Source organism: Lepisma saccharinum, chromosome 26, assembly GCF_977018435.1.
Source record: "Lepisma saccharinum chromosome 26, izLepSacc3.1, whole genome shotgun sequence".
In the NCBI taxonomy this organism is placed as follows: domain Eukaryota; kingdom Metazoa; phylum Arthropoda; class Insecta; order Zygentoma; family Lepismatidae; genus Lepisma; species Lepisma saccharinum.
In genome coordinates, this window is record NC_139254.1 from 37,309,997 (window position 1) to 37,598,354 (window position 288,358).

Consider the following 288,358-nt stretch of genomic DNA (forward strand, 5'->3'; position numbering starts at 1 on the left):
AGATGGAAGGCCTGTGTTGCTGCAGCCATGAACCTTCGGGTTTAAGAAGGCTAGGGAGTTAGTTAGTTAGTTAGAAGCGGAAATTCTACCGTGGCAACTTTTCTACAAATACATGTGCGGTGTCTGGGAACTGCAATGAACTGTTTGCAATTGGAAAGGTATTGGATACTCCTGAATTACATAGGAGCGGGGAATGAAATCAGTACAGGCAACTCTCGACTAGTAAAGGCAATCAGGAAATGCCATGAAAGTCTTCGCTGACAAACAGGTGGATATTATTACGTGGACTGAGCGTACTATAAGGAATATGCGTACAAGAAAACTTCGTCGACTGCTGGGAAAGGTAAAAGTGATAGGAATAACTCCTGCAAAGTGTTATGTGTGTTGCCTAACTTTAAGGAGAAAATAGAACTACAAACTGTAAAGTTGCTCTTGAAGTCAGGTCATCGCCGTAAATTTAAGCCACACACATAATCATTAATTCCAGGGAAGCCATTAACTTAGGATCTACGTGTCTGAGTTTTATTGCCGGTGACTGTACATAATGACTTGCATTTATATCTTCCCATGAGGAGCCTGCCTGTCCTGTCAACATATTATGGAGCTGCCTATATTTTCCCATCAGTAATATGTATTCAAGAGCATAGGGGTTCGATCCTCTGTGGATGCCCATGGCAAAATAGCTCGGATGCAGCTTCAAGCTGCAGGTGTATTCCTAATGAGCCTATCTCATCAAGAAAGGAACTCAATCCAATGACTCACAAAATGTTACACTGTGGTAGATCTTCGTTTGAGAACCAAGTAGACAAAACCCCTATATATCAAGTTTACAGGAGAGATGAAATAATGCATTCTTAGGAATATGTCAGACTCCTAGAAAGAGTCTGTGAATTGGATATGTTGGACTTCAACTTTCTGTTAAGAATTAGAAGTAAAGATGTGTCGATCTGACTTCAAGATGAGCTCTTAAGGGGTGGTTATTGAAATAAAAGTATAAACAGCGTTTTTGGAGTTAAGTTCCTCTGGGTTTCAAACGACAATATTTGCGTAATATGGCTGATAGCACATATTACTTCTTTTGTAAAAGAAGTCTCCATCATTTCATAGGAACCCTGACCTTCATAACGTAATATGATTTAGACTAATTTCCTTTTCCAAGCTTAAATTTTTTCAGTGATAAGGTTGAATAAAGTGTTGCAATATATATATATATATCACCGACGAAAACATTCCAATACAAAAAAACACACTTCCGCCTCTTTCTTGCATACTTGCTTCACCCGTAAATAGATTGTGTTGAAGGTCATCGGCCGAAAATCACGACGCTGCTGTCCGCACCTTTAAGCTATATAATAAATGCAAAGAGGAACAGAGACCACACAAGTCTTCAGCCAAAGGTCGCGGCTGCAGAAGGAGAGCGACAGATAACTTCCTTCGCCCGTGGTGGTCTGTGGGATTCGCTGCAGTGTCAGATAAGTTTCGTGGTAAGTACAAACCCAATCTTAGCATAACCTCGTTTCGGTGGATCAGCCGGGATTTCCTTACTTCACTGTTGATTCTAGGCATTTATAAGACGAGTTTCGATAGTGCCGTGCCTACTCTACTGTAGGTAACTATGTCACCCTGTCAGGGAGTCTCGGGTATGATCCGCTGTGGAAGAAGGTTCGGACAATCGCTTTAACTGTAGCTCCAGCGATCTTTAGCCTGTCTGTACATAAAGTGGATTGTTACAACCTTTTCGTATTATATGTCCTGTAACCTATATGCCTAGGTTCTACTTCTCCCTCATCCTCCACATACAAACATTTTAATTGTTAGCAACCTACTTTCGAATGTAAACCTCGACCTGATAAGTCTACTGTACCCACAAAGTAAATAGAACGTAGGTTACGAAGCGATTGTGGTTTCTCATCTCCTGAATGTATATTTCTCTCATCTACTACATAAAAACCTGCGGGTACTGCATCATCTACTTAATAAAAAATGACAATAAAATTACCCATAAGGTATACTAATATGATATGTAATACTTGCAGCAAACGTTAAAATTGTTAAATTTTTTTACATAATATGATGTACAGTCACCGACAATAAAAATGGGGCACCTAGATCCTGAAATACTCGCTTCCCTGCAAGGCGTCATGTGTATTGCCTAACTCTAGGCGATGAAATTTGCTGTTAAAATCTAATTACCACCGTGGAGTTACGAAACACATATAACGATTTACAGGGAAGCGAGTATTTCAGGATTTAGGAGTCCCATTTTTATTGCCGGTGACCGTACATAATGCAAACACCACGATGAAGTTAGTTCTTAAGAACACTTTGCAAGATTTTTACAAATTGTACAGTCAACGGCAAAAATAACGGTAGGCAAATTGTCCACCGCTATTTTCATTACTTTTTTGTTCTACGTCCTGTGTTGTTTTAAGGAAAGAAACTATGTTGGTTCGAAGCAGGCATTGTTCTTTGCTTATTGAAGTCATTATTTCAATTCGTTGTTATCATATCGTGTAATTCAGACCGAATGAAAATGGTGGTGGACAATTCGCCTACTGTTCCTTTCGCCGGTGGGTGTACCATGACATGCTGCAGAAAATTTATTGACAATAAATATTATTATTGGAAAGAATTGAACATCAGAACATACAATATAAATAAACAAGAAGCATGAAAGAATATACGAGATATAAGAGCAAAGCATGTGTAGCGTAAAATTTTTAATTTATTGTAAAGCATTAGTCGCGAAAACCATATTTTAGGGACTCTGTTCGAATAGATAGATAGATAGCATGTAGGGTCTGACTGCTCGGAAGGCAACAAAGTATGAAACATTTTTCTAAGTAATATGACACTGAAAGTGCATGCTTGTGGGTTAATGAAATGTGGAATACAAGCATGTAGCCAGAATTTTATTTCGGAGGGTGCTTATCCCTTACCAGCAGCCGCAATCTAAAGGAGAAAAGGGAGGGGGAGAGGGAGTAGAAGCCCTAAAGATGCATTTCCAAATTTAAGCTCATTTTCAAGTCTCCTCTCACAAAATATTACAATCGCCTGACTAAGTGTGTGTGTATCTGTTATCCTATTTATCATAATCGTCCTCCCATATCTATTTTTCACTAACTAACTAATTCTCTAGCCTTCTTTAACCTGAAGGTTTATGGCTGCAGCAAAACAGACCTTCCATCTGTTTCTATCCTGGGCAAGATCTATATACTCCTTTCCATCCTTAGCGATTTTCTTTAGGTCCATCTCAAAGTTATCTCTCCATCTTCGTCTTGGCCTTACTACTGGTCTCTTAACACCAGGCTTCCCAACAAGAATACCGTAAACTCCTCTTTCCTCTCCCATTCGTTCCTCATGGCCTGCCCACCTAAGTCTTCTTCATTTAATTATTATGTTAATAATATCTGGACATGAATACAAATTATGCAGTTCTAATTACTTTGTATGTAACCTTCTCCACCTCACCTGTCTCCTCATCCCTTTTAGGTCTAAATATTTTTTTAAGTATTTTATTTTCAAATAATCGTAATTTATGTTCCTCTTTTCATATAAACTACCACGTTTCGCATAAATATAATATTACAGGCAAAATTACTGTTTTGTATATTTGAACTTTTAGATTCTTAGATCTTATACGAGAAGATATAGGTTTATGAGGAAAAGAGTAACACGCATTTCATGAATTTAGCCTACTCTTTATTTCTTCTTTAATGTAATTTTAATTTGTTAATATTACTCCTAAGTACTTGAATTTGGAAACTGGTTCAAACGAGTTGCTATCAAAAATTATATATTGATTATTACCTAACACTTGGTTTCGGCCTGTAAGCATATATTTAGTTTTATCTTTGCTAACTTCCAAACCTACCTCTTTGGCTGCTTTGAAAAACACATTAGCATTATTCTTAACTGTAGTTACATCATCCCCCAGAAAGTCTACATCGTCTGCATATGCTAACAGCTGAGTCACCGCGTTTAATTCTAGTCCTTCGTTAGTTTCTTTTACCTTCCTGACAGCGTATTCTAAGGCAAAATTAAAGAGCAATGGAGATAATCCATCTTCTTGTTTTAACCCTTTATGAATTTTAAATTTTCAGACACACTAATACGCACAAGAATCTTACTTTCTGTTTGACTGTTGCATACTTCTATCATATTAAGAAGCTTCTTAGGTATTCCAAACTCGACTAATATATTATATAAACTGAATCATATGCTGTTTTAAAATCAATGAGCAACTGACGGACACTTTGATTATATTACCACTTTTTCTCAAATATCTGTCTGATGTGAAATATTTTATCTACAGTTGAAAGTAAGGCTAATCGTGACTGGACCTACAATTTCAAGTGGGATCCGAACCACTATGTGCCTCCACCGGGTATCGAAACCGGGACTCCTTGATTACAAGGCAACGATGCTACCACTGAGCCATTGGGGAGACCCCACAAGTTTTACGTCTAATCCACATTAATAATCACCTATAATTCCATTAGCATATGGAGTCAGTCTTGCTAAAAGAATGTCAGATAATATTTTATATGATATTGAGAGTAGAGAAAATCTACTGTAATTTTTACAGTTCACTTTATCGCCTTTTTTTAAACACAGGAACAATTATGGATTCTTTCCACTGTTGAGGGGTTCTTCTTTATTCCACATTAAACAAAGAAATTTATGAATTTGGCATATTAATTCCCACCATATTTAATTAATTCAGCTGGTATTAAATCAATGTCAGCTGCTTTGTTATTCTTTAGCCTATTAATAGCATCTTTAACTTCAGTCAGGTTAAGTTCTGGAACTAAAGGCTCATATCTATTATTATTATTATTGTGTGTCACTTCCAAGTTACTTGGATCTATGTTTGAGTTGATCACGAATTTGGTATGTTAATGTTATTGATAGTGTTGTAAATGACAATGCGTTTAAATCACTTTTATTCATATATATTGCATTTACAAATGCGCTCTTTAGTGTGTCATTCAAACCAAATTAAAACGGAAATAAACATCCTTCGGTGATCGAAGGATAGGGTTTAATTTAAGCGACTTCCAATGTATACCAGACGCTTAAAAATTAAACTATCCTACGGTCATAAGAAGTTATGGGCCTGAGAAATACAAGGACAAACCACGTATATGAGGAATAAGACACCTCGCATGTCGATTTAGAAAAGTACCTAGGAACCGATGTATTAAGACTTTAATGTAACTAATCTGTAATCTATGGGGAAATGTGCGTCTGGCTGTGCATGGATCATTGTTCACATACTTGTAGTTTCGTCATTTAAGTCAATCTATTGATTCAATTTGATTCAATAAGCCAAAGAAAACAAAAAAGCAATTTATTTACTTACTTCGCTTATTTTCCTACTTTTCCGAGTATAGGAAAACAATAAACATAGCATAAAGATTAATATGGATACAGGATTTCAACATTATTCCTACAAATCATACAGTCTCCATAGTACAGTCAAATATCATAGGTAAACAAAGGATTTAGTTTTTGCTAGCCTACTTTGCATCGCGGAGATCTTGAAAAACTGAGTCAAGGATTCTGCTGAAGAAATAAACTAAAAAAGGAACTCTTTTTTTGGATTCTTGTTTCGAATTGGAAATGTGTGCTACTTTGTGAGTTGTCCTTCACAACTTTCATGTAATCCTTGCACCTACCGATCGTCGATATGACACAAGAGTGACAGCAAAGCAACGTAAAATAACAACAATACAAAAAAAAGGATGAAAAGTGTTTACTGAAAACAGCAACATGATCCATGATTACTGATAAGAGGCCAGAAAATTGACATTTCGTTGTTTGTCTCCTTCCCATGTACAGAATAATAGTTGTCTAGTATATTATTTGTTAAGAAAATTGTTGTAGTGCACATAATTAGAATATATTTGCCTATTTACACTTCTCAGGGATCGAGCATGTCGAACTTGTAGACCTATGTTCTCGCACACAAAGGGTAGGATTAAGAGTTTCAGCATGGGAATGAGAGTTTCTTTACATTAATTTAAGCCAATATTCTAGCAATATACTAGCAAAAGGGAAGTAGGGTAAAAAAATACAAAATAATTTCCTCCGTTACACAATTCATTCTCATTATTTTGATTGAGTCTAGAGGTTTGTAAACTGTCAGTATCTTCAAGACACCTGCACGTTACATTTCTTTCATTTTCATTTGCTTCTGAGCAAGGGCCTCCAAATGAATTTTTCTCCATGGGTCAGATTAAGATTTCACATCTTGCCCTTTAATCATGTAAACTTTTATGTTACCCTTCATTTATATTATTATTATTGTTAATTTATTTATTTATGCTAGTATTATCCTGCTAAAAACAGCTGGCTGGCCTTAGTACAGCAGTACGTATACATGTAAATATATAAAAGTCATAAATTTATAATACAAGATTGAATGATAAAGTTGTGACTGTACAAAAGAAATACTAAACACAGTAAGAGGTACAATAAAATATGCATGATATACGGTATACGGTACATTAAAGTATACATGATAAGTACATTAAAATAGGCCTGATGAATGAGTGAAATACAATTGATCTTTAGGCTCGATGGATATCATTATAACTACTGACTATGGAGTTTAGAAACTCATTATATTTATAATCTGTACATGTTGTCAGTAACGAACCTTTTGTGCGAAATCGATATGGCGTAGCTCGTATAGATATTCTGGATAAAAGCGTTGGAACGGAGTAGTAACCTTCTAATTTTTTTAAAACAAATTTTAGACCATTTCTATTTCTTCTAGCTGAAAGGTATTCCGGTTTTAACTTGTTCATTAGGTTGTCATAACTATAAAATAATTTAAAAAGTTTAAATCTAAAATATAAACAGGAAAAAAATATTTTGTATATTCTCAATGATGTCACTTTTTCCAACATCACAGGAAAAAGTCCATATCATAGAACTGAATTTCAGAATGGGTCTGACAAATTAGAGAAGGTGGAGGTTGTTCAGACCTTGCCATTTGTTTATGACCCAACCTGTCAGTTTTCTACTTGTTGACACCTTATGATTAAGATGCACCTTAAAGCTAAGTTTCTTGTCAAGATAAACTCTAAGATCCTTAACATCTTCTGCAAGACTAAGATTCACATTGTCTATGTTATAATTGTAGCAAGAGTGCTGTCTCTTGCGTGAGAAGGTTATTGCAACTGACTTAGACAAGTTGATAGAGAATTGATTATCATCTAACCACTTCTTAATTGTATTTATGTCCGTTTGTAGTTCATAATGGTCATTAACATAATTAATCTTTGCATACAGATTAAAGTCATCAACATAAAAAAGACATTTAGAATACTTTACAACATCTTCTATATCATTTAGTAGTAAAATAAACAAAAAGGGGCCAAGGGGAGATCCTTGAGGTACACCTTTGTTGATAAAACCAGGTTTGGAAGGAGCATTTTGAAACCTGACTTTAAATAATCCGTGCCTAAGATAATTACTAAACCAGTTACAATAAATCGGTGTACAACCATAGTTGCTAAGTTTAGCAACCAATGCTTTATGGTTCACAGAATCAAAAGCCTTTGACAGATCTAGATAGATAGCATCTAATTGGTGTCTATTGCTTTCTACTGCTAAAAGCCTGAGAGATGTCAGTTAAGAATACGGAATGATTTTTACTTATTGATCTCCCAGCCATAAATCCATGTTGGTTGATCCTAAGCTTATTCTTAAAATTAAATAAAGTGATTTACAAACAATCTGTTGAAACAATAATAATACCATTTTACAAATAATAATATTGAGGTTAAATTGAAAATAATTTGGTGTTGTTGACAAGTCCACACTTGAATTCACTATTTAAATATAAACTGAATTCAATGACCACATCTATCACTTCGTTGATGAATATTTCCTTGTCTTTTTATACTTTTTCACAATTCACAGACATCAAAAAGATCTGAACCTCGGATCGATACTTATAAGAGCCGAAGTATACTAAGAGAAAGTCAAAATGACGGCGCTTGAATTGTCAAGGTTAGATCCCGAATTTGGGAAATGATTTCCCGACTTTCGCGATCTGAGAAATTCCAACGGATAGTATTTAAAAGTTGTTAATTCTTGTTATTTTCGATATTATATGCACTGTAAGTATTGAATGTTTTTAAAAATTACAAGTTTTTATTGCAGAAATCCTAAAACAATCACTCTATAGGGGAATAGAGTGTAGTGGGCCTCCCCGATGGCGCAGTGGTAGCGTCATCGCCTTGTAATCAAGGGGTCCCGGGTTCGATACCCGGTGGAGGCACAAGTGGTTCGGATCCCACTTTAAACTGTAGGTCCAGTCCCGATTAGCCTTACTGTGCATAAAGTGGACTTAAAACAACAAATCAATCCAAATCAATCCAATAGAGTGTAGTAATCGAGTTTTACACTGCGCGCGAAATTTCGACAATTTTGCGAGCAAGTCGGATTTCTTTTTCAGTTTCGAAAGTCGTGATCATCAAATTTCTCTTTCCAGTACTTTCCCGACCAAAAATATTCGGTCCTACTTACGGTAGCCAACATCATTAACGTCTCTAGTGAACACATTCTCTCGATATTTTGTTAATTGCTATAACTAGCAGCAGTGCCGTATCTACAAATCTTGCCCCCCCGCAAAATATTAGTAAAGGCCCCCCTACCTACCTACCTACCTATATATATATATATATATATAATGTATGTGTGTGTGTAATTCTTATCTCATATTCACAATGTCACATTCAAGGGTCTACAGGGATTCAAAAGTCCCTTAACACCCCTATGAAAAAGAATGGATAGAAAAAAAGGGTTAGACTATTTTGCAATGGGACTGGCTCATTGAAGAGCATGAAGACTACAGTAATCCCATTTTTTCCTCTGTTCTCGCACATATTCATTCAAAATATACCATGCGTTTTTCTTAATTCATTGTCGGATTGAAAAAGGAAATACTGAAGTAGTAAACGACCACAAGAAAGACACTCAAACTGAGTTATAGTTCCACATTATTGAATTGATTGATCAATTGAATGGTTGTTTCAAGTCCACTTTATGTACAGAAAGGCTAATCGGGACTGGACTTACAGTTTAAGGTATGATCCGAACCACTGTTCCATGTGCCTCCACCTGGCATCGAACCCGCGACCCCTTGATTACAAAACGACGACGTTACCATTACCCCATCAGAGAGGCCTCCATATTATTGATTTTGCCCATTTCAGCGAACAATCCTGCATAATTTCCGACTTGTTGTGTGCGAAGTTTCTGTGTGCAAAAGTTATAAATTGGGCTCCTTATAAGTGGGGGCCAAACTAGAACTGGAGGGGCCCTGGCACCCTGACCCTTCTCCCCAAGGTTTCGGCGCCGGCGGTGATGTGATATATATATATATATATATATATATATATATATATATATATATATATATATATATATATGACAGTGTTTTCTCACACCTGGAAAATGATACACTTGTTACAAACATGCAATCATAACTTTTTCCTCACTAAAGATAGGTTGAAGAAACCTTCACCACTGCATTTCTCGTGAAATTGTAGCCTGATTTGATTCTAGTCTAACTACCACGCGGGAGACCCGGGGTGGATGATCTAAGGTCGGAATTTTTCCTACTTTGTCCCCGCATAAATCGGATAAATGGCACAACGAGCCTCAAAAATGTGGCAGGAGCGTATTGCTGATCACATCACCTACAAGATGTCCGATATCAAAATTATGTGGAGCCCTACCCCCACATACCCTAAATGTGCTTTCATGGCACAGTGCTATATGCACAGGGAATTTTAAATTCACGTTTACCTTATATATTGTATTCGTTTCTGTACCCCTGAGTATCTACGTTTATATTTTTACATACGTCTATACGAACCTTATACAATGACAATGTCTGAGGGCCCCATAAAAGCTTCCTTGTCTGCGGCTTGTAGATCCCGCACTGACTTGCAGCCTGTAAATCACAGACAACAGTATTTTCTGTAATTATATACCGTATAGCTACAATTTCGCAATTTCAATTTCATGAACGTTTTCCAGATATATCAGAGATAGGGAGCAAGTGCCTATCCACCCCCCCCCCCTTTCGGGCACCCTTGCTTCTGAGTATGACCAATTCATACGAATGGATTCATTATTTTATTAAATGGATAAAACTAACGGGTCTAATACAAAATATAGTATTCAATGGATATATTGTATCTGTCATTTCTTCGAATTGCATGTGTTTAGCGTCCTCACTTTGTGATCAACGGTTCCCGGGTTCGATACCCGGTGGAGGCACAAGTTATTCGGATCCCACTTCAAACTGTAGGTCCAGTCTCGATTAGCCTTACTGTGCATAAAATGGACTTAAAACACAAAATCAATCAATCAATCAATCAATCAAAGCATGTGATTAGCTTTCTTTGCTTTACAGACAAAATGTTCTCAAGGCATTGATTGCTCACTTTCGTTATTTAACTTCCGTAGAGAAAACTCACGCACTACTTGAGAACAATTTAAGACACAGTTAGATGAAACAAAATGGTTATCCAGTTCCAGTTCAATCACTATACTTCTCTATATCTTGAATGTTTTATAAGCAATCTATAGCTACATATTTCTGAAAATAAGTGAATTCAATCTCACACATTGGAACATAATATTTTACTTTCTTGGAAACAAAAGTTTACTACGAGCAACAAAACTCTTCCATATGTAATTTTCCTGAAAAAAATCGGTTCACCTACCAATTTATTTTAGGGCCATCTTACTGTTGCAGTTCTATCTTCGTTATGGCATTCCTTCAGGTCTGAAGTTTGCATGGACCAACATGGATACAGTGCAGTAGGTGGGAGGGGGTCGTTACATAAATTATCATAGCTCGGAAGATACTAAATGAATTTAGTCTAATTTTGGATGTGATGTTATCAGCACCAGCTGCCTTACCCCGCCCTTCCTCTTAGAACCCATTTATTCGTCTCATACCCTTAGGTATGGGGGATCTTTTGGGAATGTAGCTCACTAATCATCATTCATCCTTGATGATAGAGCACTCTCTGCTCGTGGTGAGCTTGGTGGTAAGGCGCTAGAGGTACTAAATTTACACACTTGAATGGCAATACACGACACTTGAGTTTCACACCCCTAAAGACTGGATCAGCATGGGTAATGTAAGAATATACCTGTCTCTGTACTCGAACTGAAGATCTGTTGTAAGATGTTATGCTTGTGACTGTACGTAGAGTCTGATTTGCGACTCGCGTTAACAAACTCTCCCTAGAACCTCCTAGAACCCCCTCCTCTCTCTCTATTCAATCGTAACTTGCTCCTCAATCACTGAATTCGAACTGACCCCGAACTCTCTGCCTCACAGAAATTTATTGCAATTCAATTTACTAAACAAATGCACAGTTAGGACTGTAGCCACTTCCTGGATTTCGTCCGTATACCGCTGATGACCAGGAAGAGCTTCAGTGCTGTCTGACACTGCATTCCTGTGATGTTTCTGAATATTTCCTGATTGGAAAACGATGGTTGAATGACTGGAAGTTGGAGTTCCTTGTTCATAATAAATCAAAGATACTACGGATCGTTATGTATTAAAGGCTGGACGAATTCTAGCACCACACAACTAAATGGTAAGACAATTTCCCACCTTAGATCATGCACTTCGGAATCGAACCCGGCCTCCCTTTGATAGACAAACGCTATATCTACTACGCCACCGCGGGCTTCTGCATATGAGATTAGTCTTCATAAAATAAAGTTAAACAAAAAAAATATAATGTAGGGAAATTCCATAGTAATTATTATATTTAGCTTTTTGGTTTAGCATGAAACAATAGTAGATGGTTTTCAATGAAATGAATTAAATTGAATTGTTTTAAGTCCACTTTATGCAGAGATAGGCTAATCGGAAATGGACCTACAGTTTAAAGTGAGAACCGAACCACTATGTGCCTCCACCAGGTTTCCAATGATAAGGAACCTGTTATTTCCACATTAGACAAATTAATCTATGAATATGACATGTTAATGACTTTTCGCCATATTTAATTCATTCCGCTGGTTTTAAAACCATGCATTGTGATGTCTTAACTATTTAATAGCGTTTATAACTTCTGGAACTAAATTTTTGCTGCATGAAATTCAATTAAGTAATTTTGGATTGCCAATTCTGTGTACATTTAACAATTGGTTAATTTCTCTTCCTCTGCTTAATGTATCAATTGGATTAGGTATAAATACCACGTTTCTACTCTACTTAAGTTCAATTTAGGTTGCTGTAGATTGCTATAATCGTTTGCACCTCTATAAACCTCAAATTTTAATTTCTGCTCTTTGATTGACTTTTTTTCCATTGTTGGTAACTTATTTTTATTTCTTACTTTAAAAAGTGCGCTACGTTTCGCTCTTTATTCCAGCATATTTTCTTAAATTTGTATGATTAGGGTTACCTAATCACTTCAGCTTAATCTGTTTTCTATCCTCTATTAGAATAGTGTCCTCGTATGGAACCATGGCTTACTTAGTTTAGGTTACTTCATGTAGCCTATATATTCCCACTTCTTAATTATATGTCTTTCATCACTGTCTTAATTGTCTAGCTCGACATATATTTCAAATTTGTTTTATGGTGTAATCTAGTAGTCTATCTTAAATCTGTCATCTGCGTACTTTCCTGAAAATCTAAACATGACATTCTATCATTAACAAATTATATCGTTTTAAGAACTGAAATAATAATACTAATAACAATAATAATTTATTACCGTTACATAATGTAACATATGAAATATATGAACATGCAATAATAATAACATTTATGGCAATTAATTTTTCTAAATTACGACTTGTCTTTATCAGTATAGAAGAATGTCGATATAATTTTTAGTTTTGTGATGACCTTCCTGTGACAACCTAGCTTCTTGATCAGCTACTAAGAAAGAAAAGCAGCAACAATGAGCATTTTGTAGGTGATCTTGAAGCACCGTTTTCGTGGTACCTTAGTCACATATTGATACAGATCCGTCTATATACAGATGCATACAGATCGGTCATTTAGGATATACGGAGCATCGGTTGACAGGAGAATGGCATAAGTTGGCTTTCTTTCCGAATATATTTTGGATTTATTTATTAGTTTAAACTCGGAAAAATAAAAAATTAAAACTTTGATCATCAGTATTGGAAATGGACCAGGAAGACATAGTAATTGAAATATTTGAGTAATTTTATATTTATATTTGAAGTTGTGGTTCTGGAACAATACAAAACTCTTGTTTTCAGTGAATTCTTGACTGATTTCGTATATTTTACTTCGCTTTTCTGACATTTTTGGCTAACTGTGAAGATGATGATGAGTGATAATATGATGAAATTGATGACGGGACACTTGCAATGAACCCATGCACAGGCCGGGATTCGAACACTCCGCCACGGGAGTCGCCTTCGGTAAATTCTCATAATTCGAGCTACGTAACTATTTAGTCATACCATTATGCGAATTGCATTTCAATATTCCTTACAGGTGTTCTCAGAGGAATAACAAAAGGAGAATGAAGACATATGCATAAAAATTTTGTTTCTCTAAAACACCAAACAAGAGAGGAAATAGAATACCATCGAAGCTCCATGAATTAATTACTTTACATGTTTTTCTCAATAACAAACTGTTGTCGTAAAAGTAAAGATATTCATCTACGGAACAGGATGTTCCCTTTAAATACTTTCCTTTAGACATTTTAACCAGATATTTTTCATAAATCTGCAGGAAGTTTATTCCATGGTTAGAAACTATTTCCTAAAATTTCTCTGGTGATCTTTGAAGCATTCTTTCTTGTAAGTAAATTCGAACTGAGCCTCGTGGACCTTTCCTTTATTATTGTTTATTTTTGAAGTATCGATCGTGATTTCGAAAGAGTTAAATAAGAGACTTGTATTAATAATATGCATCTGCATCTGAATTTCCTAACATGGAAATACTTGACTTGTGTTTGGCAATTAGTATTAGAACTTCTAATATATACTAACTCTATAATTCTAATAATGCACAGATACACTAATGCTCTACAACTTATACAAATAAACCCATAACATATAAAATTCGGTACAAACATGTAATTTGAATACTGAAGCATAAAATGCACAACACATACGAGACCCTGTTACTTTATATTTATTTCTAGCAAAGGATTTTCAAGTACTCATGTTTCATTAAATAAATGGCGAGAGCGAATCATTCTTACTCATGCCTTTCAATATTTTGTAAATAACTACAACTAAAAAGTAATTCAGTATTTCATTAGATACTGTATCAGATAGATCAATATGTGGAATAGAATATATACATTGAAAGACTAATCGGGACTGGCCCAACAGTTTAAGCGATCCAAACCACCATGACGCTTCACTGGGTATCGAAATCCAAAACACTTGATTGCATGCGGAGGTAGGAGCTCTACACATCCAGTGTGTCAGTGTGGAGATAAAGTGATCAGCACCAAGCTCCGACCCCTACATTCCCCCTAACCAGATCCGCCCTATTGAGAGAAAAAATGATCTTAAAAACTCCCACTTCAGATGCCTATCTCAAAAATCGAACCTGGGTCTCCCGTGTGTCAATGAGACGTCATACCGACGGTTCCAATAATGTTATCGTTGTTACGTTAATTCTGTGATGGATGGTAAATGTAAATCAACGGTAACATATAATTATGGTATTCATATCTGCTGGACTAGTAAAACTAATATTTTAAGTTCTGTTGTTTTCGTTCTTGCAAAGGTCCTTCTACGGAGAGAGAAGAAAAAACATTGGCCTTTAAACTGTACGTTTCCATGTGTTGTAATGGAAGCTTATCTGACCTAGGCAAATTTCCTTTCGTTTGTGTGGAACAATCTACTGTTTGTTGCTCTCTTGCGTATTCTGCAAGTGATTACATTCGGCTTAGCTTATCTTCCCTGACCATGTCCATAATGTAATGTCCAAGGGTTGTGACGGAAGATAACAGGAGAAAAGTGTAAATAAAAATAAGAAACCATTTATGCATGCAAAAGAAACATATATACATAACAATGTGCATCGCAAACTAAAATAACAACTCGTTTTGTCTACTTGCACTCAGATAGGCCATCAGAGACTGGGTCTTCATATTATCGTAAACCGGAAGCACTATGCGATGTGCCTCGACCGGGGATCGAACCCGAGACCGATTGATTGCAAGACGACAGTATTACTACTGCACAATAGGAGATGCACAAGCGAATTAATTGTCACGAGAATTACAAAGTACATAAATACATGGCTGCAGCACACTCAGCCTTACCATTGAGTTATGGGATGGACATACTTTGCCATTCATCACTATCATACATATGCATAATGCATTCTCTCTGGATGGATGTATCACAATGTCTTTGTGTCCTTAGCTGGCAGTGCTGAAGTTCGCTTCTGCTGGGCCGCCAGTTACCTGGGCATCAAGGGGTAGTCTACCGATGCAGACGGTGGCGTCTTGGTCCACCTTCTGACAACCAGAGGCCCTTCTTGATACTTTGCAACAGAGAGGGATAATATAACTGGAATCTACCCCCCCCCCCCCTGGTGCGTGACGTTCCTTGTACCGTCTTACCGATCGAGGAGAGGTCATTTTAAACCAGCTTCGCATTGGACACAGTCGTCTCACACGTATTCATTTGTCGCAAAGGTTGAACCCTCCGCCTTGCCGTATATGCAACGTTGTTTTAAGTTCTATCGAATGTGCCGATGTGTACGTTCTCAGACAACCTTTTCATGTTCCCGATTCCTTGTCATCAATGTTGGGATATGATGGCTGTATTTTAAGAAATGCTTTTATATTTTTGAAACTAGTTTATCATTTACATTGTCTCATAGGAAATGTTAATGTATTCTTACATTTTAACGTTGTGTATGTGCCGATCATGTGTCCCTTTACAAATTTGCACTCTGAAACTTTCTCAGTGGGTTTCTACACACGAGTTTTACCTGTCAGGTACGGAGTTTGGAAAGGGGAGTTTTCCTCCTATAATTTGAAGGGTACAAAATGGCAATGTGTGCCAAATCAGCAAAAATTGCACTCATTCTGTCCTTTCGAATAGCGACGCTTTTGGTGTAGAAGATTGGATGTGAATGAATCAAGGGGTCCCGGGTTCGATACACGGTGGAGGCACATAGTGGTTCGGATCCCACTTTAAGCTGTATGTCCAGTCCCGATTAGCCTTACTGTGCATAAAGTGGACTTTAAACACCAAATCAATCGATCAATCAATTGGATGTGAATGAAATGCAACTGTGAATATTTATTGAAACTAAACTCCGTGGCACGAACCCTTGAAGGGTCAATAACTTCGAAGCAATTTTATTGATTGCTGAGTGGTCGTTTCCCATCGCCTTAATTTTCTGGCGTTAAACGCCTGAGTTCGCTACCATTTCTATCAGCAGCTCCCCAATTATCTTTACGATGCTGGGTAAAAGACGAAATCTTTGGAGCTGACTCTGGAAATCCAACCCGGGACAGCTCGTAAAGATGGACAGGTCGATAACTGTTAGGTTACGAGAGAACTTTATTTATTAAGAACTAAACGTTATGGCCAAAAAACCAGTAGATTGAAGTACACACAGCAGAATCTTTAGTTCCAGTACCTAACTTCACTGATGTTAAAGATGCTATTAAAGGGCTAAAGAATAACAAAGCACCTGGCATTGATTTAATACCAGCTGAGTTAAGTAAATATGGTGGAAATTTGTTAATATGTCAAATTCATAAATTAATTTGTTTAATATGGAATAAAGAAGAAATCTCTCAACAGTGGAAAAAATCCATAATTGTTCCTGTGTTTAAAAAATGCGATAATATGAACTGCAATAATTACCGTGGAATTTCTCTACTCTCAACAACATATAAAATATTATCTAACATTCTTTTACGAAGACTAACCTCATATGCTAATTACATTATAGGTGATTATCAATGTGGATTTAAATATAACAGATAAACAACAGATCAAATTTTTCACATCAGACAGACACTTGAGAAAGAGTGGGAATATAATCAAAATGACCATCAGCTATTCATTAATTTTCAAAAAGCATATGATTCGGTCAAAAGAGATAATTTATATAATATATTAGTCTAGTTAGGAATACCTAAGATGCTTCTTAATATGATAAAAGTATGCACCAGTGAAACAGAAAGTAAAATTCGTGTGGATATTAATATGTTTGACAAATTTACAATTCATAATGGGTTAAAACAAGGAGATGCATTATCTCCCTTGCTCTTTAATTTTGCCTTAGAATACACTGTTTGGAAGGTAAAAGAACCTAACGAAGGACTAAAATTAAACGCTGTGACTCAGCTGTTAGCATATGCAGACGATGTAGACTTACTGGGGGATGGTGTAAATATAATTAGGAATAATGCTAATTTTTTTTCAAGACTGCTAAGAGATAGGTTTGGAAGTTAACAAAGAGAAAACTAAATATATGCTTAAAGGCCGAAAGCAAGTGTTAGGTAATAATCAAAATCTAATTAATAATAACAACTCGTAAGTTACCAAATTCTAGTACTTAGGAGTAATACTAACAAATGAAAATGATATTAAAGAGGAAATAAAAAGCAGGCTTAATTCTGGAAATGCATGGTACTTTTCTCTTCATAAACTTTTGTCTTTTCGTTTAATAACTAAGAAACTAAAAGTTAAAATATAAAAAACAATAATTTTGACTATAAAATTATATGAATGCCAAACTTGGTCCATTATATTGAAAGAGGAACATAAATTGAGAGTATTTGAAAATAAGATCCTTAGGAAAATATTTGGGCCTAAAAGGGATGAGGAGACAAGTGAGTGGAGAAGATTACATAATTTAGAAGTACATAACTTGTATTCAAGTCTAGATATTATTAGAATGATTATATCAAGAAGACTTAGATGGGCAGGCAATGTGGCACGAATGGGAGAGGATAGAAGAGTTTACAGGATTCTTGTTCAGAAATCTGATAGTAAGAGACCAAGAGGAAAACCAAGACGAGGATGTAGGGTTAATGTTGAGATGGACCTAAAGGAAATTTGTAGGAATGGAAAAGAACATTGGATCTTGCTCAGGATAGGGACAGATGGAAGGCCTGTGTTGCTGCAGCCATGAACCATCGGGTTTAAGAAGGCTAGAGAGTTAGTTAGTTAGTTGGTCTATTTCAGAAAAAAATATTAAAAATAAACTCCTACGCTCTTTCAGTTCAGCAACATATGCATCTGCACCTGTTTCTTCTCATACGTCTGTGATCCGATAATATCTAACAGTGTTTTATTCTCAATCAATACACAAAAATTAATCATGATTTATCAGTTCAAATTCTGAGGAGCAATATCATAATTATGTGAAGTGATGGGTAGCACAGATAAATAGTTATTTTATCAGAATAAAGAAGTTACGATATGTACGTACATTTTTATTTAGTTATTGTTAGTTAGAAAATTATATTTTCTTGTACCAACTACATATGTAGTCAATACCAAATAAAGAATTTAAAGCATCTAAGCAATATACAACGCACAACTTTAATTAATTAATTAATTTGTAACCCATTATGACAAATGTTTTACGAAAGGGTGTTATGAACCGATTTTCGCCTAGTGATGCGGGCAAACCCAATCAGTGCTGGTGCAAATAGTTTCACAGTTATTTTATTGTTTGAACTTACACATTCTATTCACAGACTGTTTGCGTCAAAAGGCATTAACGTAACGTTTGTGATACCACAATTTACATTCCTGACATTGAATCCAGTCACCTGCCTTCTGACTCCAAGTATCACTTTATGACATTTTATAAATTGATTCTTCTTCTTCATCTGCTGTTTGGTCTCTTTTCTCCTACTTCACTAGCTTCTGATCTATGTATTTACCCGTTTCCTTAGATTTCAACCTAGAATAAAATTACTGGCAAACAATACAATATGTACACATTTTGCAAGTCACTAATAATTTATTTCACAATTTTCAACATAGTGATTTTCCCTTGTTGAAAAAATTGCAGGTAGGCCGTTGTCCCTACATTAAATAGAACGAAAAGAGATTGACGTTAATGCAAAAAGATCCAGGTATTGATGTTTGTAAGTGTCCATTCATCAATTTCATCATATCATCACTCATCTTCGTCTTCGCAAATTAGCTAAAAGTGGCACTAGAAGCGAAGTAAAATAAAGCAATTCAATCAATCAATCAATCTACAGTTCTCGTGTACAAGTGATAAACTGATGTACGTAGAACAAGAAAATATGAAGAAATAATTCTGTACTGAAAAAAATGATTGATCCAATTAATCCCTCTAAGACAGATCCTAATAGGCCCAAATTACGTTGTTCGATAATTGCAGTCACAATACAAGACAGACACATCTGTACCACAATCCTATGTACTTGTGTATGTATAAATATAAAAATGCATTGTATACACTAAATTTTACTATGAGAAGTGCATTAAAAGTCTTAGGTTTGGACACGTTGACCCTTCTTCACTAGGTCTTATAGAATTGAACCAACAACGAAGGCAGACCAATTTCAATTGACGCTCTTCCTGGGCTCAATGCATGAAGTCTTTGTGTTTCTCTAGGGAGGTGGAAGCATAATGTTCAAACTGGAATGAATGTTATTTTCCGTTAGGTGTGTCAGTTGTAAGGTGCATGCGTGGTTAGAGAACAAGACGTGCCTGAGAAAAGACATCTGTATCCGCCTGTAGTTTAAGCTGTCAACTCACTCCCAGGTATAAAACTAATTCTTCATTAAAAAGCGGAATAGTCACAAACTTTCAATTTGGTGCTGACCGGCCTCAAATAAAAATTTAGAGTTTAGACAGATGAAAATTCCTTAATACTTGGTTTCAGTACTGCTAGGTAATAATGAATATAAAAAAATATTGAAAGATAATTCGTAAAAATACAAATGAAATTAAAACTACAGTAAATGTTAAAACTGATATACTATTATTACAATATTCAATAATTCTGCTTTACATAATACTTAGGCCTATTGAAAATCATTATCGGGACTTAAAATATAAATTGTTTTGTGTTCTTTATGGCAACATAAAAACATTTAAAATCATTTTTTGTCTGTGTGCGTTTGCACAAATTCATATCTATTTGAAACAAATCGATGCATTGATTGTGTCCATTAAGATATTATTCATGCATCATAGAATATATATTTCTGTTCCTATTACTAGTCTTTCTATATTCAATATTTTCAGATGTTATTATATTCAAAGTTGTGCTTCATGATCCGAAATCATAACTAGACCTCGGATTTCAGGTTTTTAACCTATTTTTTCCTTTACAGATATGTAAGAAACAATACGTTATGTGAGCATTTCGTTACAAAACGCAACAATTGATGAAGTTTTACAGTGACTAAAAAAAATTTGCTTGTTAGAACCTATTTTAAGTTTTCGCAACTAAACTAAACCATTTTTTAGTTTTTGATATATTTATAAAAGTTTATGGCACACGGAGGCATTTGCTTTGTTTGGTCATCAAAAAATTCAATGTCGAACGTGTTTAAAACGTACTCTCTGTCGATTTCCCTTCCTACGAGTCCATGATGATTTTTCAAAGCTCTAAACAAAGCAAAATGTCTGGTGCCATTATTACCTGTACAATCCAAAGTGGTCTGATATGTGTGGTCTTGCTTACTTTTGCGTCACTTCGGTGCTTTGTTGCATTCACGCCTTGTAAACTAACATTTCAGCATTGAAGTTTGCACCACTGACTATGCTTTTGTTGAAAGATTGTTATCAGCATGTAAGATGATCTTCACAGACAAAATTGTGGAGTTTCACTGTGGATAACATGAAAAAAGATTGTTGTCTAACTATACTGTAAAGAGTGGTTTTTAATGACAAAATTCCAATGGTAAGTTATGCCATCGGCTTAGGGTTAGGCAACACACATAACTTTATGCAAGATAGAACGTATTTGAGGATATAGGTGTCCCAATTTCATTGCCGGTGACTACACCTAATCAGCATTTTTCAGGAATTTTAAACTATACTATGTATTTTCGAACCTACGTCAAGATTTTTCCAGACAAACTTAAGATTTATAGGAACTTTTTTAAGATTTTTAGAACCTATTGTATGATTTTTCGAACCTATTTTAGGACTTTGAGCCTATTTTGGGAACCTAAAAGCACACTTTGTAGAACCTAAAAATCCGAGGTCTAATCATAACATACATATGTAATGACAATTTTCCTTCCAACTGTTCATTAGGGGCATTACATGCAATACTCTAGGATAGCTCTGAAAAAAATGAATAAAATTAAGAGTTGAAAAATTGAATTATTTGATTTGTACCATTTCTTAATAATATTTTAACACTGTTTACATGCAATGTAGTAAAATTGCAGTTAAATTTCAAACTTCTATCAAGTAATGGGGGTAGATCTTTTCTAGAATGCACATTTTTCATAACGTCGTTTCAAACATGGTATATGCTTCACCATTTTTCTCGATGGTTATGGTTATTGCGCATTACTATTAAACAACAATCATTTAATTACTACAATGAGTTAGTTCATAGTTTAAATGCTTAAGAATATTCATATTCATGAGACTTATTTACAGGAACAATGTTAGGATGAAATGAGTTGATGGTCATAATTTGCATATTTCTTGAGTGAAAATATATTGATTGAGCTGGTGTTTAAGTCCACTTTATGCACAGTAAAGCTAATCGGGACTGAACCTACAGTTTAAAGTGGAATCCGAACCAATATGTTCCTCCATCGGGCACTGAACCCGGGACCCCTTGATTATGCTATCGAGGAGGCAGAGTTGAAATAATAAATTGGAAATATATCAATGTGAGGAAACGATTATCTCCTTTAGCAACATTACCTCTCATCCAAATCTTGTCGCAGAAACTACTGGAAGCAATATGTTAAGCGTCAGGGAATTCGTGATATCTCCTCCAAGGCCAAGCATTGCATCCTCCAAGGAAGAAGAGGACTCCGACGACTCTGGGACATTCGAAGACTTCCAAGAGGACGCAAAGTTTCAGGAAGCTTTGGAGAAATTTAAACTTTTTCTTGATGGTGAGATAATCATTATGATAATATATATTATTATGTTAACTTCATATAAAACACTACTTATTAATTTCACAAAAAAACACTTAGCTAAGTGGCAAAATAGCATTTATTATTTCATATTTAAGTTTATGTAAATAAGAGTCTACGTATACTGACGTTATAATTTCAAGAATTTTAATACAGCAGCTAACATGTTTTTCTCTTTTAGTTATTGTTGAAAATATTTTTAATTTGCGAAATGTTAATAGGTTTAAAATTGCAAATATTCCTGATTTATATTACCTAAAGTCGTTAGGAAAGTAGCATAATATACTCAAAACAACTTTATCTGCTGTATGGTTCAAAATTGTACAATAAAATGGACCAGTTGCAGTTTCTCACATGTACGTATTTCAATTCTACAGAAATTAGTGCGGCTATTGGAGAAGAGAAATGGAGAAATGGCCTACTATCGGATTAAAAATTATAGATACTCGAGTGTTGACTCCAATTAAAAATTAACCAGTAGACCTACATAAAACGAGTTATATCAAAATTTAGCTTATTCAATTCTGCGTTAATCTATGGAAACCATATGTTTTCGAGTATGCCTTCTATTTTTCATCGCCGTGAGAACAAAAAAGGGCCGTTTTATTTAGTTTTGCAAACGATCGCTCTTTTTGAAATTCTGTAAATCAAAAACGGGTGGTCCGATCGTTATGAAATTTTAGTATGCTTCAGGCAGAAAGGATATAAACACAATTTTTAATTTTAAGGTTTTCAAAATTTCTAAAGAAACAGCAATATTGCGAAACAATATTTTCTTAGTATTATATAGTCCTACAAATACAATATTGGTCTTGTTTTGAAGCTATTTGCATCTGTTTTAAAATGCATTATCATTGTCAACTCACAATGGGAAACCGATATTATACAGATTTTCATTCAGCTTAGTAAGGATGTACGTGGAACATTGACTCGCAGCGCCCGCCGGCAGTTTCCCTGGTTCAACAGACATCCCTCCGTGTCTAACAGACATCCCTCCGTGTCTTGTTGCCAGTTCCGCGAACAGCTTTACTCCACTCAATAAAAATCTGTATAAAATCGGTTTCGCTATGTGAATTGACAATGATAATGCATTTTAAAAACAGATGCAAAGAGCTTAAAAACGAGACCAATATTATATTTGTAGGACTACCCAATACCAAGAAAAAGTTACGTAGAAATTTTCAGCGAAAAATGCAGGCAAGAAAAAGTTGCTTCGGAAAATTTGAAAGAACAGTTTTTAATCATATATTTCTTTTGGAGAATGTTCAACTTAAATTATCACTAAAAAAATACTGAGTTGTATTGTGGAACTTTTGATCAACGTGAGTTCTTTAACATTCATCCTTCCATCAGCGCCAATGTAACATTTCTGCCGAAAGGCAGCGTTAATCTACCTTTCCTTCAGCTCTTCGTCCTGATGGGAATTTTACTTTCCTCCCGTAAACTTATAATTCAGGGCGAAAATTATGATAAATTATTTCAAATTCTTTAATTAATCAAATGTAAGAGCACATATTAAAAATAATATTTTGCGAAATGATCTGAATTCATTTATTCCAGGAGAAAAAAGACTTCATATTGGAAAGGATGCAACACTCATGGCGAATTGCTTATTGAATTCAGTTCTGGATGCTGAATCGGCCTTTCGAAGAGTAAGTAAAATATCATTGCATTTCTTAAACAACAATCTTGCTGGTGTGTGTGCGAGAGATTACAAAAAAATTCAAATAATTCAATTTCAAAATTTGAACAATTAATTAATTTTTGATACTCTATTTCCTTCAATGAAAAATTTGTCTACCACACATCAATCGTAACTGTATTCGAATTCTCCCAGGTTCAAACTTGTTGACCGACTTTACTTAAATACAATGGATCTTGTCATTGTTTCTAAGGAAGTCATACAGAAAGTTTATAATTGAAGATATTAATTATCGTTAAAGAATTTGTGAGTGGTTTCAATTCATTTCCACTTCATTACTACAAATCGTACACAAACATTTTAATACAACGAGAGAGGGCCTGGGTTTGAATCCCGGCCTGGACGTGGGTGTTCTTTATGAATATCTTCCTAACTTTCATCATATCATCACTCATCTTCCTTGTCGAGATTATCCAAATCGGCAGAAGAGCGAAAATAATAAATAACGGAAATCATGTAAAATCAAACGGATGTGTTATTGACCTCATTGTGTTGTAAGTTAATTGTTAAATATTCCTGAAATGTTGTCGACATAGATACTTGATAATACACAATCCTGGAACGCTTGTACAATAAGTTATCCATTTCTTGCCCCAACTTGAAATGAGAATATCGATTTCGCTCATGATCAACAGCGGACAAATACACAAACGTATGTGACACAATTTCTTTAACCCTTAAAATCCGAGACGCAACATATGTCAGAACTAAGTATGGTCGCTAACGCCAATATGTGACACATTTGTTTCAATTTTGTATCATTCTGTGATTTAAATAATCCTCTGAGAGAAATGCCTTGAATCCTACACGAGCTTTGAGGTGGAGGGGGCAAATTCCGCCGAGAAGGAAAGATAACGGCTTTCATTTTGAATTTTGTTCTTTCTCCGAAAGTGCAGGGTGTTTCAGTATGTAGGTAACTGAACATGGTGTGTTTTGGATACTTCCAGTTATCTTTTTATTGAAACTCCATATATCAGCAGCACATTCGCAATTATTACCATGAGAATGGAACACGTATCAGACAATATTCAGGACTATTTTAAGACCGCCCGTTCAGGTGTTTCCTATCTAGGGACCGACGAATTTCAATTTCAAATATATTTTTTATAAAATTTCGTCTTCTTCTTCTACTACTTGATTAACTAAAATTAAGATTTTTCAACCACAGGCTATAGCTTGGTCTGTATTGAAAAAACAAACGACATATAATTTGTAACACCAGTCTACGCATTTTCCTGTACTATATATATACTATATATATATATATATATATATATATATATATATATATATATATATATATATATTTCTAAAACATTCAGGGAATTTTAAATTTTTCGCCGAAAACAAGCACAGCCTTCATATTGGATTACTTCCTCTTAAAGTATCAGCAGCAAACGCACAATTCTTGCCACTGGAATAGAACACAAATCACGCAACATGCAGATATCACTTTGAGTACTAACGTCCCGGCGTTGCAGTCGTGGGGGTTCAAATTTGGTAAGAACAATAGTTTATTTTAACTTTCGTCTACTTCTTCAACTTGATAAATATAAATTAGGTTTCTTCGACCATAGTCGTATAGCCTAGTATTAGATCTAGAATTCATAGTTTCTGAGATATATAAAAGAAACGTAATTTTGAATTTCCCACCGAGAAGAAAAATTTGCCTTTTTACAATTCAATATTTTTCTCCAAAATTAGTCGTATGAACAGGAAGTGAGTAATTCTTGCCGTGTAATGGAATACATATCGGACAATACAGAGATACTATACTGTCTTGAATACTTACATTTTGGCGTTGCTACGTGGTTTCCAGATAAATTTCAAATATAGAAGTTAGATTTTTTTTACCTTCTTCTCCTATTCATATATGGAAATAGTTTTCTTCCGACTACAGGCTTGTAGCTTAGACTGCACTGGAAAAAACGAACTTTAATATGTAACTCCAGCATTGGTATTTACAGATAGATACATTTTGATTGAAAACATTGTGCAATTTTAAACTTCCCGCTGATAACGCTCTCGGCGTTCAGGCCTTATTCCGTAAACGGACCTCGGTGTTTAAGGGCTAAGGGCAAAATAATAATACAATTACGCTTCCAAAAGTGTTTTGAAATTGATAACGTATAATAAGGAAATATACATTCATCGACACTTTTCATCTTTACATTGCTATGCAGAATTGCCATTGCAATCGACGATATCTCTTGCCATCTTGCTGGTAGGAGATGAATCCCGCACACATAAAATTCCTGAGATTTTGAGTCGAAGAACTGTTGTAAGGCAGTTCTCGCAGCCTCCAGATCATCAAAGATTTTCCGAGCGAAGGCGTTCTGCAACGCGCGAAACAGGAGATAGTCTGTAGGAGCAAAGTCAGGAGAATAGGGCGAGTAAGGTAAAACATCCCAATCACAGTCCATTAATTTTTGACGTGTGATGACAGCAGCATGTGGCGTGCTATTATCATGGTGAATGATCACTCCTTTGCGATTGAAATCTCCTAGGCTCTTCTTTCGCAATGCTGCTCGCAGTCTGTCCAACTATTCACAGTAGAAGGTGGCATTAATGGTTTAATTATGTTGCAGAACCTCTCAGTGAATTACCCTTTTGGTGGAACCCTACGATCGGACTTTTTGGTGAATCCCAGCGCTTTGAGCCGTCTTCTTGACTGTTGTTCTGTGTACCTGGAAGGTTAACACCATTAAGCCTTGTTTCCATGATAACCAAAAACTCAATATGCTGACCAAGGCAGAATTTATTTTATTTTAAAACATAAACTAAACGTTACGTTTCAACCTTCTAGCAAGGTCTTCTTCACACTCTGTACCAATTACAAATGAAATAAGGTACAAAACAGGAAGATATATTCCTTATCCTTTCTTTCCTCATTCCTCTTCCTTCTTTTCTCCTTCTTCGCTCTTGTCCTTTCCACTCTTTCTAACACCTTCTTCCATTCTTTGTTCATCTTCAGTCCCCCATTCCACTTCTTTGTGTCTTCTTCCCCTTTCTTCTCTCTTTCCTTGGCCTCCTTCCATTTTCTCTCTAGTACTCTCTTCTTCCTTGGTATCTGCTTAGCCTCATCCTACTCTATTTCATGTTCTGTTTCTCTCGTGTGCTTAAATATCGCATTCCTCTCTCTCTCTCTAATGTAGTACATCATCATAGGGATTATCATGTTTCATTGACATGGAAAAAAGGCTTAACAGTGTCTATATTTGGTTCAAACTCTTAGCGTGTTGTTCTACGAAATAATGTTTGGTATGAGATACGATACATGATATAGAACAAAAGGTTAGGAACAGACACTGGATTGGTGATCTCATCGTGAAGATTTAATTTTAATGTCGAGATTTCTTAGATGCATCAGGGGCAAGCACGAGAATTTTGAAGTAACTAAATTCCCAGTTTCATTTCATGCTATAACTTGTGTACCATTTGAGTTCAGTGCTAGTTCCATAGTTCCATGTTACTTACTGTATTTGTTGTATAAATGGTAGAATTATTACTCGCTTTCTTTACTATTCATTCCAATTTGCAGATTACAAGTTACTACAAATGCAAGACGAACTTCAACGATTACACGTGCAAATACTCACGTTCCCATTACATCCCGTTGCTGCGAATGAACATCATTAGAATTTTAAAACTTCGTGACAAACAAGGCAGAATTGTAATAATATATTCTCAAGGTAAGTGATAATATTTCTACTAAAACTAAATAAATTAACAGCCGTATAAGCAACATATTACATTTTATAAAAATTATAATGATTTTTGTTTTCCATTTTTTGGAATAAATTACAAGTTACATAATGATTTTGAACGTTATTGAAGATTACCGTTTAATGAAACCATTTGTGGATAATACGTTACGACTTCCTAGAGTAGGCTTTCAATTTACTGCTGATAAATTCGAGATATCAGGCACTTTTTGTAGGGATATTATTAATAACAATAAAAATGTACGTACATATCCTTACTTCTTTATTCTGATAAATTAAAAACAATAAGTTGCTGACCAAGGCAGTTTATTAAGATAACAACACTTAACACGTAACGTTTCAACCCTGTATCAGGGTCTTCCTCAGACGAAGAACTAAACTAAAATGATGAAATATACTACACACAGAAAGATTACATACACATAGCAGGGTCACTAGCCACACGACAACAAATCAAGTTGACAGTCCTTATCTGGGAAGATTTCTCCAAAGGAATTAAACATATCACCTCCTGACAGTTGTTGACTAATGGGTCTACTACATTGACAGGTGATTGACAGGTCAAGATTAGTTTCCTTGAGCTCGAAACGGAACAGGAAGGAACATTAAATTTCTTGGATATTGAGATGAAAAAGAAGAGAGGAATGGGGATTCTGGCTACATGGTATCAAAAGAAGTGTTCGGCAGGAGTGTTCTGCCACAAAAGAAGTGCTGTGGGTGATGGAACTAAACGTAATTTTATAAGGAACATGGAAGACCTAATAAAGAAGATATGCACAGAGAAAGGGGAAGAAGAAACCAAGATTAATAGCCTGTGGCAACAACTAGAAGAGAATGACTATGAAAAGAAAGACAGACACAACATCAACAGAAGAAGGAAAGAGATAAAAGAGAGAGGACTGGAAGAGAAGGAAGAAAAAGAAAAAGAGAGATGGTTTGGTATAAGAAGTATGGGCGATGCCACGGAGAAGATATGCAAAGTGCTGAGGAAACTGGGTATAAGAACTTACAGGAAGGGAGGACGCACTATTTTAAGTATAGCCAGCAAGAAGAAGGAAGAAAAGAGAGAGGAAGAAGAGGAAGGTGTTATCTACGAGGTGAAGTGCAGAGGATGTGAAAGTGTATATATAGGGGAAACGAAGAAGAGACTTAAAGACAGGCTAAAGCAACACATGGATGATGTGAGATTGAAGAGAGACAGGAATGCCATATGCAAACACACTAGAGAAACAGGACATGAAGTTGAATGGGATTCGGCTAAGCGAATAGGAAAAGAGAAGAGAGAACTAGTGAGAAAATGGAAGGAGGCCAAAGAAATAGAAAAGAAAGGAGAAGACATCATGAATTGGAATGGAGGACTCAAGATAAACAAGGAATGGAAGAGTGTGTTAGAGAAAGTTGAAAGGATGAAGAAAAGGAATGAAGAAAAAAGAAGTATGAACAAGGAAGAAAGAAGAGAAAAGAAGAAGACCAGAGGAGGAGGTATTCATCCATAACCTAAAAGGCAGGAGGTGGTGGGGGAGTGGTAAGCAGGTGGTTCTAGACTCTTGCTAATCTTGACCTGTCAATCACCTGTCAGTGTAGTAGACCCATTAGTCAACAACTGTCAGGAGGTGATATGTTTAATTCCTTTGGAGAAATCTTCCCAGATAAGGACTGTCAACTTGATTTGTTGTAGTGTGGCTAGTAACCTTGCTATGTGTATGTAATCTTTCTGTGTGTAGTATATTTCATCATTTTAGTTTAGTTCTTCGTCTGAGGAAGACCCTGATACAGGGTCGAAACGTTACCTGTTAAGTATTTTTATCTTAATAATAAATTGCCTTGGTCAGCAACTTAGTGTTTTTAAATATGGAAACAAGGCTTAATTATATTACAACTGTAGGTGCACCCTTTCCTCTGATAAAAGCACAAAATATTTATGAAACGTCACTGCTCCATTTCAATTAGGAATGGTATGTTATTGAGACTATTTCACAACCTCGTCTCGTCCCCTGTGTGATGGGATCCTCCTCGTTCCTGTCGTGATTGTTAACTTCTCTGTCTCTACTCACACGTTTAACAAGATTTAATCTAGATTCACTGTATGCTCATATAGGCTAATCGGGATTGGATCTAAAGTTTAAATAGAAATAGAAATATCTGCACAAATAAGTTATCTGATAAAATTATATATGACATATTCAATTCATTTATGTGTGCATAAAATGAGAAATTAACATTCTGCTTGTAGTGATGGAACATGAAAAGTTATAATGTATACAATTTTATAGGCAGTAAGAATTCAAAATTTGTATCGATTTTGGAAAATAATATTTTAAAAATTCAAAAGGAAAAATGGTCAGTACACTTTTCTCAATCAGATTTTAATCTTATGAAACGATCATCTACTTCTTTAGTAAATTGTGTTTTGCGTCACTGGATCTAAACATGGTTAATTAAGTCGTAGAGCAGGACTACACAGTGTTAACTTCGCCATGTAAAAATGTAAAATAGGTGAAATGAACAAACAAACAGTTTTCTTCATTCTATTCTGGCCTGATGGATTAGTGTTTGGTATGGGCGGTCTCCAATAGTAGGGTTTGATTAATTTGATTGTATGGTTGTTTTAAGTCCACTTTATGCACAGACAGGTTAATCGGGACTGGACCTACTGTTTTAAGTGGGATACGAATCAATGTGCCTTCTGTCTCCACCTGTTTTCTAACCCGAGACCCCTTGATTACAAGGCAATGACATCACCACCACGACATCGGGGAGGCTGTTATGTCCTAATATTTATGACATAAACAGAAATAAACATCTCAAGATTGGAACTTCATAATTAAATATATTAAAACTTGTAATAAGGTGGATTACATTAGGGCTATTAAAACTTAAAATCATCCATAAGACACATAAAAAGATGCATAATCGATGCTATGCACAGACTATGTACATTGGCCATAGATGCCAGTTTACCATGTACAATAATGCATTTTATAATATATATCAATCTTCTCCCCTTCCATAGAAGACAAACTTATGAGGGGTAAAATACTATTTGCCTTTTTCCTCTTTGAGATTTCCTTCTTCCCATCGAACTATGTCCTAGACCAAAACTATCCCCTTGCTTCTTAGATGAACTGGTTCCTGGACAAAGATTACTTCCCCCCTTCTTAGACGAACAGGTTCCTGGACCAAGTCTGCCCACTTCCTTCGATTATGAGCTACTTTCTTGCTTCGGAGACGAACTATGAGCATTGTGTTCTTCACTGTCGCTTAGTTCCTGCCGATGCATTTCGTTTTTAATTGGAGGATATAAATATGCATGATATTCACTATCATCATATTCCTGAAGTCTTTCTGACGGATTTGAATATCCTCCCATTTCATGAAGAATCTTTAAAAATGAATAATGTACATTTCTGTATGTGCCACTTTCTACATCTCTCACTTTATACACAGCAAAACTGCATCATTCAATAATTTCTCCTTTCCGATATATCTTTCTTTCAGGGCAGTAATATTATACTTTACTTCCAATTGAGAATTTCTCACATTCATAATGAACATTTTTAGTGTCATCTTTAATGATCATATTACTTGCAGTGTCGTAAGAAAACATTGATGAACTTGGAGATGTTCCAGTTGATGGCAATGCAGTGTTGTTGTGCCAGTGTATTACTGTACGCAGCAATGATTCTATTTAGTATTTAATTTTCTAACATCCCCTTGTGGAAAACCTCCTATAAGGGTTACATATATTTTAACGGTATTAACTGTTCTCTCAGCCAACCCGTTTCCCGAAGGAAACTTTAGTTCAATGCCCAACCTTTGGCAGAACATTTTAAATTGTTCACTTGCAAAGGGTTGTCCGTTATCTGAGATTAACTCTTTCGGAGAACCAAGTATGTAAATTTAGCTTTTTAAATGTCTAATTGCTTCCTGAGCAGTTAAATTAGAACATTGCTAAACATTCAAAAATTTTGTGTGAGGATCAACACACAACAGGAATAAATAACCTTTGAAATAAAAGTGATCGACATGTACACGTTCCATGGGTTGTGATGTCTGTGTCCATGATATAAATTGCCCTTTTGCTGGAGCTCTTGCATTCGTCTGACACGCATCACAATCTCCGACAAAACTTTCAATGTCAGAAGTCATTTTAGGTCACCAAACTAAATCTCTGCAAATCTGTTTTAATCTCAGTACGCCACTGTACAGACCATGCATTTGAGTCAGAAACTTGCACCGCAGTGTCCTTGGCAATACAATTCTATTTCCCCACATCAACAATCATCTTCTGTTGACAGTTCCAGACGTTTCTTCCATAACGCTACTGCTTCCTCATTGATTTGTGGATCAATTCCTCTTGGCCAACCATTCTTGACGTAAATTATTACTTTAGACAACAAACTATCGCTTTTTGTATGCTACTTGATCTCAGATATGCGTAATGGTTGTAACTTTTGTTCTAGATCTGCATACGCTGTCAAAACAAAATCTGATTGGAATTCTTCAGGTAGTGGTAATCTTGACAAAGCATCTGCTATTGGAACCTTCTTAGAATACACTATTTCGTAAGTCAGAGATGCCATGAATATTTTCCACCTCTGCCAACGTGCATTGTGTTTCATTGGCACTGGTATATTCGAATCAAGCAATGATTTGGCAGTCGTTGAACCAGTGTATATTGTAAATTTTTGACCTGCAGATATAAGTAAAAATTCTTAACTGACGAAACAATGGCTAATGCTTCTCTTTCTCCCTGACAGTAATTCTTCTGAGCAGTTTAAAGTGTAGCTGAAAAACACGCCACTGTTAGATGTTCGCTATATATCTTGTGCGCTAATCGTCCTCCAACACCGTAACAAGAACTATCCGTTTCTAGGATTATTTATTTTGAAGGATTGAAAGGAATTATAGCAGGTGTCTGAACAATGTTATCTTTAACAGCCTTAAATTCCGATACACATTGATTAGTCCACAACCATTTTTCGCCTTTCCTCAGAAGACGATAAAGGTGTGGTATTGTAGATGATACGCTGTGTAGAAAACGGCTTTGAAAAGCAACCATCCCTAAAAAACTTTGTAGTTGAACCTTATCCTTTGGCTCTGGACTTTCTAAAATAGCATGCACATGCTTTTCACTTTGTGTGATTCCATTTGCCGTAAAATGTCTTCCTAAGTAAATCACTTCTTGCACTGGGAATTCAGATTTAATTAAATTGACTTTAAGATTATAATCTTTAAAGCGTTCCAGGACTTGCTTTGTTGTTAGGAAACATTCGTGTAGACTATCTCCAGAAATGATATCATCAATAAATGCTACAACTCTTTCCAATCCTGTTAAAATTGAATCAATTACCTGTTGGAAAAGCTGAGTCGAAACATTTGTACCAAACGTTAAACGTTGCATTCTGTAAAAGTGAGAACCATAATTTAAACACAATATGTTTTGTGAGTCTGGATGCTAACTTACTTGTAAAAATGCTGAACGTAAATCAAGCCTGGTGTAGTACTTCATATTTTTACTTTTTGTAAAATATCAGGAAAATCTGGTAGAGGATACACTAAACCATCGGTTTGAAAATTGACCGTTTTAGAGTAATCTACACAGATACGTATATAATTATTTGACTTTTTTATTGACACAATAAAACTTGCCCATTCGGAATGTTCTATAAGAGCTATAATATTCTGCTTAAACATATTATTTCTTGTTTTATTTGATCTCGTAATGAATATGCTATTCAGTACGCTTTCCTGAACACAGACCTAGCATTCTTCTGTAAAGGTTGAAATCTTGAAATCTTTAATGGGTGTACTAATATTCTCATTAAAAATTTCTGCAAGATATGTCAGCCATTGTGAATGACAGTCTTCAATGTTCATTTGTTCTAAATTATTTGAATTAACTACCCCGGCTTTATGTTTGTTCACAATCATGGCTTGGCTATTTTGCCCTTGCACATTTGATGTTCTTGAACATTCACCTATATCATCAATCCTTTGCTGATGTACCTTTGGAGTATCCATTATGCCTGAACGCTGAATTTTCGAACAAGCATCTGGTAGCAAATATTTTGATTCTAGACCTAAGCAAGCATGTGTAGAATCTTCCTTTGGAATGTAATCAGTTTCAGGAAACTCATTTTCTGCGCCAATTACCAAATAATATGTTCATTCCAACTCTACCAATTAATATTTATGTATTGATCTTATTGCAAACCACAAAAGGCATCGTGTACATTTTGCCATGATAGTAAAGTTGTAAGCTTAATTGGCCTAATAAACACAACCTTTCACCTGAAATCGACGTAAATGAATTGAGGACTAAAAGTGGTAAACGTTGTAAGTGACAAAAGCGGAAATGTTGGGAAATCGCATCGTTCAGCACATCAGCCCGCACGAACGTTTACACTAGTGCCTTTTTACACGCCCTTTGAACTACTTAGAGGGCTACCAGCCACTTTTAACTTTTCACTTTTTTTTACCACATTATCAAGCATTGCACATTTCACAGTTAAACGTGGAAAACGGTGTTTGATTTCTTGTGGCAATTACAGCGTTTACCAATTTTAGTCTTCAATTTAATAACGGACTCAGTGTGAAGTTGCCATAAGATTAGTTAACAAATCTTTGGAAATGAAATTAGCAAAACTGCCAGAATCAACAATAGCTTCTAACGATTGGTCTTGTATTATAAAATTAATGTACAAAGGTAAACGTCCATTTGGCAATGAAATTTGCTCAGATGCGTGTTGCAAATTAGAAATAGATTCGTTTGCCTTTACATTTGTTGCGTGTTTGTAGTTAAGAATGTATACGTACTATCTTCTTTCACAGAGAATAAGTTATTTTGAGAGTTCTATTCTCCATAACCATTAGCTTTGGTATCTAAATTACTGTTTCTCATTTCACAATTTCCCTTATACATAGTAGATAAATTGACTGTAGGTACGTTACATTGTTTATTTATTTCGAAACATGCAGCCGAGAAATGTCCTTTCTTCTTACAGAAGCTGCAAATAAATAGAATGAGCGCAGTTCTCTTTGAATGTACAACCTAACCTTGCACAGCGTTTACATTTTATATAATTTGCCTGATTTTTCCGTGATACAAATTTTTGGCTAAATGCAGTATGGACTTTAGATTGTGGCATGCCTTTTTATGCATTATATGTTCCGAAACTTGATTCTCTTGCATCTTGTTGATTCTTTGAAAAATGAGCTTTAGAAAACGAATTGTTTGTATTGAATCTATGTGAGCCTTGTACCTGTTTGCTTGCAACTACCAAAAATGCATTTTGGTTGACTTTATTTTTATTTGTGCGTATTACCTCATGTTGGAGTACTACATCACAAACTTTTTCGAATGTGCTGGGCATGTATGACAGTATATCTTTTAATATACTGTCTGGTAGTCCGAACGCGAGTTTCTCTCTAAGACGACTGTCTAATTCGCTTGTTGTAAACTCACATGTTATTGAAGCAACTTTTAAACGATTTATGTATGATGTAGCTCTCTCACCTTGCTCTTGCTTTATTTGCATATAAGCAAATCGTTGAATCCATTTATTAACTTTTGGTGCATATATTTTTCTCAATGTAGCAAAGAGTACCTCCAAGGTGCAATCTTGTGGGTTCTTTGGACTTAATCTGTGTTCCAGCTCTTTATATGGTAAACTACCGATTACAGAAAAAAGAGTAAACACTCGTTTGAATCTTGAATCTTTTAATATAGGAATTTATATCCTGGCTTTGGTCATAAGCCTCATATGCAGGTATAAAACTTACGTGTTTTTCCATACTGTTCAAGTTGGACTTAATTACTATAATTCTTCCTTCAGTATTAATTATTTATCTTCTTTAATCCTCGTCGCCATTTTGTTATGTCCTAATATTTATGACATAAACAGAAATAAACATCTCAAGATTAGAACTTCATAATTAAATATATTAAAACTTGTAACAAGTTTTATTACGTCCTTATATTTATGATATAAACAGAAATAAACATCTTAAGATTGAAACTTCATAATTAAATATATTGAAACTTGTAACAAGGTGGATTACATTATTAAAACTTAAAATCATCCATACGACACATAAAAGGATGCATAATCGTTGCTCTGCACAGACTATGTACATTGGCCATAGGTGCCAGTTTACCATGTACAAATATGCATTTTATAATATATATCAGAGCTCTGGAAGCGTAGGAGTTTAAATCTCTCAATAAATGTATGAATTCCGTTGCGTTGTTTTTTTATTTATAACTTGCTAGCCCAGCAGTTAAGTTATAACTTTACCAAGTAATGTATCGTTGCGATTGGTGTTTGTTAACGATTCATGTAGCAGTCATTCATTTTTGTAATTATGATCACTGGAATAAAAGAGGTAGAATTCTGGCGCTAATTAAATATTTTTACAATAATTTGTTCCTTGCTATATATCCATATTAGTGTCATTAAGAACAAGGAACTGTATATATTTCCAGACACAAATTAAAGTGTTTATTTCCATTCACGTTTTATTTCTATGATATTACAGTTCACTTTTCGTAAGAAAATTATGGTACTCTTTGAACATATGAATTAGTCCCCAAGAGAGTTGAATTACACTGATTGTAGAGTAACCTTTATTCCCCTGTATTAAACATTTATTTCTCTTCCTCGTCGTAGGTAGAGCAGATCCCAGGCTGATGTCTTCCGAAGAGCTGGGATCCCTGGAGGATTTGGTTGCCAACTCAGTGATCGACGACGAGGACACCATGAGGGCTGGCGGCCCCCTCTCCATCATCGACGGCTCCAACATCTCCTGGCACATCATCAGGTGGTTCACTACTCGGAACTTAATGTCATATGCAAAGAGATTAGAGGTAACTGCAGCCACAATATATTCAATTCATTTTTTATTGTCAATTTTGAGGATCTTTCCGAACGTTAAATCTTTTGCCTTATGAATATAGACAATATTTACATGTACACTTGTACATCGTTTGAAATTGGTATTAATACTAGTGGAAAGACAGGAGAAAAGTTATGGTGAGAAATAGTAATGTACGAGTATATTAACTTTCAGCACCGAAAGTAGTGAAATGACAATTTTGATATTGTTTTTATTAAACTTGTAACGATTTTCAAAATTAAATATTTTATTTAACAATTTACATTATATTTCAGTTACATATTCCATAAGAACAATATTTTTACATTTACTGTTGTTTAACTTCTACTCTTGCTTAACAATTCAACACAAAATATCTTATAACATACGTCATTATTTTTCCTTTTCAAGAATGCAGTAAATTTGTAATATATATTTCGGATTTATAGATTAGTAATACTAATACTTTCTGGAGCACTTTTTTGTGATAAAGCAAAATTCAGCCGGTGCAAAGTTGTAACATTTTGCGAAAATTCCTTAAATTAAATGTTGAGTTTTAGTTTGTGTTTTAAGTCCACTTTATGCACAGTAAGGCTAATCGGGACCGGATCTACAGTTTCAAGTGGGATCTGAACCACTATGTGCCCTTGATTGCAAGGCGACGACGCCACCACTGCGCCATAGTAGAATTTGAAACCATAACCTGGTTCCTGTATTTTACACAATTCTTCAACCTAATGCAGTTTTTACTTTCGTTATTCTGCTCTTTCTTTCCTTTATGTTATCTTGGAACTTGAAATGAACTATGTCAACTTCGATGGGAGTCCAAGGATTTGTTCGATTCCCCTTCCTGACACCTATAATTCACGCTAATATCATTTTTTTCCGAGTCTACCAATTTCGATTCTACTTATCTGCTTATATTCGGAGAAAAGTGAAGCACACAAAACTAAATACAAGTTATCAGTACTGCTGGTATTTTTGTTTCAATGATATCAATATTTTCTCTCCCTTCTATATAATCCCATGGATAATAAATTGCAATACTTATGTAAACTCGTTCACTTCTTAGTCAATGCTGGTCGACTTGAATTATATTATATTATATTATACAATTTATTAATTTTAATTATTACTGAGCCAAATGAAGTGATTTGGATTCATGTATGAACTTAAGCTAATGTGTAAAGTAAGTATTATGTCGACAGACAAAGCATATAAGAAATACCGTGCGTTCATTTCGATCTGCAGCCGAGAGATCGGGAGAAGCGTGGCGGGCGGCGCTGACGGAGATGCCGACATTAACGGCCTGTAATGCCCGCTTATTTTTATAGACATATGCAGACATTTATATAGATATTGCAAAACGATCACTAACCTGTGTTATAACACGCAAAAGTTCTTCTGTAATTCATCCAAGTTCTGCTCTTATATACACAAAAAAATACGCTTTAGAAACGATGTTAAGAGCTACAGATAATAAAACATTTTAATCATAGTTTTGACCAGTAACGTCCTGCTTAAGTTTATATCCTTGAAAGAGTTTTGTGCCGATGGGGATCGTTTGGAGGTTTTGAATGTGCAACACTGTATCAATATTACGCTGTAGAAGAAACCGTTAAAAGTCAATAGTGTTCGTGAGCTTCCTTGCAATCCGAAATCTCCGAGCTCGAGTTTTTTGTTCCTTCGCGACTAGATGAAGACAGAGTTGTAAATATAGTGGCGAGCAATGTAAACCAAGAGCGTGTTAATTTCGTACTGTGCGCAAGAGTGTTATTCTTGGTTACTTGCAGTTACTTGTTTGTGTTATTGTAGTGTGTATGTGTGACGTGTCAGTGAGACGATTGGAATGCCAGCCGCAAGATTCACGTTAGAACAAAGATTTTTTTATGTATGACACGTACCTACGTGAAAACAAACTCGTGTCGAGACGTGTGTAGGTAATTTGTACAGAAATTCCCATGCGTTTCAACTCCACACAGAGATACGGTTAGACATCTTGTCCTTAAATTACGAGAAACTGTATCGTTAAATTTTAAAACACCTAAGCAAAAACGACGGATTCTAACCGAAGCAAAACTCGATGATATTGGTGCAGCGTTAGAACGTTCTCCAAACAAACCTCTACGCCGTGTTTCACAAGAGGTGGGCGTGTCAAAATCATCGGCACATACAGTCACTAAGCTACTAAAATTAAAACCATACTCTTATAACACAGGTTAGTGCTCGTTTTGCAATATTTATATAAATGTCTGCATATGTCCATAAAAATAAGCGGGCATTTCAGGCCGCAAATATCGGCATCTCCGTCAGGGCCGCCCGCCACGCTTCTCCCGATCTCTCGGCTACAGATCGAAATGGACGCACGGTATAAGCGAAGATTATTTTGAGGGAATTCGTATGGAACGAAATCGGATACAAGTACGTTTGCCATTAACATAAGATAATATATATATATATTTTTTAAACTTAAGCGTTCAACATATTTGTTGAAACATATAAGATAGGAATTTATAAGATGACGAGGAAATTCTAGTTTATGGTGTTAAGAAATTGTTTTTCTTACAATTATCAGGCTTGCCCATTTAGAAGAATGGAAACACATTTTGTGAACACTCCTGCAATACTCAGTAAACCAATAGCATTTGTTTGGCCGCTAATATGTCGTTCGGAGTCAGCGAGCAACGTAAGTACGAAATGTATTTTTCTTGGATAATGTTAGCATTAAGAAAAGCGTATTCATTGGGGGAAGGGGGAACACAAATTGATAAGATATGGAGATAGAAAAAGGTGATTTATATTAGAGAAACTGAAAACGAGTGTTTTTATTGTAAAATACAGGGGCTGGACAAAAATATGGAAACACCACGACATCGGAAAGGGTGATATCGACGCAATTTTTTCACTTGAAATCGGACGCGGTGAGACATTCTTTTGTTTTTGCGCCGTGAGATAGGTCCCTGTTGCACTGGTAGGAGTCGACAGTTGCACTGTAGATAATGTGCAGTGCAGTTGATACTGAATCATGTCGGAGCTTACAGTGTTTCAAAGAGGGCAAATTGTTGGGGCCCGCCTTGCAGAGGCCTCTGGTACCCAAGTAGCCATGTTATTTGGCGTATCGGGAGGGACTCCATCCAAGATCATGATGACATAATAGTGTGTCCGGAAAGACATCATCAGATAAACACCTGCGTGGACGAAAATGTATACTGCGTGACAGATGCAGACGGACATTGAGAAGGATTGTGACCATGTTTTGCATGAAGAATGGTGCAGGATCCCATTATTTACCATCCAGGACTTGTATTTGTCCATTCCTCGGAGACTGCAGGCCGTTTTGGAAGCTAAAGGCGGTCCTGCACCTTATTAGCTACAGCATTCCGACTTTTCTTCGCAGTTGTTTCCATAAGTTTGTCCATCCCCTGTATCTTCATTCAGAACCTCTAAAATGGCAAATAGCAGCTGGTCGAACTTCAGAGGTTTTTTGGTACAGTCTTTCATATATCACTATTCTCTGCAAGTTGAGGTCAGAGTTAAAGTCGATAGGTTTTTAAATTACATTTGAATTTAAATTCAATCTCTAAAGCTTTTTCATTAAATCTCGAGGCCCTTACGATGACGTAGTGGGAACGTCGTCGTCTTCTAATCAAGTGGTCTCGAATTTGAGTTTACAAAATTCTTGTTGGGAAACCTGATAGTAAGAAACCTGTATGAAGGCCAAAACGAAGATGGAGGGATAATATTGAGATGGATCGAAAGGAAATCAGTAAGGATGGAAATGATTGGATTGATCTTGCCCAGGATATGGACAGATGGAAGGCCTGTGTTGCTAGCGAGTTAGTTAGTTAGTTATGGCTTTCTATATAAAATGCTGTTTTCTTCTTGGCCTTCCTACAGGACTCTTAGCATGTTTGCAAGAAAGATTCTGCAAAATCTTCTACAATCACCTTGTGCGCTTTACATCTCATACAAAACAAATTTATAAGGGACATCCATTTGATAAATAAAATGGCAGGATCAGATTTGTAGATATTATGGGTGCGTCTTTTGGATGGCTTCATCTATTTCGTGGCGTCCGTTCAGTACTTGAAATATAAATCTCTCGAGATCAGAAAGTGTATTTTGCAAAGCCTTATTGCGGTAGGCTATAATATTACACAGGTTTACTATCAACCAAGAAAGTCACGAGTGTCAAGATAAAGTATAGAAAAAAGCAACTAGGTCAATAAGTCAGTAAACATTAAAACGTCAGGAAATTACACTTGAAGTCAAGAATTTTTGCTATCACCAAGGCTGATTTATTGATTTACTTTATTTTACTTCACTTTTATGCCCCTTTTGACTTATCGCGAAGATGAGGATGAATGCTGGTAAGATACGATGGATGAAGGGACAATATCCAATATAAAGAATAAAAGAAGAACGACAACACGAGCCCCACATAATGCTATACTGGCACAGAGTCCAGAGGCAAGAGCCTTGCTGGTGTGTAGTCTTTGTTGGGGGTTTTTATTAAGTAAATATTTATTTTCTTAATTGCTAATTTCCAACTTTACCTAAGTAGAGATCGTATAAATAAAAGTTAAGAAAAACGAAAAAAAGGGAAGAAAAAGTCAAGAATTTTGCCTTTGTTATTTTGGTAGACACGCTGTTAATTCGGCTTGACTGATTTCAATCAAATGCAATACTAGGGACTTAACTAGTGTGAAAATTACAGATAAAAAACTAATTTTAGGACATTTGAAGCAACCAAATCATCGATGACTTGTCGCATATTCTCCTCTCCTGGTCCTCCCCAACCACACACTCTACAGGGTGATTCAAAAGTCTCTTAACAGCCCCTATAAAATATAAAGGAGTTAGGCTGAGTACAATTGGTCATAATACAAACAGGTTAGGCCTAGGGGAAGCATATTGGTGTGCTCCAAGCGGACGTCCGCCATATTGGTGGGGGCTGCATATTGAATTCAACTATTCTATTTTAAAATGGAAAGGGGTGATGTGATATGTTAAATCAGGCTAGAATTGCAATGGTGAAGAGTTCTTCTAGTTATCATCAACCATTAAAAGTTATGAATGATTGCTTGTACCCATTTCCTCCTTTTAGACGTGTCAGAAAATGGAAACATGAAAATGGCTCCAACGCGTCAGTATCACTTAGAGATCATATTGACGTTTATTGTGAGAAGTTCACATGTTACTGCAGATGATTTAAATGGATACATCCACGAGGAGTTGAGCAATATGAATGAATGGTTGTCTTGAACAATTACAGTGTGACACTTCCATTGTAATGAAAATTCCTTCTCAGTGAAGAAGCTAATGTATGGTGACAATGAGTCTAAGAAACTGAATATTCGACGCTTTTGATCATATTCCCTGGCCATGGGTGTTTGTAAGTGTACCTTCAGCAGTTTTGTTACGCATCAACATTTTTGCGATTAGCTAAAAGTGGCAATTTGAAGTACACTGTGAATGTTGGTGGTGTTCCAGAAATGAAGAATTTATAGATTCGAAAGTAGCATTTTCGAAATAGTTTTCATCTTTTTCCTCAAGTGTCTCCCACATGACTAATTAAGCACCTCGACACCCGGTGGAAGTATATTGTACAATGTCTCTCAATAGTCTTAAGACAACGACATTTTAAACTAGGCAACCCAATTTACGCAAGGCGTTGGTGGGTTGCGTGTAGAGCTAGGCTCAATTTCACAATAGATATTTATGAAATATGCGAAAGAAATAAAAATAAGTATTATTGCATAAAATTATAAAAATATCAGTATTATATCACAAGTGACAAAATTCTTTCTGAAAAAAAAAAAAAGGTTTTCTTGTATTTGATCGCTGATGAGCTTACGGAAAGGAAAAGAGGTGAGAGGAAACGAAAGGTGACAAAGTAGAGGAGAAAGAGAAAGTTAAGAAGAAGAGGAAAAGTAGAGGTGAGACGAAGGAGAGGATAGACGAGGAGAGCAGAAGTAGTTGGAAGAAAGGAAAAAATCGAAGAGAGATGAGAAAAATGCAGCAAAGAAGAGAAAAGAGGAGGAAAACGAGAGCAGAGGATTGGAGGGGAGTAGAGAGTATAATAAAAGAGAGAAAAAGAGAAGAAGGAAAAGAAGAGGAGAAGAGTGCAGTGGAGTCGGAAATCGAAGACAGAAGAGGAGATAAGAAGAGTGGAGAAGAGTGCAATGGAAACAAGATGCGAGAAAAGGAAGGACGCGATATGAAATAAAAGCAGAGGAGAAGGAGGGGAAAGACGAAGGATAAGGAGAAGAGAAATGGGACTGGAGACGAGATGAGAGAAGAGAAGAGGTAGTTGCAGAAAATATCGTGAAGGCATTAGAACGGCGCGGAATGCCTTTTGGCTGGGTTCAGAAAAAGAAAAAAAATCCATGTAAGATCTTTGATTTTACCTGAGATTATATCAATAAAATTGAATGTAATTTTAATATTTAAAAGAATTACCCAATTATTCTGCACTTCTCGGTTCCTTGAAATGGATATTTTGTAATTTAATATTTTCCCTCCCCCAAGAGTTAATTCTAAACTGAATCGTTCCGTTTCACAAGGCGTGGACAATGAACACAATGGGATATTTCTAAAACGTACGGAAATTTTCTGCCACCGGAGAAGTTTGAACCTACGACCATCCGGTTGACAAGCGTGAACGTTAGCCACTACCCTACAATCCTGAAAGCAGGTAGAAGAAGCTGACCAATGTGAAATGTAGATGCAACTCTCCTCCTATATGTAATGTGCAAAGAATACTTGTGTGTAACAAAGAAAACGAAGGTAAAGCAGTAGGAATCGGCGAAAACATTTAATGGAGAATTGCACATGATGAAAACTTATCAGTCGATATTTGTGGAGGTATCTTTGCATTGAACTTGAATGGGGAAATGGGAAAAATTAATATGTCCTGAATTGCCACTAATATAAATAGTTATTTCATTAATATTTGTCAATGTCTTTAATACAGTACACAATTATCGTTAGAGTATCATAATTCACGATATTATACATGAAAATATCCCTTTGTACGTATGTCATTTTTTAAAAAAAATATAAATTCCAGATGCCGATACTCTTGTCACCATGCTCTTCATTGATAAAAAGAGAATTAAAGAAGAGAGAACACCTTGAAAGGAGAATCGAACCTGGGACCACCAGCAACCCAATCGAGAACTCTAACCCCTACACCACGCCCTTACCTTCCGTTGTAACAACAATTTTTAAATATTCTATCCCTCCACTATTGCAAATGCTTTCTTGCAGTATAGCAACTGTCTTCGAGAAATAATTTTTGAAGTGCTGAAGAAAAACGAGAATACAGGTAGTTGTGAAAATGCAAGTTATTTCTTCTAACTTATTATTGTGATTAGACATTATTAATGGAAAATATCTAGAGGCTTGAACATTGCAGGACGATGTTCTCATCCTGTTATACAGCAACAGACGAAATGCTTGTTTACTGATGCACTCTCGTGTCCAGAACAGTCTGCATCTAGATTTCACATTGGTTAGCTTCTTCTAACTCTTGACTGACACTCAAATGTGATGTGATTTTATGAATACAATTTTCCGCCTTTTTACGTATAACGTTTCGCACATTTAGCAGTTCGCAAGCGGTGTAATTATTTCGTGTTACCTTAGGCAACAGCAAATACTGTTCTGGACACGAGACTGCGTCAGTAAACAAGCATTTCGTCTGTTGCTGTATAACAGGATGAGAACATCGTCCTGCAATGTTCAAGCCTCTAGATATTTTCCATTAATAATGTCTAATCACAATAATAAGTTAGAAGAACTCGCATTATCACAACTACCAATATTCTCGTTTCTCTTTATCACTTCGAAAATTATTTCTCGAAGATAGCTGCTATACTACAAGAAAGCAATTCAAAACTAAAGTAACAGTTCAACTATATGCATACCCAACGACAGTTACAATATTAGAGGGACAGAATGCTTAAAGTGCGTGGAGTTCTCGTTTGGGGTGCTGGAGGTCCCAGGTTCGATTCTCCTTACGAGGTGTTCTCTTTTATTTTTTAATTATCTTTTTATAAATGAAGAGCATGGTGACATTATTTGTAATAGCAGAGTAAAGTGCTAAACATTGTACTTCATCTGGAATTTATATTTTGAAAGAAATGAATTGACACATGTTCAAAGGGATATTTTCATGTATAAGATCGTGAATTATGATACTCTAAATGATAATTGTGTACTGCTTCAAAAACATTGACAAATACTAATAAAATAACTATTTATATTTGTAGCAATTCAGGACATACTAATTTTACCCATTTCTCCACTCGAGTTCAATGCAAAGACACCTCCACAAATATCGACTGATAAGTTTTCATCATGTGTAATTCTCCATTAAATGTTCTCGCCGATTCGTACTACCTTCGTTTTCTTTGTTAGAAACAAGTATTATTTGCATATTACATATAGGAGGAGAGTTTATTTATTTATTTATTTATTTATTAACCAGTCGCCTATAACAATTACAATAGGCATTACAATTTGATTTGCTATATACAATATCATTTACATAAATGCATAATACATGATAAAAACACATAGTAATTATTACACAAAACCTTAGATAAATACGAATACAAAAAATATACAATTACAAAAGTTACACAAAAAAAATACATATATATATTACAAATTTTGAACAGAGGAGAAAACCAAAGGACAGAAGAAACAAAAAATAAACAAGTAACAAGCTATAAAAGCTTGAGAATAATAAAGAAATTATACAAATGCCATTATTTAAATAAGAAACAGCAATAATCAATTAAATCAAAGTTCAAATTTAAATTCATTTATATGTATACAAAATGTAATTCTATATTTATGAGATAAAAGCTATAAATTGTATTTGAGACTATAAATATATCACACTAGAATTGGATCTGTTTTATTAGTAGTTATATTATATGTAATATTTTATTTAAACTATATAGAAAGTTTTTAATATTAAAAGCAAAATCCAAATCAATTCCATTTGAGACAATATTATTATGTTTACTTAATAATCTAATGATTGGAGAATTTCGAGGGGATTTTGTGTTTGATTTATTGCAGTAAAATGGTGTTCTTACTCTTAGTACCTTATAATTGACGTTAAAGTTTATCAACTGTAAAAAGAGTTTCACACTCAAGTACACCATTAATAAGTTTGTATAGTAATACATGGTCAGTCGTTTCGCGTCTTCGTTGAAGTGTATTACATGAGAATTCATTTAGTAATTTAACATAAGAAATGCGATCTGATATCTTGTATTTTTTGGTAAATATGCGGTAAAAACTTTTTCTGAACTTTTTCAATTTCATTGATATGGCATGACATACTGGGTGGTCCAAAAGTCCCGGAACGGTCACATATCGTGAGATATACACATGGAATCGAAACAAAAACGTGTATAATAAGTGAAAGAAAGCTATTCAATGATATCACACTTGATTCCCCACCACCTGTGGGCGGGGCGGGTGGCAACTGTGAAATTTTAAATGGAAATTCCCATTTTGTATTGTAGAATCGGAGAGAGAACTTTATTCCGAGTCCAACGAGCTATCAACCATCCTCCTAGCTCAATTAGGAACGGAGATATGGTAGACCCCCTTCCATACACTATTGAAAGGTCTTGACGTGCAGATTGCGAATCTGGAATCGCTTTCACTCTAGCTCAATTAGGGGCAGAGCGTCCCTTTGAATGTTTTTGAGGGTTTTATGAAATTTTCACTTTTTTTTGCGCGAAAAAATTAAAAATCACCATATTTCTGTTTTTTTTTTCTATATCCTCATTACTTCTCTTATCCACTCCTCTCATCTCTTTTCTTCCCTCCTTTACTTTTCCTCTTCCCCTTCTCTTCCTCCTCTCCTTTCTCTTCCTCTTCTCTTTTGTCCCCTTCTGTGTCCTCTCCCCTCTTTTCTTTGTGTAGACTCATCAGCAATGAAGTACTGAGAAATTGTTTTTCCTACTGATATTTTTTCTTGTTTTATACAATAATACTTAGATTTATTTCGTTCGCGTATTTCATAAAAATCTATTTGAATGTGATAACCCTGAAATTGTGCCTATCTCTTCACGCAACAAACCAACGCCTTGTGTAAATTGGGTTGCCTAGTTTAAAATGTCGTTGTCCTAAAACTTTTGAGAGACACTGTACAGTTTCTCACATCCAACTTTAAAATCTGGGCCCCGTCCCGGTTAGCCTATCTGTGTATAAAGTGAATTTAAAAATTATTTAAGTATGCTTTTCGTAAATTTTGTTTCCTGTTGTTTCAGATGTACTTCCACTCCCAGGACAAGTCAGCGTTGTTGAAGTACGTAGATCAGTCGATACTACCTAAACATCTGGGTGGGCCACTGGAGGACGCAGAAGCATACGTGGACATGGAGAAAATGATCACTCAGAGAGAAAAGAGGATTGCAGGTAAATCTGAATTCATATAAAACCTTGCAAGAAGAGTATTTTCTATCTTACCACTCTCTGTGGATATTTGTACTTTTCTTAATGATGATTTCTTTCCTCTTTAGACTAACCAAGACGATGAGGGGGAGTAATTGTTAGCTGAAACTTTTGAAGGCACGTACACTCGCCTCATCAAGTACTACGTTACACTCCCCCTCCGGAACCGAGCCACGGCTAAACGAAAAACCACGGTTAAGGTCTCAAGACAGAGAACATTGATTGGAGCAACGGACACAGTTTCTTATGGAACTACTGTCCTTGAGGTCCATGTCCTTGAGGCGAAGACTCCTGGATATCGAGAGCAAATTAGCTTTTCTTCTCTCTTTCCTTGCATTGGATGACGTCCTGTAATAAGTTGCAAGTCAACGTGCAATACTTTTGCTTTAGTTGAGAGCGTGAGCGATACCAATGCCCGCGCCGTGATAACTATGAAATTATCAGGTGTGTGAATGCGTCAGCGTGGCGTATTGTGTGCGCGAGAGGGTGGTGAGGTAGGGAGCAGAGAGACATGCACGCGTTCATCGAAATTTCAGACTCACATGTCAAACTCTTAACCCACACTGGTGACATACGTGGAGGAGTGGTTAGCAGAGCACACTACGTCGCCAAGGACACGGGTTTGATTGCCGGCCACTTGGGAATGTGTGTTCTTTAAGAGTGCCCCTTCATCAATTTCACCATATCGTCACTCGTCGTAATCTTCATGGTTAGCCAATAGTGGCAGAAAAGCGACAAAAACAAACAAAAGCAATCAATCAATCAGTCTTAATTCCCACCGACCTTTTTTTTCATACGTAGCACCAAAAAAGTGTCGACATGAACCCCTCCCGCTAATTCTTAAACATAACTCAGGTCTTCTAATGGCTGTTAATATATTTTTAAAGAGAGAAGAAGAAAGCACTAATGATTTCCCAATTACATTCGTTTCAGGACGAGAAATTTGTAAAGGGTTTATCAAGCAACTAACATGCAGGCCTCTCCGATGTTGCAGTTGTAATATGGTCCCTCGTAAACAAGGAGTCCGGATTCGATATGTGGAGGCACATGGTGATTCGGTTCCCACTTTAACCTGTAGGTTCAGCCCCGATTAGTCTGTCAGCATAAAAAGTAGACTTAAACAACACCCAAACAAACAAATTTAGCTGCTGTAATTACTAAAATTAATATGCGGTTAAAATTTCAATTAAGAACATTTTAAAATTTCATAACTTATAAACTAGGTAACGCTAATAATGGAATATAATGCAACTCAACATAAAAAAACTAAATTTGATTTGATTTCGTTATTTAGCGTAAAATAAACTAAATCAAGATCAATTAGTCAATGCCTTCTTATATTTCTGAAAAACAAGAGCCTAAAATTTCCAACAGTCCTCCGTGACCGTACTATCTAAGGCGCTGCGCTGCGTGACGGCATGGGTTCGAGTCCGCCTAGGTTCAGTCTCTGGGTTCTCGGCCGGTGTATAGGACCGGTGGCAACCCAACATCGTGAAGAAATTGGGGAGCTACGAGTGGATAGTGTAACATAAAAATCTCCTCTAAAGGCTGAGGGTTCGACGTGCCGACTCCACGTCACCCCATTACCGGTTGAAGATCTCCACACTTCTAGGTAGGATTGTGGGAAGGAGACAGAAGCAGTCAGAAGATAGACCAAAGCCCTTCCAGAGCTGTAGAGCCATGGAATATGTAATAATTTCCAACATTTTGTTTTGGATTCGTTTTCCGTTTGATTGGTTATCTAGGTATATATTAAAAATTTACAATGACACACACTACTACGTACTATTTACCCTTGAGCAGGCTCTGAGATGCCTTCCATCTCTCTAGAAACTGGCATTTTTCTTATTTAACGTCGCTTCTCTCTGCCACTCTTGCCCAGTCGCAAGAATAAAAATGAACGATTGATGAGTGAGATTTGTGAAAGGACACTCCCAATGGACATGCCTATGTCCAAGCTGAGACTCGAAACCGGAACCTTTGACGACGAGATCGTGAAGAGACAACTGAGGCAGCAAAGGTTTTTGGCTCTGGATCTCTGGCTTCGTAACGCATCACGTTGACCATTTGTTTTCAGATGTCTTTATTTGGCTCTAATTCTCCTACATTAGTTGTAATAAACATATTTTTTGTAACAAGATCAACATGTCAAGTGCTGTTTTTGAACTGACACAATTCATCTAAGAGATTACGTGTGTGAGCGAACGCACACGCACACAAAAACACTAGAGAGACACATTTGTCACTATCATATAGACATCGTGACTCCCAACAGATACACGTAGATTCATTCCCGTGTTGCATTTGTAATTTGTAAAACCGCACTTCTTTTCCTAGTATGGTGACATTACAGTGAAATGATCCTCTAATAAACTGTAGGTAAGTCCCAATTAGTAGATCGGATGAAGTTGTTTCAAGGTAAAAAAAAATAGTGTTATACTTGATGTATTTTTGCCGGCACACATGAATAAAATCAGAAAACATTTACGGGTGGGCAACAAGAAAACTTATATTCATATATGTATATCTGCAACCGCATCACTAATGTATTTGTGTTTTTGGTTATAAAGAGTCACTTTTCTACCACTTCTGGCTAACGCGACGATCAGGATGGATAATATTTAGATGAAATTGACGAATGGAACTTCACAAAAAACATCCATGTGCAGGCCGTGAATCGAACCCAGGAACTTCGGTGGCAAGATAGAAAATCACCTACGTAGTAATGCCTTCGGCTGTCGATGGGAAATCCACGCTTCTCAGTGAATATCAGCAAATCTAAACACCCCCTCCTCTTTCCTTCTGTAGGTTTTGTCTATCGAGTTCATTCAAGGTCTTGTTTGAATCGTGTTCAAGCGATAAGCAGGTGGGCAGTGTGGAAGGAAATGAGGCCTCGGACATGCTTTCTTACTAACCAGGACTGCCTAGCGTAGCAAGGCATTATCAGATTAGATGCAGTAGTTCTTTCTAAGGTGGCTGTACAGTTACAAGAACATGTATCAGCACACCAGGACTCGAGCTTGATCCAATGATAGCAGGATCGTGAATTTAGCAATCAACGTGATCGACAAAGATTTCTACTGCATGTCAATGCAATACCATTGTTTGCATGAAAAATTATTAATATAATTTCTTAATTTAGAAGCTTATTCAAATACATTGCAGAATTTCTCAGAAGAATTCACGCAAACATTTTTGTCATTTTAAATGCACTATTCTACACTATAGTTACATACAACTATCACTTTTTCTACAGTATTTTAGGCGAACTGGAATTAACAACATCAAATGATCCCGTTATATCAGATTTTTACAACTTGTTTGTCTATATTAACAAACTCGATTCTGTCACAAATACAAACACACACACACACACCACACAATTACTAATTAAATTAATTAAGACGTATGCGAAAATAAATAATAAATAAGAAGCAATTGAAGACATTGCGGGTGTAATAATAATAATAATAATAATAATAATAATAATAATAATAATAAAATCTTGAACTTTCCGTAAATTTGATTTCCAGAAAGGCTTCCGAGCTTTCGAGAGCTAACGTCACCCTCATCTTCAGGGAATGAAGGGACGTTTGCTCTCGAAAGCTCGGAAGCCTTTCCGGAAATCACCTGGTGGATTGCCCGAGAAAACCTCTTCAACATACGCCGCCAGGAAAGCCTCAAGAATTATTACCGTAAATTTTATTACCAATATTTATGAAATAAATCTGCCTTCAACTGATTCAGTAACGAAGAAAATCCATGATGTTACTATCTGAGATACGTGTAAATACGAAAACTTACGAATTTGAAGTTAGAGAAATTTGATACCAGAGAACATTTGTTTTTCAATTTTATACATGAGGGAAATGTATCTTTAACAATGAAAATTAAAAAAAAATCAAAATTGCTTTACATTGTAGAAATAAAAGATGACAATGCATGGTAAGTGAACTATATTTTATTAAAAATACACTGGTGAAAACAATTAAAGGGACAAATGGTTTTTAATGCAAAAACAAAAGATAACAACGAAATAACGCCAAACGTGGCCACAATATCATCCCAGAACAAAACAATAGATGAGAAAACAAACATGGGTACAACCGCCACCCATGAAAACAAAAAATGCCAAATGTCCAGCACAGCAGCTGACCGACGCTCTGTCAGTGAGGCCAAAAAAACCATGTCTAATAGGGCGTATGATCACCCCGTACAGCAATACAACTCTGGCATCGGCGATGCATACTGTGTACGAGGGTCCTTAGCAATTCCTGTGGCAACCGCACCCACTCTTGCACTAAGGCACACTTGAGCTCAGCGATGGTTGTTGGAGCTGGTTGGAGGGTTGCAATTGAGCGTCCAAGGGCGTCCCATACGTGTTCTATGGGATTAAGGTCAGGGGACATCGCAGGCCACGGCAATCGTTGAATATCCTCTGATTGAAGGTATTCATCCACCAACTGCGCCCTATGTGGACGGGCGTTGTCGTCCATAAACATGAACTGCGGTCCATATGCTCCGCGGAAAAGTCGCACGTAGGGTTCAAGGATTTCGTCCCTGTATCGCTGACCTGTCAGAGAACCTCTATCGAACACATGAAGGTCCGTACGCCCGTCTGCCATGATGCCCGCCCACACCATCACACCCCCTCCGCCATAGTGGTCCTTTTCGACAATGTTTGAGGGCCGATATCGACTCCCCGTTTCTCGCCAGATGAGAACACGTCTGGAGTCGCTGTCCAGACTGAATCGCGACTCATCACTGAAGAGAATGCGCCCCCAATCATTATCCGTCCAATACAGGTGTTCTCTGCTCCATGATAACCGGGCCCTTTTGTGCTGCACAGACAAAGATGCACACTACAGGGCGCCTCGCATACAACCCACCTTCATGCAGTCTCTGGGCGACTGTTATGCGTGAAATTGATGTCCCTGTTGCATTACTTGGCGAGAAGTCGCAAATAACGGTCTTCAACCGGCGTTGTAGCCCTTTTGCGGCCTTGACGTCGGTGGACCACTGTTCCTGTCTCTGTGAACTGTTTCCACAGTGTGGACACCACATTTCTCGGAACCCCGAGGTCCCTACAACAGGTTGCCTGTGATTGGCTTGCCTCGAGTCTTCCAACTATCCTCCATCTTGTGGCATCATCTAAATGATGCCGACTCGCCATACTAACGATGGGTAAACACAGAAATTCACAACACACGGATTGCCCAATGCTACGGTGTTTCACAACGTACTGCGGCTCCGATCCACGCCGAGCAACTGGGTACCTCTACACACACGCGATCACAGCGCCACCGCCGTACGACGCCATCGACAACTGCGTGGCACGGTTTGTACGCAACACACGTGGCTATCGTCTGCTCCCTTCTTTGCTTCTCGCCGTTCCATATTTTTCTTTTCTTTTAACAAATACCATTTGTCCCTTTAATTGTTTTCACCAGTGTATATTGAGTATATTTATTTGATCAAATATTCTCTACCTTATCTCCGAAGTTATAAAATTACATGATGTTTTGCTTGATACAATGCAATGTATCATGTTTATATACCCCAAACAAACACGACAGTTAATATACTTCATCTTAATTGTACGATGAAATGTTGTATATATTTTTTAAGTACAACATTACGTAATTTTTTATTAAGTTACCAAGAGAATTTGTTCTAAATACATCAGACAATTTAACAAACATATTCTTCTAAATTTCAGAGCTACTGAACTACGGCTATGAATGATGCACAGTGCCTGGGTCTAAGAAGCAAAGTGACTGCTACCCAAAATTTTAAAGACAATTGTAACAGCATGAATCATTTTTATAATTAATTTATGTTTAGTGTAATACGAATATATAAATTAGAATAAATATATATTTCTCCATCTGGAAGTGTTTTATTTTTGTGAACCAATTGGTATTTAAAAATTACAATATTTTAAGCCTGAATGAAATCATTGGAGTTCATTTTACACAGACTCTGAAGGGGCGTCGACTATTCTAATTCCAGAAGAGTGCAGTGCAGGACATTTGGATAACAGCTTGACATTTTGCGTGCAAGTCAAAATGGCCATATCTAATAAAAAGCCCAATACAAAAAGTACTTTGTTTTATCAGTTGATCGTACCACGCATTCTGCACGTATTGAGCAAATATCTATCATTTAAAGATTTAAACATTTAAGATTTATTGATAATGAGATTGGTTCATTCAGAGGTTGTTGGTTTTTTCCTGTAGAAGAAACGATTGCTTCTGTTCTAACTGACATCATCTTGACATATATATCTTGGTATCTTAGGGAGAATTCACACAGAAGAAACATGCGACACGCGACACACGACAAGCGACACACTGCAAGTGACACGTGTCGCTTTCCAGCGAACACTTAGTGTTTGTTCAATTGAGCCTTTCGAACCGAAGCCACAGGACAAGCTGCACGTGTCTTATGTCGCTTACGCGCTCGGACTGTGTAACGAGTGCACTCACGGTCCCCGAAATGACGTGTCAATCATACCCCGGCACGGGGCCAAACGTCGTTATGCATACGGGAAACCGGTCGTGACTCACGGTCCAGTTATCAAGTTCGGTACTGAGACGGTCGTTTATTGTCATACTAATGCGAGGCGGAGATTAATACATTGAAAAGTTACACTGTTTTGGTTTACCTTTGGTATGTAGATTCGAACAATCATAAAACACTAATAGTATAATATCCGGTACCTGAAAAACGTCAAATAACAACACTGACGAACGGTAAAAAGTGAATATATATTGTAACAACAAAAAAATATTGCAATCAACAACTGTTTACAAAGCCTCCTCAAACGCTCTCTCATTCATTCTATCTCTGTTTCACACACATGAGGTATTTTTACATGTGAAGTATGGATACAAATCATGGATCTCATTAACATATCATTCCTTTTAATTTCTAAACCTTTATGTGAATTTAGGGCATTTGTCTGCCAGCTCCTGTGCTCTTTTAAATTAACTTAAGTGCCAGCCCTCGGAAAGCGGTTAACTAAGACAATGGGTCGGCGTGGTTAAATCTTTCGTTCGAATGAACGTGTGCATCGAGTCGTAAGCACGACATTATACAAGTTTCTCGGACGGGGGTATTACCTATAAGCCTCTCTCGTCTAATGAGAACAACTACACAATTACATAGGGATGCAAAAACTTGATTGGCTCCAGCTGCCGGAATACACTAATCAATCGTCGGCGCGAGCAAAAATTACCTTAAAAACCACTATGCAACAAATAATACTACTTCATGCGCACGACCTTGCAATAAAAAAAACTACGCTTTCCGCAATTAAAAAGGACTCATCAGTCAAGTATTGACAAATCAAATGGCGCGACGGGGCGGTCGGTTACACAAAAAATGGAGCACACTTTGACAATTTATACTAAATATTAAAGAAATGAAATGGAGCTTCTAACCCTGAATGCAGACAATTAAATTAGAACATCTGAACATGAAATTACCCTTTTTTATAACAATACCAAAACAATTTTTAGACGCGGAAGTTAGGTTTGGGTTTTCCTGAGTAACTTTGCAAATAAGTGAGACTTCGGCGTTAACTGTACGGTGTTGATACTAACGACGCACGTTTACATGTACATGAGACCCTCTGAAGTATACTGTACCAGACTCTGCTACATGGCGTGGTCCTTCATCTATCCTGGACGCGGGACTTGCACACGGTTCCTTTGTGGCGAAATTGTCCTCCGAGGTCGATCGCGACGAGGAATAATTGCGACGATCTGGTGTACTTGCACCTCCTTTGTACTTCGGGCGTTCCTCTTGTCACTAGTGTCGGATGTACGTGGCCACGCGCCGGTCAGGAATCTCTCCAGTGTCGGGCATCAATTGGACGTCGATCTGCAATCATCTCTCTCTGGAAACGTCCTTCGGGCTTTGGTTGGGACGTCGATCTGAAAGCGTCCTTCGGGCTTTGGGCAGTGTGTTTGGTTTCGGCGTCGTCTAACTGGCTTCGGCGTCGTTCTGGAAGCGTCGTTCTGGAGTCGTCCTTCAATCTCTCCCTCTGGCTTCGATCGGCGTCGTTCTGGAGTCGTCCTTCAATCTCTCTCTCTGGTGACGGGCTTCGATCGGCGTCGTTCTGAAGACGTCCTTCGGGCTTTGGGCAGTGTTTGGCTTTGATGTCGTCTTTGGCGTTGGCTGACTGGCTTCATCGGAAGATGGCGATGCATCGTTGCGGGTTCAGGGAAGTCGACAGACTCCCTTCTCAATCTCCTTTAGCCGCCCATGATTATGTAGTTATCGCTTGGCAAAAACAAATCACCGCGTAATCTTCACCAAAATAAGGCGCACACTGGTAACTCCCTATCTGCAACTCGCTCGCGATACGTAAGGAAACAAAGTCCACGGACACAAAACGATGATCACGCGAGAGTGTAGCGCGGAGATGCTCTCTCTATGAAGTCCGGGTAAAAACTGTGTCTGGAATCATAGTACTGCCTATATATAAGAGATTCGAATTCTTCCGTTGAGAGGGACGCTCTAGTGGCTTGGCTTCTGTTTCAGAGGGATGGAAATGACCTCTCTCCATTGTCTTGAAAGGCGCGGTCGGCGACGCGTCCTGGATCCTTGCAGAGTTGAGCTCCAGCTGGTTTTCCTGGTCATCCGTGAACATGGGTTCGAACGCCTGCTGCGACTCGAGCCCGGTAGCGGCGAAAATAATCTTTCCTTATCTCTGCGTTGGTGCAAATATGTCATGTTCTAAGCGGCGGCTGTCACTCAAGAGAAACCTGTCCCCAACTTCCGACGTCTGGCTCGGATACAAGTTTATTCACAAAATAAATCAAACCTCACACTTTCATGTTTGTGCATAAAATGAATCAATATATATAAAAAATAATTTATATCGAACGGCGTTTCACATGTCACTAGATACCGTGACAACTGTGCCGTTTTCTTAACACCGTGCATCGTGTCGCCTCAGTTTGTTCGCGTATGGGCAGTGAATGCTTCATTCCAACGAGCTGTATTTAGACTCTAGATGAGAGCCCAACCGGAGGCCTAACAACATGTTTGAAGCTCTAATTTGTTGATATATTAAAGTATCGACAAGTACAATGTTTTAAGATATAAACACAACGTTCTTTTCGCTTTTTCAAGTTTCTTGATGTAGTTATCTGCTGTACTTTTATTTCAAAACATCGTGTAAAGAGGCCGTGTTTTAGGCATTTAGGACGTGATTGCTTTTATTTTAAAAAGCCAGCTCACAGTGGCATTTTACTCCAAAATAAATTAGTCAACGTGGTAAAGTACTCTAGTTCATTGTTTCACAACCGCAGGTCCCTCGTATCAACTATACTGAGCTGCGAGAGATTCTGTTGAAAGTGGTTGACAAATAACACAATTCCAATATCATATTTGAGTTGTGAGTTTTAGTTATTAATTCCATTTTATGCACAAAAAGACTAATCAGAACTGGATCTGCCCGGTGCCTCCACCGGGTATCGAACCTGCGATCACTTAATTACAAAGAGATGACGTTACCACTTCGTCATCCATATTTTTAAATTTGTCAACAATCCTACACGTAATCAAACTATTATTACTCTTATGATTATGCTAGAAATTATTTTTCATCTTCATGAGTACACGTTAAGTCATGCATGAAATCTTAAATACTGGAAAGGTATTTACGACGAAAACTCTTGAGCTAAGGGAATTGACTTAAAACAAATGACCAGGTCATGGTTTCAAGAAGGTTGAGAATAATTTCTATAGTTTTTATGTCTTCGCTTTATCCAGGCTGGAAAGTCTAGCGTATACAGTTTGAGGTCAGTGCGTATTATTTTTCCGTTTCGCATGCACATGTCTCTCCCGAGTTTCAATAACTGTTCACAGGGACGTCGTTAGGGGGGCCTGGGGGGGCTTTGGCCCCGGCAGTTGTAACTCTGGCCCCCGCAAACAAAATTTTGATCGATTAAAAATTATCCTAAATTAATACTACATATTATTTTCTGGTAAATTTGTAGCAGAGTTGGAAACACTGTTCCGAAGAAAATCTTCGGAAGCAAATGTAGGACAGAAAAATTCCACGCTTTCCTTGCTTACCAGATTATAACCAAGGTCATAAAATCTGCCTGCTTAGAGGTTATTACCCTTGCCCTAAGTTCCTGGAAACCAGAGATCCGACCCTTTTGTTGTAAATGACCCTTCCAATACAGATGGAATCAAAGACTCCGCCGTGGCCGAGCGGTCAACAGTAGGTGGTCGAGCGACATAGGCTATGGAGAGAGTTCTCCAGTACTGACATTGTTCTGAGATTTAAAATTGCTCTATGCTTCAGCTTCAGAGCCACAGATTAGCTTTGTGTTCTTGCTTGCGAGGAAGGTCTGCTATCGGGTTCCTACGGTCACTGTGTATTTGTTCGTGTGTGGGAAGAGTTCTAGCGTTGTTGTGCATTTCCATCTTGAATGGATAAATTTATCAAAACCGGATATTTTAAAACTATCTCAAAACATGTGGAAGATGACGGAAATGAAGAGGGTGTTGGTCCAAGTTCTGACGTTCCAAAGTTAGACAAAACAAGTGAATGTACTAATGTGAAAACAATTACTGATCTTGGGGTAGATAATCCTAGGCAACCACGTTTGCAAAACTATCCAAATACTACGTTCGGAAAGCGAAAGCGGTCATTTCAAAAACACTGGTTTGCATCTGCGCCGTGGCTAGAATATAGTGTGGAACTTGACGCATGCTTTTGTTTTCCATGCCGTAAATTTGGCACAGATTCAGGATATGCAGAACCAAATTTCAGGAAAATAGGGATGCGCAACTGGAAGAAAGCATGTGAAAAAATCAAGGAACACAAAGGAACGTCATACCATCTAAAATGCATGGAACTGTGGGCGAATTACAAAGTGAGTACCAATTACTTTTGTAAAACAATTATGTGTGTGTGTGTGTGTGTGTGTGTGTGTGTGTGTGTGTGTGTGTGTGTGTTCGTAGATTAAATTTAAAAAATGAAATATGTGTATGTATTTCACAGCTTCCCTATTCTAATTTTGAGAATTGTACCTGACAGAAAGCCAACTTCGTTGGGCAGAAATTTCTCTAGGGGAGGGGTTTCAAGAATCCCGTATCTAAAACATACGGACTGATTTATATAAATTTCTTGGGTTCAAAGTAAATAACACAAATTTTCCAATTAGTGTACAAGGTTTCAGTAATCACTGATCTCGTCTCAGTGGACTTTTATTTAATATCAGAATTATTTTTCTTAGAGGAAGGCAAATTAATCAGGAAATATTTTCTCATTAAATATATATTGTAATTTGCAAACCAACAACAGTATTAATTTTAATGTAAAATTTAGTTCAGAAACTGACAATATATATGTTGATATTAATGTAACATTTACTTGAAATTGAAAGAAATGATTGCGTCAAATTCTGAGCAATGGCAAAATATGATCTAGAATATACTTATGAGGGTAAATTCTGTACATGGTCAGGAGTTAAATTGAAAACTCCTCCCCCCCATTTTAATTCAAACACTGGATGTACTTTGATTTTCGTCAAAGATATGCAACGGTGATACAAGAAATTAATGAATGGACAGTAACAAAAGACGCCTGCCTGTCCAGGGGAGGACATCGCGTAGTGGTAATGTCGTCACCATATAATTCCATATATATCCTTGGTTCGATATCTAGTGGACGCACATAGTGGTTCTGATCAAACTTTAAACTGTACGTCCAGTCCCGATTGGCCTCCTATTTGTGCATGAAGAGGACATAGAACATTTTGGGACAAAATCGTAATTCGGGAGCTAACGTGCTCAGCCACTGAGGCGGCTAAAATTCAATAGGTTTCCATTTTGGCTATTTTACCTTTTTTCCTACCTCGTAGGTTAATTTTTACAAGTCCATGTGGATTGATGAATGATGGACGGATGGAAAAGTGATGGGAGCATAGACAAACAGAATGAGTCACCAATGGCTGGTGGAGGTTTGAACATGGGATCTCTGATTTCGTAGCCCTTTACGCTTACCACTCCGCCACGAACACTGGAATAAATTAAATAAGTAATGCCATGGTTTAGAATGAATGTCGGAGAAAGTGGAAGCCGAGATAATAACATGTACACTAATGCATTGTTGGCATTGCTAGCAGATGTTAACGGTCTACCGATACCTCGCAGAACGGAGAAATAATTTTTACCTATATTTGTAGGCCTATCTAGTACTTGCTTTGATTGACTGAATTGATGTTTTAAGTCCATGCATAGTAAGGCTAATTGGGACTGGACCTACAGTTTAAAGTGGGATCCGAACCACTACGTGACTCCACCGGGTAACGAACCCGGGACCCCTTAATTACAAGGTGGCGAACTCTAACACTACGCCACCGGGGAGGCCCTATCTAACACTTGTAACGCTCTGTTAGTGTGCTTACGTTGCTTGCCTTAAGTTAAAAAATAAACATATTTAAAATTCAGAAACATTTTTTATGTAACAAGTACAAAATAAGAACATGTATTTGGAACAATCATATCGATGACTGAATTTCATTGAAAATATTGGAACATCACGCGGCGGCCCCGTAAGCCTACCAGGGCGCCGCGGCGCACACTTTGGGAACCACTGATCTAGAGATTACAATTTCTGTAAAACTGAGTCCTAGGTTTGAATCCTGAAGGAGATATTATTTTCTTTCATTATTACAATAACTTGTCATCGTAATCAAAAATAGTTTAAAGTCCATTTTATGCTCAAATATATTAATTGGAACTGGATTTATAATGTCAATTGGACTCCGACCCATTGTGTAATAAGGTGGAGTGAAAATATAGGGCAAATTTATTTTTTTAAAAAATGAAGATGCCTGTAGTGGGAAAAGCTGTGTTATTATACAGTTAATTAACCCTAACTATTTCAGAAAAAAGAATTGATTTTTAGTGGTGCCCCAGGGTCACTGAAGATTTCATATTGAAAATCAGCATTTACTCACCGAAAATTATAACTTGCAACTTAGCTGTAAAAAAAGGCCCATCTCATTGTAGTCACGCTCAAACTCAACTGCATGAAAACAGGATCTACTGTATACAGAGTACCAGTGAAAGTAAGCTGTTGTCCCAGTCCATTCTTCTAGGAAATTATTTTTACGAATTCAATCCAGAACTTAGATCTTTCCAATTTTATTTTTAACAATGCCAGAATATAGAATTCTAATAAACAAATAGTTTATATTTCCCTTTCTTTTTATATCAAATTCAAATAAATTAATATCCTAATACTTAATAGATTAATAATTGGGGGACAATACGTGAGTAGTGCACGCGGCCATACGACTGAGAATTATAGATTAGGTTCCTGGATACTGATTCTAATAATAATCTAATTATCCATTGAAATTAACAAATCTAATATTGAACAAATAAATAAATATCTAACTAAAGAATTAGAAGGAACCCCAATCTACTTACATCTCCCATCGGATAGCCACACTCACCATTCACGTGTACAGTAAGAGTCACTCCACTCTTTCCCCCTTAACGGATGCCTTCCGACTGAGCAGGCTTGATTCTTCCTCATGGCTCTGAGCATGCTAGCCAATCAAAATGAGGCAAGACGTCATACAATGATACCAACTCACTTCGTGGGCAGAGGGTTATAACATCCCCTCCCCCTAGTGTATAACAAACCTTAACCTCTGAACACAAACATCTTCAACAGCTTTCAAATCAATTACATTTACCACATTACATTCATCATATTTTCATAGAAGTTGCTCTGGTTTATCCAGAATTTCAGGAATCATATCTACGAATTTCATTTTAAGTTGAAGGGTTGTCGACACAGGTTCCGCAGTAAAATCCTGTAAAATAAAATCTGAACCAGAAACTGGAAATTCTATGACATACAAATTATTTTAGGTGCACCCTGTATATACTCTTTTACAATGTTTTTCAATATGTTGAATTTTTACATACACACTCTCACAATTATCAAACACGTAGCATTATCTTTAGTATTACAAACATTCAAAAAACAATACAAAGAAAGGGATTAGTAAAATAAACAATGAATGGTCGAGAGGCATAGTGACCTAGTTTCAATTCATGTTATCTACACACCTGGGCAAATATCTCTTCAACGAAGTTACATGGCAACGTTTGTGCTTAGAAGGGTTGTTGACCTCCACTGCCAGCACACTGGCAGGAGTGAGAAATCGTATTATGCCATAAGGTCCCGAGTATTTTAGTTGCAGTGACCTTGTAGTCTGTTCGGGGCCAGAAGAAACAAGTTGAGATTTTATCAAGACAAGATCGCCTATTGCAAAGGGAACTCTCGAAAACTTACGTGAATAAAGGCGATTCCTTTTTTCCCAAGATTTCTGCATGTTTTCAAGAGCAGATTTCCATTTTAATTCTAGTTGTTCTTTTGACAATTGATCATTTTTTGAGTGTAATTGCCATCGAACTTCCAAGGGATCGAAAAATACACGCCCCATAAATAATTCTGACGGAGTGTTACCAGTAGCATAGCTTTCTGAACAATTAATAGAATACTGTATCTCTTTCAATCCTTTCATCCACTCATTTTGTCTGTCGTGAAAATACGCTCGAAGAGAAGTTTTTAAAACTTTAATATATCTCTCCGCTAAATTGCTCTGAGGATTATATTCGGTGCATGTAATATGTTTAATTCCAAAATTGTACAAAAATGATGTGAAATATTGCGAGACAAAGTAAGAGGCATTGTCACTAACCACTTCCATGCACAAACCGCTGTTCATAAACAACTCGTAAAGCTTATCAACTATAACTCTGGAGTTCAAAACTCTTAACCCTTCCAAATGAACAAATTTGGTTGCAGCATCAACTATTAATAAAAGATATTTACAATTCTTAGACCGTGGCAATGGCCCCACAATATCTACATGATATCTTTGGCTGGGTATCGTGATTACACGTGAACATAAAATGTTAACAGGATTCTCATTTCGTTCTTTAGCTTTCTGACACAAGTCGCAGGTTTGACAGAACTCTTTAACCATGGACTTCATATTGTCCCAGGTAAAATGTTTCTGTACTCTTTTCAAGGTTTTAAACCAACCACAATGTGCTCCACTATAAATATTGTTGTGAAAATACTGAATCAAGGATTTTTGAGTGTTACTAGGTACACAAATTCTATAAGGCATCCCCGATACTTTTGTTTTTTTGTACAAAACATCCTTCAACATTTTATAATCTTTTACATCTTTATTTTGTCGAATATTATCTATTATAGGTTTCAAGATTTCGTCTTTATATTGTTCGTCCGACAAAATATTACTATACAAAGGATGAGACCACATTGTCAAATTGAGGTTTGTGAGCTCTTCCAAATCATGCGTCTCTGTGTCAAAATTCTTATTATCATACATCCTGGACCATAAATCAGAACATACGTTATTTTTAGCAGGAAAATGTTCCATTTCGAAACTAAATGATAACAACTTTTCCAAATAACGAGCATATTTAGTGAACTTTGTTGCCCGCTTGATCATCCAAGCAACACTCATGCTATCTACTTGAATTTTAAATGGCCTAGCTCTCAAATAATAATGAAACTTATCCAAAGCTAACATTAAGCTCCATAATTCAATATCATATATCGTACGATTTTTATCTCGATCTTTCAAACGTTTCGAGTGAAAAAACACAGGACGTAAATTACCAAATTCGTCCTCTTGAAGCAGAATTGATCCATAGCCTGTCAAACTACCGTCGGTTTGGACAACAAAATCTTTATTCATATCAGGCAATTTAAGTACAACATGTTGTTCAAAAAGAAGTTTAATATGATCCAGAGCGTTCTGTTCTAAAGATCCTCATTTAAACTTCACATTCTTTTTCTTTAAGTCATTAAGAGGGGCTACAACTTGTTGGAAATTAGGTATAAATTTCGCAAAATATTGCAAAAAGCCCAATAGTTTCATCAATGCTCTTAAATTTTTAGGAGGACTGATATTATGAATAGCTTCTACTCTTTTGGGGTCTAGTTGCAAGTTTCCCTGAGAAATTTTAAAACCTAGGAAAAATATTTCATCCTGCATGAATTGACTTTTAGAAGGTGAAATTGTAACACCATATTTACGTAATATCTCTAGTACAATTTTGAGATGTTTCAAATGACTGGCTTTATCTGGGCTAAAGATTATCAAATCATCACAATACCAAAATAAAAATTCTCCTTTAAGATGACCAAACATAATTTGCATAACTCTCGCTAGTGCACTTGGACCTACGCTTAAACCAAATGGTAAGGTACGATACTGCCATTGTCCCGACTGTGAGACGAAGGCTGTTACTTTCTTACTTTCTTCATTAATTGGGATTTGATTGAATGCCCGTTTAAAATCAAGAACAGAAAAAACTGTGCCCTGACTTATTTTAGACAAACTTTCTTCCAAAACACATGGAGTATAAGCGTCAAACATAATATGTCGGTTGTCACGGTATCTAGTGACATGTGAAACGCAGTTCGATATAAATTATTTTTGTTTATTGATTCATTTTATGCACAAACATGAAAGTGTGAGGTTTGATCTTATTTTGTGAATAAACTTGTATCCGAGCCAGACGTCGGGAGTTGGGAGATGGGGTTTTTCTTGAGTGACAGCCGCCGCCTAGAACATGACATATTTGCACCAACGCGGAGATAAGGAAAGATTATTTTCGCCGCTACCGGGCTCGAGTCGCAGCGGGCGTTCGAACCCATGTTCACGGATGACCAGAGAGATCAGCTGGAGCTCAAGCCTGCAAGGATCGACGACGCGCACTTGACCGCGTTTCAAGACAATGGAGAGAGGTCATTTCCATCCCCTGAGAAAGCGAAGCCAAGCCACTAGAGCGTCCTGTTCAACGGAAGAATTCGAATCTCTTATATATAGGCGGTGCTACCATCCCAAACACAGTTTTTCACCCGGATTTCACAGAGAGAGCATCTCCGCGCTACACTCTCGCGTGATCATTGCTTTGTGTCCGTGAACTTCGTTTCCTTACGTACTGTGAGCGACTTGCGGATAGGGAGTTACCAGTGTGCGCCTTATTTTGGTGAAGATTACGCGGTGATTTGTTTTTGCCAAGCGTGGACTACATAAGGATGGAGGGCTAAAGAAGATAGAGAAGGGGGCGTCGCTTCCCTGACGCCTGCAACGACGCCGAAGCCAGTCAGACGACGCCGAAACCAAACACTGCCCAAAGCCCGAAGGACGCTGTCAGATCGACGTCCCAACCAAAGCCCGAAGGACGCCGTCAGATCGACGTCCCAACCAAAGCCCGAAGGACGTCTTCAGAGAGAGAGATTGAAGGACGACTCCAGAACGACGCCGATCGAAGCCAGAGGGAGAGATTGAAGGACGACTCCAGAACGACGCTTCCAGACGACGCCGAATCGAAGCCCGTCACCAGAGAGATTCCGAACCGACGCGTGACCACGTACACCCGACGCTAGTGACAAGAGGAACGCCCGAAGTTCTGAGGAGGTGCAAGTACACCATATCGTCGCAATTATTCTTCGTCGCGATCGACCTCGGAGGACAATTTCGCCACAAAGGAACCGTGTGCAAGTCCCGCGTCCAGGAGAGATGAAGGACCACGCCATGTAGCAGAGTCTGGTACAGTATACTTCAGAGGGTCTCATGTACATGTAAACGTGCGTCGTTATTATCAACACCGTACAGTTAACGCCGACGTCTCACTTATTTGCAAAGTTACTCAGGAAAACCCAAACCTAACTTCCGCGTCTAAAAATTGTTTTGGTATTGTTATAAAAAAGGGTTATTTCATGTTCAGATGTTCTAATTTGATTGTCTGCATTCAGGGTTAGAAGCTCCATTTCATTTCTTTAATATTTAGTATAAATTGTCAAAGTGTGCTCCATTTTTTGTGTAACCGACCGCCCCGTCGCGCCATTTGATTTGTCAACAGTTGACTGATGAGTCCTTTTTAATGGTGGAAAGCGTAGTTGTTTTTATTGCAAGGTCGTGTGCGTGAAATAGTATCATTTGTTGCATAGTGGTTTTCAAGGTAATTTTTGCTCGCGCCGACGATTGATTTGTGTATTCCGGCAGCTGGAGCCAATTAAGTTTTTGCATCCCCATGTAATTGAGTAGTTGTTCTCATTGGACGAGAGAGGCTTATGTGTAATACCCCCGTCCAAGAAACTTGTATAAAGTCGTGCTTACGACTGGGTGCAAACGTTCAGTCGAACGAAAGATTTAACCACGCCGACCCAATTGTCTTAGTTAACCGCTTTCCGAGGGCTGGCACTTAAGTTAATTTAAAAGAGCACAGGAGCTGGCAGACAAATGCCCTAAATTCACATAAAGGTTTAAAAATTAAAAGGAATGATATGTTAATGAGATCCATGATTTGTATCCATACTTCACATGTAAAAATACCTCATGTGTGTGAAAGAGAGAGAGAGAGTGAATGTTGTGAGAGTGAGGAGGCTTTGTAAACAGTTGTTGATTGCAATATTTTTTTGTTGTTACAATATATATTCACTTTTTACCGTTCGTCAGTGTTGTTATTTGACGTTTTTCAGGTACCAGATATTATGCTATTAGTGTTTTATGAATGTTCGAATCTACATATCAAAGGTAAACAAAACAGTGTAACATTTCAAGGTATTAATCTCCGCCTCGAAATAGTATGACAATAAACGACCGTCTCAGTACCGAACTTGATAACTGGACCGTGAGTCACGACCGGTCTCCCGTACACATAACGACGTTTGGCCCCGTGCCGGGGTATGATTGACACGTCATTTCAGGCGCCGTGGGTGCACTCGTTACATTTGGCACCGCGAACATGGGACGGCAACTTTTGTCATGTCTTTCCAGGAAAGCTAGGTTGCGAGAGCGGTAGAAATTTCATTGTTGTATACGTCACGCATAAAATTCTTGTGTTAGGTTCCTGGTTATTTGTGTGTTTTTCGTTTTGTATTTCAGTAGTGTATATTGGTTGTTTCAAAATAGTACTTAGTAGGTATGGTCTTTTTTTACCAATTGAATATCACTTTTTGACATACTTTGACAATTTTTTGTCGATGTTTTAGCGTTTAGCGATGTTTTAGTACGAATTTTCACTATACTCATTTTTCCCCCACTCGTACTTGGTAGGTATATCATGATGTTACGTGATACAACTTAACCTATCCTTTTTTTACGATTATTTAATTTTTTTACGATCCTAAGTGATATAACTTAACCTATCATTTTTTTTATTTAGGTACTGTTTGAACGTTATTATTTGAGGATCATATTTTGTAGGTATTTTTTTCATCAATCGAATATAAGTTTTTGACATATTTTGACAATTTTTTGTCGATGTTATAGCGTTTAGCGATGTTTTAGTACAAATTTTCACTGCACTCTTTTTTTCCCCACTCGTACTTGGTAGGTATATCACGATGTTACGTGATATAACTTAACCTATCTTTTTTTTTACGATTTTTTTAATTTTCTTACGATCCTAAGTGATATAACTTAACCTATCATTTTTTTTATTTACGCACCGAACTAACCTACAAGGGGGACTCCGTTTGTTTTAATATTTCAGTATTATAAGGTTTTCACAAATTTTATATAACCTAAAATGTGTTGGATGTTGATTTTTAGTATGTGGCAATTTTTTATGAATTTAAAACTGCTCTGTGACCCTCTCGTTCTTCACGTCGTAGGCGAAGGACTTCTCTGCAATCAGGATGACACTGCATAGGGTATCCTCGGGCAAGGCATCGTGGAACTCGCAAACACCCACTCTACAAAAATTCTACTATATGATCTTTCACTGGCTAAGCTAACCTACAAATAGGAATTGGTAGCACTGACTTATAAACCCACTGGGTCTTCTTGGCATGTTTTTTCATGATGTGTTGCCAGGCTATTGGGCATCTTGGCGTATACAATGTATATATTTTTGAGGGGGAGGGGTTATAGCTTTTTATGCTGTACGAATACTAAAAACTTGACAGTGACAACCAACAGAGTAGGTAAACCTACATGCAGAAACTGGCAACACTAGTTTCTGACAGTGAATTTGAAATAAAATATTAAACAAAATACATGAGTAAGCACTGTGATTACAAATAATACCAGTGTTATGCCCCCAACTCCAACTGGGCAACTGGGGGAAATAATTGTACAACAATTTGTACCTAATTGTACAATACTTGTACCTAATTGAGAGAGCCTTCTCGTAACTTACTTCATGCACAATTTATATGATTTTACAACTGTGAAAAGAAAGCATATGTGTTCTGTATGCACATATTCATTCTTATTTTTCGAAGTTGAATGGAAGCACGTGTTTTTTACGCTCTCGTAATACTGACCTTGCCCCAGTGATTTTAAATTGCTTCCATCCGGTTTTTTTTTCTGTGCTATTTCCGCGTGCACGCAACATTCGCTTTCAATAGTTTAATGAAATACAGAAGGAGTGTTAGTTTAGCAGGCTCCGAGTTTTACAATTTATTAAATTAAACAATAATTTATGTAAGAATATACTTGTACTTACCGAACACAAAATAATAAAAGCACATGTGAATCTTTGCGTGCGTTCATGTTATATGACGACTGAGTAAGAAATAATGTTGACTCCCCGAAAGATAAAAGTTCCTGGTTCGACATCAGATGCATGCAAATTTTATGTTTTGCTCTCCAAAATCTTGATTTCTATGTTTGTGCTATTTGCCATACAGCAGAGGAGAAGAGGGGAGAGGGGAGGGGAGGGGGTGCTATTAGCCCCATCTATTAGCAAACAATAGAAATAAAAAAGTAGGGTCAAACTTTCTCAACACCCAAAAATTTTAAACGTCCTTGTTTAGTAATACGATCAGCAGAAGACGTTTGAAAGAGTACTCTTAGTCGAGAAAGCTAATTGCTAGGGCCCATATATTGCTAAAATGTTCTTTGATTTGCATATTTCTCATACCGCCATATGTTGTTCTAGTTGACTTCTTCCAAAAAAATGCTAATTAGCGAGAGTTAATTAAGCAAGGCAAGTAAAAGAAGCAAATAGGACAATATGTGGCGGCGTGGAAATATGTAAAAATTCGATTCAGAGGTGGATCGAATTAAAATTGGGGGATATTTTGCATTTTTTCCCTATAATGTACAAAACATTTACCGTACATAATCTTTTCCATTTACAACAGTATAAAATAAGAGGAATGTGTGACAATATCCATATTAATTAGGAAGGTATGTTGTATGCTAGGTTAGCTAATTGTGTCTTCTACAGTTTTACTGTATAGAGGAAAGATGGAAAAAAGAGAGCTCTAACGTCACCAAAAAAAATATCTTCTCTTGTCGATAAGTTGTCACGTTGTAATCAAAGGGTCCCGGGTTCGATACCTACTGGATTCCAATTCTATTTTAAACTGTATGCCCAGTCCTCCGATTAATCTATCTGTGCATAGAGTAAACTTAAAAAGTCGGTTAATTATTGTTGCGATTAAGCATTAAAAAAAAAAGTGGGTGAAGTCAGATTCAAAAAGAATGCCACGTGATTATTTTGATTCAATAGCTCCGTCTAGTTTGCTGCATTTTTTAACTGCACTCACGCGTCTAGTTGGTTACACGGTGCAACCTACCTTGTTGATTTTGGGTGTCATGTAGTGTATTTGGTGTCTCCACCACGTCTTAGAGAGGTGTAATATGTGGTGTGGTGTATGACCACGTGGTGAGTGGTTAACTAATCAAATAAACGTTTAAAGCAGCAGACAGGCATTTGTTGAATCTTCTGAACTTGAATACTGCTATTCGTCTACTTGGTTGAACGTTATTTTTTTTTACCAGCCTGACACCGGGATACACCTGCACTGCAAAGAAGTGCAGCGTACTAGACGAGGATATTAAATTGCTCTGTTGTAAATGAGATGCATGATGTTCTCTCGTAAGTTGTTAATATGAATTGATGTTACTGTGAATAACTGAAGGCAGAATAATGCCAACGCTATCTGGACTCGCTTAGTTAATTCAAGATAGTCGCGACAAACGTAAACGGGCTGTGCAGGACTTGGAAAATTTTTTCGATTGATGAAAATTTGGTTCTATGATGATGACCTATACTAAATTTTTGGTATGGGAGGACGGAGGATACCGAGACTCGACCAACACACTAAACCCCAGACCTCTCTATGGCTACATGTTCGGAAGTTACGAGTGATTAAAAGTTTTGGGAGGGTGTGTGCAAACATCCCTTACCCTTGAACTCAGGACCACCAAACTTTGGTATACATACGCTACATCCCCAAAATCGACAAGAGGTGGTGTTTGGGGGGGGGGATTTTTCGATTTATTTTCGCGCAATATCTCACCGTTTTCGAGTTATTTGCAATTTTTAATGCCGGACTTGGAAAAGTAAATAATTATCTACCTCATCAATAAATTGAAATATAAAGGAATAATCATACTACATCTACGAAATGTCAATATCATGCTGTTGCTTCAGACAGAGGGGGAAAAAAGGGGGTTCAACCATGATAACCTATGTTTATTTTGTTAGGAGCCAATGCTAGCGCATGTCTCTACGATGATCCTATGGAAAAAAAATTGACAATTGGCCCACCCTTGACCTCCAAATTTCGTACACGTACTCTACATCACCAAAATCGACAAGGGGGTCGACCCTATCTTCTGCACAACACTGACGTGTACGTCCTGTTTCGCGAAGAGACGACAACCTTCCACAGCTGTTTGTATTATATTACATCAGATATTATATTGCATGAGTGAGTTGGCTGTGTGTATAAAGACTAGTTTCAGACATGGACGCGAATATAATGCCATGATAATTAGCTGCTGTCCAAAGTTATTGCATAACTTAAAATATTTATATATAAAAAAGGATATTTATTGTACTGTGCTTTCTAGCGAAGGTATTATTGTAAACGATATTGTTTGTAAATGTGGAAAGTTAGAAGCTCAGTCCCCGGCCTATCAATGATAAAAAATTTCATCACGGACAACAACCAAAAAAAAAGGGTGTGCACGTCGCAAAAGCATTGTCATATGGACTGACGATTATTATTTTTTTAAAAAAAAAAACAGACCTAGTTACGATGGGTTATAACCTGTGCTGTCTTGCAATTGTTTTTGCTTATTTCAATGTCAGCGAGCGTGATATGAAACATGCATGCGAAGAAGGGAGGGAGATCATAACAAAATAATTCACACTTCGATTTTCATTATTTTCGCTAGTCATGTTGCACCTCCTATCTAGAAGGATACTGGACGCTACTTTATTTGAAGATGGCTAAAAGCGAGGGAAGGAGAGAAATGTTATTTTTTACCTTTTTGCCTGTGTGTGACAAAAATAGTTTTACATGCATACGGCTGTATCGTGATCTGCTTGAATTATTATTACGTCTGTGAGTTTTCAGTATTGCTGAATATATTTACATATCAACCAACGGTTATGAATTGCGTAGAAATTGGTTTTTGTTAACGGTCCAGTGGCGAAGTTGGAAACAGAGAGCGGTTACATCAGACAGGTGCTCCTGGTATCTAAAAAAATGCCCCCTCTTACAGAAAAAAAAATGGAGTGTTAGAAAGGAAAGATGTTATACCCGAATGAACGGGGAGTCTCGAGCATCTTCCAATCCTCATCTTCGCGTTCAGCTAACGAGGAAAAAAAAGAAACTTTACATATGGGGGACTCAACAGCTGCTGTACGGTATTGTCCATGGATGTTAAAACTTTTGTTTTTTTCTGAATAGACGGACATATCAGTGTTGCAATCTCCAGATGAGACCGGAGCTTATTATTATTATTATTATTATTATTTTGGACAAGGGGGGATCAGATCAATGTATGGACTAAAACTTTTTTTTACATCAAAATAAAACAGAGGATTTTTTACTCCACTGTTTACTTATTATTGTAAAGAATGAGGTGCTGCGTCTTATTGTATAGTCTTCCAACAGCACACCTCGGGGCGTAAATTTCTGCTTCTTCATGTATGCAAAATGCACTTAACTTCTGTTGTGAAGCGAATGGAGAGTTTGTTTTGCTGCTGTGATTAAATACTAAACCAAAATTTTATTACATAACTTTGAAGTATATTTGTTAATACGATCTATATTATATGTCCTCCTCCGTAGTTGAGCGGGTTAAGGCGTTTACTCGTCTTGAGATCGTTCGCTGCGGGACGGCGTAGGTTCGAATCCGGCTCTGGTTGGAATTTATTCGGCCTACGTATAGGGCCGGTGGCAACCCACCATCGTGAGGAAATTGGGAAGCTCCGAGTGAGTGAGCGTAACCTGGTTAAGAAGACCTACAATAACGGCTGGGGGTTCGTCGGGCTGATCACTCGTCACCCCAACACTGGTCTGAGACCTCCACGCTATAACAGGTGACGGCGGAACAGTGTGGGAGGGAGACCAGCAGTCGGTAGGTAAGCCAAGGCCCGCCATGGTGCTGTAGAGCTGTAGGGTTATGTTATCTATATTATATCATCGTTATAGGTGGTCCATATTATGCGCAGGAGAATTTTTAAAAAATATCTTGTTTCTCGAACCTGTGACCTGCAGATTTGCTTTTGCTGGCAACAGAAACAGAAAATGGCACTATGTTATTCTATACTGATACAGGTGTACTGTAATCATAACAATTTTCTAGTAACAAAACAACAACTATGTCGGAAAGAAATGGTGGGGGGGCTTGTCTGTGTGGGGTCTTATTAACTACTTCACATCTGTACTCGCACAACTCATCGACTACAAAGCAACAATGTTAGGAAGTGTGTGTATGGTCCCAAAAATACAAATTTAAAATCACTAATGAGACATAAACTCCCTTCACTGGTGTGTATTTGAATATGCGAAGACGATATCAGTACGAAAATTTGTAAAAAAGAAGAGGCAATTTTAGCTAATAACAACGATGAGGATGAATAATGATAATTATGATGAAATTGATGTGTGGCACTTAGAAAAAACAAAAACTTCAAAGTGTATTGCACCAACAGCTACCCCCTCCCCAAATACAAGACAGTTAACAGAGGTGTATTTTTTGTTGGTTTACGAGTCTGAGGGCTTAAGTTAGTATGTTCACCATAGCTATACATATTAAAAAATGAAATGATAGAGGTGTATTTTTGTTGGTTTACGAGTCTGAGGGCTTAAGTTAGTATGTTCACTATAGCTATACATATTAAAAAATGAAATGACCTGAGCAATAAAATATAACAATACCGATTCTGGCTTTTTGTCGGATGATGTAGTGGTAATGTTGTTGCAATCCCACACCCTGATGGTGTATAAACTTAAATGTTTTGCATAACATGAAATATTGTTAATGGGAATGTGTTGTTTCTAATGTTAAATATAGAAAGCAGATAACAAGAAAAAGAAGAAAAAAAATAATGTTGCAGGTAGATACGAAACCTCAGCCCAAACACATATATGATCAGACAGGATGTCAACGATGCATTCATAACTAACATGTGATTATTCAAAAATTGAAATAGTACAGTAAAAAACAACCAACTAACTAACTCTCTAAGCTTTTTTTTAAAACCCGAAGAGAGCAAATACAAGCACAAGCGTAAATAATTAAATAAGTTACAAGGGGTTCGAATCTTTTGATCTAGGTATGGATGCAGACAGGTACTAAGTTTTGTGTGTGATAATGGAAAATCCCCCTTCAATATAATAACATAGTGGTAATGTTTGGTCTTGCCTTGTTCCTATCGATAACATAGTGGTTACACGAAAGAAAAAAATAAAAAAAAATTAAAACACTGCATCCCCCTATTAAGAAATACTTCTCGAAATTTATTCAACTTTTTTTTGTTCTCTTCCTATCTTCGTAACTAAAAAAATGTTTTGTCAAACGTTTGGATGACTATGAAAATATTAAAACATATGATGTAATAATAAAATGTTGTTGCATTGTAATCAAATGAATTCGTTGAATATGTAGAATATGGTAGGATATATCTTAAAATGTTAGAAGCTATTTGTTATGGTATTTTTTCTTTCTCTCTCTCTCTCTACTCTTTCTTAAATTTTCATCATCATAGTTAAAATTAATCCAAGAGAAAATATATATTTTGTGTTGACATGGGAAACATGCAATAAAAAATGCATGATCAGTAGTTAAGGTCAAGAGCTGAATAAACAGTGAGGGTGATACACGCAAGCTTCCAGCTGTGTGATTAGTACAAAATTGAGAGATGGAAGGCTTTTGTTGCTAAATCTTCAAGTTTAAGAAGGCAAAATAATTAGTTGGTTAATACGGAGCTAATTAGGAACTGGCATCCTCGAAGCTTCATGCTGCAAGCCTCGCTTTTCAACGTTTCGGTAAACGTTCTTAAACGTTTCAACGTTTCGGTAAACGTTCTTAAACGTTTCAACGTTTCGGTAAACGTTCTTAAACGTTTCAACGTTTCGGTAAACGTTCTTAAACGTTTCAACATTTATATAAGAACATATAGAACATACTGTGATACTCATCTTTACGATTAGTCAAACGTATTATTTATTGGCTGTTCATATATTCCATTCTTAAATTCTAATAATTATGTATTTTATCTAACAACAGATTAAATTAAATACCAAATATTATCGAGAAGCAATTCCCAAAACATTATACTAAAATATTAAAATTATAATAAGTGTTCTTCCATGGCCATTTCAGTCTTCAAACTGCTTCCAACAGCTTCCGTATGTTGATTTGCGATTAGTCAAACATGTCAAATATAACTGCTATTAATAAACATACGAGGAAAATAAGTTTTGTAGAAATTTTCTTCTCAATAAGAATACTATATTACTATCTTTATTACATTAAATATTAATTAATTAACTGATTCTCTAGCACTCTTGATTCTGAAAATTTGTGGTTACAGTTTAATTTGTACTTATTTTGAGCAAAATTTATATATATATTCTATTCTAATCTTTACAGATTTTTTTTAGATCCATCTCCATCTTTGTTTTCGTCCTTTACCATCAGGTTTCCCAACAAGATTCCTGTAAAATCTTCTTTATTTTTTTCTATTTCGTGCCCACCTAAGTATTCGTGATTTAATCATCAATCTAATAATACTTGGAAACTAACATAAAATATGTACTTCTAAATTATGTAACCTTCACTATTCACTTGTTTCTTCACCCTTTTTAGGCTGAAATATTTTCCTAAGGATCTTATTTTCAAATACTCTCAATTTATGTTTTTTTTTCAATTGTAAGAGACCAAGTTTCACACCCATATAATACTACAGGCAAAATTACTGTTTTGTATATTTTAATTTTTATTTTCTTAGATATTAAACAAGAAGACGTGCATTTCCTGAATTAAACCTACTTAAAAAACCTGTAGAAAGTCCAAAACAAAAATGGAGAAACAACATTGAGATGGACCTAAAAAAAATTGGTAGGGATAGAAAAAAATATATAGAACTTGCTCAAGATAGGGACAGATGGAAGGCCTGTGTTGCTGCAGCCATGAACCTTCGGGTTTAAGAAGGCTAGGGAGTTAGTTAGTTAGTTAGTGTGTCTCACTGCTACACGGAAAATCCTACAGGAGTTTCATTTTTTCTTGGAAGTCTGAGATTCACCAAACCCCATATAGTACTAATTATCTTCATCGTTGCGATATAAAAAAAAAACAGAAGTATTTGTGTTGTGAATAGAAGAGCCGGAAAATCGCATGTCACGGCATTTGATGTTATCTGTAACAAAAAAAAGCATGAGGATCATGTCGGAAATGCACTTGTAAAAAGCGAGGCTTGCAGCATGAAGCTTCGAGGATGCCAGTTCCTAATTAGCTCCGTATTAACCAACTAATTATTTTGCCTTCTTAAACTTGAAGATTTAGCAACAAAAGCCTTCCATCTCTCAATTTTGTACTAATCACACAGCTGGAAGCTTGCGTGTATCACCCTCACTGTTTATTCAGCTCTTGACCTTAACTACTGATCATGCATTTTTTATTGCATGTTTCCCATGTCAACACAAAATATATATTTTCTCTTGGATTAATTTTAACTATGATGATGAAAATTTAAGAAAGAGTAGAGAGAGAGAGAGAAAGAAAAAATACCATAACAAATAGCTTCTAACATTTTAAGATATATCCTACCATATTCTACATATTCAACGAATTCATTTGATTACAATGCAACAACATTTTATTATTACATCATATGTTTTAATATTTTCATAGTCATCCAAACGTTTGACAAAACATTTTTTTAGTTACGAAGATAGGAAGAGAACAAAAAAAAGTTGAATAAATTTCGAGAAGTATTTCTTAATAGGGGGATGCAGTGTTTTAATTTTTTTTTATTTTTTTCTTTCGTGTAACCACTATGTTATCGATAGGAACAAGGCAAGACCAAACATTACCACTATGTTATTATATTGAAGGGGGATTTTCCATTATCACACACAAAACTTAGTACCTGTCTGCATCCATACCTAGATCAAAAGATTCGAACCCCTTGTAACTTATTTAATTATTTACGCTTGTGCTTGTATTTGCTCTCTTCGGGTTTTAAAAAAAAGCTTAGAGAGTTAGTCAGTTGGTTGTTTTTTACTGTACTATTTCAATTTTTGAATAATCACATGTTAGTTATGAATGCATCGTTGACATCCTGTCTGATCATATATGTGTTTGGGCTGAGGTTTCGTATCTACCTGCAACATTATTTTTTTTCTTCTTTTTCTTGTTATCTGCTTTCTATATTTAACATTAGAAACAACACATTCCCATTAACAATATTTCATGTTATGCAAAACATTTAAGTTTATACACCATCAGGGTGTGGGATTGCAACAACATTACCACTACATCATCCGACAAAAAGCCAGAATCGGTATTGTTATATTTTATTGCTCAGGTCATTTCATTTTTTAATATGTATAGCTATAGTGAACATACTAACTTAAGCCCTCAGACTCGTAAACCAACAAAAATACACCTCTATCATTTCATTTTTTAATATGTATAGCTATGGTGAACATACTAACTTAAGCCCTCAGACTCGTAAACCAACAAAAAATACACCTCTGTTAACTGTCTTGTATTTGGGGAGGGGGTAGCTGTTGGTGCAATACACTTTGAAGTTTTTGTTTTTTCTAAGTGCCACACATCAATTTCATCATAATTATCATTATTCATCCTCATCGTTGTTATTAGCTAAAATTGCCTCTTCTTTTTTACAAATTTTCGTACTGATATCGTCTTCGCATATTCAAATACACACCAGTGAAGGGAGTTTATGTCTCATTAGTGATTTTAAATTTGTATTTTTGGGACCATACACACACTTCCTAACATTGTTGCTTTGTAGTCGATGAGTTGTGCGAGTACAGATGTGAAGTAGTTAATAAGACCCCACACAGACAAGCCCCCCCACCATTTCTTTCCGACATAGTTGTTGTTTTGTTACTAGAAAATTGTTATGATTACAGTACACCTGTATCAGTATAGAATAACATAGTGCCATTTTCTGTTTCTGTTGCCAGCAAAAGCAAATCTGCAGGTCACAGGTTCGAGAAACAAGATATTTTTTAAAAATTCTCCTGCGCATAATATGGACCACCTATAACGATGATATAATATAGATAACATAACCCTACAGCTCTACAGCACCATGGCGGGCCTTGGCTTACCTACCGACTGCTGGTCTCCCTCCCACACTGTTCCGCCGTCACCTGTTATAGCGTGGAGGTCTCAGACCAGTGTTGGGGTGACGAGTGATCAGCCCGACGAACCCCCAGCCGTTATTGTAGGTCTTCTTAACCAGGTTACGCTCACTCACTCGGAGCTTCCCAATTTCCTCACGATGGTGGGTTGCCACCGGCCCTATACGTAGGCCGAATAAATTCCAACCAGAGCCGGATTCGAACCTACGCCGTCCCGCAGCGAACGATCTCAAGACGAGTAAACGCCTTAACCCGCTCAACTACGGAGGAGGACATATAATATAGATCGTATTAACAAATATACTTCAAAGTTATGTAATAAAATTTTGGTTTAGTATTTAATCACAGCAGCAAAACAAACTCTCCATTCGCTTCACAACAGAAGTTAAGTGCATTTTGCATACATGAAGAAGCAGAAATTTACGCCCCGAGGTGTGCTGTTGGAAGACTATACAATAAGACGCAGCACCTCATTCTTTACAATAATAAGTAAACAGTGGAGTAAAAAATCCTCTGTTTTATTTTGATGTAAAAAAAAGTTTTAGTCCATACATTGATCTGATCCCCCCTTGTCCAAAATAATAATAATAATAATAATAATAAGCTCCGGTCTCATCTGGAGATTGCAACACTGATATGTCCGTCTATTCAGAAAAAAACAAAAGTTTTAACATCCATGGACAATACCGTACAGCAGCTGTTGAGTCCCCCATATGTAAAGTTTCTTTTTTTTCCTCGTTAGCTGAACGCGAAGATGAGGATTGGAAGATGCTCGAGACTCCCCGTTCATTCGGGTATAACATCTTTCCTTTCTAACACTCCATTTTTTTTTCTGTAAGAGGGGGCATTTTTTTAGATACCAGGAGCACCTGTCTGATGTAACCGCTCTCTGTTTCCAACTTCGCCACTGGACCGTTAACAAAAACCAATTTCTACGCAATTCATAACCGTTGGTTGATATGTAAATATATTCAGCAATACTGAAAACTCACAGACGTAATAATAATTCAAGCAGATCACGATACAGCCGTATGCATGTAAAACTATTTTTGTCACACACAGGCAAAAAGGTAAAAAATAACATTTCTCTCCTTCCCTCGCTTTTAGCCATCTTCAAATAAAGTAGCGTCCAGTATCCTTCTAGATAGGAGGTGCAACATGACTAGCGAAAATAATGAAAATCGAAGTGTGAATTATTTTGTTATGATCTCCCTCCCTTCTTCGCATGCATGTTTCATATCACGCTCGCTGACATTGAAATAAGCAAAAACAATTGCAAGACAGCACAGGTTATAACCCATCGTAACTAGGTCTGTTTTTTTTTTTAAAAAAATAATAATCGTCAGTCCATATGACAATGCTTTTGCGACGTGCACACCCTTTTTTTTTGGTTGTTGTCCGTGATGAAATTTTTTATCATTGATAGGCCGGGGACTGAGCTTCTAACTTTCCACATTTACAAACAATATCGTTTACAATAATACCTTCGCTAGAAAGCACAGTACAATAAATATCCTTTTTTATATATAAATATTTTAAGTTATGCAATAACTTTGGACAGCAGCTAATTATCATGGCATTATATTCGCGTCCATGTCTGAAACTAGTCTTTATACACACAGCCAACTCACTCATGCAATATAATATCTGATGTAATATAATACAAACAGCTGTGGAAGGTTGTCGTCTCTTCGCGAAACAGGACGTACACGTCAGTGTTGTGCAGAAGATAGGGTCGACCCCCTTGTCGATTTTGGTGATGTAGAGTACGTGTACGAAATTTGGAGGTCAAGGGTGGGCCAATTGTCAATTTTTTTTCCATAGGATCATCGTAGAGACATGCGCTAGCATTGGCTCCTAACAAAATAAACATAGGTTATCATGGTTGAACCCCCTTTTTTCCCCCTCTGTCTGAAGCAACAGCATGATATTGACATTTCGTAGATGTAGTATGATTATTCCTTTATATTTCAATTTATTGATGAGGTAGATAATTATTTACTTTTCCAAGTCCGGCATTAAAAATTGCAAATAACTCGAAAACGGTGAGATATTGCGCGAAAATAAATCGAAAAATCCCCCCCCCAAACACCACCTCTTGTCGATTTTGGGGATGTAGCGTATGTATACCAAAGTTTGGTGGTCCTGAGTTCAAGGGTAAGAGATGTTTGCACACACCCTCCCAAAACTTTTAATCACTCGTAACTTCCGAACATGTAGCCATAGAGAGGTCTGGGGTTTAGTGTGTTGGTCGAGTCTCGGTATCCTCTGTCCTCCCATACCAAAAATTTAGTATAGGTCATCATCATAGAACCAAATTTTCATCAATCGAAAAAATTTTCCAAGTCCTGCACAGCCCGTTTACGTTTGTCGCGACTATCTTGAATTAACTAAGCGAGTCCAGATAGCATTAGCATTATTCTGCCTTCAGTTATTCACAGTAACATCAATTCATATTAACAACTTACGAGAGAACATCATGCATCTCATTTACAACAGAGCAATTTAATATCCTCGTCTAGTACGCTGCACTTCTTTAACATTAAATGCGGTGCAGGTGTATCCCGGTGTCAGGCTGGTAAAAAAAAATAACGTTCGACCAAGTAGACGAATAGCAGTATTCAAGTTCAGAAGATTCAACAAATGCCTGTCTGCTGCTTTAAACGTTCATTTGATTAGTTAACCACTCACCACGTGGTCATACACCACACCACATATTACACCTCTCTAAGACGTGGTGCAGACACCAAATACACTACATGACACCCAAAATCAACAAGGTAGGTTGCACCGTGTAACCAACTAGACGCGTGAGTGCAGTTAAAAAATGCAGCAAACTAGACGGAGCTATTGAATCAAAATAATCACGTGGCATTCTTTTTGAATCTGACTTCACCCACTTTTTTTTTTAATGCTTAATCGCAACAATAATTAACCGACTTTTTAAGTTTACTCTATGCACAGATAGATTAATCGGAGGACTGGGCATACAGTTTAAAATAGAATTGGAATCCAGTAGGTATCGAACCCGGGACCCTTTGATTACAACGTGACAACTTATCGACAAGAGAAGATATTTTTTTTGGTGACGTTAGAGCTCTCTTTTTTCCATCTTTCCTCTATACAGTAAAACTGTAGAAGACACAATTAGCTAACCTAGCATACAACATACCTTCCTAATTAATATGGATATTGTCACACATTCCTCTTATTTTATACTGTTGTAAATGGAAAAGATTATGTACGGTAAATGTTTTGTACATTATAGGGAAAAAATGCAAAATATCCCCCAATTTTAATTCGATCCACCTCTGAATCGAATTTTTACATATTTCCACGCCGCCACATATTGTCCTATTTGCTTCTTTTACTTGCCTTGCTTAATTAACTCTCGCTAATTAGCATTTTTTTGGAAGAAGTCAACTAGAACAACATATGGCGGTATGAGAAATATGCAAATCAAAGAACATTTTAGCAATATATGGGCCCTAGCAATTAGCTTCGTCGACTAAGAGTACTCCTTCAAACATCTTCAGCTAGATCGTATTACTACGCGAGGACGTTTAAAATTTTTGGGTGTTGAAAAAGTTTGACGCTACTTTTTTATTTCTATTGTTTGCTAATAGATGGGGCTAATAGTACCCCCTCCCCTGCCCTCTCCCCTCTTCTCCTCTGCTGTATGACAAATAGCACAAACATAAAAATCAAGATTTTGGAGAGCAAAACATAAAATTTGCATGCATCTGATGTCGAACCGGGAACTTTTATCTTTCGGGGAGTCAACCTTATTTCTTACTCAGTCGTCATATAACATTGAACACACGCAAAGATTCACATGTGCTTTTTATTATTTTGTGTTCGGTAAGTACAAGTATATTCTTACATAAATTATTGTTTAATTTAATAAATTGTAAAACTCGGAGCCTGCTAAACTAACACTCCTTCTGTATTTCATTAAACTATTGAAAGCGAATGTTGCGTGCACGCGGAAATAGCACAGAAAAAAAAACCGGATGGAAGCAATTTAAAATCACTGGGGCAAGGTCAGTATTACGAGAGCGTAAAAAACACGTGCTTCCATTCAACTTCGAAAAATAAGAATGAATATGTGCATACAGAACACATATGCTTTCTTTTCACAGTTGTAAAATCATATAAATTGTGCATGAAGTAAGTTACGAGAAGGCTCTCTCAATTAGGTACAAGTATTGTACAATTAGGTACAAATTGTTGTACAATTATTTCCCCCAGTTGCCCAGTTGGAGTTGGGGGCATAACACTGGTATTATTTGTAATCACAGTGCTTACTCATGTATTTTGTTTAATATTTTATTTCAAATTCACTGTCAGAAACTAGTGTTGCCAGTTTCTGCATGTAGGTTTACCTACTCTGTTGGTTGTCACTGTCAAGTTTTTAGTATTCGTACAGCATAAAAAGCTATAACCCCTCCCCCTCAAAAATATATACATTGTATACGCCAAGATGCCCAATAGCCTGGCAACACATCATGAAAAAACATGCCAAGAAGACCCAGTGGGTTTATAAGTCAGTGCTACCAATTCCTATTTGTAGGTTAGCTTAGCCAGTGAAAGATCATATAGTAGAATTTTTGTAGAGTGGGTGTTTGCGAGTTCCACGATGCCTTGCCCGAGGATACCCTATGCAGTGTCATCCTGATTGCAGAGAAGTCCTTCGCCTACGACGTGAAGAACGAGAGGGTCACAGAGCAGTTTTAAATTCATAAAAAATTGCCACATACTAAAAATCAACATCCAACACATTTTAGGTTATATAAAATTTGTGAAAACCTTATAATACTGAAATATTAAAACAAACGGAGTCCCCCTTGTAGGTTAGTTCGGTGCGTAAATAAAAAAAATGATAGGTTAAGTTATATCACTTAGGATCGTAAGAAAATTAAAAAAATCGTAAAAAAAAAGATAGGTTAAGTTATATCACGTAACATCGTGATATACCTACCAAGTACGAGTGGGGGAAAAATGAGTGCAGTGAAAATTTGTACTAAAACATCGCTAAACGCTATAACATCGACAAAAAATTGTCAAAATATGTCAAAAACTTATATTCGATTGATGAAAAAAATACCTACAAAATATGATCCTCAAATAATAACGTTCAAACAGTACCTAAATAAAAAAAATGATAGGTTAAGTTATATCACTTAGGATCGTAAAAAAATTAAATAATCGTAAAAAAAGGATAGGTTAAGTTGTATCACGTAACATCATGATATACCTACCAAGTACGAGTGGGGGAAAAATGAGTATAGTGAAAATTTGTACTAAAACATCGCTAAACGCTAAAACATCGACAAAAAATTGTCAAAATATGTCAAAAAGTGATATTCAATTGGTAAAAAAAGACCATACCTACTAAGTACTATTTTGAAACAACCAATATACACTACTTATTTCGAGGGTTATTTTCATGTATTTGTCGTAGGTTCACGTGTAAGGACACGTTTTTGGGCGTAATTGGTAACAATAGGGCAGATATTTTTTTCGGCGAAAGCAGCAAGGGCAGCTGCATAGGGCATTTTTTATGTACTTTTTGTGTACTTTTTTTTGGTTATGGCATCAGGCTGAGTTGCGGGATAAGGGATTCCCGACGGACCTCCTTTTTCTTTTTATGTATCGATTTGTAATTCACATTTTGTGTGAGCTCGCGTACGTTTGCGTAACTGTTCCTAAGTGCGACAGAAGATTGAGCAGATAATTAGGGAAAGGCCTCCATGAGATTAAGAAATCGCCGTATAGACTGTTTGAACAAGAGTGACGTCATGATGGTTTGCAAGGTTTGTGGACAGGAATTTCATGATTTCGAAGTCGACAGCGAGGGAGATTCCGGACCGGTTTGTCTCCAGTGCAAGAGCCCGCCAGGAATGGAAAGGGAGATACCAAGTGCCCAGGGGGGTACATCGTCACGTGCGGACAGCGACCACAGCAAGGAAGAAGATGACGTAGGAAGTGGCAGTGGTGCCAACCAATTCCAGCTGCTTCTCCAGATGCTCCAAGGAATGCAGACCGAGATGCAAGCCAACATGCAAGGAATGGAAACCAGGATGCAAGCCAACATCCAGGGATTGCAGGCTGAGGTGCAAGGGATGCAGACCGACGTGCGAGGGATGGAAGAACGCCTACAAGGGACGGTTCGCGCCTCCGGAGAAGAAGTGACGCAACGGCTCCTTCAGACGATCCAAGAATCCGAGGCTCGAATCGAATCCAGGATCGCCAGGACCGACGCTCGCATCGATGAACAGGAAGCCAAGGTGGCAACACTGGCGCAGAGCGTAAGTGAGCAGGAAGGTGCTTTGCAACACATCGGCCAACAATGTGCACAGCTGGAGTCAGCCTGTAATCGGAGCAACGATACCCTCGAGCGACAAGTGCGGCGAGCAGCGAGCATAGCGGAAGGGAATTCCGACAAGATAAAGGAAATCGAGGATGAACTGCAACAATTGAACGTAGCTGACGTCCCGGGATCATCGCGAGAGCCGGCAGCCATGACGTCATCACAGCCAGCTGCGGTCCCCTCGTCTTCAAGGCGCGCGAGTGACGCAAGACCGACTACGCTTGTCAACGGGGGAAGCGAAGTGGAACCTGGACTACATTATCCATCGCCGCGACCGTTCGAAGCCCAAACTTCAAACCGGGAAGATATACGGACTGAACCAGCACCAACGAGAAGAGCTCTGTTCCCGCCTGAATATAAAAAACATTTCAAGAAGTTCTCCGGGGCCGACAGGATATTGCCGTCTGCCTTCATCGAGGAATTCGAAGCAACGGCCCGGGAGTTAGGACTTGCGGATGGGGAGCGATTACTCGTGCTGAAAGGCCTAATGCAAGATCGGGCAAAGAACTGGCTCGATCGGAATGAAATACACTTTCATTCATACTCGGCGTTTAGGGAAGCGTTCCTGACACACTTTCAGCGCCCTATGCAAGTGGAAAGGATGCTCATCCAGCTGAGGAACGAGAGGTACGACAGGAACGGGGGACTTACTTTTTCACAATATTTCTGGCGTAAGTTCAATGAGTTCCAGGCTCTCCAGCCACAGATGACCACGTCGGAGATAATTGCGGCCCTAATTTATCATTACCCGCAAGAGATAAGACGGCATCTCAACGGGGCGTGCGTTTTCGATGCAGAGGCCATGTCGCTCACGCTCGAGAACCTAAACCAGTGCGAAGAGGAACGCGAGAGGACACGGAGTGACAGATGGAACAAAAGGAGGCGACCGGAGGATGAAGGAAACCGGGGAAACAAGCACCCACGCGTCCATTTCGTCCATAGGAGGTACGATGGGCAGCAACGCGCTCCAGGAGCCGAAGTTCGCCAGTTTCGAGATGTTCCGCCTTCGCCACGACAGAGACGCCAGTATCGGGGACAGAGACGTCGAGGTGGTCAGACTCGCGGTTCGCCGGGTCACCATGGCAACAGCAACGACAGCAACTTTTCCAACGGCCGAGTGAACAATGGTTATTATCAGCGTCACCCCGACAGTAGACCAGAGAGCCCGCGTTATGACAATGGGCACACAAGGCGGAGCCCGCCGAGGGTTCAAGGGAGCCCGACGCGAAACGCGAACGGGCCGAATCCCAGCAACACGTCTCCACGGCCGGGGCCGTCAGGTCGTCAGCGCCGAAGGGAGGAATGGGATGGCGAAACATGGTTAAGCGACGTCGCGCCATTTTAGAAGTATAAAATAACATTGCGCCATACCCAGAGTGTATAAAATGTATATTTATTATGTAAATTGGAGGTATCATTTATATCATGTGTTTTGTGTTATCGAACTGGTTTACTTTTCTTGTACAGGGTGTTAAAAAATTTGTAGTCAAAATTTCATGCCCCTGAGTAGTAAAAAATTTTATTCGCCTACAGAATTTTTTGATCGGAAGGAGGGCGAGATGTCACGGTATCTAGTGACATGTGAAACGCAGTTCGATATAAATTATTTTTGTTTATTGATTCATTTTATGCACAAACATGAAAGTGTGAGGTTTGATCTTATTTTGTGAATAAACTTGTATCCGAGCCAGACGTCGGGAGTTGGGAGATGGGGTTTTTCTTGAGTGACAGCCGCCGCCTAGAACATGACATATTTGCACCAACGCGGAGATAAGGAAAGATTATTTTCGCCGCTACCGGGCTCGAGTCGCAGCGGGCGTTCGAACCCATGTTCACGGATGACCAGAGAGATCAGCTGGAGCTCAAGCCTGCAAGGATCGACGACGCGCACTTGACCGCGTTTCAAGACAATGGAGAGAGGTCATTTCCATCCCCTGAGAAAGCGAAGCCAAGCCACTAGAGCGTCCTGTTCAACGGAAGAATTCGAATCTCTTATATATAGGCGGTGCTACCATCCCAAACACAGTTTTTCACCCGGATTTCACAGAGAGAGCATCTCCGCGCTACACTCTCGCGTGATCATTGCTTTGTGTCCGTGAACTTCGTTTCCTTACGTACTGTGAGCGACTTGCGGATAGGGAGTTACCAGTGTGCGCCTTATTTTGGTGAAGATTACGCGGTGATTTGTTTTTGCCAAGCGTGGACTACATAAGGATGGAGGGCTAAAGAAGATAGAGAAGGGGGGCGTCGCTTCCCTGACGCCTGCAACGACGCCGAAGCCAGTCAGACGACGCCGAAACCAAACACTGCCCAAAGCCCGAAGGACGCTGTCAGATCGACGTCCCAACCAAAGCCCGAAGGACGCCGTCAGATCGACGTCCCAACCAAAGCCCGAAGGACGTCTTCAGAGAGAGAGATTGAAGGACGACTCCAGAACGACGCCGATCGAAGCCAGAGGGAGAGATTGAAGGACGACTCCAGAACGACGCTTCCAGACGACGCCGAATCGAAGCCCGTCACCAGAGAGATTCCGAACCGACGCGTGACCACGTACACCCGACGCTAGTGACAAGAGGAACGCCCGAAGTTCTGAGGAGGTGCAAGTACACCATATCGTCGCAATTATTCTTCGTCGCGATCGACCTCGGAGGACAATTTCGCCACAAAGGAACCGTGTGCAAGTCCCGCGTCCAGGAGAGATGAAGGACCACGCCATGTAGCAGAGTCTGGTACAGTATACTTCAGAGGGTCTCATGTACATGTAAACGTGCGTCGTTATTATCAACACCGTACAGTTAACGCCGACGTCTCACTTATTTGCAAAGTTACTCAGGAAAACCCAAACCTAACTTCCGCGTCTAAAAATTGTTTTGGTATTGTTATAAAAAAGGGTTATTTCATGTTCAGATGTTCTAATTTGATTGTCTGCATTCAGGGTTAGAAGCTCCATTTCATTTCTTTAATATTTAGTATAAATTGTCAAAGTGTGCTCCATTTTTTGTGTAACCGACCGCCCCGTCGCGCCATTTGATTTGTCAACAGTTGACTGATGAGTCCTTTTTAATGGTGGAAAGCGTAGTTGTTTTTATTGCAAGGTCGTGTGCGTGAAATAGTATCATTTGTTGCATAGTGGTTTTCAAGGTAATTTTTGCTCGCGCCGACGATTGATTTGTGTATTCCGGCAGCTGGAGCCAATTAAGTTTTTGCATCCCCATGTAATTGAGTAGTTGTTCTCATTGGACGAGAGAGGCTTATGTGTAATACCCCCGTCCAAGAAACTTGTATAAAGTCGTGCTTACGACTGGGTGCAAACGTTCAGTCGAACGAAAGATTTAACCACGCCGACCCAATTGTCTTAGTTAACCGCTTTCCGAGGGCTGGCACTTAAGTTAATTTAAAAGAGCACAGGAGCTGGCAGACAAATGCCCTAAATTCACATAAAGGTTTAAAAATTAAAAGGAATGGTATGTTAATGAGATCCATGATTTGTATCCATACTTCACATGTAAAAATACCTCATGTGTGTGAAAGAGAGAGAGAGTGAATGTTGTGAGAGTGAGGAGGCTTTGTAAACAGTTGTTGATTGCAATATTTTTTTGTTGTTACAATATATATTCACTTTTTACCGTTCGTCAGTGTTGTTATTTGACGTTTTTCAGGTACCAGATATTATGCTATTAGTGTTTTATGAATGTTCGAATCTACATATCAAAGGTAAACAAAACAGTGTAACATTTCAAGGTATTAATCTCCGCCTCGAAATAGTATGACAATAAACGACCGTCTCAGTACCGAACTTGATAACTGGACCGTGAGTCACGACCGGTCTCCCGTACACATAACGACGTTTGGCCCCGTGCCGGGGTATGATTGACACGTCATTTCGGGGGCCGTGGGTGCACTCGTTACCGGTTAACCTCTGAATAATTTACGACAAGACGTTTGGTGTTGTTTTTAGAGTCAATCAGGAAACAAGGACTAGAATACGGGCTGTTAGAAGGTTCAATTACATTTTGGGCTAACAAGTCCGATATTATAGCTTCTAGTTCTTTCTCCTTCTCGGCATTCAATAAATAAGGGGCTGATCTAACTGGCACATTATCTTTCATGTGAATATGGTACACAAAATCTTTTATAACGCCAATCTTATCACAAATGACATCACGAAATTGATTCTTACACTCACCAAGTTGATGTGCAAAATAGTTCTCGTCTTGCGATGTCACATCAGGAATAGTCTCCCGAGTAGGTGGATTCTTCCAATCTCCATCACTGGATCTATCACTGGGTACAGCAGTCTTCTTGCCTAGTTGTCGTCCTGGTCCTCTTCTTGATGCATTTGAAGAAAACTTGTTAGTAGTACGATCATTGAAACGGGATTTTACTGTAGAAGTAGAGGGGGGATTTTCCTGAAAAACACGTCCAGTATTAAAAATGCTGTCACAGTTCCACATAATAGGAAATTTTTGAGGCAGGGTTTCAAATTCTAACAAGGCTTTGTCCATACGAAACACCATCTTCGTTCTGATATGAAACTTTACTCCCAATATCACATTTACAGGTAACGTCGGAGACACATACAGTTCCACTGGCCACGTGAGGGGCCCCAGTTGAACAGGCACACACACTACTTGCGTCAACTTTAACTGTTCATCGTTCCCTAGGATGACGTTTAGATTCTTTTCTCTTACTTCCACTTTACAAATTTGTTGAATGCGTTCTAAAAATCCTTGGCTTATAACATTTTCAGAACACCCTGTATCTAAACACAGCGGAGTTGGAATGTTAGCCAATTTTCCTTCGACAAACAAGGCTTTTACTTTAACGGAAAGGTCTCTATTGTTATATTGAGGCATCATATAAGTGTTCTTATACTTCGAAAAACTTTGTTTTTGCTGGGGAACTACAGGAAGGCACTGATTGTTTCTTAATAAATTCCCATCTCTAACCAAATTCCCAGTTTGTGTCTTACTAAAGTTCTTACATTCCATGAAATATTCACGACAAAGATAAGCATGTTTTTGAAATATCTTAAGTTTATTTCTCAACTCGTGAGTTGAAGTAGGAGTGTCTGAAAATAACAATTGTTGAGACAGAGAGGGATGAAGTCTATCAATCATGAGTCCAACGAACTCTTCTTCTGAAAATTTCACTCGCAATATCTTGGCTCCTCTTAACCTAGTATCCAGGAAATCCACCGGGTCTTCTGAAATTTCTTGCTTTCTTAATACCTTTTCAGATATTAAACTATGCACACTTAGACTGTTGCAAAATTGTTTTACAATACTGTCTAGAATTACGTCCCACTTGGAACCTTGTTGAATATGTTGTAACCATATTTTACTAATTCTACATTGAACTTTAGATATTACAGCAATCAAAATATCTTTTACCGGAAACATTTTCTTTTCTATAAGCATTTGAACGGAATACAAAAATCTAAAGATATTTTCAGCCTTTTCATCGTTCAAATTGGGAATATTTCGCAGAAAGTGATTCAAGGTAAATTGTGCCATATTATTAGACAACTTATTCATAGCTCTTCCAGAGAATACGGAAGTACAGTTGGAATCGTCGTCAGAAGACGATTCAGCAGAAAAATCTATTAAATTCTGGGACGGTCTTTTATTCACCCAACATGGTTTATGGGGAAATCTACTATAAGTCTGTTTGACTGAAGTTTCCTCCTTTCGGACATCACCAAATTGCAAAGGAGGTTTTGGCAAGGCAGGTGAAAACGGGTTTAATGACTGACCTTCATAAAGTGTGGAACTTATAGGTAAGCCCTGGTACATAGTGCAGTCACCAGCAAGAGGCAGCAATGTGTCTGGCACACCAGTCAAGTCGACCGTGTGGAAGGGATTTCCGGTCGCATGACTCATCTTTAATGCTTTCGAACAACCAACTATCCACCTTCTGATTTTCAAATTTGATCAAACCAATCTGCAATTAAAGATACTATCAATTACAAATATTCGTAACAAACATTTCCTAGAACTAGAACCATGCTCTGTTGCAACTTAGCTGTAAAAAAAGGCCCATCTCATTGTAGTCACGCTCAAACTCAACTGCATGAAAACAGGATCTACTGTATACAGAGTACCAGTGAAAGTAAGCTGTTGTCCCAGTCCATTCTTCTAGGAAATTATTTTTACGAATTCAATCCAGAACTTAGATCTTTCCAATTTTATTTTTAACAATGCCAGAATATAGAATTCTAATAAACAAATAGTTTATATTTCCCTTTCTTTTTATATCAAATTCAAATAAATTAATATCCTAATACTTAATAGATTAATAATTGGGGGACAATACGTGAGTAGTGCACGCGGCCATACGACTGAGAATTATAGATTAGGTTCCTGGATACTGATTCTAATAATAATCTAATTATCCATTGAAATTAACAAATCTAATATTGAACAAATAAATAAATATCTAACTAAAGAATTAGAAGGAACCCCAATCTACTTACATCTCCCATCGGATAGCCACACTCACCATTCACGTGTACAGTAAGAGTCACTCCACTCTTTCCCCCTTAACGGATGCCTTCCGACTGAGCAGGCTTGATTCTTCCTCATGGCTCTGAGCATGCTAGCCAATCAAAATGAGGCAAGACGTCATACAATGATACCAACTCACTTCGTGGGCAGAGGGTTATAAACTTTTTATTTATTTTCCTGAACTGAAACACAGAATACCCTGTTTCCTAAGTACACAAGTGCAAAAAATAGATATTTGAATACAACCATAAAGTTGTGCTACCGAAATACATAAAATAAACTACCCAAGTACACATTACAATACCCAAAATATGTAACAATGTTAAACTTTTACACTTACATATAGCCCAATATCGTAATACTAATTACTTTTACAACTTATATTCTTTCTTTGTGTGAAATGTTTTCATCAATGCTCTTGACTTGATAGTTGAAAAGATAAATCCATCTCTTTGCATTGGAGTATATACCATCACCACAAAGTTCACAAAAGTTGTCAAATTATTTGAGAGTTTTATCAGTCGATACATACAACCTTAGCAGTCTTGCAGCTGTTGTTAGCCACCTAGAATGGTTTAATGGGCCTGGTTTGCGATTCGCTAATTCATCACTGCAGTGTCCATTTGTTACACTAATACACCAATTATAGAGATACCTCTGATCAGTACTTAAGTCTTCAAAGTCAATATTCCCAACAAGCTGACAAGAAGAAGGAACATTTATTGGATCGAATTGCAAAAGAGGTTGTTTTTCGCAAGTTTGTAGAGCATTTCCTATTTCCCCAGAAAAAGCTTTTGGACCAGTTGTGAATCCATCAATTTTCTGAAAGAGATGGCGCAGTGGGAGTTCATTTATATGCAGCAAACAAATAAGCCACTGGAGGGGTCTACCAAGTTATTTTTTGAGTAAAACAATAACTCCTCCTTTGTTTCCTGTATTCACATTTGTACCATCACATCCAAAAGCTGAAAGATCGTCCATACTTATTTCCTTCCTAGCACATAAGCTCAAGATCTCATTTTTTATAGTGATACAGTGACGTGTCTTATATACTTGGAATTTGGCTCCTGGACTAAAGTCACATGCTCTTCTGTTACGACGCGACACAATTCTTCACTCCTCTCTTCTCATTAATTCTTCTCTGGTCCTTCCTGCCATCAAAATATAATCAAGTCAGAGTATCCAAACTATCAGCAGCTGTTTTCCTGACTTTACTTCTTTCCCTTCTAAGCTTGCTCCCATCTATCACTTTAGAAACATCTGCATCACTAATAACACCTACATCTTCAAGAACTGCACTAGCAATTTTAGCTGCACTTCTGTCAGATATGCGATGTCTGTCACACTCTCTAGCAAAATTGTTAAGAGGCAACCACATTTGAGTTTCGTTTGAGGTTAATGAGGAATTCGCTGAAGTGGAGGGCATTTCCGATTTGGTTGTAAGTACTTTACTCGTGTCGCTGTCAGTATCTCAACCTTCTTCCTCCAGTTCACTTGATGGACTTGATTGAGGACTACTAATAGCAGCATTGACACTACAGCTTGACAAATGTTTCTGAAGTCTTACTTCTTCCATAGCTTTTCTTGCTGGCTTCTTCTGCAATTCTTTGGATTTTTTTAAATCAGTTTCTCCAATGAACATTTTTCTCGTTCTTTGATCCAAAAGAAATTCTCTTTCTTGAATAGGTACTTTCTTCTCTCTAGAATAAACACAGGTTGAAAAGTCTTTACACTTGCAACACGATATATCAAATAATGTAGAGTTAGCATGTGAGCAATACAATGCAATTTTCTCTTCATTTTCTCTACGCTTAAAGGGCTTTAAGAGATTTCGATAGTGTTCGTGAAGTTCTTTCACTTTTGCAATGACTTGCTGATGTGACACTGATGGCAATGAAGCTTTCATCAAAATTCCTACCACTTGGTGAGAAACACTTTCGCTAATTTCTGAAACATCAGGTTTCTGAGTTTTTCTCATTTTGCTTTTAAAGGCGAATATGAAGATATAATTTCATCACATCCAGAATTCTCCATGTATCTTTCAATACGCTAAAATAAGTGGAAATATGAAAACTTCGGAGGCCTTGGGGCACCAGACGAAATTGACCTAGAGAGCTGATTTTTTTTATTTGACTATCTGATACCAAAATTCAACTTTCTTGACTACAGGCATTTCGAAATTAAAAAAAAGAGAAAAATCTTCATGTATCTTTCAATATGCTAAAATAAGTGGAAATATGAAAACTTCGGAGGCCTTGGGGCACCAGAAGAAATTGACCTAGAGAGCTGATTTTTTTTATTTGACTATCTGACACCAAAATGCAACTTTTCTGACTACAGGCATTTCGAAATTCAAGAAAAAAAATTTCACTACACCCTGTAATGTGCCTCCACCGGGACTTGAATCTGGCACTCTTTGGTTATAAGGGAACGTGGTAAACCACACCTGGGAGGCCCGCCGTGGTGAACGTGTCGTTATAAGAAATATGCAATATAAAGCAAAAATGTGAATTTATTCTTGAGAATGTTAAAAAACAACAAGAAAAACCAGAATATTTGAGTCGCTAATAATATTCTGCATATTACATAATTGTGATGGCCGTTTGCGAGTTTTCCTTCATTAAGTGCCATTCATAATCGTCAACATTGCGATTAACTAAAAGTAACAAAAAAGCGGTACAAAATTTGAAAAATAAAATATACATAGAATAAAAGTAAATGGCAATTAATGAAGGAAAACTTACAAATGAACTGAAAAGAAAGGTAATAACAAGTTGATATTTACTACCTACTTTTGGGCTTTTTGAAGTTGTCATTTTTTGCGCCAATTTACCTGTCTATTTAGCATGGTTTGTGGCTATTATAAACGCGCTCCCTACTGATAACACGAACTGAGACAGAAATAAACAAAGTGTGAAAATACCTAAGTCAGTGTCTTCATGACACTTGTACAAACCACCAACGTCGTTTTGCGATAATGCAGGGTGCAAGTTTAGAGGTGCACAATTTTCGAAAGAAAAGTGGCACGCGTCCTATTTTTCCTATTACATCTCGAGGCATTAGTGTACACATGGGGGAGCTGATGAGGCTACAACTCTCCCGAAACTTTGAGAAAAACAAAATTTTGAAATGAAATCTGTAAAGAATTCGGGGAAAAAAACAAATTGGTAAGTGCAACCCCCACACCCCCTAAAATGACCCTAGATACCATTTCTCTCTTTGAACAACTTTAAAAAGGAATCCCAAAAGTGGTAATTACCAAATATTTTATATTGTCTCTCTCCACCTCCCCTCCGAAAGAAAATCCTGCGTACGTTTGTGTCTGGAGGAGAGTTACAAATCACTCGCGTAATGTAAAGTGCTGCTTGCGATGGAATACTGCTAGAATTTAAATTTGAAAATAATTTCAATGTTAAAGGCGTCATCATTATTACTATTATTAATATGATTTTGTAACGTCCTATTATTGTTATCATTACGTCCCTGCCTAAATTCGCAGCCAGAAATACGATTGATTGATTGAGTTATTGTTTTAAGTCCACTTTATGCACAGTAAGGCTAATGGGGCCTGGACCTACAGTTTAAAGCGGGGTCCGAACCACTATGTGCCTCCACCGGGTATCAAACCCGGGACCGAGACCTTAATTACAAGGCAACGGCGCTACCACTGCGCCATCGAGGAGGCCCAGAAATACGAATAAAACGCGATCTTCTATCTTCAGGAAAGCAACGTCTTGACAAGGCACAAGGCGGTCCTAAGACCATAGACAAACCCTAAGACCAGCACAAAGCTTGAATGGAGACAATACAACAAGCTTGTTCAACAAATGTTGGCGCGAAGGTTGCGGACAACCAAAGGCGGCACTGCGTCCCAAATACTTTCTGAACTGCCTGTCAGAGGACAGTCGTCACCTGTCGAACCTGACAAATTGCAAGGAGCGGTCTTTCTTGCTTTAAGGGAACAAGGGAAAGATGGAGAAGATAAAGGGAAGGAAATGACAATCAAATGGTAGAGAAGACTTATCCCTGGGTTGTACCCCTGCTGTTTGAGAGCACAGTTTCTGAAAGGCAATACGCAAATATGGTTAAAATTTCCCTTCCCCAGTAAATCTTTGTTTCCGATTCATTTTGTTCATTCTGCTAGATTTTGCTTCTATCCAGGGTGCCAAGTACCAGAACGGTCCAATGACCTCGGTGCCCTCGAGCAAGGAATAACTTGAGTGAGGAGGCAGGAGGGCTTTGGGGGAAGGAGGCGGGGCAGATGCAAGAGGACGAAGAAAATGTAGCAGTTTACTTACAAGATGACTCGTGAAAGTAAAATTGTTATTGCTTGCTTGAAAGAATGAAAGATATGAAATTAGTAATATTTTTCTAGTTTGCTTCGCTCTCAATATAAGCGTTTCTAATAAGTAACAAATTATAATTGTTATCCCAAAAAACTGTGTATGTGTGTGTGCGTGTATGTAATATGTTTTGTTAATGATGACATACTGGATACCAAATAATGTAAAAAGTAAAGTGCTCCCCTGTGCTTTTCACCACGCCATGTAGGCGTATAGAGAGTGGGTAGTTTGGGCACCATACTTTCTTGATCACGGCCGAAGGTGGCCGCCTTTACCCGCCAGAGTTCCCTCCATGTACCCACTTTATACGACGCTGGATGGGCGCCCGTGCCGCTTGAACAGATGGGAAAAAATCCCGGTTCACCTCCGCCGGGGATCGAACCCGGGTCTTTCTCATGGTAGTCAGACGCCCTAACGATTGAGTTCTAGGACACCAAATAATGACTAAAACTGTATGCGGGAGTGCTGAAAATACTAAATAGTTAAAATCTGAAAATGTGTTGTGCTTATTGATACTCAGAAATTATTCTCAGTTGTAATTAATAATGGTAATTATGAAAATATTTCGTTGTGGAATTGTATTACAATTAAATAACAGGTATAACCGTTTTTTCAGTGATTTTATAGTAAAAACAGTATGCTATTCAGCGCAGCTTTGTGTGAATTCACTGAAAACCGCAAGCCTTCGCACAGAAGTTTGATATCAAATATAACCAACATGAGATTGAGGTACTACAAAACTATGTTCGTAATATAAAACAAACAACCACACTAAACAGCATTTCTGACCTGCATTCAGCTTTGCCGGAAACAATTTTTCCAATTACAGCAGAGCTGTTACAAGTAGCATTAACGATACCAGTATAATCTTGTGCGTGTGAACGATCTTTTAGCGTGCACAAGAGATTAAAATCTTACCTCAGAAACAAATCAAACCAAGAGAGAACATCTGCTTTGGCAACCATAAACATAGAACAAGAAATTTCAACGTCATTAAATGTTGATCGTGTCATAGACTCGTTTGCATTACAAACGAAACGACGTCATTCTTTGATAGTTCCAAGAATGTAACTTCCGGTAATGGCCTCGGTCTCAAGATTAGCAATTGCTACGTAAGTAAGCACGAACACAAATGTGTTAACAGTCCACAGCTGCGACTCCTGTATATAGTTTAAAACTGTGTTTACAAGCTTCGTTGTACTGATTTTTGCATGTCTCAGCAGAGAGGAATTTTCAAAAACATCTCTCCTCTGAAAGTGCTAAGCAGATTTCGTAAATTCTGAAAAATGAATATGTGTAAGATTTCATCTGTAGGTTTGTTTGTTTGATTTGTTGTCTTCACTTTATGCACAGAAAGGCTAATCAGGACTGGACCTACAGTTTAAAGTGGGATCCGAACCACTGTGCCATTATCTCCACCGGATATCGAACACGGGACCCCTTGATTACAAGGCGACGACCTTACCACTACACCATCGGCGAGTCCCTTTCACCTGTAGGTTTGGAAGAATCCTCATGATGGTTGCATTTGTAGCTGTGTTGAAAATAAATGTAGTAGTTTTGTCTTTCCGGAAACTTAATATCAAATATCTTGACAGACAATAATGCAATCCACAGGAGGATTCTCCAGAATAGCTAAATAGGAAAAATCCTGCACAGAATAATTTATCAGATGTCAAGAAATCAGCTTAGCACTTCCACAGTAGTTTCGATAAAAAAGAAGAAGTTGTCATTGAGACAGGCAGAAAGTAAAATACATTAAGAAAACTGTAAAGTAATAGTTTAATAGTAGTACTTTCATAAATTGATTTGCTTCCTGAAAATTCTTGAACTCTAATGTTTATTTGACCTCCAGTATTCACATATCTATTATATACACTTCGTAGTAGTTTTATATACCAATGCACTATATATGTAGCAATATTATAATGTAATATAATGTACATATAAAACATATATATATATATATATATGTGTGTGTGTGTGTGTGTGTGTGTGTGTGTGTGTGTGTGTGTGTGTGTGTGTGTGTGTGTGTGTGCATCACACAGAGTTGTTTAACTTTACTGTCTGGTAATATTTGCATAGGAACAAATTTTAGATTTGGCCCCCCCGAACTGATCAACCTAGCTACGTCCCTGACTGTTCATCTTCATCAATAACTTGAACCTATAAAAGACAGATGGATGTTGAGACAAGATAGGTTTGGGAGTTAGGTTTATTGATTCAGAAAAGGGTTCTAAACCTGTATCTGCTCTCAGTACAAATGAATATTCAGTCAGTGTTCATGAAAAATGAAAAGTAAAGTGATCACCAAACATGAATAGATTTCACCAATTTGAGATAAAAATGGATTAGTTTTTTGTCATCCATAACATCCATATTTATCAACTATAAACAGCTATTTCAAGGCCCAAACAGCAAAGAGTTGAAAAAAATAATTGGAAATGTGGACAACAAAGAGGAGTTAGTAAGATTATTTATGATGACAAGGAATGACACAAAAGCAACAATGTTGTGAAAGATGAATTTGAATTCAACAGAGAGGCCTCCCCGATAGCGCAGTCGTAGCGTTGTCGACTTGTAATCAAGGTGTCTCGGGTTCGATACCCGGTGGAGGCACATAGTGGTTCGGATCCCACTTTAAACTGTAGGTCCAGTCCCGTTTAGTCTTACTGTGCATAAAGTGGACTTAAAACACCAAATCAATCAATCAATCAATTCAACAGAGGAGTAGAACAAGGTGATGGATTATCAACATACTTATCTGAACTTCACACCATGTGCTAAGAGATATACTTCCAGGAGGCAAACTTTTAGGTGAAAATATCAGATATGTTCATGTACTGATAACATGATCCACAAAAGAGCAATAGAAATGTTGTAGCAAACACAAAGGTATAAGAAAGAATGTCACATAAAACTAAATGTAAGACAATGTCTGTATCAGAAAAAAGAAAATAGCCACAGGATTTCAAGGAAAGAGGAAAAAGAGTAAACAGTTTTAAAATTTGGGATATAGGAATGTGTGTGTGTGTGTGTGTGTTTGTGTGTGTGTGTGTGTGTGTTTGTGTGTGTGTGTGTGTGTGTTGTTGTTTTGAATTTTTAAATATTGGTAATAAACAGGGGCAAAATATACGTGTTTCCTTTTTCATTCACTTATCGATCATTTAAAAAATCAATATGGTTTATATTTTTACTGGTAAGAATCAGTGTTATTAAGAACATTAATATATTGAAAACACAAGTGTGTATTGTGGACTTGTCGGAGATAAAGCATGAGAGAACTTTTTGCACAGCGCTGGACCTGCAAAGGCAAGTATCTTTATTTTCATTCTATTTCTAGCAGTGATTCTCTATTTTTCTTGTCAATATAAAAACACTCATAGAATCTAATTCAATTTTTCTTTTAACACATCTGTCGCCATCTTTCTTGTTTTTTTGTTTAATATCCATTTATTCATTGAGGTTGATCGAAACATAACTTTAGAATTTTAAATGGAATTGAAACATAGAACCTTGCCTCCATTGGAGGAGTCGAACCTGCAACCTCCCTTTGATCACAAAGCGATAGTGTCGGCTATGTTGCTTATCTTACCTACTCTTTATGCATTAAAGCTAATTGGCCCACACAGCGAAACAACAGAATCTGCTTTATCTTTATACATTAGTGGTAAAGTCTTTGCATTGTAATCAAAGAGGTTCCAGGTTCGATATCGAGTGGAACAACTTTATGCAGTACAGTTAATCGAGACTTTGTTAATAAAAACACCAACAATAGCACCAGCGGGAATCGAACCCTCGACCCCTGGGTTACAAAGCCCCAAAGTCAGCCATTTCTATTTGTGTATCAAGATTTGTTTGGAAAAGTTACTCCTTTTTATATAAAAAAAATCAATGTTATTCTGCAATTTTCCAGCATTGGGTCTTGCAACTGTCCCCGGTGTGGAGCAGTTTGTTGCAATATTTTAAATAAAAATAACTTTTCAAATGTTACTTATCACATTAGTATATTAACCAATTTCTACAGTCACTATAGTTACGAATAACAAACAAAATAACATCAAAATTGAAAAGAGTAGCACAACAGAATTTTCTTCATTCTTTTCAGATTATGCTCACAACTAAATAACAAAATATAATTGTAAAATGTCTTTGAATTAAAGAACTGTTGCAATAGCCTCCTCCTCCGGTTGAAAACCTTGACATCATACTTTGATGTAGAAATACGTATATTTTTCAAACGTAACATCTTCAATTCATCTTCACTTCTTCTTCTACTACTTCTTTGGCAACAATCTTATTCTTTTCTCATCTTCTTTACAGCCATCTTCAGTAGATTTCGTCTTTACTGCAATCTCATTACCATTACTATTTCATAACCATCTTATATCCATTTAAAGGGTTATATTCTTCATGAGTGCACTTCTTCCCTTTGAAGCTATATGTGCAAATGAAGTCCTTCATTATAATGGTATACCATATTACATTCATTTTATTCTACATTACATATATTCCTTCTTATCGTTCTTCCAGCCAGACACTTTGTATATTTTTCTTGGCGCGTTCTGCTTTTATTCGCGTCAAACACTTGTCTTTGATACATTGAAATAAGTCAGACAGTTGTGAGAGGAGAAGTCAAACATAAGTTCTTACATAAAAGATAATATGATGATCAACAAAACATAAATAAACAGAACAAATACAATAAATTCATGCTGTTTTACTCACGATAATAAGAAACAATGAACTTTCTTGTAACAGCGATGATCAACTCACTGTTCAAATAAACTCACCTAATCTTTCAGATGAAACAGTATTATCCGTTCTAGCATCCGAGTAATTTATCGAATTACGAGAATTATTACAAACACTGTCACTATTCTGATTAGTATTACAATTAAGTGAATACTGACCACTAATATAAGATGATTGTTCATCAACATTTGCATTTCTTCTAACACCAGCACTTCCATTATTATTAGATCTGGATGGATAATCTTCACGTCTGAAGTTAGAATTATTCACGTTATTATTAGTTATTTCAGACCTTACAAACTGCCTTCTTGAGGGATTGCGTTCAAATCTTCTGTGAAATGGGCGATTATTTACATTAATTCCTGCATTTTCAGTCTGTGTTGTAGAATCATAAGAATTCCGCTCAACATTTACTTGCCTGACGAAGTATTTTGGTCTGTCGAAACTTCTCTTCTTATTAGCCCTGTCATCAGAATCTGTATTATCACCGGGCAAAGATAAACTTTTATTCTTATCACTCGAATACAAATCAATAGTCCTTAATTTCTGCGTCAGTTGCTTAAGATCTGTAATGTTATGGCAGCCCACATTCTTTGAAATTGACTCAGGTAGCTGTTTCAAAATCATTCGTATTACTTCAACTTTGTTTGGAGTTTCCACAAGGTTACAATAAGCAGAGTACGTTTTTAAAGCGTATCCTTCCAATGACAAACCTGAAGCTGGGTTGTATTTTCTAGATCGTTACAATGTCAACTGACTTTCTAATAACTCATTAGATGCAAACTGATCAAGAAATTTATGTACAAAGTCCTCATAAGAAATGAAACTCTTCTTTTCACTGTTGAACCAGTAAGCGCCTACATTATAAAAACACTTACGAATTATACATAATTTATACTTGGGAGGAACACCAATTATGTTCAACATTGTAGTTAGTTGTTCGATAAATTCTCTAGCAGAATGTTTTGAAACATCTCCTCCAAAACGTGGCGTGACTGAGTTCACTAACTCGTGAAAATCTATTAGAGCATGTATCAGACTGATTATAAGAATTCCATGTAGAATCATTATTCAGCCACATCGGGTTATAAGTAAAGTTTGTTCTAGTACAAGGACTATGATTTACATTTAAGTCATCAGGAAACTGATCATGGATTAAGGAATGACATGTACTTTGACGTTGGCAACCACATACTGAAGTTTCAAGACCTGTGAAATTGTCTTTATTATCACAAGCAACATAAGTTCTAGAAGGTATGGAATTTCTGTTAGATGTAGAACAAATTTGCTTTGATGTGTCTGTAGCACATAAAGAACTAGGTGCATTATTTTCAGTATCACAAATATGTACGTGCTTATTATCATACAGTAAAGAGTTGTTCATCGAAGAAAGACATGAATGGTTATTGAGTGAACATGTACAATTGATTTTGTCAACAGTAGGATTGCTATTACTAAATCCAGTATTATCTAAAACACAATGCCGCAATGCATATGTATTCTTGCCTTGTAAAGTGGAAGCTTTAGCAAATTTATTTCTACTTTTATTGTGAGCAGATTTGCCCTTGCACAATTTGGTTACATTTTCCTTTGCAGAATTCACTTCAGCATCAGATGTATCATAGCCAGAAGAACCTGTATGAAATGTTTCGCATTTATTGTGTTCACTAAAAACAACATGCTTTATTTTAGAATTTAATCTTGTATCAGTTTGGCATGCTATATGCCTATGTTCATTAATAAGTGCATCAACATTACTTAGTTCTTTATCTGGTTGTAGAACGTCTTTAACCATACTAGTACAAATAACATCGCTTTGCTCTAAGTTAATGCATTTCTCATTTAAATCCTTAAGCATGGAATCAAATTCTTGCAACTTTACCTGCGTAGTATTCATATTTGTTTGTAGTGTACTTATAGAAGTTTCATGTTGGCACAACTGGTTTGATACGTGTTGTTTTAACTCATAATCATGATGGTCTAGTTTTGATTCAAGATCACTGACTTTCGAATTTAATAAAGTTACTTCATCATTTATACGTTCATTTAGTAACCTATTAGCTGATTGACAAGAATCAGAAACCTGCTGCAACTTATTTTCTACATGTTGGAGTCCTTCGTTTAGTTTTTCAGTACTTTGCTGCAACCTAACCAATTTTGTGCCCCAAACTTCACAGTTTGTTTGTAAACTTTCGCGCAGCGTTTCAGCGTTCTGATCAAGTCTATCTTGTAACCTATTCTCCAAAGCTTCAGTGTTCTGAAGTAACCTATTCTCCAGCGTTTCGGTATTCTGGAGCAACTTCTCTTGCAACCTATTTTCCAGAGCTTCAGTGTTCTGAAGTAACCTATTCTCCAGCGTTTCGGTATTCTGGAGCAACTTGTCTTGCAACCTATTCTCCAGAGCTTCAGTATTCTGAAGTAACCTAATTTCCAGAGCTTCAGTATTTTGGAGTAACCTATTCTCCAGCGTTTCGGTATTCTGGAGCAACTTGTCTTGCAACCTATTCTCCAGAGTTCCGGTATTCTGGAGCAACTTGTCTTGCAACCTATTCTCATGTTGGGCCAAACTCAAGTGAAAAGCAGATAAAATTTGGTCAATATTTGGATTTACTGTATCCAAGTATGATTTTAGAGTGAATGGATTGAATTCTGGCTTGCATGCCTTACAGTAATAGTCTTCTTTCATAGAGCTGAATATTACCCAGTGAATAACTGTAAGACCCCTACAATTTACGTGTTCCCATTTCTTGCATGACGTGCATTCAATCATGCGAGTGTCAGAAAATCTGTCCTTACAACAGAGTAAATCCTCCATTTGCTTACCAGAATTGTCCTCTTCGTTGCTTACTTCAGCAACATCACTGAGATCCGGTTGAAGGCACACACTACTTCGAAGCACGTAAGGCACTTCTCTTTTCTTCATTGTAGCATTATCAGTTCAGTTCTTATCAACTTACAATTTTCGAATCCTGGCTGTGGGTCGCCAATTTATTGCAACTGTCCCCGGTGTGGAGCAGTTTGTTGCAATATTTTAAACAAAAATAACTTTTCAAATGTTACTTATCACATTAGTATATTAACCAATTTCTACAGTCACTATAGTTACGAATAACAAACAAAATAACATCAAAATTGAAAAGAGTAGCACAACAGAATTTTCTTCATTCTTTTCAGATTATGCTCACAACTAAATAACAAAATATAATTGTAAAATGTCTTTGAATTAAAGAACTGTTACAGTCTCAAACCTTTAAACACTTGAATACGCAACTGCAGTGTCAGCCATCTTGTTTTGCTTTTTTAATATATGTTCGTGGTTAAATGCTAATAGGGACCGATAATGCACTTCTTTCTTTATTTAAAAAGAAAATCATTACTAGGCAATTTGACAACATTGGGAATCGAACCCGGGATATCTTGGTTTCAGCATTAACTTTTACACCTTATTTCTACTACTTTAGTTCATTTCCTCTTTGTGCGCAAAATCTAATCGGGACATTTAAACAAATAGAATTAAATATACAATTTTGCCAACATTGGTAACCGAACCCTAAACGGTTTGATTAACAACTTCAGCTTAAACCATTTTAGATGTAAACTACTATCTATATCGGCCACAACCGCTTCGCAGCCGCCGCCACTGCACACAATACACAGCCGCCATAATGTTTTTAAAAAATACTATTTTCGCACAGGTATGCTAATCAGCACTTATATTTGTGGGCGACCAATAGTAATAGACTACATTTTACTGCGTACTGAATCAAACTCTGGACGTCCTTGTTACCAGGTAACAACTTTAACCACTTACCCAATTCCATTTTCGGACACCGCCATATTGTTGGGTTTATGTACGCAAAGGCTAATCGAGACATTTCGACATTGACGTCGCCGCCTTGTAATCAAAGAGTCCCAGGTTCGATACCCGTGGAGGCACATAGTGGTTCGGATCCCCAGTTTAAACTGTAGGTCTAGTCCTGATTAGCCTTGCTGTGCATAAAGTGGACTTCAAACACTAACTCAATCAATCAATCAATCAATATTAACTCTACGAGGAATCGACCCCTCGACACCCCTTGTTTACAGAGCAATAAACTAAGCCGCTAAGCTATCGGGTTACGACACCTTCAGCGCCATCTTTAATTCACCTTCCTTCATGTCTTTGCATCTTACAGAATGGTTGCGTGTGCATTTCCTCCATACATACACACACACCCACAAGCATACTCACGTGTTACTTTAGCATACATCAAGGAACAACGTCACGGGTCAATTACCTACCTCCCTCTTCCACATCGCCACCGGACGTCTTCAAGGTCAACTGGCACGTCACCTTTCTGCAGACTCAACGTTCTATTTGCTCATACACCGCTTTCACGGGCTATAACCTAACACCGGACGTGTCAAATTCTGCTGTGTCATGGTTTTATCCACCTGCCCTTCTACTAGCGCCCTTTGCAGAATGATTTAAATTTTTTATACAAAATTGTGAATTGCAAAATTCCCTGCAACGCACTCCTTGAGGAATTCCACTTTCGAGTAATTATGCGCACAGCACATAACACAAGCTTATTTTACACAATAAAACCTAGACTAGAAATTCAAAAAAACATATATTTTTAGAGACTTGCCACACAATACAGGCATCTCTGCTCGAGTATCGATATTTTACCTTCGAGTTTTCTTTCGGTCTTCTAATAAAAGAAACGTTTGTAAATAATATAAAATAGTGCCATCTTTAACATATTTTTCTGTTAATTTGCTATACATTTTTGTGTTAGTTTGTTTCTTTTATTATTTTTATCTTTTTCTTCTTATTATTATTATCATTATTATTTTTGCTTTTTTATTGTTGACAATTTCAGTGTATCTGGAATTTTCGGATTAAATAAGTTAACTGTGTACCAGCTATCTGGATATTGCAGCACTGACTCGTTCAGTGCCAAAACCTGCAGAATGTGTGTCTAAATCGTGTTTTCCCATTTCTCCGAATCGCCTTCACCAAATATTTTGAAGGGTGGGAATATTCCATCCGCTGTGAAATTTCATGTTTTAAAAAACGGAAAGTTTATTAAAATTTGCATGATGAATGACACTTAGGTGTAAGTTAAAGTAAAATTTCCAGTGCATGCAGCGCAGTATCATGAAGACGCATTTAGGGAGAAGAACGTATTTATTGTTTTGTTGGTATGGAGAAAGCATTAGATTGAGTGAATTGGATATGAATAAATTTGGGTGAAAGGCTAGTAGCTTTAGAAATGACGGCGACGAATGGAGCATGTGGAATGGAAAAAATAAGTAAGATATACAAATATGTTTGAAGGAGTTGATGAAATAAGTGCAATGTGGAAAATGTTCAAGAAAAGGTAAAGACATTGGTTTGGCATTTTACGAGGAACTAAAAAGCGCACTGAAAGTAACTATTACTTGAGATGTACTCTCATCAGCAATGAATATCTACATCTAGTATCTAAACTGATTAAATTATCATTCACCTCAATTCTTGAAATTTACCAGTGGAGTGAAAATTTACTCTCTTCAAAGTATTCAAGGAAAGGGGATTCTGTAAAACTAGAGTTCCCGTTTTGTCGAAAAATGTGCTCAGGTTAGATATTTGAATCTGGGGCATTCAGGGAATGAGGGTTCGGAGAAACGGGAGGAATCCGTCTAAATGCCGGCAGACGCGCTCCCACGCCCAGAACGTTGGCCGCCGCTCCAATCATATGTTAACTTTACTTGATATCATTCTTTTAGAAATACAGGGTGGTCAAAAAAAATGGAAAAACATGAATATAAGTTGAATGACAACAACTAACACTGTGGCTTTGTAATAGAGGTGGGGGGAAATATCATAGAGCATATGATGATGACGACCACCATCTTGGATTCACCTTCCAAATTTTAAACGGAAACGACAGCTTGTGGCACCTGAACTGAATAGGAAATCTTCTCGAGTAGACTGGTATACTTACTTTTGCTCTTGTATGAAACGTGACGAACATAATAACTGTTGTTGTGACCCCCAAACAAGTTTTGTTATATATATTTAAATGATGTGTTCAATGTGCTGACCAACCCGATGAACTGTTAAAACGAATCTCGATTCCCCTTCCTGCAAAATCCTGTTTAAAGTATCTGAGATAATGCTGGCATACGTGTCAAAAAATCGTTTCTAAAAATGTTCCACATCATAAATTATCACTGAATATACGATGGCATTGACATATTCCTCCAGGTAGAAATCTAGCGGAGGTCTGAGTGAAGGGGTGGCAACTCAAAAGTACCTTGTCGACCAATTCAAGTGTTGGAAAACTGCACATCGATGCACTGGAAAACACAATTCCCGTAATGAGAAGGAGCGCTGTCGTGCTGGTAAAACATAAGGAATGAGGCATCATCAGATAGCAGATAGCATATTCTTCCTGTGGAAAAATCGTTACAGAATCCCAATCTCTTTTCTGTTCGCAAGCCTCTCAATGAAATGGTTGTATCGTCGTCGCCTTGACATCAAGGGGTCCCTGGTTCGATACACGTTGGAGGCATATCGTACAAGACCAATTTAGCCATTCTTTACATAAAGTGGACTTAAAACTACAATTCAATATATCAATCAATCAATCGTTTTTGTACGTATACATCTATATATTTCATTTGTCTTTGAGTTGACTAAATCAATGTAAAATGGAATGTTTATAGGACCCATGAGTTTGTACCCCTGGAGAATAAGCAGTGAGACAATCAGTCACTTTTATGGTCTCTGCAATAGCATAATTTCTCATAAATGAAAACCAATCAAAATTGAAAATAAAATTTTAATAGCAGGAAGGACGAAATTTTCTCAATATTCGCTCTGGCAGGAGCTAATACAGTTTTAGGCAACAATAAAACAAGCGAATTTAATTCTATGACTTCCATGTGCTTTTATTATCAACTATATTTAGTTGACGCAAACTGAAAATTTCATATATACATGAGGAATATTTCACAGGCAGATAACCACATGATTTCATCTTGGTTTGTAGCCATACGACATCATTTCTGTAATCAAATAGACAATAGTAATGATTAATTGTTAATTAAATATTAATACTATAATATGAGTTCGAGTTTATTTTCTTATATTTTTTAGTACATTCGATTCACAAATAGGATAATACGAAAGGACCAACAGCTTAAGGAGGAATTCGAACCGCTATGAGCCTTCAAGAAGGTATTATACCCGTCACCCCTTGATTACAAGGCAATGTTACAACTAAGACATCGAATAACATAATATGTTTAGAGTACATATACAGGTGAAGCATATTAAAGTAAACACCTTTACGATTTTTTTCCACTAGACTATGTGGAATGAAACAAATATTTGTTGTATATCAATCAGTAAAACTTCAAATTTCGAAGAATGTCTACAAATAGCTTAAAATGTCCAACTTCCACATATGTGTCAAATATCTACAGATATTCTATTTCTTTGCCATACTTTTAGAAAGACCAATTCGTAGACCAATGCAAAATCTAAGTCTCTCTTTAGCTATTGCACATTCTGCGGCATAGATGGCACATAGATTTACTTTCACAAGCTACAAATTACTTAGTCTATGGAAGTAAAGTATGGGTACTTTATGACACAGCCTGCTATTTCTGCATCTGAGAAGGTCGCCAATTTCTTAAACACTACGCCATGTTTAGAAATGTTTTAAGCAAGAAACAGAGCCTACAGGAAGCCTCATTGTTGCCTTTCAGGTATTTATTTTATTTAATAAACCTGATATGTTGTTAACGCTACTATGATACACGCTATTCATGTGTTTGGGAGTGTTTTATTTCCGTATATGGGTTACATATAATGTTTCTACACCTACAACATTTCCGTTTGTAATTCGGAGAGATTCCATAATATTACACTTTTTTATGACATTTGCTTCATTCGTAATTTAGTGAAATTTACATGATAAAGGGCAACGTTCAAATGAGATCTCAAAGAGAAGTTAACTTTCACGGAGCAACCTGATTCTACTACATGTACCGTATCATGCAGTGATTGTCTAAGAATATATAAGGTTTCGAGGTAAGTTTCATAAATTTCAGTATCGGTAATGGTGGACTTGAGGTGACCAGTACTACGGTCCAAAGTTTATGTGTATGTAGTATAGCAGAGTATAGTATGGTATAGTATAGTATGGTATAGTATAGTATATTATAATTTGGTGCGGACCCCGTGGTCGAGTGGTTGGCACATCGCTGTGCGAAGCTAGAGTTCCTGTGTTCATTTCATCCCTCATCCGCATCTTCGCAAATTAACCAAGAGGCACAAAAAGCGAAGTAAAATAAAGCAAATCAATCAATCAATGAATTATATTAGAAGTTGGTGTTTTAAGTTTACTTTATGCACACTAAGGCTAATCGGGAATGTACCTACATTTTAAAGTGGAATCCAAACCGCTATGTTCCTCCGCAGGGTATCGTACCAGGGACCCATTGATTACAAAGTGACTACGTTACGACTGCAACATCGAAGATGTCCGTTTGAAATTATATTTGAAGAATTTTATCATGGCGTTAGATTGTCTACCCTGAATACATAACAATGTTTTTTTAATGTTATCCACAGTCCTTCTTTCTGCGAGAATTACCTTATGTGCAGAAAGTGATCTCTAAACATAAACCTAGTGAGTGGTGCAAATTTGAACGCTGAGATGTTAAATCGGAAGGCGTGAATTCCACACAGAACCGAGGTCCATAAACCTACAATATGTTCTAAGAAGAAAAATATTTTTTTAAAATTCAAAATAGATTATTTTATTCACAATTAAATGTTTAAAGATGTTGCGTATTTCAATGAAACGCTAACGTAACTTGTTATTTCTTATTTACCTTAAAAGGAAAAAGAATAGGTTAAGAACCTATAATCTGAGTTATATTTATGACGTTAGTAATATTAATGTTAAGTAGCAAATTTAACAACCTACCTTTCATTTCGTATTCATTCTCTAAAATGAATTGCTCCAAATTAACATATGCTGTCTCGTTTGGCTGATAACCTCCATATTCTTTAGGAAGAATTTTTGGTTCTACATGTTGATGTAGTGAATTCAAACTCTGGTAATGAAAATGCATCTGCAATAAATCATATACTTAAATTATCATAACAATATCTACAGTTTCTTATTACATTTTCACAAGAATTACATTTTTCAACTGTCTAAACAAAATAATGATTTTATGTTAAACTTTGTCTGTTATATTACAGTTTTGAAGCTTCACACACACAAATATACATTCTTCAATTAGCCTAGAGAATTTCTAAGTTCAATATATTCTTCACAATTCTTTAAAACATGAGAAAAATGCTTATTTGTAAGATTTTTATGAAGGTCCTATTTTCAGTTACAAACTTTCTTCATGCATTGTATGGCATTTTGAATATCTTATTATATAATATACTAATACTGTCACTAACAACAAGATAGACTTTTTCATTACTTTCTTTTTTAAATAGTAAGAGGGTTTATGTTTTCTTTAACTCTGAGGAGGCTGCTGGTTGAGGAGCTAGATGGTAAAAGTAAGGTAATACAGGTAATTATGTCAATACTTACATACAGGTTTTAGAAAATTTGGTTTCTAATAAGTATGTAGGTAATTATTTATCTAATTTTCTCTATTATCTCATTAGTTTTCTCCTAATAACCCTTCCCTTAAATCGGTCCCACTAACGACCTTTGCTTTTCTAGAACATATTGCATTTTTGATATTATTAAACAATTAAATAATAATAATAAATATAAAAATAATAATAACACAGGTCTATAGAACATATTTGTTTTTAGTTGCCAAAGATTTTTGAACTAATTTATGGTATTTGGATTGTGCTAAATCTAAAATGAAGAACAGTTTTTCAAAGTTTGCTCTGTTTCTTGTGATACATGATATTCTTCGATTTTAAGTTTAACTCATTAAAAGCTGTAGGTGTTGAAATGAAATACCGTATGGCTTTTATTTTAGAATATAGAAATATTTCTCTAGTCCATCCATTGCCACAGAATATATTTATTAAAAGTTCGTTTTTCATTATTTGTTTCATTTTGAGTGTTACTTCTATTGTTGAGGGGAATGAAACATGAGCTCTTCAAGAGCAGGACGCGTAAATTATTCTGATGGATTACGCTGCATTTGTGGTGAATAATCTGTGCAGAAGCAAAGAAAAATATCATCGAATTTGTGAACGAAGCATATCTTGCATTAAGTCTTGGATAAAGGTGGCGAGATCTTCATTACATCTATATATCCTTTCATGGACTGAATATTGAGAAACTAAAAACAGAGATCCTTGATGGGCCTCAAACTCGTAAACTCATTAATGATTCAAGTCTCTAATTTTAAGAATGGTATTTAAGATTCTACATGATCCAGTTATGTGTTAATTGTCAAGAAATTCTTCGGCAATCAAAATCACGAAAACTATAAAGAACTGGTGCAAAACTTGCAAAAAAAAAACTTCACATATTTTGGTATTAATATGAGCATAGAGATAATTTTTTTCCAAATCCACTTTCACAGTTTTCCATATGATTTTAATGAAAACCAAGGGGAGACATACCACCAAGATATAAAGGAGCTGATGGAGGAAATATTTCAAAGCAGATGCGACAGATGCAAGATAGCAGATCAGTGGTGGCGATTAGGAGGGGTGTGGAGGACATTTCCCACCCACTTTTTGCCTCCGCACTATGGTCTCATAATGAAATGCATGTTTGCTAAGGGAGACTAAACTGTCCTTGCACATGTCCCCTTTCCCTCCCCGTTTTGGTACCCGATCGTCGTTTGTGTGGCAGATTATTTCTGGATCTTCAACGTGATTGTTTCGACAACCTACGCACAAGAAAATCTCATAAACGAAGTTCTTCTCATCATTATGAGTCATTAAACACTGAGATTTCATGCCTTTTTATTTATTTTAAAGCACAGCCATTACTCATAAACTACAGCCAATCTAGAAAAACAAATATCATATTAACTAACTAACTCTCTAGCCTTCTTAAACCCGAAGGTTCATGGCTGCAGCAACACAGGCCTTCCATCTTTCCCTATCTTGAGCAAGATGTATATACTCTTTTCCATCCCTATCGATTTCCCTTAGGTCCATCTCAACGTTGTCCCTCCATCTTCGTCTTGGCCTTCCTACAGGTCTCTTACCATCAGGTTTCCCAACAAGAATCCTGTAAACTCCTCTTTCCTCTCCCATTCGTGCCACATGGCCTGCCCACCTAAGTCTTCTTGATTTAATTATTCTAATAATATCTGGACATGAATACAAATTATGTAGTTCTAAATTATGTAACCTTCTCCACTCACCTGTCTCCTCATCCCTTTTAGGTCCAAATATTTTCCTAAGGATCTTATTTTCAAATACTCTCAATTTATGTTCCTCTTTCAATGTAAGGGACCAAGTTTCACATCCATATAATACTACAGGCAAAATTACTGTTTTATATATTTTAACTTTTGGTTTCTTAGATATTAAACGAGAAGACAAAATTTTATGAAGAGAGAAGTAACATGCATTTCCTGAATTAAGCCTACTTTTTATTTCCTCTTTAATATAATTTTCATTTGTTAATATTACTCCTAAGTATTTGAATTTGGAAACTGGTTCAAACGAGTTGTTATCAATAATTAGATTTTGATTATTACCTAACACTTGCTTTCGGCCTGTAAGCATATATTTAGTTTTCTCTTTGTTAACTTCCAAACCTATCTCTTTAGCAGTTTTGAAAAATATTTTAGCATTATTCTTAATTGTATTCACATCATCCCCCAGTAAGTCTACATCATCTGCATATGCTAACAACTGAGTCACACCATTTAATTTTAGTCCTTCTTTAGTTTCTTTTACCTTCCTAACAGCATATTCTAAGGCAAAATTAAAGAGCAATGGAGATAATGCATCTCCTTGTTTTAACCCATCATGAATTGTAAATTTTTCAGACATATTAATACCCACACGAATTTTACTTTCTGTTTCACTGGTGCATACTTTTATCATACTAACAAGCTTCTTAGGTATTCCAAACTCTACTAATATATTATATAGTTTATCTCTTTTGACTGAATCATATGCTTTTTTAAAATCAATGAATAGCTGATGGACATTTTGATTATATTCCCACTTTTTTTCAAGTGTCTGTCTGATGTGAAAAATTTGATCAGTAGTTGATCTGTTACGTTTAAATCCACATTGATAATCACCTATAATTTCATTAGCATATGGGGTTAGTCTTGTTAAAAGAATGTTAGATAATATTTTATATGTTGTTGAGAGTAGAGAAATTCCACGGTAATTATTGCAGTTCATTTTATCACCTTTCTTAAGCACAGGAACAATTATGGATTCTTTCCACTGTTGAGGGATTTCTTCTTTATTCCATATTAAACAAATTAATTTATGAATTTGACATATTAATGAATTTCCACCATATTTAATTAACTCAGCTGGTATTTAATCAATGCCAGGTGCTTTGTTATTCTTTAGCCTTTTAATAGCATCTTTAACTTCAGTCAAGTTAGGTTCTGGAACTAAAGGTTCTGCTGTGTGGATTTCATTTACTTCTGATTTATCTCCTACATGGACATTTAAAAGGTCATTAAAGTAGTTCTTCCATCTATTTAGAATATCACTTGGGTCAGCTAGAAAATCACCGTCTTTATCTTTTATCAAGTTTACTTTAGGTTGCCACCCCTTTCTAAACTCATTTACACCTTTATATAAATCTCTGATATTTTTATTTTTGCTGTTTGTTTCAATTTCGTTAATTTTGCTTTTCAAGTAATCTCTTTTTTACTTCTAAACGTGCGGTTAACTTCTCGCTTTATTCTATTATAATTGTTTAGATTTGTATCATCAGAGTCATTTAACCACCTAAGTCTAGCCTGATTTCTTATTTCTATTAGATTATGACATTCATTATCAAACCATGGCTTACTTTTTCTCGGCTTATGGTATCCTATACTTTCTTTAGCTGCTGATTCTATTGCATTACGTATGTGCTGCCAATTCTTATTTACGTCTGTTTCATTTATATTTTCATCATCATTTAAATCCTGCAAAACATCAAATCTATTTGACAGTTTAATTTGGTAATCTTTCTTAATTCTTTCATCAGTAAACTTTCCTGTATCAAATTTTAGAACTTTTAGATTTTGTTGCTTATGATTTATCACTGAGAGTCTTTCTCTTAATTTAGCAATTACTAAATAATGGTCACTGGCACAGTCAGCACCTCTATGTGTACGAACGTCAATTATACTAGTATGCCTTCTTATCAATGAGAATATGATATATCTGATTATGAGTTTTACCATCTGGAGAAGACCAGGTATATTTATGGATATCTTTATGTTTAAAAGTGGTACTTTTCACAATTAAATTCTTTGAGGTTGCAAAAGTAATCAATCTTATACCATTATCATTACTTAATTCATGAAGACTTTCTTTACCAATTGTGGGTTTAAATGTCTCTTCTTTGCCAATTTGTGCATTACAGTCACCTAACAGAATTTTCATATCATACTGAGAAAATTTATCAAAGACCTGTTCTAACTCTGTATAAAAATCATCTTTAGTATTATCATCTTTATCTTCCGTTGGTGCATGTATGTTTATTAAAATAATTTTACACCACCTACCCTGTAAAACTGCATATGATATCCTATCATTAATAAATTCTACTGTTTTAAGAGCCGAGATAATTCTATTATTTATGAAAAAGCCTGTTCCAAAATTATGATTTTCAGTACCACCATAGAAAAAAGTATAATTTTTAGTTTTACAATTCCCTTCTCCTGGCCACCTAACTTCCTGGACAGCTACTACATCTAATTTATACTTGACTATCTCATTAACTGTACACTGAAATGCCCCAGGCCGGTAAAGGCTGAGAACATTCCAAGTGCCTAATTTAATATATTTATTCCTAATGTAGATCTTATCCTTAGTCCAGAGACCTCCCAAAGTAGTCCCCACCCGGAGATCCGAACGGGGGACTATTTTACCTCCGGAATATTTTACCTAGGGAACATCCATGGCCTTATATTGTTGTTTCTTGACATGTGTTTTTACAGTGCAGAGTTGTCAGCTCTACGCCTAACCCCCAATATGAATGGAGGAACTACTACACAAGACAAAAACACAAACACATTAGACAGCACAATTACTACACAAGACGAACACAAACACATTAGACAGCACAACTACTACACAAGACACACACAAACACATCACAACTATAACAAAATATAAACACAAACACACCACAACTACTACACAATATAAACATAAACAAATATCATATTAGAGATCACAAAGGCATAGATACCCGAAAATGACTCTAATTTCGTTGGCAATAAAAATGTGTTACCAGTGTAATCTTGCAGAGTGAAAATAATTTCAAAACTCAAGGTATTTTATCATTCTATTCAGAACGAAATATTTGGATGTTATTCCTAGCTGAGATTTCGTGGTGAATAAATTCCAAGATATTAGAAATCTGCAGTAATTATTCTGCGAAATAATATTTAGACTTCGAAAATCTACGCCACTTTGCATGCTTTTAGTCTGGCAGTCAATATCTTATGTGTTCGTGTTTTCGGATGTAATATAGTCTTGCTAATGGGAAGGGAAGGGTTGGGGATTAACATGTTAATCCTAATGAAATGGGGGTGTAAGGGGTGCTCCTTTCACGTGGTGCACCCAAAAGTCAACCTCACTTTCACGTAGTACACTCTGGACTGCAGACTAACGAGGCTCTGTCGACTGGCCCCATGACCAGTATAATAATGTGTTGTCCTGTGTTTTGTCCTTATTTGTGCTGAGCGCCCTTTTTAGCCTCAGCTTTTAACCGAGGTAAGGAAGTTTTAGTTTTCAGACACGCTTTTGTTTTTGTTATGAAAAGTGGCTGGACCCTGTATAGTGTGACGGGTACAAAATAGCCTCAGTGCTGACACACCCAAACAATTTTATTCAAAGTCAAACTCCAAATGAAATATTTTTCACCTCCTTTACTTCGCTACAGGGCTAGCATTGAATTTCCAGGAAAAGTTCGTGTATTCGTTCATACCACAAATTTGTAAAACTTCTAATTTATTCACTTATGTGCCGTGGAGCACGTCGTAATAGAACTCTTAGACAAAAGGTGATTTCAAAATCGGAAACAATAGAAAAGTGTGTGGGATCAAAAATGACTCTAATTAGAAATGTCGAGTAGAAGAATCTGTTACTTCTCTTGATTATCTGGATTGTTTGCAGTGGACGTTATGAATACATATATTTTGCCAGAGAAAAAAATATCACCATTATGTATACACTAATATCAGAGACATACATAATAATAAAGTTTTTGAAAACTATAAAGTACTTTAAAATAATATGCAACCCGAAAACTTAAATGTATGTTCACACACAAACATACGAAATTAAAATTTTAACTACGTTCATAACGTCGTTAGATTGTAATCAATAGGTACCGGCTTCGATACCAGGAGGCAAAGTGGTTCGGTTCCAACAATAAACTGTAGGTCCAATCCAGATTTGCCTATCTTTAGTATATGAAGAGGGGTTAAACACCAATTCAAAGAAACAACAATTTAAACATCCAAACAAAACATTAAAATGCTGACCAAGGCACACATTTATAATAGCATAAAAAAATATACATGAAAACGTAACGTTTCAACCCTCTAACAGGGTCTTCTTCAGACGAAATTTTATATATATTTTTTATATTAAAAAATTTCCCTTCGTCAGAATTTTTTTTTTACTAACATGGAAATAAAGCTTAACAGTGTTACCATTCAAACAAAGTATATGTATTTGGGGGAAGAATTCAGGAAGTGACTAAGAACTTGAAATTATATTTTAGACGGGAGGGCAAGTCAGCTCTCTGACTCATTCTTCTTCACTGCCAAAGACAAGTTTAGTTGAATTCAAATTTTATCTAGCACACCTTGTTCATTTTGTCATAATGAAAATAACATTTAGTATCGGGGGAATATATCTATCTCCAGTTGTCTCCTTACGAACGAAATAAGCACGAAGTGAATTTCTAACGCCATCCTGATTATTAGAAGATTTGTCACAGTATTTGGCCTCTGTGAAAATTTAAGATCAAAAATCTTGTTGTAACAGTTGGTGTGGTCAAGACATTGATAATTTTGGTCTTCACTTCCGCCCCCAACAACACATTGTAACCGAGAGTTTCCATTAATGCCCTAAAATTAATGCCAGATATTTCTAAATATCCGAAAATATAGACTAGACAGACATTTCTGAATGTTCGAAGAGTTAAAATGTCCTAAACGTACAAAATAATAGTAATAATGATGATAACAATAATCATTATTATTATTATATTTATTTGTCCGCCATTTTGAAATGTTTCTACCGATTTTGCTCAAGTGTAAATCCAGATCAGCCGTCCAACCTATGTAATAGCAATATTAATTTCGTCGTAAAAACACTAATATTCTCACAGTTATCGATGCAACAAAATATGTGACCTTTCCCTCATTTCAACCCCAAGGCCCCTATGAACCCTGGCCTTAAATTACAATGTTGTTAAATAGGGAAATTGATGCCCTAAAACTTCTGGAATTTTTGTATCTTATTCAACAAAAACGTGGCTTAGGCATGTGGAAGCAAAAACGCAAGTCCCCAGTTTTTCTTCCACAATGTTGAATACTGTGAACTGATTTTTATCACAATAAACGTAAGTTCGAAGTTTAAACTCCTATAAGAATTTCGGTTTAAGGATTGATTATTAAAGCAGTTATAGATGTAAAATAAGAGAAAAGAATGACGATAAAAAGATAACCCCAATTGTGTAAAGATCTGTGAAGAAAATGATACCTCTATCAGAACAATCAAATACACAAAAAAGATAATTAATAATAATTAACAAACTGAAAGGTAAAAACGAGAACAGAAATGCATGAAAAGATAAAGGTAATATACAGGGTTATTCAAAATGATGGATACACTTTCATTCGTGTATATTTCCTTCAATATACATTACATATTAATAATATACATACAAGAGAGAGGGGAAGGTCTAAAGTTTACAAACTTGCAATAGAGGTTACAGATGTTCAATATGGCCGCCGCCATATGAAAACATCTAAGCGGTAGCCGAACTCATCCCACACACGAAGAAACATCTCTTGTGTAACTGAGTTCACTGCAGCTGTGATACGGTTCTGCAGGTCGCCCAGAGTTTGTAGTAGAGGTGGTACCTACACGGCTTGTTTGACATACCCCCACACGAAAAAGTCACATGGTGTGAGATCAGGAGATCTCGGGGAGTCACGACAGAAGAGCCAGGTCTTCATTTCCTATGCGACCTATCCATCGGCGAGGAAGGGCTTCATTCAGAAATCCTCGGAACAGCACGTTGAAAAATGAAGTTTTGGGAATCTTCATTCAGTTGAGGAGCAAGCCAGTGTTCCAACATGTCGAGATACAAAATCCCACTTATAGTGCTCTCCGCAAGAAAATTGTCCCTAAATCTTTCTGTGCGATAAGGCACAAAACACATTTACCTTTGATGAGTCTCCCTCATGTGGAAGTGTGGCACGGGGATTTTCCAGACCCCATATACGAATATTGTGCCTGTTCACTATTCCGCTAAGGTGAAACGTCGCTTCGTCACTGAACACTACGCGTGGGAGAAATGTGTCATCCTCCATTTTGTCTAGCATGTTCTCAAAAAATTCAATACGTTTTTGTTTGTCACTCTCGAGAAGCGCCTGTACAAGTTGTAAGCGGTATGGTTTGTACAGTAAACGGCGTCTCAAAACTCGCCATACAGTTGCTTGAGGTATTCCAAGTTCTCTGCTAGCTGCATTAGTTGACTTTCTAGGACTGCGCACAAAACTGCCTTCAATTAGTCTCACATCCTCCTCTCACGCACGCGGTCGGCCCGTGCTTTTTCCTTTGCTGACATTGGTTAAACCCACGGTATATGCTCCTCATAATTGGTGGTTCTATGCCGAATCGAAGACTGAATGCTCGCTGCACTGCAGTTGCCGATTCAGTTTTGCCGAATTCAAGAACGCAGAAATCCTTACGCTGCACGGTGGCCATGTTACTCGGAACTGAACTGAAGGGTTCTTCGTGGCACGAGCATGCGCACTCGAGTGGTTGGTTACGCAACTGCGCTCTAGCGGTAGTATTCAAAACTTTAGACCTTCCCCTCTCTCTTGTATGTATATTATTCATATTCAATGTATATTCAAGGAAATATACATAAATCAAAGTGTATCCATCATTTTGAATAACCCTGTAGTATGAAGGTTTCAACGCCAAAAACGCATTTCCTCCTCGACGGGAAGCTGACATAAATGCTTTGATTGATTGATGCACAGTAAGGCTAATCGGGACTGGACCTACAGTTTTAAAGTGGGATCCGAACCACTTGTGCCTCCACCGGGTATCGAACCCGGGACCCCTTGATTACATAAATGCTATATAGTGAAATATATAAAAAAAGGAAAGAAAGGAAAAAAAGAAAAACGAACTTGAAAGGCCCGTTGACATTTCTGAAGAGCTGGAAAACAGTTCTGGCCCTTTTCAAGCCCTAGTGATACCCCAGTGCAAGCAGAAGCATCTGTTTGGGGAAGGCAACACACTCGAGCAGTGAGCAACTATGATTTAAAACGCATGTCGGTACTTAAGCTCGATACTCTAAAATCGATTTTTCATCGAAATTGTAATAGATTCAAAATTCAATAATTATAAACGTTTCGCCCTAGAATCTATCTAATCACTATCAGCCTCTCCAGGTATCGAATTAGGGACCCTTTTATTGTAAGTGGACGACGGTACCACTGCGCCATCGTGGAGGCCAAGTTGTTGAAGGATAACATGAAGAAAATGTCTCCACTTCTTACGCAGTTACTACATATTATGATAATGTATCGTTTTCCGTTTTTCTTAATATTCAAGACAAGAATTAACATTTTAATTCTTCCTTTTAAAAAATCTCACTCATTGGTTCATTCTTGTAACTGATTTTCTGGAATTTCTATTTGCGTAGTTTAAATATTTCAATCCACGGAATATGTAAGGATATAATCAAGAATTGAACTGGGAAATATTTTCTTCTACTGTAAATAATAATAATACCGTTGCCCCCACACCCCCTATACGCCTTCATGGCGTGGTGCTATGCACAGGGGAACACTTTACTTTTACTTTACTTTTTTTACTGTAAATAATGTACCGAGAACGTAGTAGATTTGCTATCAAATAAATATTATACTGTGCAGTATAATGCAATTTCATCCTATGCAAATACAAAGAAGAAAATGTCAAATTGTAAGAATTTTTAACCTAGACAATATACATGTTTTGATTTAATTTGCCATAAAGTTCCCATGCATATCGAATCCTGATATCTGAACATAACATTACTTAAATATTTCTATGTACAGATCTGCCGGCCCCCGTGGCGGAGCGGTTAACACATCACGATGCAACGCCAGGGGTTCTTTCCTGGCTTGGGAATGGACGTTTGAGATGTCTATTCATCAATTTCATCTTATCATCAGTCATCCCCATCTTCGGAAATTAGCCAAAAGTGGCACAAGAAGCGAAGTAAAATAAATCAAATCAAATCTGATCAAATTCAAACAAATCTATTCTCACTCTACACTTAAATTCTATTCTTTATCAACTTATTAAAAAATAGAAGTTTTCACATTTGTTTAGAGGGATCAATCTCAATCGGCCTGCTTTGAGACTTATATGGAAGGTTATCAATAGAAGGGCAAGCTAGTGTAATCTTGTACGATATTCACAGTCAAGGAGGCATGTAAATAGACTCTTTTATGTTATGCCTTACATAACACATCTTACACAGCAAGAGACGTAAACAAAAAACAGGATTTCATAACAAAACTAATTGCAACAGATTTCTGAAAAATGCCAGGAATAATATAAGAAGGGACACAGATGGTTTGAAATTCTCCCCAATGAACTTACACTTTAATACACTTACATAGTGCTATAAAAGTGCAGTGAGTTTCAGTGCTAAATTCAGCGGCTACTCCAGGAAAATTCCCCTTCAGAAATTAAAACATATCCCCGAAAATGTTTTAACCTGTCAGAGCATTGGAACAAAAGCTAAGAAATTGACCAACCACGTTCACTTCAGTCTTCTAATATTCACTTTCATTTTACGTAGAACGTACTTTTCTAGCTTTTCGTAGTATAAGCATGAATTAGTCCTCTTGTAATTGTAAAAAACATTTCTTCTCTTTTGATAACTGCTAAATTTAGAAAGTGATGAATAAGGACACGTTTCAATATTGTGAGAAGGTTTTGACTGAGCGAGGCGAGGAACCCAGAGAACGTTTCAGTTATAATTTCACCCAAAGATAAGCTGCTGAAAACTTAGACGCCTTAGTTTGCTGTAAATTTGAATTATTACAAAATATAATATTATTTTATTGATTCTCATAATCTCATTCTAGGAATAATAGTTAATTGTACCTAATTGCACTTAATGTAATTTAATTACATACCAGAAGTAAGGGACAATTTTAAGATATTAGTATTGCTTTATTAGTATTATAATTTGATGCCTACTAGCATGATATTTCCCCCGGAGAAGTTTCCGCCATTTAAGAAAATGAATGGATTTAAGAGGGATCAGTTTAGTTTCTAATGTTGCCTAAATATAGTCTAAAGAGAGATTCGAAAATATCAGTAGAAGTTAAAATACCCGTATCATAGGGAAAATCAATAATTCATAGGGAATTCCCAGTTGTTCCCTCTTTTACTTCTTTAAAATTAATGAGAAAGGAATAGCACGAAAATCGCGGTCTGGCATTCAAGTAGACTGGAAGATAGCGTAAAAAAACATTCCCGAACTATTTATTTACTTATTGCCCTTTGTTCACATAGGTTGAACGGCTTACGGGCACTCGCGAACATTACATTTTATATGGAATGCTGGTTTTAAATTACGGACACTTTTGGTCGAATTTCCTTTCTAGCTCCTTTGAAGTTATGGTATGGTATGTTATTTCACAGATAGTACTACCGTTTGGAAACTATGAACACAATAAAGTGCTTTCGAAAGACAGTCTAAGTTGCAAGACTAGCATGCATATGTTTAAATACCAGGCGGTGAAATTGAAAGATATTCCTTATCTCTAAGTTGTGTGCTTACTAGCAAGTGAATCTAACAGGTTACGGAAGGGAAATGTTAAGAACTAGGTCCACATGCCATACCTACAGTGAAACGTCGTGACAAAATGAAACTTACTGAATAATTATTAAAACAGGAATGCGTGCCTTATCATGTATCATTTAAAGCTGTATTGGGTTGAATTACTGCCAGATTTAATCCAAGGGAAGCCGGAGCCTTCAATTTGACATCCTTGTTGTTAAGTCCTTGAACATTTTCGTAACATTGCACTATTATTGTAAATGTACATCTTTACTTTTTTTTTTACATGTTGAAAGCTAAAAAAATAATTTCCTTGGTTTCTTAATAACGTTTATAGATTGCCATGTTGTATGGCTCAGTTTGTGACGTAAACGTGAACTCACCAATCAAGGAGCTCATGATCAAATGCACTAACCTTCAAGTGCTATTGAAGTCAGCTCGTTTAACGAAATATCCATACTTCTATGATGTAAATATAAACCCGCCAATCACGAGATTACCAATGCTAATGAACTAACCCAATTGTGATTATCTAATGGCAAAACGTTTAAATTTGTAATTTTCCAAATGTAAGAAGATATATCAACGTTAAAGAAATAATTTTTAACTCAAATGAATATGTAAACCCTCTTTGCAATTACTCCAGACAGAACTATGTATATTCTAAATTTCTATATGTTATAATTCAGAATATTGTATCATGAAATTACTTAAAGGCAGGAGTTCAAGGCTGAGAGCATTAGTATAAATACGACGCATTTTGGCTTTAAAGGGAAGTGAGGTGAGAACACCAGTCTAGGAAGAAGTGAACAGCTTTAAGGCGCTCTTCTGTAAAACCTAGATTGCCCACCTCAGGTGAGGGCTCCAAGCCTTGGAAGAAATTAACAGGTTTATGCTGCTCTTCTGTAAACCCTAGATTTGAACCACCTTAGTGTTGATCTTCCAAATAGAATCTTTTTATCTACGACAAACTATACTCAAGTTACGGTTTTCGGGTTTCCTACTTACCCGTTGTAAGTATCGCGGTGAATAAATAAACATTTACCATTAAACTAAAAAATCCGTGATTGATTTTTTCTTAAACCTATCTTAAAATGCGATTCATTGAAACCATTAAAGTCTTGATGTCAATGACTACAGGAGTAAAGGGATAGAAGAGTTACAGGAACGTAAAACTGTAAAACGTGACATCAGCCGGCCGATATTACTCGGAAGAAATAATTAGAGAATGAACGTCCAGACGTATAAAGAAAGTAAATCATTTCTCTACCCTATTAATTCCATAATTTCTTCATTCGCTCAAGTTGTATTTGCTAGTGAGTAAATGGCATCACATTTAAGACCAAACAATAGACCTTTTAATTGACATTAATGGCTTTTTTATTCCTTATCGAGGGGTGACGCTATTGTTAATTAATCAAGGGCCACGTGTCGGGGGTGGAGGAGGAGATGAGTCATCGATGACTCATGCACACGTGTGAGTTTGGAATTAATGATTTTCTATTAGTGCACAAAATATACTATTATGTATCCCGTTTTTATCCTAACCTAACCCTATTGTTGTACTTTATATACGCGTTTCTGCCGGATATGAGTCATGGGTGCCTTATGCACACGTGCGAGTTTGGAATTAATGGTTTTAAATTAATGTATAAAAGACACTATTATAGAGTTCGTTTTTTTACCCTAACCTAACACTATTGTTGTACTTTATATATGTGTTCCAGCCAGATATGAGTCACTGATGATTTATACAGACGTGGGAGTTTGGAATTAATGGTGTTTCCATTAATGTACAAAATACACTATTATGGAGTTCGTTTTTTACCCTAATCTAACACTATTGTTGTACTTTATAAATGTGTTTCAGGCGGATATGAGTCACGGATGATTTATTCAGTCGGGGTACTTGAAGTTAATGCGTTTTCAGAACACGTTTTGGCTATTCTAAGTCATTTGATGGCATCAGGCAAGGTTTCCAGGCGTCGATGACGCCATGTGGCGACGGTGCTGGATTATATTAGCTATAATTAAGGATCTGGATTTACCCGAACTCAACCGGTGCGGATGCGATCGGAAGTATAAGATATTATAACACAATATATGGCGTTATTCTATGTCCGCTTTAAAGGCGAAGAAATTGAAAGATGTAGCCTATATAAAAACGAAGTATACGGGCAGAATGCATGTTATTTATAATAATTACTCTTAAAAAAGGGAAGAATACGCTTACAGCAAGAACCTGTTAAGTGGTTGGACTCTTCGTCACCCCAAAGCGCGAGCGATCATTGAAGCGCGAAGGGAAGAAACGCTCTCCATTGTTATGTTCCCCTTATGGGAGTTGAATGGAAGTCAAGTGCCGCCAATATTTTTACACGCGTGTATTGATTTTCTTTGAGGTTCCAATTTTATTTTGTGGAAGTAATTTAGGCGTTCTTTTTTTCTTCCGCCTTCTGTAACATTGCAAAGACTATTTGACCTAAAGCGTAAGGAATTTGGCTGAACTAGGAACAAGCAGCTCCAGTATCTACAGGTTAAAGTGGATGCGATCCACTATTTGCCCTTATTTCTAGGTTGCGAACCATGGACCCTTTGATTATTGCCTTATAAACATCAGGATTCACGTAAAATCGACCAGATTGTTTACTGTTAGGGCCAATATTTCGCATTTTTTGTGTATTTTTACTCAGAAGACGCTATTTGTACGATTCAAGCAAGAGTTCGCATGGCAATTTAGACACTCAAACTGTGTTTCTTCAACTTTAGCTGACGTTTAGGTTTATTTTTTACTCTAATATCACAATTTCATCTATTCAGGCAAAAATTTTTATTAAATTTTGGACTCACAAAGACATTTTTCAACATTTAACTTGTTATTTAAAAAGTTAATTTTCATTTTTAATCTACCTAGGTAATATCACAATTTCATCTATTCTGGCAGGAGTGTTTATAGCAGTTTAGACTTGCAAAGATAATTTTTTCAACTTCTTTTATTAATTTTTCTATTTATTGCCTTTTGTATCTTATATATTTAATTTTTAACTTTGAGTTTCGTTCTTTATTTAAAAAATTTCTCTAATCACTAAGGAAGAAGTACTTTTAAATAAAACTGTACCCACACACTTTATTATTATTTTTGTTTTGATGTAGTTGTTGAATCTTGTTGTTGTTGTTAGGGTTTATTGACTTCCACTACGCTATTTTTGGTTTGCTTCGTAGGAACGTTTGTTTATTTTAGAGTTTCCTCGGTATTTTCTTACTGTTAGGGTAGGTAAAGTTTCCTAAATATATGAGTAGGGTTCCATATATTCTTGTTCTTGCATGTTTTTCATATGATGTGATCACCACAACTCTCCAAGGGCCTTTACTGCATGTTTCCATTTTATTGAGGCTTAGTGATTCCTAGAGCCACTTTATGCATGAGAGAAAGCTTGAAAATTTCGATCTCAGATAACCGTCAACCTTATGTCAGAGTATTTTCGAGTATATTTTAGACTTATTATGGGCAACTAGAATATCACGGCTTGCTTAATTTTTAAGTATGTTGCGCAGTTATTGTATTTTTGCTTTTGCTTACTAGATAAACTGTACGAAATGTTTAATATTTGTACTTTTTTGCACTTATAAGAGGCCAAACTTTTACTGTAACTAAAATTATTATGTGTCTAAGGACTGAAACCCCTTTACCAAGAGTACTATAACTGAACGTTTATTAATATTGTTTCTTTCTTCCCTTAAATATAACAATTTAACAATATAATGACAAATTACAGGACAATTCGATGTTAGCAGATGACTACGTGGCTTTTAAGTCCACCTTCCAAACTTTTCTTATCATGCTATTTAGCCTTATAGGTTTTTATTGTGGGTATACGTTTCAAGAACTATTGACTTTTTCGAGTGTTTGATTAATACCAGGGGTTATTTGTATCTGTTATACTGCATTATTCGAGGCTTCTATTTTTTTTATTCTACAATCACTATATGTCCCTGAGGACTAAATTCCACTGACTAAAGCTTAAAGCTTAGGCTCTAAAGCATGTTGAATGGTTAATCACAGGTCAATATGAACTTTACAGAGGCTTGTAGGAGGCATAGGAACACACGCCAGAGCCTTATTAGCGTGCAAGAAGCACTTTCATGGTGTACTGCGAGGAAACGAAGTTGATTTTTTTGAGTGCTTTACCAGTTACACAGAAAATATTTGCTATATCAAGTAACTACATGTACCAGAACATTTTACAGCCCAACACTAACTACACTTCAATTTATACTATATTAGGGTCTAAATGTAGCAAGAACACTGATTGTACATACTTTTGAGAATCCAACTATATCAGGATTTTTCTATGCAAGTACATTTTTATTGATTACTAACTTTAGCAGATCAATCAGGAAGACTGCAAAATTCACTAAACATAATACTATAGTGTAGGTGATTGCACGAAAAGTAGAAATTATAACAACCACAAGATTTCGCTTTTTTTGCTTTTGTGACTAATGGTGACGCTGAGGATGAATGGATGGCCAAAAATCTTAAGGACTGGATATATTTTACCACTACAGACGTCTATGTAGAAACACTAGAGTACTGTTAGCTTTCAAAATTGAGGTTATACTGTATTGTTTCTTAAATATTTTGTGTTTGGCACGCTTAACAAGTTACACTTATATCCATTTCAGGACAAATATTGCTAAAACTCTCAAATTTACTGTGTACAAGTTGATATTTCTGCTATCAGAGAAATTTACAACCCTATTTTACAAACAAATGGCCGCGGTGGCTCAGTCGGTAACGCGTCTGACTACCATGCTTAAGGTCCCGGGTTCGATCCCGGCCGGTTCAAATCCGGGAACTTTTCTAACGGTTGGAAGCGGCCCCGGCGCCCACCCAGCGTCGAATAACGTGGGTACCGGGGGGAAACCCTGGGGGGTAAAGGCGGTCAGGGGCGTGATGCTGATCACGTCACCCCTACTCACGACCGAATCAAGAAAGTGTGGGGCGTTACCCCCACACCCCCTATACGCCTTCATGGCGTGGTGCTAAGCACAGGGGAACACTTTACTTTACTTTACTTACACTTTATTTACTTCAATCTGAGACTAATATTTTACAGTAATTGTATCATTCACCCCTAGTCAATACTTTACCGCATCAGAAAGTTTGTTATTAATCTAATAAGTATGCTATTTTGTGCTATTCTAAGACAAACGTTGTTTAATTTACTGGTTATAATGCAAACTTTTGCTCAAATTCAATATATTCACTACCTTCAAACCAAACAATTGTACTTATTTAGTGCATTTCATTTATATTTCTTGTAATTAACTTATGTTTCTTATAATTAACAAACTAAACTAATTACTTTGGCGTGTTAAAAACCTTATTTTTTACTATTTCCTATTCTATCAGGTTCTATATTGCTGTTTTTTATCAATTTATGTAAGACCACACTCTGGTAAATACACATATATTCTCTTTTATACACACACACGCACGCGACACACATACATTTACACACTTATACGAACATACATCTGACGTTTTTCAATATTTTGCTATGAAGTTTGCATCGACGCTATTCCAACAAGGGCAGGCAATGTAGTATTTATGAGTATTAGTAATCCCAAAGTGCTGATTTTGGTGTCCAAGTTCAGATGAGAGTCTGCTATGTGCCTTTTGCATGGGATTGCATGTGAAGTGTATGCATATTGAGCATTATTGAGTGTGTATGCTTCCAAGTTTTGCTGTTATTTTCCTATAATTCTGCGAGACTGTAGAGAGTTCTCCCTTTTCAAGCAGTTTTCTTTCATTGATTGGATACTTTTTGGGAACTTACCAGTTTTTTATGTTATGAAGCAGATTGTTGTAGAATATTTTGCATGGTCTTTTGTGATATTGAGTGTCTGCTGTAATGCTAGTAAGTATCTTTCCTTCTTGTGTTGATGTTCTTGTGTAGGTTTCCTATTTTCGGTCAAGTTGCAGTACTTAGAATAATCGATATTGTCTTATTGATCTACGAAGCTCCTTTGAATAATCATTTGCATGAGGCCCTATACTCCACGCTGTACTTTGTTCTGGGAGCTTTCTTTTGAAGCCTTACCATTCTGCTAGTACAGTATTATTAACGTAGAGGTAAATTAGTTCGTGAGAATATGTATTTTTCTGATTAACTATAGTCGCTTAGTTGTTCTAGCAGGTATAAGTAGTTACTGCTGATGTTGTTAATTTCCTATTCGCAGGTGCTATGTATGATGTAGCTTATTTGGGTAATTATAATCCTGTACTGTAAATAGCCTTGGCTGTCCCTTTTATTCTTATGTTGTTGAGATTCTCCATAAGCATGCCCTGTTTTACTCTATTCTATGCCTTGCTGCTGCTAGATATCTGAGGTATGTTGCTGGTTCATATCTGAGTTAGCTTGTTTGACTACCTATTATTTTTGCTATTTCTGTGGCTATTGATGTCCCTTTCTGAATTCCATGTTGGTTTCTGTTTATCCTTGTTGCTGCTTGTTATCGGAGTTAGGTTGTTTGACTTCAGTGCTATCCTTTTTTAACTTTATTGTTCATTGCTTTTTTTGTTTATTTCCTTATTTTTTTTGTTAATTCCTCTGATAGCAGAAATATCAACTTGTACACAGTAAATTTGAGAGTTTTAGCAATATTTGTCCTGAAATGGATATAAATGTAAATTGTTAAGCTTGCCAAATGCAAAATATTTAAGAAACAGTACAGTATAACCTCAATTTTGAAAGCTAACAGTACTCTAGTGTTTCTACATAAGTGTCTGTAGTGGTAAAATATATCCAGTCCTTAAAATTTTTGGCCATCCATTCATCCTCAGCGTCGCGATTAGTCACAAAAGCAAAAAGCGAAATCTTGTGGTTGTTATAATTTCTACTTTTCATGCAATCATCAACACTATAGTACTAAGTTTAGTGAATTTTGTCGTCTTCCTGAATGGTCTGTTAAAGTTAGTAATCAATAAAAATATACTTACATAGAAAAATCCTGATATAGTTGGATTCTCAAAAGTATGTACAATCAGTGTTCTTGCTACATTTAGACCCTAATATAGTATAAATTGAAGTGTAGTTAGTGTTGGGCTGTAAAATGTTCTGGTACATGTAGTTCCTTGAAATAGCAAATATTTTCTGTGTAACTGGTAAAGCACTCAAAAAAATCAACTTCGTTTCCTCGCAGTACACCATGAAAGTGCTTCTTGCACGCTAATAAGGCTCTGGCGTGTGTTCCTATGACTCCTACAAACCTCTGTAAAGTTCATATTGACCTGTGATTAACCATTCAACATGCTTTAGAGCCTAAGCTTTAAGCTTCAGTCAGTGGAATTTAGTCCTCAGGGACATATAGTGATTGTAGAATAAAAAAAATAGAAGCCTCGAATAATACAGTATAACAGATACAAATAACCCCTGGTATTAATCAAACACTCGAAAAAGTCAATAGTTCTTGAAACGTACCCACAATAAGAACCTATAAGGCTAAATAGCATGATAAGAAAAGTTTGGCAGGTGGACTTAAAAGCCACGTAGTCATCTGCTAACATCGAGTTGTCCTGTAATTTGTCATTATATTGTTAAATTGTTATATTTAAGGGAAGAAAGAAACAATATTAATAAACGTTCAGTTATAGTACTCTTGGTAAAGGGGTTTCAGTCCTTAGACACATAATAATTTTAGTTACAGTAAAAGTTTGGCCTCTTATAAGTGCAAAAAAGTACAAATATTAAACATTTCGTACAGTTTATCTAGTAAGCAAAAGCAAAAATACAATAACTGCGCAACATACTTAAAAATTAAGCAAGCCGTGATATTCTAGTGGCCCATAATAAGTCTAAAATATACTCGAAAATACTCTGACATAAGGTTGACGGTTATCTGAGATCGAAATTTTCAAGCTTTCTCTTATGCATAAAGTGGCTCTAGGAATCACTAAGCCTCAATAAAATGGAAACATGCAGTAAAGGCCCTTGGAGAGTTGTAGTGATCACATCATATGAAAAACATGCAAGAACAAGAATATATGGAACCCTACTCATATATTTAGGAAACTTTACCTACCCTAACAGTAAGAAAATAAACTCTAAAATAAACAAACTTTCCTACGAAGCAAACCAAAAATAGCGTAGTGGAAGTCAATAAACCCTAACAACAACAACAAGATTCAACAACTACATCAAAACAATAATAATAATAATAATAATACTAGTAATAATAAGGTGTGTGGGTACAGTTTTGTTTAAAAGTACTTCTTCCTTAGTGATTAGAGAAATTTTTAAAATAAAGAACGAAACTCAAAGTTAAAAATTAAAAATATAAGATACAAAAGGCAATAAATAGAAAAATTAATAAAAGAAGTTGAAAAAATTATCTTTGCAAGTCTAAACTGCAATAAACACTCCTGCCAGAATAGATGAAATTGTGATATTACCTAGGTAGATTAAAAATGGAAATAAACTTTTAAAATAGCAAGTTAAAAGTTGAAAAATGTCTTTGTGAGTCCAAAATTTAATAAAAAATTTTGCCTGAATAGATGAAATTGTGATATTAGAGTAAAAAATAAACCTAAACGTCAGCTAAAGTTGATGAAACACAGTTTGTGTGTCTAAATTGCCATGCGAACTCTTGCTTGAATCGAACAAATAGCGTTTTCTGAGTAAAAATACACAAAAAAATGCGAAATATTGGCCCTAACAGTAAACAATCTGGTCGATTTTACGTGAATCCTGATGTTTATAAGGCAATAATCAAAGGGTCCGTGGTTTGCAACCTAGAAATAAGGGCAAATAGTGGATCGCATCCACTTTAACCTGTAGATACTGGAGCTGCTTGTTCCTAGTTCAGCCAAATTCCTTACGCTTTAGGTCAAATAGTCTTTGCAATGTTAAAAAAGGCGGAAGAAAAAAGAACGCGTAAATTACTTCCACAAAATAAAATTTGAACCCCAAAGAAAATCAATACACGCGTGTCAAAATATTGGCGGCACTTGACTTCAATTCAACTCCCATAGGGGGAACATAACAATGGAGAGCGTTTCTTCCCTTCGCGCTTCAATGATCGCTCGCGGTTTGGGGTGACGAAGAATGCAACCACGTAACAGGTTCTTGCTGTAAACGTATTCTTTCCTTTTTTAAGAGTAATTATTATAAATAACATGCATTCTGCCCGTATACTTCGTTTTCATATAGGCTACATCGTTCAATTTCTTCGCCTTTAAAGCGGACATAGAATAACGCCATATATTGTGTTATAATATCTTATACTACCGATCGCATCGGCACCGGTTGAATTCGGTTAAATCTAGATCCTTAATTATAGCTAATATAATCCAGCACCGTCGCCACATGGCGTCATCGACGCCTGGAAACCTTGCCTGAAGCCATCAAATGGCTTAGAATAGCCAAAACGTGTCCTGAAAACGCATTAACTTCAAGTACCCCGACTGAATAAATCATCCGTGACTCATATCCGCCTGAAACACATATATAAAGTACAACAATTGTGTTAGATTAGGGTAAAAAACGAACTCCATAATAGTGTATTTTGTACATTAATGGAAAACCATTAATTCCAAACTCGCACGTGTGCATAAGGCACCCATGACTCATATCCGTCAGAAACGCGTATATAAAGTACAACAATAGTTTTAGGTTAGGGTAAAAACGGGATACATAATAGTAGTATGAACGCTTCGTTCTGGAACGGCCCTTTGACCTACTTTTTATTTTACGACGTTTTACGCACTAAACTAACCTACAATGAGAGAAAAGAGAACAGAAAAAGCTCTGGCATCACTTTTTAAGCTATTTTTTTACCTTCTCCAAATCTTGCTCTTATGCTACCTCGCCTTTTGACCTACTTTTGAAATGACTTACGACATTTTCTTATAAGGCTGTCCTCCCTTACGATGTTTTCCCGTAAGGCGTACCTTTGACCTACTTTTGAAATGACTTACGACATTTTCCTATAAGGCTGTCTCCTCTTACGATGTTTTCCTGTAAGGCGCACGTTCTAGCAATGCCCATTGACCTACTTTTGAAATGACTTACGACATTTTCCTATAAGGCTGTTCTCCCTTACGATGTTTTCCTGTAAGGTCCCTCAGTGTAATCTACTATGTTCTGGAAGGGCTCTTTAACCTACTTTTTATTTTACGACCTTTTACGCACTAAACTAACCTACAATAAGAGAAAAAATGGATAGAAAAAAGCTCTGGCATCACTTTTTAAGCTATTTTTTATCTTCCGCAAATCTTGTTCTTATGCTACCTCGCCTTTTGACCTACTTTGAAATGACTTACGAAATTTTTCTATAAGACCGTCTTTTTTTAGTGTAAGCTCCCACAGTGTAATCTACTACGATCTGCTAATGGGCTTCTGCTCTCAGCGTAATCCGTTTTTACGACGTTTTACGGATTAAAACTAACCTGCAATGAGAGAAAAGTGGACAGAAAAAAGCTCTGGCATAACTTTTTAGGCTATTTTTTTACCTCCTGCAAATTTTGCTCTCACCTCTTTGACCTACTTTTGAAATGACTTTCCTATAAGGCTGTTTTTTTTTACTGTAAGATCCCTCAGTGTAATCTACCACGACCTTGCTCTCAGCGTAATCTGCTATGATGTTTCTTGTTTTTTAAAACTCTCAGGTGCGATCTTCTACAATGTGTGTGTGTGTGATAATCAAAATTTATTTTTGTTAAGGAAATCCCTGGCCCCTGCTACGACCTAACAGGCGACCTCTCCTACGATGTTTTGGGCTCCTGTTACGATATTTTTCTGTAAATTGCTCCTCATGATGTAAAAATTGGTATTGTAGCGGTATTTGAAATTGAGTGTGCTGCGTGAAGAGGGAAAAATCTCTTCATGTTCACTGAACAATAGTACTTCCGGGCTTTTCATCGAAAGCCCCGAAGTACTCTTCCGCTCTTTATGTTTATTGAACAATAGTACTTCCTGGCTTTTCATCGAAAAAACGTGGGGTTGATGACGTTCAGTTCAGACAATGCGAATTGAGGGACTATTGCTCAACATATCACTCCTCGCATCCCCTTATAATCCGAAGCTCTGCCATGGAAACTTCCATATCATCTAGAGCGACTGTTCAGCGAGTTGATTCTTGAAACTAACCAAAACAGACGTTAAGGGATTGTGGATGCGACTCGCATGAAACAAGCCAAACAGCCCTTAACGTATTGTTGAAGGAAATACACTCGCAGAACACAAAGTATAGAAAGTTTTTTTGTTCCTGTTGAGTGTGTGTTCCAGAGAAAAGTAAGTACCTTGCATGATATGTTTTCTTATTGGTGTTTTATTCTGTGAGTTGATTTTTGAAACGAGCCCAACAGACGTGAAAGGGGATTGTGGATGCGACTCGCATGAAACAAACCAAACAGCCCCTTAACGTATTGTAGAAGAAAATATACTCGCAGAACTACACATACATTTTAGCATGCATTTTTTGTTTGTGTACCGTTTGTTGATAGGAAAAAATGTGTGTGCGGGACACATTATTAGGCTATTTCTTTATTGCGCTTGATATCAAGTGGAAAGTGTGGTTCGGATCTTAACTGTTTTAACTTTTTATACTCAGAAAAAAAAAAACAACTGTAGGCCCATTTATGTTCAGAAGAAAAAAAAAAGTGTAGACCCAAAATTTTATGAATGTGAATTTTCAGCTCAAAGGCTGTGACTATGATTGCAGGGGGCTGTCTGCTGTTTTAAATCCACTTTATTCGCAGTGAGGCTAATCGGGACTGGACCTACAGTTTAAAGTGGGATCCGAAGCAATGTGTGCCTCCACCGGGTATCGAACCCCGGGAGCCGTCGATTACAAGGCTAATGACGCTACCACTGCACCATGGGGGGAAAAAGGAAAAGGGGGGGGCCTGTCTGCTGTGTGGTTGTGTGGAGCTGACCACATCACATATGCGAGTTGTTCTGAATCCAAAAGGCGAGAGAGTTAGGGGAGATCCGTGAAAGCACTAGACCAAAAAGTTACATTGTTGTAGGTCCCATAGGAGCCGAGAAAATCAATATCTTGGAAAACGTCTTAAGACAATTATCTTAATCTTTAAGAAAGTCGACTTCCGGTCTGTCAAGATGTTACTTCCGGTTTATCAAGAAAATTTTCTTAAGACAAATATCTTAAGACGTTTTCCAAGATATTGATTTTCTCGGCTCCTAATTGAGCTAGGATGATGATTGTGGGTTTGTTGGATAGGTTTTGATGATAACTACTCGACTACAAGCAAGCGCCCCCCCTCAATTTGTTTAAGAATTTCGATTTGATCCTAAAACTCTGCAAAACCTATTGGAGTGCTTTGGGCGTTTTAGATTAAAAATTTTTGTAATGGGTGGTTGTAGAAAAGTCATTCTTGTTCGACGAAAGCGAAATATTTTAAAACTGCTCTGTGACCCTCTCGTTCTTCACGTCGTGGACGAAGGACTTCTCTGCGACCAGGATGACGCTGCATAGGGTATCCTCGGGCAACGGACTGTTGAACTCGCAGACGACCTTGATGTTGGTGCGATCGTTGACCACCACCTGCTTTCTTTTCGTGGTGTTGATGACGAACATTGGCCTGCGTGCTTTGAATTCGCTGGGCGTGTAGTACATGTCCACGCTTCCCTCGGTCACGCGTTTGTAAGCCGAGAACGCTTCGTAAAGTTTGAGGTAATCGTCTTTTGTCATGTCGAGGTTGTAATTCTCGCGCGGGAACACTTCGTTGCGTCCATTCTTGAGATAAACGTTCTTGATTTTGCAGTCGTCGAATTTGCTGGAATCTTTCTCCTGGTAGTTATCGCGCCCGGTCTGAAAGAGCACTACGACAAAATCTGGCATGTCGAACTGTATGTTGTTGAACTGCGTCGTCACGTCGAATTCCATGTGACTTCCCGATGCCACCTTCTGTACGCACTGGTAACTGTGAAAGTGAATCGCCACCTGCGGACTTTTCAAGATTTCCGCTTTGTACTTGAGGGCGTAGTTCGTCTCGTATTCCACGATCGGCATTCTCAATTCCATGCTCCGGATGACGCATTTCGCTGCTTCGGGTAATGTGTTGGCTATCGGCGTGCCGTCGACGTTCAAGTTGGTGTATCGCATCAGTGCGTCGTTGTCGTTGGCCGCTCTTCGAAAGGTGACGCGCAGTCCTCCCTTCCACATGATCTCCTTGTAGTCGGAGAAGAATCCCGGCAGCAGACGCATGGGAAAGAGCACCGTGTGACTTGTCGTCGATATTTTGGTTCCCGCTTCGAACCCCCCGGCCTGATAGTATGCCACGTCTGTTTTGGATAATTTCAATGTTCCCACTGCCGTCGACGTGATGCCAGGATAATCGATTCTGTCGATGACGGTACCGTGTTTCCTCACCTCCACCTGCGAGAAGAGGTGAGGCACGAAGTTGTCCACGAGTTTCAAATTGGCATTGGGCGGAAAGGCTTCTCCGCTTTCTTTCTTCACCACGTCGAATTGAAGGTAGAGGTCCGCTCTGTGAGGATGAACAAACCCGACCCCTACGTCCACGTCGTATTCGATCTCCCTGTTCGCTTCGTTGAGATTGGCGAACGTGCGACGGTTGGGAGGGAAAGATTGCAATTCGTAACTTTCGATTTGCTCCATTTTCACTATGCGTGTTATTTATTATATGCTGATCTCCACGATGGCAGTGGTCGTTGCACCTGCGAAATCCACCACCTCTTCTTTCTCGTTCGTCACCACCAACTCTATGTCGTCTATGCGGTTGCGACATACTGGAAAATAGATCGGCGAAGAGGGCGTGTAGATGATCGGTTCCATGAACTCGGAACTTGGTTTGAACGTGGCTATGATTCCCGTCTGCTTGTGACTTCCTAACAATCCGTCCGAAGATTTCGTGATCATTCCTTCCGCCACGTTACAGTGTACGTTTAGAGTCTCAATGGCCAAGAATTTAGGAATGTTGGTTGCCACGTGCTTGATGCCAGCTTCGAGTTTTGTGTTGTTCTCGAAACCTAAAAGTTCCCCATGGTGCCTGTATTGGCCTGGCGTGACGACGATGTGTTCGCTTCCGACGCTAATTTTGTTGTTGTGATGCGTGACGTTAGGTATGAGGTACATGCTGTAGAATGCACGCAGAGCCACGGATTTAGGATAGACGATGTCGTCGTGCAGCGTGAGTTTCAAGATCGAAGATTCGCTCGTGAGATGGAACACCCCCATTGTCGTGATGCTGTTTCAGGTTCCACAGTGCTTTCTGGAAATCTTCGATCGTGGGGTTATTTATTTTAGAGAGAAACGCGAGCACGGAGAGGCAGAGATGACCGCAGTTCACGTCTCCGAAATCTTGAATGCGTTCGTCGTTGTTGTATATAGAGGTTTTGTTCGTTTTCAGATAATGGACCAAATTTGTAGGTGGAACACCTCCGAAAGAATCAAAAACGAATGCTTTGTTACTGTCGTTTTTGTGGTAACATATCCAATGCGTGCCTGGATTTTCTTGATTGTCCAAGTTGACTACTCCACATTCTCTTCTTTTGACGGTTGAAGGTAACGAGTCGGACATGAAAACTCCTCTGAAGTGTTTGATTCGTAACGGTTCGATCAGAGATTCAATGTCTCGGTTGGTGAGTGCTGCTGTTTCTTTTTTTAAACTTTCTCATCACGCCCTTCCCCCCTTTCTTCTCCATGGCCAGGTTGTGACGTTTCTGTTCTTCCAACTCGGCCTTGTTCTTCTTCGAGTCGATGACGGTTTTCGCGATGGCGGCACTTCCGCCGGCCAAACTTCAAACGGCCCCCAATGCTGCCAGGATGGCTGGGATGCTGAATATGAAACCTCCGATCTTTTGCTGTTTCCGCGAACGCTGCAATCTTTTCAATTGAGGTGTGCTGAGCAGTAATTTCATTCCGTGTCCTTTCGACAAGCAAGAACGTTTCTTCTCGCGCTGTTTCTTGGTGAGTAACCCATCGAGGGCACCTAGATTTTTTAGATTCGAATATGGTATCTGGTACACGACACCCTTGGGCTTCATGTTGATGCTCTATGTGTTATTTTTTCACGGTATGTTATTTATATATAAATGTTCTGAGATTTTTTTTCAATGGATGTTATTTTATATATACTCCGCATAGCCCCGTTACACAAATTCTATTACATGCTTTGTTTTCTTACCAAGAAGTTCCTTTCTCCCCTTGTACACGATACGAGTTTTGTTCTCGATTAAGATAGCTAGCTTCTCGTCGGATAACATGATAGCGTATCGATCTGGTAAAAATAGACTGTATTGTCCGTTGAGCAACAGACGCACCTTGGGACCATACTGGGTAGAAACGATTGAACCGGAAGTTATCGTGTAAGGTTTGTCGACTTCCAATTCCTGAATTTTTACATACTCGACTGACAAATTTAGCATTTGTTTTAATGCTTGGAGGTCACTCATTTTTTCAGTTGTCATATCGAAGGAGAGAAATTTTCAGTGTGTGTGTTAGAGAAATTTAATTTTTTTTTCACGATGTGTGTTATTTATATACACCGAAGATTATTTTTTTTCACGATGTGTGTTATTTATATATATATTTTTTTTTCACGATTTGTATCGAAGATTTTTTTTAACAGAGGAAGAAAGTTCGTGCTTCGGAGAACGCGATGATGTGCGTGATGATTTCTTCAGTTTCCTGTTTGGACTCTTACGCCAATCATCAGTATATCGTCTTCTTCCCTGCCTCGCCTCGTGCAGTTCGTCCAACCTCTCGTTCAATTTCTCCCCCGCGGCCGACAGAAGAGTGTCGAGATCACCGCACCTCATTCCACTGATCTCCCGAAGACGGTCCTTGAGAACTATTTCGCATCCCATGTGAAATGCCGGCGTCGTTTTAGCTATGATCACAAGTTTATTAACATCTCCGTTAACTATCTTTTTGAATATTTTAGATAGTAGTTCGTGCGGCAAATCAGTTATGCAAGCCATGTTTATTTTTTACTGTATGTTATTTATATACCCCACACCAATTTTTGTTTTGTGTTCATGGCGATGGTGGTACCCAGTGCGGCGACCCGTTCACCCAACGATGCGTCTCTGCTCACGAACCTTTCGAAAGCTGCATGTTCCAATTTCTTGTCTGCTTCGTGACGTGCGTCCAGATCCGTCTGCGTGGTGTTGTAGGCAATGTCGTGATCTTTGCATGCCGCGTCCAACGGATTCACACCCTTGTCTCCTCTCTCCAATCTTTTCTCGAGTTTGGTACCCGGCCCGCAGTACTGGTAGCCAGGTAAATGCATCTCGAAAGGTAACTTGTTGATGATGTCGTTCACGAGTCCCTTTCCTTCGGCCACGTTCCAGAATCTCGGAGGCAGCGTGTTGATGATTTTGATCAGGTAACCTATGCCCTTGTCGTCGTTCACGATGAAGTTGGAAAGTTTCGTGCTGATCATGTCCACGATGCCAACCTTCTCGTTGTAGAAATTACGATTGCCTGCATTCTCTTCGCCGGCTATCACCAACAATCGGTCCACGAGTTTCCTAACGTCGTCCACCCAAACGAATTCTTTGGGTAACGTGTTGTAGCGTTTGACGCCGCTGCCTGTTTTGACCTGGTTCCAAATCGGTTTGATGAGATTCCTGTACTTCTCGCCACTGCTCGATTTCACCCTATTCTGCGAGGCGTCGTTGTTCTGGTACAAGGCATCCGTCATGATCAGAATTTCCTTGTAACTTTGGTAATCTTCGTCGGTGTAATCTTTCGGCTGCTTTTTGGCGACGAGTTCCCACAGTCCCACCGTACCCGGATACCTGTTCCAACTATCCTTGTCGCCTAAATTGACTTTAATGTCGTTGCCTTCGAAGGTCACCTTCGATTTCCCAATCTTCCACACCACACCGCCGCCTTCGTTGCTTTCCATGCTCGGATACAATCCGAACACTTCATCCTTGTCGAACTTCCCCGTGCTCAGGTAGTCTCGTGCCAAAGGCCCCAACTCGATCTTATCCGAAGACGACGTGCTGCCTATGGCTCGACGTCGTGCCGATACGTCCTTCAGTTCGAACGGCGTCGAAGGAATGCTCGAAATGGGCGTGGGTACGGTGTAACTTTTAGCTGCGAGTGGTACGAGTTCGTTGATCAAATTTTTATTTTGTTCCGTGACACTTTTAATTTCTTTACCTAGACCGCTGATGGCATCGATCACGGGTTGATCCTGACGCTTCTTCTCTTCGTAGAATCCGCGATTCTCGGATTTCCAACCTTTGAAGCGTTTTGCGAGGAAATCGCGAAGCTTGAGATTTTCGTCTTCGATTTTTCGTTTCGTCATGACGTTATTTATACACGTCGTTTCTCACAACGTTGCAACGTTTAGAAAGTCGTTGATTTTGTTTCTGTATTTTCCGTCGATGGGTTTCCTCGTCATGTCGATCGTAGCGAATCCGAAATCGTCACTGTTCCAGCAAGAAGAGCAGCGTTCCGAAAATTGATTGTAGTTCATGTCTCCGCCTACGTAGTCATCGTACGCGTGCTTGAGGTTGGTGTGATCTTGACGAAACAAACATATGAAATTAGCGTTGTCGCGTAGTAACTGTTTTGGAATTTTGGAAAACGTTTGAGCTAGGTAAAAGCAATCCATTTCTTTGTGACGACCTTGCGTGAAAAAGTTGCAAATTTCATTTTGATTTTCCAGGATGACGTCGTCGAACACAACGACTGAATTTTCACGACAATCGTCGAGTGGTTTTATTTCCGAAGCGAACGTTGCAATGTCCAGACCATCGTACACTTTCATCAGTTGCTGGTATTTGGATTGCTCCAAACTTTTCGAGAACACGTACAGGTGCCTGTTCTTCCAATCTAACCAATTCGGTGCGAGGAGAAAATTGTCCACGAGCAGTGTCGTTTTCCCACACCCCGAAGGTTCTACGATCAGACAGCGGATGCTGTCGGGAAGCAACTCGCCGTTCTTTTTTTTTCTCGTTTGACTTTCCGGATCCGGTAGACGCTTCACCACGTTCCACGTACTCACCAGATCACTTCGTTCGCGTCGATCCAACTCTTTTCCGGAAGTCCCAGCCATTTGACAAACAGTTTGTCACCTTTCCTACGCAATACTTTCTCGATGAGGTACGTGTCGGGGTGTTTCGTTTTAGAGAGTTCCTCTTCGTAAAATCTTCCTTTCAAAATCTCGCCGCTACTATCTTTTATTATATACGTGTGTCGGTTTCCGGGTAGAACTCGAACCACGGTAAAAAGTTCCGTGCTCCAATTTTTTGTGAATCCCTTCTCGAAGGTGCGTTTGAATTTGCTGATCCTCACCCGGTCTCCAATTTTGTATTTAGCTTTCTTTGTCGTGGGTGTGTACTTTGGACAGTAAACTGTAGAAATTAAACGCTGCTCGTCGGACTTGGTAACGTCAGCTGGCTTCATGCCTATCGTTCTGTGTACCGTATCATTATAGGTGTCGACGAGTTCCGGCAGGATGTCGACCCATTTGTAATTTCCCCTAAGCGTGAATCGTTTCCACATGTGAGTTTTCAAGGTTCGATTGAATCTTTCCACGATGGTGGCTTTGATGTGACTGAAGGTCGAATAATGTCGAATGTCATGTTTTTGAATAAACTTTTGGAATACAGCGTTGTAAAATTCCTTCCCTTTGTCCGTTTGCAGAAACCGTGGTCGTCTGCCGCCGCTTTCGCGAAAAATTGTCTTGAATGCTTCCGTGACGCATGTTCCCGTTTTGGCTTTCAAAGGTAGAGCCCATGCGAATTTCGAAAACGTGTCTATGACGGTGAGGAGGTACTTGTTGCCCTTGTTCAATTTATGTACATTTTTCAAATTGCCGCTGCTCATCTCCACGAGGTCACTTTGCCAGAGGTCGTCGATGCCCTTGGTTACCACAGCCAAACGTTCGTAGTTACGGCGTGCAGGTTTATGCAATTCTTCGACGATGGCTTGCCTAGACATTTTTTTTTAGAGATTACGTTTCAAAAGAAGCACCAGCGTGATGGGATTCAAAGAGGGTGGCACCTCGCTCGTGTTTTGAATGATCAGCTTATCGCCGGCACTCACGTCGAAAACGGTAAGATCTTCGTCTTCGTGTATTTCATATATGTTGCGCGTTTCGTCATGGTGGGAACGCTAGCTTTTCTACCGTGAGACCAGTACGAAAATTCGTTTATCTGAATCGTGCCATCGAGGAGAAACTTGTAGTACGGATGATAAGGATGTAACATGTACAGTTTGTTACCTTCGACAAACGTGGAGATTCTCTGTTGATTGGGTACGCTGTTGATTTCGATGGCTTGCAGAGAATGCAGTTTAGCGAATTTAGTGTCGACGCCGAGCAGATTACTGTGAACGTGTCCGAGTTTATTTTCGATGGGCAGCAAATGCTCGACTATGGTATCCGTTACGGCAGACAACGACGGTTTGATTTTCACTTCCACGTTCAACTGCTTGTAGTTTTCGTTGAGTTCTTGCAACTTGGCACCGAAAGAAGCCAGCGTCGATTACTGCGCGGATTCCACCACTCCGACTTGATCTCTGATGTTGACGACGATGTTCTGAAGGTTCTCGACTTGATTCAATTTCGAGCTCTTCTCGGTAAGATCGTTCACGATGCTTCGCATCTCTGTAAACTGCGTGTGAAGATCGGCGACGCTCTGCGAAGTGGGCAGCGTCGACACCAGCGAACTGATTTCGTCTCGAATCTGTTCCACGTTCGCCGTTTCCGTTTCCAGTCGTTTCAGCATACGTGATATGTTCCTTTTCAAAGCGTGCAATTCTTTAGAGGTGGGGAGATTGGCCACCCTACTCTCGAGATCGCTCAAAGAAATTTTGATATCGCTCGATTCGGACAGTGCCGTCACCGCCATTTTCAATTTTTCCAAATCTCCGCTCGAAGGCACGCTCGTCCGTAACGATTCCAAGTCACCCTGTATGTTGTCCAGTACGTGATGAAAATGAGCGAGATTCGATTCGACTTTCAAATTTTCTAAATATTCGATCTTCTGCTGAACCGTGCTCAACGCGTCTTGAATGCTCGTCAACGCTCTCGCTTCAGCGTGAATATTTTTAATTTCTTCGTTGATCAATTCCAAGGATGCCTGAAGCGTAGCGATGGTGGTTTGAATGTGTTCGAAATCTTGATAGGCCTCCAATTGAATTTTTATGTTCGCGACGCTTTTACCGATGACCTGCAGTTCGTTCGACGATGGTAGGTTCGTCATGGTATCTTCCAAAGTCTGTAACTTGGATTTAATTTCTTCCAACGTGCCGGTGAATTCTTCTTGTAATTTGGAAACGACGACGTGCAAGCGTTCTACATCAATATCGTTCACCACTGTTTGAAGTTCGGAGAAATTCTTTTCGATTGCGGAAGTTCGTTCTTCGATTTCGAGTTTCAATTTTTCCAAATCTTCATTTTTCGATTGAAATTGCTGTAATTTGGCCAAATCATTTTAAAGCGAATCCACACTCAACTGAATATTTTGAACGCTGTCGTAAGAAGGTACGTCGACAAAATTTTTTATGAGCGTTTTCAGTTCGGAATCGATTTTCAGAATGGGGTCGAGACATTGCGTTTGGAGCGTAGCGATTTCCGACTCTAAACTTTTGTTTAAGGTCTCCTGCAAAGCGATCAAATCGGTCCTTAACTTCTTAACACGAACGTCCAACGCTTGGTGTTGCCGAAAATGTCGTTAGGCATTTTTGGTTAACGGTTATTTATAATAGGATAGACGATTCGTAATTCTACGAATAGAGGAATGAGTTTGTCGTAATCTCCGAGGAGTTCCATGTAAAGGTAATCTCCTGCAGAAACATCGTATGCCATGTTAGAAAGCATTTTGTCGTGCTTGATTCGAAAAATGTTCTTGCCGGTAGATATTTTGATTTCGCCTGCGTTCTCCGGATTCACGGTGATCCAAAGTTTCCCGTCGATCGGAATTTCGTAGAAATGTAAATTGTTGTTAAAAACATAAAACATCTTGCCCACGTCCTCATCCAATTTCGTCCAAATGCTGTTGAGGTGAATGATCAACAGACCGTTGAGTTTAGTTAACACGGAAGGTAGAAATTCATGATCTGTCGTCGTGCGGTGTACAGTCTCCATTGTTTGCTTTCGGAAACCAAAGAGATTCATGTTGGTTATTTAAGAAAAAATTGAGATCGTATCTAATATAAATAACACCACAAAAAAATGTGCAATTTTTAGTAACTTCATCTTTTTTTTCTTAGCAAAAAATGGAGAAGAAGGAAGCGAAACGTGCATGCAACCAATGTGGGAAATATATATCCATTTCTCACTTGAGAAGACATCGGAAGAATGTGCATGGCGAAGGATCAAGTAAGAGAAAGCTCGATGATGACGATCAAGCGCCACGAAAGAAGCAGAAGAGTGGCGGCGAAAGTATTCGAAATATTTTAACCGAGGAGACTTTCCGATCTGAAGAAACATCTGATCTAAACAACTTTTTTCGCTCGGTCAAAAGCAAGTTAATTTCGTCTATCACCGAAGCTTTGTTGCAATGCTCGTTGAAAATCCACCTCATCGTTTCCGTCATTTACGAAAACGCGAAAAAAGAGCGAGAAACTTTCCATCATTACACCGGTGTAAAGAGTCTCCACGCCGCCGACGTCGATGAGGTGGATGCCATTTGCAACCAGATGTTTGACGCTTTGTTGAACAAGCACGAGACTTTCCAAAAACGTGGATCGGGTTGGACACTTTGCGGTTCGCCTCACACTTTAACTTTGAAGGTGGCACGATACAACCCGATGGGAGCATCCAGCTACATCAATTTGCCTCGGGAAATAGCCGATAAGAAAGCCATAATCAACATACAAAATGAGGATTACAGATGCTTTTTGTGGTGCATCATTGCCGATCATCACCCAGCCAATAATAACAAACATCGTTTATACCACTACAACAAGCCAGAATATCTCTCAGAATTTGAAAAACCTATGGCTGGCATTAATTACCCTGTAAATCTACGAGACATTAGTAAATTTGAGGCACAGTACAAGACAGATAAAAACGAAAGTATAGCCGTACACATCTTCGGATTAGACAAAAACAACACCATCTACGTTCTCAGACACAGCAACATTAAAAGTAATCATGTCATCAGATTACTCCTGATCGAATATGATGATAATTATCATTACTGTCTAATTCAGAATCTTCCAAAATTAATAAAAAGTCAAATTACCACAGATCACCATAAAATTCGAGTATGCGACAGATGCCTGAGTATATTCTACGGTCGAGGAAAAAAGAATGCTGATGAAGAACTCCGAGATCATCATGAAATGTGTAGTAAACATCCGGCTACGGCTATCAAAATGCCCTCTCAAGACATGACATTTTCCAACTACAAGGCATTACTCTGGCATCCCGTGGTGATATGCGCCGACTTTGAAAATTTGCAACTTCCACTCGCCATATGCGAACCGAATCCCAGCGTATCGAGCACCACCGAAATTCTACATCACGAAGCCTGCGCTTTTGGATTGATGGTCAACAACGCAGGCAATGTTATTTTACATCGTGGCAATGATGCTCCACAAAAATTCGTTCAAACCTTGAAACAGATGGCCATACAATTCGCTCCTCTACTAAGAGAAGACAAAGCAATGGAGCCTCTTACCCAGGAAGAGAAGGAAGCATATGACCTTGCCTCTCAGTGTGGTGTGTGCGAAAGTAACTTCACCCTCGAAAATGTCAAAGTTTGCCACCACAATCATCACACCGGAAAATATGTGGCACCCCTGTGTAACAACTGTAATCTACAAATCAAGAAACCGAATTGTATTCCTGTATTCATTCACAATTTGGAGGGCTACGATGCCAAAATCTTCATAAAGGAGATGGGATGCGACGCTCAACCCATTAGCGTCATAGCTCGCACCAACGAGAAATTCATTTCATTCAGCAAAAAGGTGGACGTTGGAAATAGCAATCACGTAGAAATTCGCTTCTTGGACTCCTACAACTTTCTGTCTTCGAGTTTGGCGACACTGGCGTCTCAACTCACCGACGATGATTTGGTCGTCACCAGGAAATGTTTCGGCGACCAACATTTAGCGCTGTTGAGACGCAAGGGTGTTTACCCGTACGAATACATGACGGATGCTTCCAAATTCTCAGAAACATCGTTACCACCGAGAGAAGCATTCTACAGTCGTCTTAGCGACACCTGTTGCACCGAAGAGGACTACCATCATGCTCACCTCGTCTGGTCTACATTCTCTTGTCCAACCATTACCGACTATCACGATCTGTATCTGAAGCTGGATGTCACGCTATTGAGCGATCGTTTTCATCATCGCTCGAGAGGAATGGCAGCATATGGTTTGGACCCCGCTTTCAGTTACACCACACCGGGTTATTCTTGGCAGGCGATGTTAAAATCCACGAAGGTGAAGATAGAACTCATCAAAGACATCAATCAACTTTTGTTTGTCGAAGAGGCAAAACGTGGTGGAATCGTCCAGTGTCCCCTTCGATACGTCAAGGCCAATAATTTATATGTTGCTGATTTTGATGCAGGGAAACCGACAAACTTCTTGGCATACTGGGACATGAACAACCTGTATGGTTATGCCATGTCCGAGACTCTGCCCATCGGAGAATACGAGTGGATGAGCGAGCAGGAACTTCAAGATTGTTTGGAATGGAGCGAAGATCATGAAAATGGATGTTTCCTGAAAGTAGATTTGGAATATCCTGCATCGCTTCATCGAGAACACCATGGATTTGCGATGGCACCTGTGATGGAATCGGCTCCGGAGAAGAAGCTGATGCTCACCTTCAAGAGCAAAAAGAATTACGTGGTGCATTATCGTCTCCTACAATTCTACCTCCAGCATGGATTGGTTTTGAAGCGCGTGCACTCGGGATTGAAGTTTAGACAGACCAGGTGGCTAGCACCCTATATCGACGGCAACACTCAACGTCGAGCATCAGCTTCTTCTTCCGCAGACAAAGACCTATACAAATTAATGAACAACAGCATCTACGGCAAGAGCATGGAAGATGCGAGGAAAAGAAGAAATATCAACTTGGTCTCCGACCCGAAGAAAATAAACAAGTTCGTCGCTCAGCCCACGTACAAGAACTTCACGATACTGAGCGACACGTTGGTATTGATCGAACGTGCTCTCCGCCACATAACATTCAACAAACCAATCGCCGTGGGAGTCGCAATCCTCGAGTTGTCGAAGCTGGCCATGTACAAGTTTCCCTACGACATCATGAAACCACGCTATGGAGAGGCGATCGAGGTGGCGTACACCGACACAGACAGCTTCGTGTACAACATCCACACCGATGATCTATACGAAGATCTGAAAAACATGAGCCAGCATTTCGATTTCTCCAATTATCCGAAAGATCACGCTCTCTTCGACGACACCCAGAAAATGACGATCGGGAAGATGAAGGATGAAGTCAACGGCCGCATCATCACAGAGTTTGCGGGTCTGCGAGCGAAAATGTACGCCGTGAAAATCCAGGACGAGACCGAAATAAAGAAGGCAAAGGGGGTAGGGCATTCGAGCACAAAAAAACTAACCGTAGAAGATTATAAGTCCTGCTTATTCGACAAAAGCAAGCAACGCATGACCGAACATCGGATCACGAGCACCATCGACCAGTTGCGCACATCCACGATCAACAAAGTGGCGCTTGATCCCCACGACACCAAATTGAGGCTACTGGACTGCAACTTCCACACCCGAGAATGGGGATGCCATGACGAGGAAGAAATCTGCTCGCACCATTAGACTTTCGCATCAAAAAAGTACGTATTATTTCTCGCACCACTTTTTTTTTTTTTTAAAAAAAAAAACAATCATTCACACTAATTTTTGCATTCACACTTTTTTTTGTATTTTTCTATCATATTATGTACACTATTTGAGTATATTTTTTATTTTTTTTTTCAGATGCTGCACCCCTACGGAAACGTTTTTAGTTCTTACACATTCCATTCTTAACCAAAATTTTTTCTTCTCTTCAATCATAAAACACACACATTACACACGGAGGTCCTCTGTAGGGGGTCATGGGGGGTTAAAAAAAAAAAAACCATGAAACTCTACAGAGGCATGGCTTTGTTAGCCGTGCCCATTAGAACTGTGTTGGGCACCACTCACCCCTGGCGGGATATTTTCTTTTTTTGAGGGGCCAGGGATTTCCTTAACAAAAATAAATTTTGATTATCACACACACACACATTGTAGAAGATCGCACCTGAGAGTTTTAAAAAACAAGAAACATCATAGCAGATTACGCTGAGAGCAAGGTCGTGGTAGATTACACTGAGGGATCTTACAGTAAAAAAAACAGCCTTATAGGAAAGTCATTTCAAAAGTAGGTCAAAGAGGTGAGAGCAAAATTTGCAGGAGGTAAAAAAATATCCTAAAAAGTGATGCCAGAGCTTTTTTCTGTCCACTTTTCTCTCATTGCAGGTTAGTTTTAATCCGTAAAACGTCGTAAAAACGGATTACGCTGAGAGCAGAAGCCCATTAGCAGATCGTAGTAGATTACACTGTGGGAGCTTACACTAAAAAAAGACGGTCTTATAGAAAAATATCGTAAGTCATTTCAAAAGTAGGTCAAAAGGCGAGGTAGCATAAGAGCAAGATTTGCGGAAGATAAAAAATAGCTTAAAAAGTGATGCCAGAGCTTTTTTCTATCCATTTTTTCTCTTATTGTAGGTTAGTTTAGTGCGTAAAAGGTCGTAAAATAAAAAGTAGGTTAAAGAGCCCTTCCAGAACATAGTAGATTACACTGAGGGACCTTACAGGAAAACATCGTAAGGGAGAACAGCCTTATAGGAAAATGTCGTAAGTCATTTCAAAAGTAGGTCAATGGGCATTGCTAGAACGTGCGCCTTACAGGAAAACATCGTAAGAGGATACAGCCTTATAGGAAAATGTCGTAAGTCATTTCAAAAGTAGGTCAAAGGTACGCCTTACGGGAAAACATCGTAAGGGAGGACAGCCTTATAGGAAAATGTCGTAAGTCATTTCAAAAGTAGGTCAAAAGGCGAGGTAGCATAAGAGCAAGATTTGGAGAAGGTAAAAAAATAGCTTAAAAAGTGATGCCAGAGCTTTTTCTGTCCTCTTTTCTCTCATTGTAGGTTAGTTTAGTGCGTAAAACGTCGTAAAATAAAAAGTAGGTCAAAGGGCCGTTCCAGAACGAAGCGTTCATACTACTCATAATCGTATCTTTTGTGCACTAATTTAAAAATCATTAATTCCAATCTCACACGTGTGCATGAGTCATCGATGACTCATCTCCTCCTCCACCCCCGACACGTGGCGCTTGATTAATTAACAATAGCGTCACCCCTCGATAAGGAATAAAAAAGTCATTAATGTCATTTAAAATGTCTATTGTTTGGTCTTAAAGGTGATCCCATCTATTCTAGTGTATTCAACGTTATTTATCATATGTAAAAAAGTATGTTATAAATTTGTTAAGAATATACATTAAAGTTTTTGAGCCACATACCAGCATTCCATACTTGTTATATTATATATCCAATATTTAAGTCGTTAAGATTTTTAATCATCATGTGCAAAAAACGTCAGCGACGTCGAAAAGCTATAACCATGACATAGAGGCAGACTAATTTAAAACATGTTTTATGTTGAGAAAAGTTGTGCGCATGAGACACCACACACTAAGCTTTAAAGTTACTCATCTTAAGTACATTGTCGAGACAAGAATACCCAAAAAAACAATTCATATAACAACCTCTAAGAGCATAAATTTTAACAGGCCAAAGCTAACGAAAACAGTAGAAAACAAAACTATTTTCCTTCACTGTAAAATATCTTTGCAAGAGAAAAACAACGGATATGTAAAACTAGAGGTATTGCAGAAAATATCGTCTCAACGTCAACAATTGATGCATTGATCAAATTATCGACATGAAATATTTAATAATATTTTGAAATATATTAGAGAATGTATTAGATCGGTGCGAAATGCCTTTTGGCTGAGTACAGAGCAAGAAATAATCTTCCACGTAAGATTTTTGATTTTACCTGCTATTATATATAACATAATATGAATGTAATTTTAATATTCAGAAGAATTATCCAATTGTTCTCCACTTCTAGGTTCGGTGAAATTGAGATTTTGTAAATTATTATTTCCCCTCCCCCCCATCGTTAATTCCAAACTGAATCATTACGTTTCACACGGCGTGGACAATGAATACAATGAGATATGTCTAAAACTTACGAAAATTTTCTGCCACCAAATGGGTTTGAACCTACAACCATCTGGTTGAAAATCTTTAACGGTAGCCACCCTATAAGCTCTCGCTCCTGAAAACAGGTAGGAGAAGCTGACCAATGTGAAGTGTAGATGGAACTCTCCTTTTACATGTAATGTGCAAAGAATACTTGTTTGTAACAAAGAAAACGAAGGTACGCCTGATACGAATCGGCGAAAACATTTGATGGTGAATTGCACATGATGAAAACTTTTCAGTCGATATTTGCGGAGGTATCCTTGCATTGAACTCGAGTGGGAAAATGGGTAAAACTAGTATATCCTGAATTGCCACACATATAAATAGTTATTTCATAAATATTTGTGAATGTCTTTGAAGCAGTATACAATGATCGTTAGAGTATCATAATTCAAGATCCTATACATATGAAAATATCCCTTTGAACGTGTGTCAATTCAATTTATATATATATATATATATAAATGTTAAAAATTTACTATCCTTCGGACACCTATAAATTCTTCGTTTCGTCAATTTTTGACATTCGTACTTACGTATCACCTTCGCGGAACATTCCTTAAGGTGTATTTACGTTTTTTTGATCAAAGTAATTGCAATTCTTCACTATTTTCGTTTGAAATTTCGAGTCGAAATTTCCCACCGATTCCGGGCTCCGTCCCTGGGGTAATTGACCTACCGCCCCAACCGCTAACGCTGCCTTAACAACTTTACTTTAATATTACAAATAATGTCACCACGCTCTTCATTAATAAAAAGAGAATTAAAAAAAGAGAATCGAACCTGGCATCACTAGAAGCCCAAACGAGAACTCTAACCACTACACAACGCCCATTCTTCCCGTCGTGACATTTTTAAGTATGTTGTCCCTCCAATATTGTGACTGTCGTTGGGTTGGTAGTAGTTGTTGAACTGTTACTTTAGTTTTGAATTGCTTTATTGTAGTATATCAGAAATCTTCGAGAAATAATTATTTCTCGAACACTGGTCAACAAAATTTAATTTATTTTTTGCGACATGGATGAAAATTCACTTTTCTTTATCAATCCATGATGCTGAACACGAAACTGACAATGAAAATGCCACTCGGTTTCCGGTTTAAGAATTATACGAGGTATTGTCGAAAAGTCGGGTTTCCCAATGTTGTTTCGTAATGGAATGACGTATGCTTGATGTGCATGTGACTTTTACGTTTGAACTGTATTATGCAAACTGTACAAATCGTTGGTACATTTCCATTTGCCTTTTCCAAGTAAATTCATGAATCAAAGTTTTTACATTAATCACAAAATAAATATTTTCTACTATGCTACTGTATGGTTTGCTCTTTACTACTTACGTGGGATAAAATCCGCTTCCTCTTTGCTTCCCCCTCGTAGTGAAGTTCAGAATCATCCCTGGTTACTGTCCAGCAATAGTTGGCAAGCATTCCTGTACTCCATTTCCCTTGGTATCTTTTCTCCATTACAGATATTTGTTGGTGGAAATGCTCACTGTGTTCATCACTTACCTCCCCACAACTTGTCGGGAAGAACTTGAGATGAGTAGAAAATGCAATTTAAGGAACATATTGCAACCAATTTTTTGATACGATGAAACCAAATTATTTACAAGTTTTTCATAGTCTTCAGCATGTTTGTTTCCCAAGAAACTGTTTGAGACTTCTCTGAAAGAACTCCATGCACCTTTCTCAACATCACTTAGGAGGTGTTCGAGGATCTCGTCCTGGTGAAGTTGACCAATTTGAGGGCCCACAAAAATTCCTTCCTTGATCTTCTGTTCACTGATTTTTGGAAATTTGTTAAGTAGATATTTGAATGCCAAAGAAGTAGTATAACTGATGCTATAACCAGGACGAGAAAGATGAACCCCCCTCAGGCAGATTTGCCTACACTTAAAAATAGCTCAACATGCCTATATGAGCTTTTTGCTCACGTGTGGTACCCTGTCTAATCCAAGATTTTTGTAAAAATGCCCTCGAGAATTTCCTGTGAAATGATGAGCCCCCTCAGATTGATTTGCCTACACTTACAAAAGCCACATCTGTGAGATTGTTGTTCATAATCCTGTCAAAAATATGCCCCTCTTGATATTTTTTTTTGGCTACACCTAAAACTAAGCCACCCTCACCCACACCCACCCACATACACACCCCCCCCACACACACACACACATATTTACTTCCGGTTTAAGTTTAATTATACACCAGGCTCAACTTGTGCAATATGCAGAGGCCCTCTAGAATTGTTCTGTGACTCTCTCATTTCTTACATCATAAATATATGATTTTTCCCCTATAAGAATAACACTACATATAGTGTCATCAGGGAGTGTATCGTGGAATTCACAGATAATTTTAATGTTTGTCCTGTCATTAACCACAACTTGTTTCCTTTTTGAAGTGTTGATGACAAACATGGGTCTCTGTGCTTTGAATTCATCTGGTGTGTAATACATGTCAGTATTGCCAGTAGTGACCCTTTTGTATGCTGTAAATGCTTCATATAATTTAAGGAAATCATCCTTAGACATGTCTAAATTATAATTTTCTCTAGGAAATACCTCATTTCTGCCATTTTTAAGATATATGTTCTTGATGTCGCAGTTATCAAATTTACTTGAATATTTTTCCTGATTATTGTGTCTTCCAGTCTGAAACAGTACCACCACAAAATCCGGCATGTCATATTGTATACTGGAGAATGAATTTGTAGCATCAAACTCATAATAAGTACTAGTGGCAGGCTTCTGTACACATTGATATGTATAAAATTGTAAAGGTACTTGTGGATTTTTTATTATATCTGCTTTGTATTTAAGAGCATAACTGGCTTCATATTCAACAACCGGGATTCTTAGCTCCATAGTCTGAATAATGCATTTGCCCTCATCAGGTAGGGTATTAGGCAGAGCTTCCCCTGTAGAGTTTAATGAACTGTACCTCATCAAAGCATTATTATCGTTGGCAGCTCTTCTAAATGTGATTCTTAAACCACCCTTCCACATAATATCTTTGTAATCTGAGAAGAATCCTGGCAACAGGCGCATGGGGAACAGCACTGTGTAGCTTTTAGATATAATTTTATCACCAGCCTCAGATCCACCTATTTTGTATTAAGAAGCCTCGGTTTTGGATAATTTTAGTGTGGCCAAAGCTGTGGAGGTAATGCCGGGATAATCCACTCTGTTTATAACAACACCATGTTTTCTGATCTCAATTTCAGAGAACAGATGCGGCACAAAATTGTCTACCAATCTTATATTTGAATTTGCCGGATAATCTGTACCATCGATCTTTACAACATCAAATTTGATGTATAGATCTGCTCTGTGGAGGTGTATAAAGCCATCCCCTACATCAAGATCAACCTCAATCTCTGTGTTGGGTTGATTTAAATTTGCAAATGTCCTCCTGTTTGGGGGGAATGATTGTAGCTCATAACTCTAAATATTTTCCATTTTTTTTGTATGTATTTTTTTTTAAATATTAATCTCTATGATTGCAGTTGTTGTGGCTCCAGCAAAATCAACTAATTCTTCTTTTTCATTAGTGACCATCAACTCAATGTTATCTATTCTATTATGGCACACAGGAAAATATAATGTTGGGGATGGAGTGTAGATGATGGGCAACATAAATTCAGAATTAGGTTTAAATGTTGCAATGATGCCAGTTTGTTTGTGAGTGCCTATGCCATTTGATTTGGTGATCATACCCTCTGCCACATTACAGTGAATATTCAGAGTCTCTATGGCTAAGAATTTAGGTATATTAATAGCAGTGTGTTTGATGACTGGTTCAAGTTTTGTGTTGTTCTCAAAGGCTAACAGCTCTCCTATAGTACCCAGATCCACTGTTTCTGTAGCAGATACAATCTCTACTCTGTGAGTGACAGAATTTTGAGTTAATACTATACCTCTGGGTAATTGAGCATTTAGAGTGGACAGATTATTCTGCCCTGGAGTGATGACAATATTTTGATCACCAACTGCAATTGTGTTGTTGTGGTGTGTAATATTAGGGATCAAGTATATGCCATAAAATGCTCTGAGAGCTATTGTTTTGGGATATACTATATCATCATGTAATTTGAGTTTCAATATTGAATTTTGGCTGGTGAGATGGAATACCCCCGTGATGTTTTAAATACCACAAGGCCTTTTGAAAATCTTCAATTGATGGTTTATTTATTTGAGACAGATATCTGAGAACAGATAAACACAAATGTCCACAATTAACATCTTTGAAGTTTTGAACACGGGCATTATTGTAATAAAGATTAGCTGGTTTTAGATATTTTACTAAATTTTCAGGTGGAACACCTCCAAATGCATCAAACACAAATGCCTCATTTTTTAAATATTTAAGATAACAAATCCAGTGAGTGCCCTGATTTTTGTACTTATCCAAATTAACAATGCCACACTCTTTGTTGAGTGGTTGTTCTGGTAAAGAATCAGACATGTACACACCTCTAAAATTTTTGATGCCCAGTGGCTTGATTAAAGCTTCAATATCTTGGTTTGTAAGCGGCTCTTGTTTTTTTAAAACTTATTCATGGCTCTCTTAACACCTTTGCCTTGTTTCTCCATGGCCAGGTTATGGCGCTTCAATTCATCTAATTGTGCCCTATTTTTCTTGGCATCTATTACTGTTTTTGCTATGGCAGCTGATCCCCCAGCCAAGCTCCCAACAGCCCCAAGTGCTGCTAAGATGGCCGGGATAGTAAATATAAATCCACCCACATGTGGTTTTTTTCTAGATTGCTGTAATTTTTTTAATTGGGGGGTACTAAGCAACAATTTCATACCAAGTCCCTTGGCAAGACAAGAGCTTTTTTTCTTGCGCTGCTTTTTGGTTAAAAGACTATCAATAGTTTTAAGAGATTTAAGACCTGCATAAGGTATCTGATATATAACACCCTTGGCCTTCATTGTAGGTTTATTATATATATATTCACAACCCCCACCCCAGTTTTTGTTTGGTGTTCATAGCTATGGTGGTCCCCAATGCTGCTATTCTTTCACTTAAAGAAGCATCTTTGCTTACAAATCTACCAAATGCAGCCTCTTCTAATTTCTTGTCTGCAACATGTCTCTTGTCCAGATCAGTATGTGTGTTGTATGCTATGTCATGGTCTCTGCAAGCAGCATCTAGGGGATTAACACCAGGATCACCTCTGTTTAATCTATGGTCCAATTTTGTACCGGGTCCACAATACTGATAGCCTGGAATGTGTAGTTCAAATGGCAGCTTGTTTATAATGTCATTAACTAACCCCCGACCCTCAGCAATATTCCAAAATTTAGGTGGTAGAGTATTAATAATTTTTATAAGATATCCAATCCCCTTAGTGTCATTCACTATAAAATTAGACAATTTTGTGCTTATCATGTCCATAATTCCAAACTTTTCATTGTAAAAATTGTGGTTGCCAGCATTTTCCTCCCCAGCTATCACCAATAACCTATCTACAAGTTTCCTGACATCATCAACCCACACAAATTCTTTGGGCAGGGTGTTGTATTGTTTGATTCCACTGCCTGTCTTGATCTGTGCCCATATGGGCTTGATTAAATTGTTGTATTTTGTTCCACTGCTAGACTTGACTCTTTTTTGTGCGGGATCATTGTTCTGGTATAGAGCATCTGATTTTATTAATATTTTTTTGTAATGCTCATAATCTTGATCTGTATAGCTGCCAGGCCTTTTCCTAGTCATCAGTTCCCACAACCCAGGTGTTCCGGGATATTTAACAAAACCACCTTTTTCTCCAGGATGAGATTCTGAATATACAATTATATCATCTCCCATAAATGTTACTCTGAAATTGCCAATTCTATGTATGATGCTACCATCACGCTCTGTGTCAGCATATAAGCCAAAGACCTCATCTTTGTTGTCTTTAGGTGTGCTTAATTATTTTTGAGCAAGAAGACCCAATTCAATAGGATCCTGAGTAGCTTCAATTCTTCGAGGAGCAACAGGGCTAGGTGTATGAATACTAGAAAGTGAGGTGATTGGATAATCTAATATATTCCTTGCAGCTACAGGTACAAGCTCTCTGATCAAATTATGATTTTGCTCTGTAACAGTTTTGATATTTTTACCTAATTCACTAATAGCATCAATAATAGGCTGTTCTGTTTGCTTGTGTTGTTCATAGATTCCTCGGTTCTCTGATTTCCATCCCTTAAATCTTTTTACAAGATAATCTCTTAATTTAAGATTATCAATAATTGGCCTTTTCATGGTTATTTATATATGTTTCAATGTCTAGAAAATTGTTAATTTTATTTCTATATTTACCACTATTGGGTTTTCTTTTCATATCAATTGTGACAAACCCATAGCTGTCCTGGTTCCAGCACCTACTGCAAAACTTGGAAAAATCATTGTAGCTCAAGTCACCACCTACATATTCATCATGTATGTGTTTGAGGTTGGTATGATCTTGATGAAACACACATATAAAATTGCTGTTGTCTCGGATCAGTTGCTTCGGTATTTTGCCAGGTAGAAGCAATCAATGTTTTTTGTCGGCCCTGTGTAAAGAAATTTCTAACCTTGTTTTGATTATCCAGTATAATGTCATCAAACACAACAACAGAATTATCGAGACATTCATAGAGTGGCTTAACATCTGGTTCAAAAGTGGCTATAACCAATCCATCATATAGCTTCATCAGCTGCTGATATTTTAATTGTTCCAAGCTCTTAGAGAAAACATACAAGTGCCTGTTTTTCCAGTCTAACCAGTTGGGTGCCAATAAAAAATTATCAATCATTAGTGTAGTTTTACCACAACCCGATGGCCCAACAATAAGACATCTAATATTATCAGGCAGCAACTTGCCATTTCTCTCAATCTGCTGTTCAGGTTCTGGCAGCCTCTTTATAACATCCCAGGTGCTCATATTATCAATTTGTCTGCATCGATCCAGCTGTGTTCTGGAAGTCCTAGCCATTTGACAAATAACTTGTTGGCTTTTCTGCGGATGATTTTTTCTATGAGATATGTGTCAGGCTGTTTAGTTTTGTTGAGTTCTTCTTCATAGAACCGGCCTTTGAGAATTTCTCCTCGGTAATCTTTTATTATATATGTGTTAAGGGTCCCAGGTTTAACTTGAACCACTGTAAATAATTCAGTGCTCCAGTTTCTTGTAAAGCCTCTTTTGAATAAGTGCTTATATTTGCTGATTCTTACTTGATCACCCACCTTGTATTTGGCTTTTCTTGTTGTTGGCTGGTATCTAGGATAATAAACAGTCCTGATCAATTTTTGCTCATGAGATGAAGTTACTTCAGAGGGTTTCATGTTGATTGTGGAATGGACCGAGTTGTTATATTTATGTAGAAGTTCTGGAAGAATATTAAGCCATTTATAATTACCTTGAAGTGTAAATTGTTTATACATAAGATTTTTTAGGGTTTTGTTGAATCTCTCTACAATTGAGGCCTTGAGATCACTGTAACTCGAATAATGTTGTATTGACTGGCTTTTAATAAATTGTTGGAACACAGAATTATAAAATTCTTTGCCATTATCTGTTTGCAAATAGCGCGGTGATCTTCCACTCTGATTGATGATTGTCCTGATGGCTTCTGTAACACATTTTCCAGTATTTGATTTGAGTGGCACAGCCCAGGCAAATTTTGAAAATGTGTATATTACAGTGAGTAGATACTTGTAGCCCTTGTTGATTTTGTCTAAGTTTTTCAGCTGTCAACTTGCCATTTCCACCAAGTCGCACTGCCATAAATCATCTATGCTTTTTGTAACTACTGGCAGTCTCTTATAATTATGTCTGGCTTGTCTGTGTAATTCATCAACAATAATTTGTCTAGACATAATATGTAAACAAGAATATTGCAACTATGGGGTGTTCAGCAGCTGATACTACAGGATTTTCTAAATATAATTTGTTTCCTATTTGTATATGAAATTCCAGAGAGCCATCATCTTCAGCATAAGATGTTTCTAATGTATTGGGATCTGTAAAATCCTCTAACTCTACACTTGTGATTTTTGGTTTGTTGTCAGCATTTGTTATTGATAAGGTAGGGTAGTGGTGTGCCTGTGGTTGTAGCCAATATTTGATCTTGATTGGTCTCAGTGTGCCCCCAACAAAAAACTGGTAATAAAATTGTGCAGGGGACAGCATATATATTTTGCCACCTGCTGTAAATGGTGAATCATATTCTTTGTTGGGGATGCTGTACAATTCAAGAATTACTGTATGTTTAGGATTCTCGATTATGCCTGTTATTTCTTTTTCTGCTGTAAGCAATCTGCTTGTTACAGATTCAAGGTGCTCATTAATAGTCCTAACAACATCATCATGGCCTGGCTTGATCTTTATGTCCACAACAAGTTTCTTGTATTGTTGCACAATCTCTTGAAGCTGGGTGGCAAAAACAGACAGAGCATTTGCTTGATTGGATTCCATGGTCCCTAGCTGTTGCTTGATATTAGCTACAATTTGTTGCAAATTTTCAATAACTGCCAATTTTGAATTTTGAGCAGTAAGATCATGGACCTGTCTTCTGATATCCTCAAACAGGGCATGCAGTTCATTAATATGTTGATTAGTTGGTAGAGTGGCCACTGTCTGAGTAAGTTGTTTGATCTCTGTCTGGATATTCTTGATATCTTCTGATTTCAATATGCGATTCACAGCTCTCTTAATATTTTTAAGTTCCTGTGATGTAGGCAGATTTGATACAGTATTTTGCAAAGATTCAAGTGCCAATTTCACATTATTTAATTCAGAAGCATCAGCCACATTTTGCATAGCATTTTGGAGCAGGGCTATATCTGCCTGAGTGGGTGTTGATTGTTGTAAAATTTCAAGCTTTGTTTGGACATCATCGATCAAGTGATGAAAATGAGATAGCTCAGATTCAGTGTTGAGGTTTTCAAGCCTTGTGATCTGTTGCTGGACACTGACAAGTGTGTCTACAATACCAGGCAGGCGGGATTCTAAAGATTCTTGTACATTTGTCAAATCACTTTGCACTGCTGCTATTGTACCCTCAAGATGGGTTATGGTACTTTGAATTTTTCCAAAATCTTCATATGTTTCAAGTTGCAGCTTAATGTTTATCAGCACTCCGAGTTATTGCACTCAAAGCATCAGAAGATGGCAAGTTGTTCATAAAATTTTCAAGTGTCTCAATTTTTTCTTTAACCTCGGCTATGGCATTGTTCAAGGGGTCCAGATTAGGTATCTGGAGTGATTGAATCTGTTCCTTTAGAGTTTAAATCACTAGATCAAAATCTTCTTGTGATTTTATGCTTTTGACAATTGTTTGGAGCTGTGTCTGGACATTATTTATCTGCTCTTCCAATTGCTGTTTCAATTGCTCAGAGTTGGTGGCCTGGGTCTTAAATTTGGCTTGAAGAGCTGCTACAGCTTCTTCTAAACTTTGAAAATTATCCAATGTGGCCAAGTCAGTATATTTTTGAAGCAGCAATTTGAGTTCAGAATCAATTTTAAGAAGAGCGTACATGCATTGTGATTGCAAATTTGTAATTTCTAGTTGAAGACTGGCATTCAGTGTGGTTTGTAAAGCTTGTAAATCACTTCTTAATTTCTTGACTCTGACATCAAGCATAAGAATCTCATCACTGTGATCTTCATGCCTTGTATGGCCAAATATATCATTAGGCATTTTGTTTTAGTGGTTATTTATTATTGAATATCTGATTCTTAATTCTATAAAAAAGGTATAAGGCATATGATCCCGGGACCTCAATATATAAGCAGTCACCAGCAGAAACAGTATAAACAGTGCCAGAAACCATGTTTGAGTGCTTAATTCTATAAATATTTCTCCCTATTGAAATCTTGACATTACCCTCAGGGGTTGTAATAAATTGCAATTGACCACCTACAGGTAATTGGTAATGATTTAAATTATTGTTAAATATGTACAATGTTTTACCTGTTTCATCATCAACATCTGTAAGTATGCTGTTCAGATGAATAATTAACAAAGCACTTAGTTTAGATATTATATCAGAAGAGGGTTGTGGTGTTGGCAGGTCCATAATATCCTGTTTTTTGAACCCAAATAAGTTCATAGGCATGTTTATTTATTTCAAATCATGCTCTGTAATTCGGCATTGATTACCACTTTTCAAATCACAATGACCCCATGGTAGAGTATGTATGCCACATGATAAAATGCATCTCTTATCATCATGTGGGTCCAGAGCATATTTGTAGTCAACAAGTGATCCACACTCTGAATTCTGGATTCTGATGTTCTGATTGTGCTACATGATTTGAGGCAATTTTTGTAATCTTCAAATTCAAGCTCTTTGTCTACAGTCACTCTGCCAATGCTCTTGGCCTTTTTGGCAATAGCGCCACTACATGTTTCAAAACTGTACATCTTGGCCCTTAACCCAGCAAATGCCACAATAACATTACCAAGTGTCTCATCTTTTAACTTGCCAGGCACCTTTTTGTTGTGGGGTTGAATCTTTGTATGTTCACTGGTATTAAATATTCAAGCAATGCAGGCTGTGACATATCTTTATAAACATCTTCTGTTTGAATATCAAGAATAAAATAAAACTATCTGTGTCCATGTACATCAGTTTTACACAATCACCATAAAAGGGCTTCAACACATTATAATAGAGCTCCAGCATGTGTAATTTGGCCAATTCCAATATTACAGCCCCTACATAAATAGGCTTATCAAACTTAATCTTTGTTTTTTTCATATTAAAAAGTGCCATATTTTCATCATAAATTCTTCTGTAGTTGAAATTAGGCTTTGCAGTCAATTTTTTGCTCCGGATGGGGTCAGTAATTATTTTAACATCAATATGTTTTCTGACATTTTCTATTGTTTTGCCATACACAGAATTGACCATCAATTTAAACAAAGTTTTATCAAATTGACTCATTGCAGATGTTCGATATTGTGTTTGTATCAATATATGGTTTCAACCATCTTGAGTGCCTGAACCTCAAAAATTTGCCAATTTTGGTCACTTGAACACCATGATTCATCAGGAACTGGAGGTTTTTGTAATATATGACATAATCCATTTTTGGCTCCAAAGTCATCATCAATTTCTTCTGTTTAGAGCCAGGTGAGCACTTAACCTCAGGAATTGGGGGCAGATCAGAAAATGTGTTGTGTAAATTATCTGGAATTGTCAGATCAACCTCTAAGAACAGGCCATACTTACTGTCATCAAAATCCTTAAGATCTTCAATATTGAAATCTTCAACCCACTCAAGCCCTGCATATGGCAATTTATCCATCATAGCATAACCATACAGGCTGTTTGCATCCACATAAAGTATATAATTTGATGGCAGTGCTGGGTCATAATCGGGAATATACTTGTTATTTGCTCTGGCATATCTCTGAGAACATTGCACCATGCCTCCTCTTATACATTGTTCCATAAACAGATATATATCTTGATCCTGGATCAGATTCAATTGCATTTTAGTGTTTAAAAATATTGCAGACCATGCTAGGCCCGGAGCACTGTAAAAATACATTGGATCCAGTTTATAATTTTGCATGGAAGATTTTCTAAATGCCTGAAGTATATCAACTAAGAGGGTCACATCAAGTTTTAAATATGCCTTGTGATAATCACCAAATGTCTGGCATTTTAAATTGTTCCACATCAACTGGGCATGGTGATAATCATCATCAGTAATTCCAGATGCTCTGATTTTGCTGTAAAACTCATGTTGTGGTGGCAGAGAACACTCATCAAATTTAGAAAAATCTGTAACATAATCATATGGATATACACCCTTCCGCTTAATTAATTTCAGGTCCTGATTTGGAAACAAAGCACATGTGATTTTGAATTGATCATCAGATAATTGAGTGGCCAGTGTAGCCAGGCTAGCCGACAGAATTCTGTATGAGTCAAGAAATCTTAAGTGAATAGGAACACCATTAACTTTAATTATTTTGCTAATGGCAATATATTTCTCATTATTTTCTGCTAAAATATTTAAATTCTGCTTGTCAAACCCCTCGTACCTGATCAAATGATGAACATCATAATTGGATGCCCCATGGCAGAATATGGGGACAAATTTTGGTCTCTGGATCTTAATATTACAGCTATTACACAGGGTCATTAAGAATTTACCATCTGTATGAGAATGGTGATGCACCTTGATATTTATATCTGAAAATTCAGAATCACATACCGGGCATTTTTCTGCATTGTTGAAATCTTCAATCTGATCCTCTGTTAAAGGCAACATGGGTTTTGATTTTAATAAGACATTAGATGCTATGTCATGGCACTCATTTTCTATTCTATGCGCAAATTCTTTCATGCCACTTGCTCCCATGTATAAATATTATTTACTAACAACAATATCCTGTACAACAACATAATAAAAACTAGAAGGTTCATGTAACTGGTATGGTGTAATTGAAGATTCCTCAGGATCTGGGCTGCAGAATGCAAGAGGTTTGAGGTTTGATTCAAAATCACAGACTATATATGCTGGGTGTTCCAACAAGGCTTCAAATTTTTTGAATTTGGCATTTTCACTTGGATTAGGCATCACCATATGAACAGGTTTATGGTTGCCACAGTATTTCAGATGCTCAATTAACTTGTTTTTAGCAATTTCTGCATTCACTTCACAAACCCCATTTATTATTTTTTTACCATCAAATACAGTTAAACATCTTCTGCACAACTTGAATATTGTATTGGATTTGTCTAGTTGTTTTCTGACTAAAGCTTCAAGACTGCGTATCAGAGTATAATGGTGTGTATCATCCCCTTCAATTAAGAGCAGATCAATCGGAACAGCAGCATCATCATCAAATGTACTGATTCTGAGAGGTGCTATCAAGCAATTGCCACGGCCAGTAGAACAAATAAATACATTAATAGATAATTGTTTGCCATTGATATCCCGGGCCTTTTTTTTCAAATTTATCAATATTCTGAACAGACATTGGATATTCTAAACCCTCCATTGCCTCATCAAAATCATTTTCATATTGTTTATAAAAAGTTATTCTCTGAGGATCCTTTGAAATTGGATACAAAGTAGCTAAAATACACCATCATCATTATTTTTTATATTAACCACGGCTTTTTTGTTTTTAATATTGGCAGGTAATGGCAAATATGTAGATCCTTGTAATGGGCTGAATTCAGAAATATTAACATAGAGCTTGTGTTGAGATCCGCATAGGCTCCATCCAGACTCTTTTCCAGCAAATTCAGAGTGTTTAATATTCAATTGTTCTATCAAACTGCTTATTATTTTGTCTAAATTTGCATTTGAATATACAGCTACAGTTTCTGTTATGTGGGGCTGTGTAAATTTTGTGCCATTTGGCTTCTTATATTGTGTAAACAATTTGAGGGACAACTTATAAGAGCCATTTTGTGCATTTAGAATTGCCTGCACATCTGGATTTATACTGTTCAAAAAATTCTTAATGTCACATTTTGGCTCTGATACAAACCGGTGATCCCTAAGTTGGCCATTAAAACTGCTATGGATAGGTGGTGCATAGCGTGGCTGCTTTGCTGGTTCAGCATTAACAGGTGTTTCATGCTTCCATTTCAGACAATATGTAGATGGTTGTGGGGGCAATGTTAATGACTGTTCATAACAAATACACTTATGCCATTTGTAATAAGCCTTGCTTAATATTTTATGGCATCTTGGACACATTTTTGTGGCCTTTCTGCATTTCTTAGGGTCACAAATATGCCGGTGTCTAGACCAATTAGAACTAGATATATTTTTATTACATTGATTGCAATATTTTTGATTTGGCATTTTTATTGTTTGTTTATATAAAATTTCTTGGTCCAAAAAAACAGAACTATGGACAATATGCCAAAACAATTATAACAGCAGTTAGTGGCTGAGCTGGTGCTTTTATTCCCAGACAACAGCAGTAACTAGGCTCTGGTGATCCCCAATATAAAATAATTTTGCTCTATTATGCTGTTGTATAACACACTTTACCAGGTTTCAGATCTGGGAGCTATCAGTTGTATATCAACTAGCAGTGAATATTCTCAAAATCTCACTTGTGGAGATATTATTTTGCCACATGTATTTCAATCTTACACATTTTACCAGGACTCAAACCCAGAGCTCTTGTTTACAAGGCAACAATATTAACACTTTGCAATCAGGGGAGGCCTCACATTTTACCAGGACTCAAACCCAGAGCTCTTGTTTACAAGGCAACAATATTAACACTTTGCAATCAGGGGAGGCCTCACATTTTACCAGGACTCAAACCCAGAGCTCTTGTTTACAAGGCAACAATATTAACACTTTGCCATCAGGGGAGGCCTCACATTTTACCAGGACTCAAACCCAGAGCTCTTGTTTACAAGGCAATAAGCCATGGGATTATATCCATATTCTATTGAGCATCAGAACCCAGGAGTTATGAGCTCTATATCAGCAAAATACAATTCAAAGTTGGACTTTGAACTGTGCAATAAATATTCTGTAAGTCTCACTCGGGTATATATTATCAGAACAAGGCAAAACCTGAATCCAATTCAGGCATATATGACAACCTGCAAGAAGCCAATGTTCTTTTTACTAAGATTTTCCCTTGGAGTCAATAACATGATGGCATGTATGGGGAATTTTCCCTGAAAGGGCACAGTGTAGATTTTATCTCATGCATGCAAGCATATAAAATCTCCCAGGCGTGCATAATTTATTGCTGGCCGGGACATGAAACTGATCAAAGATTAGAAAAAACATGAAACCAATTTGCTTGCCTGCCCTTGTCCTATTGTATTGATCTGTAAGTTGTAGAGGATGAGAATATAAGCATTTTTGCCCTAGTTTTAAGTATAGTCAAAACAATATCAAGGGGGGCATATTTTTGACAAGTTTATGGACAACAAACTGAGAGATGTAGCTTTTACACACATGAGCAAATCTGTCTGAGGGGGGTTCTTCATTTCTACACTAGAATTCAGAATTCTTTAGATTTAAATATGTACACACATGGCCGATTGGGCTATATGCCCCCTCTTGACATAGTTTTAAGTGTGGGCAAATCTGTCTATTGGGGGTTCTTCTTTTCTACACTAGGATTCAAGATTCTTGGGATTGAGAGCATATCACACTTGAAGAAATGGGGAATAAGGGCATCTTGGCATAGTTTTAAGTGTAGGCAAATCGGGCTGTTTAATCATATGAGCTCTTCTTTTCTACGCTATATGTGCGCTCATCCTATATACTTTTATACTACTCAAAGAGTTTCGATCCAACTTTTTGACAAAGTTTTGATCAGTCCAAGCTTTATATGAAGTGCAGGAAGTATAATATTTTCAGATTCAACAAAAGGTTCATTTTGTACATTCACATTTCCATTCTCCATACTTTGACGTAATGGCCAATCCTTTTTAATGAAATGAGAAGCTCTGTCTCTGCTATTCCATTCGCAGAGGAAACAGCAATATTTGGTATAGCCTTGTTGGAGTCCAGTTAAAATAGCAATGACTTTCAAATCTGCACATATTTAACATTTGTAATTTTTGTATTTAATTGATTGAAGGAGGAATTTTACTATCATACAATTCTTTCTTTTCCACAGAATGACCAATAGGGATTGACGCCAGTTGATTGCTGTTATAAAGCAGTACAGCTGTTAGACTTTATACCGATGCATATGAACAACCGCCACTCCCTACAAATGTGCTTAATGCCCATAGCCCCCAATAAACCATTAATATCACTGGAGTATATCAGATCTTCTTCGGTAGAAAAGTATTCTTCCAACTCTTTCTGACGGTCACGATTAAATGACACCTTCACATTACTAGCCAGAAAATTCCATTGTTGAGCTCTGCCTTGGCTAACCTTGTTCTGTTCTGTAAGTTTAACATTACCTGCAGGTTTGGTTTGTGTAGAAAATAAGTTACAAGTCCGGATCTGTAGATGTGGAAGGTTGTGGATCCTACGGTTAGTCTTGTGAGTCTACGGAATAGGATTCAGGGGATGTTGGAACAGGTAGTTCATTACTATGCACCACAGGATGAGTAGCAGAACGAATATTTGGAAATACAATTGTCTTCTCTTTAGTATTGGACATACGTTGTATTGGTGGGACCATACAAAAAAAAACAATCGTTTGTATGATTAGTGGGCTCCAGTCAAATCATAGGAATAGCAAATGGCATCGATGGTCTTCCGTCATTCAACCAGTCCAGCAGATTCGTGTAGCAGGTCTTACAACGGAAATGTGGAGCCCAAGTCTTATCTTCATCTCCGAATTTGCAGTATTTACCTAAATATAGATTGTAGGCTGTTCTTACAGCAGGGGTAATATTTCTCCGCTGTCCAGAAAACACAATTTGACCACAAACCTAACAGAAATTGTTAGCATTGATAATGCATTTACGTGGCATTTTTTACCAGCACTCAGAAATTTAATTAAATGCCAACCATAAACGGACCACGTAATACACAAACACGATCTTCGATAAATGCACACACTCAACCTAGTTTTATAAAGCCACAATCACGTCTGCAAAAATGATCACCTCACAAAACAATGAATAAAGAGGTTTTGTGGCTGGTCTTGAACAGTTACCCCTTTCCTTACAACAAATAAACAAAGAATAGATAAGAAAAGAAACACTCAACATTTACATCTTACAGCTATGCAATACCATATATATATAGGGAACTTCTCCAAATCAACAGTGCCCTGTAACTCAATTATAATTAGTCAATTGCGATTTTTAACGACAGTTTCGTATTTAGGGGACCAATATTGACTAGAAATTGTATATATCACTCATGTCGCATTTTGGCTGTTGACCAGTATAATTTTCGAAGTGATGAAAAATAAACGAGGACATTGCTATTTGTAAAAATGCGAGTTATTTCTTCTAACTTATTATTGTGATTAGACATTATTAATGAAAAATATCTAGAGGAGTGAACATTGCAGGACGATGTTCTCTTCCTGTGATACTGCAACAGACGAAATGTTTGTATACTGACGCAGTCTCGTGTCCAGAACAGTCTGCATCTACATTTCACATTGGTGAGCTCCTTCTACCCGCTTTTAGGAGTGTAAGCTTGTAGGGTAGTGGCTATAGTTAAAGATTGTCAACCTGATGGTGGTGGGTTCAAACCCCTCCTGTGGCAAAAAATTTTCGTAAGTTTTAGACATATCTCATTGTGTTCACTGTCCACGCCGTGTGATACGGAATGATTCAGTTTAGAATTATCGATGAGGGAGGCGAAATAATAAATTACAATATCTCCATTTCAACAAACCTAGAAGTGGGGAACAATTCTTCTAAATATTAAAATTACATTAATGTTTTTAGTGATATAATAGCAGTTAAAATCAAAGATCTTACGTGGAAGATTTTTTTCTTGCTCTGTACTCAGCTAAAAGGCATTTCGCACCGATCTAATCCATTCTTTTGAAATGCTATCGAATGATTCATGTTGATAATTTGATCAATGCATCAATTGTTGACGCCGAGACGATAGTTTCAGCAACTACCTCTTCTCTCCTCTCGTCTGCAGTCCTTTCTGTTCTTCCCTTCTCCTTCTCCATCTTCTCTCAACCCCTTCTCCTCTGCTTTTATCCCATATCGCCTTCCCCACTTTTCTCGCATCTTGTTTCCATCCCATTGTTTTCCACTCCTCTTATCTCCTCTCCTGTCTTCGAATTCAGACTCCACTGCACTAGTCTCCCTTTCGTTCTTCTCTCTTTTACTCTACTCTCCACTCCCCTCTACTCGTCTCCTCCCCTCCTCATCTCTCTTATTTGCTCCATTTTCCTCATCTCGCTTCGAATCTTTTTTCTATCATCTCACTACTTCTCCTCTCTTCGTCTATCCTCTCTTTCTTCTCACCTCTACTTTTCCTCTTCTCCTTTCGCATTCTCTTTCTCCTCTCCTTTGTCACCTTTCGTTTTCTCTCGCCTCTTTTCCTTTCTGTAGAGTCATTAGCGATGAATTACTAGAAAACATTATTTTTTTCCTTTCAGAAAGAATTTTGTCATTTGCGAAATAATAGTGATATTTTTATAATTTTATGCAATAATACTTGTATTTATTTCTTTCGCGTATTTCATAAATATCTATTGTGCATGTGGCAACCCTGAAATTGAGCCTAACTATACACGCAACCCACCAACGCCTTGCGTAAATTGGGTTGCCTAGTTTAAAATGTCGTTGTCCTAAGACTTTTGAGAGACACTGTACATGTATATGCACACAAAAGAAATATTTGCTCATATGCACATCGTAATTACAATGTATTGTCTGTTGAATAATATCTTTCGAAATTATGTCATAGTACGTTAAAATGAACACGCTGTACAGAAATATTATGTACACAAGATAAATTTTGCATTCTGTATTACTTGTCCATGCAGGTTTATCGCATCCAGAACTACTTTACGTCTTACTGTCAAATAAAGCCAGTGAGTTATATCTTCCATCACTTAAAATGTCAGTCCGACACTCCAGCAAATAAAATAGGGTCAAAATACTGTACAAATTATTGGAATGTTCCATGCTGCATATGATATGTAAAGTTGGCCTTGCGCTTTCTATTTAGTTCCAGTTATTTTACGATACATTCCCGTTTCTGTTGTTAATGGATATTTTCCACTTACATCGTAATGTCAATCTTCTGTCCAGATTTGCAAAAAATGAAAAATATTTTGCACAGATTCCCTTGTTTCTCGAAAAGTCAACATCAATTTTACTATTCGCGCCCATGCTTTGTAGCATGATGTTTTAGCCGGTGAGACTTCGTTGCCAAAATTCAGGATTCCGTCCTTGAATAAAGCTGGCCGTGGTTGAAGTCATTAGCTGTACTAACATATCCATAAAAAACAACAACTGAAATCCGGTTTTATATATATATATATATATATATATATTTCATTATTATTTACATTTCTTATTTGCCATCCGTTTTCAGTCATATTGGCTACTCGTAACGATGAGAATGAATGACAAATAGATGAAATTGATTAAGGTACAAAAACAAAAACTCAGAACGGGTGCCTAACTTCAGACCTTTCATGTAGCAAGAAAAAGGTCAAAATGTAGACAATGATGAGATGAGGATTTCAGCCACGGACCCCAATTCTCAAAATTATAATGAAAATTCCTATTTACGCTGAAGTTGTATCCAGCAGTAAAATATTATTAAAGTGTCCCTGTACAAGGGAATGAAATTAATGACATCTTCTTGTTCCTTTTGAGTGAAAAAAATAAATCGGTGACACACGAATACTTGGAAGAACAGAAAGCAGAAATTCGTTTGTACGTGTGTGTGTATCCAGTAGCGTAGCAACATATCGCGAGGTCCTGGCGAGATTAGAATGCTTTTCTTAAAGTTGAAATCTCAAGTGAATCGACAGAAACTTGCAAGGATACGTCAGCAAATTATCATATTTAAATAATAATAATAATATCAAATTACTGACGAAAATAATGTTAAATATGTCATATGCAACTGAAAAATTTACACTTGGCAGAGGTAAAATGTAGGTTTTTAAATATGTTCTTCCTACACTAGGACATAATTTAAATATCCTTAAATATGCTACACTGTTTTAAATCAAAAATGTAAAATAACAATCTTTATATAATTAGGCTATATCCTATATTATTTTTAATTCGTTTTCTTTTTTTCCTCATTTCAACATTTGTAGGATGTAAATACCACAAATCATGGAATAAGACGTAAATATCGAAGGAAGCACATGAAATGTCTGTGCTTAGTAGAGTGAGATGAAAGTTGGAGCATAAACCACAATCCTGTCTAGCGCGCCAAAATATCAAGCTATAGCTCTTAGGCACAATCGGTTTCAATATCAATAAATCTTAAACCAATAGACATTTTCTCCATACGTATGGAATCTTTGGTAAAGTCAATTGTTACAGCTAATTTGACTTTTTTTAAATTTAAATTTAGCCATTTTCATTTTCATTTTTTAAAACTTTAACAAGTTAATTTTGAGTTTCAGAACTTTGATGAAAATTGTGAATCTCATTTTGTTGTATATGTCTGAAATGTTCTTGAAGTATTAAATATTTGAAGCAATGGCGTAACAAAATCGTCAAGTTCGCACCCGCAAAAAATAAATTTAGGTCCTCCATGTATAGTCAAACTTTTCAAGAAATTTAAGTAATTACTTTGAATCACTGGTTACATTAATGACTGAATGGCTGGTCACTTACATTAAACATTATACAAGTCGAACCTCTACCTGTGAATTTTCGTGGATTTCAAGATATATTCCCTCGACATGTTTGTATTCTAAAGAAGAAAAGACAAAAACTTACATATCACTTCCCCCACGTCTCTTTACAGAAAACTGACTTCTGGGCTGCGAATGACACTATCATAACATCAATAGATCTTGACCTTTCACGTTCAATAGTGAGAATTCTGAGTCCGCTAAATTTGGTTTGAATCATACTACTCTGTAACTTCCAGTAGTTTTTCGTACGTTTCAATTTTGAGAAAGATAGTTCTTCTGTCGTGACTGTTACTTGAAGAGTAAGAAACAAACAGAAGGTGGTACAGGGAAAACTGGAAGCTAGCGTAGAGTTATCAAGGAGAAGAAACTTTGCCAAAGCACTTATGGATGTTGATGATGTGATTTAGATTTAAGCACATTCCTGAAACGTAGAACTTGATCAGGAAATTCGGAGGATAAATCATCATCGTACTCTTTACAGAGAGCAATCGCTACATCTGAAACTGTAGGAAATGAAGAAATAATTTCTATTATTATCCATGCCCATGTTGAGTTGAAACAACGCAAACGTTTAAATGCCTCACGCCTTGTTCCGTGGCGGTTTGAGGTTTGAAGTTCATGATGAACAAAAAAAGAAAAGACAAGATAAAGCGCTCTTTATTCAAGAACAGAATAAATATATAAAAATGTCTAAGCAAGTTATCCCAAATGTTTCACACGACAAATACGACAATATTTTATACTATTTTCTGGTCCCTTTAGGCTTAGTGCCCTTCCATCTATTTTGCTGGCCTATTAATTACATTTTTAGTATCAACCCCATAGGACGCGAGGCCCCTTCAAGGACGAGGCCCCGTGCAGTCACCCACTTCGCCCACCCCTTGCTGCGCCACTGTGTGTATTAATTAATTAAATATAGGTTCAATATCCCGCTTCAGCTTCTAACTCTTGCATCAACAGTGATGGACCAGAAATTTGCTAGGTTCATGTTTCGAGGAATCCGTTTATTGGATGTGTTCTACGTTACCACGCTTGGCACCGTTTCGATCTTACAAATAAAATATCGACACACACACACCAGATTTTAATAAATCTTTGTGTACTGGTTCATACTAAAAAGGAATACACACACGCAACATTTTTTTATTCTGAAGACCTCATAGCTACTGAAAAACAGGAGGCAAAAGTCTCAAAATATTGAAAGGATCGGTCATTGCCGAGGCCACAGTGGTAATATTTTTTTTCCTTAAGTGCATAGATATATGTATGTGTCGGAAAAATAGTTGATATCAAGATACCTTTGGACTGCGAGTAAGGAGAAAATCTTGAAATGCATCTAATGTTGTGCTTTTTGTGGCAGTGTCTCACGTTACTAAATTTGCATTATTACTACAATGCACTGAAATTACTAGGGCAGTGTTTTTTAATTGAACCATACTGAAAGGCTATTTAATAAAAGTAGTGCTATTTGCATCACTTTTCTTAGTAAATCTACTTTAAAAAAGTTTTATGCACATTCATATGGTCTTATTTCATGCCAAATCATAAACAAAATGAACTTTTCAACCCGGCCATATCAGGTTTTCATGAAAGTTGGTAGGTTGATAGGTTCATACTTACATTTCAAACCTCGGTGATACGCAGTATTCATACAACAGGGTTAACAAGATTATACAAATTTAAAACTTATGCTTATAATTTGAAGTAAAATAATACATAACTTTGCTTCCAAAATAAATTCCATCATTGTTCATTTTCTTTCAAGATACCGGTATTCGTGAAGGAAGAAATGCTGACAAAATAATACGTATTTATCAGTAACACTTAGAAGATCATCCAAAAATTTTCGTCGTGTTAATAATTATTTGAGGCTTTAAACTATTATCTGTAGAAGTAAACTAAATGATTCTCGTTATATTCATTGCATTTTAATTTTGAAAATATTCAAACCATATGATAATACACGTTCGAAACTGAAGCCATTAATTGATTGATTCTTTGTCTATTTTTTTTAGCTATTCTGCCAGTTTTATGCACATTCATATGGTCTTATTTCATGCCAAATCATAAAAAAAATGAACTTTTCAACCCGGCCATATCAGGTTTTCATGAAAGTTGGTAGGTTGATAGGTTCATACTTACATTTCAAACCTCGGTGATACGCAGTATTCATACAACAGGGTTAACAAGATTATACAAATTTAAAACTTATGCTTATAATTTGAAGTAAAATAATACATAACTTTGCTTCCAAAATAAATTCCATCATTGTTCATTTTCTTTCAAGATACCGGTATTCGTGAAGGAAGAAATGCTGACAAAATAATACGTATTTATCAGTAACACTTAGAAGATCATCCAAAAATTTTCGTCGTGTTAATAATTATTTGAGGCTTTAAACTATTATGTGTAGAAGTAAACTAAATGATTCTCGTTATATTCATTGCATTTTAATTTTGTAAAATATTCAAACCATATGATAATACACGTTCGAAACTGAAGCCACTAATTGATTGATTCATTGTCTTGTTTTTTTTAGCTATTCTGCCAATTTTGGCTAATCTCTAAGATGAAGATGAATGATGATATGATGAAATTGATGGACCCTCACAAAGTTTAGACCAGAATTCGAACCCGTGATGGAAGGCACGTAGCGTATGAGGATGTTAATCATGGACAATACTTACATGTTGAGCCGCATCCGAATTACTGATTAACGGCCACGCCAATGCAATTGGACCACTGATGAAGAATGAAGGATAAATGAAGTGGCATTCGTAATCGGATGCAAAGAACGCCTATATTTAAAAAAAAAACAAAAAAATTAGTAAACAAAGAGATGTATATGTGTGTTTGTATGTATGTGTATACACATACACACACACACACACATACATACTTATTTATGCATGTGTATCCATGTGTGTGTGAGTGTGCATGCAATATATTCGCTACAAATAATAACCCGTGGAGCAATAGCCCGTGAGGGCCAGGCCAACCTACAGGCTACAGACATCACTAGCACCTACCGAGGTGGGAGATCATCCAACCAATTATGAGGTGACGTGTGGTCAGCACGGCGAACACCCAGTCTTTACAGATCTCCGTGACCGGGTTACGATACTAATTTGTAGCTCCCTAATTTCTTCACGATGGTGGATAGCCACCGGTCCTATACCGTGGCCGAAATCTCAGGAAAAAAGTTTTGTGGTCCCCCCACCCAGGAGACTCGAAACTGGGCCCTCTCCGTAGTCGGACCACAAAGCATGCCGCATTACACCGCACTGCCAACTTGCGGGACTATTCGCTAATAGTCGTATTATATATGATATGTTTATAGTTTTGTTTTCTCATTAGCTAATATGGTCGAATCAAGACAATAAACACATTTTATATATTCCAAGGCAGATGGAAATAACGTTGAGCAAGTCTTACGATTTCACAACTCAACTCTCGAGGATCAAATGATTTATGTGTTTTCTTCTGGCAAAATTCCACTTTAATAAGGCAAGTCAGTCTAGATAGTTCAATTATATATTTAATGACATGGGATATTACAAGACAAATATATATATATATATATATATATATACAGGGTGTCGCAAAACTCTTTCAACAACGCTTGGGTGCTGGTAGATATAAAAAAACAAGTAACTTTTCCCTATAAAGTTTACCTCGAAAGCGCTTAGTTTCTGCGCTATAAGCGCTTAAAGTCTATCCTGTACGTATGCAACCCAACCCAGCAAAAGCTTGCTCTGACATAACTAGCAGGGGCGCGTGGCAGGGTTGCCACTAACGTTCCTCTTTAAGAGAGACGACTTAAAAGCAACAACTTGGTAGTCTTCCCTGAGCAAAATCCAAAACATTAATGGTACTTGCGATGTTGTAAGAAGCATTGACAGTATTTATAAACTGACCAAGACAAATAATGGGCAGACTGAAATTCAAGATTACTCATTCTAAAATATCTCCATAATTGATTGATTGATTTGGTTTATTTTAATTCTCTTTTCTGCCACCTTTGGCTAATCGTGAATATGAGGATGATATGATGAAATAACAAATGACACAAATGTCTAGACCAGGATTTAAACCCGAGACACCCGGCACCGTAGCGAGCTGTGCTAACCACATCACCACGGAATGTTTCGTGTATCATGCAATATCAACAATTGCAAGGAACACGTGAGATAGAGGAAATCCACGAACGAACAAATGTAAGCATGATGTGTTTGCTGCCTCGTTTCGAACACGCAGACTGAAATGTAGAAATTTTCAGCGAAAAATGAAGGCTCAACCAGGACTCGAACCCGGGTTATTACATTTTTTCTAATCGTGACGATGAGGATGAGGAGGCTTGCCAACTTTAAACAATCAAATTCATGGAGATTTCTCTACAGCCTTCAAACCCTGTATGTTATCCTTCAGATGACTACACTCCGTCTCGGCTATCTCTGGAGCGGACGAACGAAAAAAAAAGTCTCTGCGCAAGTAGTGACGCAATACGGCTCCACCAATGAACACGTGAGAGGAACGGGATTGCGCGGAGGGGGAAAGCGACTGCGGTTACCAGCTTTCCCAGCAGCGTGTACTGCTTCGCTCTGCCCACTCGATTTCTTCCCCTTCTCTACCGCTATCTGCGGCCTTGATCCGGAGATAACTGGGACAGGGTGTAATGTCCTGAATATGAACTATTACGTATATTTATTTTCCTGTAGTTTACGGTTATTACAAGCATAAAAAAAAAGTTTTTATTATCCACTCATAATAACCGTAAACTACAGGAAAATAACTTTACAATGCGTACATACAAGAAAATGTATTAGTAAATACGAGGACAAAAGATCCGGTGACATTTTTGTCCAGGTCGGAACTCGTGTCCGGAACATTCGGTAGAGAGATCATGTGTTGATTACTAAACGTACTCAGTCACCGAAGTGGCTCAAGAATATTCATCTCCCGGAGATATTTCTTTCTTTTCAGCCTGCTTTTTATAACGAACTCGATTGCAATAGCGCTAGTTCACAATTTTCTAATAAATAAATAAATTGTAATAACATTACAGTCTGCTTGTTCGAAACGAGGCAGCAAACACATCATGCTTACATTTGTTCGTTCGTGGATTTCCCCTATATCACGTGTCCCTTGCAATTGTTGATATTGCATGATACACGAAACGTTCCGTGGTGATGTGGTTAGCATAGCTCGCTACGGCGCCAGGTGTCTCGGGTTTAAATCCTGGTCTAGACATTGGTGTCATTTGTTATTTCATCATATCATCCTCATCTTCGCGATTAGCCAAAGGTGGCAGAAAAGCGAATTAAAGTAAACCAAATCAATCAATCAATTATGGAGATATTTTAGAATGAGTAATCTTGAATTTCTGTCTGCCCATTATTTGTCTTGGTCAGTTTATAAATACTGTCAATGCTTCTTACAACATCGCAAGTACCATTAATGTTTTGGATTTTGCTCAGGGAAGACTACCAAGTTGTTGTTTTTAAGTCGTCTCTCTTAAAGAGGAACGCTAGTGGCAACCCTGCCACGCGCCCCTGCTAGTTATGTCAGAGCAAGCGTTTGCTGTGTTGGGTTGCATACGTACAGGATAGACTTTACGCTCTTATAGCGCAGAAACTAAGCGCTTTCGAGGTAAACTTTATAGGGAAAAGTTACTTGTTTTTCTGATATCTACCAGCTCCCAAGCGTTGTTGAAAGAGTTTTGCGACACCCTATATATATATATATATATATATATTAAATATTTATGCGCTTGTGTATTATGAACGTTGAATGGTTTACCAAAATTATAAAAATTATAACTTTTCGTTAAGGGACTCAGAAGATCTTATGGGCCATAACAGAATGAAATATTTTATTCTTCTGCATGAGTGATGTTAGGAATACTTTATTTTTTCTGTCATTGAGATGAAAAAGTAGTGTGAAAAAATGCGATTTCGTAATGCCACTGACACGGGGATAGACCGTTCCTTTCTGAAGGTCTGCTTCCGTGAAAAGATCTAATTTCTGAAGTGACAGGAGATCTGTGTTTTAGTGTTAGTTTCAGGAAACCATTCTTGAAATTTGTTAAGTTTCCTTACAAAGTGCATCTGACGATCCATCAAGAAATCCAAAAATGAATAACAGCTTCCCCACGAAAAACTGTGTACTGCTTGTGTTGTTGCATGATAATAAAGGAGTCAGGGGTTCTTTAGCGGGTGGAGGGACATAGTGGTTCGGGCCATACCTTTTGTTGGTCGCGCACGGTCTCTAGTTTCGGGTGCATGATTTTAATGTCGTCGTTTATCAATGATTTTATTGCCAAAACACTCCCTCTGCCTATTTGAGTTTCTAACCTTCATCGTTTACGCAACTATTTTGTTCTCTGTGTTATTAAAATCATCGAGCAGCAAGGGGGGGAGGGGTCTGAGTCCATGCACGATTATAGGCGTACTTAGTGTTTACTGAAAACCCGATGTGCTGTTCCGTGCCCGACTAACGAAGAGTGCACTTTTAATTATTTTTATATAATTTTAATTTTTATAGTTTTATAAAATCTCAATTTTTGCATTATGGAACATATTTGACACACCCGGTCTCTGGCACAATGCGCAACCATCGACGTAACTCTTTTTTTTTTTTTTTTTTTTAGCGCAACCCATGGAATAATTATTCTCTAAGTCCAGTCCAGTTTAGCTTTTCCGTGCATAAATTGGACTTGAACACAAAATAAATCAATCCCAATTAATAGTGGCTTCCAAATATAATACATGGTCCTTCACGAAGAATTCTGAAACTTTTACTGAGTGTACTCGTACCTGCGTCGGTGTTATGTTAGAAAGTAAGTCGATTCTTGCATTTGTTATTGCATTAATGTATTCTCTTAGAAAAATAAATCTAAAGCATCATCTGTTTACGATGCGAGTTGAAAAAATTGAATGAATCCATGAGTTTTACCACGACTAATTATATCTGAGTATGGAATAACAGTGAAGCTTTTTGATCATATGGACACTTCTCTTGCACACACTGGAGATATAAACCTATTTTTTTGTTTTTCCAAACTCCATTTTTACTATGGTTTCTTTATGGTTGGTAATTTCTTTGCTCCACAAACTTGGATTCAAATTTAATTTGTACGCCCAAGACTACAGCAAGAGACTGAATACGATTTGTCATGTATTACTCTGAATGTGACACAATTGTGAATATATTTTCGTATTTAATAACATACTATATTATTGTGCCTTTAATGAACTTTGCACAAGCAGTACTGTCAACGATGTCTGAGAAGAAGACACTGTGAGCTAAACTTGAAATAATATACATAACTCATAGTGCATCAGGTAACTCGCTTTGAACAGATGTGTATCCCTAGTTTGTATTGAAATACATATTTTGCAGAGTTTCTCGCGTTACAGTGCAAACGTCGGCGTTAGACTGAATATCGGCATAATTTACTGATTCTGCAAAACACAAAATTTTCCTACATAATCTACCCTAATTCTTATAAACGTTATCAAATATTCCTCAACGTCTAATGTTATCGTTAAGAGCAAAACTTGTCCCTAGTGATAGCGAATAGTAGAGGAAATATACGGTTTCAACCGAAAATAATTGCAAAAGAAAAATGTTTTTGTACCAGATTGTGCGCAATAGTATAGTGAATAATTAAAAATCCGCAATCCAAATGTTTGGAGAATATTCGCCGTCTTGGAAAATGGTGGCAAAAATTCAACCTTAAATTTATACATTTACTAATGTCTAGAAAACGATGCATTGTGCACAAAAAGTGAAGATAACCAAAATGAAAGAGGAGAAGAATTGTTTAATTGTTTTTCTTCGATGGAGCTAACATAAACCTTAATTGACTTAGAAACATTCAAATATTTTCTTTAATTTTTAGAATTAGCGTAAAAGTTGGTTTCCGATACAAAAAAAAAAGAACAGCAAAAATGTAGAAACTATATAATTTACGTCCTAAAGTCACTGAAACAAATTCATAGCTTATGGTCTCCTCTAGAAATTGGTTTTTGTTTCGTGCCTCAGGGGTTGATTAAATGTGTATTTTAATGCAGAGTCATGCGTTTTCCTAAATTTACATGTTCCATTTCTTATGATACTTGTTGATTGATTGATTGATTTGATTTATTTGGTTAATTTGCGGAGATGGGAATGAGTGATGATACGATGAAATTGACGAATGCACAGTTACAAACATCCATACACAGGCCGGGATTCGAATCAGGGACCGCTGGCATCGTAGCGTGATCATGATATTGGTGATTGGTGGTGGGATATTATTTTCTGAAGAGTTTTGTTCATGTGGTGTTTATTACTAACATATTGTTTTTGTTATTTGTAGATGTATGCACACAGTAGCGGCGATCAGGCGTCTTATGAGCGTGTGTGTGAGGGGAGGCGGGCAAGGATAGTTTACTTTGTACTGACTGCAATTAGAAAAATTCGAATTGAAAATAGAATTCGGACAGATGATTTTGGGTCAAATCCACTGGTAGACAAGGCTAAGTATTAAGTGACCATAGTCCGGGCACAAAAAGTGTCCCCCCATGTCCCCATCCCTAATCACCGCCACTGTCAATACATTGAACTACGTAATATGATACGGGAAAATATGGTTCTAAATCAGTCACTTTGCCTTAAAGTCAATTGCAGAATTTTTCGTAGATACCTGGTTCTAACATGTTACCTTTCATTATTTCCTCTACATACAGACGTGCACTTGTAGCACAGGTGTTACCCTTGATGCAGCAAAGGAGAACATACGCGAAACTCATTGAAGATGTAAACTCTACTTCCCAATACGCTCTGCTTTAATGAAATTCCGACGAAAGTCGAGCATCCTAATGTATTGCAGCCAGAGAACAGCAGTATCCTATTATCTTTCAGAGTTTAACCAAATGTAGATAAAGATGTTTCATCACCTCAAGTTTTGAACTTACATTAGCGTCGACTTCTGATTTGAGCAGGCCAACGGTATTTTGAACGTATCTCAGAAATATCTTCACATAAGTCCGTCTGTGGCAGGTCCTGCGGCTATTAAGCGAAATAGGTGATCATCCAGGGACACCAGCGATTTTTTTATCAAATATGCATTCACTCTACATTGCACTGTGTTTCTGAGAAATCATAGAGGTAAATCACACAAACATCATCACATTTGGTCAAGCAATATTTCTGGAAGCACTGTGTATCGTAGCCAATGAGAACTAAGATAGTCCTCTAAAGTAGACCATATTAAGGCTGGGTGGTCTTAATGTCAAGATGAGTTTCCTGAGAAGTGTTGTTTATCTAATGGAAGATTCAGGTCCTCAACAAATCCTTGAGATCATTTCCGGAGGTGATACTGTTAAATCTATTATAACCTACGATCACCATAAAAGCCCCTCACTTCCAAGTTGTACACCTTGGACTGCATTTTGAAGAATAGCGAGGCTCTGGCTTCTGGACTCACAGTCAGCAAAATCCTCTGTGGGGCTCATGTTGTCGTCCATATTTTTCCTCCATCCATATCACAATATTATTATTAGGCCACATCTTCGCAAATAGCCAAACGTGTAGACGTGATATAAACTAAAACAAATCAAATTAATCCATAAAGCCATAGCCAGAGGCACAAGGGCTCATTTCATAGTTTATGCAGCATCCTTCACGCTACTTGATGAAGCAAAGTGTATTGCAATTGAACATATTTCTGAGAGACATACAATAATTTGTTGGCCTGCTCAATTCAGAAGTAGACGCTAATGTAAATTCAAGACTTGAGGTGATGAAAAATCTTTATCTACATTTGGCTAAACTCTGAAAGATAATAGGATACTGCTGCTCTGTGGCTGCACTACACTAGGATGCTCGACTTTCGTCGGAATTTCATTAAAGCAGAGCGTATTGGGAAGTGGAGTTTACATCTTCAATGAGTTACGCGTATGTTCTTCTTTTGCTGCATCAAGGGCAACACCTGTGCTACAAGTGCACGTCTGTGTGTAGAGGAAATGATAAAATGTAACATTTTAAAACCAGGTATCTACGAAAAAATCTGCTATTGACTCTAATGCAAAGTGACCGATTTAGAGCCGTATTTGCAGTATCATATTAGTTCAATGTATTGACAGTTGTGGTGACTGGGGATGGGGGCATGGAGGACAGTCCCCGCCGATACACACATTTGGTGACTTAATGCTAAGCCTTATCTACCAGTGGATTTGACACAAAATCATCTGCCCGAATTCTATTTTCAATACGAATTTTTCTAATTGCAGTCAGTAGAAAGTAAACTATCCTTCACCCCCCTCCACACACACATGCTCATAAGACACCTTATCGGCGCTACCGCGTGCATACATCTATAAATAACATAAACAACATGTTAGTAACAAACACAGGAACGGAACTCTGCAGAAAATGATATCCCGCCACAAATCACCAATATCATGATCACGCTACAACGCCGGCCTGGGTATGGATGTTTGAAAGTGTCCATTCGACAATTCCATTGTATCAACACTCATTCCGATCTTCGCAAATTAACACAAGTGCCACATAGCCGAAGTAAAATAAAGCAAATATATCAATCAATCAATCATCCAACATTATAAGAAAAGGAACATGTAAATTTAGGAAAACACATAACTCTGAATTAAACTACACATGTAATCAACCCTTGAGGCACGAAACAAAAAACAATCTCTCGAGGAAATCATAAGATATGAATTTGTTTCTGTTACTTTTGGACGTAGATTACATAGATTCTTGGGCCTCCCCGATGGCGCAGTGGTGGGCGGCCCCTGTGGCGGAGTGGTTACCACATCGCGCTACGACGCCAGGGGTCCCGGGTTCGATTCCCGGCTCGGCCATGGATGTTTGTGATTGTCTGACCTGAAAAGTCTTGAAATTGAAATATGAATGAAATGATATGAGTGAATGAAGTGTGATGGGGGAAGCTTCCGCATAGGGGCTTTCCTTTAAAAAAAAAAAAAAAAAGTGGTTGCGTCGTCCCCTTGTAATCAAGGGGTCCCGGGTTCGATACCCGGTGGAGGCACAAGTGGTTCGGATCCCACTTTAAAATGTAGGTCCAATCCCGATTAGCCTTACTGTGCATAAAGTGGACTTAAAACACCAAATCAATCCAATCCAAATACATAGTTTCTTACATATTTGCTGCTTTTTGTGTCGGAAACCAACTTTTACGCATATTCTAAAAATTAAAGATAACAATTTAATGTTTATAATTCAATTAAAATTTATCTATTTTTTGTTTTTTTCATTTGCTCTATGAAACAAAAACCAAAATTTAGCAAATATTTTGCTCTTTAGTTTGGTTATCTTCACGTTTTGTGTACAATGCACCGTTTTTGAGATATTATATGTGCTTAGTTTTTAAGTTGATTTTTTCCGTCGTTTTCTAAGATGGTGGATTTTCCCCAAACATTTAGATGGCGGGTTTTTAATATATTATTCACTATATCACTCCGCACAATCTGGCACAAAAAAAATGTGTTGTAATTATTTCCGGGTTAGGTCTTTTTTCCTCATTCGTTTCCTCTACTATACGTGATGTTTTAGCAGATGTAGCCGAGTGAATTATGGATGATTTGATAGAGATTTTCCGCACAATTTCAAATAAAGTCATGAAAGAATATCGTCTTCAATGATGGTGAAGCCAATGTACATCTTGATAATTGAAATATATATCTTGTGCTTTGTGTAGGTTTTTACAATATAGAGGACGCAATCATGATCGAGCCACCTCTACACTAAGATGACTTTATTGAGATTGTGATAATAGTGATATTTTTTCAGTTAGTGTACATGAAGAAGAGTCAATAGATCTCGGATTGAAGACAAGTCAACTGAAGTATATTATTGTATATTATTGTTACATCAATAAGTAGGTTCATGCAGCCCTGGTTTTGTCTCATAACTCCACCATGCAAGTGTGGGAATCTCTACTCTAAAGGAGTGGCACTAGATTTTGTATTCGTAGATGGGGTTAAATGTATATTAATTCTACAATTGACATGTAGTGAAACTCTTCTTTATATAAAATATTTAATGCAGTACACCTAATTGTAACAATAAAAAATACAGTAAATGTCACAACATACCTTTACTCGCTTTACATAAGAGCTGACGTTGCGTGGAGTGGCCCACTTGATGATCTGCCACTTGCAGTTGCTTCCGTCCATGATCCCCACTCCTCCCCCAGCCCTCATGCTCCTCTCATCCACCCAGAAGACGTGGCCGCCGATGTCTTCGAGGATGCTCATTTCTCTGAACGACATTTTCGTTGGATCAACATTCCCTGCACAAGAGCACATACTAGTTTTAGAGCATTGCACTTCATAAGGAAAACAAGAGTCAATACTCTATCCCGGGAATCTCTGGAGCAAGGTCGCGAATAACGGTAGAAAAGGGGAGGTAGATAACGGTAGATACGGAAAGAAACAAGGGAAATGCCTATGATATGGTTTACATCTCACTGGCACAATACAATCTATAAACAGTGGAGAGAATAATGTTGGATTTAAAATAAACCTACTAATTAATTACTAACCTAATACTTAATCGAGTCTCAATAAATTTATAAAATTGTACAATGAATTCTGATTAAATTTTATACTTATAAATAGAATAACTGAATGATTCTATCAAATACTAAAGTACGACAATAAATTCAAGTTGCAAATCTGACTACATCCACACCACGATATTCAAACATCTGTTGTTTGCATTGAAAAATATGACACTGATTTATATCGACTTTCCATAAAAACAACAGTTCCCTAACATATGTAATGAAAACGAAAACCAAAACGTCTTGATCTCTAAACTGCATAAAATAAATATACAAGCCTATTTGTAAAGCGTAATGTTTTACCAACAAAAATTGATTCTATAAAAGGTAAAAAGGTAAAGTGTTCCCCTGTGCATAGCACCACGCCATAAAGGCGTATAGGGGGTGTGGGGGTAACGCCCCACACTTTCTTGATCCGGTCGTGAGTGGGGGTGATGTGATCAGCATCACGCCCCTGACCGCCTTTACCCCCCAGGGTTTCCCCCAGGTACCCATGTTATTCGACGCTGGGTGGGCGCCGGGGCCGCTTTCACATGCAAATTTTTCATTGAATTATACGCCTTTAGTCTCAGTTCCAGTCGAAAACACTAGACGGAAAACATTATGGAACATTTTATTAGAAATACAAGTTGAGGATGGTTCTCAGTGTCTTGAAAACGACATTTGTCTCGTCTTAAATAAAGGCATGATGTACTAAATTTTACTGTTGCATAAACCATGACAAACTGTTTCAGTACATTTGTACTATAGCTGTTGTCTGATCTTACGGTGGGCAGCCTACATGCTGGCAAGAAAAGTAGGGAGCCGGGAATACGGCGCAGACAAAAGGTATATCACCGAGAGTTCCGTCGTCACGGGATGAGGTGCACCTTGTTCTACAGGCTGCTGCGTTTCTTATCGTGCTGGATTGGTTTCTTCACCGCACCCACTTCCCTTCCCTGTATATAGACCAGACAAGTGCTATTGTAGCGTTCCTCTGCACGCGGGGATCTTAAATAGGGATGTACTATTAGTACTAGTTGATGGTAGAGACAGCCCTGAACGGGCAGGTACAAATATCTAACTATTCATTAAAATAGACTCATGATTCGTTTCAGACTGAAGTGAGCAATGCAAATGGCAGAATGGGTGTAGACTAGCTTACCCTGTTCGGTTTAGAAATAAGACCAGTAGCTCCTGCTTCTCCGATGATTCCAGATTAAAATACCTCGTGTCGCTCTCATGCGCACCTATTTAAACCCTCGCTTGGCCTCTCGTCACCTCTTGCCAAATGCCAGTGTTCTTACCATTTCCTGTAGAAAGCTTATTCTACACATTTCTGAGCAGGAGCTGACAAGGTCTGCCAGGGTCAATATTTCTTAATCGAACAGGGCATGGTACGACACTCCCTCTTGCGAAACAATTTCCAAAATTGAAATTGTAATAATTAAAAGTTTAAATTGAACCTTCTGCCATTCACCAAAATTTAAAAGGTTTTGTTTATTACAAGAACAAAAAGGATACATAAAATAAAATAAGAATAAAAAAAAATGTCGGAGACCCTTCACCGAAAATTAAATGGAACAGAATTAAGCTCAAGCTTGAATGCTGAAAGAAAGTCTTTTGTTTTCATTAGCCACACGCTGGAAGAGTCTTTCGTAATCAACAATGCTGACGGTTGGTCAACATGCGATATAAAGTGTTGTTCGGAGGTCCGTGGAGTCAGCGGAAAGTTCAACACACTGCATCGTAACGCGATACATGCGAATGTCTTCAGAACAAGTGCTATCTAAGCACCGAACTTAATCCGTGAGAAACCTTAAGGCCGCATGCTCGCAATCTTCCGCCTCATCAGGATGACAGTACGAGGCGAGAGCAAAAATACCATGGTAAACACCAAGCTCCACTGGACTGCGCACAACCACACGAAGATTAAAAAAAATATTTGAAGATGATGTTTTCACTGACGTTCGTAGCACACTATGACCTGAGAAATCAAAAGCCAGGGCAATCCAAATACACTCAAACCCCGGAGTCCTGGGGTACGAAGCACTGTTCCGGGACATACACGGTCCTTGACCGATCACAATTTCATTGGGGGACCGGATTCGAATCCCGGTGTGGAAAGTTCCGGAATACTGTTCACCAAAGGTCAGATGAAAAGACGTTGGCCGTGGGGCGGGCGAACACAGGGTAGTCCATGGAAAGCCACTCCAAGTAGCGTTTCCACGCCCCAAAATATGCGTTGTTCAATGGCGGACACTGGGGGGTATTTATGATAGGCCCCCGAAAGTTCACAGCAGACGCCATTGCATATTTCCGGCACACATCGTATGGCGACACATTTCGTACGCTGGTTGCATGTGAAAACGGAAGGTGTACCGTGCTGCAATCACCCCAAGAGGGGAACAGTAAATATGGTCACTGGTAGGATGAAACTGTTCACAGGTGGCCTGGCAGGTTGCTGATCCACAGGGGTGGGTCTCAACACATTTGGGTCGTTGACTGTACCCGGAAAGTTCCAATATGTGGTGAAATACACTGCCTGGCCTTACAGAGCAAAAGGGGACGATGTACATGAAAGATGTTCATGCTTCTTCTTAAGGGGGGTTAGAGTCGTGGGGGGGGGTTTGCTCTGTAAGATGACATTTCTTCTGATGTTTCTGACGCTGTTCAGATCCTGGGATGTCACTTGGAATAGGATTTTCGGTGCTGCTACGTGACATACACCGCTGAAAACCAAAGGTGGCTGGTGAGCTCCAAAGCCTTCAGGAATGCGTTCTTCTTCCGGCCTCAAAAAAATCGCTGGACTATTTTCGAAATTCCTTGAACTCGTGGAATTCCCGAACAGGGTAGGAAACAGGTAGGACATTGGAAAAACTACATTGCTGTCAGTTCAATATTTCAATATTTAAAATGTATAAAAAATGTGTAAAGTAATCGTCTTTTATAGGCAAGTGAAAATCATGAGTAAAGATAAGGAAACTAAAATAAAATAAACTGCCCAATAAGTGATATAAATTATAAAACAAAGTTTGAATGAAGGCTAAATAAATAAAAGGCGGAAAATGTCATTTGACGCCATAACACTGGAACACCATTAAAATGAAAATATGACTTCATCAAAAGTAATATATGTATATATTGACTAAATTATATATATAGCCCCTAGCTTCTCCCAAATATAAAATAATGTGCAATATGAAACTAAAGTTATGACATGGCACTATAAAATAAACGAAAATATGTAGGATTAAATATTGATAAATATATAAAAGTAATATGTAGATGGTATCAAATATATCCCCTGGTATCAGAAAATTAACCCGACGAAATCCATTAATATCATGTCAGAAGTGTCAAAGCATTGTAAAAATGAGGAACTGACGAAAAAAATAATTACCCCAAAATTTGTTAACGTCACAACTGTTAAAACGGACCTAGCCACAAGTAAATTCGGAATCACTAAGATATAATAAAAGAGTAAATGACATGGCTCCAATGACTTTAAGATCATTAATTACGAAAGATACATAAAAATGGATGAATAAATCAAGGCGACATAGTGACGCACTGTTAACGCTCACTAGTCAAGGTTGGTTTGCGCTTGCATACGCCTTACGTATAGCATAAATAAACAGTTAAAATGAAGTTCCAAATTAGTAATAGGATAACGGTAACGGAAAAATGGGACAAAAATATTTCATGAAATTTTGGTTCGTTCGCGATTGACTGATTTAATTTCTCCATGGCCAGTCGAAAGTCAGTCCAATCAGGAAGAATTACATTTGAAAAATTTACAGAGGTATTAAAAAGTGGAGAAATTGCTCGAATAGCTATTTCTGTATCTAAAACTCTACGAGTGTGGATGATTTCATCATCAAAAATCAATTGATCAAAATTCTTATAATTACAGAAAAAGGATGTTCCTTCAGACACTGGTATTGTTTTGTGTGTATTTAAATTGCCGTTTAAAGTTTGTGAGTGGAGGATTTTGCCTGTGCCGGAAACTATCACTCCTGTTCGAGTGCGAACTTTCGTGAGGTGGCCCCCGACGTTGGATTTTATTTCTGTGGAGCAGGAAATAGTGGAATTATGAAATAGAATATTTGTTAAACATTTTATATTATCGTGAATTGAAAGTTCCGTATGAATACAAACGTAAATAAAGGAATTGAATTTACAATGACTATCAAGAATGTCCACGATTTGGGTTTGACCATTATGTTCCATTTTATATGATAATTGGGGAACCTTAACCCGGAACCATTTATTATCAACAAAAGTGCCAACATTTATAGTCCGATAAACGGGAGAAATAGCCTTACGAAGTAAATTGGGAGTTTCTAACAAAATATGAAAAGAATGAATGGATAAGTCATAATTGACAAGGTAGACATTGGTTAAAGCGTAAAAGAGACCAAGATCCGTCATATACAGGGTGTCCTTAAAGTCAGAATGAAGAGTGAGAAATACACGGAGCCAATCGGGAGAAATCATATGATAAGACAGTTTATTCATCGATAGATCGGTTACCATACAATCAATACGGGTAAATAATTCTGAAGCGTGCAAAAGTGCCATTAGGTGCCTTTCTTCCGTATAGATGTCACAAAATTTCGAAACTAAATCCGCTTTAAGAGCAATAAAAGAACGTATGAAGATTACCAAAATGTTATAAACAACTCGGAAAGTCTGGATTTCGTCTTTCTTCATTTCCTGTAATTCTGCCTGAATATGATCTTGATTATGTTTTAGAGCTTGAACAGAAGAGCTAAGGTGATGAATTGAAAAGGAGTTATAAATTGAAAGGCCTGCCGAAAATAAATTCATTAAATTAAAGAAAATCGATCTTTTCCCTCGAGTGCTCCCAGATACATTTTTCCACACCCCATGGCAATTCGGCCGGCTATCGCTGGTTTTAAAACGACAAGTGAGGTAAAGTGAAATTTCGCGTAAGTATTGCTGAATACGATCATGGGTATCATTTTGAATAGCTGACCACTTAACACAGCCTGAGTGGTTATCAGTCCGAATGTTAATATCAATATGAATATTGGCAGTTGTATATATGTAATCGGAACTGTGAACCATAAGACCTTGTTGTTCGTAAAATAAGCCCAACCCACTTACAAAAATATCCTCATTTTCATTTGCAACTGTGTATTGAAAGGTGGGAAGGGTTGTCAGGAATAGAAAATGACACCTCCAATAAAATTGCGCGATGTCAGCCATGCTTGGTATCTGAAAGGGAGAGAAGAAAAATGTTTGTGACGTGAACAAAGTGATCTAAATAAACTAAAAAAAATGAAAAAAAAACGGTATAGAATACTAACAAAAAAATCAAATTAAAATTGCTCAAAGCAAACCATAAACATCCCGGGTGTGACCCTAGGAGGTTGCCTGGGCTGGTCTTAAAACCGTTGGCAAAATAGGGGGGGCGCATTTGTCTCTCTTAGGTAAAAATGTAAATTCAAAACTGAACTAATCTGGGTTATTGATTTAGAAAACATTTCGTGGCTATCACGTTCCTTTCGTATGATATTACTTCAACTAAAGCCTATGACGTGTGGGAGATTAAAATATAAACACAATTACTCGCTATTACCTACTTTACGAAGATTAACATGAAATTAATCTGTAAGAAGTAATTGAATTTCATTCGGGAAACTTTTAAAAATTCTGAAGGAACGAGAAAAACGTCGCATAAATAAGCGCCCTTGAAGAGGCTATTATTCACACCTCGTTTGGAGACTAGGAATTTCATTGCCGAAGCCAGCTGAGTGTAAAGTTCATGCACAACAAAGAAAGGTGTCATCAAATTCTCTCTCTACGAGACTGAAATAAGATATGTTTCTTCCGCTAACTCGAATGTGGAGTAGAAACTGCGCACCGAAGTGGCCTCGACGAAGATAAACTGCGAGGGAAATGCAATTCAGCATAAAGCAGGAACTCAAGGAGTCTAGCTAAAGACATCGTTCATCTCTGCTGGATGTGTGATCTGAGTCGTGGGGGGGGGAAGGGGAAAGGGGAAAAGTATATAGCGGCCGTTCTGGATGGGCGGAGCCCCTCGTGAGTGATGACCAATAACAGGAACGTGTTCTTTCTCTGCGAGGAACGCAACGATAGAAACTTAGGACTGGTAACGAGGGAGGCGGTGCCAAGGAGCAAATAGGAAGAGGAAGAGAGTACCTTTCATGAACTTTTGGTTCTTGATGTACCTGGATTTCATCGAGACAGAACCAGAGGAAAATAAAAAGAAGGGGGGAAGATTGCTCGGCGCCCCAGGCTAGTACGAACTCGGTTGCATAACGGCTAGGGGAGTGCGTGGAAAAGCAGCTGGATTATATGTCGTCATAAAACATGTTTTGAATGAAAGGGACAATTGGTTCAGATTGGGGCTGGGGGTCGTCGGTTCAAGACACATCTACGTTTTGTGTTTTCACCGTAACTCCTTTAACTCTTTTTACTTTAACAGGATTAGTTTGAACAGAGCGAGATGAGGTGTTAACATCATCTAACTTTAATGGATTAAGAGTTTGACATGCAACATTAAATGTATCTAGACGGACGGGAGGAATTTCAAGTGGGATAATTACGTTTGGAGTATCTGCTTGGTCATAAAAGGGGTCTTGACAGGTAAAAACTGACTCAAGATTTCGACATGTAACGGGTTGGGTGGGACCACTGTGCCAAGAGTCGCTATCCGACTGGGATATATTTAAAAATTGTACACTTGAAGACATATTTACTCGTTCCATTTCCCTTGGGCAATTATTTTTCAAAACTTTTAACTTTTTACATCTTCGCTGACAACAAATGAAGGCATAACATACAAATAAAAACTAGTGTTAACGTAATTACTGAACAAATGATGTACGGGTATTGGAAAGATCTCATGAGCACTTCCTTGAAGGATAGGGAATTGACATGAGAGATAAATGCAATTAAAATTAATAAATATAGGAAAAACTGCATCTTGTTGAAATATGTAGCAATTATTGAACCTAAACTTGCTAAAATGACCACAACTGTTATTTTTAGTTATTATTGAGAATAAATGAATTACTTTTCGGCCAATAAATATCAAATCAATAAATTTGATAAATCACATATTTTTACACAAAATAAATTTAACTTAAAATTTTCTCGGGTATTTTAGTTAGTTTTTAGAAAGAATGCAATTAGTGCAATGTAAATAGGAATTATTCAAGGAGGGGTCAAGAAGATAAAGTCAAACTGTCGGCCAGGAATAATTTTAACTGAAAATAGATAAAAAAAATATCTCTTCAAACGTATGAAACTTCACACCTTGCTTATTATTAGCACAAATTACATGGTCTAAATGAGAACTTGGTTCTCTGCTTCATTTTAGTCGGCTTACGCAGACTTCTTTCTTTATTTAAGGCTAAATGTCACGGGGACATTAACATTTCTTACGTTATTAACTATAATAACGTGTCTTTTCACATACTACCGGTAGGTTTAATATACACAATAGAAAAGACAAATATACACTAGATAACGCTCGTGCCGCACTTTCGTTGCTTTAATTAACTAAGTGAGCTCACTGACAACATATTTAATTCTTTTTATAACTCATGCATGGATGGAAAAAATGCACATATATTTCAGAGCGTGTTTATAAATAACTTCATATATAAAACATGCAACTGCCCAACAAAATAGTTTTACTTCTACGAGAAAACAACAATGGTGCGTACATTAGGTTTTATACGTTTGGCGAGAAAACGAATTGACGTATTGATACTTTTAGGGAAATGGAACGAAAAATAAAATTAAAATAAAATATAAAAATTATAAAAATAAGGTCCACACAGAAAGTAAACAATTACGACATGTGCTTTGGGCTACGTATGGGCGGTTACTGGTTCGAAATCTTCTTCTTGAAGAGATACGATATTCGTTTCTTCCTCACCCCCTGAAGGGCGGTGATAGCGTTTTAACCTTTGTACAGCCACTAAATCGGACACAATCTTGCCGCGCTTATTTTCATATTCCACTAAATAGGCATTGCTATTTTCCTTTCTTACTATTACCGCGGGCCCAAAATAAACACATGAAAAGCACTTAGCCGTTTTTGCCTTCTGAGTGGGGTTATATAATAATACCAATTCACCAGGAGCGTAACTTGTTGCTTGATGACGTCTGTCATAATACTTCTTTTGGGACTCAAATCGTTTACGTAAATTTTCTTGAGCTGCGTCTCGTGCCTTGTTTAGCCTTTCAAGTTTGTCCGTGTTCGCACTATTTTCGCAGGGATCTGCGTGAAGCATACTTTCCCAGGGCAAACGGGCTTCGAACCCATGCATGAGGTAAAACGGACTTAAACGACTGGAATCGCCGCGCGTAACATTATACGTAAACACAACTGGTTGTAGATAGATAATCCAGTCATCATGTTTCGGGGTTACAAAATGCTTAATTATACCTTGCAAAATACCGATACCTCGTTCCTCTAAACCGGAAGTATTATGGTGATACGCAGTAACAAATTTTAACTGAATACCGAGATTAGCACTAAGCTCTTTAAATACAGAGGAATTAAATGAGCCCCCCTATCACTGTTGATAATTTTTGGACAACCAAATCTTAATATTATGTGCTCGTAGAGAAAGTTAGCAGCCGTTTGAGCAGTGGTATCGACCACAGGAGCAGCAATCATATATCGGGTACCAAAATCCATGCATGATAAAATGTATTTACATTTATTTGGGCCACTGGGAGGGAAAGGTCCCGCGAAATCTATAGCTAGGCGTTCAAAAGGGCGACAGCTTGGAAAGGTCTGGAGTTCACCTTGTGGCAGCCCTGTAGGGCGCTTGTTTGTTTGATAAGATAGGCACTGGCGACATTTGTCCTGTATAAAACGTTTCATATAGGGAAAATATATGCGATTGAGCGCATTGTAATATGTTTTAGTAAACCCTAAATGACCACCACCACATGGGTGAGAATGTAATTGTTCAACTACAGTATGACGTAAGGACTTAGGTATACAAAGCAATTTCTTACTTCCCCCACCCATCTTATGGTTCCTGTATAAAATACCATTTTCCAGCACATAATAAAAAGCCTGTCTTTCGAAGGGGGATTGGGCGTCATCTGCCCCTTCTAAAACTTTTATGATTTCTGAAAAAAATGAGTCGTCGCGCTGGTGTTTTCCCACATCTATCGATTCATCCTGGAGGAGAAATATACGAGGTTCGCCCAATTCTGGCGATTCGTCGTCCGGGGGGTTGGTTGATTCCCTGCTAATAGCGTCGGAAATATTTTGTGTAGATTTACAATGAACGACCGTGAAGTCGTATGAATCAAGCTCTGCACTCCACCGCGAGAGCTTCGAACTCAAATTACGGGTGGTACGCAAATAACTGACTGCTTTATTATCTGTTACAATTTCGAAATGTTTCCCAATTAAATAAAACCTAAAGGTTTTGAGGGCATACAGAACCGCTGATAGTTCTAGTTCCATGATGGACAATTTTTCTTCCCCTTTTTTGAGTGTTCGACTTGCATATGCTACAGGAAGGAAATCATTATTTGCATTTGACTGTGTTAAAATAGCACCAAGGCCTTTCAGACTTGCATCACAGTAGACGCGTGTTTCTTTAGAAGGGTCATAGGGTAGCAAAACTGGAGCAGTTATTAAAGCGTGTTTTCAGTTCGTAAAAGCTGTTTCTTTGTCCTCCCCCCATACAAATTTTTTCCCTTTGCCCAAAAGGGACTGGAGAGGTTGGGCCTTCTCTGAAAAGGATGGGACGTATCTACGGACATATGAACATAAACCTAAAAATCGTTTAACTTGTTTTGTGGTGGAGGGGGTGCGGTAAGTCTTAATGGAAGAAATAATACGGTCACTCAAGCGTAGGCCATAACGACCCACCAAATGTCCAAGGGCGAGTATCTCAAAATAACCAAATTTACATTTGTGTGGAGAAATTTTCAAGCCAGCGTTTTGTAGACACTGAAACAATTTTTCCAGTGTTGTCAACATTTCATTAAAGGTATGGCCCCAGGTAAATAAATCATCCATATAGAAGGCGAAGTTATCACTTTGCATTCCGCTACAAGCCAATTGAAGTGTTCGATTCATCGCTGCTGGCGAGGTAATAAGACCTTGACTTAAAACATTAAATTCAAAATGACCTAGGTTGGGAATAGAGAAGGCTGTGTACTGTTTACTGTCTTCTGTGAGTGGTATTTGAAAAAATCCTGAACGTAAATCGGCACTAGAATAGTACTGCTTTCCCCCCATATCGTGCAAGATAGACTGAATGGAAGGCATGGCCATCGCATCGAACACAGAGCGTTTATTCAAAAAGCGACCGTCTTGAATAAAACGGTAACTTCCGTCACGCTTTTTCACAAGAATAACTGGTGAGTTATAAGGACTTGTACTCTCCCGGATTATTCCCTGTTTTTTCAAAGTCTCAATTTGTTTCTTTATCTCTGTTCGCAAATGTACCGGGATCGGATATTGCTGCTTATGGAACGAAGTAGGATCAGAAAGCTTTATCCTGTGTTTGTAGTTGGTGGCAAGGCCCATGTCATTCTCGGACCAACTGAAAACATTTTTGTATTTTAACAAAAGCTCTAAAAGTTGATTTTTCTCATGTTCCTCCAATTGAGGATTAATGTCAAATTTGGATATATCCACTTGTAGGATATCGTCGTTTTCTGATTCTTCCTTTGTTAAATTAACTGTTACAGAACTATTTTCCTGATCCACCGTTGCCAACTCACAAGATTCTGCGCCACCAATCCGAGTACTTTTGCGAATTACAATTCTATAATTCAAAGGGTTGGATACCCAAACAAGTTGTGTAGCAGGGTTGAGTATCGACCTTGGTACCATTATGCCAGATTTAGCCTGAAAATTTGCATTCGGCTCAAGTAAAGTTAAATTTTGATTTGCTGTATTGACTAATTTGAAAGGGATGCACAAATGTGATCTTGGTTTCACAACAATTCGTTTAGAAGCCACATATTCAGGTTCAACAGTATGTACCAGCAAACCTGCCAATTTAACGGAAACATCAAAAGCTTTCTTCGAATCAAACCGAATGCGGTTGCGTGGAGGAGTGCCAAATCTGCTCAAAGCCAATTTATTGTTTCCAAAATCTAAAGTTGCACTTTGGGCTTTGAGAAAATCATTACCAAGGATGGTATTATGACCAAAATCTTGTATCACCCTGAAGGGGTGCCTAAATGTAAATCCATTTAGAGAAAAATCTAAAAGTACAATTTCTTTAATTGTTAAACAATTATTCGTGACACCTTTAACTAGAGTGTTGATTTTAAACCTCCTAGCATGGGCAGGAATACCCTTACCACTTGTTACACTTATTTGGCTCCCACAATCGACAATAAACTTTTGACGTTCCCCATTCACATTGGCATGTACATAAATGAGATCTTCAGACGGGAAAGTAGAGACTAAAATCTTTTTACTGCCCGCAGGTATGTCTCCATTACTTGCGGTTAATTGGCGTTTAAATCTTCTGGATTTTGAAGACAAAATTCTTGGTGGTGATTAGGAAAACCACATTTATAACAAAGTTGTTGACCACGCCGGTCACCTTGATCGGGACGACCGCGGGGGGCTGGTGAACCTCGCCCCCGGCCACGCTGAAAATTGGAACGATTCTGAAACCGGCCGTTGTTTGAACGGTAGCCTCTACTGCCCCTGCCCTGAAAGCCTCGTCTGTTGTTTGAACCACGATTGTGATTAAAATTACCCCTTTGATAATTTTGGCCTACAGTTTGAAAATTTTCGTGATCGTGTGACTGTATAACTTCCTCGACTTTTAACGCTAGGTTGCTAACCTGCTTAGCCAAAGCTTCTACAGCGGACGGTTCTGAAGTTGGGAGAGACGTTTGTTGTCTTTTGACAAGGTCCAATTCAGCTTACAAGGCTTGCAGCTGATTAGTCATGTCTTGATTAGCCCGAGGTGCTGATTCCGGAGCAACCGCCGTAGTGCTAACTACGGGGTTCTGGTGAGGAATGCGCAACTCAGCAGGAGACGGAAAAAGAGTTTCCTTTTGAGCCGAATGGAAGAGCTCTTGCACCGTTCTACGGCGCATAAGGAACTTTGCCTTTTCATATTCCTTGAGGTCTTTCAAAAGCTCCGGAACTGAATTATATTGTTTTTTGTATATCTCCCTGATAAATTCCGGTTGAAGACCTGCGTTTATCTATTTAAGCTGCTTATTCACAGCCATGTTAGGGTCCATCTTAAACAAGAGGGTCTGCTTGTCCCTAACATAAGAGGATACAGGTTCATCGTCCCTGTGGAACCGATATCTGATCCGCTCCTCGATCTGCAGCTGATCAAGGGAGCCTGTGAATTCTTCGATAAGTTTTTTCTTGACGTCCTCATAGCTGACTAAATTGACGCCTGGTTGCTGGCTTAATTGCATTAAACCAGAGGAGGGCTGGCCCACATAACAACGCCGGGAATAATTGCCGTTTTTTCGTCTCGTCCCAATTGTTCAGAATCGCCGCACTTTCGAAACGATCTATGAATTTAGAAACATCCTCCCCCGAGGCACCCTGAAACTGAATGCTCTCGAACAAGAAGGGATGAACAAAAGGTAGTTAAGCCATGGTGGGTGGGTCCACAAGAACTGTGGGACGATTATCAATTTGAAAGTGAGCCTGCGCGCGTGCGCGGCTTCTAGTTAATGGAGGACTTCTGATTGGGGTGGATGAGGCACAAGGTAGGCCCTCCACATCAAAAGACGGACCAACAGCATTATTGGCAAGAATGATGAGCCTATCCAATGTGGTATCAAGCTCATCCTCCAACTCAGTAAATTACATAAGGCATTACTAACAATGGTGACGTACCTTATTTAAAAAAATTAACCCCCCATTAGGAAAAAAATCCGCGAAGAAACAAGTCTAACATGATATTAATGCATTTCAATTTTCATTTATTTCAGAGTGAAATAAATGAAAAAAATTCCGCAGTCTACCCTTTCAATTTTCATGTCTGTTTAGGAAAACAAGGCATGACGCTTTTCATTTCCAAAAGAACCACGTTGCTCTAATTTTTCATCACATTTCCGTAAAAATGGATGAAAAACCACGCATCTCAAACCACGTAGCGTTCCTCGGCACGCGGGGATCTTAAATAGGGATGTACTATTAGTACTAGTTGATGGTAGAGACAGCCCTGAACGGGCAGGTACAAATATCTAACTATTCATTAAAATAGACTCATGATTCGTTTCAGACTGAAGTGAGCAATGCAAATGGCAGAATGGGTGTAGACTAGCTTACCCTGTTCGGTTTAGAAATAAGACCAGTAGCTCCTGCTTCTCCGATGATTCCAGATTCAAAGACCTCGTGTCGCTCTCATGCGCACCTATTTAAACCCTCGCTTGGCTTCTCGTCACCTCTTACCAAAGGCCAGTGTTCTTACCATTTCCTGTAGAAAGCTTATTCTACACATTTCTGAGCAGGAGCTGTCAAGGTCTGCCAGGGTCAATATTTCTTAATCGAACAGGGCATGGCACGCTATAACTATACGGTAAATGTGTATTTATATCATTGCAATTTTCACACTTATTTGAAATTTGAAATCACGATATCGCAGTATCCTGGTTGAATAATAAATGTCAATTATATCGAATTGAATAATACATTTTCCAGTATTACAAGTCTAGCCTTAAAATATTCACTAGTCTGTATTTCTCTCTTGACAAATTTAAAATTTTGTGAAATTTCAAAAGGATGCGACACGTGGGAACCGACTAATGGGTTCCAGGCCTGTGCAGTGTCCTACGATGTGAAGTATTGAAATTGAGTGATTTGTTTCCAAGTGATATATGCTCTGTGTCACTTGTCGCTTCGTATGAAAGTCACCTAAGGCTTCACGTACAGTCACGCACACTTCTTAGTTGTAACAATAATATTGCCTCTAAATGCAATTCTTAAAACCCACAAGTGTCCGTGAATGTACGTACAGGAACTGATTTCCTCCATTTCTTCTTCTTCTGCGTCGTTCTTTTAGTTTGCAACAACAAAATAATATATCACCCGTCCCACGACCTTTCAACATGCACAAACTTGTCAAACATGTTTACAACACAAGTCACATCTGGGAACGGAACTCTTGTAGCGTATTGGAATCCCTCAGAACAAGAGTCCGTGGTCTTAATTGTTACGTACCCTGGCTGCAACTGATTGTGTAAGGATAATGTTTCCTTGTGACATATCTCTAACTCTTGCCTTGGTAAACTACCCGACGACATTGTCGCTATTTGCAATTGCATTTTAAACGATGCAAGTATCGCAGATTCCATATGTAATGTACCTCGTTTTGTGAAACCAAAATCTTGCAGCAGTAACCAAGATCATAACATATGAAATGCTGACAAAATGTTGCATTCTGTGTGTGTTCTTAATTTCTTTCTTCATCAATGAACTATTAAATATATTTCAAATTACGCATATTGTCTTCGTTCTTGTCTGCTGAATTTCCTTTCTGTGTATTCATGGAACGTTATCACTAAAATATCTCAGGTGAATGAAAATTCTATTGTCTTGTATACATTTTTTGTAAGAAATAAAAGTAATATGTTATTTTTGGCCCAAAAGTACAGGGAAATATAGAAATTCAAAACCAGTAAAGTTTCCATCTACTAACAGAGATAACGTACTTTAAATTTCTACTATATCTCAATAATAAAAATGCTTGATTCATCTCCTCACACGACTGAGTTGTGTGGAAACTATAACTTAATAGGGAAAGTAGCTAGCGCCTCTAGTTTGCAACGTCTCTAAAGTTCTTACTATTTTTCTTTACATGTTAGAAGGCACTTAGAGTCTCCAACTAAGAACTAGACTTCTGAGGAAATAATTCTAGTCTGGATACTCCATGTAGCGTATGGCGCACATGTTAAACTACGTAGCATCGGTAGCCTTCTCTTGAACAAAGTTGTAGGTCACGGGTGAGCACAGTTCTCACCTTGCTTTTTAGGCACATTTTACATTATTTTAATATCTGTACTTCAAGCGATCTTTAAAATATTTTCCTTTTTCACTATTACATTTTTTATTCAAAATATATTTTTTTTTTCAATCATAATAATACATCGTCGAAACCAAAACTTTCAACACTAAATAACAAAAATCGTATGTTCCTCAGTGCTGCCTTGAAGAACTCTGGGAAGGTTCCACCTGTGTCCACAAATCTCTTAGACACTTCTAGTATTTTCTATTAACACGAAAACATATAAGTTCGAAAACACTTTAGAAACAGCGTTGAAATAATCTGCAAATCTCAATAAAAAATGTAACATAAACGTCCATCCACAACAATGGTCTCTCTAATACTTCCGTTTACCTCATTTCATTATAATGTGATCAGGTTACTCGTGACACTCTAAACGTCTGACAGACATCATCACAGGACAATATTTTAAATACTGTTAAAATGGCACTTAACTAAAATCGAAATAAATGCGTCGGTGACCCCCGACCGATCCTGGGTTAAATAGCAAGTGTCGAGATCACATGTTGCCTTCAATTTCTCATGACTGATCGTTAGTTACATAAATACCACAACTAGCGCACTATAGTCATTTATTTCTAATTCGTGTACAGTTATTTGGTGTTAGTTTCACTGTACCTTTGGCTTGTCAAGGTCCGCCAGTGGCTGCTAATCAATGGCGAGGCCTCCACACGCAACGGCAAATTTCCGTTATTGGATCCTTGCCCTCCTTGCACATTTGTGCAACATGAATCGGAAGCAAATCATCTCCCAGCGTCAATCACGAAGAGTTTCCTGTGGAATGGTACGCATTCAAATGGGTTTGCAAATGATCTGAAGAGATTGATATTTGCAATTGTTTCCTGGGGTGTGCGTATGGGAGTTTGGAGGATGAGCGAAGATCATTTGCTGCTGTGAGAGGTACGTGTATAATTCAAAATGCAAAAAAATATATACTAAATATTGATAACGAATATGTAGAAGAATTAATTGAGCTAAACTGGCACTTCTTATTTTTTGATTATACTTTTGATTATATGTCTAGTGGCGAGAACATGTATACTATACTATAACTAGCATTCATTGCTTGATTCTTATCGCTGGCAGACAGGTCGAGCAAGAGATTAAATATTCCTTCATGAAGCATCGTTGAAATTCATTCACTCTACGAGAGAATTTGTAATTTGTGAATAATCAAGAAATATCGAATAGTTCAATTATTGACTAAGAGTGAATTTGCCGATTGAAGTTTTTTGATTGGAATTTTAGTACAGAATATTATGTTTCTGTACAAATTCTTGCTTCAGATAAATCGAAGTTCAAGATTATTAATTGCTTGTCTCCAGTCGCCAAACGACAATATTGTGAATCAGGAGCAAAGTTCAGGCTTTGTTGATCAAACGGGACAGACAAAGTTCAGATACATAGTTTGTACAGTTTGGAAAATATCGCAAGGAAAAAGTAATCAATTATTTGCATCTAATTATTTGTTCTACCACAGACAGAATATCATATCACAATATCAATTCATATCATTTATGCCGCTTTATGTTAACAGTTTCCGGTTATTAATAAAAACGCTCAAATCGTCTAAAACCCTAGCGTTCTAGATATTGACAGGTTGATCACGTTAATTCCTTTTGTTTTGACCTATCATTTATGAGAGCTAAGAACGCACCTTTATAGTACTGGTAGCGTTCCATCAATGCTGATCAATACTCTGAAATTATACAAAGCGCATTAGAAGTCCTGACATCTTAAAATACTGTGAGACGAGGCATTTGATATTACGTATCGACATTTTTCGTCGCGTCAGAAATTCCATTCTGGATTGAGGTATAGTATTTTTTCTGTGTTCAGACGAATTCCACATGCAAGAGATCATTAATATTACCAGTCAACGTTTCGGAGAAAGATGTCTCCCATTCAAACTGTATATACAATTGCCTTACCTTGCTTGCATATTCCAACAACGCGGCCTTTCCTGTCCCTCAGATTCAGAAAATTGAGTATTTTCATCCGAACAAGGTACATGTAGTCCACTGGCGAAGACTGACAGAAATATTCTGCATAATCAGATTTCATTTTATAGTAATTACTCATCTGCAAAATTAATATAAAAATACAAGTTAATATTACTGGAACAACAATTGTAGTGCATAACATTATAATGTTTTTCTATACAACTATATCTAATGTAAATATCTGTATATCCGGATATTATCTGTAGGATTGAGAAGTTTTTAAAAAATGAACATATATAAAAAAATATCCACTAGTGACAATTTCACCTGTAATAAAGAATTGCAGAATTTTGTCATTCTGAGTGTTATTTTTATGTAAAGGAAATAGAAGCAAACATGTGTGCACACTAATGTCATATTTAAACATAAAAAAGGAGAATGGTTTAATGTGTCATTCTCCAAGACACGTTTTTATATTTGGACATATTCTTGCCAGTATTAAAAAACATGTTTAAGTACGTCAGTTTCCCCTTGAATTTAGTGGTGAATTATTGTTTTTGGTTTACAAAGAAACGAAATTATGAGAACCCTTGTTCCTTCTTTCGCAATACATCCGTTCCTTTCACTCACACGTGCTTCAAGTTCAGGTCAGGAAAAATAAAGCATGATTTGTTACTGGTGGTATGTACAGTAATGAATTGTCTGCTTTATTACTCTGTGTGGTTTCAATTTATGAATCACATCATTATACCAGGAATCAAATATTAGTCTGTTAATTTCTCGGTAATAATCACGTTGGTTTTGCACGGTGGTATAGCCATACGATTTATTGAATGTGTGCTCCGTGTTGGCCCACGTCTCGTCCAAATAATAAACATGTTCATTCTATTGGTGATATTTTTCAATACCGCAGAATCCTTGTGTCTCCGAATAACAACGTCATAGATGCATGGAAATCTCGAACCACAGCGATAACTGGGCAATGAATTATTCTAGTGTCGCAGCAGTCCGGTAGGTCTTGATCAGTGACTGGAGATGCAGAATATGATGAAACTCTGTGAAATAAGTTGAGAGGATAAAACTTTAGAGGCACCCGGCCCATTCGAGCTATCTGCTTGATGCTCCAACACAAACAAGCTTGCCTTTAGTTCGTCCTTCATCACGTTGAGTTATAACTTCAACATTGAAGGATTGTGTTGTAGAATGATCAGTGGCGAAGCCAGACTAAAATCGTATCAAGAGAATGCTGGATTATGTTGACAATTGGGTTTTCAGGCATTCTTTTGCATCCAAGATGCTCCAAAGGTTTATCGAGGTATTTTTTTTTTACAAAAATGAGACCGGATACGGCAGTGTTATCTCAGAACGCCTCTGGGTAGCTTGTCGTGAATCGTTTATAAACAAAGAGGATATACTCCTGTATTACAATAGCACCACCAAATCTAGATGACCATTGTAATTGATGGGAATTTTAGAATAAAGTTATACATTGCATTCTGTGCTTCTTTTAGATTCCATATTGTGCAAAAAACGAGCAACAAAATCACAATATGACATAAACAGTCCATTTGTAATATGTATATTCAGTACTAAATTATAATATTGTAAAATGTTTTATGAACCAATTACTTTCCTATGGAATTTTGTGTTACACTAACTTTAATTGAGCATTACTTAACTACTTCAAAGTTTTAGTTAAAAAAATTGAATATATTGTCATGTTGTAGTTCTATACAACTTTATACAACATAATAAAGTTGATAGTACTCACACGTCGAAATCCTTCCTCCGAACTACAATTGGTGCTCCAGAGGAACGACATTAAATATTTGTCGTCCGTTCCAACTTTCAGATTTTCTTCCCCTGAAATTGGTTAAAAATATGTGAATACAGCAGCCAAGAAAATAAAATTAAGACCAAAACTACTCTATACCCTGTCCCAACAATCTCTGGAGCAAGACCCTGCATAGCGTCAGAGAAGTAAAGGAAAGTCGAGTGGGCAGAGCGAAGCAGTACAAGCTGCTGCGAAAGCTGGCAACTGCAGTTGCTTCGCTCCACACTTCCTTGAAATCCCGCTCCCTATGGCCTGTCCATTGCGTCACTGCTTGCGCATGTATTGTTTCCGTTTGTTTGCTCCAGAGATATCTGAGACAGGGTATACCCTTGTGAGAGAAAATTGTTCCTTCTTAGTATGGAATGTTCTATACCTTGTGGATTAACTTTGACTAATTTACACCTACCAATTGTAAATATATGCCTCGAGAGAAAGGACCTGTTTCGCGTCTTCTTGATCTTCTTTTCCTGGGATTGAACCTATTACAAACCTGCTAATCAGTGCTGCTCCAGTTCAACACGGCAAAGTTATTGTTCAACTACTCGTTCTCTAGAAACGGACTGTAAGTTAGACAATAGATGATACGTGCGACTCTCACCATTATAGTTGCAGAAAGCAGAATTCAGAACAGTAGGTAACATACATAAAGAGGTAATTGAATACAACGAATCCGTTCAATTTTGCTTTCGTGTGTCTTATGCGTAAAACGCAATAATGACACACTATGCTGAGATGTCAAAATAATGCAAGATCAACTTCTTTTCTATAAATCTACTATTGTATAAAATGAGTTTCCATCAAGTGTGGCTATTTTCTTTAAAATTGTATTTTTCGTTCACTCATTATATTATGAAAATAGGTTTTACTGTGCATATATGACATTGAGTTTTTAATTCTGTTTACATCATTAAGTATTGCAGTTGAACATTGTGACTATGAGCTCTATATTTAAATATCAATATATCAATATATCGATAGCCTTTGATTTTGCCAAAAAAGAGGAAAATATCTCTGAATCAAACTTATCGTAAACATTTTATGAGACCTGAAACTTATCAGTCTGTCGCTTATAGTACATAAACGAGTTTTAATTATACAGTATATTAGGGATTAAATTTGTATAACAAAGACTCGATACCATTTAGATTACAATACATTACTATTTAGCAAGTAAAATGCTCGAAGATAATACAAAACAATCTCCTTCATTAAGGTCATAAATTGCATCTGGTACGATTTCTATCTCAGAACGTATCGATTGCTCTTTAACCCTTATTCGGGCAAGCTATTTTTATAACGTGTCCGGCCAACCAGTGTCTGTCGGACACTGCAATGTTTTAAATGAATCTTGCCCTTCTAATGCAAGATTTTTATGTTTTATCGATGTGGAAACAACCGAGTAACATGATATTTAACCTAATCATCATTGTTATGTCCATTATTTTTGTATTCATCATCATCATCATCGTAATTGCAGGTTGTTGTAATTTTTGAAGCATAGTACATGAAACATGTTAAGCCGGAAGGTAGTGTGAGGAAATTGTTTTATTTGCTCATATGTTTTTCATATTTTCTATTTTATCGCTAATAATATTTTTATGTGATGTCTTATCAAATACTTTAAAAAAAGGTAAAGGTAAAAAAGGTAAAGTGTTCCCCTGTGCATAGCACCACGCCATGAAGGCGTATAGGGGGTGTGGGGGTAACGCCCCACACTTTCTTGATCCGGTCGTGAGTGGGGTGATGTGATCAGCATCACGCCCCTGACCGCCTTTACCCCCCAGGGTTTCCCCCAGGTACCCATGTTATTCGACGCTGGGTAGGCGCCGGGGCCGCTTCCACCGTTAGAAAAGTTCCCGGATTTGAACCGGCCGGGGATCGAACCCGGGACCTTGAGCATGGTAGTCAGACGCGTTACCGACTGAGCCACCGCGGCCTCATAAATACTTTATTTTTTATTAATCATTTGTTAATACATATTCAATTAATATTACAACTTTCGTTTGTACACTGTGTCGGACAGACACTGCTTGCCCGTTTACGTAAGTGATATGGAAAATATTTTTTACGCCTGACCTACTTTATCAAACAAAGTCAAATATTGTGAAATGAGAAAAAAGAGAGAAACAAGGAAAGTAAAAATTATCACGTTCGCAAGAAGTATCGTTTGAAGTATGTGATAAAAAATGCAATCACCAGTGTCTGATAGACACTGTTTGCCCGGATAAGGGTTAAAGTGTAGATCGATTTTAAATAGTCTTCCTAGATCTATAAGAGAGAAGTTACTGTTAGTTTTCCAAATGATAGAATTAATTATATATCACTTTCACATTTCAAGGTATGCTTGTTACAACTTGATATATATTAGTCACAAATGAAGCTTCTACAAATAAAGAATACTTTGTCTCTAGTTATGCTTCCAGTTAATAAACAAACTTTCACAGTAGACATTTCAGAGGTAGTAAATATCTTCATTATGATTAGAAATATAATGCATGTATTTACAATGGTTAGAATGTATTACCAAGGCGAGGTTATTTTCTTAAACGAACAATACTTACACGCGCGCACGCTACCCCACACATCCGGTCCCCATGGCGGAGTGGTTAGCTAGCACATTACGCTACGAAGTCAGGGGTCTCGGGTTCGAATCCTGGCCTAGGCATGGACGTTTGTGAGTGTCTATTCATCAATTTCATCATATTATCACTCATCCGCATCTTCGCAAAATAGCCAAAAGTAGCGCAAGAAGCGAAGTAAAATATAGCAAATCAATCAAGCAAGCAAGCATGCACAGATACAAACAAGCAAATAGCAAGATAGATAGATAAAGAGTGAGATTTCACTTACCTTGTATGAGTTCTCTGAAGTTTTCAAGTTCCTCCTGAATTTTTTCATCTTCTAGATAGTCCTCTAATACTTCGGAAGGCGAAGAATCTTGGAAAAAGTTTCTAGAAGTGTCGCCATTGCTCTTTCTCCCGTTTACCTCATTACTCTTCACTGGTTCCATTTTGTTTCTATTAATGAAGAGACTTGAATGAGAATACGATTGGATAAGTTTCACATTCCTTTAACACTTTGTAGGTTCGTAGCTCTATGTTATTCATTAGACAAATATGCAATATTGACAAAAGTATATCATTTTGTCAGAGAAGAAAAGGTTAAGACAATGCGTGTGATCCAATTCGTTAAATGTATCAATACAACGCAAACGTAAGGAAGGCAGAGGGTAAGTTAATGAGCGTGGACAAATAGTGACAGAGAAGTCGAGACATAGAACTGAAAACTTCAGAACGAATGATAGAAAAGAAATATCAGAGCTGAAATTCGTGTTTACGGAAATAATAATTATGGACATGTACAAATAATTTTGAGAAAGGAAAAACATATCTCATGAGAACATGATTTCAAGTCTTAAAACTTGAATAAAGTGTTGAATAAATGGTATCCGTTATATAAGAGAACGAATTACTTAATTGGATTATAGCTTATTGTAATTCAGAGATAATGCTGATATGTTCATATTGATGTTGACCTATTTAACGCCATTTATTTATATTTTTAGGTCAGTTGCGAAGTTAAAAATTTGAAGGATAAGAATGGACATAAAATAATAGCAAAATAGCAGAAGCGTTTGGAATCTTTGATAAATGTGTATCCCATTAATCACCTGAAACTGGAGTAAAACCAGTAAACACTACTATTGGAATTTCCTAAATTTGAAAATATGGCACACTCAATGTAAAATGTATGAAGAGCAGGGACTGCGAACCGAATTTGAACTCGAACTGAAACATGTTCCAGTTCGACTTATAGTTGGCACTCGAACCTGAACTGAAATGTTTCGCTACATTCTGGTGCACCATAACCCTCCGAGTACTTTACGTTTCAGTTCAGTTTCGGAATGAAACCTCATTGTGAACACTTTTGGTTCGCACCCGAACCTGAACTGAAATGTTTCGCTACATTCTGGTGCACCATAACCCTCCGTGTACTTTCAGCTTCAGTTCAGTTCCGAAATGAAACTTCATTGTGAACACTTTTGGTTCGCACCTTAACCTGAACTGAAATGTTTCGCTACATTCTGGTGCAGCATAACCCTCCGTGTACTTTCAGCATCAGTTCAGTTCCGAAATGAAACTTCATTGTGAACACTTTTGGTTCGCACCCGAACCTGAACTGAAATGTTTCGCTACATTCTGGTGCACCATAACCCTCCGTGTACTTTCAGCTTCAGTTCAGTTCCGAAATGAAACCTCGTTGTGAACATTTCCGGTGCGCACCCGAACCTGAACTGAAATGTTTCGCTACATTCTGGTGCACCATAACCCTCCGTGTACTTTCAGCTTCAGTTCAGTTCCGGAATGAAATCTCGTTGTGAACACTTTTGGTTCGCACCCGAACCTGAACTGAAATGTTTCGCTACATTCTGGTGCACCATAACCCTCCGTGTACTTTCAGATTCAGTTCAGTTCCGAAATGAAACCTCGTTGTGAACATTTCCGGTGCGCACACGAACCTGAACTGAAATGTTTCGCTACATTCTGGTGCACCATAACCCTCCGTGTACTTTCAGATTCAGTTCAGTTCCGAAATGAAACTTCATTGTGAACACTTTTGGTTCGCACCCGAACCTGAACTGAAATGTTTCGCTACATTCTGGTGCACCATAACCCTCCGTGTACTTTCAGCTTCAGTTCAGTTCCGAAATGAAACCTCGTTGTGAACATTTCCGGTGCGCACCCGAACCAGAACTGAAATGTTTCGCTACATTCTGGTGCACCATAACCCTCCGTGTACTTTCAGCTTCAGTTCAGTTCCGAAATGAAACTTCATTGTGAACACTTTTGGTTCGCACCCGAACCTGAACTGAAATGTTTCGCTACATTCTGGTGCACCATAACCCTCCGAGTACTTTAAGTTTCAGTTCAGTTCCGGAATGAAATCTCGTTGTGAACACTTTTGGTTCGAACCCGAACCTGAACTGAAATGTTTCGCTACATTCTGGTGCACCATAACCCTCCGTAAACTTTCAGCTTCAGTTCAGTTCCGAAATGAAACTTCATTGTGAACACTTTTGGTTCGCACCTGAACCTGAACTGAAATGTTTCGCTACATTCTGGTGCACCATAACCCTCCGTGTACTTTCAGATTCAGTTCAGTTCCGAAATGAAACCTCGTTGTGAACATTTCCGGTGCACACCCAAACCTGAACGGAAATGTTTAGCTACATTCTGGTGCACCATAACCCTCCATGTACTTTCAGCTTCAGTTCAGTTCCGAAATGAAACCTCGTTGTTAACATTTCCGGTGCACACCCAAACCTGAACTGAAATGTTTCGCTACATTCTGGTGCACCATAACCCTCCGTGTACTTTCAGCTTCAGTTCAGTTCCGAAATGAAACCTCGTTGTGAACATTTCCGGTGCGCACACGAACCTGAACTGAAATGTTTCGCTACATTCTGGTGCACCATAACCCTCCGTGTACTTTCAGCTTCAGTTCAGTTCCGAAATGAAACTTCATTGTGAACACTTTTGGTTTGCACCCGAACCTGAACTGAAATATTTCCCTACATTCTGGTGCACCATAACCCTCCGTATACTTTCAGATTCAGTTCAGTTCCGAAATGAAACTTCATTGTGAACACTTTTGGTTCGCACCCGAACCTGAACGGAAATGTTTCGCTACATTCTGGTGCACCATAACCCTCCGTGTACTTTCAGCTTCAGTTCAGTTCCGAAATGAAACCTCGTTGTGAACATTTCCGGTGCGCACCCGAACCTGAACTGAAATGTTTCTCTACATTCTGGTGGACCATAACCCTCCGTGTACTTTCAGCTTCAGTTCAGTTCCGAAATGAAACTTCATTGTGAACACTTTTGGTTCGCACCCGAACCTGAACTGAAACGTTTCGCTACATTCTGGTGCACCATAACCCTCCGATTACTTTAAGTTTCAGTTCAGTTCCGGAATGAAATCTCGTTGTGAACACTTTTGGTTCGCACCCGAACCTGAACTGAAATGTTTCGCTACATTCTGGTGCACCATAACCCTCCGTGTACTTTCAGCTTCAGTTCAGTTCCGAAATGAAACCTCGTTGTGAACATTTCCGGTGCGCACCCGAACCTGAACTGAAATGTTTCGCTACATTCTGGTGCACCATAACCCTCCGTGTACTTTCAGCTTCAGTTCAGTTCCGAAATGAAACTTCATTGTGAACACTTTTGGTTCGCACCCGAACCTGAACTGAAACGTTTCGCTACATTCTGGTGCACCATAACCCTCCGTGTACTTTCAGCTTCAGTTCAGTTCCGAAGTGAAACTTCATTGTGAACACTTTTGGTTCGCACCCGAACCTGAACTGAAATGTTTCGCTACATTCTGGTGCACCATAACCCTCCGTGTACTTTCAGCTTCAGTTCAGTTCCGAAATGAAACCTCGTTGTGAACATTTCCGGTGCGCACCCGAACCTGAACTGAAAAGTTTCTCTACATTCTGGTGCACCATAACCCTCCGTGTACTTTCAGTTTAAGTTTTGTTTCGGAATAAAACTTCGTAGTGAACAATTTGGTATTTTGGGGGCTGCCAGATCCGAATATTTGGAAATAGATAAGATCCGAAATGCCATTAAGGCAGTGTTTCTCAATTTTTTTGCCTGAGAGTCCCCCTTGACATAATTGAATATTTCTGTGTACCCCCTGAATTCTCAATATTTTATATACCTAAAAATTGTATGAAATAAGTGTGAAAAATGACACCAAACACGAACTCATTGCTTCCAATACGCTATATAATAATATGGATACGTAGTTATTACTTCTGAGTGGCAATATGTTTGTAATTTGTATAGCTTGGTCGTGTTTGGTGTCATTTTTCATATATTATAGCCCAGATTTAAATTATAACAAAATAAATGTAATATTGTTACAACATAAAAAAATAACATTGTTGATTCAAATAGTCAGTAGGTGACTCACTAGTCACTACGTCCGTCCGGTCCAGTTTCTATTGCGTCACCACCTGTAGGAAGGGAACAGGAAGTATGTATTTTCCAACAGTGCCTTACATCACATTGCATTCCCGTTCCCAACCAATCACGTGGCCTCCTACCCGACTGCCATTCCATCAAACTGTTTAAATCCAGATACTATAAATAACCCTGTTCATATAAGATATTATTCAAATCCACATTGGAATCGTGTTTTTCACCACAGCTGAAGCGCAATTCAAGAAACAATTCTCATATTGGCATTGTCCAAGAGTGGTGGTCATTGGTTCTGCGGTCACGAAAGAAGTTTGATCGACACACTGTCGGCTTAAACCACAATACATTTTCTTTCAATGGGGAACTGGGGAAGGCAAGTGCAAGGCGCATTTTTCCCACTTTTCATTGTGGTTACTCTTGGGAGGGCGCATTTTTCCCACTTTTATTACGAGAGCGCACTTTTCCCGGGCGCATTTTTCCCGACACCGGTGGTTTTGGCTGCACCAGCCACCCAGGTAAGCGTGGAGCGGTTGTTCTCAAGTGTGAAGTTTGTAATGTCAGATTTGAGGTACAACCTTTCCTCTCCAAAACTTGATGATCTCGTGGTCTTGCGGACGAATGCTTTATTCCAAAAGCGTTCTGATCAGCACTTGCCAGCCTTAAACCAAGATGAAAATTCTTTCAGTTCCTCTATTAGCTTCAGTAATGTTTACGAGTTCGTCCAGGAGGAAAGTGAATAGTCGTTGTCTTTCATGCTCACATGCTTGCTGTCGTTTTTCATAATTCTCGTTTGGAAAGACATTTAAAAGATTAACATTGCAAAATTTATGTAAGACCTAATTTCCTTTTTTATTCAAAATTTAAATAATAGCTGTTAAAGTGCAAATACTATGTTACATACGAGTAGGAGGATTATGACATGTATTATTTACAATCAACCAAAGTTTGTGAAGCATATTTTTAAGTGCTTTTTCTTTATACCATGGTTATTTGTAGGTGTGAAAATATCCATCGAGGATAGATATTTATTGCGTTTTTCATAAATTAACAGTTCATACACTATTTTATTTTAATTTTCTATTTTCAGGAATTCAGAAAACCAAACAAAATTATGTAATTACATACAAAAGAGTAAATGCCATTTTCCATGAATTGGAAAATTTGCTGCCATAGGAAAATCTAATGTGTATTAATCTTATTGATTTAGTTTTGCGGGAAAATGAACACACTAATGAAGCTAGCCACAGCTTACATAGAATTGTATCTGTTTTATTAACTACAATTTGGTTGCTGTACTGTGATGACATACGCTACTTTCATAAATGTATTTGTTTCACTACAATTTGGTTACTGTACTGTGATGTCATACTCTACTTTCAGAAATGTATGTTTGATTAACTACAATTTGGTTATTGTAATGAAGATACGTAACTTTTTTCGCAGTTAATTTTCATCCTATTGTTTGATGCCATTTTGAACTTAATCAACTGAGGTAAAAGTGACTAACTTGTTTTTAGCAATTTCTGCATTTTTTTTCACGAACCCCATTCACCATTTTTTGACCATCAAATACAGTTAAACATCTTCGGCACAACTTGTATATTGTATTAGATTTGTCTAGTTGTTTTCTGACTAAAGCCTCAAGACTGTGTATTAGAGTGTAATGGTATGTGCCATCCCCTTCAATTAAAAGCAAAACAATCGGAATAGCAAAATCATCCTTAAGTGTACTAATTGTGAGAGGTTCTATCAAGCAATTCCCAGCACCAGTAGAACAAATAAATACATTAATAGATAATGGTTTACCATTGATATCTCTGGCCTTTTTTCAAATTTATCAATATTCTGAACAGACATTGGATATTCTAAGCCCTCCATAGCATCATCAAAATCATGTTCATGTTGTTTATAATAACTTATTCTCTCAGGATTATTTAAAACTGGAAACAAAGCAGCTAAAATACACCACAGGAAGCATTTCTGATCATTATTTTCTAGGTTAACCACAGCTTCTTTGTTTTTAATATTGGCAGGTAATGGCAGATATGTAGAACCTTGTAATGGGCTAAATTTAGAAATATTAATATAAAACTTGTCTGGAGATCCACATAGGCTCCATCCTGATTCAGAGTGTTTAATAATCAATTGCTCTATCAACCTGCTTAGTATTTTGTCTAAATTTGTATTTGAATATATAGCTACAGTTTCTGTTATGTGAGGCTGTGTAAATTTTGTGCCATTTGGTTCCTTATATTGTGTAAATAATTTGAAAGACAGTTTATAAGAGCCATTTTGTATATTTAGAATAGCTTGCACATCAGGATTTATATTGTTCAAAAAATTCTTAATATCACATCTTGACTTTGTTATAAAACGGTAATCCTTTAGTTGGTTATTAAAACTGCTTTGAATAGGTGCATTGCAGAGCTGCTTTGCTGGTTTATGATTAACAGGTGTTTCAAGTTTTTTTTTTTTAGCCCAGATGAAGATGTAGATGGTTGTGATAAAGTAGAAGACTGTACATAACAAGTATTTTTATGTTTATATATGAAATATTCCAGACTATATTTTCTATGGCATTTTGAGTATATTTTTGTGGGTGTTCTATATTTTTCTGGATCACAATTCTTTTGGTGCCTAGCCCAATTAGAGCTAGATATATTTTTATTGCATTGATTACAATATTTTTGATTTGGCATTTTTGTTATTAGTTATAAGATTTCTTGGGGTTCAAATTAAAACTTTAAACTTAATATAAAATATTAATTGTGTTTAATAATATGCTTTATATTTATAATATGTTAATATTTTTTATTATAAGTTTATTATATAATATTTCTTGGGGTTTAAATTAAAACTCTATAGTTAATATAAAATATTAATTGGGTTCAGCAGTGTACTTTATATATTTATTGTATATATTTAATGTATTAATATTATTAGTTTTTGAAGTTGGTTTATTATATCAGATTTCTTGGGATTCAAATCAAAATTTTATACTTAATAAAACTATGACAAATTGTAAAACTAATAACCTACATGCACGAAGGTAGAATAAGTATTGATCTACAGAAGCACTGACCTACAGAATCACTGACCTACTCAATCACGTCGTGATGTGCGTAGAAAGGCAATGACCTAATGCGTATCGATCTTGTATAACAAGCTGGGACAGACTTCAACAGCTGCAAGCCAGACTCTAAATATGAATAGATTACAACAAATACAAGCTGGATGTCAGACTTCTTTATACAAAATATAAGATTTTTGTTCAGTATACCAGAAATATTTTTAATATGAATAATAAGAAATTCGGTATATAAAACCAAACAGAGCTATAATATGAGGAGCACTGGAACAACACCTCTATACTCTTCAACTATTCTCACAATATTAACTGATCTGTAATGCGAAAACTCTTTAAATATCCTAAACGCGAACCGAGTGGAAAAAATCTGAAACAGTGAGCCAATCAGAAGACACCCATTACATCATAACCAACCAACCACATGCCTAATAATTTGTTGCATAATATTGAATAATAATTTGTTGCACAACATGATGCAATAGAAGTATACCAGAAGTAGACCAGAAATAAACTTATATGTGTATGTATGTGTATGTATAAGATTACACTTTACAGAGTATTATATTAAAAGCAAAAAGCTTATATAAGCTTTTTGGCTTAGTTTTAAGTGTGGCCAATACACTATCAAAAAAAGCATATTTTTAACAAACTTATAGACAACAATCTGGCAAATGCAACTTTTATAAGTAAAGCCACATCAATCTGAGGGGGCTCGTACTTTCTCGGGAGTTTTTTTACAAAAATCGTAGGTTATATACAGTAGCAATAAGATTTTATGGACATTTTGCCCTAGTTTTAAGTATTTCTATTCAGTGAAAATACCTCGTACTTTCTCGCCCCAGTAATAGTATCAATTACACTACTGATAGATATATTCAGGTTTCATTCCAGTTTCAGTTCAAGAACTGAAAGTGAACCGAAATGTTTTATTCCGGGCCGAATTGAAACTATAACCTCAGATCATTCCAGTTACGGTTCGGACATATATATTCCGGTTTCATTCCAGTTTCAGTTCGAGAACTGAAAGTGAACCGAAATGTTTTATTCCGGGCCGAATTGAAACTATAACCTCAGATCATTCCAGTTACGGTTCGGACATATATACTCCGGTTTCATTCCAGTTTCAGTTCGAGAACTGAAAGTGAACCGCAATGTTTCCTTCCGAGCCGAACTGAAACTGAAACTGAATGTAGGTTTCAACTGCAGTACCTGATGAAGAGGAACCCCTTAGTATAGAGAAACCCAACATAGACATTTTTTTCGGATAAGAATGCGAATAAAGGGGAACTCTACCTTTGACGTCCAACGTCCACTAATGGAGGCTGTTTCAATCCTTGCGGCAGGTAAAATGTTGACACGCTACAAATATCCGAACTGAGAAGAAATCTACAGAGTGCAAGGTTGTTTGAAACTTCTGGGAGCTGTTCTCGTCTCTAACGTGTAAAGCTATAATTATCAAGGGTTAGAGATTCAATATCGTAAAGGTGAGTGATACATTTTCCTTAATATATTTTCCATCAGTAATACGAGACTGTCTTCTGCTCCATGGATAAATTTCGTCTTTTAGTTCTATTTTAGTTTAAAGCGGGAAATCAAGACTGGGTCCACTGGACCCGTACAAACTTTTGATTGATAATCATACCAAAACTATGAATTACCGAATATTGTCATTTCGGAACATTATTCTGTTGTGCTTCTTTGTAATATATTTCATAAAAGTATTTGTTCATTTTTATGTATTTTGGTACCTATGGGAAAATATAGCTCTGAGTCCCAACTGGGTCCATGGACCCGTGTACATATTTCGTGTATTATACCATGAGCTATAGTTCACTATATGCTTTATTGACTAACGTGCGCTGCGCACCTGTAGATATTTCACTAGAGTTAGAGTTTGACTACTCTAGTACTTATACAGTGATTTGTATAGTTTTCATTTATGTCTACATGTTATAGTATAGTGCTTTCTACGTTGATAAAGTCCTGATTTTGTGCCAATATATCCGCTATTCCTCAAAGATTGCACGATCAACCCGATGTGGAGACTCTAAAACACAGAAACAGACTCATGTAATGCTTTATTACAACAGAACTAAGTCAAGCGTTGATACTTTTGACCAAAAGACCCGTGATTACAGCACAAAGCGAATGATAAGATGTCCTATGGAAGTTTATACAACATGTTTGATGTGAGATTACTCAATGTCTATATTGTCTGGTTGTCATTGCGAAAGGCAGACATGAATTACAAATGCAACGCCCGAACTCCATTACTTTCTTTGTCTTGGAAAACAACTGGCCAACACTGAAGAAGGAAACGCACGAGAAAGATACAAGCCAAGTTAGGAGGAACCATCTGGAAAGAAAGCTCGATACGGGATCTGCCTTCAAAGAAACACAACAAGACAAGAACCACCTGCAGCAAACCTAAAAGTTATGTTTGTACTGAGCACAGAAAGGTCGTGTGTGAAACATGTTTGGCTGAAAACTAAAACGTGAAAACTAGACAGAGAGAATGAATTAATATTCCGCGCAGGTAGACGAGAAAGGAATTTGGGGAGTGTGCGTTCAAGGCGAAAGGGTTGTGGGCGGGATGTTGTTGTGACGGGACAAATACACAACAAGTCATTTTGGGGAAAATAAATTGGTTAGAGATACGATCCGCTTCGATTTCAGGTGGAAATAGAAAATGTATCACGGGGTGATTGTGTCCTTTGAAAAAATACAAGAGATTGTAAAATGCTAATTTTAAAAGTCTCCCCTAAGCGGAAAAGTCCGTCTGTGTGTGGAGCGATACGGGCAGTTAAATAGTAATCGCCAAGGCAGGTACAGAATTTGGACGAAAAAAGGATTTTAAGTTAAAAGGACATGAGGTGAAGGTGATATAATTCAAGGCGGGTGGACGTAAGGAATTTATCTAATGGAAAAAAGAGGCTGTGGGTTTTAAATTTGGACGTCTAGAGTTAACAAGGCAGCGTGAATTTAAAGAGATTGTTAGTTTCCAGTATGGAAAAAAGGGGGTGGCTGGAAAAAGCTTTTTAATTTTTCGGCCCGATTTTTTGGGGTATTTAAACTTGGGAATCCGAATTTGACCGCACATTTTTGTTATTTTTTCTATTGAGTTTGTTCTGTGTTTGTCTGCTGAGTTTTCTGGTTTGTCAAGATGATGATGCATATTGTAAGTCTTGCATTTTTTATCTAATTACAAGTGTTATACGAGAATGGAATTTGACTAGTGTTTTATCCGAAATACAAACTAACTTGTCAAGTTCTATCTCGGTTGTGTTTTTTTGTTTAGCGGCAAAGTGTTTAGCGTGGCGAGACGGAATAAAAATGAATTCTAGTAACAGTCGCGATTAATGTATTTGAGATTTGTGCAAAATCCCTAACAAGGATCGAACCTACGACCGTTTGCACCAACAATTTTAGCTTTTTTTACTCTACATATAACTATAAACCTTTTATTTTTTAAAATAAATAAAACGCACAAGTATACTACATACAAGTTTATTGTTCTAAAATTAATCTACTACAAAATAAATACAGAGTCAAATTAATTTTACAAAAGGTTATACATAGCGTTAACACAACGCTTTACAGTTTTTTATAAGTCATTTTGTACACATGTTGTAATACATAGCGTTCACACAACGCTTTATATTTTCTCAAGCAAAATTGTACATAGATAGTAAACAGCTTTAACACTACGCTGCTATATTTATACATTATAACTACTCAAAGTACAATGCTTTTAAGTTGTTACTTTGTGGAACAAATAGCTTCCCAGAACTCGTTCTCCAAAAAAAATCATATGAGTGAAACCGGTGCGAATCCAACGCACATATACATTCGGGTATATATATATATATCCCTGCCTACAAAAGTGAAACTTTTTTGTTGGCTTTTTATTATATTTAAACACACAGTGACGTACGGTATTACCGTACAATTCTCTTCTGCGTAATGTCTGTACTGGCGCCCCAGAAAAGTACACATTATTATTATTACAGGTGATAAATTCATTTATATACATTACACCTTTTTGTTCTGTTTTTGATTTGTTTGGAGCCCACAAATCATTGCATGTATATGCAATATGATGATTATAGTAGAAAAATGTACTATGCAGTAATTTAGTATACAGTTTCATAACTAGTTCGATATCTACACTGTCCATTTTTTGCATCGAACGCCTTTCTGTCACGTATAAATATTCTTTTATGAGCCTGCTGGAAGTAGCAGCCGATAACACCCTTGCAAGTTTTGATCAACTGTTACATTTTCTCTTTTTCTATGCACTCAAGATTTAGACATTTGTGAAGTTCTTCTTTTGGTTCGCCAAGTTCACATTCAGAACATGTAGGCTTGGGATAATTTTCTACTATTGCTTGTGCAATAGAGAAAATAAGACACTGGTCTTCGATGCAGTATTCACTGCAGGCACATTGTAAATTAATTAAAGGCACTTGAGAATTTTGTCCATACAATTCTGTCATTTCTTTTTAAGTTTGTTCCAAACAATGACAGAAAATAGGTTAGGGGTAACTCACGGCACATATAATGTAAAAACATAATACAATAAATTCCACACATGGATGAGTTGGGTTTTGAACCACCGTTTCACTGATGCACCATGAAATACAGTTCTTTTTTATAAATTTTAGTACATTTGCACTAGGAGGCTGACCAAAACTATCAAAGTACATGGTCTCCTTATCACTGTTTATAAACAAACTTGTCCAGTGTTTCCCTGGTCCAGATTCATTGTCGGTGTTAATAACAATTGCACATTTTTTGGCAATGTGTTATTAGCAAAAACAAATAAATAAATAAATAAATAAAAATAAAAGACAGACATTTGTCTGATTGAACAGTTTTTTCAATTTCAATGTTATTCATTGTTCACTATCCGAAAATGCACTATTTTTGGAAGAGCAACCTTGCTCGGATAAGTAATACACACTTGAAACGTCGTTGTAAAACGAAGCTAAGGATGAATATCCACTGTCTGATGTTGAGGTGTTCTGGTTAGGTGCAGTCCTTGTGGCTTCTCCTATAATATGCTGTTGAAGCATGAAGCTACGGAGATAAGATGCGTATAAATGTGCGTCTCTAAGAGCACATTTGATTGTCCTTAATCTGTGATAATTGCGACAGCAATTTTGTGCAGGGAAGGCTAACAGTGACGCTTTAGGGCATCCTAGGTCCTCGAGGTTAACCACAGTGCGGTGAAGTACTTTAATCAAAAACTTGCATTTATCAGCTCCAAAAGAATAAATAACTGATGCGTTTCCGGTGTACTGGGAAAGTACAGAAAACAATTTTGAATAGCAAAGTTCACCGATAGGCCATTCGAGGGAATGCTTGTTTTGTGTTTGCCACATATTTTCGTTTTTTGCTCCAATATCTAAAGTATCCCATTCGTAAGGTGGTAGAAATATCCATGATTGCATACTATCTGAGTCTGCATCGACTATAGCTAGTTCTTTAGGAATAAAATAGCCAGAATTGTCTCGGAATCCTTGAAAATCAACGACAGCCCTCATATTGTGATCCGTACTGCTTCCTGGCTGGTACTCAACTGATTATTATTTTGTATTATCTGGGAAAATACCTCTGTGTTTGTCTATTTGGAGCAGAGAGTCGAACTCTCCATAAATAATGCACGTGACCGCCGTAGGCAACGGCGCAGAGAATGACAGTTATCGCGTAATATGTCCCAAGTAGAGTCAATTTCCATTGTGGGTGAAAGAATAAAGGGATACAAAGCGAATCCATTATCAAAATCTTCTCGGGAGAGACTATTTCCTGTATCCTGGTAATGTATTCCCGTTCCAGAGAATAAATTGTAATATGCTTGGATAATATTTTTGTCTGTAAAGCTGGGGCAGAGAGGTTGGTTTGGAATGGTTCTAGTTCCAACTTGGAGTTGAATTTTATTCAATCCGAAATGTTGGAAATTAAAGTTGTTTTTATGTATTTGACCATTGAAAGCTGAATTTTCAACAAAACCTAATATTACACGTTTAGGAACAGTACCTAAAAATATATTATTTAGATTATAAGAAGTAATATTTTGAGGGATAGTTATTGATTTTACTTCCACGCGTGTAATTGGGTATTTAGCTGAAGTAGTTTCAAGAGCATTTGCATGAGCAAGACCTATATCTGGAGATACAGTAACTCTTTTTACATAAAGAGAAATGTCCTGTATTTCTACACGATAAGAAGAATTCTCGGCCGCCATCAATGAAAATGCATCGTTTGATCTATGTAATTTAATTCTCATGGACACATTGTTCAAGAGAAGACGAGGTTGGCACATAAAATCAGAAAACAGTCGCCCGTACATGTCGAATGACCGACTTTACGCAGCAAGACTCATTCGTTTTTCAATTCCTTTATTTTCAGTTAGATTTTCTAATTTCGCAGGCGTATCGCGATACCAGAGAGCAGCAGTGAGAAGAGATTTTTTAGCCTCATTAGAATAGTTGAGTAATGTTTCAATGTATGCCCTGTAAGCGTAACACCCTGCAGAGGACGAAATCAATTTGTCATTTAACGAAACGTCGACCTGACTGAATGCTGTATGTAGAAAATTGTTTCCGGGGGCAACCAGGTTATCGGCAGCTAAGGCCGTACCATCTGGTTTAGTTATTTTACATTTTAGGTACAGATAAATGTGTGCTGGATCAATGTATTCCCCACTGTCTCCAGTAATGGCAAACTCGACTGGACTTTTACTAGTTAAAGATGAAATGGGACGATACTCCACTAAACAAGAATTTTCAATGCTAGTTTGAGTTAATGGCAGAGAAAACAAATCCAATTTTGTATTTGTGCATTCCGATGAGTTACAGTTTACTAACGACATGGTAGTTAATTAGCGTGTGTACCCTTCGCCTCTTTTTGCGTGACTGGCAGGTAATAAATGGAGGTTCGAATTTTATAGTTTTAGCCTTTCTTTTTTGTCTGCCTTTACCTGAAAGAATCTGAGAAATTTTTCTCTCGCCTTTTTCACGAAGAGCTTCTCCCGCCTGATTTACACGATCTCTGAAAGATTGTTTGAGAGGCCTGTTTTGTAGAACATCCCCAACAAATTCCATTCCCGATTGTAATGCTTGATGGCCAATTGCTTTAGCACCCTGTTTTAATAAAGGGGCCGCAAAACGAAACAAGCTTTTAAATATTGAACCGAGGGCTCCGTGGCCTTTTTGATAGGGAGGACCGGAAAAATAAGGTAAACCTGTTCCCGCCTGGTTGAGATAATAATCTCGATATAACTGACGTCTATCGTATCTCATTGTCGCTTGAAATGTAGTTTAACACTCAGATCTCCGAAGGCAAATGAGAGTTTACGACCTGTGTTGTCTCTTAAAACTATTTCTATTGTATCAAATAAATATTTCGATTAGGGCATATAATGAACGGGGTTAAATATTATAGATTGTGACCGGCCATAAGGGACCGAAGAAAATGTAAACATTCTTAAAAGAGGTGCCTTTGTATCTCCTACAAACTGGTAACTGAGTACATTAGTGTATACTAAAACCTGCTGGGGATAACCAATATTTAGGTTGGTCTGTTTCGAACTATGCTGTTGTTTAACAAGATTTCTATTTGGTTCGAATCCTAACTGCAGAGCCAAAATATCAGAGAGGTTCAGTGTAGATAATTGTGCATTGTATATTCCCTCAACAATATTGCTGGACGGGTTATAACCGAATCGAAATAGCCCTTCTCCAATATGATCTTGATTTAAAACTTGTAAAACAGACTGCACACTTGAATAATATCGAGGGGGAACGATTGTTTTACCGCTCTGTTTACTTGATTGATCCGACTCTTGGTTATAATAAGTCCACATAATTTCAATTTGTCCTTTTTGAATATTAAACAGACTGTTTGTGAAATGAATTTCAGACAGACCCACTAACCAGCCTCCAGACTCGAGCTTAACAGCATTAGAAAGTTTAGTTAAAAAATGACAAGGTGTATTAGTCGGAAAAATATTTTTGGATGCATTTGAAACCAAAGTTACATAGTAATCATTATCACTGCCTTCAGAAATCATTATTCCACTTTTTTAAAATGTAATGTAACGCTTGACGCTCCAAACTCAAATGGAAGCAAAGTTCCATGCTCTGTTTTTAATATAATTTCAATTGTTTCAAAGTAACGCTTCTCTACTTTTAGATACTGCCTGGGCTCAAATATATAACTTTTTATTGCTCCATATTCATAATCAACCACACTAACCGTTCGTATTACGGGACCTATATTTGCTTGATATTTGACAATATCTGTGCATATGTTGATTTCACGGGGGATATGATAATCTAAATTACAAGGATAAATAGAACTTGATCTTGCCGTACCTGGACCAATAACCGAATGTATAGATATTTCTGACTTGGGAGTATCCAACGAAAAACCAAACACTGGAGCTAATTGTGGAGATATATACAATTTCATAATTACATCTTCCTCTAGCGTTGTTTGTGTATACATACTATGCGTGGACAAAGTATAGCCAAATCGGACATGTTGAGCAAGCAGTTTTCTTTTTGAAGGGGGAATATTGTTTAATAATAATTGAATATTGGAGTAGTAACCTTTAGGAACTATACTTTCACTATAAATAATTTGGTCCTTCTTTTTCGGTATAAATTGATATGAAATGCTATTTGTATCGGAAACAATATTATAAAAACTCCAAGTTAAATGAAGCTCTGTGGCCGCCACCACCCATTGTTCATTTAATTCTATTGGTTCGCTCAGCTTAGTACGGTAATGTGCTATTTTATTATCAGGAAACAAGTTCAAGTTTACATTGGAAGGTAATGTAACATAGAATTCGTCCAGCGGCATATAGGCAACTAACCTAAACACGCGTAATATCTGATTTATGTACATAACTTGCACATGCGAGGGGGTAGTTTTTCCATTTTACTAGAACAAAGTCTCCCTTTCGTTTTAGAATTTTCTCGATAGTAAATGGCTTGTCTGGATCAAGTGTAATTTTTTGTAATTCTGGTTCATAGAAAATGCCTTTGACAGGATCGTTACTCCAGTCTTTTATACGATATGTAGGGGGATCAGTACTCATACGATCACTAATTATAAAAATTTCCTCTGTCCAACTAGGTAGATATCCTTTCTCGAATTTCATTTTGGCTTTACTTATCCTTACGTAGTTACCAATATTAAATTTAAATTTGATATTATTGGTTTTTTGACTTGTATTGTTTCTAGACTGAGACCAGACCTGCAGCGCATTATTTTCGCTCACCTCAACAGGAGCCATTTTTATAGAACGGTGATACGAGTGATTGTATGATTTTACTACAAGGGGGAGAATATCTACATAACGATACGTATTATTGGCTGAGAAGTGTTTATACAATTTTGATTTTAAAGTACGAATAAATCGTTCCACTACTGCTGCCTTTAGATCTGAATAAACGCTATAATGAATAATATTGTACTTGTCAAACACTTTTTTCACTTGAGCGTTATAAAACTCTTTTCCTTGATCTGTCTGGGAGTAAACATGAGGATATTCTAACATGTTTAAAATTTTAGTGATTGCTTTTGCCATAATTTCACTCGTTTTGCTTTTCACTGGTATACAGAACGCTTGCCTTGAAAACACGTCAATTGCACAAAGTATATAGCGCATACCGTCATTGTACTTGGCGATATTCTGCATATCTGACAAATCCATTTGCATAAGTTCCAGGTGAAAAGTGGTTTCGTAACGTTTACGTGGGAATTTTTTTCTAACTGGAACATGTAAAGTATATACATCTTGTTTTGATAGCCACTCAGAAATATTCTTTCGTGATTGCGTAGAATGTTTGGATAATTTTTCAGTATTGGAAAATGAAGTCGGTAGTTCATGTGTATAATACAATGTTTTAAGATCCATACTTTATATATCTTCCCATATAAACTCAGCTTTCCTATTTCTTGAGGGGGGTGGGGGCGTGCGTGTAACTATATATTCTTTGGGTATGTTTAGAGAATGAAGGATAGATTGGAACTGATCTCTCCCTTCAGGATCTCTACTTTTCTTACGGGAGCGAACAGAATCATTTATCAGATCTATGATATTTCAACCCTGAATTCTTTTTCCATTTATGTACACTGTTCCATATGCGTCCCAATTTATATATTCAGAAGAGAATAGTCTTTTAAGTAAAAGTTCTGTTTTCTTCTGAACAGTTTTCGGTACTGAAGCAAGAATTTCTTCCCTGAGAGTAACACTAGGAGGGGGGTCGTCTTGTTGCACTGGTTCACTTATTTTCTTCTTCGATCAATGGTAGGTGTGTGGGAATAGGCTTAGTAAAATTAACAAATAGTCGAAGTGCCTGTTGGTAAAGTTTCCATTTTTCACTTTCCCCTATATCTTCACGTGCTAATATTGTACGAATATTAGAATCTAATCTTGATTCGTGTCTCTGAGCTTTCTCAACGGAGGCATGCATATTAGTGGCAAAGTCCTCGGGAACAAGAATCATTTTTCTCACGCTCATTGTGAAAACAATGCACTACCTAACGCTGATATAATCGGACCGATTAAAAATGGCAAAAAGCCGGCGCCTTTTTGAATTAATATTTTATTTTTATTTTTGAGCGAAGTGCCCTTCGCCGCTAGTTTACGCAAACTGGCCTTATACTTTTGAAGCTTAGTTTTTTGTACCCCTGAAAGCGAAATATTACCGCGTACTGTATTGGCTGCACATTGTCCTAGTACACGAACTAGTCCTGGTGTTGCTCGTTGCAAAAGGCGTTTCCGTTGAATAGGTTTTAATTTACACAATAATTTAAGTGCCGGAGCATGTTCTTTTAGCTGTGATGTCATTCTGACGTTCGCACAAGAAATGGTTTATTTACATGCTTTCCAGTGGCATAAATAGCCATTTGTTCATCGGGGAAAATATGCGCCCTCATACGTAAAATTTCAGGTGTATTTTGTGTTAAATCGAACAGCAAATAACTGTGTGGTGTTTCAGTTGCATCTTGAAAAGCTTCCAAAACACTTTTACTATTGTCAGGTTTGAATTGTCGTGCTAAATGGTATATTTGGTGTTTGTCACGTGGATTTTTGAATATCACAAGATAGTGTTAGTTGAGGCTTATGTCTCTCATTTTAGCACCTTTATGAAATAAATTTTGTACTATAAAAATAACACTTATATTTTTGTGATGAGAATATTTCGTAAATATATCTGCGACTGCTGAATCTTTGCTGCTTTCATTCATTAGATCATCAATGACAATTAATCCAGGAGTTTCAATATCCATATTTGCTACATCAGGGATTCCTTCAATAAACTGAATATTTGTATTTTGGCTTAATTTTAATCTGGGAGGAACCGCACCATACGCCCATATTACTGTTTTTGGAACTTGTGTTAAACATTTTATGTTTATAAAATAGAAGCTTATCCACAAAAGTAGTTTTTCCACTTTGTGAGGGCCCACAAACCATCATTGCAAACGGGTGTGTAAAACGCAATTCCATGTTGAACAACACACGTTCTCTGCTTGAAGCGCAGACACACAATGACCCAAATATATACCACAAATTAATTTTATCTTTTCTTTTCAGGATGAAATAAAGAGGGAATGCCCTATATGTTGGATTACAGGATTCAGGGGGAAGAAGGCCCTCAGAAACCATATAAGGGCGGAACACCACCTTCGCCCGGTGTCCCCTCCCTCGTCGCGTCGGAGGCGCCGAAGAGAGGGGAGATGCGGTTTCTGCGCCAGGCGGCGCGTCAACGGGGAGTGCCCCTGGATAGCACGCCAAATTGAACTTATACAGATGGCCTTAGGGCTCTAAAAAACAATAAAAAATAAAACAAAACACTCGTTTTTTATTTAGATTCCATATGGAACCGTCTCAAAATTTTCAATTTTTCTTCGTTTTGTGTGGACTGCTTGGTGTGTTTTCTGCTCAGATTCAGAAACAATTTCAAAATTGGCTTTTCGTTTAATTTTACGTGGGTTCTCAACAACTCTCTTTTCAATTTCCCCTTTGACCAGTTGCTTAAAATAATCAAAATTAATCTGGAGTCGAGTTCTGTAATTCATGGTAATGCCCCTTACTTTAATAACATGTTTCTCATTCTGAGGATCATGTTTGTTCACCATTTTATATGCATAGTTTTTGGGACCACCACCCAAAAAGCATGTAATTTGGTAGGGTTCTTTAATCTCATCCGTCATTTCACCAAGAAATGAGCCTGTAGGAATAAGTTTTTCATGTTCTCTTTCTACATAGAACACAGAGTCTGTATCCACGTAGTGAATACTTTCCTTGACTTTGTCCATAAAAGAATATAAGTGCATTCTTCCATAAGCAGTAATAAACGCAGAGACAAGTACATTTGAAAGTACTAACGGTTCATTTTTGCTTTCCAGATCAATATAATTCACTAATAAACAAGATTCGGAAATAGGGACAACATTACTGATTTCATACTGCGGATTAAACACTATATCATGGAATTTCTGTTCTGTATTTACAAAAATAGACTTAGTTTTTAAAGGATTTTGGGCGAATTTCCCATACAAAGAATTCAGCAGAATTTTGGAAATAAAACGAAGCCCTGGGTTAAGTGCAATTTCATCTTTTACAAGTTGAATTCCCTCACGATCGAAATAATCTTGAATATACTTGTCTTTGTCATGTTCTGAACTGCAGCCGGAAGGATATCCTGAAGACTGTTGTTTCAGTCTAAGAAACGTGTCTACATAGTCTTTGAACACATTATCATTCTGGTGATCCGAAGGAAAATCCCAAATTTCATATATTTTGAGTATTTTGTACCCTTTTTTTGCAGCTAGTTTCAGTTCTTCCGATACCCAGGTGCCATGTAAGTATCTTTCTTTATCTGCGTGTGAACATTGTTCTTGATTCTCGCTTTGTGCACAAGTTCTGCATAAAGCAAACATTAATTTGTTATTGCATGACATGCCCAGTACTGGTAAATATAAATCTTTAGAGGGGAGAATATCACATTTTACAACCCCAAACACATTATCCAAGGTAGGAAACTCTGACGTGTAAATCACTGGTTTCCCTTTAGGCATTTTTCTTTGCTTCATCATTGCAGGGTAAAGGGAAACTACATCTAGCAGTTTCATGCTCGTATTTTCATTCTCTTGTTTTTCATAAACTGCCCTGAAAAGTTCAGTGCGTCCCCCATTAAAAGCTTGTTTTGGGATAAGTGGGTTATTCAGGGAATAACAATTCTCAGCAATAAATTTCCGTAATTCTGGATCTTTTTTAATTTCCTCATTGAATTCACATTCCAATTTTCCTACAACCTTGTACCCCATTTGCTCTAACATTTCTTTACGGGTAACAGTACGTTCGTACCTATGGTCTAGGGTCTCCCCAGTCTCGTTAAGAGGCTTATCTCTGTTTTCAGGAAGACAAATCGGGCAAGCATGGTAGTAGAAGCCTTGGAAACTATAAACAGTTTTGCTTTCTCCATGGAGCCCATCCAACTTATAACGTCCTATTTTAGCCTCCCCGAGATTACCTGCGTGTCTTAGAGTGATTTTTTCAGTATTTTCTACCCATTTTAACCACTTTAAGGCAATTAGAGACTGTTGGTCTTGTTCCCGAAATCCAAATGGGGGGACTTTAATAAGAGTGTTTTCTTTCAGATATTTACTTCTAAATATCAAAGACGCTAACGACGCAAGAGTCGCGCAGCGAACAAGGCACTGTATTCCAGTCAGATATTCGATCAGATTAGAAAATTTAACACATGCAGCAACAAGAATTTCCACATCTTTAATACAGTATTCGCGCAACTCTTTTTGAAAATCAAAAATTTTCCCTGCTTGGACAGTTTCCTTGTGCCATTTTAGCATCTCTTCTCTTTCTTTGGGGGACTTGGAATCTATATCATAATATTGAATATCAGGGAATAGACCCACATAATTCTGATTTACAGGGGTTGAAAACAAATACGGAAAATCGCCTTTCTGCAAATCTTCCGCTAGTCCCAGACTTGCAGGCAAGTCCTTCAATTTCATGAGCATGAAATTCAACGAGTCCCTGAACACAATTTTATTTGTAATTGACATCTCTATTATTTTTCTGCCCTGCATAATTACGGAGGGGGTAATATTCTCTTTAGTAATGAGGTAATTTAAAACAAAATGTGAATCGTATCGCCCTGCATTATGTGCAATACACACAATTTTATCAAACCCTTCCCTCGGAGTTTGTATATATTGCATAAATTCTTGAATATTAGGGAAAATATGGACACGGGGACCGCACGTCTCGCAGAAATCAGCATCAGTGTCTTTACAGACATGACAGGCTTGCTTAGCAACTGCCACATTAACTTCGTGTTTCTGGTCATTCTCGCCCTCTACCAGCATACACTCAAAATCATAAAAAATATAAAGAAATTTTGCACTTGGTTCGGGCTTAACAGGCTGAATATAGCATTTGTGTGCTGGGTCAACAAAAGCATTACAGCTTTTACAAAAAAATTCATCGCATTTGTGTGGTGTTTTGCGCTTTCTTTTGTTCACTACTTTGTAACAAACGTTACATTGGTGAATAGTTTGGCAAACACTGGATTTCCGCCCTTCGGTGCGTAAATGATTTTCATAACATTCCGGGGACAGAAATTTCCTGTTACATGCAGTGCATTTTCTGGGGATAGTGTTAGTGGATTCATCACTATGAGTGTATTCACACAATGAACAATACCTAGTGCATTCAGTATGTTGATATTTATTATTAAATCCAACTTGGCATTTGGGACAGTAATAATTTTTCACAATAAGTGTGGGGACAGAATTAACTATATCAAAATGTTGATCGTGATACAGTAAATTAATCTGTTTAGGGGCATACGGTGTTGACCTAATAACTTCATACTCCCTTTCCCCCTCTTTCATTGAAAACACTACAATTTGGTACTCTGGTCCCAATTGGTTTTGAAATTTAACAATGTCCTCTACAGTGCATCCATTGGTTGGATCAACGCGTGCTTCATGGCATAAGCGCATAGCCGCTTCTTTCAGTTTGTTATCAAATCTTCGAAACGATTGGATTTTGTTTGTGTTCTTGTCGACTTTGGCTTGGGCAAATACAATAGCGCGTGGCAAGCACAAATTGTCATCGTTAGTCATAATAGTAAAAGCAGTCTGTCTCTGGTTAGAATTGTTTATTGATAGTAAAGGGGCGTATTTTCTGTACAGGGGGTACTTTTTCTTCCCTCTACCACGCTTGGGTTCGACAATATGCGCCATGCATTTGATGGTGTTATCCACAAAGAAGGATTCATTGCTGTTCAGCACTTTGGTCACATACTGTTGAATAATCTTGGGATTTAATGCCGAAAGGCGGCGCCAAGGGATATAAATATCCTTATTGGTTTCATTGCCGAAAATAATCAAACCAACCTGACTGTCCGGTGCCACATCAAAGAAAATCTTTTTCATTAGAAATTGAAACATGGACCCAACCAAATATTCAGGGTCCCCCACAACCTGATTAGGTATATCAATGGATACCTCCCGCCCTAGCATTCCAAATCGCCTAAAATATCTTTCTCTTTCATCCACAATAGAAAACTGATTTGCCCCCACCCCTAATTGACACATTGCTGTTTGCACTGTCTCACAGAAAAAAGTTGGATCACAAGAAGGGATATCGTCGTGGAAAATAACTCTGTCACACATATCATAGTATGCATTAACGAGTTCTAGTGGGGAAGTATACTTTCCAGAATGAAAATTACATATAATTTCGTTCGAAGTACTCACCGCAGTGTGGTTAGCCTCGTTTGTGGAGCTTGAAGACGCCATCTTTTACTAATGGTCCCTTCCAGGTGCACGCACACAGACAATAGAATCACCTGTAAAAAATAGAAAAACTAGTTGTAGTACTTGTTCACATTACGCATATTTGTTTCTTGCTTCGGTTCATTATTTGGTTTACATATTATTTAAAACACAATACATATATGTAACAATTCACTTACCTTAATTATAGCTCCATTTGAGTTCTTTGTCTTCAAATCTCAGACAATAATCACAAGTTGATATCTTTTCTGACACAACGGTTCAGAAATTCGTCTCAAACTAACATCTTCTCGCTTTTACGCGTTTTTTTATACTTCATAAACAAAACTGACGTGTTCTCTGATTGGTTGAAATAAAACCGACGCGTTTTCTGATTGGTTGAAATAAAACCGACGCTTTCTTTGTTCTTGCGTTCTAGTTCACCTTGAACTCCTTCCCATCATCCTTTGTTCTAGTGTTCTCGGTAACCTTGGCCTACTTTGACAGAAACATGTCGTAGCATGCAAGCGACGCACAGTTTCAAAAAATTTCACCCTTGCTGCGCATTTCCAGACATCCTTTGTTGTCTGGTTCAATCCCTCCCCAGCCCTACAGTATTGCATAGCTTTCCCCTGTTCTTGCGTACTGGTTAACCTTGGAAAAAAAAACCGGTTCTGAAAACCTACCGATGCGTTCTCTCATTGGTCAATTGGGTTCGTTCTTTGTTCTGACGTTCTGACGTCATTTGACCTTGAACGCACACTCCCCAAATTCCTTTCTCGTCTACCTGCGCTGAATATTAATTCATTCTCTCTGTCTACCTTCACCGCACTTCCCCAAATTCCTTTCTCGTATACCTTCACCGCCGAGTCGAGATTCTGAGACAGTATTCTGTCTAGCGTGTGAAACCATCGTGTTTCATACAATAATAACATACATTATTACATAGTACTAATTAATAACATTACATATCTCGGGTTCGAGTACCGGGACCGTCTTCTTTCGTACCATTAACACCTTTCATAGCGGTTCATAAACCATAGAAAACTTATTTTCAATATTATAAACATTAATATTATCGATTTATACATTACATACTTTGCAGTAATGAATATAAAACCATATGCATAGCATTTAGTACCTCTAATTACCTTTTATATACATATTTTTCATAAAATAAATAAATATATATATTCATAAAAAGTTATAAACATGCAAATACATAAATGTAAAGTACTCTAAGTACTTGCAAATGAATTCTAAGTACGTGCAAATTAGTTATAAGTACGTGCAAATTAATTGCGAATATTAAATAGCGACCGACGTTGGCGGGGTCCCCATCTACTAATATTGTTTGAATTAACGTACATGAATTTAATGTTTAAATTCGCAGTCCCATAAGTAACTCCGTTATTAGTGCACATAGCGAAAAATTGAAAGAGGGGAAAGTTGTTGGAAATATGTGCGTTGCAAGAAATTATGTTTGTTCCAAACAAATAAAAATTCCAAAAGGTATAAAAATATGCACCCGGGTTCAATTGACCCAACTGGTACCAGAAGGTAAATTTTTTTACCTGAAGTTCTATTGTTAATTTCGTTAGTATCAGAAACCTTTAATTGCAGCCACCCTCCAGCGAAAGATCACGTGGCAGCCAAGACTATTTGATTGGCTGGTAAGAAAATCTAAAGTCAGACTTGTGTGTTTTCTTTACGAAATTTTGAAATCTCTTTCTTGTCGAGCTGGTTTTGCTGAGAAGAAGTCTAGTTAATTCAAATTTTTATAAGCTCCATAAGATATTTGATAAACAACACCATTATATTCCATGTCCTATTTATTTGTGTACGGATTTTTCGAAACGCCATCCCATTTTTATTTAGTGTTCTTGGCAAATGTTGTTCTTAGAGTAACAACTAGGTCGTCCTGATAAGTGGCCTGCTCCTAATATTTTAAATGCGTGACGCTCTGTCTGTCTGCCGCGTGACTTTTTTCTAATTTCTTGTGCGTGTAAGTTTCGGTGACGAGGTTATCGCCCGGGTCAACTCTCTACAGGCGCTTATAGACTTTGATACTTCGGCCACGGCGCTCATGTATTTAGAAAGGTATTTATGTATGACACCATTTACGATTCTTTAACTTGAATTACGTTCCCGAATTTGGAGTTAAAGTGTTGATAATTTAGGAAATATAACTGATCTCTATTATATCTTAAACTATGGAATTTGTAAGATAAGCATTAATCATATCCATTATGCCTATTTTCTCGTTGATATAATTATTAATAATTGCGTTTGATTCCCAAGCAATGATTAGGAAACGGTCCAAATGTTTCCTCACATCGTCGAACCACACATAATTTTTGAACAGAGTTTCCAATTCGTTCGATATTGGCTTCATTTAAAATTGTAGATTTCTCACCAAATGCTTCACTTGTCTCTGCTCTGCGTAGAATCGTTGTTTTCACACGTTCAATTCAATTATTTTAAATTATGTTCAGAAATCGTAGTCTTTGTCGGTAGATTCGTTTGGCCGTACACTTACAATACCAAGTTGCCGGTCCCTGGGGAGGACTGGTTAGCACATTGCGCTATGACGCCAATTGTTCCGGGTTCGAATCCTGGACTGGGAATGGATTTTTGTGAGTGTCCATTCATCAATTTCATCATATCATCACTCATCTCCATCTTTTCAAATTAGCCAAAAGTGGCACAAAAGGCGAAGTAAAATAATAAAATCAAGTTACAATACCAAGTTATTTAATTCAAATATTTTTCCCATCAACGACTGTTCCATCGTAAATAATATTATCTCCTATAAATATGACATCCAAATATAAATATATATATATAAATATGTTGATAAATAATGCCCTGCTTTGTTTTGGAAGGTGTATGCAACGGCAATGGGAATGTATAAAACGCACTTATTGTAATCGATAGCTGCAGAAGATGTTAATTCTTTGTGTTTGCATTAAAGAGAATATTATTTTCACAATAGCTTATTTAAATGTTAAATGAAAAACTTTAAAAAGAAACGTGGACATTCCTACCACTTCAACTCCTCACCCCCCCTCTCGCTTTCTTTGAACTTTGCAGACTGCTACCTAGCGTGAGCCTACAAAAACAATTCGACATTGAGAAACTAGCAACTTGGGAGATACATGCTAACAGCACCAACTCTGACCTGCCTAACCTCTCGACATAATCATAGAAATGCTGCCATTAGGTTATGCAAATTAAGTTTTGTTTACGCATACGTGGACGGGTTAGGCAGGTCAAGTTTGGTGATGTAAGAACGTATTTGGAAGTTGCTAAGACTATCGCTAGCCTTTCGTCATTGAGAAGCAAAGAGTTCCAGTGCGCCGTTGTTAGATACCAACACCGTTGAATAAGGGCCTCAAGAATATAACCATATGCGCCAATATCTTCTGACATGTGGGAAGGGGGGAAATATTAAAACAAAATATTAATTTCTATCTTTGTGTGCAGAGAGATGTAAGGTGGGGAAGGAGGCACTATTCTCAATATAGAAACCTAAGATAAAAACCTGAGTTAACGTTTGAAAAATTGAATTGCAATTAAATAGTCTTGAAAAAACACAAACGTATATATCACGGTCATAAAATATTATCAGCAGGACAAAAAATCACTATAACTTGATTATACGACTTTAAAATGTATATGTAGCTTCTACTGAGAATTTTGCTATTGCAATCTGTGTCTATTACTTATTCCCACAATCCTTTATTGAAGTTTAATACCTTCATTCATGTTCACGCACACACGCAAACTCACTCACACCCACACACATATACATACAGATACACACTCGCACCCCCACAAAACAAAACATAACAAATTCGCACAGAATGTGAATAACTAAATCAATCGCGTGAAAACTTTTCAGGTCGAAAGCGTCGGTTACAACAATGTTTGTTTGTGTCCTAACAGCTGTTATGCTGGCAAAATATTAGAGAATTAATTTCATGGGTTAAGGAAAGGTAAATTAGATCATGTATCAAATCAACATTTTCAAACGCTTAATTACATAGTAAGAAACACTTTCAGCAAAATTAGTGGTCACGCAGCTTTTCCATTCATGTTCCAACTCATTACAGTGAAACTGCTGGTGGAAATGCATACGACACATTGCAAACATAATGCAAATGCACGCTAGTAGCCTACATAATGATTGAGTGATTTTTTTAGTTCGTGTTTAAGTCCACTTTATGTACAGCAAGGCTAATCGGGACTGGACCTACAGTTTAAAGTGCGATCCGAACCACTATGTTCCTCCATCGAATATCAAACCCGGACAACATTAAAAATGTCGTTCTGGTAGAGGTGAAAGGTTTCACCCCAACTTTCCACTTATCCTGAGAAGACAACATTTACCTTACTGGATTTTTTCCCGCGGTCTGTTACTTCTCTGGTCTCATCGTCGTTTTAATACCTTAATCCATTGACGCCCATGATCCGCATTTGGGGATTACACTCATATTGCTTCACTGACAATAATATATTGACATTTTCCTTTCTAATGCACACATGAACACATCATTCACGCTTTTTCTTGCATGACTAATGAATGAAACGTTAACACAGAAATACAATTATGTTCAAAAATGCAATATTTTCATGAGTTATTTTTTCTCATTTTTAAAAATACTTTTTTTTAAAAATAGTTGTTTAAAGTTTTTAGTTCGATTTTTTTAACATGCCATGTTTATACTTTTTATATATTACTTTCATCAAGATCTTCATGTATATGAGACGCCACTTTGATATACAGCGTAATTTGTTATGATCCCTAATTTGGGATCACGGGCATTGCCATGTAAAAAAATAACTTTTCTGTGGACGTAAATATCCCTTTTGTGTAACAATAAGAGTTTGGTATTTTATTTCAAGCAAGAAAAACTACCTAGCAATGTGAACATTCCTCCCCACAGTACGTATAATAGACTATTTCAGAAAATCAGCTTTACTGTGTCTCGTATATCTCTGGAGTAAGGCCGAGAAAATTGGCAGAACCTTAAGGGCCAGAACAAAGCAGTACATGCTGCTGCGAAAGCTTTTGCCTGCAGTCGCTTTCTTCACCTCCATGCAATCCCATTCTCTGTCACGTACTACTTGGGCAGACACTTGTTTTCGTTACCTTGCTCCAGAGATATATATAGAATTCCGAAATAACACTATAAATCGAGAAATGAACGAATGTTGTTTCTCGGTTGAATAGTGTTAGATGCAACAATGAGTCAGATATGTGTCTGATCTTCAATCAAGCTTTAGATCTTTTGGAAGACCCTGACTTTGGTGTGAGTGGAGTGATTAAGATGAAGAACGTTGTAGTACAGTAGACATGGTGAAAATTCCGCCAGAGGACGTGAACCTTATTTCAACTGAAACAAATGGGAATATTTTCTACAGCAACTGTTTGAATCGATCAAATGAGGAAATTGCCTGTAAAAGAACCCAGATAAAACAATGAAGAAAGAGCCTCGTGGTACACATGGTTTTAGATTTGACATTAGCAATGAGGTTGTCGCTATCACATGGAAAGGCATCAAAATAGTGAAAGTGATGTCAAATCAGCACACACTGCATTCATTCCCGAATGTGAAAAAATGGTAAAAGCCAAGAAAAGAAGTACGTGGCCATTCCGCAACCAAAAGTAATTTCTAAATATAACAAGTATGTGGGCGGAGTCGGCATGTTTGATTGGTCTATTCACTAATATCGCACACAAGTTTGAGAGGAAAAGTGTAATTTTCCTTTCATTACAAATGCAATTGATGAAGCTGTGGTCAATATACAGTACTATATTTATTAGTTTAAGTCAAGATGCCACTTCTTACTTTCCGTCGGATGATCGCTTCAGCGTACCATCAGCTGACCTCTTTAACTGCCATCAAAATCCCAGGGAGACCATCTAATCCTAAAGGAGCAAAATATTTAAAAATATCTTTTGGGACACTTCATATAAAGGACTGAAGAGGGAAAGAAAAGAAAATGTATAGTTTGCAAGAAAAATGTTCGCAAAGTGTGCACGAAATGCAATGTTGGTTTACAACTCGGTTGTTTCAAAGTGTATAAATAATAAATAATAATAAATGCCGTAAAGTCATGGTGCACGTTTGACCGGTCACAGGAAAGCAACAAAACAAGATAGAAATGTGAAATCTTCACCAAATAAAAGGAAAACTCTCCAAGTTTCTTACCTATTCAGTGCAGTTCGATGTGGCATCCATTTGTTGCCCGACACACATCTAAACGATACTCAAGTTCTTCCCACACACGGTTAAGGACGTCTGGTGTAACAGCGTGAATAACTTCTGTCATTCTCTGTTTTAAATGATTAATTTCGTTGATATGTTCACTATACACATGTTGCTTCACATAAGCCCACAAGTAAATGTCTAAGGGCGTCAGATCTGGCGATCGTGCTGGCCATGACTGAACAGAACCCCTGCTTATCCACAGCTGGGGGAATGTTGTATCCAGAAACTCACGAACAATGTTGGCGTAGTGTGGAGGCGCGCCGTCATGTTGAAATATGACACCTTCTGGAAATTGTGGCACTGCATACATTTCCAACATGTCAAGGTAGTTGTTTGCCGTCACAGTCTGCTCCGCAAAGAAGAATGGGCTTATCACTTTATCATGCATCAGGCCACACCACACGTTAATTTTAGGGGTGTCACGTTCGTACTCAACGTAGGCACGAGGATTTTCAGCAGCCCATATTCGGACGTTATGGCAATGAACATGTCCACAGACATGGAATGTCGCCTCATCGCTAAACACAATCTTCTGCAGAAATCGTTCATCATTGTCGATCTTATGAAGCATATCTGCTGCTGCGCAGTTCGTTGTGTTGCGTCATCGCCTGTGTGCGCACACGCTTGCGCATCATAGTACGGAAACTTGGAGAGTTTTCCTTTTATTTGGTGAAGATTTCACATTTCTATCTTGTTTTGTTGCTTTCCTGTGACCGGTCAAAAGTGCACCATGATTTTACGGACACACTTTATTTCAGTCGATAATTTAGCATATTGACTGAGTTAACATAGGAACAAATAAACACTTCTGTGAATACAAGAACATTACTGCGTGTTCATGAAAACACATCTGTGTTGTATATCGTTGTCAGTGGGGACGATTCGGTTCCAAAACTGGGGGTGGGACAAGGACAGTTTACTTTCCCATGGTAGATAATGTTTAGCAAGAGTGACAAAGTGGTAGGGCAACTGCCTCTACACCACCTTCTAATATGAATGTTTCAAAAGTCGCACAACCCAAATATTAAAATTTATATCACGAAAACCGTAAAAGATATTTCACACCGGTTTTGCTGATTTGTAAATCCCAATAATTTATTAATATATTTTTCAATTAATAATTATTAACATTCTCAATTTATTCCATACAGCAAATTCAATAAACTAATAGGCTAACTGGCGGAAAGCAACGTTATTTTCTTCTTTTCCAGAAATGCACTTTTCAGTGAGAAAACTATGTAAGAATTTATCGGAGAGTCATAATTATACGTCCGATGACTGATGCGATTACAGTCTGTCATTTTCAACCAATAATGATCATGTGCAGCATTTAACGAATTTGTGACTGGCGATTTTATGGGTTGAGTAAAAAAGTGCCATTTTTGGGACATATCTTCGTAGCTGTCAACACTAGGAGGTCGAAATTTTGGCACCAAACTCAACACGTGCCTAAGTATTGGTCGTACATTTACGTAAAATATCCTAAATCATGATTTTTTTTACCGAATTTGGACACTTGAGAGAATCCTAGGCTGCCCCTGGCTATCCTGAAGTTTCTTCGCTCACGCTTCGCCGCTACAGTGATTCTTGGTTGATTCAACATGGCGTATTCATTGGTGCAGTGTGTGTGCATTGTTAAAGATTTTTTTTCTACTCATTCTTACATACATGTACAAGAGGCTTTCCAAGAAAATATCGTCCTTATTCTATAGCTCATGAAGAAACTTTTCTTCGACTATACCCTGTTCCAGCTAACTGTAGAGCAGGGCCGCGCATATCGGCAGAGGAGGAGGAAAATCGAGTGGTGAAAGCTCGGCGTTGCCAACCGAACGGAAATTTGCATGGATGGACGTAAGGTTCAGACCTTAGTCAGTACGCTAAATGCACTGCTTGTCAAAATTTGCTCTTGCAATTTTATCCTTAATATTTCACTAAGGAATTCTTAAACCTATCATGCAACCTGGAGGTAAAAATAAGGTTCTTTTGCCACGTGCGTTCGGTATTATTCATTTAAAAGTTTGCAACGCTTACAGGAAATCTGGTAACTTCCGTCGCCCATTACACAATCCCGTTTCTCTCACTGTTCATTGGTGGAAATGTCTCACGTCAATACTTGCGCAGAGACTTGTTCTCGTTCGCCTGGTCTACAGTTAGCTGGTATGGAGTTTAGTGCGTCGATTTCGAGAAAGCGGAAGTGCATTGACAAAGCACAAATTCATCGCCCATCGGTTTTAACCCCTACTGCAGTGGGGGTGTGCCTACACGTTTGGAACAATCTCCAACCAAAAGCTTTGGGAATCGTGCGCCCCAAGCGGAATCTTCACTATCCAGTGCTCGTAGGACTGTGAAGATTGGTTGCTTTTAAGTCCACTTTATGCAAAGTAAAACTAATCGGGACTGGACATACATTTAAAAGTGGGAAGAAAACCACCCTAAAACCACATGTTCGAACTGATCAAGAACTGTGACACCTTGATAAGAATAAACGCTAGAAGTACTGTAGTTGGTTTCGATCTCTCATCGAAGAAAATAGCATCAGAATTCTTGATTCCGTTTTTTTCACTGATGAAGCTTGGTTCAATTTGAATGGTTATATGAACAGACAGAATAGCAAAACATGGTCCTTTGAAAAGCATCATGCGTTCCACTAGGTACCGTTCCTTCGAAAAAATACTTGGGCTATAGTCTACTCAGACATGAATATAGCCTTCACTACTGTTGTCAGACTTTATGTTTTTTGGACTTGACAACAATCTATAATATTAGACTCCAACAAGAGATCCCACATATTGTTAAGAATTCGTATTTACTGTTGAAGATCAATACTCTGGTGTTTTCAACAAATTAGCAATGTTTATGAAATATTGTAATTGATTCTATTTGTATCCTTGATAACATACATTTATTAACCCAATGAAAGCCTACATGATTAGTTTAGTTATTTAACCGGAACACTTAATATCCAAATTGTAATAATAATAAAAAAGTAGCCGTATAGTAGTCGCATTTATGACTCACCCTTACAATTTCGTAAAAAGATCCCGTCAGCCGTGTTGGAATGGCAGGGTTGCCAGGTGCGTAGAAATTTACACTTAAAAGTCAAATTTCGGCGGAAAATTACGATTTTGATTTTTAACGTATATGCATGGCCAATTCTTAGGCACATGTTGCGTGCGTCTAGTCCAGAAATTTTGATCTTCTAGTGTTGCCAGTTACGGAGTCACGTCCCAAAAATGTCACTTTTCACGCAACTCATACAATCGCCCTTCATAAATCCATCAAACGCTGCACATGATCATTATTGATTATAAATGACAGATTGACATCAGTCATCGGAAGTCTAATTATGACTCTCTGATAATTTCTTACATAGTTTTCTCAATCAAAAGTACATTTCTGGAAAAAAATAACGCTGCACCTTCCACCAGTTATTAATTTATCGAATTTTGTGTATGGAATAAATTGATAATGTTAATAATTGAAAAATATCTCAATGAATGGAGCTTTGCAAAGCAGCTAATTTGGTGTAAATATATTTTATGGTTTTCGTGATATAAATTTTCAAATTTGGGTTGCGCGATTTTTATGCCACTGAACGTTGTTATACATGTATGCTATACATATATGTTTTCATGTATCTTCAGTGACAGGAGAGATGGAAAATTAGTTGCTTAAGTGAAAAATGTGTTACTAATTTATACGCAATTGCTGGGGATCAGCCAATAAAATGCTATTATGAACAAACTATGACATACGCTCAGGAGACCAAATGCAAACTTTTTAAACCAAAATATATATATAGAAATAAAATTGGGCGTTAATGGGTTAATACCGAAGAAATGCACATTTGGTCAAACTCTTACCTTATGGCTTGTTATTTTATTTAGTTTTCATCTGTGGACTGACTACCATAACACTTACGAGGTACTGCACTGGGCACAAATAAAACAACAACCATACGCACTTACATAAAAAGAAATCCCCATCCACATCCAGAAATATCATCCACATTAAAATCCAAAAGAACGATAACAAGAAACCGAATGATGAGTCGTAAATTTTTATATAGCTCACAGAATATGTGACGTCAGCATAATGGGGAAGATAAAGATGCTGAGTCGGCTTCTTATATTACCCCCATTCAATTAATAGCTTCAAGTTCGAATTTTCTTAAGTATAAAGAGGGCTTCTTTTAATAAATTAATAAAAAATATTGGTGTTCAAAATTAAGGATCATTGAAGAAAAGTTAACCTGATATAACTTTTTCTGCAAATTGAATTAAATTATTTACCATAAATATATTAGAAAGGTATTGGTACATATTTTGTGCTCATTTGATCAACATAAGAAGCACTATCCATGTATACAGTACATCTAATCCTTTATAATATCCGGGATCGATACCTGGTGGAGGCGCATGGCATAGTTGTTCGGATCCCACTTTAAATTGTAAGTCCAGTTCCGATTAGCATTTTTGTGGATAAAGTTCACGTAAAACAAACCCAACCAACCAATAATGTGGCGCATTGTCCATGACCTAACTATATAATAAATATTAGATTACTAGAAACTCGGATGTATACATTCTGTTCATTTGGTCACCAATGACGGAGAAGTAAATTATTGCTATTTTTCTTCAATATATTAATTTAAAAGGGTCAGAATAATTAATTTTAAAATTTCAACGTTTAGGAAAAATAGATAATATGAATATTTCACTCTGTATCCTGTATATCTAACCTGACCAGTAATATCATTCATTTGATGCATTATAAGCCCCATATGTAGGATGAAATAATTGTTAATAATAACTAGCACTCCATAATATAGGGTGTAAGGGATGACCCTTTTTAAAACACCCAAATATCCACTTCACTTCCACGTAGTGCACCCTGGACTGCAATTTGCAAGAAACGAGGCATCTGCCCGGGCCCATGGCCAGTATAATCCATTATGTGAGTTGTGTTGTGTGCTGTCCATATGTTGTTACGATTGGCCCTTCATGTGTCTCATCTTATTACGATTCATCCACATCTTCGCAATCATACAAGATTGAAGAAACTTCGACTAATATAAATACCATAATCCATTCGTTCATTAGTTGAAACTCTATCAACAAGAAAACTATTTTATCTAGAAGTACATGTAATCTAACTCACATTGCACAAATTTAAAAACTTTAGATATGTTAAATGAAATATATATGAACATTTGGAAAGTCAATTATATTACAACAACCTGAAATTCACCTTAATCAATGTTAGTTTAATTATTACCTTTGTCCACAGGAGTATTCTCTGCAACTGTTTTGGATAATATTCTCCTTAAAGTGACGTATTCTTTATCAAATAAGTTGTCCTTGATATGTTAGGCAATAGACATTGACATCGTCTGAGTGGTCAAAGGTTTTCGAGACGCTGTGTTAAAGGTCATTGTGATGGCAATTAAAGGAATTTTAACGTAACAGCTTATCGTTCTCTTTCTCATGCTAACATAAAAAATGAACAAATGACGTTCTAACAAGCGAGTTATACAGAAAGTGGCTGTAAATAACCCCGTTTTCACTTCTTATTTCCTGCCCTCTTTTATTTCCTTTTTCCTACCACGTCTTTACCAGGGTGGTTCGAATGCGGATGAATAAAGCCAGAATTTCAGAAAAGGGTTCTTACAAACAAAATTTCTAGCTGACCTTAGGTTAATTAAACTCAATATATATATACAGAACAGGAATACATGACTTGTAAACTGGCAGTATCTTATTCAGGGAGTAAGTTCCAATTAAAAAGCATTTATTTAAGAGTATTCTTTCTCATAATTTTCTAAAGTTATATAATATAATATTACAATAAATTTTATATAAAAATATCGAACTCATATACGTAAATAAATCTTGAGGACCTGATGTATTGCGTAAACGACTCACGTTGTCACCTTGAAGTGTTATGGATTCCAGTCCGGGGTGGGTCAATTTCATCAATTCAATTTTATCATCGTTCATCTTCATCGTCGTGATTAATAAAAGAGCTAGAAGAGTGATGTAACATGAGAAAATGAAAGTAAATAGCTTTATATACACTGGTTTTTTTATTAATGTCAACATGGTTAAGAATCAGCAAGTTATAAAATACTATAAATTGAAGTCCGTCATTGATTTCAAACAATATACTTAAATATAAAATTATATAATGTCATTTGATACAGATAAATTATTATATTCATGTGTAACTTGCCTCAGGGCACATGCCATTTATTTCAACAACTGTCTTGGTAAGTGTGGAATATTCATATGGAGATTTCACCAACGGAATTTAAACAGACAACATACGCTGATCACAGTGAGGATAAGTCGTTATTGAGTTACTTGTTTCTCCAGAAAGGTACTAGCTTCAATATCGAGATGCCATCAGTTCTGCTGATTTTCTACTGAAGATCCTATCAATGTGGCTGAGAAAAGTTCCTGGCTACAAAACTTTCGTAATCGTAAGTAATAGGAATAATTGTAATTTTAAATCTTCGGAAATAAGTACCTGAAACTTACGCACATAGAATCCTCCATTAATGTGTGCTATTTTCATCATATAAGTACATTTGGCCCCTTAGAAGTTGGGCATATGAAGTGAGGGGAGGCAGCCCCCTATTTTCGGTGTCCCTGATGAACAGTATATCTACACATCAGTTATACACAAGTATGTTTCTATAGCTGCTAAAGCTGAAGTGGCGAAGTGAAGTGAATTTTTAACAACCTGCAAATTTCTGAAGTTCGTTAAACACTCAGTAAAGTACGAGCGTATCGCACCATTGTAATGTACTGTTATTATAAGCATATTCTCGGAGTTCATATTAGAGGAGTTTATGGAATGGTCTATTTTCGTTTCTCCCATTTCTACTTTTTGTTCTTGCGATTTGCACCTCCGCATTGTTAAACCTCTTGTTTCAAGTTTGAACACACTGAGATTTTTACATAGTATCAGTTGGAGTTGCAACTCACAGGTAATGTGGTGATATGGACTTATGTATAAACTCATTTTCGTCGGATGCTAATATTGGAGTATCACAATATGTGTGCACATGTTTCATCTGATCCATGTGTATTAAAGGTGCAAAAATTTTTTATAAATTCAAATACGGTCCCGAAGAGAAAATTGTCATTCGTAATTTGTTCCTGGACGTTAAGAACCTTTTTCCTTTTTAAATATATTTATTATTATCCAGAACTGAAATCTCCTGTGGATGCACATGGTGGTTCGAATCCCACTTTAAACGGCAGGCCCAGTCCCCATTAACCTTACTGTGCATAATGTGGACTTAATAAACAAATTAACAAAAAAAATGAAATCTCGTGCAAAACAGAATAATGGTCTAAAAGGTTTCCATATGAAACTGTTGGAACATAATTCCCTGCGGAAATGGTACCGACATACTGGAAGAGATACGATTACGATACATGCAAAAAAAATCAAATTCCGGTTCAGTATGTTGGCGAAGGCTCCCGTCGGCTTTGTCTCAAGAAAGTGTGACTTGCACGTGTCGTCCCTGTGGCAAAGTGGTTAGCACGTCTCGTTACGACGTCAGGTATCCCGGGTTCGAATCCTGGTCTGGGCATGGATGTTTTCGAGTGTCCATTCATCCCAAGGTTTGCAAATTAGCCAAAAGTGGCACAAAAGCGAAGTAAAGTAAACCAAATGAATCAAGATGACAAATTAGAGTGACAAAAACATATTTCTTCTATTCCAGTTCTATATCCGAAATAGTAATAAAAGCGAAAATATGTGGTTATTTTGCATGACTCATCTACCAAACTCTCGGTTTCATTCGGAAGTCTAAAAATAATGCAAAGATGAAAATACAGGATATTGTTGACAAAGTAATCTAACCTATCAGAATAATTTTAATAACTGGCCTGTTGTAATTCTACCTAAGAACCAAAATGTAATTGTTACTGTTGAAACGATAATTAAAATCTCCTCATTTCATATTTTTCATGTCTTTAAAATTCATTATTGTAGCACCCTAACTGTACCACTTGCTCGAAATACTATTCCTTTAACTAAATTAAAAGTTGAAATGTTGTAAAAGAGCTTCCAAAATTGCTTCGATATTCTTCTCGTTATTCGATAGTAGTGCACAAGAGAGATTCAACAACACTTAAACCAAGAGGATTTTTTTCAAAATTCCTTCTTTGTCCTTGGTAAAGTTCAAAGTTGCAACTGTACACCAATTTGAACCTCAGAGTGACCACATTTTGTAATCAAAAGACACAGGTTTTCCTTATATGAACTTTTTCAGCGTATTTTGTCCAAAATATTTGGCAATTGCTTCGTGTATTGACATTTCAGGCTGAAAGACACTGAACTGAATGGAATTATTGTTCAATATGTCTAGGAAGGGACATATTTTGAAAGATTTGTTAACACTTTTGGGATTTATCAATATGTAATTAATTTTTATTTGTTTCTTGTATTATTATTATTATTATTATTAATAATATTTATGGATCTTATTATTTTGCACAAATTCTGGTGCCAACCCGTTTCGTCTTTCCCCCTTGCAAAACATTATATTCAATACTAGAGTCACTTAGGTTTTTCGATTTAACCGGATGTCCTGCAATTCAATCTTCATTAACTTCATCTTCATCAGTGAATGAACATACATGATTCCTGTTATAACACACTTTCAGTGGCCCTGGCACCCCATTTTAATTAGTTAGACCAATATCATCATTGGCACCTTGACATGTCCTTCCTGGACGTATGAACAGACTGCTGAAGTATACCATCCCGCCTGTTAGATATGAATCTTGTTGCGCTAGATAGAAGTTACGAGATTAATGGAAGTTCATGTGATAATTTTTGTGCTGCTGTTACTATGATTTTTAGTGCATTTCGTTATGATGTAAAATGTTGTTCTTAATTGCATAATCAAGATAAATATATTCTGAACCTAGATGTTATCACGTAAGTCCTGAGTTTGTTAATTTACTGCAAATCTTAATGTTTTCCCGTGCCCTGGGAGGTATCACGTGTATACCGATATACAGTCTCATGTTAGTCAATCTCAATTTGTATTGAGATAAATCTATTCTTATGGTTATTAATATTCTACAGTTGAACCTGGCACGACCGTGTCAATAATTTGGCGCAGAGAACGTGGGGCCACGAACACATTGTGCATTAGTTACGTTACGTTAATCTTTGGTAACGTGTTTTAGATTTGCAGTTGACCCAGAACTTTTGATGCACAACAATGGAAAAGAAAATATTAAGAAGTGTAAGCAAAGCTTTAAATGTTGACGAAAGCACAATTCATGTGTTTTGCTGTGAGACTTCATCAAGGCTTGATGATACGTTTGTTTGCACTGAGTGTCACAATACTTTTCATTTAAATTGTGCAAAGCTAAAGTCACCAAAGGAAAGTAATTCTCCTTGTGAATTAACATGTCTCGCATGCAAAGAAAAACTTGCAGTTCCTGTTGTTCCTGTTACTACTGATTTGCTCGCGTCATTGCAGCGAATGCTGGAGGCAAATTCCAGCAAGCTGGAAGCTAAAATGGCAGAAAATTCTAGTAATCTAGAACTTAGAATCCAGGAAAGGATTACTGAAAATACTAGTAATCTAGAACTTAGAATCCAGGAAAGGATTACTGAAAATACTAGTAATCTAGAACTTAGAATACAGGAAAGAATTACTGAAAATTCTAGTAATCTAGAACTTAGAATCCAGGAAAGGATTACGGAAAATGCTAATAATCTAGAATCTAGAATGCGGGAACATTCTGATAACTGGGAGGCTAAGTTACATGAGAACTCTAGGAGGTTAGAGGATAAACTTCAGGAAAATATGAATATCTTGGAGCACAGTTTACAACTAAGACTAGAAGAAAGTAGTAGAACTCTTGAGTGCCGGCTAGAAGCAAGGATGGAGGAGAAACTGGCCCATAGTTGTTCACAACTCGCTGCGTCCAATTCAGAGATGGGACGGAGGATCGAGCAACTGACTCTGCAAATGTCTGAGGGACAGCAGAAATTGAAGGAAAGCCTTGAAATTAAGATGATGAGCTTACGTCAAGCATGTCAGTCAAATTCTCAGCAGCTGGAATCTAAACTCGATGAAACAGTTGTTCTGTTGAGGGAAGAAGCTGAGCAGACCAAGGAGGAGTTCCGAAAGGAAATCAGTGAAACGCAGAGCGGTTTCAGAGAAGAAATGTCCAGAGAGTTGGACAACCAGGTGACCAATATGGCATATCAGCTGAGAGAAAACCTGAATTTGCGAGTTGAAGAGACTGTGGCGGAAAAACTTAAAGGCACAGAGGGTCCTAGAGAGAATGCTGAAGAGTGGAAAAATGATATGGAATCCAAACAAGGGAAGCTTTCTTCAGACATGCGTAATCTTTGTGACGAAGTGGCTCAAATTTCAACCACTTTAAGCAAGTTGCCACTCTCCGGTGAACCAGAGTTACCGCGGGTGGACCAGCTGGGCGCGCCTTTTCGAAGGTTACTGTCTCCTAGTCGTTCTGAGGTCTCTTCGGGGCAACGAAACCGTACACATGTAAAAAAAAAAGACGCCACAGAGAGATCGTTTCCAGTTCTTCAGGCAGCGAGTCGACTTTATCGGAAAAGAGCAAAGAAAGATAATCTCGAACCAATGCTACGCGTGGTGGGATGACTCCCCGGATGGCTGACCTGAATTCCATGCGGAAATTCGACGGAAATATTATAGCCACTTCGGCTGAGATTTATCTCAAAGAATTAGATACCAACCTTGAGATCCTTCAGATCCCGCATAGATACAGGCTGGATATTATTCCTCGTTTGCTAACGGGCATGGCTTATCATTGGTTCTACTCTCATAAGAATGATTTCCACACATATTCAGATTTCCGTAGAGCGTTTAAGAGGCGTTTTGCGTCTTCAGAGGCAAAAGAATGGGAGTTGGCATCTGTTAGGGCCAAACGGTACAATAAAAACAATGACAATAGTTTGGAAGAATATGTTTAGTCTGTATACTCTGCTTACAGAAACCTGAGTAGCCACTACACAGAGCATGAGGTGGTAAACCTCATAATCGGCCAATTGCCTTATAGAGTGAAGCAATTGTGTATGGCCCATGCTCCCGTAACTGTTGATTTGCTTGCAGATTTTGTTAAGAGATACGAGCAAGCAGAAGAGCAGGATGTTTGGCGAACTGCGTGGAGGAAGGAGAATCCTACTTACCAGAACAACCGAGATATTCCAGGCAACTCGGCAAACAGAAACCCGAGGGTTCGTATGGTCCAGAGGCAGAATAATTACCGTGAAAATCGCTCTACAGGTCCATATAGAAACGGCAATCGTTATGGTCAACAAGGCCAAAATAGGCAAAGACGTGAGTATGCTGCTGCCAGATACGAACCTTGTGAGAGACCACGAACTGAGAACCGTTTATCTTCACCGGAGCACAGTGAACCTTTGAGGGAAGGTCGTAACTCTCCACGATTGCAAGCGGCGAGCAGTGGCTTACAAACAGATGCTGCAGTGTGGTACCCTAGTAACGAGCAGCAACAGAGCGTCGAGCTGACCAGAAATTTTTGATGGGAGAATGGAGCAAATCTCGACCAGGTGCGGGATTTTATCCCACGCCTGGCATAGAAACGTCCCCTTCTGATGTCGGGCGGTCTCGGATAGAACTGGGGCCTGCAGAAAATAATTCCCAGTCTGTAAATAATGATCTGAAGCTGGTGTTTGTTATTAATCATGAAGAGAGTGAGTTTCTTTACAATTTGTGTCAGGCTAGTCAGTCTAAAAACTTTGGAAGAGCGCCTGAGTTCAAGGCACGTGTAGCAAATGTTGATATCACTTGTATAGTGGACACTGCAGCTGAAATATCTGTTCTGAGTCTCGAGATTTGGAAGAAAATAAAGCAAAATTTGCCAGGGGCCATGTTACAAGCTACTCCAGAGGTACGACTTATTGATTTCGCTGGAAAAAGTCGAACTCGAGTTGTGGGAAAGCGCAGAATCGTGCTGGAAATTGCTGAAAACACCATACCTTTAGAAATTTTTGTTGTGAAGGATTTGCCTTCAGACTTATTATTGGGTTATTCGTTCCTGCAGAAATATGAAGCAGAGATCAATCTCAAGCATAAAAAGTTGTATCTAATGGTGGATGGAGAGCCAATTGAACAAAAGCTAGATGATGATGATTCCGTTGATAAGCAGATGAGCGTCCGGAGGATTGAAGCTAGCTACGATAAATGGGCTACACCGCTGGAGGATATAAGGGAGAAGATTGACTCCAGTGAATTGTTGGCTAAGGAACAAAGAGCCGAATTGTTCGAGATATTTATTGCACATAGTAAGGTGTTTTCGGAGAGGTCTGGCACGGAAAAGGGCTTAGTTTGTGACATTCATCTGTCCAGTGACGTTCCAGTGATTCAAAGATTTTATCCAGTTGAGTTGCAGAAATTCTTACGTTTTCTTCACGTGTATTGCCAATGTGTCTCCCAGATATTGTTCAAAATGCTCTTCAACATTGACTCATTGATTGATAACAGTTACAAATTGTTTTTGTACGTGCAGTTCTATCCAAGATTGTACTAAATTTCCAGCCGAATCCGAAGATGGTGAAAAAGACTGGCAGAGTAAGGTTTTTCAAGTGCAGTTAAGGGAATGATATGCTGTGAATAGGCGGAAACTGAAGCAGAAGTGCCATGCTTTGCAGTTGAAGGAGGATGACCTGGTGCTGCTAAGAAGTCATCGTCAAAGTTCAGCTGTTAACCGAACCATTTCCAAGTTGTTTTATTTGTGGACAGGACCGTTCATAGCTACCCAAGTGAAATTCAACACGGCAGTGTTAATGGACACAAAAACTCGTAAGGAAGTGTGCAAGGTAAATTTCGACAATCTGAAGATTTTTAATTGTTCTCCAGACATGAGGAAAATACTTTTAGAAGGTTGAATCCAAAATCTCCTAGACTGTGAGTGCTTCCACGAGTCGTCGTCGATTTTGTTTCTCAATGGAGGGGGCGATTGACATGTCCTTCCTGGACGTATGAACAGACTGCTGAAGTATACCATCCCGCCTGTTAGATATGAATCTTGTTGCGGGAGATAGAAGTTACGAAATTAATGGAAGTTCATGTGATAATTTTTGTGCTGCTGTTACTATGATTTTTAGTGCATTTCGTTATGATGGAAAATGTTGTTCTTAATTGCATAATCAAGATAAATATATTCTGAACCTAGATGTTAACACGTAAGTCTTGAGTTTGTTAATTTACTGCAAATCTTAATGTTTTCCCGTGCCCTGGGAGGTATCACGTGTATACCGATATACAGTCTCATGTTAGTCAATCTCAATTTGTATTGAGATAAATCTATTCTTATGGTTATTAATATTCTACAGTTGAACCTGGCACGACCGTGTCAACCTTCATCATCAAGACTAAGGTAATCTAGTTTGTCTCGCGGTAAAACGACAACTTCGGTGTTGATAACTGATTCATTTTCACTGTGATCGTTTAAGATAGCCTGTATTTCTTCGATTGGACACGCTTGAATGTGCGATAAACACGATGTTGGTCCACTAATAATCACAATGGGTAATTAAGGTAAAGTTCCCCATGCATATACGTAGCAGTATGCCATGAAGGCACATTTAAAGAGATATGCGAATTTTCGATCTCAGCCATTTTTGGTGGTGATGTAATGAGCAGCACACTCTGACCACTTTTACCACCCAGTGTTGCCCCAAAGAATCCAAAGATTTGATGCTGGTTGAGCCCCAGAGCCCCTTGTTAAACAAGGACAGTAGAATTCCGACCTTACATCATCCATCCCAAGAATCGAACCGGAATCTCTCGCATGGCAGTCAGACACCGTACATATTAGACCACCTAACCTCTTCTAACAATCACAAAGGAATGATTCCATTCCAAATCAACACAGATATGTGCAATTTCCCACCTAACCATCTCCGATTTTCATGAAATTTGGGGAGTTGAAACTATGCCCCTGTTTCACCTAGGAAGATCAAATAAAGCTTATTGTACAGGGAATTGAACAAACTTTCCTGTGATATATAACAAGCCTACCCTTGGATAAAAATATATTTTTGTCATGTGACCTTGACTTTGACCTTGAATATCTCAAAGCACGTCATCACCAAAAATTATGAGAAAAAAATATATTTGATCCCTCTTGCCATACTCTAAAACATATCAAAATATGATTCTGGAACTTCGATGGGATCAGAAGATACAAAATAATATGTGCAACTATGAGACTGATAATAACCTCATTACATGAAACATGACGAGTCATATTTTACCTTAACAACCCCCTACAAAATGTAAAGGAGTTTTCCTGGGTATAATTGGTCATGAAGAAATAGGTTAGGCACAGGGAGATCCCTAGCCGTGTGTGTCAAGCGCAGGTCCGCAATATTGTTGACCGCCATATTGAATTCAACGAAAAAAAAAATCAAAGGAAGGGGGTGATGTGATATATCAAATGAGGCTAGAATTTCACGAGAAATGAAGTGACGAAGGTTTTTCCAACGTATCTTTAGCCAGATAAAAGTTATACGCATATCTTTGACTTACGACAAATGCACATTATAAATGTTGTCAATGTTCCTGTGAGTACACTCGTTGACGTCTCTCACACTCACATAGAACATTATCAATGTAGCAGGTGCAACATCATTGCAAGCAGCAACTATGTCTTCCCTCAGACGGTCAATATCACGGACTTTTAGTGAATGCACCATTCTCTTCAAATGTTTCTGAAGGTAAAGGTCCTCCTAAGATGTTAGATATGGGAAATGTGCAGGCCTTCTAATAGCTCCGTGAGACCATCAATCTACCTAGAAATTTACCGTGAAGAAATTGCCAAAATGCTCACATATTGTGGTCACACTCTGTCCTTTTTCAAAACTCTGGAAAAGTGCCATATCCCTTAAGCAAGGATGAAAAACCTGTTCACTTAACAAATCTAAGAAGTCCTCACCATTTAAGGTTCCGTTGTTGAATATGGACCAACCATTCCCGTTCTCCATACACTATACCACATCATTAGCTTACCAGCAACAACCATTCGGCTGGGATCTGTCTACTTTAGATTATTAAATCATATTCTTTTTTATTAACTTCACCGTGAACATAAAAAATAATCACTGAAGATTTTTTTATTCCAAAGGAAGTGTTTGTTTGAGATACGTTTCCCAATATTTTTCACTATTCAAGTTTTTGAGAATGTCGCTGATTAAAATCATATGCATTGGTTCTTACCTAGGTATACTCCTTTCTCTCCCGCGATGTCAGCGTGATCTCGATGCGTTCCTAACACGTTAGCGGCATTTTAATGCATTGTTTTTAAATGGTTACAAGTATTCAGTAATAACTCTGCTGGTTAAATATATGTTGGAAAAATCTTCGTCACTTCATTTCTCGTGAAATTCTAGCCTGATTTGATATATCACATCACCCCTTTTCCTTTGAAATTTTTCGTTGAATTCAATATGGTGCTCAACAATATGCGAGACCTTCGCTTGACACACCGGCAAGGTCCTCTCTGTGCATAACCTATTTCTATCATGACCAATTATACCCAAGATAACTCCCTAACATTTTGTAGGTGGTTGTTAAGGGAAATTTGACTCGTCATGTTTCGTGTAATGATGCTTTTATCAATCACATAGTTACACATATTATTTTGTATCTTCTGATCCCATCGCAGTCCCAGAATCATATTTTGATATGTTTTAGAGTATGGCATGAGGGGCCAAATATATTTTTTTCATGATTTTTGGTGATGACTTGCCTTGATATATTCAAGGTCAAATGTCAAGGTCACGTGATAAAATTATATTTTTATCCAAAGGTAGGCTTGTTATATATCATTGGAAATCTTGTTCAATTCCCTGTACAATAAGCTTTATTTGAGCTTCCTAGGCGAAATAGGGGCGGAATTACAATACATATAGTACGGCTAAGCGGGCTCAAGAAATGCAATTTATGCGAACTTTGACCTTGAATAATTTAACAATTACAAGACAAACGAGACTCAAAATTTCCATAGTTAATAAGTTACATGCAAAGTTTCAACTCCCCAAAATTGAAAATCTGTGATGGTCAGGTTTGGGGCTGTGTTGATTTCGCATGGAATGACTCAAGGAGTAAATGAAAGAACTAGTGGTAAACAACACAACAATGCCGTACTTTGTTGCTAATCGTTCAACATAATCAACAAGTGCCAGTTTTGCTAGTTCCGAAATGCCTAAGTCTCAGTGATCTCACATGAGATCACTGTTTTGTTAGGAAGTAACAAGGTTATGATGTTATTTATTTAACTTGACGAAAATATTGTATGCTGACTTGAAACTACTGGTGATAAAATTATAGTACAATTGACCTCAGTATATAACACTAAAAATTAATAACAATAATTTTCGGTAACCATATAGAGGAAGCTAAAAGAACAGAATTTTCAACTACTAAAAATCATTGTTTTAATAGAGACAAATGATTCATTTTAATTTATACGTAAATCATGGATAAAGGACATGAAAATGTGTTTATTAATATTTATTGCACAATATTTAGTAGAATCACGGTTTCGTGAGTTGATCTCAAATGAGATCACTGGGACCTTATGGGTTATTTGCCTTGGAAAATAATAATTTAAATATTTATTTAAATGAATAATAAGTACAGATATTTTGTAAATTCTAAGAAATAACGGACGGGCATTAGCCCCCCAGGAACGCATATGACATATGAACAAAATGATTAAGGGGCTAGATAGTGCACCAGAAATGAACACAAATTTCATCATGAAGCTTTTATGTGTTGCTCTCGTGGCGTGTCAGTCACACTTAAGGAAAGGAGTTCAAATTAGGTTTGATACATAATTAAACAGGAAGTAGGTTCAGGTATGATTTACAACAGGGAAATATGATTTTAAACCCCCTCTGTCTTAAGCCGTTACCTGTCTGAATATATGGCCATGTGTGAAAAATTCCAATCAAGGCTAATTGTCCCACTCATTGAATATGTAAACTGCACTATTTAACACATATATATTACTAGCACCAAATTACATGAGTTATGGCGATATGGTTTATCATTTTTTAGGAGCATTTTTTACATTTATTTTACAGATAGCGATTGAATATTGCTTTATGATATTTTCTTATGTTATCTACAAAAGTTAAATCGAACGCGTATTTTTTCTGAACGTGTTGTTCCGGGCAAGATTTCAAATAAAATTAATTAATGTTATTTCTCTTGACATTCCACCTTGAAGTGCATGGATACAACACTATCACATTCAAACAATACCGGTACCGTCGCCGCCTTGTAATCAAGGGGTCCAGAGTTAGATACCCAGTGGACGCACAAAGTGGTTCGGATCCCACTTTAAACTGTAAGTCCAGTCCCGACTAGCCTCATTGTGCATAAACTGTACTTTAAACAGCAATTCAATCAATAAATCAATCAATCAATCAAACAACATATTAACATAAATGGAGCCTTTCAACAATTAGTTTCTACAACTGCGTTTAACTCAACATTTAAAAGTAACGCTGTCATAGTTTCATTGAGTTTATTTATTTTTCTAATGTCAACAATACAGACATAAATGCTAATGAGGACTTTATGTACGTTTATCAAACCAGGGACTACTTGATTAGCTCTCGTTGATAAAATAGCAGTTTTGGTGGTGAAATATACTATTGAATTTCAGGTGAAGCGATTTTAAGCAGTGGCCTTAAAGCGCTTTATTAAATTGTAATTATGTCATTAGTTCACTAGTAAAATCACTTAATTTTTCACTTAGTGGACCAAAATTCAGAAGTTTTGCAAACATTTTAAATTTAATTACACATGTCCATGAGTTCATCAAAACGAATACAAAGACACCTATTTACATTAAAAGAGTTTACTGTGATATCAACAACTGAAGCAACAGTCCATCAAGGAGGAGGAAAAACAGAAACGTTTTACTTAGATTACACTGATTAACAAAATAAAAATTTCGGCGCATATCTTGGTATCCAACACGCGTTCAAAGACAATTGAAACATGCTGATTCAAAATATGCAAACCATTTGTCTGTATCACCCACCATTCTTGAGATATACGACATCAACCATTTATATGTGTTTAACATTGTATCAAGGCAAACAACTCACAGACATAGGTTTCACTAGAGCACTTATTGTTACATGGAGTACTAATGAACATGGCTTTAGCTAAGAAAATAGTGCAAATGCGTCACATGACACATATTCTATATAGTAACATCTAGTTGAAGGTATAATACACATATAAAATACATACATATACAATTTACTTCCTTAATTTGAGGTGTGTTTGGTTTGATTTTCTTTGCTGTAGAGTTGCGTTTGTGCTGAGCATTTGGCATGTAGCGCTGAAGCATCTAACAGTAATAGGCCAACATTGCTGCACTCCATCTACCCTGATAGCGTGACTCCATCATCAAGATGTCCTGATGAAAACGTTCACCATGTTCGTCACTGACTGAACCTAGGTTCTCGGCGAAGAAGTCAAGATGTGAGTCAAGGAGATGAATTTTGAGGGACATGTTGCCACCCATCTGTCTGTACGCACTAATGCACTTCTGCACAACATTCACATAGTCAGCAGATTTATAATTTCCAAGGAAATTGGCTACGACTGACTTGAATGCCACCCATGCATCTCTTTCAGTGCCACCCAGTAAGTCTTGGAAGTGGTTGTCAGCAATGATCTTCCTCATTTGTGGACCTATGAACACACCTTCTTTCACTTTCGCATAACTCAACTCCGGAAACTTGTTGCACAGGTACCGAAAAGCATCTGAGTCGTTGTCTAGTGCCTTCACAAAATTCTTCATGAGCCCCAGCTTCAAATGAAGTGGTGGCATGATAACATTTTCACGCTGAACCACTGGCACACGAAGGACGTTTTTACTTCATGACTGCATTCTATCTCTGATCGCCCAATTCTTCTTTATGTAATGGTGCTTTTTCTATCTCTGCTATCCAACTCGCAGATGAAGCAGCGTTACTTCTTCGCCTTCCTTATCCAACCGCGCAAGTTGCATGCACATGTCAAACAGATGAACTGTGGTGACCACGACTTACCACTATCCACCTTCAAATCAAAATATACGAGTTCATATGCTTTCTTCAGAAACGATGTAAAATACTTCCGATGAGATTTGTCTGTTAGATAGCCGCACACGTAGCAAAACAGATCTGTTGAATTTATGCAACCTCTGGACGCCATAATCCACTGTCACTCAAAATAAAAAAGAAACAATGAAAGTATAGTAATGCGATCTTGAAAATATTTCGACGTATTACATTAAGTATAACTGTTTTCACAAACGACGAAACAAAAAAATTCGGTGTTGCATGAAAAATAACGAAAAACGATGAAAATTTTTTCGACGAATGGTATTCCATGAAAAATAAAATTTTGTCGATATCTTCAAAACCTGACGTGATAGAGCAAAACAGTTTTTAGATTTGAAATCAGCATGAAAAACTGCATTAGAAAACATAAACATCATGTCGGATATCTACAGCTTGTTTATCAGTTTTATTGGCGAGTGACTTTTTACTACAGACTTTTAGTTACCGGACAGGAGTACCATTTGTTGAGATTGGGACCAGGAGGGGTAACTGTTTTTATCAGGGCAGTCGGGTGTTTTCGTTTTGAGAAACTACCTAAAAACATTGAATACTATTTGGTGTTTTTAAAATAGATCAGGCTGGAGGGATGAAAAGAAGAGAGAGTACGAGTACTTACATGCAGTAGTTATGTACCCCCTTTGAAGTCGATAAATCAATTGATTGGAAAAGATCGATCAAAGATCAATTGATGATGTAGGTGTGTGGGCAAGCAAGTGTGGGGTTTTTGAGCGTTTTGATTGGTTGTTGGGGAAAAAGTGGGCGGGGCTTGATGATATGGGTTTCCTGTTGTTAATGAGGAGCTTGATAAGTAGGGGGGCGTTTTCGGGGCTTTGATAAGTTTGGCGGGAAGTGTTTCCTGTTGTTAATGAGGACTTGATAAGGGTTTCCGGTGTTGATGAGATAGGTGGTTATTTTTTGGGGGGCGTTTCCCGTTTGAGACCGTTGATGAGTCTGATATTCCTGGAAACGGGTGTAACGGTTTTCTGTCTGAATAGAACATGCCCGAATATGTTTTGGGCGTAGGTTTGGATGAATTTGCAATTTCAGGGAGTCACGTGACTGTTTGTGACGTCACAAATGGAAGTCACGTGACCATAATTGGAGTACGTGTTTTCGGTGTCTGAGGAAAGATGGCGTTGATGAGTTTGAAATTCTGGGAATTGTGATACGTGTTTCCGTTGTTTGATGAGAGATGGCGTCTAAAACTGTACTAGGAGTTGAAGTAATAAAACCGTTTGTACATACAAGTAAATGTTATTATTGTATCGAAATAAATAGATGTAATATACGTACAAAATTCTCTCCCTCCACTAATGCAACACTGTACCAGTCGAGGCGTTACGGCAGAATGAAAAATCTGCAGTGATGGTCACAACACATGCATATCAGTTCTGTGTAGGGTTTGGTCATTAGCGGAACGGATGCAACGTCTTTGCTGATTATGCATGCCAGAGATAACCAACCACAACTTCCGCGTTGAGTCTGCGGCGGGGCTTGATGATATGGGTTTCCTGTTGTTAATGAGGAGCTTGATAAGTGTTTCCGGTCGGGAGTTGAATTATGGTTTTTGGGGGGCGTTTTCGGAACTTTGATAAGATTGCGGGTTTCTGTCGGTTGGGGAATTGATAAGATGGTCTCCTGTTGTTAATGATGAGGTGACGGTTTTCTGGGAATGTTGATATGGGTTGAGGTTTCCTGTTGTTAATCAGGAGGTGACTACGGTTAGTTTTCTGGGAATGGTGATATGGGTTTCCGTTGGGGGGCGTAAATGACTGTTGAAGTTGATAAGAGTCGACGGTTGAGAAGATAAAGGAGTTGGAAAGGAAATGTGTTGGGATGTTGAAGCGATATGGAGAGATTGTGGAACACGTGTTGGGACATGTCGGGTGTTTCTTGGAATGGGCATGTAGAAGTTCGTGGGAACGTTGATAAGGTATGACTGTGTGCAGGATACGTTAGTAGGCGGTGGAATGGAGAGCGGGCAAAAAGGAAAAAAAGTTTCCGAGAGGCAGCATGTGAATAGAATAAAAAAAGTTGTGTTCTCGGAGGAGGTGGAGATTCATAGTATACCGGGAAAAGAGGAGGACCGACGAGGCACGTGGGCGTTAGATGCCTTGCGCGAGAGAATGCGCAGAGAATATCAGGGAATTTGAGGAGGGGTAGGTAGGTATATAAAAGGTTTTGGCGTGTTTCACTTACACAGTTCGGCAGACTGTACGCTATCAGGTAGTAATCATCTGCGATTTTGCTGACACTTGTTCCTGGACACCCTTGCTGACACTTGTTCCTGGACGAGCTAGGTATAAAATCAGTATTCCGAGGTGAGTACTATAGGTTTCGTACGCCTATATGTGAGTAAAATGTAATTAGAACCAATGTTCGGAAATCCAAAATGGCGACCGGAAGTGGGGTTATCGTGGAAACGGTAAGACTTAGGAAAAATCTGTTTGCGGATTCATCACGTACGCCTATATGTGAGTAAAATGTAAATAGAACCTATGCTCGGAAATCCAAAATGGCGACCGGAAGTGGGGTTATCTTGGAAACGGTAAGACTTAGCAAAAATCTGTTTGCGGATTCATCACGTACGCCTATATGTGAGTAAAATGTGAATAGAACCTATGCTCGGAAATCCAAAATGGCGACCGGAAGTGGGGTTATGTTGGAAACGGTAAGACTTGGGAAAAATCTGTTTGCGGATTCATCACGTACGCCTATATGTGAGTAAAATGTAAATAGAACCTATGCTCGGAAATCCAAAATGGCGACCGGAAGTGGGGTTATCTTGGAAACGGTAAGACTTAGGAAAAATCTGTTTGCGGATTCATCACGTACGCCTATATGTGAGTAAAATGTGAATAGAACCTATGCTCGGAAATCCAAAATGGCGACCGGAAGTGGGGTTATGTTGGAAACGGTAAGACTTAGGAAAAATCTGTTTGCGGATTCATCACGTACGCCTATATGTGAGTAAAATGTAAATAGAACCTATGCTCGGAAATCCAAAATGGCGACCGGAAGTGGGGTTATCTTGGAAACGGTAAGACTTAGCAAAAATCTGTTTGCGGATTCATCACGTACGCCTATATGTGAGTAAAATGTAAATAGAACCTATGCTCGGAAATCCAAAATGGCGACCGGAAGTGGGGTTATTTTGGAAACGGTAAGACTTAGGAAAAATCTGTTTGCGGATTCATCACGTACGCCTATATGTGAGTAAAATGTGAATAGAACCTATGCTCGGAAATCCAAAATGGCGACCGGAAGTGGGGTTATGTTGGAAACGGTAAGACTTAGGAAAAATCTGTTTGCGGATTCATCACGTACGCCTATATGTGAGTAAAATGTAAATAGAACCTATGCTCGGAAATCCAAAATGGCGACCGGAAGTGGGGTTATGTTGGAAACGGTAAGACTTAGGAAAAATCTGTTTGCGGATTCATCACGTACGCCTATATGTGAGTAAAATGTAAATAGAACCTATGCTCGGAAATCCAAAATGGCGACCGGAAGTGGGGTTATGTTGGAAACGGTAAGACTTAGGAAAAATCTGTTTGCGGATTCATCACGTACGCCTATATGTGAGTAAAATGTAAATAGAACCTATGCTCGGAAATCCAAAATGGCGACCGGAAGTGGGGTTATGTTGGAAACGGTAAGACTTAGCAAAAATCTGTTTGCGGATTCATCACGTACGCCTATATGTGAGTAAAATGTAAATAGAACCTATGCTCGGAAATTCAAAATGGCGACCGGAAGTGGGGTTATTTTGGAAACGGTAAGACTTAGGAAAAATCTGTTTGCGGATTCATCACGTACGCCTATATGTGAGTAAAATGTGAATAGAACCTATGCTTATAATACTGACGTGTGCATAAATAACAGTTTTTCTTTTATTTTCAGATGGCATTGTTACCTTTTGATTTCGACCTTTTGTATGCTGACCTTAAGAACGAGAATCAGAAGGGAGAAAGAAGAAACCTATGGAATAAGAACCAGGCTAAACATGCGGAGAAACATATTGCGTGTTACGTCGACTTTTGCGAAGAAAACAACTTAGCGGAAGATCTGTTAAAAAATCTGGAAGAAGTGTGCAAAGATATGGAAGTGAGAATCGACAATCTGATAAAAATGTTTTCATGTATAATCGGGAAAAAAGAAAAATCTGCGGTATTCGGGGATTTCGTCGAAAATATAAAACGTGGGCAGTATGTACCTTCCCATCTATCTCTTCGAGTGTGCTTTGAATTGATGGAGTTATTAAAGGTGTCAGACAGCAGAAAAAAGAGGAGAAAATGGGGGACGAGGAGAAAGGAATGGAGAAGAGAATGCTGGAGCTTTTGAAAAAGAGAAAATTGAACAGCTAGAACTAACATTACTAATACACTAACACACTGTTCAATTTTCTGCGGTTGCATTCGAAGAGATAGATGGGAAGTTTATTGATTTGTTGCAATACAATTATTCACCTGTAGAGTTTCATTATGTGTAACAATTTCTGTGTATATATTTTGTAAACTGATGATCGGCACTATTGATGTGTTACAACACTGATATTATATAATTACTCACCTGTAGAGTTTCATTACGTGTAAAAATTTCTGTGTATATATTTTGTAAACTGATGATCGACACCAATAAAGATTGCGATGTGTAAATATGAACTTATTATTTGACAAAATGAAATTAATATAAGGTACTTACATCGTCCCCGTTCTCCATTCTGATCCTTCGTTAACAATTTCAAAGTGTGAAATGATCGTAGAGAAACATATGCAGCTGCCGCAAACACAGATTCCAGTATCATATCGTCTTTCAAGATAGTAAGTTGATTGCTGAATCTGGCTAATTGGTATATCCGGTAAACTCTGATTGCAGTATCATATCAAATCCGGTTTAGCTCAATTAGGAGCCGAGCTATTTTCTTATCTACGTCCTTCTTCCTTTGTCGATAGATAAACATTTCGGACGTTCCTTCGTTAAGAATTTATCTACATCCTGTGTTTACAGATAAACATGAAAACCGTTACATAGCGATATCTACGAGGAAAACATGTGGTGAAGACGGTTAACCATTTCCGGGATAATTACATAGGGCCAGTAGAACCATTAGGATCGGAGATAACTGTTGCGTCATGCTTGCGTATATAAAGAACGGCGTTCTCTCCACAAGACAGTCTTCGTGAAATAATCATTGTACGATCATGGACGTACAGTTATCCGCTGACGATCTGTTAGTGCTATATCGTGACGGATATTACACAACATTTGCACAATTACGGGAAGTGTTGGCGATTATTGCGCAGAAAATCATCGCGGGAGAAAGTATCTCTTTGGTCGAGGAGTATGACCACTTACTACGGACAGTGACAACATCCGCACCCGATCTTTCAGGAGGAGGATGGACAGATATTCCCGAACAGTCCCCAGGCACGTCGTCAACACCCGATCCTGCGTCACCAGTCACCAAGGAGAAGCAGATAGCCGTCGCATCCGACTACGTTACATCACCAGGAACTTCTACGAACGCTGCATCCGGATCACACCCGGAGCCTTTGCCAGGACCGTCATGGAGACCGGACCCCTTACCACCAGCAGAACAGCCACCCCAGAATGTTTCTGTATCAGACGGGAAAGGTAAGAAAAGAAAACGTGCTTCAGTGTCTCGTGAACAGATAGGGAATATAATATTACACAACATTCAAGAACGCGAATATCCTAAATTCCGTTCCAAGGGACGACGTGTTGAATTCAGTTTCTCACACCCTCCAGAGAATGTCGATCCTCACACTTGGATTCGCGAAGGTGTTGAAAATCTTCTCACCTACGTTAAAAAGGACACCAAGGATGAAGACAAAATAGGTTTAACTCTGTCTAACATATCTGACCCAACTGTGAAAGATATTTATATCGGGTGGCATAGATGTGATCAGTTACATAGTGATATGGTGTGGAACATTATGTATAAAATATTGCAGAGTGCGAAAACTTTCACTGCTACAGATCGCTTAATTTTACGAGCGGACCATGTCAATATACCTGTTGGAGGTGGGGGTAAGCGAACCTATTGTCTACCTAATTACATGTTAAGCACGCAAAAAAGAAGTATCGTCGGTGTGCCAAATAGAAAAAAACCACTCTGTTTAGCTGAAGCTCTGGTCATAGGGAAAGCCCATGCTGATAAAGACCCGTCCTATACTCAATATAGAAGAAATAGAAATCTTCTTAAACCAGTTTTCGAACTGATGCGAAAAGCAGATGTAGATCTGACAGACAATACGTGTGCCGGTAGTGGTATTCCGGAACTGAGAAAATTTCAGCAAGTTCTCCCTGAATATAAGATTATTGTATACAACAATCTTCGTGATGTTAAAGATGTTTTGTTTGAAGGACTGGTTGAAAACGCTTCCAAATTTATATACCTTCTCTATGATAATACCAGACAGCATTATGATGTGATAGTGAACCGTGTTGGAGCATTTGCGGCAAAACAAGAATGTCGCGGGTGTAACGAACTCATATTTCAAAAAGCTCATAACCATCTGTGTAAACAATTGTGTTCTATGTGCCGTTCAACTCCACCGTGTGTACCTGAACAGGGGGTTCGCAGAATATGCCAGACATGTCACAGAATTTTCAAAAATGAAAACTGCTTCACGAATCACGTTTCTACACCATTCCGAAACGGTACAGTCTGTAGTGAAATACAACAATGTCCCCGATGTTTCAGAATTATTCTAACTCACAATACATATGAAAAAGTGCATAAATGTAACATGAAGTACTGTACTGTATGTAATTGTGTGAAGCCTATCAATCATTTCTGTCACATGGCTATACCGAAACCTAAATTGAATTCAAAATTTCTCTATATATTTTACGATTTTGAATGTTATACAGATATTCCTTACTCTGAGAAAGAAAAAACTTTTCTGCATGTTCCGAATCTTATTGTAGTGCAGACAGCCTGTCACGCATGTTACAAAAAAGAGGATTTAACGGTTCCATGTTCTGTCTGTGGAACAAGAGAGTTTGTATTCTGGGATGATCCTGTAGACACATTTCTGTCCTATCTCGAATTGCAACATAAGTTTACCAACATAACCATCTGTGCACACAATGCACGAGGTTATGATTGCACATTTCTATTAAGGAGAATGTTGGAAAGAGAAATGAAACCTCGTGTCATCTTAGATGGAACCAAAATCATTAGTATGACATACCAAAATCTTCATTTTGTGGACAGTCTCAACTACGTTCAGACGAATCTTGCAGGATTTTCCAAACTTTTTGGTTTGCCTGTGCAGAAAGGATATTATCCGCATTTGTGGAACACCTACAAGAATAGAAATTACATAGGGCCGATGCCTCCTCCTTCTGCATACGGATATGAATATATGAAAACAGTTGAAGATCAACACCGTTTTATGTCTTGGTATGACATTGAATGTAATAAGAATATACCTTTCACCAACAAAAACCAACTTCTCCAATACTGCATCAAGGATGTTGTCTTGTTGAGACAAGGATGTTTGAAGTTAAGACAGAATTTTCTAGATATATGCAAAATAGATATTTTCAAGGATTGCATCACAATAGCATCTGCCTGTTCCCTGATTTACAGAGGGAAATTTATGCCGGCTAATACTATAGGGATAATTCCTAAAGGAGGTTACCATCATGCAGATCAGATGTCCAAGTTTGCATTGAAATGGTTAACCTACGTTGAAGAACAGAATCATGTAATACTTCTTCACGGTGGACGTACTCGTGAAAAATATGTCATAGGAGGACGTTACAGAGTGGACGGATATCACGAGGAGACGCAGACAGTGTATGAGGCGCTTGGATGCTACTGGCATGGTTGTCAACGCTGCATATCAATTAACAGGGATATGTATCCGAAAAATGACGATGAAGATGAAACCGATCAGGATAGTAGCAGTCAGAAACATAGTGACATGTTGAACACTGCAGCCTTCAGATACGAAACAACATGCCGTAAACTTGCTGCTTTACGTTCGGAAGGATACCATGTCGTCACAATGTGGGAATGCGATTTCAACAAAATATTGAAAGCAGATCCTGAACTCGATAGATATCTATCGACACATCCTATTGTTTGCTGCATTCCTTTAAATCCACGAGACGCCTTATATGGAGGAAGAGTTGAAAGTGTCAGGACTTACTACAAGATCAAAGAGAATGAGAAATTGCAGTACAATGATTTCACAAGTTTGTACCCTTATGTGAACAAATATTGTGCTTATCCTGTCGGACATCCTACCATATTTCTAGGAAATTCTATTCCGTCAGTAAATGAGGTTCTGAACATGGAGGGCCTCATCAAATGTACTATTCTGCCGCCAAAAACTCTTTTACATCCTGTGTTGCCTACAAAAATGCATGGAAAACTCATGTTTGTATTGTGTAAGGAGTGTGCTATCAAATTGAAATGTGAAGGTACATGTCAGCATTCCGATGAACAACGCGCACTTTCGGGAACTTGGGTCATTGCCGAGGTACGTAAAGCCTGCAGTTTAGGTTACGAAGTGTTGTCGATGTCGGAAGTGTGGAAATATGAAACATCCATGTACAACCCTGTCACGCAAACTGGAGGACTTTTTGCAGGATATGTCAACACCTTCTTGAAAATAAAACAGGAAGCGAGCGGTTGGCCTTCATGGTGTCAGAACGATGAGGATAAGAAGAAATACATACAGGAATATTTTGATAGGGAGGGTATTCTATTGGAAGAAAACAGTATAGAAGTTAATCCAGGAAAACGTACTCTGGCTAAACTCTGCCTTAATTCTTTATGGGGCAAATTCTGTCAACGGGACAATCTTTCCCAAACAACCATCATCAAGGAATCGAAAGATTTTCTCGATAAAATGACTGACCCCAATATAATGATCGGAGGAGTTGTGTTCATCAATCAGGATACTGTTTTAGTGAACTGGAAATATGTTGAAGAGGCTGTCAGTCTGAACAGGAAAGTAAATGTTCCTATTGCAGCCTTCACGACATGCCATGCTCGCCTCAAATTGTATGAACTTCTCGAAAAGTTGGGTGACAGAATATGTTATTGTGATACAGATTCTGTCATTTACATAGATAGCCCTGAAATGGAATATCACCCCCAGACAGGTGACGCATTAGGAGAACTCACCAATGAATTGACCGATTTCGGCCCCGATGCAGTTTGTGAACAGTTTGTTTCAACGGGACCGAAAAGTTACAGCATGAAAATAACTAAACCATTCTCCGAATCATGGTATATCTGTAAAGTGAAAGGGATTACATTGAATACCACCACATCGGAATTGGTTAATTTTGATACTATGTGCGACATGATAAATAATGAGAAACCTGAAGTTATAGTGGAAAATATTTTCAGAATTAGAAGAACAAAACAGTTCCAGGTTATCAGTACAAATGAAAGAAAGCTGTTTCAACCAGTATTGCTGAAACGACGATTCGACCATGAACATTTATCGTTTCCTTTCGGATACTGCACAGACTAAAATATGTATGTAGTGGTCCAGAGTTCGAACCCTTCTTCGGACGGTCAGTATATAAAATGTGTTTACAGACTGGCAGATTTTCATTTTTCTTCAGAACCTGTAAGACGTTTCTTCAGCATAAAACATGTTTCCTAAACTTTCCCATCCTTTCACCATGATGGTTTGCGGAGCATCAGGAAGTGGAAAAACTACCTTTGTGACAAACATAGTCGACTCCATCGTTCATCTCGTCGAGGGATCCGTGAAGAAAATCATATGGTGTTACGATCAGGAAAACAGTCTTCCGCAAAATCTTCGAGATGTGCAATATCATAAAGGTATCGTCGATTGGCAGTCGTGGAACGGAAAAACCCCCACTCTCATAATCCTGGACGATCTTATGATGGCTGCTCAGGGAGAAAAAGTCGCCGACCTTTTCACAAAAGGTAGCCATCACAAAAACATTTCGGTGGTGTTCATAACACAGAATCTTTTTCATCAAGGAAAAAATTGCAGGGATATTTCGTTGAACGTGAAGCATTTTGTTATTTTTAAAAATCCACGAGATATGAACCAATTCAATGTTTTTGCACGACAACTTCATCCTCATCGCATGAAGGAACTCGAGAAAGTATATATAGATGCTACCACGCAACCTTACAGTTATTTGTATATTGATCTCTCACAGTCAACACCGGATCCTTTACGTTATCAGACAGACGTTTTCAACCAGAATTACTCAACTGTATATCTTCCTCAGGAATGTTTAAAACATCGAGATGAGGAAAACGAGGAAGACACGTACCAACTCACGTTCTCACAGGAATAGTCATTCCACTTCTTTCAAGAAACATTCACCTTTTTTGCACGTGTTGAAAAATTCGCCGCCCAAAATCCGTAAATCATTATTGAAAAGTGCTCCGAAAAAAACGATACGTTTCATCAGCGAATGCTGCCTGAACGTTTTAAAAGGAAACGTGAAAATTAAACCGTCCGCAAAACGTCGTCTGACACCTTACAAGTCGGTCATACGCAATCTAGTGAAACCGAAAGTGAACATCGAGAAACGCAGAAAGCTTCTTGTTCAGAAAGGAGGATTTCTACCTTTACTTCTAGGCTCCTTGTTATCGGGTCTTCTCGGTACTCTCATTCCTCATTGAGAAATGACATCTTCTTACAAAAAAATGATCGTCCTTTCACCGGAACAGTTAGCACGTATTCGTGGTTCTGAATTGTCTGTGACTCAAAAATTATCCGTTCTAGATAAGAAGATGAATGATATTCTAAAAATGAAAAATATATCAGACGATCAAAAATGGCGACTTTACAGAAAGGAACTGGACGAGTATTTATGGTTGAGTCGAAAATCCAAAGAACCATTACAGATTCCTATTGTGCAAGATAACGACGGTTCTTCTACTATTTCACCAGAATCGACGTATTTTCCTCAGAATCTGGCAGAGACATTACCCCGTAATACACGTCATCAGTTACAGAATATCATCGATGAGTACCAATCCACGGCACAACATTTGATAGACGAACGTCAGGAAAAAACACTTCCGGATCCGAAAACATTGAACTTCTCATCGTCGCCAACGGAAAGCCCTGGACCGTCTCATCGACAGAAGAAGAACAAGAAGAAAGTGACCGTCCGTGTTTCCAGGAAAACTACACCTTTTCTGAGAACACCTGACGCTTACAAACTGGTTCCTCTGAGAAAAAGCCGTAGACAGAGAGATCGGTCATGGGAGTCTCTAAGTTGAAACACGATAAAATTCTCACCAAAATATATTACGATCCCCGACACCATGCTTCATTCTCATCTGTAGATCGTCTGTGGAAAGCGGTACGGGATAAAAATATATCCCGCGATACGGTGAAAAAATGGTTGATGCATCAGGAAACCTACACTCTCCACAAACCTGCGAGAAAAAGGTTTCCTCGAAATCATTACAATGTATGGAACATAGACATGCTTTGGGAAGCCGATCTCAACGACATGACATCAATACAAAAACATAACGACGGATACAAATATCTTCTGACAGTGATCGACGTATTTTCAAAATATGCCTTTGCATTACCGCTAAAAAATAAAACAAGCAATTCGGTAACCGAAGCTTTCAAAACTATTTTCGAAGAAAACAGACGGAAACCTGTTACACTACAGACCGACCAAGGAACGGAATTTACAAATTCTACATTCCAGAAATTTTTAAAAAATGAACATGTACAGTTCTCGACAGCAACAAATTATCCTGTGAAAGCGAGTGTAGTGGAACGTTTCAACAGAACATTAAAAGAACGGATGTGGAAATATTTCACCTCAAAACAGACAAGACGTTATGTAGATATTTTACCGCAACTTCTCGAAGGTTACAATACAGCAATCCACAGTTCCATAGGAATGGCCCCTCGAGATGTCAACGAAACAAACGTTTACATTGTGTGCAAACGTCTCAACAAACCTGAAAAACATGTTTCACAACCGTCTTCAGATCTTAATGTAGGTGATATTGTACGAATTTCTGTCGTCAAAGGACATTTTGAGAAAGGATACGAACAAACGTGGTCACGAGAACTTTTCAAAATCCATTCCCTTGTTCAGCGAACACCTGTACCTGTATACATATTAGACGACTTAAATGAAGAACCTGTAAAAGGTACATTTTACAAACATGAACTGCAGAAAGTTTATTCTGATCCTGAAGAAGAGTATAAAATTGATAAAATTTTGAACACCCGGGGAAAAGGAAAAAAATTGGAATACCTGGTTCGCTGGCTCGGATATCCGCCTAGTTTCGATTCATGGATCAAGGCATCTTCCGTAAAACAGTTATCGGGAAAATAATTTCCAAAACATATTTATATCAAAATATGACGTTACTGCGATCCAGTGAGTCTTCTGTGTTCGGCGAGAATGGATGATAATTTCTACGTTTACCTCCTATCATCTGCATCGGAGGAATATTTTCCAGACAACACACTCACCCATTTCACCGTAAAACTTGCTAAACGGATCGATCTGTCTCCGGAATTGTGGGAAGTCGGATTGGCAGAACTACATTATTCAACTCTATACGACAATGTTTTGGAAACTGATTCTGGAATGTTAACTCTTCCTGTTCGGACATATGCAAGTGCTGAGGACCTAGTCTCTACCATCATCGAATCTCTCCCCGACGACCTGGAAATAAGGAGATCCGTTCTCGAGAAATTCTGGCATTTTTTGACGGAACCGCAATGGGGAACATTTGGATCTACTACCTGTACGGATAACACACTCTATATTAACGAACAACCATTTTATTTTCCTGCAACAACATATACGATAGAGGATCTGGTTTATTTCCTGAAAACAGACCCTGCTAATGTAGCTGTTCCTACTCATCTCAGGTTTTTCTTCAAGCAGGCCGTGTACAAACATCTATCCGTGATAGGGGTTCCGAAGCCTGAACCTGACGATGCTCCAACAAATACCGTTACACCCATAGACGAAACTGATGACTATGCTAAATTTCGATATGCCATATTGAAATCTATTTATTCTACGCACGCAATGTCCAATAGTGTTGTGGATAAAAACCCATATATATTCATTTACTCCGATCTGGTGAAACAACAATTGGTCGGGGGAGAAATGGTACGTCTCTTGCGTCTTACCCGAAAACAGTGTTCGGACACAAATACGTCTTGCACAGTACCCGTAGCCCATCAAACATTCGACCCGATTCATTACGTTCCTCTGGATAAAGCCTCTTTCGAAACAATTGAAATTGCGTTGTACGATAGAAAAGGAGATTTCTTACCTTTGAGAACTGGATCCGTACCCACAATCGCTGTTTTACATTTTCGTAGAAAAGCAAAGTCCTTTTAAAAAACAGTAGACCGCTATTTCTCTCAGTCTTTGTCGAAAAGCGAATGAATCACCATGAATTCGCAGACCGAATATTACAGTAACCAAATCCGTGGAGGAATTGGACCCATCTACCGTTCAACTAGAAATCAAAAAGGGAGAGGATTGGGGTCACTTTTCGCAGGACTGTTTAGAATGGTGAAACCTCTACTCTGGAGCGGTGCAAAGACGATCGGAAGAGAAGCTTTAAAAACAGGAGCTAACATTATCACCGACATTGCAACAAGCCAACAAACTCCGAAAACTATTGTTCGTCAACGGGTACGTGAAGCAGGTCAAAATCTTCAAAGTAAAGCACAACGGAAAATCGACTCTCTGGTAGGTTCCGGTATAAGAACGAAACCTGCAACAAAAATTGCTCAGTTGATGTTAAAACGTTCAGCCACCCGTATTAGAACATCTACGATCCGTAAAAAACGAGCATCCAAAAAACGAAGGAAAACATCTGCAAAATCTAGGAGAACACGTAAAAGAAAAATCAAACAGAAGGTCTGAGGGAAAGATATTTTTGGATAATGATGGCGGATAACATGTGCATGATCTCGCAGTTCGACCTCTTCCGGAAAAAACCTATTCAGCAAAATGTGGAAAAAACGTACACAGCCACCTACAAACCTATCGCTTCCATCGATAATCAGAATATAATTCAGTTTGTCATACCGGCGGCAGGAACTGATTTTCTCGATCTTTCATCTGCCTATCTCCGTCTGCAAACGCAAATGGTTAAACAGGATGGAAGTCCCATGAGTGCTTCCGAAACAGAAAATGCCCTCACAAAAAACTGCGGGGTCGTGAATTATCTTCTCCATTCACTCTTTTCCCAATGTACAGTGACTCTCAACGGCATTGCTGTAACAACCGCCGATAACAATTACGCATATAAAGCGATCTTCGAAGCAGCTATCAATTACGGAAGCGATGCCGCAAACACGCATCTCACGAATGCCCTATGGTATTTGGACACACCTGAACATCAAGATGAAATCACTGCCGACAACACAGGTTTCACCACAAGGAAAAAATTTTTCCAGTATGTTCCGACGACCGGAAATCCTACGGAAGTGACAGCCGTGGTCGACCTTATGGGAAAACTTCACATAGATTTCTTCCACCAGTCTAAATACCTGCTCAACGGTGTTGAAGTACGCATCGATCTAGCTAGATCACGTGACACTTTTTACATCTGGGGAGACCAGACATCACCTACAGTCAGAATAAAAATTTTAAAGGCTGTTCTCGAAATAAATCACATCATTCCTACTCCTACCACCAGTTTGGCCATAGACAGAGCACTCACTTACGCTCCTGCTCATTATCCGTTCACCAGAAGCGTCATCAAAGCTTATTCTTACGTCGCCGGAACGCAACAGATTTCGATCGATAATGCTTTTCAAGGTCCTTTTCCGAATGTTGTTCTTTTTGCTATGGTATCCACCGCCAGCTTTCTCGGAGACAGTAAGAAAAATCCATTCGACTTTAGAAGTTTTAACCTATCTTCTTTCCATCTTGTGAAAAATGGAGAACTCGTACCTTCCGAACCTTTACAAATCACCACAGGAGGAAACAGCGGATTGATAACACGTGCCTATCAAACTCTATTTTCCGGTACAGGCATTCACCACGCCAATTACGGACACCAGATCACACAGAAAATGTTCGAGAACGGATTCTTTTTCCTGATTTACGACATAACGCCAGACTCTTCAGGAAACGACACGCACACCAGTCTCCAGGAACAAGGCATCATCGGAGCCGAGATGCAGTTTTCTCCTCAGCTGTCGGAAAATATAACATGCCTTTTGTATGCTGAATTTGAATCTGCAGTAGATATACCTAAAGATAGAAGTGTCATCCTCCATCAGTGAGACCGAATTTTCCATAAATATGTGTGCCTGTGTTTCTGACTCCCAGTGTTACCGAAATAGCTCTTACGTAAACATTATACTGCTTGTGATGGAAAAACCCACCAAAGTGATAACCCGTACTATTAAGCATAGTAGTGTTTCTTCGAAAGTGACAACTTCAAAACCTGTGAACATACAAGTGTTTCCCGAACTACTTGACAACAGCCCTGGAAGCATAGAAATGACCAAAGACAGACACATTATTATACATTATTGAAAACATAAGCAGCATGAACACATCGCAGATCAGACAGATTCTATCTCGTAACTGTTCCACCAGAAACATTTTTTACGGTGTTTACCCGAGAGATCTTTTACCTCGGACGTTTCCTAAGCCAGCCTTGATCATCGCAAACACTGACAAGTCCGACTCCCGGGGTACACACTGGGTGGCCTTCTATTTCGACAAAAACAATGTGGCGGAGTATTTCGATTCATACGGATTTCATCCTTTCTATCAAGAATTCGTAACTTTCCTGAACAGTCATTCCTCGGTCTGGACTTACAACAGCATTCCCTTACAGGGAGTATTGGCCACAACATGCGGTTATTACTGTTGCGTGTATGCTTATTACAAAGCACGTCACGTTACAACCAAGGATTTCATCCAGACATTTCCACCAGGTATCAGTAAAGATGGATATATCCTGCACCGTTTTCGTCAGATCTTCAAATGTTTACCACATTCCAAGTGTCCCAGAGGGGAACAAACGTGTTGTTCTATCCACACGATCCAGGCTCGCGTCATGAAAAAATCTATTTAAAATGTGTGCTGCCGTATCTTTCTCTCAGTGCCATCGAGACCGTTCTAGTGAACACACCATGGAACCTACTGCGGCTTCTATAATAGAGAAACACGACAAACTTGTGACGCGTATGACCCATAAGGATGATGTTTCCAAACGTAAACCTCGCAAACGTGTGCAACCCATTAAATTAGAAACCGTTACTATCAAGAACGAGACGGCTGACGAGGGAATGGATGTGACTACGGACTGTGATTTCATAAAGAGACGTAGGGAAATTGGTTTTTCCACAGACAAAATCGAGTGTCCTAAACTACATGACGTAGATGCATGTTTAGATCTCTATCTTGCAAACACATATTTTCTGAACAAGGAAAAAAACAAGTACGTAGCCATAGGATTCGAAAAGGAATCCCCTTTCAATTTGGTGTGGGAGTTTTCGCAACAGGGGAGATCACCCGTACGCATCGATTCTAAACAGATTAGAGAACTGTGTGCTTTAAAATCTGACTTAGTGAATTACGTCGACACTGGTCGACGATTCAATTATTTGGTTACTGGAAATATCACCGTTAGTGGTGTAAATTTTTTCGGGAAACGTTGCATTTCGATGTATCAACATCATTCACCGGATGCTTTCATTTTCACAGCCTCTGAACTACATTTATTTATGTGTAATCTTTTCAGACCTCTGCAAAAATTAATGAACGAACGTTATCATAAATTACAACCCGAAATGGAGGCTTTTGTATATTGTATAAAAAAGAATATGGTTTCAGAAAAAAAAGAAGTACCCGATGTATTGAACTATTTTTATGTACTTTGGTACAACGAACTGATGATTGAAATATATCTTCAGAACAATCTTGGACACACATTGATATTGTAAATAACTTACGTTATGTATCTGATGCTGTAAAGTATCCATTGTAAATCTATTCCATATTGTAAATGAACCATTGTTATTTTTATGTATTGTAATTCAGTCTTTGTTATTTTATGTATTGTAATATAACCCTTCAGGTATTGTAAACCTTCTATATCATCAATTGTAAATAAAACATTTGTGTTATTCTATATCCATACTATCAATTATAAATAAAACATTTGTATATTTTGAACATTTCTTTTATTTATTACAATAAAAAGTGTACATTTTCCAGACATTTTCAACTGCACAGGTTTTTCACCTTTACCATGTTCTTTACATTTTAAACTTTCTGAACTGTTTTTGACACTGCTTAACTTTGGACATTCAAGTTCTTCGATATTGCATACAGTCATCTTACCCTCACCTTTTTTCCCCACTAATGTTTTCACCCATTCCATTTTCTCCGTACCTTTAACATAAACTTGCTGATTCATAAGCACTAAATACAGAAGATCTTCTAATTTCTCGTACGGTAGCCATCCATCATTCCAATCGAGACCATGTTTGTTGGTACGGAGCCAGTAATTCACTCGGCGATACTTTTCACTCAACAAGTGTAAACCATATGGAGGTTTCACTAAACAGTCAAATGCACTGTCGAAAGGAAATTTTAAAATTCCTACTTCTTTACACACAAATTCTCCTTCGACTCCTCGAAAACCTTGAATGTCCAAAAAACAGGCATCCATTTTGTTCAACAGGTGAACACTGTCAATGTATCATCAATACTGCCCCGACATATCGCACACTTGTCCAATTGAGAGGCACAGAGACCACAGGCTACAAAATGTTGACACGGAAGAATTACCACACTGCAAGAGTTTTCAAAACATATTTTACAGAGTAGCACAGAATCCACACTCTGATTATCGGATGTTTTTTCAGTAGTTTCCACACTGTCGCAATATTTGCAACTTTTCGAATCACTGTGTAACGCTGCAACACTCTGTATGTAACTACAGGCTGGTATTGCCTGGTAATGTTCTAGAATCGGGCAATCTTTGGATGTCCAATCACACACTCCGTACCCACAATGGAAACATATTACCCTATCACTGAATCCTGAATAATAAAAACCTGCAGTGACTAATTCTTCAGCAGTCTGACGTAATCCTATTGGCCACTTTCTGTAAGTCTTGTATCTCGCATTCACCGACATATAATCGGTGGTAAAAGGACCACCTGCTATCAGACGAGTATGGTAAGTATACACTCTCATATGTCGAACAAAAAAACTCGTCTGATACTGTAGGTGACGGCGTTGTAGGCTCGGTGCGAGTCCAGCAATCGTGGTGAGTAAACACTCTCATACGAGGTAAAAACGAATTAAATCGGGTTCCGTAGGTGACAGGGTCCTTGGCATCGGGTATGAAGGTTCAGCCAGAATATTCTCAAAATCAGATACTATAGGTGACGGGGTCCTCGGTATCGGCGATAAAGGTTCAGCCAGAATATCCTCAGGATCGTCGGGGAACAGCCGTCTGCGAAAATCGAAACCTTCGGGAGGAACCACAGGGAAACAAGGATGACCTTCTAAGTTAAGTAACAATGGACGATCACAGCCAGAACACCACACGGAATTTCTGTCTGCCAGCAAAGAAAGCCACTCTTTCACTCTCTTCTTCAAAGCTTCGCCCAACTCTTCCTTCCTGCGACGTAGTTCGCAGATACACCCTTGACTCGGAAATCCTGTTCTCTCGTCACCTCTTCTTTTCCTCTCTTCTATCTCCTTCAAAGTTTCGCAGCGACGGTGAAGTATTTTTCCTGAGCCGTTGACCACGTGACATCCACACCAGGGAGATTCAGGTATCGCTACATACATAAACGGGAAATAACTCAGCAACCGATCCAGGGCCGTTCGATCGCTGTCCAGATCGCCGCAAGACCGAACAAGTTCCCAGAACTCTTCGTAGCTGATCTCGTAGAAATTCACACCATTATCAGACAAACGTGTACCGCTTACATCCATCCTCACATGATACTAAGATCCTCTTTCCTTTCTATTTATACCCTTTTCCCTCCTACGTCACCATTTCCGTTAAACAAACTTAAAACTACAAGGCTACGCCCAAAACATGTTCGGGCATGTTCACACAGAACCGTTACACCACCCAGAAATTGCAAATTCATCCAAACCTACGCCCAAAACATGTTCGGGCATGTTCTATTCAGACAGAAAACCGTTACACCCATTTCCAGGAATCTCAGACTCATCAACGGTCTCAAACGGGAAACGCCCCCCAAAAAATAGCCACCCATCAACACCGGAAACCCTTATCAAGTCCTCATTAACAACAGAAAACACTTCCCGCAATCTCAAACTTATCAAACCCTCCAAACCGAAAACGCCCCCCGTTATCAACTCCAGACCGGAAACACTTATCACTCTCCTCATTAACAACAGGAAGTCCATATCATTAAGCCCCGCCCACTTTTTCCCCAACAACCAATCAAAACGCTCAAAAACCCCACACTTGCTTGCCCACACACCTACATCATCAATTGATCTTTGATCGATCTTTTCCAATCAATTGATTTATCGACTTCAAAGGGGGTACATAACTACTCATGCTGTCTCCTTGTAAAACTAGCCTCGCCAAACCTCACACAGTTAGCAGTTAACATCTTCACATTTTTAAGCACTTTTTTACATGTAACTTCACTAAACACAAACACACACGCACAAAACACACAAAAGCACACAATACTCAAATACCAAATGAGATAATATGAACTTTTCCAGTAATTGGGGAGTGATAAATCGTGGGTAAATTTCTGGATGGAGTTCATGAAGCACACACACACGCACAAGTGTTCACACGTTCGTTCCTTCTTTTCCAGTTCCACGCATCATTCCCGCCTAAATTTGAGAGCGTTTAGGCTCGGTGTCTAGGAATTTTTTTCCTTCCTCGGTCACCACGACGACTTTCCCATCAATTGAGTAGCAATTGAAGTTACCGTGTCTTGCCTTGGCTTCCTGGAGCAGTTTCTGGCGTTTCGGTGTAAGGGATTCTGTGATCAGATATTGGCTTCCCTTGAGGTTCCCCTTGGATCGCCACACAGCGTCCCGGTGCTTGTAGGACACGAACTTGATGATTAAAGGCCTGTGCCCCTGCCTGGCGACGTCCGCCGCCGTTCTTTTCGTTCGAGGTGCTCCAAGACGGTGGCAGCGACTCACGAAGTCTTCCGGGACGTTGACGTCAAGTTTGCTGGAAAATATTTGAGGGCGACTTTGGTTGGATTTTCCCTTGGGGTTTCCGGGGCTCTATGGAGTAACAAGCAATTTCTGCGGCTGTTTATCCAGGGCGGCGTCTTCTTGGTCATTGATTTGACGTTTGACACTTTCAATAACTTCACGAAAGACTGCCAGCTCCCCTTTCATGATTTGTATATCTTGAAGTACATCCTGGAGAGCAGAAGGGGTATTGATAGAGACTGCCTCTGTGTTGAGTTGCCTGGTGGATCCTAGGGCCGCTTATACCTTTTCTTCCATTTTCTGGAGCTTGGCTCCAGAGGGTGACGCAACGCTGGTTCAGCTGCTTGTTGGACATTGCTGACTGGTGAGTTGGTAGCACAGTCGGAGGGTCTACTTAGAATGTGTCTGTTACGTATTGTTTGATTCAGATTTGACCCTGTCGTTGATGTTGGTGTCCTGGTAGTCTTGAATGTATGTGAGTGCAGGAGAATCCTTTATCCGCGTGGTAGTGCTTTGGGTTAGCGAAAAGCGGGCGATGTAGGAGGAGTCGGTTTCATCGTGTCTTATGCTATCAGCCATATATATATACAGGGTGACTGGTAATTAGATGTATTCCCTGCAATAAATTTGACCATATGATACCCCGTCCGAAAATCAGTAGTTTTCGAGATAATCGAATTTCAATTGTTTTTTTTTAAAAAATGACAATTTTCCACATAAAAAGATGAATTGAGAAAAAAACTGCTCATTGTATGGAACTTATTTCAGCGTTTTCTGATAGCTAACAAATAAGTGGTTTGTTGAAAAACGTTTTTCCCAAATAACAATCACATGTACGTAATGGGTGGGTCTAAACTTACAAGTGATGATAAAAAATGCACTCTTTGTTTACTTGGCAACGTATTAATAACAAAAATGGTATGACACTTTAATTACATCCTTGTGTCATCTGCTATCCAACAAGGTACAAATGTTGATAACATTCACATTTGTGTACAAGAAATAATACTTCATTCATGTTCATGTGAATAGAATCAATGGACGATACAATTAAAGAACATTACACGTCTTGCTCAAAGTAGGCACCTCCGTTACAAATGCAGGCACGCGGTTTTTACGGATATTTGTTCTCTTAACTCGTGATGTGATGGTGTCCTTGATGTGTTTACCAGCTGTTAAGATCCTCTCACTGAGCTCTTCTTGTGAGTTTACCGGTGTCTTGTAAAGTCTTTCATGTGGCTCGAAATTGAGCTGGGCAACCATCATGCTGGTAAATCATGTCATGTCTTGTCGCTAGAAGCACATCGTCCAACAACATTGCCATCCCGTTCCTCAAAAAATGTTCATAAGTGATACCATTTAAGATTTGGGGCAGGAAAAATGGCTCGATCAAATGATTGTTGAAGACGCCCATCCATACTTCTGATTGGGCGTGCGATAGTGGCTGGATGAAAATCATCACCATGAAGTTCTTGATGCAATGACACATGATATGGATGATATTTATGACGCTGTATAATCTTCAAAACACTGCTCTGGGACAATCCGGAATTTCGAGCTACTTCTCGCGAGCTGACATGAGGATCATGGGCCAAAGCAGCTAACACATTTTTTCATTTTCTTCTCCAGTAACTGTTCTTCGACGGGTCCTTTGCTTAGGTCTAACACTTCCTTCAGTAGTAAATTGATACAAAGCGAAAGAATGCACCCTGTCTGGAAAACGCTGAGCATAAACAACGACAGCTTGACGGAGATTCCTGCCAGATTCTCCATACACGAGAACCATTTCAATTTTCTCTTCTAGTTAATACATCCATTGATATAAAAAAGTATCAACAGCTTAATCAAATTAACCGCTCGGGGCATTCTTGTGATCTAAAAAACAATGAAAAACAAACAATCAAAAATAAACAATGATAAACAAACAATGATTTAACAGGAAAAGTCTAAAAAGGAAATGTTTCTTGACATTGTTTTATTTTTTTTTCTGTTGTAGCTTTGTTAAGCATCTTTGACACAACAAAAAAAAATTAAACAAATATCGAATCTAACTTTGAAATGTTGTAAATAAGCGAATTACTAGCTTAATGAAATCTAAAAAGATTTGTCAAGAATTAGTACAAAGTTCATGCACGATAATGTTTTATTTTTTGAATTTAAATGAATTGCGAAATGAAATACTTTTTTTTTAAAGTGTAAATGAAAATTTGTCGATTAAAGCGCCATCTTTCACGAATCGAAAAAAATGTTTCAGACAAAACTTATGTATTTTTTTCCGTAAAATCCGAATAATAATAATGTTGTAATAAAAAATAGGGGTTTCTATTTGAAATTTCAAAGTTGCCCCCCGCCCCACCTACAAGAGGTGGAGGGTGTGTTTTGTTGCACCACTAAACTTCCCCCTCCAAACTATCAACTTTTTATTTGGAACATTTTCTTGTAGGATGATTTTTTGCAAGATATTCAAATGATTCAGGTTAAAAAAATCACCCAGTATATATATAAATGGTGTCTGAAAAGTAATAACGCATAGTGACACAGGTGAAATTACACGATAATAGAAACAAAAAAGTCTCAATAAATATGGGTCTTCAAACGAGTGGTTTTTGAGATAATCGCGAATGTATGATTACAAGCCGCCACTGACATCATTGTTTGAATACGTTGTCCTAGTTGGTAAAATGCTAATAATGTGTATGAATGTCTGGTTACAAGCCGTCATTAATTGAATTTTGTAAATAACGAGTGCTTTAATCCTTGCGCGCTACGAGATTTGCTCAAACACTACATTTTCGAGATGTGACGTTGCATGGATGCGATCAGTACACACTAATCGTACTTTGGGAGTAATGCCAATTGTACTGGACTGCGTAGTAAAAATGTAACCTTACGGCAACGAAGAGTATGTGGATATGTATTTTGTGCAAGGTTTAGCTAACGGCAATGCACGGGAGGCTGCACGCTTGTACTAAGAAAAATACCCTGCTCGAAGGCACATTTACTAGGGTACTTCAGCGCCACAAAGAACATGGGAGCTTTGAACATGGTAGGAGAGCAAGTAGACCTGCAGGCAGTACGCCTGAAGTTCAGAAAATGGTGTTGGAAGCAGTAGAACACTCTCCCGGAACCTCGACGATGAGAATTGCCGCACAACTGCCAGTAAGCCGCAGTAGTGTATGGATAATTTTACATTGCAATTCACTGTACCCTTACCACCTCCAACGAGTTCAGTGTCTCAGTGATTCGGATTGTATGCCTAGAGTGACGTTTTGTCACTTGGTGGAACAACAGGTTTTACTGAACCCTCGTATTGCAAGTAACATTTTGTTTACACATGAAGAGGGTTTCACACTCGATGGTATTTATAATTTTCATAATTCTCATGTTTGGAGTGTAATAAACCCACATACTGTTCATGAGACACCACATCAGCAACGTCTCTCAATGAATGTGTGGTTAGGGGTACTAGGTGATCGTATCATTGGACCACACATTCTTCCAAGAAGACTTAATGGACCGAGGTACCTTCGGTTTTTGAGGCAAGAACTTTAAGGATTGCTTGAGGATTTTCGCCTTGATCCAAGTCAGAGTATGTGGTACATTGATGATGGAGCACCGGCACATTTTGCTGCTGCTGTGAGGCAACATCTAACACGCAGATATCATCAAAGATGGATAGGTCGAGGTGCGCCGGTATCGGGGCCTCCAAGGTCACTGGATCTAAATATTTTGAATTATTTGCGTATGGGGTCAAATCAAAAGCGTAGTGTACAACACTCCTGTTGACACGTTTGAATAACTGGAACAGAGAATTGCACATGCTTGTGACCAATTCCGAACTGATCGATTGTTCGAAATAATTGGAATCTCAATGCAGAATCGCTTACAGTATTGCATACAGATGAAAGGACGGCACTTTGAACACCTCCTTTAACAGGTACGAGTGTACAGTAATTGTAACGTAGAACATACTAATGCAGTGCTGTATTCCTTGTTAAAGTAAGTACAACATTCAATGAAAGCAATGACATCTGAATTTTCATACTGAATTTTTTGTATTTTACGAACTAATACGACGTTTACAAACACTGAAGTCAGTGACGGTTTGTACCCACCCTTTCGCACATATTATTAGCTTTTTAGCAACTAGGACGACCTTAACAAACAATGAAGTCAGTGGCGGATTGTAATCACACATTCGCCATTATCTCGTAAACGGCGCGTTTGCATACAGATGTGTACTGAGACTCTTTTGCTTCTATTATAGTGTACTTTCACCTGTGTCAGTTTGTACAATTACTTTTGAGACACCCTATATATATATATATCACATCAAAAGGGGGTGGGGGCCCGGGCCCTCCAGTTCTCGTTTGATCCCCTCTTATAGGGGCCCCAATGTATTCAACATATTACATAACTTTTGTACACAACAGGTAGGAAAGTAGAGGTAATTAGCCGCTTCTGCAACCTCTTTTTGGGTTCAGTGGCCTCGCAGTGTTGCCAACCCAACCCAAGAAAATTTCACCATATGATATTTTTACAGGCGACATTAATTTATAAATAGGAGTTGGCAACACTGACTAGTACCAAGAAATTTGCTTCACAAACATTTTTTTCTTAATTTTGCCATATGATATTCCACAGGCGAAGCTAACCTACAAATGGAAGTTGACAGCGCTGACTACGATCTATGCTGTAATATATTGTAGCCTTCTAAGATGATAAGTATGCAGTAAGATGGAGAGTTGGTGACAAATGACTACGATATAACACATGCTAACTGGCAATAGTGGTGGTGCAGTGTTAATGCTTCCCTCCCCCCTGTATTTTCTAGCATACTAATCTATTGCATGCTAACTAAAACTCTTAAGCAAAGCAAATATTAGGAGGCAGGCTCTTCTCTTGTAACGCCACGGACGGAAACATGCATATTCCTGTCCTCCACATGTATGTAATGCGATTCGGGGGGGAAGAAGGGGACCAATTTTGAACTTACGGCTGGCAATGTTTCTATAAAATAGCAATGCCTGTGAATCTGTTTGGCTTCAGGAAGCAAGCTATGGAAGTGCCCGTCCAGCCTACGTCGTCGTCGAGCTTCAACAAACTCCTGCCTTCCATGCTATCTAAACTTAACGGTCTGTTAATTATACACTCGAATAGCATTCTGACCCAGTACGACTAGGATGTGAGCAAAACTTTCTATGTATTCAACAACAACTTGAATTATTACCAGTTCCCCATCTCTGGCAAACTTAAGTTCAACATGAATCCCGAGAACAAAGGAGAGGTCAAGGTTTCCTCTGGCAAGAACATCTATCGCATCAAGCATGATAGGATGGATGCGACAATAACGAACGATGTGTCAGCAGGCGATCGCCTGTACGTGGAGCTCTTGGACGACTACGACAAACTCATCCATCTTTTTGTGGAGATGCGAATCACCTACCCTATAATAAATAACCACAGTGGTAACAATGCCTAACGATATTTTTGGCCACACGAAACGCGACGACCACGGCGACGAACTTCTCATGCTCGACGTCAGGGTGAAGAAGATGCGAAACGACCTGCAGGCCCTGCAGTCCATGCTCAACTCTAGCCTCCTGACCGAGATAGCTAGCCTACAATCTCAGTGCATGGACCCCGTACTCAAAATTGACGCCGAGCTTAAATCGCTGCTGGAAAAATATACCGACCTCGCGTCAATAGACAACCTCGAGAACCTGGAACTGAGTGTAGGCAAGCTCCAAAACGAACTTGTGAAGCTGCAGCAAGCGCAGACTTCTGACGTGGAACAGTTGAAGCGACACTTGCAGTACCAAACTAGCACTATCCAGACTGAACTGCAAACCATCATCCAGAGCATCAAGACTCAAGATGACTACGATCGCGTGAACGCCGGTATTGCCAAATTGCACGAACTGTTTGAATCGTTTGAAATTCTTACGTTGGAAAGCATCAAGGCTGAGCTTCAAACGGACGCTTTGCATGCAGCCATCAACGAAGTTAAAACTAAACTCCAAACGCTACAGGTCTTCATCGACAATCTACCTTCGTCCAGCGAGCTGAACGCCATTGCCCGTAGTGTTGCCAACATCAAACTCCAACTTGAGATCTACGAGGATTTCGGGAATCTCAGCTCAGCTCTGTGAGGGTGAATGAATCCAACCCCGACGTCCACGTCGAACTCAATCTCTCGTTTCGGTTCTTTCGATTTGCTCCATGGTGGTTATTTATTACACATTGATCTCCACGACAGCAGTGGTCGTGGGTCCTGCAAAATCAACCACCTCGCCCTTCTCGTTGGTAATTGCCAATTCTATGTTTTCTATGCGGTTACGAGATACAGGAAAGTATATCGGGGGGAGGGTGTGTAGATAATTGGCTCCATGAACTCAGAGTTTGGTTACAACGTAGCGATAATACCTGTCTGTTTGTGACTCCCTGGGATGCCTTCCGAGGATTTGGTGATCATACCTTCTGCCACGTTTCAATGTATGTTCGGAGTCTCTATGGCTAGAAATTTTGGAATGTTGGCGCTGATGTGCTTGATGCCAGGTTCGAGCTTGGTGTTGTTCTCGAATCCCAAAAGCTCTCCGATGGTACCCAGGTCCACGGTTTCCGTGGCAGACACCAGTACCACCCTGTGAGTTACCGAATTTTGCGACAGCGGTACACTTCTTGGCAATTTAGCCTGCAAGGTAAACAGATTGTAATGGCCTGGGGTGATGCTGATTTTTCCGCTGCCAATTTTGATGGTATTGTTGTGTACCGTCACATTAGGTATCAGGTACATGCTGTAGAATGCACGAAGAGCAATAGATTTAGGATAGATGATATCGTCATGCAATGCGAGTTTCAGAAGCGAAGTCTCGCTTGTGAGATGGAATACTCCTACATTGTTGGGTTATTTAATTGCGAGAGGACATGGATGCATGGAAACGCAGAGATGGCCACAGTTCACATCGCTGAAACCCTGGATGCGTTCGTCATTATAGTAGAGGTTGACAACACTGAGATATTTACCAACCCATCAGGTGGCATGGCTCCGAATGAATCGAAAACAAATGCTTTGTTGTTGTTGACTTTCAGGTAGCATATCCAATGGGTACCTGGATTTTTGTAACAGTCCAGGTTAACTACGTCACACTCTTTTTTCTTCACAACAGAGGGTAGAGAATCGGACATGAAAACGCCCCTGAAGTGCTTGATCCCCAACGAATCGATCAAAGATTCAATATCGAAGTTGGACAGGGGCTCTTCATTTTTTAAACATTTTCAAAGCTTCGAGGTTGTTTTTTCGAATTTTGGTCACACCTTTCCCCTTCTTCTCCATATCCAGGTTGTTTCGTTTCTGCTCTTCTAACTCGGCCTTGTTTTTCTTTGTATCGATGACGGTCTTGGCAATGGCGGCACTGCCTCCTGCTAAGCTGCCTACAGCGTCCAAAGCTGCCAAGATAGCCGGGATGCTGAATATGAAACCTCCAGTCTTCTGTTGCTTTCGCGAACGTTGCAACCTCCTCAGTTGAGGGATGCTTACCAGCAATTTCATCCCATGACCTTTGGCCAGGCTGGAATGTTTCTTCTCGATCTGCTTTTTGGTGAGCAATCCATCAAGAGGTCCGAGAGACTTGAGAAATTTGTAGGGTATCTGGTAAACAATGCCCTTGGGTTTCATGGTTACTATTTTCACAGGCTGTTATTTATTTACAGCCCCCACCCCAATTTACCTTTTGTATTCATAGTGATGGTCGTACTCAATGCAGCAACCCGTTCACCTAGCGAGGCGTCTCTGCTGACGAGTCTCCCGAAAGCTGCATGCTATAACTTCCTGTCGGCATCGTGACGTGCGTCGAGATCTGTGTGTGTGTTGTAAGTAATATCGTGATTCTTGCATGCAGCATCCAGGGGATTCACACCCTTGTCTCCTCTGTCCAGTCGCTGTTCGAGTTTGGACCCGGGGCCGCTGTACTGGTTAGCCGGCAGGTGCATATCGAACGGCAGCTTGTTGATAATATCGTTCACGAGATCTCGACCCCCGGCCATATTCCAAAATTTCGGGGGCAGGGTGTTGATGATCTTGATGAGGTACCCTATGCCTTTGCTGTCTTTCACAATAAAGTTAGCAAGCTTCGAGCTGATCATGTCCACGATGCCCACCTTCTCGTTGTGGAAATTGCGATTTCCTGCATTCTCTTCGTCTGCGATAACCAGCAAACGGTCCAAAAGCTTCCTCACGTCGTTCACCCAGTTTTGACCTGGTTCCATATCGGCTAGATGTACTTCCCGCCACTGCTGGATTTGACGCGATTCTGTGTTGCGTCGTTGTTTTGGAACAGGGCGTCCGTCATGATTAAAATTTCCGTGTAACTTTGGTAATCCTCATCCGTGTAATCTTTGGGTTGCTTTTTGGTGATGAGCTCCTACAGTCCCACGGTGCCGGGATACCTAGTCCAGCTGTTCTTTTCGCCCAAATTGATTTTCACGTCGTCACTCTCGAACGTGACTTTCGATTTTCCAATTTTCCAAACCGAACCCTCATTGGGTTCCATGGTTGGGTATATACCGAACACCTCGTCCTTTTCAAATTTCCCGGTGCTTAGGTAATCCCTCGCCAACGGACCCAGCTCGACTAGCTTGTCCGAAGAGCTACTACTTAGGGCCTGACGTCTCGGGGATGGTGCAAGTTCAAACGGAGTAGTGTGAATGCTGGATATCGGTGTGGGTATGGTATAATTTTGAGCAGTGAGTGGCACAAGCTCGTTGATTAAATCTTTGTTTTGCTTGGTTAGTTTCGCCGTGCAGATTTGTGCAGCTCGTACATGCCACGTCCACTAATGGCATCGATGATAGGTTGGTCCTGACGCTTTTTCTCTTCGTAAATTCCACGATTCTCGGATTTCCAACCCTTAAATCGTTTTGCCAGGTAGCTACGCAGCTTCAGGTTGTCGTCTGCAAGTTTGTGTTATGTAGTTATTCATATTAGGTCAAGACGTTTCTTGTAACGTTGCAACGTTTAGAAAATTATTAATTTTGTTTCTGTATTTTCCGTAAATAGGTTTCCTCGTCATGTCTATTGTGACAAATCCGAAATCATCTTGGTTCCAGCATGAAAAGCAAAATTTGTTAAACTGATTGTAGTTTATGTCCCCACCTACATAATCATTGTAATGGTGTTTTAAATTGGTGTAGTCTTGACGAAACAAAGAAATTAAATTAGCATTGTCTCGGAGTAGCTGCTTGGGGATTTTGGAAAAAGTCTGAGCAAGGTAGAAGCAGTCAATGCCTCTGTGCCGACCCTGAGTAAAAAAAAATGCGAATTTCGTTCTGGTTCCCCAGGATCACATCATCAAAAACCACCACCGAATTTTCGAGACAGCAGTCTAGTGGTATCACTTCATAAGCAAATATAGCTATGCCTAGTCCCTCGTACAGTTTCGACAGCTGGCGATACTTCGGTTGCTCCAAACTTTTGTAGAAAACATACAAGTGTCTGTTCTTCCAGTTTAACCAGTTCGGTGCAAGTAGAAAATTATCAACAAGTAACGTTGTTTTTCCACATCCAGAAGGTCCAACAATAAGGGACCGAAGTTGTCGGGTAGAAGCTCGCCATTTTTCCTATCCTGACGTTCCGATGGAAAATCTGGAAGTTGCCGTACCACATCCCAAGCACCTGTTACACAATCACCTCGTTTGCGTCTATCCAACTTTTATCCTCGAGTCCCAGCCATTTCACCAACAGTTTGTCGCTTTTCTACGTAATACTTCTTCAATAAGATATGTGTCGGGGTATTTTGTTTTCGAAAGTTCCTCTTCGTAAAATCTTCCTTTCAGAATTTCGTCGCGGTTATCTTTTATTATATACGTGTGAAGGTTTCCGGGTAAGACACCAACTACGGTTAAAAGTTCCGTACTCCAATTTTTAGTGAACTCTTTTTCAAACGCACGTTAAATTTACTGATTCTCACCTGATCTCCAATTTTGTATTTCGGTTTCTTGCTTGGAAATTTGTATTTTGGACAATAAACCGTAGAAATTAAACGCTGCTCGTCAGATTTGTTGACGTCAGCTGGTTTCATGTTTATCGTGCGATGCAAACTGGTATTATAGCTATTAACAAGTTCCGGAAGCATGTCGTGCCACTTGTAATTCCCCTGAAGCGTGAATTGTTTGCACATGCGTGTTTTGAGAGTTCGGTTGAAACGTTCCACTACGCTGGCTTTGATGTGACTAAAAGTCTAGTAATGTTGAATATTTTGTTTTGAATAAATTCCCGAAAGACGAGGTTGTAGAACTCATTTCCGTTGTCCATTTGAAGAAATCGAGGTCGCTTGCCACTTCCATTTTAAATAGTTTTGAATGCTTCCACTACACAGGTTCGTGTTTTTGCCTTGAAGGGTAAAGCCCACGAAAATTTTGAAAATGAGTCTGTAACTGTGAGAAAATACTTGTACCCCTTGTTGATTTTATGTAAATTTTTAAGTTGCCACTGCTCATTTCCACAGCTTGCCACAGGTCGTCTATGCCTTCGGTCACTACCGGCAGTCGTTTGTAGTTTCGCCGTGCAGGTTTGTGCAGCTCATTCACAATAGCCTGCCTAGACATTGTGTGAAAATAAGAGTATAGCTTGGATGGGATTTCTGGCCGCAGACAATGTCGGGTTTTCGATGTACAGCTTGTCACCTATTTCTATGTCAATAATTTGGGTGGCATCTTCGGCATAGGCTGTCTCACGAATTTCGGAGTGGTTGAAAACGACCAACTCCACTCTTATTTTAGGCTCGTCACCGATGTTCGTCACAGTCATGGTTGGGTAGTAGGTTGCATGAGGCAAAGACCAGTATGAAACCTTGACGAACTGAAGTGTGCCAGCGATGAAAAACTGCTGATATGCTTTGGCAGGAGTCAGCATGTAGAGTTTGTCACCCGGATGGAAGAGCGAGGAAAATTCTCTGTTTGGAATGCTGTACAGTTCGATAACAACAGTGGACTTGAGATTGTTGTTATTGGCGTTCAGGGTGTTTACTTTGGTTCGAACCTCGCTCTCCACATCTTCCAATCTACCGTTTATTGATTCCAGACGCACCTATATAGCACGGACAACAGTGTCGTAATCTTGCTTGATCTTCACATCGACAATAAGCCTTTTGAATTTTTCGTTTAACTCATGTAGTTGGGTTCTGAAATTGTTTATGGCCGATTCCTGGCTCGCCTCGATGCTGCCAATTTGATCTGTAGACTTTCCACGAGTGTCAACTTGGAGCTCTGGGTTGCGAGGTCGTGGACCTGGGTTCTAATTTCCGCAAACAAGCCATGTAGCTCGCTGATGTTCTGCTTGGTAACAGACTCCCGAAGTAATTCAATTTCGGTTTGGATGATTTTGATGTCGTCGGATTTGAGTATTCGGTTGAGAGCCCTCTTCACGCTTTTCAGTTCCTGCGAGGTAGGCAACGTGGCCACCGTGTTTTTGAACGACGCCAAAGCATCATCGCATCCAACTGTGAGGCAGCAGCAGCAGCGCTTATGCCTTCTTGTAATTGTCTTATGTCGTACTGGGTGGGGGTGGATTGTTGCAAACTTTCCAACTTAGTCTGTATGTCGTCGATCAAGTGATGAAAATGCGACAACTCTGATTCGGTGTTTAGATTTTCCAACTTGGTGATTTGCTGTTGGACGCTGGCCAGAGTATCACTGATGCCAGGCAGTTTGGACTCCAGTGCTTCGTGTACGTAGGTTCAAACATTAGATTTTTTGTTAACCTGCAACGCAGTGTCCAGGATTTACTGCGAAGAGTGGAGGTTGATAATTGAGCATACTTCATGGAACATCTTCTTACAATATTAAGATTTCACTCTCCCCTGTCAAAACATTGTGCCATGCATTTTGATGCATTTTAGAAATAATCACACTTGAGCGCACAAAGAAACTTCCTCTTTGGCCCTGCATGTGCCCCTTTTTCGTCCCGTAGGACACAGCATTAAGTTAGTTCCGTAAAAAAATCCCAAAATTCAACCTGTTTGTATTTGAAGATAAACACTACTGTTCTAGTATCTTGGCTATATTAAATTTGAACCTCTGTTATATGAGGGTTTTTTTCATTCATACTATTTACTACATTTGAGACATGTCTTACTAGTTTTTAGACGATAGTGGCCCCACGGGTGCGTGTGAATCCCACATGTCCTCGCGTGCGTCCAGGGCAACCTTTCTCACCTCGTTGGTTGTCAACACATGGTCGACACTCTGGATGCGCTGCTCCACTCCTAGAATTACCGTCCTAGTTTGAAGAGTCTCGACGTAATCCCCGAACTTGAGGTGCTCTTGGACGACCTGCCTGCCCACACCCTTAGCTTTTATTGTGATGGAACCCTCTGCCCGAATAGCATAGGCTTTGGCGCGAAGACCGGCAAACTCAAGAATTACATCTCCGTCCTTCTCATCTTTGAGCTTGCCAGACACCTTCTTGTTGCGAGCCAGGATTTTATATCGCTTCGGCTGGGAATAGCCTGACGTGTCAAAGAAGTTCACAAAAGTTGGTACTGCGGCTATATCCCTATTTGCTTCGTCCGTGCGAACGTGGTACACCAAACTATCTATGTCCGTGTAGATAAGGCTGATATTGTTGTTAAAGTGCTGGTGTAGTATCCCATAATATATTTGAAACATGCGCAGCTTGCTCTGGTCTAATACTTAGGAACCAACATAGATTGGTTTGTTGAGCCTCACCGCGCTCTTCCTCATATGCACCAAAGCCAGCTGCTCATTGTAAATAGTACGTGACTTGAATAACAAGCTTGCTACAAGCTTGCGACATTGTGCTTTTTTTGATATTAGCCTTACATCCACATGATTTCGCACATTCTCCATGATTTTCCCAAACACTGCGTTGTTCATTAACTTGAAGAAATCGCGATAGAAATCAGAAGTAGCGACTGTGCGGTGTTTGGTGTTGAGCTCGATGTATGGCGGGCACTTAAATTCCGGGGCTGGCGGAAGGTCGCAGAACAAATCCTGCAGCTTCTCGGAGAACTCAAGGTCCACCTCGGCAAAAAACCCGCAATCCACATCGCAGAAATCTTCAACGTCTAATTTGGAGGGATCAGCCCACAGGAACCCTTCGGAGGGGAGTGTAAACATCATGGAGTGTCCGTAGAGGTTGTTGACGTCTGTGTACATGATGTAGCTGAACGGTTGGGAGGGGTCGTAACCGGTGGCCATGTGGTTATTGTTGGCGTGCGAGTGTCGCTGCAACACCTGGACCATTCCACCCCGGACGGCACGTTCTACAAACAGCATCATGTCCACGTCCGAAAGAAGCTCAAGCTTGACTTTTGCAAAAAGGAGCATAGCCGACCATACCAGTGCTGGAAGACTGTAGAAGTATGCAGAGTCCAGCTTGTAGATGGTATTCGCAGTTGCAAGAAACGCCTAGATCACATCAACGAGGAGCGTTACATCGAGTTTTAGGTAGGCATCGTGGTAATCCCCAAGATTTTGGAAATCCAGCTCGCGCCACATGGACTGAGCATGGTTGTAGTTGTCCTCAGAGATGCCTGATGATCGCAGCTTGCTGTAGAACTTCGCTCGGGTTGGCAGCGACTTCTCCGCAAACTTGGTAGAGTCGGTAATGTATTCGTAGGGGTAGACCCCTTACACCTGAAGAGACCGGAGTCCAAGTTCGGAAAGATGGCAGAGGTGATGAGCATTTGTTCGTCGCTGAGCTTTTTCGCCAGGGCATCGAGGCTGGCCGGGAGGAACCTTAGGGAGTCGAGGAAACGAAGTTCGATGCGAGAGCCTGATTCTGGAATTCGCACCCTCTTGCTCAAGCTAATATAATGCTCCTCGTTTTGCGCCAGGACGTTGATTTGCATGTAGCACCAGATGGTGGAAGTCGTACCCCGAACCATTGTGGAAAAACACAGGGATGAAGCGCGGGTCCCGGGCCAACAAATTACACCGGTTGCACCAAGGACCAATGTAGTTGCCGTTGAAGTGATCATGATGTTGAACTTTACGGTTGTTGGTAGTAGCCTTCTCGTGCTTGATTTCGTCGTCAGGAGACAGCTGCAGCATAGGCTTGGGTTTCATCAGGAACTTCTCTATCTCGTTGGCTTCCACAACCATCCTCTCTAGAAAGTGTTTGGCTGCGTCGGGAAGGCGATACACATGGGGCATGGGGTCAACAAGTCGGTCTCGCCACACTACAATATAAACAAAACTCGAGTTGGTAAGGGATAGTAGAGGAAACTTCGGGATTGGGATTGAGATCGCGTGTGGACATAGGTTTGAGAAAGGCCTCAAAATCGGCGATGATGATAGCAGAGTGCTCTACCATTGCACTGTGCATGTGAAAGTTTATTTAGTGCCAGGTTTCGGCAAAATTGCCACGCCTATCTCGTTGGCATTGCAATAGAGTTTGTGGCGAGCAAGCTTCTTGGCAGCAATGTTGGGATCTCTGATGCTCTTATAATCCTGCTTCTGTTTTCGATTATCAAAAGTGGACAAGCACCTGCGACAAATTTCTATGTGGTGTTTGTGTTTGCTTGTTTGGCTAGGAACAAGCCGAGAGAGAGAGAGAGAGAGCGAATAAGAGTGTAGTGATTGTGAATTTCATCCTTGATGAGTAAAAGATGGATTTCTTGAGCATCATTGGTGTCTACGTCGCTTACCCGAATAGGGTATACTTTGTTTTTCTTCTCCGTGAGAGCATAAACATTGATAGCCAACTGCGGGTTGTGTGTACGGGCCTTGAACTTGCAAATATCCGAGACCTCCAAAGGGTAGTTGATTCCAACCATCGCATCTTCATTTTTTTGAAAACCATAGTATGTACTGAACTTTACTGTAAGAAAGTCACAATTTCAAATACTGTACGTATGTATAGCATTGTTTAATATGTTTTAACTAACACAATTGTTGAACACGATAATTTATTGTTGCGTGCGTTATTTCTGCTTGAGTAACTACAGGCCGAATGTGGGCCAGACTACTGAGGAGGCCAGACTATTGAGGGGCCAGATTAGCGAGAGTCTAGTGTATTTATGTTTATACTATTCGTCGAGCAATAGCAGATAAAACAAGAATGGGTTTTCTACAACCCATAATTTATGAATTACAAAACATCTTAGAAATTACATCTTGAAATTTTAATCTAAAATAACTCGAAAACAGCAAAAACTAATCATCATCTCTCCAATAGGTATTAGAGTACTTCTAATTTTTTATCGAATCCTATTAAAATTTTCGAATTAGGGTAAAAACTAAGCCAGCAAATCAAGTTTCTCGAAAAATAAAAAATGTCTATATTTCCGAAACTTGAGGGGGTAGAATCGATTTTATTTCCTAGTCGAATAGTTCTCGTCAAATCCTATCCAACAAACCTAAAGTCATCATCCTAGCTCAATTAGGAGTCAAGAAAATCAATGTCTTAGAAAACGTCTTAAGATATTTGTCTTAAGAAAATTTTCTTGATAGACCGGAAGTAACATCTTCATAAACCGGAAATCGACTTTCTTAAAGATTAAGATATTTGTCTTAAGATGTTTTCCAAGACATTAATTTTCTCGGCTCCTATGGGACCTAGAACCATGTAACTTTGGTTTATGTGTATACTATTGTTTTTCCTACATATTCACTCACCTTACAACCCACCCGAACAAAAAAATAAAGTTCACCCATGCGCGCATGCGTACATGTATAAATTTAAATATAGATGAGAAGCTACGCTCGATATTAAAAAAAAATCACTTTTCTTCTTCTATCTGGCCAAGATTGCAAATAATTGCAGGAATAATACCATAACATTTTAGACTGTATGTCCAGGTCCCGAGCCAGACAACATATTGGCACTACAACACACAAAAAAATATAATAAAAAAATAATTCTTATCTGTGCATATGTGAACATAGGGAAGTCCAATATATAGCTCCAACATAGTTGGCAATGTGTGATGTGATCAACACCAAACATTTAACTTATATGTATGTATATTTAAGTTCCACAATATTTGTGTTGCAATCATGAAATTAAATTTTTATAGCCTGTTCATATTTGGCACAGTCATTGCGAGTCGACCATTTTGTTTATGTAGCAAAAACAAAATCTCAAGCCACATCATCGCCATTTTGCGAATGCTCGCTGTGATCATAAGCATAATTGGATATAGTGGCTATTAATTAGAAAATTTTATTTAATTTAAGTTTAATATCAATAAGCTTTTTTCTTTTTCGTGCATTAAATTTGCAAAATATCCCAGTTTCAATTCGATCCATTTATCTGAATCGAAGAAACCGACAATTCACATATCCAAATACATTGTATGCTTGCCCAATTAGCCTCTATTTGCTGTTGTGCTCAATTAGTTTTCACTAATTGGCGATTTTCTTGAAGAGGTCTAATAGAACAAGATACGGCGGTATGAGAAATATGTAAATTAGAGATATTTTAGCAATATACGACGTCTTTAGAAAGGCATATTCAGCTCCAAAGTACTTTGTCTAACACTTACTACCATTCCCTATTGCTGGCAAAGAGAGTTTAAAATGATGTAGTATTGAAAAAAGTTGACTTGTTCACAAGTGTTCACCGAGTTCAGACATTTGTACATAGATGGCTCTGTTGTTGTCGCTTATCAAATATTTTTCTTGAATATTATATGTATATTTAAGTTCGATAATATTTGTGTTGCAATCATGAAATTAAATTTTAATTAACTTCTCTATCCATCTCTCAATCTATATAGCCTGTTCATATTTCGCAGTCATTGCGAGTCGGCCATTTTGTTTACGTAGGTTTAATATCAAAAAGTTTTCTTTATTTTTCGTGCATAAAAACTAAATATTTTAAATAATAAGATTCGAATCACTATGTACCTCCACTAGATATCGAACACACAACCCTTCGATTACGCCCCTCCATTTTCTTGCCTTCCTCTAACAATTTAACACATTTCGACCTTTTATTATTTTTAAAATATGCCCCGCACACATATTTCCTACCAACAACGGCACATAGAATAGAAAAATATTCCAGCTACCCACATACTGAAAAAGCAATATACATCTAGTTTTTTTTAAGAATTCACGAATAACATATTGCTCACAAATTCTTAAAAATAGTTACATTAAATTTTCAGCATGCTCCAAGTATATATATATATATATATATATATAAAGCAGAGAGAGACATGAAACACACTCAAAAAAACTTCTATACTCTCTCTTTGTATGTTTGTGAGTATATTTTCTTCTACAATACATAAGGGCTGTTTGGTTTTTCAGGAAGTTACCTCCCATCCACAATCCCTTACGTCTGTTTGGTTTTTCAGAATCATCTCACAAAACCAACGCCATATTTATAAATCAAAACCAACCCATGCAAGCTAAGAAACAAAGTTACTCACTTTTTGGAAATCCTGATAAAATATTCTTCTTCACCGAAGTTCAAAATAAAACAGAACTTTCCACACTAGAGCTTTTAGTTTTATCCGTTTTAGTGGGTCGAGGAGTGATATGTAAGCCAACGCAACGTGGACCAAATGAAATCCGAGACAATTCGCTCTAGAAAATAGTCCCCTACCTTTCAGCCACATCCTTTTTGCGGTTTCCAATGCTGTTAACTAACGTCACTAATCCTCAACAGTTGCCAGGGCTGATGTAAAAACTGCTGTAACTTACATAGCATCATCTGTATTGAAACATGAACAAACAGATTTATACGCCAATGTATAATTCCATCTTTATTGTTTAGCAACTGAAAAACCAGGAAGTATAACTTCCGCTGTCCAAGGCCTGCCTACCTATTGTTAATTCTGTCACGTAACTCAATAATGTAAGCACACAGGATGACGAAATTGCAGGTTCCCAGATATCATATTTTTTACCACAGAGACAGCACAGTCGCTTTCAATACCAAAAAACTAATTGCTACAATATAATAAGTATATTTACAATCAATAGCAAAATATTAATATTTATTTTTTATTAGCAATGTCTATGAATTTGTTTCGAACAAAAATATGTTATAGAAACATTTCCAGCTGTAAGGTAA

The 288,358-nt window shown here is 37.9% G+C and overlaps 1 protein-coding gene across 1 annotated transcript; it reads right to left on the reverse strand.

Annotated features, from left to right (window-relative positions):
* Positions 1-105,498: 105,498 nt before the first annotated feature.
* On the reverse strand, positions 105,499-236,243 carry LOC145979536 (clavesin-1-like). The gene is made up of 8 exons (XM_083112500.1): positions 236,203-236,243; positions 201,590-201,756; positions 198,677-198,768; positions 196,894-197,044; positions 179,473-179,669; positions 170,038-170,148; positions 107,573-107,720; positions 105,499-105,641 (listed from the first exon to the last, which is right to left on the reverse strand). Exons 2-8 carry the CDS (start codon positions 201,747-201,749, stop codon positions 105,610-105,612), a joined length of 891 nt encoding a protein of 296 aa, XP_082968626.1. The 5' UTR covers positions 201,750-201,756; positions 236,203-236,243; the 3' UTR covers positions 105,499-105,609.
* Between the last annotated feature and the right edge of the window lie 52,115 nt (positions 236,244-288,358).

Bases quoted from the DNA above. Each gene is read 5' to 3' on its own strand.
- LOC145979536 (XM_083112500.1), bottom strand. From the start codon at position 201,749: ATGGAACCAGTGAAGAGTAATGAGGTAAACGGGAGAAAGAGCAATGGC. The intron at 197,045-198,676 runs GTGAGTACTATC...TTAATTTTGCAG, and splicing joins CGGAGGAAGGATTTCGACGT to ATGAGTAATTACTATAAAAT. The intron at 107,721-170,037 runs GTAAGTATTGTC...GATTTATTGCAG, and splicing joins ATTCGGATGCGGCTCAACAT to ATGCATTTTCATTACCAGAG.